We start from the raw sequence: 263,230 nt of genomic DNA on the forward strand, positions 1-263,230 counted from the left end.
GAGGCTCAAAGCAGCTGAGCATTTTGCACAAGGTCAGACAACTAGAAAGTGGTAGCGTTGGGGTCCGACTCTCAATGCTCGGATTCCCAAACCCGTGTCATTTCTCTGACACCAGGGGCATGGCCTGGGAACAGAGACGTGACTAGCCAGTGTGGCTAAAGATTTGGATCCTTGAAGGAAACAAAGTATAGAGTATTTGGGGCTGGATTGTGGAAGGCTGGATGCCCTTTCATGCTGTTCATATGGTAGGTAATGGGAAGTCACTAAAGATCATAGAGTAGGGGCATGGCAGGGCCAGAGCTGCAGCTCCCAAAGATAAATCTCATTGTAGCCCCTAAGATGGATTAGATGGCAGTGAGAGAGGCATGGGAGTCCCATCAGGAGACAGCACCAGGTGATGCTGACTTAGATGACAAGTGATATGGACAGAGTGGCCTTTTGCTGGGGAAGGAAAAAAGAGAGCTCGGGAGATGAGAAACAGCCAAGGGCAGGGCCATTAGCCTTATCAAAAAGCTGATTGCTCTTAGCAAAGTATTTAATACGATTTCCCCGCTATTAGGGACCAAACCTGGCCTAGCAAGATTATTAATTCTAAAGATAATCATTAGGCTGGGCAGATCGTATTTTAATATATGGCAACAGGCGAGCTATTGTCATTTTTCCCTTCTATCTTGATTGCGGGTCACCCAATTAGAGCTGGCTTCAAATGTCCCTTCCTGGAGGTAGTGAGATAAGGCTTAATGTCCTCAAACAAGGGCTATCGGCTGTGACGAAAGGCCCATAAATATTAATAAATCTATAATTAGTCCTGTGAAAAGGGGGATCAATCCAGGAGAAGTTTCCACCCATTAATACTAGAAATCACTTTTGCCAAGTTGCTGGGGAAGCAAGGCTCTTCTGTTCCAAATGCCAGGCTGTTCTTTGTTCCAAAATGATGCATGCTGTTGTGTCCACTAGCCTCTGATTCACTGAGATAGGACCCGGGGGGGGGGTGATGAGAATACCTGGAGGGCTCAGGAGGGGAGAAAAGCTTTCGGGAGGTGGTGAGAGAAGGCTGGGGCCCTTCGTGTCTTTAATTATTTTAATGTTTAACTTAAACTGTCATTGTATTTCAGAATCCCGATGAAGGAAAGACTTATTTTTCATATAAAATTACAATGGGATTGTGTGCTAAGCGAAGGGGAGTTTGTAGAGCTGTAAAGTGCTCAGAGTTATAAATACATGTTATTTGCGTATTTAACCATTTTTATTTGGGGCGCCTGGCTGGCTCAATCAGTAGAGCGTGTACCTCTTGATCTCAGGAGCGTGAGTTTGAGCCCCACATTGGGGGTAGAGATTACATAAAAAATAAATAAGTACAATAAGATCTAAAAAAAGGCACAAACATTTTTATTGAGGTCTCATATACACCCTTTAAAGGTGTAAAATACACACGCCTTTAAGTGTAGAGCTCAGCAACTTCTTCATAGGTATAGACCCATGTAACCAATACCCAGATCAACATAATGTTTCTATCACTCCAGAAATTTCCCTTTGCCCCTCCCAGTCCACATGCCCCCATGGGTAAGCCCTCTTCTTGACCTCAGGTACTATACCATAGACACAATTTGCCCATTCTTGAATCTCCTATAAATGGAATCATACAGCATGAACTTCTGGGCCTGCCTTCTTTCACTCATTGTTATGTTTCAGTATCAGAGGTGAATGATCTGTTCTTAAATAATTGCCTTTTTTTTCCCCTTAACACAGGAGTAACGCTTGCCATTATAGAAATGTTACAAAACACAAATGAACAGAAAAGAAAGCAATAGCCATCACCTTTGTACCTGAATACTTCTAAAAGCATCTCTCTCTATTTTTTTTTTTGTTGTTGTTATAATAATGAGACATGCCTACTGTGGAAATTTGAAAACAGAAGACCCTTGGTTGCCGTTGACAGAAACCCAACTTCAGCTGGCTTGAGCAAGACTCAATTTGTTGGCTCATGTAACTGATAGAACCAGGGATTCAAACAATGTCTCTCTCTGTCTTTCTTCCCATCTTTCCCAGATGTGGCTTCGCTCATGCAAGAAGACTCTCTCCCTGGCCAATAAAATGGCTATTAACAACCGCGGGCGTAAGTCCCATTTCAGCAAACTTAGCTGAGAGCCTTTCTCCAGGGGCTCTATAGCAATCGCAGGGCCAACTCTGACTGGCTTTGCTCAGGCTGCCCACCGTCCTTGGACCAACCACTGTGGCTCGGCTGATGGCGGACGCTGATTGGCCAGCCTGGTCATGGCTGGAGCAGTGTCTTGACTATAACTCCTCCACAAACCTAGAGTTGGGGAGGGGAGGAGTTTCCCAAAGGAACCGGAAGAAGGAAGACAAAAAGAGTGCTGGGGAGACCGCTCTAGGGGACCCTGTGCGCTGTCAGCTCTGCGGGGCGGGAAAAGCTTCAGGGATCGGAGCTGGAACCGCTTTGTCTCCTGGGTGCTGTCCTACCCAGCTATCTAGTCCTCCGTCTCCCCTTTGTGCCTCCACCGCATATTTTTCAAGGTCAAAAAAGATTTGGGGCTTTAAAACGGAGCCATGGTGTGGAGAATACAAACCTTAACAGTCTCGTCAAAACTAGCAGACCGTGAACTCCTGCGTATATCAGGCTAGGCTGGCTGGGGCCCCGGCATCCGGCCCAGAGCCCAGCAAAAAGAAGGTGCCATTAGATGTTATTTGACTAAATGGATGGAAATGATAACAGCATTTCTCAAGCACTCACTGTGGGCCAATTCTCTATAATTCTCTAGACATCTTGCTTTTATCCTGTTAAATAACAAAGATTCAACCAAGTAAATTTGAAGATCTAATCGGCTTTATTCAAAGATTCATGAATTGGACAGCCTCCCATCTAGCAATGGAAAGGAGCTCCAAAGGGCTAGGGAAAGGGAGAAAGGTCTTAAAAGGCAGGACAAGGAAGTCATAAACACACAAACAAAAGGATTATTTCAGGTAGGGTCACCTCCATTTGGGGGACAAAAGGGCTTTATTACGTGGATTACCTCACTGATGCTAACCAGCAAATGCCAGATTGGTTCAGATCACAGTCCTGGGGAAGGTGGAAATTGCATTTAGGTTGGGTATTAAGTCCACTTCAGTGATGTGGGCCAAGCCCCAGTGACTCCGATTTGGGCCTGTGGTTTTCTTTTTAACAATCCCAACTGTCTTCTGTGGTATTGTTTTGATTCTTCTTTAACAGATTGGCACTTTTATTGGTCACTATTCACTATTGAGCGTTTAGGGTGTGCAGACAGGCAAGACACTGGCTCTCTTTTACTGAGCGTACATCTCGAGGACGGGGAAACTGAGGCTTATACAGGGTTGAAAGGAGTGGGGCATGGGCCGGTGGGCGCGGTTGGGTGGAGAAAGCCCTCCAGGTCTCCATCTCAGAGGAGTCCAAAATAGGGATGAGAGAGGGCACCCCCCGCCCCCAGCTCTGAGGGCTACAAGGAGAAGGGACCCAGCGGCTCTTCCCCAGGAGTCCCGACCGGTTTCAGCCAGTCCTCCCCCCCCCACCCCCACGCAGGGCTGCTCCAGCCTAGCCCTCCCTTCCCTCATCCCTCTCCCTCTCTCACCTCCACTGCCTCCCGAGCCTGAGCAGTGATTGACGGGGTAATTGGCGCGCGGAGGCACCAGGCTAATTGAGGTCGGGCTGCAGATTGCGGTGGCCTCACGGAGGCGGTGGGCGCGGGTGGGGTGGGTGCTGCGCGCTCTCCCTCTCTCCCTTTTCTGTGGGGGATTGAGAGTGAGCTCTCCAGGGGCACGTGTCACAGGGAGGGCCCCTGGGCCCTCCTATTTCTCAGGGATGGGAGACCCCATGAGGGGGCCGTGAGGGGCGGGGAGCCCCGCAGCCAGCCCCAGGTTGAATGCCTTCCTTGGTGCCTGAGCTCCTGGGGAGGGAGGGAGGGGCAGGGGAAGCAGCCCAGAATCTGTCCTGCCCCTGCAGCCTTTGCCGGCCTGGCTTCGTCATTTCTCCCCTTTGAGTCCCATTCTCATTGCTCACTCACTCAACTCACTCGCTCTCAACACTCATTTATGGAGTGCCTTACGTATGTCAGCACTGGAGATGAAGTTGAAATCAGACGGACAGGGTCCCATCCTCAGGAAACTAACAGCCAGCAGGGAGATAGGCCAACAGATTCACACTACTAGACAGGTGCCCAGACAGACATGATCTGTGGGAGATCACTCACATGGGTGCTGTCTGGGAAGGGACGTTAGAACTGAGGTCTGAGGGAGGAGAGCATGCTGGGAGTGGTGATGGTGGTTGTGGGGTGTGTGTGCATGTGAAGGGGGCAAGGGAAGGCCTCCTTTCCAAAGGAGGTGGGCAGAAAAGGCTTGCTCGACAGTGGTCCCCTATTGTGCATGGCACCCTGCAGCTGGCTCTGTTGGACTCACATGTTCCTGAGATGAAGCTATGTTGATACAGAACCCACCACTGGACAGGTGATTTCTCGTCAGCTGCCCAGCGGGATTTGGCTAGTTTGGGGAGGGGCAAGAGAGCTGGGGAAGATAGGGCAAAAAAATGTGCAGGAAAGATTTACGAAGCCCTGCAGATCCCCACCCCATCCCCGGACACTTACTAGCCTACAGGAGTCAGGGAAAGGGGGCTTGGGCAGAGAGAGAGAGGAGGTAGCCTGAGTTCTCCTCTCCACCCAAACTCAGTGCAGAACTTGGGGGAGGTCCTTTTCCCTGTCCCATCTGTAAAATGGGTATATGTGTGAGACTAAGACAAGATCAGTGGTTTTCCACTGGGCTTTTGTTCTAACTCTGTTTTCTTAGATTCTGAATCTGTCTATTTGGCACCCATCAGTCACAGAGACAAACTAATGGCCAAAGTTGTTTACTTGATCCCTGCTGTGGGATCCAGAGCCCATGCTCCAAACCACCTCCTACATCCAGTTCTCACACGTCAAGTCGGTATTTCCCCTGCCCTAAATTAGCCCGAGACCAGCTACCAGACAACCAGGGACAGCCCCTGTGCCCAAAGACTAACCAGTCTTAAGCTGTCTACTCTGGCCTGCCTTGCCTTTCCTGTAGAAACCCCAGTAACAGCTATGGTCTTCTGCCTTCCCCTCGCGCCTGCTTCTGCCTCTTGACCAATCCCGGTGCTGCCTCACACGGCCCCATGTGGCACGGCCTGTTCCTTTCCCTCAGGAGCCACAAGTAATAAATTCTTCTTTCAGGGGCATTAAGCTTTCTGTGTTGTTACTCAGTCATCTTTATAAATTAAGACCTGGGCACAAGTCAGTGCCTCCGAGTCAGGTGGTTATGGGACGTCCCCTTAGGGACTGCCAAGAGAGGCGTAGTGAGGAGGGGCCAGCTGCAGAGAGGAGGCTTGCTGGGGGTGCTCCAGGTGCCCTCCCCTGGCCTCCACCAGAGCTGCTTCCTGGGACACATGCAGCTGCCACATCAGGGAAGAGTTTTACTCCATCTCAAAACAACAACAACAACAAAACCCAAACCTGGTCCTAAGGACTCATCCGTCTCAAAGTTTTGTCTTGCTCCCACCCTGGTGCAGTAAGTGACATAAATCCTTCCGTTTCTGATGGATGTCAGCAAAGGGCCTCTTCTGTTATTTGCTTCGATGGATGAGGAGGTCTTGTGGGCCAAGTATTTGCAGGGGGCTCTCAGCCCCCCCTCCCCCTTCTCTACTCTCCTGTTATTGCTGGTGCTAGAAGCCGGCCAAGTGCATTTCTGGGATCAGCTCATCAGTGCCACCCCCCCCCCCCCCCCGCCATAGGGCCTGTCAAGGGGCGGTGCTAGCAGGAGATTGAACAGAGCATTGGCAGCCACAGACAGCTTCCGCTGACCACCGATAAATGTGAGCTCCAGCGATGTCAGGACCTCCAGCAGTGGCCCAGGGGTGGGGGTGGGGGGTGGCTCCTATAGATGGCAGCACCCAGCCACTCAGTGGTGAGAGCTGGTCTGTGAGCCCCCCGAGTGGTAGCCGCTTCTGGATAACTAGGTCCCCTCTGCTCCCCGACCCCAGCATCTTTGTTGTAAATGTCATTCATTCAATTTTTCTCTGCTTGACGTCTGCCTTCGGCGCAGGTCATGATCCCAGGATTCTGGGATCGAGCCCCGCACTGGGCTCCCTGCTCTGCGGGAGGCCTGCTTCTCTCTCTCCCCCTCCCCTTCCCCCTGCTTGTGTTCCCTTCTCTCACTCTGTCTCTCTCTGTCAAAAAAAAAAATCAATTTTTCTCTGCTTGCAATATCTAGTTTCTGTTTCTCCGACTGGACAATAACTGATGTGCTATGTACCTTGGCTAGTTCGAAGGTATGAAGAAGACCTCATGCTCACCAGCGCACAAGTGCCATCTTTGGCTGTATTACTAGAAGTACAGTGCCTAGATCCAGGAGCATGATGTCTGGATTTCCTCTGTGCTGGTTAGAATCAACCTGGAGGATGGAACCAAGCTGGGCAAAGTTCTGGGGTTCTCAGGAACCCTGAGTGGGCAGGTGGACGGTGTGGTAACTGGTTAGAAGGTAAGATTCTAAGTCAACTATTCTGATCCGGATGACTGCACCAGCCTACTCACTGGTCTGCCTGCCTCCAGCTTTGTCCTCCCCAGTTCGTTGTCCACATGATACACCGGGGGGGTCTTTTAAAAACCAATCTAACCAAGCAAGCTCCTTTCCTCCCCAAATTAAAACCCCTCAGTGGCCCTCTGACTACCCCTTCCTCAGACTGTTTAGATCTTTCCTTTGTGTTCCTACGAGCCCCTGAGCTTCCTCCAGCTCAAAACATGGATCTTTGAGTTGACACTGAGAACCCCTGGGGGGTGGGATCATGCCTGATGTGGGTCTGTGTCCCTAGACTCAACAGTTTCCAGCATGTGAATTTGTTGAATGAACGAATGAACTCCCAAGGGCCAGAAAACCAAGAAACGCTTTTTGGAGAGACATGACCACGAAGGTCTTAAGTAGGCACCCAAGTTCCTTCTAAACAAAGAGTAGAGGAGGAAGGATAAAGCCTTCCTTGCTTCCCAATATCCTCCGTCTTGGCATTCCAGGCACTTCTTGATCTGGTCTTACTGACCTCTCCAGCCTCGTCAGTGTTTTCTCAACCCAGATCCAGCCCTTTAAGCCAAACAGGATTTTGGGTTTAGGTTCAGCCAGATCTTGGATAATGTGAACTTGGAAAACAACTTCGCCTCTCTGTGACTCGGTTTCCTCATTTTTAAAAGGGTTTAGATGATCTCTGTCTCCCAGGGCTTTCGTGAAAACTCAAAGTGACAACCCTGGAGAGATTTCAGCAGCAGTGGGGGTCATGAGGTTGGACTTGCTCCTTAGAGCTCCAGGGGTGGGGTGGGCAGGATGACTCAGATGGGGCCAGACAGAGACAGGCTGGTGCAGGCTGGTAATTTACACAGCTGTCAAAATCGGATCGTTAGTGCTTTTGGCCAGTGGCTATTATAAAAATTTTAGAGTGAGATATAAAACACAATCTAATCTCCAGAGTAAATTATAAAACACGAAACCGAAACCAACGAGACAGATGAAACAATCTCATTGAACCAAACCAAAATTTTCCCAGTGACGACGCTGGGCTGGATGAGAAACCACTTCTGCTGGGTCCTCAGAGCATCGGGTTTAGGCGATTGGAAGAGTCACAAACATATGTGTGGTTTCCAGGGAGTTGAGTTACCAGATTCAGTTTCTTTTGTTTGAAAACCAGTTTAGAAATTATGACAAAAGTAACATATGCACACAATTAAATATTCAATCATTGCCAAAGACAGAATGAATAGTCTCCCTGCCCACCCCCCACCTGACTCCCAATCCCCTTCTCACTGAGAATAATTTATCTTACCTGGAAATTTCCATCCCTGTGCAAGTGCAGATTATATACCAATAATTTCTTCCTCTTCAACGCAGTCAATATTTTACACCTGCTTTTTTTCACTTAATGTTATACCTGGGAGATCTTTTCATATCAGTTCTAACAGCTGTATAACAATCCGGTGAGTGAATGACCCTAATATACCATAATGTAGACTCCACTGATAAGTATTTGGGCTGCTTCTTCAGTGTGTCTATAGGAGAAAATTCTAGAAGTGAGATCGAAGGTTAAAGGGTACTGACATTATTGATGTTGGTAAATGTTTCCCAAGCACCCCCTTGTAGGGGACACCATGGGAGCTTCACCATGATCTCGTTGGATCGCTCTCCCTGGTTGGGTGTGTGTCCCCCAACCTCTGTGTGTTTTGATTCCAATAGCTCACACCTCTCACCTTTGGAGGCCAGTCCTTAGGCTCCTGGCAGTGCCTTACTCATACAACCAGTCTTAAATGAGACCTGCCAAGATAACTGATTCCAAAGAGGGTTTCACAGTGAGCTGAGCATTTTGGAGCTACCGTCACACTTGCTCACTTGCCCCTCAGTTGGCAGCCCTGCAAACCCCCACCTCTCTGCCGCCACTTGGGTTGGACCTTCCCTTACTCCACCTGTCTGTGTGTGACCTTCCCAGTAACACCCAGATCTTATATTACCCCCTCCCCACCCATGCTCCACCAAAAGAAGCATCTCCTGACCTCTCCACCCAGAAGTGACACTTCCCTCCCCCTGAGCTCCCTCGGCCCCTAGTGTCCCACGCCAATGGCTTTTACCCACCTTCTCATGATTTCTGCTGCAGTGTCATCTCCCTGCCCACACAAAGAGCACTTTGCAGGCCGGAATCCGCCTCCCAGGTGAGTCCTTGGTACAGACAAATTATGAACTTCTTTGTGAACGAGCAAAGGCCTGGGCCTGGCTCAGGTGATGTTCAGGGAGCCGTCCTGAACTTTCTCCCCTCTGTCTGCCCCCAAGGCTTGCTCCTTCCCCTCCCTAGGATCCCCCGGCCAGGCTCTAGTTCACACTTAGTCTCCTGTGCTGACAGTTGAGACCCTTCCTGCTCACCTCTGCGTCCCCCTTCCCACCCATTTCCTGATGCCCCTGCTGCCCACCCCCCATCCTCCATTCCAGACAGGCACAGCTATTCTCAGTTCCCTAAAAATGCTCATGGTTACCATTTTCTGAGCCACTTGCTCGTCCCTGAGCTAAGCATTTACATCCTCGGGATGCCTGTGTGGGAAGTATCATCATCAGTCCCTGTTTACGGGCAAGAAAACCAAGGCACGGAGAGGCTAAGTTCATACAGCTGGTGAGTGGTGGAGGCAGGTGCCCTTAGTGCTCTGCCCCGGGGGGTCCCCTGGAGACAGATCGCGGAAGCTCCTTGCCCAAGGGTATCGTCTGTCCTACTGGAGGGCACTGAACCATCAGGGGCAGGCAGGACACACAGGGAGCTAAAACCCCAGGGGCAGCCCTCAGTCAATGAAGGAAAGATTCCAGCCTCCTCACCCCTCCTGGGGATAATTCCCACCTGTTCTGTGCACTCCGTGGAAGTCTCAGCGGGACTGAGCTCTGGGTGCCCACAGCAGTTACCCACTCAGGAACACACCCTGTATTGGCTTCCTTCTCCTCTGGGTCTCCCGTCCCCACGCCCCTGCTGTGCTGGAGACACCGCTTGCACCCAAACTCTTGTCTTAGGATCTGCTTTGAGGAAAATCCACAGGAAGTAGCAGCAGAGTGGGATTTGCACTGTTTGTCTGCCTGGGGCTGCTCGCATGGCGGCCTGTTTCACCTCCCCACTCCCTGCCCGTGCCGCCCCTAAAAAGCCCTCCCTAGAATACACTCCACCCCTTCCTTACCTCACCTTCCTTTAAAAGACCCAGCCTAGATCATTTTTATAGGCACATCTGTCTGATGTCCTTTCTCGCAGCTGGAGTGGCCACCGCCCTCAGATTTCAACAGGTGGATTTCTCTCTCGGCGTCTATAACATCCCTGTGCCCTGATTTGCGGGCTTCTGGCTCCCCTACCACCCTGCGAGGGATCATGTCTTACTCGTCTTGGAGAGTCCCAGGTCCACCCAGATCTAAGTAACAGAACAAGGGCTAGTCTGTGTTTAAATTGCCTCCATGCACAGAAGGCTCTTCTTCCCTTGGCCTCTCTCACCCCTTTCCACCCCACCCCCAACCATTTCAGATCATTCCCAGTGGGCACGCCATGGTTTCCATCTCCTTGCCTGCCTGCAGGGGCCACCCCCCTGCCTGCCCCATGGTGCCTTGGCCTCTCCCTTTCTGCTCATGGTCTCTCTCTCTGCAGATTTCCATGACACCTCATCACTCTATTTTCTTATATGCCCCTCCCAACTAGATTGTGAGTTCTTTGAGCACCCCCTCCTGTTGTATCTCATTTATGACTGTACCCACCCTGTGAACCTTGCATAGTACCTATGACATAGTGGGTACTAATAAACATTTGTTGAATGGGTGAATGAATTCATTACTTAATACACATATCTCCAGATCCCTGAATAGAAGGATATAGGAACTGGTATAAATTGCTCAGGACGCTTAGTGTTGTGAGAGAAACACATCTCAAGCTTGCTTAAGTAAAAGAAGGCATTTACTGACTTAATCATTAAGATGCCCAGTGGACTTCAGGCACAGCTAGATCCAGAAATCAAATAAGGTCAGCTGCTAATTCTTGCTCATTCCCTCTTTCCCTCTCTCTCCCCCTCTCCCTCTCCCGTCTCTCTCATTCTGTTACTCTCTCTTCCTGTCTACTCTGCCTCTTTTTGGGTTTTGACCAGATTCTCCCCTGCTACGGGCAGGGGCCTCAATTTCTCTCATCTGTACAATGGAGAGGCAATTCAACCTCGTGATCGCTAAGCCTCTTTATAGCTTTATAATCTTGAAGGGGGTCCAAGATAACTTTTCCATTTTCTAGTTAGGAACACCTGAGACCCAGAGAGGTAAGTGATTTATTCAAGTTTGCCCAACAAGTTAAGGATGGGGCTGGCACCACAGCCTAAGTCTCTGACCTTCATGGAAAAGACGACAGTGTCATTTTGGACACAGAGAGCCTCAGAAAGCAGGGCCTTGATATTGACTCAGAGTCACCGACCTCCTCCCTGACTTCACCCTGGCCCGCGTAATGCTCAGGCTCTTGGGCCACTGAAAGGACTTGTGTCTGTGCTTCTATCCCTGTAACCCCAGACCTGGAGCAGCTCTGAGCCTGGCAAGTCATTTCCCCTCCGAGCCTCTGCTCTTTCCATCTGGAACACGGTAACTCTAGGAGGAGATGTGAGTTAGGCTCTCAGCATGGGGCCTGGCACGAGGCAGCAGGGAGATAACTCAACCTGGGACCATCCTGGTTTTAAAACTGAAAGTCTCGCTGCTCAGGAAGCTGTAGGATCCAGGCAAACTGGATAGTCAGTTACCCTATCAGGCAGCACCCACATCTGCAGCAGGGAGGGAGAAGTATCCTCGGAAGACCCCATAAATCAGGCCCAAACAAGCCGGATCTGACCAGGGAGATAGAGCGGTCTGAAGGAGACCACACTGGGAAGCGTCTTTCTGGGTCTCCAGGCCCTTTACTGTTCAGAGCAATTTGCACAGAAATGGGGCCTGACATGCTGAGGCTGCCTCTCCCACCTATTCCTCCCCCAGTTTCCTGGACATTCAGGGGCTCTCACAAACCTGACTCTAAGAACATGTAGCTAGAGAAGACTCTGACCCCGGCCCAATCTCACTGAGCATGCTCCCATTGGACGGATGGCAAAACCAAGATCCAGAGAGAGAAACAACTGGTTCAAAGTCTCATGGCGGGTAGTCTCCAGCCTGGCTGACTTTGCTGATGCGCTCCTGGATACTTTCAGTGAGGATGCACAGTGTACGTCTGTGCTGGGGGTGGGGGCTGGGCGAGACCGGTGAGTGACATCAGGTGGCATGGAGAATGAGCGCAGGCTCAGAGCCCAGCTCTCCAAGCCACACGCTTGCTGAGTAACCCCTCTGGGCCTCTGGGATCCACCTGTGAAACGTAGGTGATAATTTCGGCTGGTATGCCCCAGGGGCTCTGGTTTAGGAGTAACAGAGAACAGGGGGCAGCATGAGCCCTCCTGTGGTTGGCAGGGCAGAAAGAGCCTCCGAAGACTGCGTTAGTGTTTCTGAAATCTTGAGCGCTCCTGGATTACCCTTTAGGTACCACCTGTACTATTAGTTACTTAATATTTTTCTTTAAAATAATGTGCTTGTAAAAAACTTAGAATTATTTTAAAGAAATTACGTCACATCACTTATCTGATATACTAGTTATGTATTTTTCTGACACTGTTTACATTCAAAACTATGCAAATAAAAAGGACTGATCCCCAAACACACAAAACCTAGCGCATACCCCCTAGCAGCATGCACGTAGTACTTTGTTAAACTCTGATCTCGGCGCATCGCTGACCCCCGCCACCCCCCCCCGACCCCACTCCCAGGTCCCATGGTGAACTGAGGTCCAGAGAGAACCAAAGACAGAGCCGAAGTCACATAGAGTTGCTACAGAGCCAGTGCTGGATTCCAGAGTCCAGACTTTCCCCCCTGTTCTCACTACTCGGGGGCAGGAGGCTGTGCCCGAAGCGGCCAGGGCCTTTCCTGCTTCTAGCTGTTTGTGTAGACCGTGTTCTCACCTGGAAAGCCCCTTCCCTTTGGCTGTCCCCGGACAATTCCTGTTCATTCTTCGAGATGCAAACAAAGAGTCACTTTCTCTGGAGGGTCCCAGGCAGGCCGAGTGAGATGATGAGACTCCCTCATATAATGCCCCACACCAGATTGCCGTGACCTATTTGGGGATCTCTCTCTGCACCGAGTGAGGCCCTGGAAGGCAGAGGCCCTGTCTGATTCATCTCTGCTGGGAATGTACACCCTGGGGCTCGAGCCCGGAGAGGCTCTAGCAGTGCTGGTTAATTAGGAGAAGGCTGAGGACAGGAGGGCCCTGAGACCTGGGTCAGTCTTGTCTGGGCGCCCAGAGGGACAGGACCTCCAGGATGGCAGCTTGTCCCAGGTGATGAAATAGTTCAGCCAGGGCCCCCATCACTCCAGCAGATACATTCCAGCGGCTAAGAAAGAAGTTCAAGGGCTCACCTGGGTCCGTTGCTTAGCAACAGGAGGCTGTAAATGACATCGTTCCGACACTTTAACTAACCCCTCCATGGCAGGCAGAGGATAATGAAAGCAAAGGCAGACAGTGAGACGGAATTAAAAACCAGACTGAGGAATGAGAGGCAGGTGCTGGGGAAAGCGGGAGCCTGGGGCAGGTAGATGTTGGAGAGGTCTCAGAGACACCTGGGGGCTGCTGGGCTCCAGGGAGCCCTGTCCAGGAGTTCTGGGCGGGTTCGAGCTTTAAGAGGGGATTTCCTGGGCTTGGTCCCAACCACGTGTTAGAGCTTCCAGGGCGCTGTGCCTGTAATTCCCACCTCTGCCACTAGGATAGCAGCAACTCCAAGGGTAGAGACTCACCATAGACCAAATCTTGATAGACCCCTTGGAGAATCTCTGTGTCGGCCGGGAACCTAGATGAAGGGGAGGGAGAACTTACTAAGAACCGCTTTACTTTTGTTAACCCATGTGACCCTCACATTAGCTCCATGATTTCGGGAGGCATTTCCATTTGACAGATGAAGAAATTGAAAGCCATCCAGTCCACAGATATTTATTGAGCTCTTCCTGTGGGCCAAGGCGCTGTCCTAGGCTCTGTGCATACTACAGTGAGTGAGGCAGACAGAAGCCCCTGCCCTTGGGGAGCTGACGTTAATAAACAAGAGAAATACATAAAGTGTTTTAGATGATGACAAGTCTCTGGAGGAAAGGAGTGTGTGCATGTGTGTGCATCTGTGTATGCACGCATGTGTGTGTGTTCGTGTGTGTATCTGGAGATGAGGTTGAATAGACCCTCTCCTCTGAATCTGCAGACTCAAATCGGAGGCAGTGTCAGCCCCTTTCTAATCATCCTGCTGCTCTTGCCTCCCCTCCTGCCTACTGCCCATGACCAACCCCTGGGAAGGCAGGTCCCCAGAATACGGCGGACCTCCTGGGGGTGGAACCCCATTGTGGGCCTTGGGGGTCGCCCCTTCTCCAACGAAAATGGAGCAGCTAGCTTTTATCTGCTTTTTGTGTTTAGCTTCCACAATATGCTTCTTTTGAAGAAAGGCTCGTACATTGCAGAGAACTGAGGACAACCTAAATGTCCATCAGTATGGAGAGTAGATAAATCAACCATGGATTATTCATACAGGGGAACCATACACAGCAGTGAAAATGAATAGAGCCGCTGGGATGAAGCTCACAGGCTAATATTGAATGGAAAGAAAAAGAGGTTGCAGAAAGATACCCAGAGGATGATACTGTTTATATAAAGTCTAAAAACGTAAAACAGTAACGTTTGATGGGCGATGGGTGGGAGCAGCCGTCAGGGGAACCAGAGCAGGGGGACTTCGCAGGGTCAGGATGACAGCCTCCCCCAGGAGCCCGGTGGCGGAGCCCAAAGGAAAAGCCAGTGGGGAGCCTGGCCGGGCGTGCTGAAGTCCCAGGCACAAGCTGGAGGGAAGGGGCTTTGACAAGGCCAGTGTAGTCCTTGGCTGGTGTCTGGTGCTCACGAAACCTGGAGACCTCTTTTGGGAATGGTTGATCCAGGACACAGGCGGTGCCAAGGGCGAGCAGACCCGGGACTGCCTTGGGGGCTCTGGGGCCGCACCTTCTTGTCAGGCCATCCAGGGAGCCCCCCCACCGCCCCCAGCCCCATCCCCGGCACTGAGTCTCCAGAGTGTGCAGGGAGGGGGGCTCCTCCCCGTCTCTCCAAGGGAAGATTGCTGCTGTCCTGGCCTCCAATGGCCTCTGAGGTCTTGGGGGTGTCCTCTCCCCTCACCATTCCAACTTCTTTTGGGATTCTCGATCTTTGCACACATCTCTCCTCCCCGCCCCCCCACTCCCCTCCCCGCCCCCCCACTCCCCTCCCCGCCCCCGTCCCACCCGTTTCTATCAACACTTATCAGCTTTTCTGAGTGGATTCCTGGCCCCTTCCCTCCCCTGCAGCCCCACCTCTGGTCTGTTTTGTGCCATTTGCCTCCTTTTCTTTTTTTTTGGCTGAACAGTCACTGCCTTCATCAAGTTTTTAAAATCAGTAAAGTCAGTGGCCTTCAAGAAAACAAAAACCAAAACTCAACAATACTGTTTGAGCGTACACACCAGAGTCAAAGTATAAACACATGCACACAAAAGTTCAACAGCCAATTTTGGATGGTGGTTACCTCTGGGGAGGCAGGGAAGGAGGGTTGGGGTCCAGGAGGAAAACTCAAGGGACCTCAAAGGTCTCCATATAATGTTCTATTGTTTAAGCTACATGTTCCACACATAGGCGTTCGCTACATAATTGACTACGTGATTTGTATGCTCAAGATCGTTTTTGGTCCCCAGTCTAGAGGAAAGGTTGGGGGTGTGTTAGGCCAGGATTTCTGTCACAGGCTCCTAGTGATGTGGTTGTGGGCTATGGACAAGGGCCTCCACTTACTGGATCACTCTTTAGATCTGTAAAATGGGCCCAAAGAACTCTTACCTCGTGGTATATCTCTTTCCTCTCTCCCCTCCCTCCTTTCTTCCTTCCTTTCAATAAATATTCATTGAAAATGCCAACTCTGTGGAAGGTCCTGTACAAGGTACTAGAGATAGGGTCCCTCTTGGAGCTTACAGTCTTGAGAGAGAGATGTGGATCAAAACCAATAAATTAACACACTGTTGCAAACAATGAATAGAGCTATAAAGAAAATAAACAAGCTTCAGTGACAGATAATAACCAAAACAAAATAAGGTATCTCAGAGGAAACCCCGAAGGGGTTAGCCTTGGAGGGGGCAGGAAACAGAGGGGGCAGCATGGGCAAGGGTCCTACAGTGGGAAGGCACAGAGAGAGCTTGGCGGCGAAGCTAGAGAGCATCAGGCTGGGGAGGGAGGCATGCATAATGAAACACGGACTTGGAGAGCACATAACATGGCACTTGGCATGTGCGTTCGGGAAATGCTGCAGCCTTCCCTACACCTGTCCTTGGGGCTATGGCTGGCGTGACAAAATGGACATCTGAGGGCAGGAAGGGAACCTGGAGCTCCACACAGCCTCCAAAAGCACCTGTGGTAGAGTGGATTATCGTTCCAACTCTTTACTACCCTCCCGAGTGCATGCCCAGGTAGATGTCCACACCCGTGGCCACTTTGCAGTGCCCTCCCACTGTGACTCTGATTTGACGTTGCTCAGCTGTCTGACTCGCTTTGGCCAGTGGGATGCCAGCAGTGGGGCAGCAAGCAGAGGCTTGAGAAGTGTTTCTGGGGTCGGGCTTGCCTGCTGTACGCCTGCCATGGCCACAAGAGCATGCCCAGCCTGGCCTGCAGGTCCCAGGAGGAGGAGGGAGCAGAGGAGAGAGCAGAGTCACCCCAGCTGACCTGTAGATTGGCAAGCTAGTTAAATGCTCCTTGTTGTTTACCACTGAGATTTTTCTAGCTGTTTGTTATGCAACACCCAGTTCCTTGCTCCAGTGGTGTCCCCGGATGCTGGGCCTCTCTGGCCTTTACCTAAGCCCAGGAGTGTTGGAAGAGAAATGATTGGGCTGAAGTCCAAGATTCTGGCCTCAGATCTGCTGAGGCCTCCCTCTAGGAACTGGGCAAACCCTTCCCCATAAGGGGCCTTGGTTTCCCCATCCATATAATGAGACATCTCACCCTGATTGCTAAAGCCCTCATAGCCATATAGGCAATAGCCACAGGGACTGAGAGCTCAGCTTATCCACATAGAACCATGTCCTCTCCCTGCTTAACCCTCAGTGGCTCCCTGTGGCCTTTAGGAAGGAGTCACAGCTCCCTAGACTGGCATTCAAGGCCCTGCATGGCTATCCATGCCTACATGGACAGCTCACTTCCTGCCACTCACTCTTTGCTCTAGTCGTGCCTTATTGTTTCCAGTCTCCTTACCACACTGTGCCTGTTCATGCCCCTGGACCTTTGCACTTGTGGTTCCATCTGTTTTCTAAGTCTGCCACTGCATTTCTCTGCTTTGGGAATATTAAGCTCTTCATAAGTATGTTCCAATTTCATCTTCCCAGCAACACCACGGAGTAAGCGTTATCAACTCCATTTTAATTATGAATAAACAGAGGCTCAAAGAAGTAAATCAATTGGTCTAAGTTACACAGCCAGTAAATGGTGAAGCCAGGACACAAATCCAGGCAGTTTGACTCCCAGCCAATAGGGGAATAGACAATAGGTTTGAACGCAGGTCTGTTTCCAAAACCCATGCTCTTAGTCACCTTTCCGAGCCTCCTCTGCTTGCAGAATTCTTATGCAAATGTATGAACTATACTCAGTCAACTCACAAACATTTATTGAGCACCTGCTGGATGCCAGGCACTGTGCCAGGCTCTTCACGAGCCGTCACTGCCTTAATCCTCACACTAGCGCTAGGAGATCAGCATTCTTACGGACCCCAGTTTGCAAATGAGGACAACTGAGGCCCAGAGAAGCGAAGTGAAGGTCATACAACCAGTAAGGGCTGACATTGGGACACACACCCAGGCAGGCAGAGTCCCAGGCCCAAACTCGACCTCTGGGTGACAGTGACTTTCAATTTAAAATGCCAAAAGCTTCACCTCCAGGATGCCGGGAGGCTGAATCCCAGGGCATTCATAGCTCTGGCCTGCCCACTGGCTCCCATGCTCAGGGGCTTCAGAGCTGGCAATGCAGGATGCGATATGGTTTGGACAGAATTCAGGTGCCTGACAACACTGTGGGTGCTGCCCTCCGTTTCAGCCTGAGGCATGGACCCCAGCCCCCACTCCACCTCCTCCCCACCCCTTGGGCCTCAGGCTCTGAATCCAAACAAACACAAGCCAAATGACTTTCACTCTGTCCCTTCCAACTCAATGATTTTGGAGGAGAATAAATACTGAAGCCACTGGCATGAATAGAAATTAATATAGAACCGCGCTAACTGCACAGGGATGTTTTTTAAAAAGAAGAAATTCTCAATTTAAAATCTCAACACAAATAGACTCTTATAAGGTCAAATGAAAGATAAATGCCTCTGGAAAGCAAAGAAGTCATCACTGGGGATGAATTCTCTCTCTCTCTCTCATTTCCTCTGCCTCTGCCTCTCATTCCGTCCCTCATTACATTTCTCTCTACCCCCACCCCCCGCCTTCACCTCTCTTCTGACTGTGGCTTGCTTCTCTTGTCTATATGTTACCATGTGTCAGTTCCTCATTTTCACCTCACTGGAAGAATCTGAACCCCAGGAGAGTAGTATGACCTTGGTCAAGTCATTTTCAGCGTTGTGTTTTGGTTTTCCCATCTTCATAATAGAGTTATAATTACTCCTTGTGGAGGGACACTGCAAACACAGCAAGACAGTCCTTCATAATGGAAAATGATGCTTCCCACCAGTGATGGGCAGCCTCACCTGCCCTCTGGGTTCAGACCTGGAGGGTGGGCAAAGATTAAGAGTAGGCACCATCTGGTCACCAAGTGATGCCAATAAAGCAACCGTGGTGAATGGTCTTCTGACCTTGGCCTCTTTTTTTTTTTTTTTCTTCCTAACCTTGGGCCCTTTTTAGTCTGATTTAGCCAAGAGTTATCCTAAGCGGGTTTTAAAAAAAAGGAGTAGCTGAGAGATATGTAGGGCCTGGTGGGGAGTTGGCTCTTCAAAGGTGAGATAAGAGCCACATTGGATGGGAAAATAACCATATGACAAGTTTAAATTAAAGTCAGAGGGATTGTGATTACCAGAAGGAAGAGTCCTTGACACCTAAGGGGAAAAAGCCCGTGGGAAAACCCTCCTGGAATGGGAGGTACTAGGCTATGATCTCTTTAGGGCAGGGAACACATCCTTCCTTCCTTCCTCCCTTTTTTTTTCTTTCTTTCTCTTTCTTTCTTTCTTTCTTTCTTTCTTTCTTTCTTTCTTTCTTTCTTTCTTTCTTTCTTTCTTTCTTTCTTTCTTTCTTTCTTTCTTTCTTTCTTTCTTCCTTCCTTCCTTCCTTCCTTCCTTCCTTCCTTCCTTCCTTCCTTCCTTCCTTCCTTCCTTCCTTCCTTCCTTCCTTTCTTTCTTTCTTTCTTTCTCTTTCTTTCTTTCTTTTCTTTCTTTCTTTTGGGCTCTACACCCAACATGGGGCTCGAACTCACAACCCCGAGGACAAGAGTCACAAGCCCCACCGACTGAGCCAGACAGGCTCAGATCCCCAAGGGATCACATCCTTTTTGTTCACCATATCTACCCAGGGCCCAACAGAAGGCTTGGCTCCTTAAATATTGGTTGAACAGCTAACTTGATGAATGAGTGTATCTATTCCTGGGGCCCCTAAGAAAGACTAGACACCATTTTCCCCAGAGCACAGAGCCTTATGCACAGCATGGGCTCATCACCCATTGGCTGAATGTGGACTCTGTGGGTTTTCTGGCTGCGGATTTTGCTCCTACTGCTCAGGTATCTCTTGAGGACCAAGCAGATATGAAAGGGGAAAGGGAATATCTCCCGGGTGGACCACAAAGTGAGGAGGCCCCCCCATGTGACACTTGGCCAAGGAGCCTAGGTATCTCTGCCTGGTCACTTTGAGGCATTCTGATGCCTAGAGGCAGAGGGGTGAACTGAAAACATGACCGCAGCCCATGTATCATCTTCTTCCAACAGCCACCAAGCCAGTGGACCGAGAAAGAAGAGGACAGGGGTGGGACAGAGACTGGGGCTAATAGCTTTTTGGTCCAGCAGGAGCACTTAACTGGGAGTCAGGAGGCCTGGCTTCTAAATTCAAATCACAGCCAAGAACTTCAGGAAGATACCAAGAGCCTTCTAACCAAAGGATCTGATCTAGTCGTAGATTGTAGACAGACACGGACACACATAGATCACAGAGCCCACAGATGGGTTCCCAGGGAGGCAGCCTCCGAATGGAGATCAGCATGCTGGGCGCTGGCTGGGGGCGCTGTGAGGGTCAGCACTTGAGGATGCAACTGGGACCGGGCGGAGGGAAGACCCAGCTGCCATACTGCCTCCACAGAGGCGCCAGCCAACTCTCTGGATGGTTCTGAAGCGGGGGTGAGAGTCCAGAGTGGCCCAGAGTTGGGGGGAGCCCTTACACCACCGTATGAATTAGTTACTGGATGCGGGCTGCCCACCTTGAGTGAAGTAGCTCTCTTTAGCTGAGGCAACCCCCGGCGGGGACTGACAGCTCCTGGTTTGCTGCCGAGGGCGCCCCCCCAGCCTCCCCCACCCCCCGCAGGATTAACCCTTCAGTTATGAAGCGGGGGCGTGTACATCAAAGCATCCACCACAGCACGCCGCCTCCATGAGCACGGATCCTTACCACAGTCCTGCATGCAAGACATCATTAGCCAGTTTCACAGATGAGAAAACTGAATTTCGGAGAGTGCATCACTTACCCCCCAGCCACACAGCCAGTTGTGGAACTGATTCAAACCCAGGTCCTTCGGGCTGTTAAGGCCTTATGTTTTCACTACACTTCACTGCCTTAGATTCATTTACCCTGCCCCAAATTCTACCTATTCACTCTGAAGACGTTGACAAATAGCCTCCTCTCCTCCACTTATAAGATGAGGGGGTTAAACTACCTCTGAGATGCTTAAGCAGGGGTCTACGAACCCCATGAAATAATACACTAATTTGGGTAGGTATTAGCAAGATGTGGGGTTTGCATATTTTTCTGGGTTAGAGGGTCCTAAAAAGGTTTTGACTCCCCGAAGAGGTTGAGACATACCAGACCAGATGGCCTTTGGTTCTCTTCAGCACACACATGCTGGGATCCTGCACCCTTGGGAGTTGAAGGACCCTGGACAGAGCCAAAGACCTGAGACCTTTTGCAGCAAAATCCCACCACTTTTATACGGCCCCAAGGAATGGAGGATGGAAGACCACGGAGCGCCCAGAACCAGTGGGATAAGAAGTCAGAGCCTGCGATAGATACAGATGGTTTTCCTCCCCCTGCCCCAACTTATTTTGTGAAAGAGTCCCAAATGTTGCCATTGTCCTCGCAGTGACATTTCCCCCATCCTGGGGGCCTCCCGGGCCTCTCCCCACCAACAGCGACCAAAAGGGTATCGAGCCGGGCAATGGAATACCCCAGTGACAGATTAGCACTGCCAACCACCGACACAAAACCATTTGGTGTGGGGAAATGATAGATGCTAACACTCATTTTAAACACAGGCAACTGAATTCCTGCAGACAGGCGCCGCGGCTGGAATTTAGGGCACAGCTGTGAGGTTCAGATAAGGTGCAGAATCAGCCCAGCATACCGCGATGTTACTTAATAATGAAAATGTGGTGATTGATGCTGCTGTCTCCAGGATATAACCTCCCCATTTGGAGGTTTTCAGCTCCCAAATCATCCATTCCACCAGGTTTTTTTTTTCCCCCATTCTTTTTTTGGAAAGGCTATGTGGGAGAGGGGTGGAGAAAGGATAGGGGTGGGGTGGGGAGGCTGGGGGTGGCACCTGGCAGCAGGAAGCTATGATCCTAAAGAATTTGAAGAAGTTCTGGCGCCTGGGTGGCTCAGTCGCTTAAGCATCTGCCTTCGGCTCGGGTCATGATCCCAGCGTCCTGGCATCCAGTCCCTCATCGGGCTCCCTGCTCAGCGTGGAGTCTGCTTCTCCCTCTTCCTCTGCCACTCCACCCCCCACTTGTGCTCTCTCACTCTCAAATAAATAAACAAAATCTTAAAAAAAAATTTTTTTTTTTTTTTAAAAAGTCCAAAGAGCTGCATTTGAGAGAATTCAACTCTGGCCTGCTCACCTGGGACAGTAAACTTCAACACCAAAGACTGGGTTAGACCCGTCGCCCTCACTATTTTTATGACCAAGGTTTTCTTCTGCTACCCGCCCCCTCCCTGTCTATGTACGACATCACAAAGCGCATCAGAGTTTTTGAAACTAACTTCAACTTCCACCCTGTCCTGAACGACAGGCGAGATGAACCACGTATCCACTGCCCCCTGAACAGTCCCCCTGGGGGACCCTCCAGTTGGGCAGGTCCCAAACTGAACTCCTCCTCCTCCTCCCCAACCCACCTTTATTTATTTGCTCACTTCAGCGAGTGGTCCCATCCAAGACAGACACCTGGGCATCGTTTCCCCGGACCCCTCCCTCTCCCTCAACTCCCATGTCCAGCACCCCCAAACCTGCTATTTTTACCTCCTCTATCACTCTCTCTTGAATACACCTACTTCTCTTTATGCCCATAGCCCTAAAATACAACGTTCCTGGACACGAGTGATTTTCTTAAACCGAAAGACACCACGTTACTCCGCTGCTTAAAAGTCAACAGCAGTGTCCAACTTCTGGTAGGACTAAGTCTAGATTCCTTGTCTGAGCAGCCAAAGCCTCTCCCGATCTGATCCTAGCCTATGCCCGCAGCACACCCCTCCATGTACTGTGCACTCGGCTGGAACCGCAAGGAAGACATGCTTCTGTCTGCATCCTTGCTTTTTGCACCTGCTGTTCCTCTGTCTTGTGTGCCCTCCCTCTGCTTCATCCACCTGGAGAGCATTCTCTTGGACTCAGGTGTTTTCTCCTTTGAGAAGCCCTCCTCACCATCCTCCCCGACTCCTGACAGGGTTGTTTTCTCCTGTGCGTGCACGTGTGTGCGTGCACGTGTGTGTGTGTGTGTGTGTGTGTGTGTGTGTGTGTGTGTGGTATTCCAACTGTAGTCACCCTGTAGTACAATAAGCAGCTGTCATCCCCTCACCAGCCAGAATGGGGTTCAAATCCCTCTCCTACCCCTTGTCAACTGTATGAACTTGAGCAAGTCATATACCTGCTCTGAGCCTCCATTTTTTCTTCCATAATATGGGGATGATAATAAGATCTATCCCATTAGCTGGTTGTGAGGATTACATGATAGATATGAAGCATCCAGCATGGATTCAAGCACACAGTAGGTGCTTAATGAATAGTAATCTCCCAGTAGGGAGATGTCATTAACCCAGAGCCCATGGAAGACTTAGGAGTGCCTGTCTCAGGTTGGGGTCCTAGAAGCAGAGGGATTTGGTGCATGGGATTGACTCAGAAAGTGCTCTTCAAGAAAAGCAGTAGAGGAGGGAAAGGGCAAGAGAGAGAAGATAAAGGCTATCCTTGGCCTGTCCTACAGTGGGCTCTGGGGTATAAATTGCACCACAGGGTTGTCCTGACTTGAGACAAGGGGGCCAGCCTTTTGTACCACATTGTCAGCCATCATTGGTGTGGGCTGCCCCAGCGAGCAAGATGGAGGGCGTAACCCCCCAGAAGGGTTGACCCTGGTCAGCAAGGGCAGTTTTGCAGAGAAGGGAGCAGCTGTCATGGGGGCTTCAACCGTACAGGAGCAGGGGGGAGGGGAGAAGAGGTCTGGATGGGGCGCCAACAGGACCTACCACGGCGTCATAGGAGAATTAATGCTTGCAGGAGGCTGAGAGGTCGTTCTTCATGGAATGAAGGCAGAGTCCAGACTTTATAGCTGCCCGAAGTTTTGCTCATTTGGTAATTTATGCAGTCATTCAAAAGATATTGATTGAGCATCTCCTATGTTCCAGGGGCTTTACTAAGCCCTGAGATGCACCGGAGAGCAAAAGGTGCCCTTAGGGATCTCATAGTTTAGTGCAGGTGACAATGTTCATCAAATAATCACACCAAAAGACATAGGTCCCTGAAGAGAAGGAACTCAGTTTTGTGAGGGTGTATAACCAGGGTCCACGAGTGGGGTTAAAGAAGGCTTTCTGGAGGAGAGACTTTTGAATATAGGTCTGGAAGGATAAGAGCTTACCAGCGAAGGACAGGTTTGTAATTAGGTGGGGGAGGGGAGATGTGTGGCTCTCTTCCCACTTCTGTCTTATAGTTCTGCTACAATGTAAGAGAGAGCCACTGCCTTAGAGCTGTTGTCAGTCATTTACACTTGAGTGTGAATGAGATTTTAAATTCTTTTCTGAGAAAAGAGTTTGTTAAAGGGGAATGAAGAGAAACTCTTGGGGCGACTGAATACTTTGGAGAAAAGTTATTTAAAAAAGCAGAAAAGGGGAGCTGGGCAGAAAAGGAAAGGAAGGGTTTTGAGAAAAATGTGCTGATTCTGCATCTTGTAGCAGCTGCCCACCTTCTCTCGTGGTCTCTCTTCCTCTCTTTCTCTCACAGGCCTTGGAAGCTGGTGGGAAGAAGCTTGGCTTGGAGCTGCCCATGCCCAGGGGCTGCTCTTCTGGAAGCCTTACTGCTCTATTCGAGCTGCCTATGCAACATAATATAGAAGCCTCCTCTCGGCCCCAGATTGCCCCCGTCAGCATCTCAGAGCCAAGGCTCCGAGTGCCAGTCGTTCTGACTCTCTTCTTCTGCCCTTGGGCATGTCCCTGTCGCTTCCTTTCTTGCACACAGGAGGGGGTTGGACTCAACTCTTCTGAGGTCCCCGCAGTCCTCGTTCCTCACTCCCTATTGCCCTCCTAGGGTCACAAACTCAAGCTGGTGACCTGGAGACCCCTCAGGAGGGCGGGGTGTCCCTGAGCACATGGAGCCCAGGTTGGCCCCTTCGTCAGCCCTCAGACTGGCAGAGGTTGCAGGCCAGGAGTTGGGGGCGGGGACGGCACCGGAAAAGGCCTCCAGCCCCTGTGGCCCTTTAAATGCTGCCAAAATGACTCCTCGTCCCCAGATTGCTGCCTGAGGCTGTCAGACACGCGTCAAGGTCAGGGGTGTGCATCTGCCCTAGCCACGGCAATAATGGCTTCTAATGGTTGTAAACAGGGGAAGTTTACCGCAAAGATGCTGCTACTGCTGCTGGAACAATAAAAACTCCCTTTTTTGTTTTTCACCCTCTCCTGGATTTCGATCGTGCCATAACTGCCCTGTTTCCAGACGGCGCCTTCTCCAAAGACGTTCCTGCCTGGCGTCTCGTCCACCCTTAGCCACAGGTCAAGAGGAAGGATATGATCATGTCCGCTTGACAGATGGGGGAAGGCCCAGCCAGGGAAAGAGACTTGCCTGCGGTGTCGGGGCCATGCTGTGGCACAGTCAGGACCAGGACTTCAGGCTCGCGTGGCCTTACAGCCCACACTGCTACAAGAGCCCTCTATACCCAGTCTGCAGCCCGCTCGTGATTTGCCCCAGCCTTTGCTAGGAGCTGCCTGAGAGGGAAAAAGTCACCTTGGAAACCAGAGTTCTAGAGGGAACCGTGAAGGTCTTTGAATCAGACCAACCTGAGTTCAAATCCTGATCTGCCTTTTACTTGCTGTGTGACTCTGGGCCCATTAATTAACCTCTCTGAGCCTCCGTTTCCTCCTTTCTAAAATCAAGCAATAGGAGGATTGTGGGGATTGAAGGCAATTATGTGCATGAAGGGCCTGGCACGGAGGTCTCAATAAAGGTCAGGCCCCTCTGCGGCCCCCCTACTTGAGATGTTTGAGGCTTCCTGATGGAAGTGACTTTGGTTAGCACTGGGGCTGACGGACGCAAAGCAGTGACCCAGGTCCCCAAACCCACCCTTGCTCAGGACAGCGTCCCCACGGTCACCAGGCATCAGCCAGGTCCCAGCAGGCCTGCTCTCTCTTCCTCCGGGCCTGGGCTGGAGGGCAGGAGCGAAGGCAGCGAGGGCCATAAATAAGGCCAACAAGGAAGAAGTAATTCGGCTGCTCCTTTTAGTGCCGCCCGCGTCACAGCCCAGGCTGCGGGAGGAGGTGGGCTGGCTCCTCCCGTGGGCCGTGGGCCGTGGGCCGTTTGTTCTGAGCCTGTTAGATGCCAGGCAGGGAGGTGAAGGGAGATAGGGTTGGGGGGAGGAGAGGAGGGAGCGGGCCCATGCACCCTCCCTCCCAGCTGCTTATTTTCACTTGGCCCATTTCTCTCCAGCACACTGCCCGCCCCAACACCAGACTCCCTGAGGGCCGAGAGTTTTGTGTTTTGCTTACTGCCCTATTCCTAGCGCCTAGAACAGTGCCCGGCACATAGTAGGTGCTCAGAAAAGTGCAGGATGCCTTTACTCAGCCACTGTTTATCTCATACTCCAGCAAAGCACCCTGATGCTAATAAATGCACCTACCACTCCTGGGCCTGGGGTATTAAGTGTTGGTGGAATCTCAATGAACCACACAGTCCTCTCCCCACTAGGCCCCCGAAGTTGGGGCACTCATAGCAAAGGGGCACAACAGAGGAGTTACAATTACTCACTCTGGGCTCAGAATGCCTGGCCTTCACTTGGCCTGCCTTGGGAGAATTTCCTATACGCCTGAGCCTCGGTTTCTTCATCTGTAAAATGGGGATGGTCAAAGATGTACGGCGTCAATGGGGGATGTATTCAAGTGTGCTTTAGCATAGCACCTGCTACCAGGATGGCTCAGTGAACAAGGGATACTGACCTACGGTGACTACTACTTGTGCTCTGATGCTGGAAGAAGCCATGTGCTGGGGGGCTGCTAGGAAGCAGCACGTGAAGTTCAGGGTGGAGTCTCTGAGCAAGCAGCATGGGAGCAGGCCGTCCAGGGGCTCTGTGTTCCCGCGTTCCTGGGGGAGGAAACAGCAAAAGCAGAGGCACGGAGAGGTGCGGGAGGAGCTGTGGGCTCCAGGGGTATGTGTGTGTTGGTAGGGGGAGACGAGGAGGGGGAGGAGGCGGGGGAGGGGACATGACATCAAGGGACTCTTGAATGCTGAGAGAAGGAATTTGGACCCTGTCTCAGGGGCTGGGAGCCACTGAAGGGACTTGAGCAGGGGTAGGGCACCGTGGACTCTGGGATTTTAAGCATCTGTCTGAGGTTGGGGGTGTGGGCAGTTGTCAGGGAGGTCTGCTAGAAGGGGGCTGATATTCCAGGTGGGAGAAGCTGAAGCTTTTCGGAATGCCAGGCGGGCAGCCGGGGTCTGGCGCGGCACTCAGAGCCAGATTCCCTGCTGACGAGCACAGACCACCTGGGCTGTCCCCCGAACCCCACCCTTATTCCGCAAGAGGAGACCAGGGAAAGAAAGGGAAAAGAACACCTGGAGCCTCTGCCCCCACCCCACCCCCCCCGCTCCAGTCAGTCAAGAAGGCCTCTCCAGGCTTGGGTCCACACTCACCTATCCAACCTCAGCTCTGGCACTTGTGAGTGAGTTCTGGAATCAGACACACTGGTGCACCAGACCCAATGTACGCGTCTTCCCAGGCTGGCTCCGTCACACCTGTCCCCTCCCACTCAGTGCCGAGCCTGGCCTCTGCCTTTGCCTCGTCTTCTAACCCAGCTGCCTCAGGCTCCCCGGGGTGAAGACCAGCCTTCAGCATGGCCTCCGTCAAGCTGAGCTGCAGCAGCTGACCCTTGGGTCCAACCTAATTGGAGGGAGGCTCTGGCCCCTTCTGCCATTTTCGAGGTCGGATAAAGCAGCAGGTGCAGGGCTTGGGGTCCGGCTTCCCCAGGGGCTTCTCGGAGGTTCCAAGTAACGGCACCCACGGAGCAAATTGGGGGTCCTGAAGTCAGGAGAGAGGGGGAGCCACGAACTTGTGGACGGTTTCAAAGGATGGAGGCTCCGTGTGGATTGTGCAAGTGCCACCCACGCAGCCCAGCAGGCGGCTGTGCTGGGGGGGAATGCCCAATCCTCAGCTCCCATGAGAACTGCTGAGGTGGGTGGGGCTGTTAGGTGTTCCCCAAGCCACGCTGGGCAGGCTCCCAGCTTCATACCCACATGGGGCCAACAGCCTGCAAAAGGAGAGGTCAGCTTAGGGCTGGTCTACTGGGGGATCAACTAGAGGTGGAAACAAACTGGGAGAGGGTTTCAGAGATGCTCACTGTCAGCCAGCAGCAGTCAAGTCTGGGCTCCAAGGCACTCTGCTGTACAGGGCTTGGGCCCCTGAAGGGAAGCTCAGCTGAGGCTCAGGCCCAGGGGAAAATGAAAGTACACAACAAGGTTTGGCTTGTTTCCAGGAACAGAGTGTGAAAGCCCTCGCTTGGTAGAAATGATGCTCAGCATCCTCAGAGCCTAGGATGTACCATCTTACACTGCAAAGAGCATTGGTACATATGATCACATTGTTAGAACCGCACCCCCCCCGCGTGGCCTCTTACACACACACACACACACACACACACACACACGAATACAAGCAAAACTGGGGAAATCTGAATAAGATCAGTGGGTGGATCATATGTCAATATCCTTGTCATGATATTGTGCTATAATTGTGCAAGATGTTCTCATTGGGGAAAACTGGATACAGGGTGCATGTTATCTCTCTGTATTATTTCTTACAATTGCGTTTGAATGTATAAGTATCTCAAAATAAAAGGTTTAATTAAAAACATAGAAAGAGAGAATGAGAGAGGCTGGATCCTAGAGTCCTAAGCTCAAATCCCAGCTCTGTTGCCCCTTTCTCATGTTGTGGCCTTGGGTACGTCCCTTCACCCATTTGACTCCCGGTTTCTTCATTTCTAAAATGGAGATAAAACACAAGCCATTTAGAGCTGAAAAGTAATAAGAGTATGTTTTACTCCAACTGGTGGCAAGCAGACAAGATAATATTCAGAGGAAAATGTTTAGCCTTTAATGCATTTGTTAGAAAGCAAGATTGAAAAAAATTAATTAAAATGTCAAATTCAGATACTGGAGCTATAACAAAATAAATCCAAGGAAGGAAGGAATTTAGAAAAGTAAAAGCAGCAAAGGATGGATCAGCAAACTTGACGGTGATGATAATCCCTAGGATGCCGAGTGACGGCTGGAATTAAAGAAGCTCATCCACTCATTTACTCAAGATACGGACTTGCCCCCCCCCCCGCCCCGCATAGCGCATACCATATTCCAGGCACTGCACTAAGTATAGTGCGATGAACTCAAGCAAAACCCACAGCCCTGCCCTCCGGGGGTTTTCAGTCTGGCAGGAGAGGCGAAAGCAGTTCACGGTTCAGTGAAATCAGGGAGGAAGCAAAGAAGATGGGGTGTCTGGAGGACGGCAAGGGACAGGGGGAGCAGGGAGTGCTCCCCCAGGAGACCACATCTAAGGTCAACACGAAGGACCAGTGGGGTTGTCCGAAGAGCGCTCCTGGCAGTGCCGACAGCACATGGAGCGTCTGGCCCTGGGGAGGGGTGCCCCAGGCGGGGCAAGCAAGCATTCCCGATGCTGCCACAACCCTCCATTTATAGTGGAAGAATTGAGGCTCAGAGAGAGTCAGTCCTTCACTTGCCCCATGTCCTTCAGCAGGAGGAGAGGAAGTTGCAGTTGAATCGGAAGGCGGAAGCAAGGCTTACCTACTTTCTGGGGGTACAATTCTAGGGCCTCAAGAATGAAGGGGAGAGGGAGTGAGCTGGGGAGGAGGGTAATACAAGGTGACATGTTTCTGGGCTGGCCAGATGTGAGCCATGTGGCGGGGTGCTGGGTCGCACGGGTGGCACTTGCACAAGCCACACGGAGCCTCCATCCTCTGGAACAGTCCACGAGTTTGTGGCTCCCCCTCTCTCCTGACTTCAGGACCCCCAATTTGCTCCGTGGGTGCTGTTACTTGGAACCTCCGAGAAGCCCCTGGGGAAGCCGGACCCCAAGACCTGCACCTGCTGCTTTATCCGAACTCGAAAATGGCAGAAGGGGCCAGAGCCTCCCTCCAATTAGGTTGGACCCTAGGGTCAGCTGCTGCAGCTCAGCTTGACGGAGGCCATGCTGAAGGCTGGTCTTCACCCCGGGGAGCCTGAGGCAGCTGGGTTAGAAGACGAGGCAAAGGCAGAGGCCAGGCTCGGCACTGAGTGGGAGGGGACAGGTGTGACGGAGCCAGCCTGGGAAGACGCGTACATTGGGTCTGGTGCACCAGTGTGTCTGATTCCAGAACTCACTCACAAGTGCCAGAGCTGAGGTTGGATAGGTGAGTGTGGACCCAAGCCTGGAGAGGCCTTCTTGACTGACTGGAGCGGGGGTACTTGATCTGCAGGGCAATGGGGAGCCACGGGAGGATTCTTAATGCCTGGCAAGGTGGCCTGCACCAACAGCAACTCAGGACCAGCTAGATCCCCCTGGCAGGAGTGGGCCCAGTGACCTCTGACCGGCAGAGTCGGGGGCTGCCCTACTGGCCCCACCCAGCGCCCCATCCCCCAGGTCCAGCCATGATGACGGCAGCGCACATCCTTCAGCACGACATTGGAACATCACTGGGGGAGTGGAGGGTGACGGAACGCCATCCAGGACGGTAATGGCTCCAGCGCCAGGAGGAAGATGACATAAATAATATCCCATTAGAGGTGCCGAGCTGCTCTGCTGAGTGCCTTGTTTTGCTGGCAACATTATGGGCTTCATAAACAGACTCATCCATTTCCCGGTCCCTGCTCTGGCTGAGGGGGGCAGAGGGGCCGGATGCCGGGGAGGCGACGGGGAAGCACTGAGGGGCAGGGTCCAGTCCTTGCCCAGCGGCTGAGGCCTACCACGGTCCGTCCCTCCAAACCTCTGCACACACACCTTCCTTGGCATCACCGGGCCTGCCGGTCCCGTCCCAACTCCAGACTTTGCCAGTTATCCCCGTCTCCACCTGGAACCCTGTCCCCAGCTCAGTCTTTAGAAAGGCACAACTCAGGTGCTCCTTCCCCATGCAGCCTTCTTTGATTCCCCATTCATAGGTGACCTCAAGGCTCCCTTAGCTCCCTGTGTGGTAGCCGGGCCCACTGGAAGAAGCCCTGGTGACAGACAGATCTGGTTTCCAAACCTGCCCCTGCCCCTTATAAGCCTGCTGACCCTGGGCAAGTCCTCTGACCTCTCTGGGTCTCAGTGTCTCCTGTGGAGGGTGGTGATAGAATATATACACTTGTGCAGAGAAATATCTTTTAGGCTTGTCTGACATACAGTACATTTCCATAAGTAATTGCTCTTCTGGTCCCCTTTGTTTTGTACATAGAAAGGTGGGTTCTCCTCTCCCCAAAGGGACAGCGTATATTCCTGTCTCTCTCCCTCCTGGAGTCTTGTCTTGGCCTCTGTGCACAGCAGGCCTTCGGGGCAGCTTTGAGAAGGAAGCGAGAGGGTAGTGAGACCGGGAATATGGGTGCCAGGTCTTGCCCCAGCTTGAACACTGATGAGCTATGTGACCTTGAGGGAATTCCTCTTCTCTGGGCCACTCTTCTTCCAAGTGTAACATACAAAGACATTCGTGGTCGCTCTTAGCTCCCATTTCCAGGATCCCAGGCTCTGGCCTTGGGGTCAGAGAGCATCCAGCTAGGATCCTGCTCTGCTGTGTGTCCTTGGGTAAGGACTGAACATCTCTGAGTCTCAGTTTTTGCGCCAGCAAAATGAAGGGAATGAAGCCCACTTCACAGGGCTGGTGTGATATTTCCGTAAAATCATCAATTCGGTGGTACTTACTGAGCACCTATTATGTGTCAGGCACTATGCAAGATGTTGGGTATACAACAATCTCATGCTGGCGCATGAAATGATGATCCCTTCCCCTTTCACAGAGCTCATGTTTTAGCGGAAAAGAGACGAAAGTTAACCGTCACATAAATAACGGTATAATTACCAATGGTGACATGTGTTATGAAGAAACACAGAACAAGAAGTTCAGGAGGACTTCCTTGCAGAGGTGACACATGAGCTGGTTATCTATTGCGGCAAAATAAATGAACCTAGTGGCTAAAACAACAGCAGTGATTTTGTTGTTGCTAGTGGTTTCCGTAGATCAGGAATTCAGCAAGGGCTCTGCTGAGTCCCTCCTGAGGTTTCATTCAGATGGAGCTGGGGCTGGGGCAGCTGGGGGCTGCTGGGGGCTGCTGGGCATCTCTGTCTCTCTGCACGTAATCTCAGGGCTTCTCCATGTGGTGTCTCCTGCCGAGGCTGGCTTGGGCTTCCTCGTAACATGACATCATCTGGCTCCGGAGCCAGTGTCCTTGACCCCAACTCAGAAGTCAGCATCCCAGTGTCACTTCTAAGGCATCCTATTGGTCATAAGCCCACCGTGAATCAAGGGGAGGAGTGTCAAGGTCACACTTCATGAAGAACATGTCGGATGAAAGATGTTGTTGTGACTGTCTTTGGAAAATACGATCTGCCCTAGATCTGAAGCATGAGGAGGAGTTAAGCAGAGAAAGAGGAGGGTTCTAAGCAGAGGGGAGCCTGTGCAAAGCTGGGCTAGAAGAGCGTATTTGGCTGAGAACTGAGGAAGCATTCATGGATGTGATGGTGAATAGAACAAAAATCCATGTCCTTTAGGAGCTTACGTTCTAGTGGGGGAAGGCAGACAATACAGACACAAATGCATAAACAACACAATTTGGGGTTGTAATGAGTGCTGGGAAGGGCATATATTGGGTGCTGTGATAGAGTGAGCTTAGGGGCTGGGGTATTATTTCAGGCTGGGAAGACCTCTCAGAGGAGGTGGCAGGGGAACTGAGATCTGTGGATGAGAAGGAGCAGGCCAGGCATGCGAAGAACTAGGGTTAAGAGTTTTCCCATTAGAGGGAACAGCCTGTGCAAAGGCCAAGAGGCAGGGAAGGACGTGGCAGTGTGATTGGAACTTGGTATGGGCAAGCCGGGGTGCCATGATGATGGACAGGGAGCGGGGGCCATATTGTGTAGGGCAGGGAGTTTGGATTTCTTTCCAAGTGTGATAGGGAGCCACTGGGGGTTCTAAGCAGGGGGAATCATGTGCCCTGATTTTGTAACAAAGCTCCCTCTGGTTGCTGGGTGGAGAATGGAGAACTGGGGCAGGAAAGGAAGCAGGGAGCCCTTGTGAGATGATAGGGTGGCCTGAGCCAGGATGTTCGCAGTGGGTGATGCTGAGAAACGGTTGGGGCTGGGAGGTAGAACCAACAGAACCTAGTTATCGGATGTGCAAATGAGGAAAAGGAGAAGAAAGATGACCTTCAGGTTTCTGGTAGAGTTAAATCTCATTTTACAGCCCAGAGAAGGTAAGTAACTCTCCCATGGTCACACAGCACACCCATGGTACTACCAGAAATAGAGGTCAGACTTCATGCCCAGAATTCCGTGCTACCCTCTGGGTTCACCCTGGGCCTGGGATGTCACTGTCATGGGATTCTTGGTCCTCTCTGTGTGTCTCCTGCCCTACCCCTCTCGTCACCTCCCCTCTCTCCTCCTGGGATGCTGGAGGCTCTCGGCTGATGCAGGCCTAGCAGGTGTGCCTTGCCAAGCTGTCGACATGATGAACAGCCTCCCTTGGCCGAGCAGATAACGGTACACACGCAGGTCAGGGGGGGCCTGTGTAGCCCATCCATCAGGCCCGGGAGCCGGCGGAGGGCCGGCACACCCTCACGCCTGTTATCTGCCATAAATGTGTTTTCCCCCCAAGGTTAACAGGTAGAGTGACAGCCAAGCACCTGACATCAGCAGGGTTGGTGCTCGAAGGAGCCCGCCAGGGCCCCCCTCCCTACCTCCCTCAGCCCCTGAAGGCTCCTTCCAGCCTTCTCCAGAGGGAAGACCTGGCCTCCTGGGTGTGGAGAGACTCAGAACCACAGAGCTGCAGACTCTTCAACCCTTGAGCGTCGAATGTGCAGAAGCCTCACTTCCTTTAGGCAGGACCATGCAGTGGTTAAAAGCATGGACTCTGGACCCTGCCTAGCCCTCTTGGGTTCAAATCCCAGTCCCACCACTTATTAGCTGTGTGATCTAAGGCAAATTACTTATCATCTCTGTGCTTCAATATGAGGATAAGGGCACCTACACCACGGGTGGTGGTTGTGATTAAAGGAGCTACTCTTTATAAAGTGCTCAAAACATTGCCTGCCACAAAGTGCACTGGTCCTGTGAGTAGAGATTAAAGAGTTCTTAAAGACACAGAGTCTTAAATTCTAAGTCGTAGAGACACAGAACCGTCTTAGGGGCATGGATTTTCAGAATCTCACTATTTTAGACTATTATAGTCATACCTGTAGGGGGCGTGCTGAGGGGTAGTGTAGCGGGGCTTGAACTCTCCATAATTTCCATCGCCTCTTCTACCGTTCTTTCATGGGGACAATTGATAGTATCCTGATCTTATGTAAGGTGTTCTGCAAATATAGTGTCAAGTCTCCCTTCCAACCAATTTATTGTACCCACATAGAAATTCTTGAGCATCCACTGCACAGCACTTCACGGTCTCTATATACCCATTCATCCATCCATCCATCCTTCCATCCATCCATCCATGCATCCGTCCTTCCATCATCCTCTCATCCACCCATTCATCCATTCTCTCACCACCCACTTATCCATCCATTTATCCATCCATCCATCCATCCATCCATCCATCCATCCATCCATCCATTTGCCCATCCTTGCTCCCTCCTGTCCATCTATTCATCCCTCCTTTTTCTTCTTTCTTTCCTTCCTTCCTTTTATTTTCCCATCCATTCATCCAGCCATCCAGCCATCTATCCACTCGCCCAACATATCTGAACATCTGCTAGATACAAGGCACTGGGTTGGGTTATCAAAGGGTTTGAAATGGTTTCAGTTTTCACATTCTCTGAGCTTCTAGTCCAGCAGGCCAGATAAGATACAAACACAAGTCAGCCAACACAAGATTGGCCATATTTAGTAAGGAAAAAAAAAAACTATACAGAGTGACAGAAAGAGAACTTTCCTTTCTGCTGGGGCATTAGGGGTGACTTCATAAGGGAGGTGGTATATGCCTGGGTCTTGAAGGACCCTGTCCTGATGACATCACAGTTGGCTTCATGTTTCAAGGGCCTGGGTGGAGGGTAGAACCATTAATAGAGCTGAGGGGAGGAGAACTCGAGGGGTGGGGTGCGGCCCTTAAACACCATTTAGTCCAACTGGATGACTGGTGCTAAAAGCCTCCCTTCGAATACTATGTGAAGTGTTGCTGCAACCCCTGCATGCATACCTCCAGGCTGGGGAGGCTCACTACAAGACAGGGAAGAAGGCTTCCAGAACTCCACTGTACTCCAGGAGCTGAACAGCACTTCCAGACTTGATTTGACTCAGTCTTTTTTTCAAGAAGTATCTTACAGGACAACATCTTGAGGAACATATTCTGTGAAATAATGTTGTGCACTGTGCATACTTTAAGGATACATCCCATCTTTAATTTGTCCCCCCAGATCTTAGCACATGGAGATGGGCGGGCAGGAGTGGGGGAGAAGTTATTTTTGTCTGCTCTCAACTCTTCTGGGCATCTTCAGGAGCTGCATGGCCTCCTGATCCTGCAAAGGCAGCCCCTCCCTCTGTGTTTCCAGCTCCCCCAGGCGGCCCCAGCTCCTGGGCTCTCATAACATCACGCCCTCCCTCTGCCCCTCTGATCTTAGGGTCCTTTTCCCCATAGCATTCTATTCACACGCTGTGACACTTACCCATAAAAGGTATTTTGGAAATGCCAGATTGGGGGATAAATTCTGTACACACACTCACACACAGAGGCACTCAAAGATAAAAATATCAACTATTTCTGCTAGATAGTGAAATATTAATTAGGACTTTTAGAAACAGAATAGCTCATCTCTTGTTGCACTCTAAAATGACCACATTTTTTTTTATATATATAAATCTTGTCCTGGGACAGTGGTCAATGGCATTCACTCTGGTGAGGTCTCCCTACAAACGGTGTGAGTCCTTCCTTCCTTCCTTCCTTCCTTCCTTCCTTCCTTCCTTCCTTCCTTCCTTCCTTCCTTCCTTAACAAGCATTTATGGCAGCTCCCTCCTTTCTGTGCTGCAAGCCTGGGGGCACAGAGATTTCTCTAGCTTGTAAAGAGACCATTTCAATTAATGTGTGAGATCAATGGGTCCTATATATTGGGAGCCCGAAGAGAGGCTGCCTACCTGGGGCCACCAGGGAAGTCTTCCAGGAGGAGGTGATGCTGAATCTGAAGTTGAATAGAGTAGAATGTGGAGTGGAATATGAAAAGATGAATAGAAATTACCAAGAAAGGGGGCCCTTAAAGGTGTGGGTACTCCAAAACCCAGCCTGGCTTTGGCCTTGACTCCTTGAGATAAGAGTCTACCTTAAGCCCAGGAAGAGGGCAGAAGTAAACTGAGATGATCTGGCCCCTAGTGGTTATTCTTCCACTTTTGTTAGGGGGTTGGGGTCCATGGGAGGCACTCTGGGCTGGGAGTCAGACAATCCTGGAAGCAAGCCCGGTCCCCCCATGCACCAGCAGGTGACCTTGAGTAACTCATTCTACCTCTCTGAACCTCAGCTCCCTCATTGGTTAGTTGGGGACAAACAAAGCTTACCTCACTGGACTGATGTGAAGAGCAAGGGAGACGGATGGATGAAGAAGTGCTTTGTAAACTGTTAAGTGCTTTATAAACTGTAGAGTGCCATGCATACTGTAAAGCTATATGTATATGCAACATATTAGGTGCATGTCTTAGCTTAGGACACAGCTCACAACAGAGGCAGAAAGAATCGCAGAACCAAATTATTCTGCCACCTTTTAGCTCTTTTCCCCTCGCTCTTGAAATCGTTTGTGTGTTCCCGAGGCCCCTTATTAATATGCCATCACCCCGAGAGGTGTTAATCCTTATTGGATGATACCTTAGTTAGTGTGGGCACTTTCATTAGCAGTTAACACCTTTAGTTAGCAGCTTACTCCTTAATAGGAATCACTTAGCTTTCAGTGGAGAGAAGAACCTTCAGGAAGGGGGCCAGGAGGGCCTCTTCATGGTCTTGAAGCATGGGGGCCGGGGGGAAGGGGCTCTGAGAGGAGAAAGATTGTCCCGGAGAGACCTCCCTGACAGAGCTGTCGGTTGCCGATCCACCTCTCCCTTGGACCAAACACCCTTCTCCCCGCCCCTCCAAGTTAGCCATCCCTGAATCACCTCTGCCATGTTCCCTAGCTGGAAGCCTTGGGCAAACTCCTTAACCACTGCAAGCCTCAGTCTCCTCCTCTGCTAAATGGACTATTCCACCGTCTTTTTGGGGCACCATGACGAATACCATGTTTTTCAAATGTGCTATGTATTTGTAGATGGTGCACAGACATTTTTCAGGTTAATAGTGGTGCAATTGTATCAGTGAGCTTAAATAAAGTAATGCTGTCGTAACAAATGACCCTCCCCCAAATCTCAATGACTTTCAACAATAAGGTTTTAGGTTTTGCTCACACTGCATATCAGTCACGGGTCTGCTTTGATTCTACTCTGTGTCCTCATTCTGAGAACCAAGCTCAAGGGGCAGCCCCTGCCTAGAATGCAGCGGGAAAAGAACAAAGGCAAAACCACAAGATGGTTGTTGTTGTTGTTTTTTTTAAGATTTTATTTAAAAAAAAAAGATTTTATTTTTAAGTAATCTCTGTACCCCGCGTGGGGCTCAAACTCATGACCCTGAGATCAAGAGTCCCACACTCCACCAACTGAGCCAGCCAGGCGCCCTGTGTGATGACTCTTAAGCTTCCATTCAGAGGTGGCACACCACAGTCCTGCCCACATTTCATTGGCCAAAACAAGCCTCGTGGCCTAACCGGAAGTATAATCCTTTGCAGGGAGGCACCTGGTAAGGAGGACAATGAGTATTTTTAAATAGTAATACAATCTACTACAGTATTTACTTGAAGGTGTAATGGAAAAATACATAGCTGTGCATACAGAAGTATAGAGAGGGAGAAAGACGGAACAAATGGGGTCAAATTGTAACTACCTGGTGAATCTGGGTAAAGGGGTGTATGGATGTTCTTTGCAACTTTGAAATCATATTAAAGTTAATGGTTCCATATATACGACGTATTGTTATATAGGATCTATATTTGTATATGCGTGTGTATATGATAGATCGGATCAGATATATATGTATCAGATCGAACCATGATGTCATGATGCCTTGGTTGCTTAAGACAAGACAAACACAGAAAGAATAAAGACTAATGGAGCTAATGTAAAGAATAGCAAATAATAGTTCCCAGTGTGACATTTGTAAATGCAGGACTTGAAGGATAGATGTTTGAGAAACCCTTGGTTAAAGTGTATGGTGTTCTTCACACTTCATGATGCGGAGGTCCTCTGGCTGCAGCTCCCCTTCTCCTCCATCCATTGCGGGTACCTTTGAACACCTACTGTGTGCCAAACCCCTGCAGGATCAGAGGATGCAGGGGAGGGTGACACGTGACAGCCACGGGCTCTCCTTGGAGCAGCTCACAGCCACACAGAGGTGTCAAATAGAAAGACACGTGTCGGCAACTGGCCCAGGGAGCCTAGCTGCCAGCTGGAGCTGTCATCCGAGGGACTGGCTGCCTGGTGGCTCACGGTGGGCAGTCAGCGTTGGGGGAACCAACCACCTTGCGTCCTGCGGTTCTGGGTGTTCTAACAAGGAACACGTGTCCTTGGGTCTACATGACAGTATTCGTGTGAGTGTGGGGGCGGGGAGCAGATAGGCAGAGTGACAGTGTAAATAAATACTGTACACTTTCCTGTGTTGCTTCTTTGATGCCAAGATCTGTTGTCAGGGGGGGCCAGAGAACCTATTATTTTTTATTGTTATGTTAATCACCATACATTACATCATTAGTTTTTGATGTAGTGTTCCATGATTCATTGTTTGTGCATAACACCCAGTGCTCCACGCAGAATGTGCCCTCTTTAATACCCATCACCAGGCTAACCCATCCCCCACCCCCCTCCCCTCTAGAACCCTCAGTTTGTTTTTCAGAGTCCATCGTCTCTCATGGTTCGTCTCCCCCTCCGACTTACTCCCCTTCATTCTTCCCCTCCTGCTATCTTCTTTTTTTTTTCTTAACATATATTGCATTATTTGTTTCAGAAGTACAGATCTCTGATTCAACAGTCTTGCACAATTCACAGCGCTCGCCATAGCACATACCCTCCCCAATGTCTATCACCCAGCCACCCCATCCCTACCACCCCCCACCACTCCAGCAACCCTCAGTTTGTTTCCTGAGATTAAGAATTCCTCATATCAGTGAGATCATATGATACATGTCTTTCTCTGACTTATTTCACTCAGCATAACACCCTCCAGTTCCATCCACGTTGTTGCAAATGGCAAGATCTCATTCCTTTTGATGGCTGCATAATATTCCATTGTGTATATATACCACTTCTTCTTTATCCATTCATCTGTCGATGGACATCTTGGCTCTTTCCACAGTTTGGCTATTGTGGACATTGCTGCTATAAACATTGGGGTGCACCTATCCCTTTGGATCCCTACATTTGTATCTTTGGGGTAAATACCCAGTAGTACAATTGCTGGATCGTAGGGTAGCTCTATTTTCAACTGTTTGAGGAACCTCCATACTGTTTTCCAGAGTGGCTGCACCAGCTTGCATTCCCACCAACAGTGTAGGAGGGTTCCCCTTTCTCCACATGCCCGCCAACATCTGTCGTTTCCTGACTTGTTAATTTTAGCCATTCTGACTGGTGTGAGGTGGAATCTCACTGAGGTTTTGATTTGGATTTCCCTGATGCTGAGCGATGTTGAGCACTTTTTCATGTGTCTGTTGGCCATTTGGATGTCTTCTTTGGAAAAATGTCTGTTCATGTCTTCTGCCCATTTCTTGATTGGATTATTTGTTCTTTGGGTGTTGAGTTTGATAAGTTCTTTATAGATTTTGGATACTAGCCCTTTATCTGATATGTCATTTGCAAATATTTTCTCCCATTCTGTCGGTTGTCTTTTGGTTTTGTGGACTGTTTCTTTTGCTGTGCAAAAGCTTTTTATCTTGAGGAAATCCCAAGAGTTCATTTTTGCCCTGGCTTCCCTTGCCTTTGGCGATGTTTCTAGGAAGAAGTTGCTGCGGCTGAGGTCGAAGAGGTTGCTGCCTGTGTTCTCCTTTAGGATTTGGATGGACTCCTGTCTCACGTTTAGGTCTTTCAACCATTTGGAGTCTATTTTTGTGTGTGGTGTAAGGAAATGGTCCAGTTTCATTCTTCTGCATGTGGCTGTCCAATTTTCCCAACACCATTTGTTGAAGAGACTGTCTTTTTTCCATTGGACATTCTTTCCTGCTTTGTCAAAGATGAGTTGACCATAGAGTTGGGGGTCCATTTCTGGGCTCTCTATTCTGTTCCATTGATCTATGTGTCTGTTTTTGTGCCAGTACCATACCGTCTTGATGATGACAGCTTAGAACCTATTATTTTTATATTAAAAACAACAGAAGGACTGGCGGGGGCACAAGAGAACTTTTTAAGATAATAAAAAATATTCATTTTCTTGATGGTGGCGATGGTTACATGGGTGGATACATTTGTCAAAACTCATCGAAATGTACATAGAAAATGGGTACATTTTATCATTTGTAAGTTACACCTCAATAAAGTTGATTTACAAAACCAAACAAAATGAAGCACTAAAAGCAGAGCAGTATGAAAAGTATGCGTTTATTTTGGAGACATTCAAAGAAGTTAAGTAACTTGTCCAAGATCACAGAGCTACCAATGGGAGGAGCAGGAAATGGACCCAGGTATGCATGACTCCAGCATTGACGCTGTCAACTACGATTAATACCTGCCCAGTATTTACTCACATAAACAAAAGTATCTTCCATTTTGAAAGGCAGCATTCACAAATAGCACAAAATCTATCCCTGAAATAAAGATTTCAGGATTAGGAAGGAGTTAAGTGGTCCCAGAGTTCTGTCTTCTGACACACACAGATGCCCTTGTCCTTGATCCAAGTTGATCTCCGGCCGCTGGAGGGCCTCCTGGGAATCCTCCATCTACTCCTGGGCCCGCCAAGCCTCTTATCTTCAGCCTCTCTCTTAGTTACTGCCCATGTCATACCCCAGCTAAATGTCCTCATGTCGTCCTTATTTTTATTCTTCTATGGTCTGGGAGGCTGGGAGGAGGACTTTTGATTTGGGTGGGAGGCAGAGATCAAATTAGAGGGTTTACCACTGATCCTTTTTATGGATGAACTGAGAAGGCTCAGAGAGGTACGAAAGCTGCCTAAGGTCCCACAGTTTGCGTGGGTTAGAGTCTGCACCCACTAAGTTCTGTCTGATTCCAGATCCTGGTTCCTTGCCCGGGAAGGCAGGAGGAGGCTTAGTCATGGGGAAGGGGAGACAGAGGGGATGGGAGATGCCCTCCTAACCACACCTCTCCCAACTCCAGAGCCAGCTCTGCTCTGTCAACGGCTGAGAAATCCCCCAGTCCCCGAAGGGACGGGGCTGCTGGGGCCTTTTGCTGAGTGACTGCAGACCACATTTTTCTTAATCTAAATTGAAAACTGCTCAAGTAGAAAAATCATTTCACTGCTTCATCTCAGAAAGGAAAAGAAGAAGGGAGAAGGGAAGGGTGGGGTGGGGGGGGAAGAAAGGCTGGTGGTTGTAGAGGCTGAGTCCCCACCTGCCCTGAGCCTGCCACTGGCTTGACCCCAGCCCTGCCTCGTCTGGCTGCCCACAGCCCTAGGGCTCAATACAGTTAGTCAACAAACACTGAGAGCCCCACTCTGCACAGGCAACTTGGGCTGGGCTCCTGGGACAATAAAACCTTGTCGAAGTTTCCCCATATGGGGGGTAATGCTGCCTCCCTCCTGGAGCTGTGAGGATTGAGCTTCTTTCAGTCTGTCTCTTTGCCCATCTCCCTGTTTCTCAGGTTTTCCCCTCCATGCTCCCTATTTCTTTTAGGACCCAAGTCTGATTCACTGTGTGTCCTAAGGCAAATCCTTTCCAGTCTCTGGCTCTGCCCTCCCTCTCCAACCAGAATGTGTTGCCAAGGCTGCTGGGGTCCCATGCCTCTTCCCTTCCTCCCTCAGCTGGCCTTCCTGCCCTACCATCCATCCCCAGACTCATTTTACAGGTCAGTTCCCTTTAATTAGGGAGGCTCTGAGCCTTTTTCCTGGCAAAATGGAAACTGCAGGTTCATCAAAATCTCATTAACCTCCATCCTCCAGTGGCCCTGCGGGGGTGAGGTCCGCCTCTGGCTGGGGGAAACCACCTCCCAGCAAACCGGGGCCTTGGTCTGTCCGGGGTGGGGGGTGGGGGGTCTGGTGTGCTGGTCCCCAACAATATTCTGGCCACAGCCCCCAGCCCTGTCAGCCCTCGCTGCCTGGGGGTCAAGGGAGAGAGTTGGGTCCTCAGCACTTTAATTTGAAAACTTGCCAGGGGACCTAGGGACATCGGGAGCATAAGGAAACGACTGGCTTCAAATGAATTAATACTTGGCTCGTAGCTGGCAATTTTCTCTGATTTCACGTCACCCGGCTCTTCTTTCTTATTTTTTTACTTGGAAGGTAATGCAGTCCTCTGCTGTCTTCTCTGGTCCTAATGTTTAGTCCGGGACTTGTCTCTCTGCCTGGCTCTGGGCGAAGAGTGCTCACCCATGGCCCTGCTCTTGGGAGTGGCCACTCCAGGGGAGCTTAAGAGAGGGGGTTTACCTGGGGGGGCTCTGGGGGCCCAGCACTGTCACCTATTTACTGTTGGGCCTTGGGCAAGTTCCTTAGACCTTAGACCTTAGGCCTCATTTTCCTCACCTACTCTGAAAATAAAATGAGATAATGTATCTAGTATCTGGCAACCACTTTGAAAAACACTGTGGCAGTTTCTTATGATGTTAAATACGCCCCTTTACCCCAGCAATCCCAGTACTAACATATGTATGCAAGAGAAATGGAAATTTATGTCCACCAAAGACCTGTATGCAAATGTCTATAACCGCTCCACTCATAATCGCCCGGAACTGGAAACAACCCAAAGGTTCATCAACTGGTGAATGGATACATAAATTGTGGTACATCCATACACTGGGATACTACCTGACAAAAAGAAAAAAAGAACAGAACAGAAAAGAAAAAGAAAGAAAAGAAAAGAAGAGAAGAGAAGAGAAAAGAAAAAAGAAAAGAAAAAAGAAAAGATTTACTGGTATCCACACAACATAGATGAATCTCAAAAGCATTCTGCTACATGAAAGAAGCAAAATCTTAATCTCAAAAGGTTAAATACTAAATGAGTCCTTTTAACGACAGTCTGGAAAAGATCAAACTATAGGCACGAAAATCTGACCAGTGGTTTCCAGGAGCCTAGTGTTGGAGAAGGGGACCAGTTGCAAGTATTTGGGGTGATGGAAATGTTCTCTCTCTGGATCCTGGTGGTGGTTGTACTTGTCTGTCAAAAGTCACCAGCTGCACACTTTATTTATTTATTTATTTATTAAAAGATTTTATTTATTTGACAGAGAGAGATAGTGAGAGCAGCAACACAAGCAGGGGGAGTGGGAGAAGGAGAAGCAGGCTTCCCGTGGAGCAGAGAGCCCAACGCGGGGCTCGGTCCCAGGACCCTGGGATCATGACCCGAGCCGAAGGCAGACGCTTAATGACTGAGTCACCCAGGTGCCCCAGCTGCACACTTTAAAAGGAGAGATTTTATTGCATGGAAATTATCCCTTTATAAAGCTTTTAAAAATAATGCTGGTCAATAAAAATGCTAGCTAATTTAAAATTTTATTTTGCTTATTGAGGCATGGCACACAAATAACTAGTACACACTAAAGTGAACCAATCTTACTTGGATATCTTGATGACTTTTGACATTTTGGTACAATCCCATCCAGATCAAGATATGGTGCATCTCCAACCCTTCAGCTCCAGAACTACAACCCTCAAAGTTTTGAAGTCAAAATTTTGACTTCATTACTCCAGGTTATTGTGTGAGGTTTTTGGATTTCTTAGAAATAGAATCAGCCAGAAGGTCATCTTTTGTGTTAGACTCCTAACTAGTTATGGAAGTCATCTCTTGAAAACACAAATCAGATCATGTCATTTCTTGATTCTAAGCTCCTACTGGAGCTTGGAATCCAATTGTCTTTCCAATAGGAATTGGATCGAACCCCAAACCCTCACCCTGCTCACTAGGTTGTGCAAGCTTTGCCCCCACTGGGCACCCTGCTCCCTGCTTGTCCCCCAGCCATACAAACCTCCTTTCAGTCCTGTGAGCACACGTGGCTTTTTCCATCTATGTGGTCTCTGCCCTTGGTGACTCCTCTGTTGAGAATGTCCTTCTGCAGGACTGGCTCCTTCCTGTCCCTCAAGTCTCTGCTTCTATGTCATCTCCCTTGAGAGGCCATGCCCAAATATCCACCCCTCAATTATTTATCTTCTCCATGCCTGGTGACATCTCTATAACCCTCATTCTGCTTCGTAATGGTTTGTTTGGGGGTTGGTCCTTTATCCCTGCTAAGTCTGAGACTTCCTGCCAAGAAAGGGACTAGTTCTAATCTGTGTGCATGTCCTAGGGGCCCAGTCCAGTGCTTGGCACATATGGGGCTTAATACATGTCAACTGAGTTGGTACCTGAACATCAGTTTCCAGCTTAGAAGTTGGGTTCTCACACACCTCCTCATGCACACCTCACAGTAACGTGGCAAGGACAGTTGGCATCAGCAGCAGCCCCTCCAGCTGAAGAACTTGGAGAAGAATCGGGTTGCCCAGATTGCATAGCCAGTCTCGACAGAGCTGAGACCTGTCACCACCCTTTTGTGCCCTTTCACACCCCCTTGGGTCAGCAGAGCCTGCTCCTGGCTCTCATCCGTCTTCTTGTTGTCATTGCTTTAAGGCATAACTTACACACCATAACACCTAAGCGTACAGTTGGATGAACTTTCTGTTATGTATACATTTGCTGGACCCACCGCCAGACTGAGATCTAGGACATTTCCAGCATCTTGGAAGCCCCCCCATAATGGATCCTTTCCCAGACAACACCATCCCCCTCCCAAAGGTATCCTAATTGTTACCTTTTCATTTCTAGGACCATGTTTAGTTTTGGTTTTTGAACTTCACACGAACAGACTCATCAGAATGTCCTCCTGTGTCTGACTTCTCTCACTGCAACAATATTGGGAGATTCATCCATGTTTTTGCCTATAGCAGGAGCCCGTTCTTTTTATTGCCAGATAGTATTCCATTGTATGAGTGTATCACGATTTGTTCATGCATTCTGTTGATGAGCAAATTCCATTCTGCTGTTGTTGTTCGTGTTGCCTCTAGCTTTTGGCACTTGTGAATAAAGCTTCTAGGCACATAGCTCTGGTAGACGTAAGCACTTATTTTGTTGGGTATATACCTGGACGCAGAATGGCTGGGTTGCTGAGTAGGCGTGTGGATGGCTTTCCTAGATACTAGCAAATAGTTTTCTAGAATGGTTGTTCCTTGCACGTTTTAGGAACGCAGAAGCCCCCAGCCTTCCTGAGATTAGATAAATTGCCAAGTGACTCCTCTGCCGAGTGCTGGGACCCTGAGCCACCCTGCTCCATTAGCAGTCACAACAGAAAGAGGGGGTCAAGCTGAGTGGTTGTGCCGACCTTTCTGGTGGCAGGCTGGCTGACTCGCTGAGCCCAACAAAGGTTAGGCTGCCTTGCATTTTCCCCTCCAGTGATCTCAACTCTTAGGGACAATTAACCATCAGTGGAGCTGGGAGCTCAGAATGCTAACCAGACTGGGCATATTCTGGAGAGCAGTTTTCACCATTCACCCAGGCCGGGGCCCCACCTTGCAGATGGGGTGCCTGAGTGGAGGTCCAGGGGAGGGAGGCTTCATTCCTACTGCCCCTGTGCTTTTTGTTAGGATTCTGGGTCCCCAGACACTCTTTGGTGGGGAAATGGGAGCCGCATCTGATGCCATTCTGCTGTTGCATGCTCCCAGGGACAGAATGCTCATCACCACTCCTGGCTGCCGCTTGCTTCTCTAGGCAGCTCTGCCCACCACACAGTATTTCTTTGTTCATCGTAGTGCTATTTGTAACAGCCCTAAATGAAAGTAAGTCCAAAGTTCATTGGAAGGGGACCGACTAAGTAAATTATGTTATATCCAACTAAATACATAATGGAAACTCTGCAGCCATTGTGTTGAGGAATAAGACAGCCTGGCATCACATACTGCTGATAAGATGCCCTGAGAAGGGCACAACATCATCTCTGCATTATTCTTGCCAGAAATTCATACCCTCAGTCTAATCATGATGAGGTATCAGACAAACCCAAATTGATGGACGGTCTACAAATTAACTGACCAGTAATTCTCAAGTGTCAAGGACATGGAAGACAAGGAAAAACTAAGAAATTATCACAGATTGAAGGAGACCAAGGAGACGTGACAAATCAATACAAGGTAGGATCCTGGTCTAGGAAAAGGACATCACATAGTGGAAAAACAGGCAAAATTTGAATTTGACCTGAAGATTATTGTTGACCCTTGAACAACATGGGTTTGAACAGTGTGGTACACTTATATGGGCAGATTTTTTCAATAAATACAGTACAGTATTGTAAATGATTTTCTCAATAATATTTTCTTTGCTTTAGCTTTCTTTATTGCAAGAATACTGTATATAATACATATACAAAATATGTGTTAATCGACTGTTTAAGTTATTAGCAAGGTTTCCGGTCAACAGAAGGCTATTTAGTAGTTAAGTTTTGGGGGAGTCAAAAATTGTGTAAGGATTTTTGACCGTGCAAGGGGCGGGTTTGGTGCCTCTAAGCACCACCGCCCCCCCTTGTTCAAGTGTCAGCTGTACTTAATAATATTGTATAGGTGTTCATTTCTGGCCTTCAATAATTATTCTATGCTTTTGTAACATGTTGACATTAGGGGAAGCTGGCTGAGGAATCCTTGTACTATTTTTACAACTTTTCTATACAGTTAAGGTTATTTCAGAATAAAAACTAGGAGAAAAGATGATAGTGTAGATCCCAGCTTCCTAACCTTTGTGGCCATGGAGCTTTTAGGTGAGACCCATGGACCCTTTCTCTGAATAATGGTTTTAAACCCATAAAATAAAACATCTAAGCTTTCCAAGAAGACCACATTAAAATACAGTTATCAAGGTATTATAAAATTTCGGATATAGTCATATACATACCTCTTGATTAACATATTCAGTAACAAGATCTAGAGGCAGGTATGATAAACACTGTAATTTCAAAGTTGTGATGCACATAAACAGTATTTCAAAATACCTGCAACAATCGCCATTTGATGTGAAAATATCTATCCATGCTCACTACTGGTGGTGAAGTCACAGATATTCACTACCATGGCTTGTTGCTTATATTCAAGTTGAAGAAAATTTGAAATTTCAGTTAGAGGTTAGGGCAAATAAGGAGATAATTTTTCCCTATTCAAATCCACAGACCCCCTGAATTCTATTTGTAGCCTGGCAAAATATCTATTTCATCCCTAATGTAAATGTAGATTTATTGAACTGGAAAGAAGCTCATAATATACTGGTAATGGGGGAAAAAAGAGGTTATAAAGCAATAGATACAGTAGGATCCCATTTTTGTAAATTAAAGATATGTGTGTGCATTATGCATTCATTCAACAAGAATTCCATGATCATCTACCTGGAGCTAGACTCTGGGAATATAACAATGAGAAAGACAGACACGGTTTTCACCTTCCCAGAGTAGGGGAGCTAGAAGCATTAATAACGTGCAACAGTATGTTAAGTGATTATTTGGGTTGTTTTTTTTTTTCTTCTTGCTTATCGTATATTCTCATTTTTCTAAGCAAACACATATTGTGGGTGAAATAAAATGTTTCTGAAAACAAAGAAGAAGAAATTAATCCCAAGCAGAACCCTGTCTGTAGGTAACACATTCCATTGTCCCTAGATCTGCCTTACAGAATGCAACCCCACCTCAGTGCCCCACAATAGCCTCCAAGGAGAGGCAGATGGGGGATCTTCAGGCTTTTCTTTTTCCAGCTGACCTGCCCCAAGTCCCTTGATGAGTCCTCACCCAAAATCATCTCAGGCCTTTTTACCATCACAGAGACTTTCTTTGGACCCACACTGGTTTTTCCACACTCCTCGTATAGTGTGGCATTGAGACCTGAGCTCCAGACTTAGGTTGTAGGAAACCATCACCTCCCTCTTTCTAGACACCATACTTCTATTTATGCAGCCTAAGACAAGAATTATTTTTTTAAATAGCTTTATTGAGCTCTAACTCACACACCATGTGTATTAGTTTTCTATTACCTCTGCAAAAAAATGGCCACAAATTTAGTGGCTTAAAATAACACAGATATATTCTTATCTTACACTTCTGTAGATCAGAAGTCTGACATGGATCTCACTGGGCTAAAGTCAAGATGTCAGCAGGGCTGTGTTCTTTTCTGAAGGCTCCAGGGGAGAATCAGTTTCCTTACCTTTTCCAGCTTCTGGAGCCTGCCGGCATTCCTTGGCTTTTAGCTCCTGTCTTCCATCTTCAAAGTGAGCAACACTGGGACAAGTCATTCTTACAATGTCATCTCCTTTCTTTCTTTCCTCAGACTCCCTTTTCCAATTTTTCAGGTCCCTGGTATTGACGTTGGGCCCAGTAGGGAATCCAGGGTAACCTCCCTATTTTAAAGTCAGCCGATCAACAGCCTTAATTTTACCTGCAATCTTAACTCTTTGCCATGTAGCCTAACATATTCACAGGTTCTGGAATTAGGAACCCACATGTCTGGGGAGCCATACACACCATACAATTATTAATTAATTAATAAAAGATTTTATTTATTTGACACACAGAGAAAGAGAAACAGAGTAGCAGAGGGAGAGGGAGAAGCAGGACCCTGGAATCATGACCTGAGCCAAAGGCGGACGCTCAACTGACTGAGATACCCAGGTGCCCCTACAATTCATTATTTAAAGCATACAACTCAGTGATTTTGAGTTTATTCAGAGTTTATTCACAGAGTTGTAGAACCGTCCTCACAATCAATTTTATTTATTTTTTAAACGATTTTATTTATTTATTTGAGAGAGACCACGAAAGAGAGAGAGAGAGAGAGAAAGAGAGAGGATGAGTGGGGGGAAGGGGAGAACGGGAGGGAGAAGCAGCCTCTCCACTGAGCAGGGAGCCCGATGCAGGGCTGGATCCCAGGACCCCGGGATCATGACCTGAGCTGAAGGCAGACGCTTAACAACTGAACCACCTGGGTGCCCCACCACAGTAAATTTTAGAACATTTTCATCACCCCAAAAATAAACACTGTCCCTTTCCTCCCAACACCACACAAGCCCTCCCCCTTCCCTCACCTAGGCAACTATTAGTCTGCTTTCTGCCTCTCTAGATTTGCTGTTCTGAACACTTCATATAAATGGGATCATATAATATGCAGTCCTTTGTGACTGGCTTCTTTTACTTAGCATAATACTGTAGCATATATCAATATTTTGTTCCTTTTTATTGCCAACTAATATTCCATTATATACATATACCACATTTTATTTATCCATTTATCAGTCGATGGACATATAGGTTGTTTCCACTTTTTGACTATTATGAATAATGCTTATATAAACATTCATGAGCAAGTTTTTGTGTGAACGTGTGTTTTCATTCCTCTTAGGTATGCACATAGGATTGGAATTGCTGGGTGCTATGGTAAGTCTGTTTAACATTTCGAAGAACCACCAGATTGTTTTTCAACACAGCTGCACCATTTTATGTTCCCACCAGCAATGTATGAGGGTTCCAATTTTGCCACATCCTCGTTATCATTTGCTATTAAATTAGAACTGTCTTAGTAAGTATAAAGTGGTATCCCTTGGTTTTTATTTACATTTCCCTAATGGCTAATGACATAGATCATCTTTTCATGTGCTTTTAAACCATTTATGTATCTTCTTTGGAGACATGTGTATTCAGATACTTTTCCCATTTTAAAAACTGAGTTATTTTATTATTGAATCGTAAGAGTTCTTATATATTCTGAATTCAAGTCTTTTATCAAATATATGATTTGCAAATATTTCCTCCCATTCTATGAATTGTCTTTTTAGTCTCTCAATGGTATCATTTACAGTAAAATGTTTTTAGTTTTTTTTTAAAGATTTTATTATTTGTTTGAGAGAGAGCGCACAGAGGGAGAGTGAGAGGAAGAAGCAAATTCCCAACTGAGCAGAGAGCCCACTGTGGGGCTCGATCCCAGGACCATGAGATCATGACCCAAGCCCAAGGCAGACACTTAATGGACTGAGCCACCCAGGTGCCCCGTTTTTAGTTTTGATAAGGTTAAATTTATCTATTTTTTTCTTTTGTTATTTGTGCTTTGGTATTGTATCTAAGAGACTACTGTCTAACCCAAGGTGATGAAGATTTATCTGCTCCTATAATTTCTTCTATGAGTTTTATAGCTTAAGTTCTTATACTGAGGACTACGATCCATTTTGAGTCAACTTTTGTGTATGGTGTGAGGTAGGGGTCCAATTTCATTATTTTGGATGTGCATATCCAGTTGTTGCAGCACCATTTGTGGAAAAGACAATCTTTTCCCGTTGGCACCTTTGCTGAACACCAATTTACCATTAATGTAAAGGTTTATGCCTAGATTCTCAATACTATTCCATCGATCTGTATGTCTATCCAGTACCACACTGTCTTGATTAATGTAAGTTTCTAGTAAGTTTGCTTGTTTGTTTAAAGTAGGTTCCATGCCCAGAACATACAACCCTGAGATCAAGAATCAGACACTTAACTGTTTGAGCCACACTGGTGCCCCTTTAGTAAGTTTTGAAATCAAGAATAGTGATTCTTCTTTTTCAGGATTGTTTTGGCTATTTGAGGCATCTTGATTTTTTTTTTTTTTAATTTTAGAACCAGCTTGTCATTTCCTGGAAAAAAAAATTCTAGGTGAAATTCTGATAAGAATTGCAATAAATCAGTATTTCAGTTTGGGAGAATTGCTATCTTAACAAGATTAAGTCTTCTGATCCATAAACATGGAATGTCTTTCCATTTACTTAGGTTTTTTTAAATTTCTTTCAACAATAATCTGTAGTTTTTAGACTACCAGCTTTGCCTGCTTTTGTTAAAGTTATTCCTAAGGATTTTATTCTTTCTGCTGCTATTATAAATGGAATTATTTTCTTAATGCCATTTTTTGATTATTCATTGATAGTGTATAGAAATGCAATGAATTTATTTATTTGTTTTAGAGAGAGATAGAGAGTGCAAGCAGGGGCGGAGGGAGAGGGAGTGAGAGAATCTCAAGCAGACTCTGCTGAAGTAGGGCTCCATCTCACGACCCTGAGCTCATGACCTGAAATCAAGAGTCAGATGCTTAACTGACTGAGCTACCTAGATGCCCCAAAAATACAATGAATTTTTTAAACTCGATCTTAGATCCTGTGACTTTGCTGAATTTATTAGTTCTAATAGTTTTTTTTTAAATATATGGATTCCTTGGAATTTATTATATACAAGATCCTGTCATTTGCAAATAGAGATAGTTTTACTTCTTTTCCAGACTCGATGCCTTTTATTTCTTTTTCTTGCCTAATTTCCATGGCTAGGACGTCCAATATAATCTTAAATAGAAGTGGTGAGAGAAGACATCCTTTTGTTCCTGATCTCAGGGGGGGAAATACATTTGGCATGTTAGTATGTTAGGTATGGGTTTTTTGTAGATGGCATTTAGCAGAATTTGAGGAAATTTTTTTCTATTCCGAGTTTGTTGAATATTTTTATCATGAAAAGGTGTTGTATTTTATTTAATGTTTTTCTGCATCTACTGAAACGATCTTGTGGTTTTTGTCTTTTATTCTATTGATATGGTGTATTATATTGTTTTCATGTATTAAACCAACCTTGTATTCCTAGAATAATCCCACCTGATCATAGTGTGTAATCCTTTTCATATGTGGCTCAATTTGTTTTTTTAAAGGTTATTTATTTATTTTTTAACTAATCTCTATGCCCAGTGTGGAGCTTGAGCTCACGGCTCTGAGATCAAGAGTTGCACATTCTACCAACTGAGCCAGACAGGGGCCTCTCAATTTGCTTTGCTACTATTTCATAAAAGACATTGGTCTATAGTTTTCTTTCCTCGTGATATCTTTAACAATCACTTTTTAAAAAGCCACATCAGTGTTGACAGCAATTTTGTTGTCAGAAATTCCCTCCTGCACCAGCCGAGATGTTGGGAGAACTGGACTGGTCCCAGTGGTGAGTACAATTTTGAACTTACCTTCTCTGGACCTCAGTCTCCTGTTCTTGTAATTACAAGGTTGTAAACTCTTCAAAGTCATAGAGTCTCATGGCTGGAAAGTACTTCCAGTCCAGGGCTCTTCCCCTGGGACCATGTCTGAAAAGGTCTTCATTGTCTCCACTGATAAATAAGATAGGTCAGTGCCTTAAAAACAAAGCATATACAAACATGTATATGGGTCACCAGGGAATCTCATTAAAATGCAGATGCTGATTCTATAGGTCTAAGGAGGGTCTTACAAGCTCTTGGGAGATGCTCATGTTGCTGATCTATGGACTCTACTTTGAGTAATAAGAAACTAGAATATTGTTTCCCAAACTTCAGTCATATAAGTACCAATTTCATATTTTTTTGCCATATTCTTCTTCCATCTATACTATTAAAATATTTTCTTTTAATTGGCTAGCAATTAAATAGCTTCTCTGGGCAAAATTTAGACTCATTCTAGGCAATAATATACATCAAATCACAGGTTTTATGGCCTAGTTATATTTTTTTTAACACACATTAACATACCTATTCAAATAAAAAAAAAGCCCATCTGTGTATATCCAGAAATTATCCTATGTACCACTGATCCATGCACCCCCAAGAGAGGTGCCACATTAGAACTTTCAAGGGACTGGGCGCCTGGGTGGCTCAGTTGGTTAAGCAATTGCCTTTGGCTCAGGTCATGATCCTGGAGTCCCAGGATCGAGTCCCACATCTGGCTCCCTGGTCAGCCGGGAGTCTGCTTCTCCCTGTGACCCTCTTCCCTCTTGTGCTCTCTCTCATTCTCTCTCTCTCAAATAAATAAATAAAATCTTTAAAAAAAAAACAAAACTTCCAAGGGACTGAGAATGTGGTTCTTGCCCTTTAAACATCATCACACTTTAATTGGACACTTTTGACTTTGCATTTCCTGATTTTGCTCCATTTTTCTCTGCTGCAATTTGGCCAGTGATTCCTGTCTTCCCCTCTATTATCCACTCTGATGAACTCAGCTGCACCTGCCAGCCTTTATTCCTGCAAGCGCGTGGGGTGAGGCGTGCTGAAGACATCGTTAAAATGCATGAGTTTGATCATATTCACTCTTTCCTGTCCTGAGCGTTGGGGGCTGAGTCCCTGGGCCGCACATCTGGGTTGTGTTCCACAGGCCTGGAGTTCGTGGTCCCGGGCGAGGACACCTATGGGAACTGGCCAGACCAACTTACAGGCTTCGCCTGGTGGACATTGCTGGGGGCATGGCTTGACTGGGGCTCTGAGAGCCTGTGAGTTTCCCCTGAGGTGTCTGCAGGGAGTAGGGACCAGGCTGTGCAGGGCATTTGCCTGTATTCTCCAGGAGAGGTGTTTATGAAACTAGAACAAGGCTGGCTTAGGGAATTTTGATTCCCCTTGTTTCTGCTTACTTGTTTCTTTCTGTAGTTGTAGGACAAATCACTTAGCCTCACTGAGCCTCCTTGTCTTCATCTGTAGAATGGGGATAAGTGACATGGGAGGTGCGGTAGTTGACAATCCAGGTCTCCATATCTAGTAGGCTGGTTCTGTTGTTTATGAGGTGTGTGATGTCTGTTTCCTCCTCTGTGGAATGGCGACAATAATACGCCCTCACAGGGACAACGGGAGGATGAAGTGGCGTTAGGCTGGAGCCTGGCACAGAGTGACACACTCAATAGACAGCAGCAATTACTATAGTCACTGTCATCGTCATCATTATTGTATAACATTTTTAGCAAATCTGGAATATTCTGATACTTAACGTTAGTTTCATCTTCCTCCCTCTCTTCTTTCCTGTCTTCCCACCTTCCTTTTTTCTCTGCTTCTCACCTTTCTAGATGTATCCGACTGCAGCTGCAAGGGGCAGCAGGAGCTCAGATTGAAAAAATGGATTGTGCTCAGATACTGGAGGGACTCGAATGTCAGGAGAAGGAGCTTGATCGTCAGTCTAAGGGCAATAGTGAGCCATTGAAGGTTGCGGAGCAGAAACAGGACGTAGTGAAAGTGGGGGAGATGAAGTTGGCAGCACAGATTGGGAAAGAAGCTGGAGCCACAGAGATGAGACAGCCAGAGGGCAGGGAAGGAGGGGCTGCATCTCTGCCCAAAGCCTGTCTGGGAGAGGCAGCCCCACAACCTATTCTCATCTTGCCCACAGAACCCAGGCAGAGTGCCTTACCTCGCTGTGTGACCTCAGACAGGGCCTAACCTCTCTGAACCAGCAGTAAGGATGAGCCTAGGCCTTGCTGACACCTCCAGGCCTCCGCCATCTTCCAGGCTGCTCCCTGTGCAGAGATTAATTTGTTTACTCCCTTGCCTGGAGATGAACTGAGAGAACTAATCGTCCATCAGCCACGGCTCCCCCAACTCTGCCCCACCCCGCCCCGAATGTCCATTTTCTGGCAAAATATGTCCTTGCTGCTGCCAAGGCTGCTTGGAAAATGCTAATTTTATCCTCGAATTAAAATTTGTTCCCTTACCCTCGTTTTCATAAAAATGAAGCGTCCAGAAACATTGCCACAGCGTGGAAGAGAAAGATCTGACATAATTTTTTAAATGCCTTCAATCACACCGCCTTCTGAACACTGCGTCCTCTCACCCTGACCCCCCTCCCCATCTCCCCATCCCCTGAGGCAGCATTTACATTTCTTAATAACCCCTCATTAATATTCATGAGAAGGGGCGGGTAATAATGGCTGAGCACACCGCACTAATTCAATTTCCACCCGCCTTGGCGTGTTTACTTAATCACCAAGGGACCCGGGTTACTCAGTACAATTATTTATTCGGAATTAGATCTGGAGGCATCTGGACTGGAAACAGGGAACCAGGAGCAAAATGGAAATCGAATTCTCTTTGTCTTTCCCACACAGCCACCTCCTCCTGACTGTCTGCCAAGGCTCCGTGCAGCCAGCAGGGTTTGGAGGACCAGCCTCAGCGCTGGTCAGGCTGTTCCTGAAGGCATCGGTTTGTGCTGGGGGGTGGGGAGTGGGGGGAGTGGTGAACGTATCCCAGGAGCTCTGGCCCCGGCAGGAATCTCCCAACAACGGTGACCTAGAGGGTATTGCCAGGCCCAGGGGTGGGGGGACCAGGACATGTCCCAGCCAAGAGTGTGTCCGTGGGTGCCTGGCCAGACATGGGGGCTTTCAGGGGGTGGGGCTGGGTCCCGGGCGTTGGCCCAAGCTGGACATGCAACACAGCCAAGCACTTGATCACAGGACCCCGTAGAGGTGAGAGTCTGTGACATGGGATCTAAATGATGCCTGCTCATCATTCACCCTCAGCTTAACTGTTACCTCTGCTAGGAAACTTTCCCTAGCCCCCTAGACTAGGTCACCTCCTATTACAACCAGGATGTGGGTGTTCACACAATGATTTCCAGTTAGTTTTTCAGGGTCTGTTTCTCCCAGTAGACTGCCGGCTCCTTGGGGGCAGGTGCCCTGGCTCTCCTGGTCATCCCCAGGGTCATGAGCATCTAGAAGGCCCAGCAGAGAGGACATGCCCGACAAATATTTGTTGACTTGTTCACTGACGGACTGACTGATTCTTGGGCCTCTGTTCCTTATTTGCAGAGTGCGGATAAGAATACCCACCCGGTGGAGTTGCTGTGAGGAGTCAGTGACTTCAGTGTGAAGAGATTCAGAGGACTTCTGTGTAAAGAGTGCAAAGCGTTGAGCCCAGTACGGGACACGTGACAAATGCTCAGTCAGCATGCGATGCTGTTATTAATGTTATTGTCATTTCTGACTGTGGTGGAGCACAGAAGGGTTAACTCTGCTCCGTGTTGCAGGGGGTTGATTCCTGTAGGCTGTGTTTTCCAGGCTTCTGAGATGACCGGTTTCCAGCTGGGTTTGGCCCATGGGAGGCATTGCTGGGAGACTGGAGGCTGGGGGGAACGGAGAAGCCGGGGTATTTCTCCCTCTCCGCCTTGGGCGGCAAATCCAGCCGTGGCTTATCTCGTGCATGTCTCTAGCCCCCCCCGTAGCTCCAGCGTGGTGCACTAGGGAGTGTCTCCAGCTTCTCAGCTCTTCCACCATCTTCCATTTCTTAAAGTTTTTATTTTGTAAAAAATCCAGTATTTCCTGGTTAGACACTGAGCCATACACTTCCCTATTCGGCTGTCAGCTCCCGGTGGAAAGGGCTCCATCTTGTACCGCCATGGCCTGGACACAGAGGAGCTCTCAAAAAGTGAATGAATGAGTGAGTGAATGAAAACGTTCTGACTATGTGACTTTTCCAGCCAGACCTCACTCTTGCTTGGTAAGAGAGGGGGTATAAGGAGAAAGAATCTCTCCCTGAGATTAATAAATGTTTGGATTGAAACAACATCAATAATAATACTAATGAATTACTTTGTAAATGGAAAAGGCTTTATTAATAGTTCTGAGCCAGTACACTTCTTTGCAAACTGTAAAGTTCTGTACCCGCTTCGGGCTTTCCTACTGTTTCAGCCCAGCTCAGCATTCCTGGTGAGGGGTGGCTTGCAGGCTGGGGAGGCTGGGAGGAGGGAGCATAATGGATTGGAGGCCACATCTCAGCCAAAGAACAAAAGGTGGGGAGGCACACAGGGGACAGTGGATGATTTAATCATTATAGATTCATTAAGGGAAGTCTCTTCCCTTCTTTGTTGTCCTAGGTGCCCAGCCAAAGCCTTTCATTAGAATTTCTCAGAACTAGGGTCGGGTTGGAAGATGGTCAAGCTCTACCAGTTTGTCTGCCTGACAAGGGGAAGAAGCTGCAGGAGGGGCATTTCTCTAGGAGTCACCTGGGAATAGCAGGGCAGGTGGCATTTAGGATTCAGATCAGAGAATGAGTGAAAGGGCATTTCAGAGACGTTAGGGAGTGACCCAGCCTGTCTTAGATTGGGTTCCCCGAAAGCAGAGCCTGAGACAAGAACGTGGGTACAAGTCATTTATTTGGGAGTCCTAAAGCAGACTTTAAGGAAGTAGGAAGCAGGAACGAGGCAGACAGGGAAGTAACTGGTTATTGCTACGGACAACTGAGGTTCGATTTTGGTGGACCCTCTGCTCACTATGTAGACTCATTCACCCAAAGGATGGGAGGCTGGGGCACTTATCTACCAACCCTCATTCCCCCGGGGGTTGAGCTTTGCCCCAAGGGGCATTAATTCCCTCACACCTCTGTGCTGTGCCTATGGGTGGGCTGAGCAAGAGGCCAGGGCCTCCAAAAAAGCCTTGAGGTGGACAAATTAAGAGGCTGGCCGGGCACTTGAGGGAGGACGCTGCCAGTGTGCGTGGGCACCGTGCACCACAACTACAGCCGAAAGGTGGGATATGGGGAGTGGTACGGGGCACCCACTCCATCTCCCACCTTCCGCTGCCCCTGATGTTCTCCAGCCCGGGTGCCCAAGCTTCATGGCCCTTCCTTTTTCTTCCTCCCGTCCCTCCTTGAGGAGAGAAAAGCTAAAATGAAGAGTCAGCTTGGCCCGTTCCAGACTGAAGATACTGGGGTCCTTTAAGTCAGAGATTCCCTTATTCTAAGATTCTAAGAGTTGTTTGCAGTTTTGTGACAATGGCCCTAAAATGTGGACTCTCCCCTTCCAAGGTTCTAGAACTTTTAAGATTCCACAGAATGGGGAGGGGGGTTTCTGCTTTAGGACTTGAATGGTCTCTGCCATCAGGCCTCGGGACCCCAGATAGGCCGCTGGGGGCAGGGACCATTCTGGAAGAAAGCCCCACATGCCCCGGTCTTCAGGCCTGCTGGGACGCGTGAGGCCTCATTCATAATTGATCCAGTTGCTTGGCAAGCGGGGGGCTGCAGATGCGCAGGGGTGGAGAGGGTGCCCTGGAGAGACCCTTCTGTCCCCTCTGAGGAGGAAGCTGCCTCTGCCAGCCTGCAGGCCCCTTCCACCACAGCGGCTGCTTACCTAACCTTGGGCAATCCCTGCACCAGCCTCCCTCGCCCGCCCCTCCCGCTTCCTTTTCTCCTTCTCCCGAGCGAGGAGCCAACTCTCGCTCAACAATCCTTTACCAACTGCATACTAAGTGCCAAGTGCTGGATGAAGCATTTGAAACATCTATCATGGATTGGGACCTCCATAAACAAGAGTATGGGGTGCAAGATATTTATTAGGGATCCACACATGTGAAAGGGAAGGGAGGAGGCAGGATGAAGGTGAAGACGACCGATCCAAGCTCTGTAAAGCCGTCGCCCGCCCTTCGGGGAGCTCTGGAGAAAGTACTGCCTGGCAGGACCGTTTTGCACCAGCCCAAATGGCCAAGCCTTTAAACGCTTCAGCTTAGTCACGGCAAGCAGGCTGCCCAGGGAAGGGTGTGACCTCAGGCCACAGGCTCTCTGCAGCTGAGGTAGACCTTCCTTGAAGGGGTGTCTGGGCAGCCCCTCGTTTTGCCCACCACAACAGCCCCTGATCCCACCGGACCCCTGCCACAACCCATCTGTGCAGGAATTAACAAACTTATTTTACAGATGAGTTCACAGAGGTTGAGCAGCTTGCCCACAGCAGCTTCCAAAAAGGAAGTGAGAGTTGGAAGCCAGGTCTGTCCATGGCTCAAAGCTTATGGTCCCCTCACCAGAGGATAGTTGTCTGTCCTTTGTGCGTGGGATCCATTTTTACCCATTTCCTGTCGGTGCAAGTAGGAGCTGGATGGGAAGCACCAAGGATCACTTTCCCCGAGCTTCACCCCCACAAAGTGTCCTCAGCCTCCTTTCCCTTCCATCTTTTCCCTTTTCCCTCATCTACCTTTAGCACCCTTCTCTTCCCCTCTCAGTCCCCATAGTCTGGGTGGGTCTCCACCTCCTGCCCCAGGACGAAGCATGTGACCTGGCTTAGCAATCAGTGCATCGCATTCCCTTAGCTGGGCAATTGGTCCATAGCTGTCACATGACCGGAGGGTGCCCAATCAGAGTGAATTCCAGAACTGTTGCAGTAACTGCCAGAAAAGTCTTGCTCTTTCTAGTTGCACTTGAACCTGCAACAGTGTAGAACTGTTGCTGTTGGTCTTATTCATCCCTGTGTAACAAGCCACCCCAAAATTTAGTGCTTAAAGTAACAATGACTTATTATTTCTTATGATTCTATAGATTGACAGTGGTGCTTTTGCTCCATACACATTGGCTAGGATCGCTCATGTGGCTCCATTCAGCTGCGGCTGGACTGGAAGGGCCAAGAAGCAACAGACTGTGTATTGGCGGGGGGTTGGGGGGGGCTTAGGGGAGGGAAGATAGGGGTTAGGGAGGTAGGAGGGGTTAGCCCCAAATGCAGGTAATAAAAAGAAACATTTTTTTGCTGAGCTTAAAAATGATAATAACACTGACTACAAGTCAATCTGCTTTTTATCATCACTGCATGCTGGCGATCCTAAACAATGTTAGTGCTAAATACCCCGCCCCCTCCCACTAAGGCCACCTCCGTCCCTGCCCCACCTCCCCCCTTAGTATAAAGGCCTCTCTCAGAGCCTGGAGTCTTCGCAATGATTGTTAGCTGGGGCACCTCAGTTTTCCTCTGTGTAGCCTTTATTCCCATGTGGCATTGTCACCTTCTCCAACCTCTTCACGCGGTCTTCCTCTTCCGCAAGATAGCCTGGACTTCTTCACAGCATGGCAGCAGGAGTCCAAGAGGGAGCATGCAAGCGTACAGTGCTTATAAAGCCTCCCCTTGCATCACATATGCTAATCTTTCATTGGCCAAAGCAAGTCACATGGTCAAGACCCGGTCCATGCAGGAGGGACCCCACAAGGGCATGATTACTGGGAAGCATGGCTCATTATGGGCCACGCATGCAGCAGTCTACCCCATGGGGCTTACCTACGACCTAGAGAGGAGGGGTCAAGCAGAGCCATGAGCTTCGGGGTGTATCAGGGGCACTCAAACTGTAATTTCCGGAGACTACAATAAAGGGGCTATTTATAAAGGTGTCAGCAGTGTTCAGGGAATTCCACAAAGGATGGTTCCTTTGGGCTCATAGTAGTGGGGAGCCTTCAAGACCCCTCAGCCTGAAGGGCAAGAACAGGATGTGCTTCCTAGAACCCAGAGTGAGGGGCTGTGGCTCTAAGAGAGGGCTGCCTGGTGGGAGCTGGGGCCTTAGGTAAAGAGCGATGGCAGGGAGGAACCTGGGAGGGAGAAATAGTCTACGTTCACCTTCTTCCTCCCTCTGGGAGCTTGCTGATGCAATCCGTGCAGGTCAGCCTCCACACTCCAGAGCAGAGAGGACCAGGGTGGAGGGCAGCTCTGCAGGACCTAAGGAAGATATAGGTCCAGCACTAAGGACCACTCTTGGGAAACTGGAAAATGAAGTAGCCCAGGCCCGAGATGCTAGGTGGAAAGACACGGGATCCTGAATATATCATCTGGGCTCCTGAATCCAGCAGAGCCGGAGCAGCTCTATTTCTGGGGTTTTTACCTACGTAAGCTAATAAACACCTTTTTCCCCATAGGCCAGTCCAGGTTGGTTTCTGTCTTGTGCAACGTCAAGGTCCCTGACTGATATACTCCCATCGAGGAGCTGGCCCTTTAATGGAATGACTACATTTCACTCTTACCGGAGTCCTAAGAGGGCCAGAGGGCAATGGACATTGCAGGCGAGCAAACTGAGGCTCAGAGAGGTTGAAGGACTGGGTCCAGGTCATCTGGCTCATTAGCGGCAGGGATGGGACCTGACCTCAGCCCCGTGTCAATGTTCCAGCCACATTTAGCCACTCTCAGTCTCCTGAATATGCCGTACTCTCTTGCCTCTGGATCCTTACTGGGTTAAATAGTGTCCCTCTCCCTAAAAAAGCCAAGTGCCAACCCCAAGTACCTGCACATGTGTGCTTGTTTGGAAATAGGATTATTGAAAATGGAATCAAGTTAGGATCTTGAGATCATCCTGGATTTAGGGCAGGCTCTAAATTACAATGACAGGCGCCCTTGTAAGAGAAAGGAAAAGGAGATTTGCATCAGAGATACAGAGGGGAGGCCATGTGGAGACAGAGAGCAGTGGTAAAGACTGGGGTGATGCATCTGTAAGCCAAGGAATGCCAAGGCTTGCCTACCACCACCGGAAGCTACAAAAGACACATAAAACAGATTCTTTCTCAGAGCTCCAGAAACTACCAGCCCTACTGATGCCTTGATTTTAGACTTCTGGCCTCCAGAACTGTGAGAGAAGAAATTTCTGGATTACTGAGATTGTGGTAGTTTGTAATGACAGCCCTAGGAAACTAATACAGGACCTTTGCACCTGCCATTTCTTTGGCCTGTAATGTAATCCTCTTCTTTTCCTCAAACCTGCACTCCACTCTGCCCTTTGCGGTTTATAAGTAAACAAAGCTGCACAGAAGAAAGGGGGCCTTTCAAGGAATCGCTCACACTGCCCCCTCGCATGTCTTTCCTTGCCCTAGAGATCTCAGCTCAAATGCCACTTCCTCCAGGAAGACTTCCGTATGTTCCTACCCTTCTCTGTGATTCAACCGTCCCCTAGACTGCCTCCGCCACAGTTGTGCTGGCATTATCTGTTGACATGGCTTGTTTTTCACTCCCCCCATTGCCCTGGACACCTGCTCAAAGGCAGGGACTATGCATGATTCCTTTCTGTGGCGGCAGCTGTGCCTAACACAGGTCCAGGCACAGCAGGAATAGTCACTAATGTTTGCTGCATGGATATATGAGCGCATGTTCAGTTCCCCTCCAGTTCTGCTCCAACTATGGACCCCTGCCCCTCGGGGGAGTAACCCTTTCTGGGAGCACGTGTGAAATAGCTCGCACTCACCAGTGGTGCGAGTGCACTCAACCCACCCTTGAGTTCAGCCATACCTTAGCTCAGCCCTCCTGCCCGTGATGCCAAGGCCCTGTCAGAGGCGTGACAAACAGCTTGGCTGATGGCTTATAATGTCAGAGATGATGGAAACAGGGAGGCGATGGCTGAAAGAATGGGTTGGGGACGCTTGTCATAACTTTATTGGTGGGAGGTGAGTTCCTGTCGGCTGGGTGATGGATGGTGCCAGGGCAGGCACAATGCAGACCCCGCCACTGCATCTCCCCTTTCTCTCTAAGCCAAATGACTTTGGGGATGAAAAATGACTTTCTTGGGAGAATCAGGGAGGGGGGAACTTCAAGGGAAGGGGACTGTGTGGTCGGCACCTTGGAGCGACTTTTGCTTTCCTCCCTGAGAGTTGAGGTTTGCCTAGTCCAGCCGGATAGTGTCCTTTCTCCCTCCCTTCCTTCTGAGGAGATTATTGGTAATAATCCCAGACACATTACCTGCCTTAATCTTAAAAACTGCCTAAAAAGGAATGTGTACTTTTGCAGATGAGGAAGCTGAGGCTTGAAAAGAGGAAGGATAATACTGTAAGTTGCCTGGGAAGGAAGTGGGGACCTGGGATTTGAACCTGGGTCCGATTACTCCAAACCCCGACCTCACTGCATAATGATGAAATAAAGGCCATGTATGTAGCATGTGCTAAGTTCTTTGGAAGCACAGTGAAGAGAGTAATTTATTGGATGGGGAGAAAGTCAGGGAAGAGTGCCTGGAAGAGAAGATGTTTGAGTTGATTCCTGCAGGGTGAATAGACTGTTAACTGGTAGAGAAAGAGGATATTAGGGATTGGGGAGGGAAACGAGAGGAGTAGCAAACACTTTCGTTTGCTTGTTCCAAAGCAGTCACTGCCCTCTTTCTCCCTCCTAACAGAGCCATACCCATTATTAAGCCATTTATGAAATTCCCATGTGCCTCCTGAGTGATTGGTTTGGAAACAAGAATGGGTACAATTCTGGCCAATGAGATATAAGGAATGTTTTCTCAAGGACTTCTGGAAGTCTGGGAAAGGTTCTCTTGTTCTCAGACAGAGAAAGACCCTCTTCTTTTGCAGGATGTGGTCACATCTGTACTTGATGCCCGGAGGTGTGGCAGCCAGCTTGTGAGGGGAGAAAACTAACACACTGATGAGGGCTCACTGGGAAGATGGGAGCGACATCACTGAGCTGCTGAATTAATGGTTCCTGCAGCCACCAAACCTTAGAACTTAATCTTTGAGTTGATACACAGTTAATCAGCTAAATTGGTGGTTTCCATTTTGCAACCTACAGCGCTCTGACTGATTCAAGAGGTAAAGAGGATACCAAGCCACACTGTTGTTTCCAGAGCTCAGGCTTGGAGAAGAGATAAAGCTGAGGGTTAAAGGTGTAGACTTTGCAGTTACACAGAGCTGGCTTCCAGTCCCAGCTTGGCCACTTCTTAGTTGTCTGACCTTAGGCAAGTCACTTAATGTCCGTGGGATTCAGTTCTTGGGGATGAGAATAATACTCACATCATAGGGCTCTGATCATAAAACAAGGTAATGCACAATAAGGGCTGCTTAGCACAGGGCTGGGTGCATAATAAGTACTCATTATGTTACCCTGGTAATGGCTGTTACTATCATTATTGAATTTTTTGGCCTCCATGGAAGCCTTTATACTCACCTCATACACTCACCCTAACGCATATACTCACCCTAACACTTGAGTTGGCTGATCCCCACTTGCCCAAATCCAGTTTCCATTGCACTGTGATTGTGTAGTTTTTGAGGTCTTGGAACTGCATTCCAAGCTGGAGGAGGAGAAGGGAGGGGCTGGAGTCTGGTCACGGGGCTCACCACACCGTGTCATGTTTTGGCGGGAGTTATCATGCATAGGGTTGAGGTTCTGCGGCCATAGGTCAGCCCCAGATAGACCTACATAAGGGACTTTCCCCTTGGCCGAGGCTGCCTGGACCTTTCACATCCTCAAGCAACTAAATTATTCTGCATCTTAAGGTCGTTGATAGCAGTGAGAAGCTGGTGTCACCAAAGGAGAAGTATATACCAGGCAGAAGGATCAGCAAGCATGTCTCCACCCCAACCCAGGCCTTACCAACAGATACCCTTGTCGCCAAAAGACAATAAAGTGAAGCCGTAGGCCCGCCTCACACTGTTTGAGCCTCTTTGGCTTGAATCAAGCCTCTGCTCTCCCCACTTGTTCTGTCTGCCTCTCTGTTTCGTTCCCCACCTTGGACTCAATTCTGAAGTCAGTATTTCCAAGGGTCGAGGATGTCCATGGTTGTATGGGCCTGCTTTCATCCTGCCATACCCGACTCTATCCATATGGTTCCCAAAGAAGCAGGCATGTTTTTCCTTGGCTCCACACCTCTGATCATAGTTAATTGGGTCAGAGGTGGGCACCCGACTGGAGCTAAGCCAGTCTGAAAACTTCCATTGGATTTTTGTTTATTTATTAAGATTTATTTATTTGAGAGAGAGAGCTTGCAGTGGGGAGGGGCAGAGGGAGAGGGAGAGAGAGAATCTCAAGCAGACTCCCTGCTGAACACAGAGCCCAAAGCAGGGGTTCGATCTCACAGCCCTGAGATCACGACCTGAGCCAAAACCAAGAGTCTGACACTTAACCAACTCTACCACCCAGGCTGCCCTCCATGGAATTTTTAGACCTAGAGGCAGAGCCAATATCTTTCTTTCTTTTGTTTTTTTAAAAAGATTTATTTATTTATTTTAGAGAGAGTGTGTGTGTGCATGAGCAGGGGGAGGGGCAGAGGGAGAGGGAGAGGGGAAGCAGACTCCCCGCTGAGTGTGGAGCCCCATGAGGAGCTCGATCTCACAGCCCTGAGATCATGACCTGAGCCAAAATCAAGAACTGGACGCTTAACCAACCAAGCCACCCAGGTGTCCCTAGCCGATCTCTTTCTAAGGTAGGAGACATGGCATTTCAATCTGGAGGCTACAGGTAGTCATGCTTCCCTGCGTGTGGAAGGAGTCAGAATGCAGGGTGAGAGGATAAGGAAAGCAGAAACAAATGATGACCAGATGGTCCCGGCACCCTCTGAGCCCACGGTGCCTGGTTTCCTGAGGTCCAAAGGGGACCACTGCCCAGCCTCAGCCAGGAGTAGCCAATCTTTCTTAAATAGCAGGAGCCAATACATTCTCCTTGTTGCCTTGAACTTCAAGTTGAACTTCTATCTCAATGTCAAGAAACTTGACTGACACCCTCCCACGTCCCTGTGCTGCCCAGGGCCTGCTTGCCCTTCCTGTTTCAGGGTCTCTTTATGACCACCTCCCTCTTTCCATTTCTAACCTACGCCAGGGGTCCAAACCAGCTTCTGAGGCCCTGGCATGGCTTCTGCCCTTCTTGCCCCACTCACTCGCCCTGGGTGACCTCATTCACCTCCATGGCTCAGCCTCCACAACCTCAGTGTACTTATAACTTCTCAACTTCTGAACTCCTTCATTCCATTCTGGGCCCCATCTGAGCTTCAGGCTTTTCAAGCATGGTGGAGCTGTGTTGATCACCTTAACAGTGGGCATCAGAGTTCTTCCTGAAAACAACTATTTGGGTTGAGGGGATACCTTGATAAGCCTCCTCGGGGGCAGGTACAGCTCCTTAGGGCACAGATGTGAGCAAGCACTAAGATGTCAGGTGAGGTGGCCAGAAGGTGATGAGGTGGGAAGCTGCTTGCCAAGAGCCAGGGGGAGGAATTTGTTATTTGGGCTGGTGAAGGGTTAGAGGAAAGAAGTGAAGAGATCAGGGGCCGGGGTGAGGAACCAGAGGGAGGGAGAGCAAGGTGTGAGACTGGATGCTGTGTTAAGGAAAGGTCAAGAGAGAGAGCAACCCCCTACTCCAGTAGTCTGGGGAATCACCCAACACACTGCAAATGGGGGATTTCTTATCTAAAGGAAAGTGGCATATAGTAGTTAACAAAGCACATGCAAGGTTTACACTGCTTTATCTGAAATCTGGCTATACCTGGCTGTGTAACCCTGGGCTAGTTACCTAACCCTGAGCCTTGGCTCCCTCATCTGTAAGAAGGGAATAGAGCAGCTGTTAGGATTAAGTGCTGACATGGGTTGGGCCTTGGAACAATAACATCAACAACAAAAAATTGAAGTTCAGAATGTCTAAGGACTCATCCGAGGTCACTGGGTCAGCCAGTATGGGGGGAGGCAGGCTGCAAACCCAAGAATGCCCGATCTCAGAGGATCTCAGAGTCCCTCCTGAAGGTAGATTCACGGAGACAGGAACAAGGCCAGGGCCTACAGCTCAGGGCTGGGTTTCTGGCAGCTGAATCCTTGCTCCCAGGTGCTGGCTCAGCCCACTGTGGCTGAGAGTTGACTTTGCTTTCCCCCCCTCCCCCCACTTTTTCTCCTCCCTGCTCTCCTGGACAGTATTTCCCTGGGGCTCCCGTTACCAATTTGCAGAGCAAAGCCACGCACAGGCAGTTCAGGGGTGGTGTGAGCTCAGTGGCTCTGGTATTGTTTTTAATTCAATATTTTGTCCCTGTGCACCAGACTCCTTTATTGGATGAGAACACTGTTATTGGATCCTGCCCTGCAGGAGAAAACGCAAGCTTCCCTGAACGATGGCAGCTAGGTTGTTCTAGAGTCTGATGAGGCAAGGCCGGGCGAGAAGACAGCAGAGAGTTCCAGAAAATCTGGTGGTTACAAGCTGTTCTGTGACACGCACAAAAATATTAACATATGTATTCTTGACCTTTTCCCTTGCCCTCCCTTCTAGGAGGACAAAGCCCAGGAGGCAGCCTTCACATCACCCTCTCCCTTTTCATGCACATCCACTGTATGACTGAATCCTGCTGAGTTTCCCTCCTCTGTTCCCCATGCCCAGTGTCACTCAGTCCAAACTCCGAGCATCTCCTGCCCTGAAAACTGGTTTACCCCATCCTCCCTTCCTGCCCTCTAACCCATTGTCTTTATGATAGATGATCTTATTTGGGATCTCCTAAAAGATAAAGATTCAGATGTACAGAGTTTTATTTGGGGAGTGATCCCAGGAAGCACTGGCAGGCAAGTGAAAGCAGGACAGGGAAGGGAGGGCAAAGGGTTACACTGTGGACCCCTGGGCTTGATCCCATTGGGCACTTCCAGGAGCCAGTGAACAACACCTAGCTCAGAGGTATCCCACCTAAGGAGTGAGGGAGCTGGGTATTTATCTTCTAAGTCCATCAGGTGGAGCATTGTTCTGGAGGTTGGGGAAAGACTTTCATTCTCTGGTATCTCTGACCAGTTCCACAAGCAGGCAAAGCAGGTTCCGGTGATCAGAGAAGGTCCTTGGGTTAAAAACACAGGTGCTGGCATTTGGAACTGGAAGTCTGCCCAGTGTATACAGAAATGTAAGGAAGGGCAAGGGCATATGGATGAGAAGCACTGACAGCATATCTTCCATACAGACACATCCCTTGACTTAAAGCCCCCTGATGGCTTCCCTTTGCTCTTTGGGTTAAAGACCCAAATACTTTCCTATGTTCTACAAGGTCTCTGAGGGCTGCCCCCTGCCCACCTTTGCTGCACCCCCACCCCTCCTCTCTCTCTGTCTCTCTCTCTCTGGGCTCCAGCCTCCCTGACCTTTCCTCTGTTCCTTAAATGTGCTTTGTCCCACCACAAGACCTTTGGACATGATGGTCCCACTGCCTGGTCCTTCCACATCACCTAGATAATTCCTATATATCCTTTAGGTCTCCGGGTCACACAATTCCATCTCCCAGACTGGTCATGTTCCCTCTTTTCTCCACTGAGATGACTGGATTCCTTCTCCTCTGAGTCTATATTCGTGTGATTATGCAGTTAATGTCTGTCTTCCTTACCAGACTCTGAATTCCAGAGCCCTGGAGACTGCCTTGTGTCTAGCAAGAACTTAATAGTTTGTTGACTGAATGAATGGGTGAATGAGGATTCTGTAGAGTCCTTTTTTTTTTTATGCCAATTGGAATACTGGGTATAGAGATGAATTCAAAAGAAACTAAGAGCAGGGCGCCTGGGTGGCTCAGTCAGTTGAGTGTCTGCCTTCAGCTCGGGTCATGATCTCAGGGTCCTGGGATTGAGTCTGGTGTCAGGACTTGCCCTTCCTTACATTTCAGTGAGCAGGGAGCCTGTGTCTCCCTCTCCCTTTGCCCCTCCCCCCACCCCACTCGTGCACTCTCTCTCGCTCTCTCAAAAATAAATAAATAAAATCTTAAAAAAAAAAAAGGAACAGAAACTAAGAGCCTAAGCTCTTAACAAGAAGGCCATAGTTAGGGGGAGGAGGCAGGGGAGAAGCAGACAAGATTCCACAGGGAAGGATAAGAAATGAGAGATTGGGCTGGTTTGTGGTGTGTAGACTAGACAGTGGGGCTAGAAATGGGTGAGGAAGATAATTAGGACATTTCCATGTTTGCTATTCAAGAATGGCCCTTTGCGGTTTCGCCAGGAACTTTCCAAGGTTTGTTTGGTTTCTGTGTGTATGGGTTCCTTTTGCATGTCACCTTTTATGAAGACTGGCCCAAGGCAGCTCTCTTCCTGTGGTCCGTACATGTGTATTCTGTGTGTTCCATCAGCATCACGATTTGGTGAAAGGATCACTTTTGAGTCACACTAACTTGGGTTTGAATCCTGGCTCAGCTCTTTCTAGCTGTTTGGCCTTGGGCAGATTGCTTACTTTCTCTGAGTGTTGGTTTTCTCATCTGTAAAGAAAGGGTAATCTTCTGGCCTTGTGTGGTTGTTGGGAGGCTCAGGGACCAGACAGAGGCCCAGTGCCTGATACATGGTTTGGATGTTTGATAAATAATGCTATTATTGCCCAAACATAGCTCATGACTTCATACACCAACATTAACTGAGCACCTACTCTATGCGAGGCATATTCATTCTTAACGAATCCTCAGCAACACTGTGAGGTAAGTGTTTGAGGAAGACAGTTAAGAGTTCACTGAATCTTACCCTTCTCCTTCTTGAGCCTACGGAGAGACCACATTTCCTAATTTTCTTGTACTTTGTAGTGTCCATGTGACTACTTTCTGGACAGTGGATGAGGGCAGATGTGAAACACATCACTTCCGGGCTAGGCTCCTATATATTACATCTCTCATGGGCCTCCACACTCTCTCTTTTCACCCACTGACTGGAGGCTACGTTCCTCAAGGCCCCAGGGATAGAAAGCCAAAGAGTGGAAGGAAACCAGATGACTGAGTTAATGTGTAGGAGGCCATGTGCCAAACATCTACTTCTGACTATTTTATGAGCAAGACATAAACATTCATATTGTTGTTTATTACAGAAATTAGACCACTTTGATTATTCTACTATTTTTTAGCCACATTTGAAAGATGATGGAAAAGAGTTTCTGGAAGTTCTGAAGTGACTTGCCCAGGGTTGTGCAGGCAGATGGTGCAAAGCCAGGATTCCAACTCCAGAACATATCCAAGATGTAACTGATACTGTTTTCCTCTTTGTCGGTTTTCGGTAAATATTTGTTGAATGGATGCAATTAAGAGTCTTGATCCCCTAGGCTTAATGTTAAGAACCTAGGGGATCAAGTAGCTTAAAGAACCTAGGGGATCAAGTAGCTTAAAGATAAATTGCAGAGTGTCCAAAAAAAAGAAGAAAAAAGAAAAATCAAGATGTATGGATCTCCTTCACTATATTGTAAGTTTCTGGAAGTCATATGCTTTATTGTACTCACTTTTTAAAAGATTTTAGTTAATTAATTAATTAAGAGGGAATGGGAGTGGGGAAGGGGCAGAGGGAGAAGGAGAGAGAGAATCTGAAGCAGATTCCATGCTGAGCGCAGAGCCCAACATGGGGCTTGATCTCAAGACCTTGAGATCACGACCCGAGCCAAAATCAAGAGTCACATACTTAATCAACTAAGCTACCCAGGTGCCCCTTTATTGTACTCATTTTGAAATATTTCCCAGCCCCTGTCACAGTGCTTGGTACGTTGTGGGCGCTCAAACATGGCTGCTCAATTGTACTCGCACAAATAGTACAACCTGGGTATTCCCCCAACTTTTTCAGAGGGTGGAGAAATACCTTGAAATCATGGTCCTTCTTGCAGAATACCATGAAATGGTGACAAACTAATTTTAAAATGAGTAAATGTATAATTTTGTGCAAAAATCATATACCATCTTGTACTCTACCATAAAAAGTGGAAGCAGGTACTAAAGTTTGGGGAAATGTACTGGAGAATAATTTCAAATAAAGGCAAGTCTTCCCATTAACCCTTCCCTCAATGAATTAGCCTACAACTACCAGTCCTCCACGACTGAATTTTAGAAGAGGTGGGTCCAGTTTGTGGAAGTGTTCCATGGGAGCATGATTTGGAAACCACTAGATGAGTTGGTTGGAATAGGAGGGGCCCATTTATTAATGGACAAAATTTCTGTTTTCATACTTGCTAGTTAGCTGCTTAATACCAACTAGTGGCCTCCCCAGAGCAAGACAACAGGACTGTGTGTGAGCATTTTTGTATTAGCTTCATTTCTACATCCGCTTTATGCTCTTCTCCTTGGTTTTCTTTTTCTTAGATCTTTTAATTTATGCTACCTTGCCGTGTTTTATGTGTCTTTGTACCACCTTAAATCCTTTCTGGAAGAAGGTGGTAGTATAAATAAAAACATATAACCTAAATATAAAATGTAACAAGCTCTATAAAAACCCATTCCTAAAATACCAACAGTGGTTTTAAGTTTATCATACAGAGAAATAAGATAATTAGAGGTATGTTGTGGCGGGGGGGGAGAGGAGTTGTGTATCCAAAGGGGGCAGATCTATGTGATTATATGAAGCCCAAGGTGTGGCATTACAAATGACTTTAATAAATAGTGTGAAGATTAAAAATTAGTTTTATTTTATTGCTTTTATAGATATTTCTATACTTTATACATTTATTATTTACTTCTGTAATAGTTCTTCAGGACAGAAATTGAGAAAATAGGGCACCTGGGTGGCTCAGATGGTTAAGCGTCTGCCTTCGGCTCAGGTCATGATCCCAGGTTCCTGGGATCGAGTCCCGCATCGGGCTCCCTGCTCCTTGGGAGCCTGCTTCTCCCTCTGCTTCTCTCTCTCTCTCTCTCTCATGAATAAATAAATAAAATCTTTAAAAAAAAAAGAAATTGAGAAAATACAAATAAACAGCAAGAACATTAAAGCCACTGATAGCCCACTACCCAGAGATCATCACCACCTCGCATCTTCTTCAAGTAAGATTCAGAGACGAGGTCCCAGCAGATCTAATAGGGCTTAGAGCCTGATGGACTAATGCTCCCCAGCCAGGTGATGGGGGTGAGGAGGACAGGGGGGAGAAGGAGGGAAAAGAAGAGGAGGGAAAGAAGGGAAGAGCAATGGGAACAGAAAGAAACTTGTGTGTGGGCATCCAAGGGTAGATGTGGAATTGGGAGGACAGGGTAGTGTCTACTTTAGTCTGACTCAGGGATGAAGTCTGACCCTCATTGGGAGAGATGCTGTGGACAGAAGTGAGATGTGGGGGTATAAGCTGAACGGCTTTGGGGCCCAGATAAGGGCCATCCAGTACCGAAGAGAGAGGCCTAGAACCCGTACCTCTGTAGGACGTTGTCTGATTCTGCTGCTTTGAGGACTCAGTCGGGACGTCATGGCACCTCCAGGGCCCTGCAGTTTCTAGAGTTCCAGAGAGCAATGCCCTGGGCAGGGCAGCAGTGGCAGCATGGAGGTTCTCCTTCCGGTGAAGGGGAAGGGGGGGGACAGGTGCCAATGAAGAGGCTGGAGCAGAGGATCCCTTGAGAGGATCGTCCAGGAGGACACATGGGCATATGCATGCCCAGAAGGAACTCAAGTCATTTATGAGAGCTGGGCTGAGGGGCTAATACTGGTGGACATGGAAGCTCTGAGTCAGAGATGTTACTTAATGTCGATGGGACATCATTTATATGCTCAGGATGTCAACCTTGGGGAAATTTAGGCCTTTTAAATATATACATGGATGTATACAGATTTTTTTCTAAACAAAAATTTGAAACTGACGAGATTGATCAATTTTTTCTTAATGTGTGTTTCTCATAACACTATTTCCATAGGACACTAATAGGCGTTACTATGAAAAATGGCTTCTGTGGTCACATGGGCTTGGAAAACATTGTGTGGAACAAGGTGAAACAGGTTTCTCCCTGCAAGACTGCTCAGAGCTTTCAATATATTAAGGTGCCTTGTGATCCTCTATGAGAAGGTGTAAACTCAGGAGCTGCCCTTCTAGCCGATCTGGGGTACATGGCCATTCTCTGCCTTCATTGATAACTGCCAGCAATGGTTTACAGAGTCTAATGGGTACTAATCGAATGCTCAGTTTATCAATAAGTCACGGCGGCTGCCAATGATGGGAATGTCACTCTTTGGTACCTAAGCTGCTTTGACTTTGTGGCAGTGAAGATGTCATCTGGGGTTGCAGGCATCAGAAAGCTTAACCAGAATCAGAGGCTCCACTTCCAGGATGGACCCAGTGAATCTCACCTCCTGGCATTCATGCTCTGTGTGGTCCCTTCCCACGATGAAAGGCCTGGCCTGTGCCACCTATGGAATATTGCAGAAATGATGGACTGCGACCTCTGAGACTAGGTCATAAAAGACATTGTGGTTTCCACCTGGTCTTGGTCTTTCTTGGATGACTTGTTCTTGGGGAAACCAGCCACCATGTTATGAGAACAGTCAGGCAACCAGATAGAGAGATCTATGTGGCAAGGAATTGAGGTCTCTGGCCAAGAACCAGCGTCAACCTTTGTGTAAGCCATCTTGGAAGTGACTGGCATCTTGACCACAATCTCAGGAGAGACCTTTATCCAGAAATAGCCTGCTAAGCTGCTTCCAAATTCCTGATCCACAAAAACTGTGTGAAATAATAAATGCTCATTGTTCTTTTAAGCCATTATGTTTTGGGATAACTTGTTACCCAGCAAATGATAACTAATATACACCCTTACTGCTAAGGCTGGGTATTAAACAGCTGCTTCAGCTCACTGGTTAAGGAGACTGCTTACTTCCCAAGCCAGAAGTGGTCTTGACCAATGTCCTTTCACTGACCCTGAATAGCAATTGCATAAATAGTTCTCTCCATCTCTTATTAGGAAAGCATCTCTGGAAAGTCTGACTCATGAGGATCATTGGTGTGGGGCATTGATGAGGGGAGCCCCTCAGAATTAAGGGTTTATGAAACTCATTACACTTTTTTTTTTTTTTTTTAGAGAGAGTGAGCAAGGTGGAGGGGCAGAGGGAGAGAGAGAGAGAATCCTAGAGAAGGCTCCATGCTGTGCAGAGCCTGCCGAGGGGCTCTATCCCATGACCCCAAGATCATGACCTGAACGGAAATCAAGAGTTGGACACCTAACCAACTGAGTCACCCAGGCGCCCCGAAACTCATTACATTCTTATGAGCCATTGTGAGTACTGGTTTTCATAGCTTTTCCAGTCATACAAATTTGACTGCAGACTCCTTTCTTTGTGCAGTGGACATAGTTGGTCCCTACCCTCATCCTTGCTTCCCTCATCCCTTATTCCTAAGACAAAGGCTCAGAAAAAGATGATCTCTCTTATTCTTCTTGATGTTGTTGTGCCTGGGACTGCTGCTGCCATCCTGTTGGCAGGAGAATAATAAAATGAGCTCCAATGTATCCTTCATCCAGCTTCTACAGTTATCAACCCACCAATAACGCTTTCATCTCTACTTCCATCCACACCCACACCAGCCCCCACCTTGGATTATTTTGAAGCAAATTCTAGTTATCATATTATTTCATATATAGAGTTTAGTATGGATCTTTAACAGATTAGGACTCTTTCAACAACATGATCCAATTCTATCATCACATGTCAACAAAACCTGAAATAATTCCTTTTCTTTGCATATCCATGACATGACTATTGAGTTCTTACTTGGCTCACAGTATATCTAAGAATATAAATTCTTTTTTTTTAAAGATCTTTTAAATTTACTTTTTAACAGAGAGAGAGACAGCGAGAGAGGGAACACAAGCAGGGAGAGTGGGAGAGGGAGAAGCAGGCCTCCTGCCGAGCAGGGAGCCCGATGTGGGACTCGATCCCAGGACCCTGGGATCACTACCCGAGCTGAAGGCAGACGCTTAACGACTGAGCCACCCAGGCACCCTAGGAATATAAATTCTTGTGTCTAATCGAGACCAAGATCTTCTGGGAGAGATTATTACTCTTTAACATTCAACAATTATCTGTGCCTGGATCATAAGTATCAGTACCATTTGAAAGGTTAACTGAGCCCAAATCCCTACTGTGAAATGCATAGTCAGACAGGCTTGGTTTGGGGTATTTCCAGTTACTAACTCTATGACTGTGGGCAAGTAACTAAACATTCTACATTTCAGTTTTTACAACTATTTAAAAATTTTAGAGTGGAAAGGATCCAGGGATCTGGATTTGGGTGATGAGAGGCAGAGAGAATAGGGACTTCTCCTGAGCCCTAGCCATTGCATTCTGCTCCCCAGAAAACGTATCCCCCTTTCCACTGCACTCTTCCCCACTCCTTCAGTGCCTAAATAGAGGAGTCAGGCACTGTTACATGTTTTCAATCAGCCCACAATTGCAGGGTAGGAACTCAATATTGGTGATAAATATCCTTTATGAGTGTTTTTTGAGGATATTTTCTTAAAGGCTGTTCCAATAAATAATTTACTGAGGCAATGAAAGATGAAGGAAGCTACTCTGATTACATCTTGGAGTAGCTAAAGCTTGAAGTTTAAGGAAGCTAGGCAGCCCACAGCTATTTAAAAACTTTCCGGAAGGGATCATTCTTCCAAGTTACATTTTTTAAAAAGATTATAGCTCAGCAGTTGGTCTCTTGGGTGGTGCCCTTCTCCCATCTCTGTGGATGCCACTCTGAAATCATCAACATCACCACGTTTTTGGACGGCTTGGTGCATAGACCATAGCCCCCCCTTCCCCCTTGTTAGTTTTTTTGAGGTGTAATTGACATAACATTATATTAATTTCAGGTATACTATGTAATGGTTTGATATTTGTATATATTGGAAAATGACCACCACAATAAGTACAGTTGACATCCATCATTATACATAGTTACAAAAAACTTCTTTTCTTGTAATGAAAACTTTCAAGACCCACTCTCCTAGTTATTTGCAAATATTTAACTATTAACTATAGTCACCATGCTATTCATTACATCCCCATGACATTCATTTTATAACCAGAAATTTGTAACTTTGATCCCCTTCTCGCATTTCTCTGAACCTCCCGCCCCCACCTCAGGCAGCCACCAATCTGTTCTCTATATCCACAAATTTATTTTGTTTTTTAGATTCCACATATAAGTGAGATCATATGGTATTTATCTTTTTCTGTTTGACTTATTTCACTTAGCGTACACTGTAGCTCTTCTGAACTTCCATTTCACATCTTTAAAATTGGAATAGCACAGCATTAGGATTTGGGGTAGGGGTTTGAAGGTATTAGTATTATTGCCTGGAATGAGTCAATTAATCTGTGGGTTGATTGGCTCATCCACTAAACCAACCACTAGCTAATGAGTGCCAATTAAATGCTAGGTATTGTGTTAGATTCTGAGGTTATTGTGGTGAACAATCCAGCAATCTCTGGCTTTTTGGAGCTGAGAATATGGAGGGGAAAACAGACTTCAAATGAATGAAAAGCAAATAAATATAGAAACACCAATTACAAATGTTCTGAAGATAATGGTTAGGAATGCTGATAGAGAATCTTGTGGGAAGGAGAGGGACTGTCTTAGATTTTGTAAGTCAGAGGAGATCTCTCTGATACAGTGACATTAAGCTGAGACCTGAAGGACGAGCCTCTCAAGCCTTATTTCCTGGAGATACCCAAGAAAGTATTAATGGACCCTCTCATCAAGATAAAATCGAAGTGCCCTAATATGATATTCAAGATCCTCCATGATTAGGATTGCCATAAGATACAGGATGCCCAGTTAAATTTGAATTTCAGATGAGCAACAAAAAGGTTTTGGTATGTTATTAAATATTGCATGGAACATAGTCATACTAAAAAATTTCATTGTTTAACTCAAATTCAAATTTAACTGAATGTCTTATGTTTTTATGCACTAAATTTGGCAACCTTATTCAAGATCTTCCCCAGCCACCTCTCCTGCCTTACTTCCCATTTTTTCCTCTGTATATCCCATGCCTTGCCTATAAGAAGTGTTCCAACCTCTATGTCTTTGCTCATGCTGCTTCCTCTGCCTGGGTCACCAGTTTCCCACCATGTCTTCTTGGCAAACTCTTCTCATCCTTTAAACCCCAGTCCAAATAGCACCTTCTGTGGGAAACCTTCCTTGGCAGAGCACTTTATCCTCATTGCAGGGTGCTCACCAAATCTGGTTCTCATAGGGTTTTGCCTTATGATTCCATGTTTTACGCCTGGTCTCTAAAAACACACAGACAAGATTGAATGCAAAAGAAAGAGTATAGGATGATCTCATTTTTCCTGCTTCTCTGCCCCTTCAATTCCCACTTAACTCCACCTAACATTAACACCAAACAGTGTTGGAGTACTTTTCTGTGCCAGGCACCTGCTAAGTGCTTTGCATGCAGCATCTTATGTAAATTCCCCATAATCTTATGAGGTAAATGCAATTGAATCTCCACTTTGCAGGCAAGGGTCGATGAGGCACATAGAGATGAAGTCAGCTGATGACGTTTCCACATCTGTAAAATGAGGATCATAACGCTATATTCCTCATTAGGCTTTCTCTAACTAGAATGTGGGTTCCAAGAGGGCAGGAACTTGTTTTCATACAAAATTCTATATTGTCAGAGCCTACAATTGTGTCGGTCATTGAGGAAGCGCTCAGTAAATGCTTCTTGAATGAATGAATGAATGAGTCACCTTACAGATGAAGAGACCACAATTTAGAGAGAGAAGATAACTTGCCAGAGAGCATAGGGGTAGATGTGGAACTCTGAGAATTAGAATCAGTGGTGTATTGGTAAATGTGTAACAATCAGCTCTCTGAAACACCAAAACCCCTGGAGCATTTGTTTGATTTCCATGGTATAAATACTCCCACTGTGGCCAATTTCAAGCAACCAAACTGATATCAACTTGAAAATTTCCTGAAAATTTAACCATAGGCTCTTGCTAGCTTGTTTATACAAGCTGGCTCCAGCTCACCAAATACTGGGACATAATTCTAAAGGGTACACAGTTCCAAAGGGTACCTTCCCACCATTACTCATCCTGCCTCCTTGAATTAGGCACAGTCCATACAGCTAATGGGGGGGGGAAGGATACCCAAATAATTCAGTTCAAATCGAATTGCATAGGTGATTCTTTAAAAACATAAACCCAATCACAAAACTTTCCTGCTTAAAATTTTTCAATTTATTTCCAATGCTCTTAGCATAAACCCAGTCTCCTTACCATGGCTCATAAAGCCCATCATGAAACCTCCTCCTGTGCCAGGCATGGTACTAGGCTTTTTGTACCAGGATATAATGGTGAACATGACAGACACAGTTCCTGCTCTCATGGAGCCTGTGTCCAGTAAATAAGGCAATAAACAAGTGATCAACCATTAAGTAGAAAATTGCAGATGGAGAGATGTATGCCATAGAGGAGGTGCTGGGAAAGAGAATTATGAGGAATGAGAAGGGGCTGCTTACTTGGACAGAAGATGAGTTGAGGACAACTACTCTAAGAAAGTGACCTTTGAGATCTGAAGGATGAGAAGGAGTTGGATGAGGTATGGGACTGGTGGCCAGGGAAGAGGAGACGCTTTGGCCTTTGAGAAGTTCTATAAAAATAACTTCTGTATAATTGGAGACATGTGGAGATGGGATGGGGAGGATGGCTCAAAATACTGCTGTGGTCTGAATGTTTGTAAACCACCAAAATCCATAAACTGAAATCCTAACCTTTAAGGTGATGGTATTAGGAAGTGGGGCCTTCAGGAGGTGATTAGGTCATAAGGGCGGAACCCTCATGAATGGGATTAGTGCTTTTCTAAGAGGCTGGAGAAAAATCCCTCACCCCTTCCTACCTTGGAAGACATAGTGAGAAAATCTGTGAACCACAATGCAGCCACACCAGACAATGAATCTGCTGGTGTCTTGGTCTTGGACTTCCCAGCCTCAGAACTGTGAGAAATAAATTTCTGTGGCTTGCAGGACACCCAGTGTATGATTATTTTTCTCATAGCAGCCTGACGGACTAAAACAAGTATGATGAATGTGAAGGTCAGGGGTCTAAATGGCTAAGAAGATTAAGGGAGAGGTTTGTTTTGTTTTGTTTTGTTTTTCACTGAGAGCAAATAATTTTTAATTAACAAATACACCAAAGAATCATGCAATGCTGCCAGCATTGGATGCAATTCTGGGCCACAAGTCTGCACACTCCTTTGCGACTGGTCCTGTGATAGCAGAACCTTTCATTTCAACTTTGTTGTTTACTATGACCCCCGTATTATCTTCAAAATAGAGAAACACACCATCTTTTCTCTGGTATGACTTTCGTTGTCAAATTACCACTGCTGGATGGACCTTCTTTCTGAGTTCTGGTTTGCCTTTCTTCACTGTGGCCATCACCATGTCTCCCACACCAGCAGCAAGAAGTCTGTTCAATCGTCCCTTGATCCCCTTCACAGAGATGATATACAGGTTTTTGGCTCCTGTGTTGTCAGCACAGTTGATCACGGCACCTACCGGAAGACCCAGAGAAATCCGGAATTTCGCACCGATGGACCCACCACGTCCTCGCTTCGACATCTTGAGCGCCGGAAAGGTAAGGGAGAGGTTTAACACCCTTTGAAGATAGAGCCTTATTTAAATCTCAGGAGCTCAGATGCACCCTTTGAATGATTCTCTTCCAATCATGGCCAACTTCCTCCTACAGAAAACCTTTTTATATCTCTGACGTAGAAACAAGATCATCTGTTCCCATCGGGCCTTGCATAGATGAATAAGGGGAAGCCCAGAGAGGGAGATGTGATCCCCAGCAGTTTCTCAGTCAGTAATAGTTGTAGGCCTTGGATAATATACCGAGTCAGCACTATCCAAAAAACCCCAAAAACCCCACAAAAAAGCAAAACCAACAAAACCCACAAAGGGAGGCACAAAGAGAGCCACATATGTAATTTACACTTTCTCCTGGCCACATTTAAACAGTAAAAAGAAACGGGAGAATTAATTTTATATTTTATTTGACCCAATATATTCAAAATGTAATTTCAACATGTAATCAGTAGAACTCTTAGAAATCCAGTGTGTATTTTATTTACATTTATGGCACATTTCAATTCAGACTAGCTGTATTTCAAGCCCTCAGTAGCCACATGTGGTTAGTGGGTATAGACCTGGACAGTGCAGTCCTATGCCTCAATTTCCTTATTTGTGAAATGAGGATAAAATTGGCTAGATCATGGAAGGATTAGGAGAGCGCAAGTAAAACACTAAGCATTCCGCCCTGCACGGAGGGGGCACCCAATAAATCTTAGCTTCTTTGGGTTTTTTTCTCTCCCCGTACCGCCCTCCTTCTTGTCTCCGTCCCTCTTTCCCCGCCCCCTCAGGCTCCGGGCGGAAGCAGCACCGTCGTAAATGCAGCGCGCTTTACGGTGGCGTTGCCTTTTACCTCAGTGTGGCCGGCTTACGTGTCACTCGCACTTTTACCTCATTGGCTCTGCGACCCGCTCACAGCGCTTTCCGGCAGTGTGGCTGGACCTGCAGCGGAGGGGGCCGCGGTTTGGGCGTAAGTGGAGGGAACTCGAGTAGCAGGTGTTGGCTGGGCCTGGAACCATGGATGTGGGCGAACTTCTGAGCTACCAGGTATGAGGGACGAGGAGGGCCGGGGTACCGTCCCCTCACCGGGGTAGGGGTCTCCGGTCGCGGGACCAGAGGCCCTTCATCTCACCTCCTCTCACCTCCGTCCCCGCGTCCCTCACTTCTCATGTTCGAGCTCCTCATTTCACTTCACTCTCCTGAGACTCTCCTGGGCCCTTTCAGCCCATGCCTTCTCAGAACCCAAGCCGCTTCCTTTCAACTCCAGTCTGGGCCTCTTCTTACCCTACCCTGGACTGGGGCCTGGTGCCCTTCAACTCTTCTGAAGGCCTCAGACCATCTTCACAACCATCTCGTCCCCCAGTCGTTGAGTTGGTGGTGGTGGTGGTGGTGGTGGGAGGGCACTGGTCTTTCCTGCATTTGAGCCCCGGCTTCTCCACTAACTGGCCATGTGGCTTTTGGACAAGTCATTTTCCCCTCTTTGAGCTTCAGTTTTTGTATGTATAAGACGGAGACAGTGATAACTACCTAGTAGGGTTGTTTGAGGACTCTATATAAACTATTGGATATGAAAGCTGATTTTAAAGTGTAAAAGCTGTTCCCATGTTAACTGCCATTGTTGGGAGATGTTTGGAATTCTAGCATGGGATGGGACCCTAGGAATCTTCTTGTCTTCCCTGTGCAGGCGACTTGGTGGGAATGGGTGGTGCAGAGGGCAGAAAGGACTTCTCCAAAGTCACTCAACAAGTAAGAGCTGGGATTAGAGCTGAGGTCTCCTGCCTTCCAGTTCAAAGGTTACCCCCTCTTTGACTTCCTAAAGAGGCTCCTTGTGAGAGGCAGTAGAACCCTGCTGTCAAATATGGTAGCTGTCCATGTGGCTGTTAGACAGTTGATATAGGGCTAGTAGGAGTTGAAAAGTACTCTAAGTGTAAAATCATGCTGAATTCTGAAGATTCAATATGAAAAATAGTTTTTATACTGATTTTATGATCATATTGATCAAATCAATTACCTTGATTTTTGATGATACTGATTAATCATATTATGGATAATGGGTGAAATAAAATTTAAAATAAATTTTACCTGTTTCTGTTGACTTTTTAATGTAGCTACTAGCTTTTTAGTGTGGCTATTAAAATTACATATATAAGTGGTCTTATATTTCTATTGGACAGCTCTGCAGTAGAGAATGGTGATTAAGAGTTATGGGTCAGGGGCGCCTGGGTGGCTCAGATGGTTGGGCGTCTGCCTTCGGCTCGGGTCATGATCCTGGAGTCCTGGGATTGAGTCCCGCGTCGGGCTCCCTGCTCCTTGGGGGCCTGTTTCTCCCTCTGCCTCTCTCTCTCTCTCTCTCTCTCTCTCTCTCTGTCTTTCATGAATAAATAAATAAAATCTAAAAAAAAAAAAGAGTTATGGGTCAGGGGCCACATGTTCCTTGGAATCTCTATTTTGCTATTAACTGGCTGCTGTAACCTTGAACAAAATACTTAACCTCTCTATGCCTTGGTTTCCTCATATGTAAATAGGGGCAAAGATGGCACCTACCACATAAATCTTGTGAAATGTAAAGTGCTTGGACCAATGCTTGTCAAAGAGTAGAAGTTCAGTACATGTTAGCTATTATATTCATGCCACTCCCTCTGCCAATATACAAAGAACAGACCTTGGAGACTCTAGACATTGTAGAAAAGAACTTTTAAACAATGGTTGATATATAGCCAAGAGAGTTCTCTTTTTAAGACAGTTACTGAACATGAAAGAAGAAAGGAAATAGGATTGTTGAATGAGTGGTTGTATGTCTGTTTGGGAGTTGTAGAATGGCTAGTCCATTGACTCAATATTAAAGCTAAAAGAGCTTCATTCATTTGCTCGAAAAACATTTATTGAATGCCTACTGTGCAAGGCATCAAATCCTCTGAGTATACAACATTGAACAAAACAGACAAGGTTCTTGCTTTTGTGGAGCTTGTAGTCTGGTGGGAAAGTAACAAGATAAGTGTGTAAACAAACAAGAAACTCAGATTGTGATAGGTGCTTTGAAGGGTAAGCAGAGTTTGCTGTAGGACTGTGCTGTTTGGTGTGGTAGCCACTGGGTACCTGTGACTACTGAACACTTGAAATGTGGCTAGTTGGAATTGAGAGCGATATGTGTAAAATACACATTGGATTTCCAGGATTTAGTATGACAAAAATTAATGTAACATATGTTAATAATCTTTGTATTGATTCCATGTTGAAATGATGATACGTGGGATATATTGGCTTAAAGAAAATATATTATTAAAATTAATGTTCCTTTCTTTAAAACTTTTTAAATGTGGCTACTAGAAAATTTAAAGTTACATATGTGGCTCATTTGTAACTTTCAGTATATGTTTATTAGACAGTGCTGTGAAAGAAAATAACCCCTGGCAGTAGGAGACAGGACCTATTACTTCTGGTAATGTGGTCTGGGAAGGACTCTGAGGAATTGTTAAAGGACTGAAGGTTGAGAGGGAGACAATCATGTAAAAGGGCAGAAGGATCAAGGCAGAGGGAAAAGCAAGTATGTAGGCTATGAGGTAGAAGCTGGCATAGCCTGGTAGAAGATCAGGGAGAGGATTGATGGAGCTGGAACATGGTGAGTAAGCAGGAGAATGGTAGGTGATAAATAGGAGATGTAGGCCTTCCTACAGGCCATGATGAGTTTGAATTTTATTTGGAGAGATGTTATAGATAACCTCATGCAGACCACTTATTTACAGATGAAAAGTGAATCCCATTCTGGTAAAGCACTTCCCTGAGGTTGTGGGCTAAGGTAGTGGCACAGTTAAACCAGAATGCTGATCTCCTTATTTTCAGTCCTGTTCATTTCCCACATGCTCTATTCGTGCAGTTTCCTTTCCGTAAGATTGATGTCCACTCCTCCTGTTCCTAAAAGATGGTACAGTCTGGAACCTAGTCCATAATCAATCAAATGCACCCATCCTTTTGTGGAAATGGGGAAGATCATTTGAATTAATGGATGCAAAAGCTCTTCAAAAATAGTAACATTTTATAGATATGAAAGATGCATTATTTACCTGCACCATCTCTCAAAATCTTTATAACAACCCTATGAAGAAGGTACTGTCTTTAATCCCTGTTGTACAGATGAGGGAACTGAGGTGCAGAAAAGCACCTACCTCATAGCTGAAGCTCCTAATAACCGTGCTGTACTGCCTGCCTGCTCTGTGCCAGATGCTGAACTAAAGTGCTTTTGAATGTGTTCTTACGGTTAATTCTCAACATGCCCTTTGAGGTGGGTGGCATGCCTATTTTATAGAGAAGGAAACTTGAGCTAGAGAGCTCGGTTACCTGCCCAAGGACAAATAGCCAGTAAGGAGCAGAGCCAGAACTGGAACCAAATGAATACCCAAATCTGGTTTTCCATTTTGTTTTCATACTTTACTTAAACTTTCATAATACTTTTAAAAGCTTTAAAAAATGAAGAATGGTACATCTATAGAAGAATGCATAAATTTTAGTGCTGTTGATTATAGTTGTGATTTTCAAAGTAGACTCAACATGACCACTGAATTTCATTTCTCAGGGGCATGTTTGATTTGAACATACCCACCCCCATAGTTTGATTCGAACATCCCCACCCCCATAGTTTGATTCATTAAGTCTCCCGTGGGACCTTAGAATTTGCGTTTCTAACAAGATCCTAGGTGATGCTGAAGCTCTGGTCCAGGAACTACATTTTGAAAGTGCCCCTGGTCTAGAATGTACATTCCTTTTAAAATTTTACCCAGCTGAGATTCTCCTCCCTTCTCATAGCTGCTAGTTTTAGTTTTTTGAGCTTAAGTTATACTTTTTCCCTCCCATTCAAGATATTGAGAGCAAATCACTTAATCTTTCTGGGCCTCAGTTTCCTCATATGCCTAATGAGGGGATTAAGTAAGTCTCTCTGAGGTCTCTTCTAACTTTAAGTTCTGTGATACTAATTATTTAGGCCAAGAGCTCTAGAGATTTCAAGGGATAAAAAAGCTTGATGTAGGAGAATGAATCGGGGCTGAAAATCTGGGAGATTTGAGTTTTAATCCTCCCTTTATCATTACTTATCTGGGTGACTCAGGACAAGTCACTTCCCCTCTCTGTATATCTTTTTACCACCTGTAAAATGAGAGATTGAGCTATAAGAGTTGTGGTTGTTTCCTTTCCTGGAATTCAGAGATTAAGGTAAGCAAGGAAAATATGTAATGTCAAGAAATGTTTATTATAAGTATTTAATATTTTTTGGGTGCTTCTTAATTTCATTTTTGGGGCAGTGTGGTGGGAAGATAGATTCCAATTTCCCGCTGAGATTGGTTCTTCTGGTAATAGAGTCAGGCAGCAAGTGCCTCAGTATATGCCTTATAGCCTTGACATATGTTAACTATTCATTTGAGAAGACAGGAGAATTACAATGTGGACAGGAGGTGGTGGAAAAAGTCTTAAAGAGGAAGCCAGTTATGTTCCCAATATGGAAATGTACTTTTTTGATGCCTTCAGGCTTAGACATCTCATCAAGAAGTGTGCCCAGCAGTTCCTAGGCTGAGAAGTTTCTGCTGCATAGATGTGCATATGAACTTCAGGGCATTCTCATTAATACTAATTCCACAGATGTCTGGAAAAAGTTCTTACTTTCGAAGTTTTGCAATAAAGAATTCACATTTAGTGCGGCTTGGCTCAGTGGGAATGACTTGCTTTGTGACATGAGAAGTATTCTCTTTGAGGCAGATTGGGGTCAGGGACCCTTGGTTTTAGCAATACTGCAGACACCCACTCCTCTTGTGACCTATCAGTAATATCATAGCATTTCCTTGGATTGCAGGGGCTTGTAGGAATTTATAATCTTGCTCCTTTCCCCTTATTTCTTTCCTTTGAAATAAAAAAATTTTAATGACAATAAACTGACAGGAATGGTATTAAAAGGAAGTATTTGAGAAAAGGAAAAGGACCCTAGTCGAACAAGTAGTTTTATATTCCCACAGTTATTATATTATTATATATTGCAGGGCAGTAATCATTGTGTCTATACTGTTTTGTGTTCCACATTTTTAATTTAACACTGCCAGAAATATTTCATGGGTTTCTACATGGTCCTCATGTTCTTTTTAATGTGTTCATACTTTTTGCACAAGTGATAGACCAACCATTTTTCCCTAAAATGTTCCTCCATAATTATTTAGAGGAATTATTTATTATTATTTGGTCTTAGGTTTTGGTTCTTGGAGATACTATTGCAGCGAACCTCTTCATTTGTATGGCATTTTCCCCGTCCCACCTGCCGTTATATATTACCACATGCCATCTCCTGTGCTTAGTATTGCATGTACAAAAATTATTAAAGACATGGTCCTGGACCTTAAAGAATTCATAACTTGAGGAATGAGGCAGACATTTCAACAACGAACTGTGTGAATAAAGTATTATGGGAGCACAGTATAAGGAATGATTGGATATGCCTGAAGAAGGGATGTATTAGTGGGGGTGGATTTGAATGCAGTCATTGAAGAAAAGGGAGATGATGTTGGAATCTCAGCCATGATGAATGAATAGGAATTCTGTGGGTAATGAAGGAGGCCGAGGAAAGTCATTCTTGACTAGGATTAGTGAGAGCAGAAGCATGGGAGTGAAATGTCAGAGCATTGAGTAAATGGAGGGGAGTGGTAGATGATGGGGTCATCTCAGCTGCAGATACATTAAGGAACACGTTGTGCTCATATGGAGTGAATCCTTCATCAGTTTACAGTGCTAACAGCAGTGGTTGTTCCAGTTTCACCACAGTCTTGATACTACTAGTTGTCACAATTTAATTTTGTCTCATTGATCTAGTAGGTATGTAAAGTGTTAGTTCAAGTTTGCTAATGGGCATTTTTCCCCTTGTGTGTGTTATCATTTGTATTTCTTATCATCTGCCTTTCTCCCTAAAGTAGTGTTGTAGTTTGTAATTGAGCCTTTTTTTTTTTTAAAGATTTTATTTATTTATTTGACAGAGAGAAACACAACGAGAGAGGGAACACAAGCAGGGGGAGCAGGAGAGGGAGAAGCAGGCTTCCTGCTGAGCAGGGAGCCTGAAGCAGGGCTCAATCCCAGGACCCTAGGATCACGACCTGAGCCGAAGGCAGACGCTTAATGACTGAGCCACCCAGGCGCCCCTGTAATTGAGCCTTTCTGTTGTGTTTTTTTTTGTTGATGGGGTGTATGTAAGAAACATTTTAGAAGCCTGAACACATGTGCTCATTCTGTAGTGGCCCCGTTTCACCTATAACCCTGAGAATATTAGCCTCATCACAATGTTGTTTTATGGCATTGTGCTATAGGCTCTTTTTGCATGACAGTTTAGACTAGTGCTTTTCAAAGTTACTGTTGTTAATGATGGGACTATAAACAACATAAAGAACTATTTTCATTGATATTCCCATTTCAGGGTGTTTTCTGTTTCATCTTCTGAGTGGTTTCTTTCTTAAGTTCATTTCCTCTCTTTGCAACTTTTTCATCCTCTTTCTTCCTGGCGCATTCTCTTCATACTCACAGAACACATAATTATGTGCCTTCTCATACACCGCACAGTTAACTTAGAGGCAGGGACCAGCTCCTAGCAAAGTGTCTCACCCATAACTGATATCTCATGAATGGTCGTTTGAGGATTGAGTGAGTGAACCAGTATATACCTTCAAATATGTTCTGGTTATTTCCCCTTTTGGAAAGCTTTTGTTCTGATAATCTTGTTTGCTTGCTGCCTTGTATGTCTTTGTTTCCATGTTAGACATCAAGAATGTTTCATGTTAGACATTCAAATATGTTACTTCCGTTTCTGAATTGTCTTCCTCTTCCATATCATCTCTTGCTACCCTTGCTGCAAAACCTACATTTTTTTAATCTTTTATTTTGAATTAATGTTAAATTTACAGAAATTTGCAAAAATAGTAGAGCATTTCTGAGTTTTCATATACTTCTCACCCCGCTTCCCCTAAAGTTAACATCTTCTATAACCATAGTATGATGATCAAAACCAGGAATTCGTAATTCTAGTAACTAAACCACAGACTTAATTCGGATGTCACCAGTTTTTCCACTAACGTCCTTTTCCTGTTTTAGGATCCTATCCAGGGTCCCACATTGCAGTTACTTGTCATTGTCATTTTCATTGTCTTTTATGATCTCGACCTTTTTGAAGAGTACTGGTCAGTTGTTTTGTAGGATGTCCAAAACCTGCATTCTTGGAGGTGCCAATACCCTCTGCCAAAGATTTTCTTGAGCCTCATTCTCTCTCTCTTTTTTAAAGATTTTATTTATTTATTTATTTATTTGACAGACACAGCGAGAGCAGGAACACAAGCAGGGGGAGTGGGAGAGGGAGAAGCAGGCTTCCCTTGGAGTGGGGAGCCTGATGCGGGGCTCGATCCCAGGACCCTGGGATCATGACCTGAGCCGAAGGCAGACGCTTAACGACTGAGCCACCCAGGCGCCCCTCGCTGAGCCTCATTACTCTGGACTCTTCCTTAGAGTGATTCCATAATCTTGTCCTTCATCATAGATGAACTCATCCATTCTTCCATCTTTCAGCACCTCAATATAGACAACTGTTAGCTCTCTGGCCATGATCTAGATTTCATGTATCTAACTACTGAACATTCTGGCCAGATGTTCTGGGGTCACGTAATTCTCTGTATCTCTCCACCTGCTCCACCACCTACCCCCAATTCTGCATTTTAGTCAGGGGTGCCACTGTTTTGCAGACTTTAAAGAAGCCTTGGAGCTATTTCTCAAAGATGAGAGACAAGGTTTTTTTCCTCATGGATCATAAGATCCTGTGAACAAAGAGGTCCAACTCCTTTCTCAGGGGTCAAGATGGTGTCAGGATCTGAAAATGTTTAAGCCACAGTTCTTGCTCTCATGGAGCTTGCAGTCTAAGGGTGGCATCACACAGGTTTGAAAACTGATACTCCAGTACACAGCATCATTGCTGTTACAGAAGAATGAACAAAATTTGGTGGCACAGGCAGGAGCAGCTCTGTCATCAGGAAAGCTTTGCAGCGTTACTTCTTCAGGTTATTCCTTCCTATTTCAGCTGCCATCATCATAGTTTAGACTCTTGGAACTTTGTCAAATACGTAGCTTTCTGGTTGGTCTTTTTATTTTTGTGGATCACGTATTGGCATGGTGAACATGGGTTTATTTCTTCTATAGGCCAACAGAACAGTTTTCACTGGTCATAGACTTCAGTCCTACCTATTTCAGCTTCCTTGGAGGTAGGTTTTTATTGAGATGCCTAACTTTGGAGGTGAACTTGAGGAAGACAGCCATACCTTTCTGCAGTCCCTCACTAGGTGTCGTTTAAATTGGGGGATGGAGGGACTCCTGGCTGGCTCAGTCAGTGGACCATTCTCAACTCTTGATCTCAGGGTCGTGAGTTCAAGCTCCACGTTGGGCATAGAGCTTACTTAAAAAAAAAAAATAAATTGGGGGATTGAATTTATAAAATTTACACCAATAGAGAAATTTTCAGATGTAAAAATAACTACATTGGAGAATGTGGATGGCTCAGAAAAGCCTGTCAGCTCTATTGGAGAGAATAATTCAAGGCACGTGCCCTCTGAGTGTGTCCATTAGGTGTCTTTTAATGTTAGTGTAGTGAATGAACACTAACTTGGGGTCAGACTGCCTGTGTTTAAATCCCACCTCTGCTATTTGCTAGCCGTGTGTCCTTGGGTCAATTAACCTCTATAAGCCTCAGGTCTTCATCTTTATTTTTTTATTTTTTTTTAAATTTAATTTAATTTAATTTTATTTTAATTTTTTTATTGTTATGTTAATCACCATATATTACATCATTAGTTTTTGATGCAGTGTTCCATGATTCATTGTTTGTTCATAACACCCAGTGCTCCATGCAGAACGTGCCCTCCTCAATACCCATCACCAGGCTAACCCATCCCCCCACCCCCCTCCCCTCTAGAACCCTCAGTTTGTTTTTCAGAGTGCATCATCTCTCATGGTTCGTCTCCCCCTCTGACATACTCCCCTTTTCTTCCTCTCCTGTTATCTTCTTCTTTTTCTTTTTTCTTAAAATATGTTGCGTTATTTGTTTCAGAAGTACAGATCTATGATTCAACAGTCTTGCACAATTCACAGCGCTCACCGTAGCACATACCCTCCCCAATGTCTATCACCCAACCACCCCAGGTCTTCATCTTTAAAATGGAGATTTTATAACAGTGTATCTCTGCCCACCATTTAAAAAAAAATCTCCATTTTACCATCTGTTTTTAAATACAGGATTAAATAAGACAGGGTGGGTAGTGCTAAGTAGTATATAGTAGGCGCCCAGTAAATGTTAGCCGTTAATTTTTAAGTATTGATATAATTACAATCAACACACATGCTGTAGCAAAAGAAAAAAATGTTTTTTTTTTTTTAATTCTACAAAGCTGCCTCAGTATTCCCAAGGTCATTGGTCCCTTGGAGATTAAGGTTTAGAATGCTATAAAAGGAAATGAGAACAGTTTGTCACCCACACATGCCACAGTATAGGGCTGTTCTCAATAGATTAAAGCACAACCCCATTCCACCACAGTTAGCAGTCATTGATATCAAGAATTATATCATCAACACAGTAATTCTTTTCCCCAGGTCTCTTTGATATTGCTGAGATATCTCAGTGTTCCCCTTTTCTGGTGCCTGAAATCTCATTTACAAATTACTCTTTTCTTTTTCTTTCTTTCTTTTTTTTCCCCTAAGGTTCCCAGAGGAAGTGGTTAGTTTTGGTTTGAGTCTTGTATGGCTATAGAGACACTGGAGTTAGGAAAAGGTATAGCAGAGATCCTCTTATTATTCCAAAGTCAGCCATTTGATTCTAGTATTTCAGCTGAATAGTTCAAAGCCGTTTTCTTTTCTGTAGTGTTCTAGGACTGACTGATCTGAAAGTGTGTTGGCCTAAATTTTAAAACCCCATCTCCATTGTGGGTTGGTAAATAGAAACTAGATTATCTTTGTCCTGAGTTCAGTGAAACATCTAGTGAGACTACCACAGTATATTTTCATCTGTTAACTCATTATAGATTATCAGTTGCCTGTGAGCAGATTATCTGCTTGGGCTCCTTAGACTTCCCTTCAACTACCCAGCAATGTCCAAAGCCATTGACCGAATTGAGAAGGATTTGACATCAAGCACAGAGTATTATGATGCTTCCCTCTGAATGTGTCTAACTATATTCTAAAGGCAGGTATGCTTGTTTATTGAACAGATTGTTTGGCGTTCTTTTTTTTTTTTTTTAAAGGTTTTATTTATTTATTTATTTATTTAAAGATTTTATTTATTTTTTGACAGAGAGAGACACAGTGAGAGAGGGAACACAAGCAAGGGGAGTGGGAGAGGGAGAAGCAGGCTTCCCGTGGAGCAAGGAGCCCAACTCGGGGCTCGATCCCAGGACCCTGGGATCACGACCCAAGCCGAAGGCAGACGCTTAACGACTGAGCCACCCAGGCGCCCCAGATTTTATTTATTTATTTGACAGAGAGAGAGCAAGCGTACACATAGGCATAGTGGCCAGGAGAAGGAGAAGCAGGCTCTCTGCTGAGCAGGGAGCCCGATGCAGGGCTCGATCCCAGGACCCTGGGATCATGACCTGAACTGAAGGTAGCCGTTAACCGACTGAGCCACCCAGGCGCCCCTGTTTGGTGTTCTTTTTTTTTAAATTTAAATTCAATGAATTAACATATAATGTATTATTGGTTTCAGGGGTACAGGTCTGTGATTGATCAGTCTTATGTAATACCCAGTGCTCGTTACAACATATACCCTCTCCAGTGTCCATCACTCAGTTACTCTATCCCTCCAACCCCTCCCCTCCAGCAACCCTCAGTTTGTTTCCTATGATTAAGAGTCTCTTATGGTTTGTCTCCCTCTCTGGTTTTGTCTTGTTTCATTTTTCCCTCTCTTCCCCTATGATCTTCTGCCTTGTTTCTTAAATTCCATATATCAGTGAGATCATATGATAATTGTCATTCTTTGATTGACTTACTTCGCTTAGCATGCTACCCTCTAGTTCCATCCACATTGTTGCAAATGGCAAGATTTCATTTTTTGATGGCTGTGTAATATTCCATTGTGTGTGTGTGTGTGTGTGTGTGTGTGTGTGTGTGTGTGTGGCGTTCTTTTTTTTTTTTTAAAGATTTATTTATTTGAGAGAGAATGAGAGTTAGAGAGCACGAGAGGGAAGAGGGTCAGAGGGAGAAGCAGACTCCCTGCTGAGCAGGGAGCCCGACGTGGGACTCGATCCCGGGACTCCAGGATCATGACCTGAGCCGAAGGCAGTTGCTTAACCAACTGAGCCACCCAGGCACCCGCATTCTTTTTTTTTTTTTAATATATGTATACACACACACACCTTCTTTATCCATTCATCTGTCAATGGACATCTGGGCTCTTTCCATAGTTCGGCTCTTGTGGACATTGCTGCTATAAACATCAGGGTGCAGGTGCCCCTTTGGATCACTACATTTGTATTTTTGGGGTAAATACCCAGTAGTGCAATGGCTGGCTTGTAGGGTAGCTCTATTTTCAGCTTTTTGAGGAAGCTCCATACTGTTTTCCAGAGTGGCTGCACCAGCTTGCATTCCCACCAACAGTGTAGGAGGGTGCCCCTTTCTCCGCACCCTCGCCAACATCTGTCGTTTCCTGACTAGTTAATTTTAGTGTTTGGCATTATTTATGTGTTTGTTTTGTTAACACATAAAATTGAGGATTACATTTTTTATTTGACCCCCTCCCAAGTTAAGAGCAACTGAGTTTAAAATTACTTTTGGAATTTTTAATAAACGTAAGCATTAACAGTACATCAGTCTCCAGCTGGTGTATCATGTTGGAATTCTGTTTTCTTCACAGCTTTGGATAAAATAAAAGAATTGTGCTTAGAGTTTGTCTTGTTATTTTTTACTGGCCTCTTCAAACATTAATACTTCATGGGAACAGCTAATAGCTTATCATTAATGATAAGGGAAATTTGAGCATTTTAAGGGTACATAATTTTTGACAGAGAAGCTGAAATATGGAGTGGGGGCTCTGGCCAGGAGCAACTGTTGCACAGAGGAAGGTAAAGATGCCAAAGAATCAACAGAATGCTAAAATGCAGCAATAAAGAAATAAGAAAAAGACATTATCATTGATGAATTGGGGGTTGTCGTGGAAAGAAACCCCCATTGAGGTTCCTTATTTATTTATTTATTTATTTATTTATTATTTTCAAAGATTTTATTGATTTATTTATTTGACAGAGGGAGAGGGAGAAGCAGGCTCCCTGCTGAGCAGGGAGCCACGTGTGGCGCTTGATCCCAGGACTCCGGGATCATGACTTGAGCAAAGGCAGATCCTTAACCAACTGAACCACCCAAGTGCCCCTGAGGTTCCTTTCTAAAAAAGGTGATATGGGTTGTATTGAATTGCACTAATTCCTCTTTTATCTGGTGTCTTTGGAAAATGTGGCACTCCTCATGAACAGATTTTCCACATAGCAGAAACTTACAAGTGGAGCAAGAGTACCAGAACAAGAACTTCCTCTTTTTACAAATGGGGAAGGCATGGCACAGGGATGGAAAGTGACTTGCCTCCGGTGATAAAATGGGGTTCAGAACAGAACAGTGCTTTTTTCCATATTCAAAACTTGAATTTTTCATCATTTTGTTTGGAATTGGAGTTCTTTCTAAAACAAACATTCTTGCCTTTCTCAATAGGTCAGACTGTTGTCTTAGGGTCATTATTATGAATGCATGTTAATTGTGCCCAGATTCTCTCATGATCCTTTGAAGTGTGGGAAGTTTTTACTCCTGCATTAAAACATTGGGAATGTTACAGAGAAATTTTGAGTTCTTTGTTTACAGTTTTTTGTTTACAGTTTTTCTTGCTTTTCTTTGGTGTAGCTGTCACTTCTTAGTGGTGTTATTTGTTTAATAGGATAAAATAGGATAAAATCTAACCTCTGAAGCCCCTTTTGCTTTCTTTTCACAGTGTCCTGAAAAGTTGTGGATGATGAATGAAGCATTAGTATTCTTGGTCATCTTTGGATGAACTGTAAAATTTTAGGGCTCTTCTATTAGTTACTGAAGACTAAGATACTAGAAATCAAATTAGCGTAACCTGTCTTCATTTTTCATCGTGCATGTCTTCTAGATCTCTTTGCCCACCGCTACCATCTTCTTGGGGACTGAAGAATATCTGAGCAATTACTAGTGCTCACTAATCGTGAGTCTTTCAAGAAAAACTAGTACTCACAAACAGAAGCTTAACCTGGCCTTCTGTGGAGTGCCCCTTTCCTTCATGGCTGCTTATCTTTCTGGAGGGGAGCCATTTACCTGTCTGATGGCCTTGACACTATATCTTTAAGCTAGTCTTATATCCAAATTCACACACCCACTGGCCCACGAAATCTAAATCGTAGCAGTCACCTGACACCCCATGTGTTTGTTCCTGACCTTTTCATACCTCTGCCCCATTTCTGTCTTGTGTTTTGCTCTTGGCTCTCTCATTTTCTCTCTCTTTTTTCCTCCTCCCGAGTATGTATATCTGTTCTCTGGCTCCCAACTGCTGCCTCATCCAGAAGGACTCTGGCCAACCGGGCTGGGGCTGCCTCATATGGTAAAGCCTGCCTTTGCTGGACCTATAAGACCCAACCTTTGGGTCTTGGCCTCAGCCATTGGAAATCACTGTTGCTAATTCATCTGATCCTCCTGTGAAAGGACAATTTGGGCAACACTGTATCCAAGAGGCTTGCAAATTTTCAAATTCTGCAACTTTGAGAATCTACAAGTTCATCTTGGTCTTGTCTTTGCCATTGTTCCTCATCATTCACCAGGGGTTGGCAAAGAACTAACCAGTGTTTCTATGGCATTGTGAAACATGCTGACAGCCTGTGAGCCAGTCTTGATTTTGGAGGGTTAGTAAATTTCATTTAGATTAGTGATCCATATTGAACCCTCCCTTCTTTAATTATTCAACAGATACTTATTAAATGCCTACTAAATGCAAGTTGTTATACTAGACACTGAGACTAGATATGCACAAGACATTTGCAGTACCTTGTGTTTATGAAACTTATATCCAGGGAGGCAGGGCAGACAATAAACAAGAAAAACAAATACAAATAAGTAAGAACTCCCATGCAAGCAAACAAATACTACATACACAAAACCAAGATAATTTCAAATGGGGATATGAAGGGGAAAAAATGGGCTGATGTAATAGAGTGATGGTAGAGCATCAGAAGGTTCTAAAAGGCCTTTTTGGGGGGGGTAGCATTTGAATTGAGCACTGAATGATGAGAAAGATCCAGCTCTATGAAGAGCTGTGGGAATAGCAGCATAGGCCTAGGAAATATGCGGTACAAAAGCCCTAAGGTGGGAACAAGCTTGTCATGTTTGAGGCAGATGGCTAGAGCATGGTGAGTGAGAAGGAGACAATTAAGGACAGAGGTTGGCTGTGGGGAGGGGAGGTAACCTTAAACTGTTTAGATTTTGTTGTCAGTACTGTGGGAAGCCATTAGGGGTTTGAAGCTGTGGAGTGCCACAGTTTGGTTTATGTTTGAAAAGAGCACTGCATCTGCAGAATGTAGAATAGATTATAGGGGAGCAGTCTGGCCAGCTTAGGTGTTCAAAGTGGGTAGAATTCACCTTTATGCTTCAGGGGGCTGCAGCTGAAGCTCTGCTCTCCCTAGGATAATTGCTTTCCCACCTAGGTTGTTTTCAGAATCTCCCAGTTCTAAACATTTAATCTATGTTTTGGCTTAATCAAGAAGCAACACTCTCCTTGTGCCAGGCTTGGCACAGAAAACATGGGCATGGTGCCTTTTGTTGAGCACCCTGGCCTGAAGAGAATGAAGAAAGCAGCCCCAGTGGACCCGAGGACAGTGCAGCTGACCTTCAGCACCTGGTAACTTGTAAGAAGCTTTGGAATCCATAAACTTTGTGTGCTTCTGCAAAACAGTTGCAGATGGTCTGGACTGATGATTAAATAAATATCACTGCAGTCTCGCCCAGATCTGCTGTGGCCGTCCTCTCTGCGTCTGGTTTTACATTACAGTGAGTAATTACAGGGGCATAGCTCTTTCTAGTTGGCTTAGGGGGAAATTAAAGTTTCTGCTAGTTGTGTCAGTGACTGCAGTGAGCAGTAGTTGTGAATGGCTACTTTTTGTTTTCAAAAAAAAAACCCAACCAAACTTAAGAAGAACTCTCTTTAATGAAAGGGAATGATTGCCTGCCTTTGCTGTCTCTGCTGATTCTCCAGTGGGAGTTCTGCCATCAGACTTGTCAGACTTGGTTGGCAGGGACTTCTCCTGAGTTAGCACAGAGATCTGAATGGGCAGAGATAACACAAATAGGTACTGGTACAAGCATATCTGCAGAGGAACAGATTTCCCTCTGACCAAAGGTGCCATTGGTGGGCACCACCCTAATTCTCAATGCATCTCTTACCACTGATGACAGGACTTTCAGCAAATAAAAAGAATTGCTTAAGCACCACCTGAGCTGGGCAGTTTTTACAAGACTTTTGAGTTTCAAAGGCCCTCAGGCTGCTCAATCTGCCAGTGTAAAGTCACTGAATATTATCTCCCTGGCTTCTTACTGGGTATCCTTATACCTCATTCAGCATAATGAACGTGGGGAGACAAATTGTGATTCTTCTACTTTTTTTTTTTTGCCCAAGATTTCTTCTTTCATTCCCACAGAACTTACAAGGACACAGAAAACTCAGTGGGGGAAGAAGAGGTGGTGTCTGCCTTCTGGCCGACATGACTTATGCCAGTGGTTGCATGCGGGTTCCAGAATGAAGATTGCAAATCACTCTCCATCTTTTTGGAGCCTGTCCCATAATTAGAAGATTAAACATTTTGTTTAAATTAGGAATTTTCCCCCTACCTCCTCTGTGTGCTTAAAATCACCATTAGAGCAAGATGGAGACTTGTTGTTTGATATTGGGCTCCATGTGCTAGTTGTGATTGTCAGCAAGAGGTTCAGGAAGTCTTACTTTAATTAAAAAAGCAATTTTGGCCATGGTTCACCTTGTGTGAGGCAGAGGCACTTCTGATCATGTGAACTTCTCGATGTTTGAGTACAGTGAGTAGAGCTTTTTTCAGGAGCGTGACACCAAGCCTAAAAGGATAATATCAGGAGGCAGTGTGCAGCTGGCCTTGAAGTATTGCCTCTGCATTAATGGCAGATTTGCCATCAATTGACAGATTGTGTTTGTGGGAAAAGAGGGTTACTTACAGGGATAGTATGGTCCTAATTTGAAGTGAATGAAAAGCAACTCATAGAGGAGCTTGTAGAAATTGTCATACGTTTAATGAAGTAAAACAGAATTTGTGTTTTCTACTTACTCCCTGTGCCACCCCACCAAAAGAACAAAACAAAAGGCTGGGAAGTACCAGCTCACTAAGAGCCAGGTATTGTGCTGTTTGATTTATAGGTGTTAGTGCATTTCATCCTAAAAGCAACCCTGGGAAAGTCAGTATTCTTATTCCCATTTTATAGATGAGGAAAGGAAGGTCACAGAGGTTTAGTAACTTGCCCAAAGACACGAGGAAGTAGATGGCAGAATCTTTTCCCTAATTGAGGGCTCTGGTGGATGAAGGGAGCTTAAAAACAGAAATGCTTTAGGAAATAGAATGCAGCAGAATGCTACCATCACCCAGTCTTGTACTTGCCTCGAGTCTACCATGTGTATCATTCTTGTCTAGCAGAACACTCTTGTCAGTTACCAGTCCCCGGGGGAGGACGCTTCTGCCCATTGCATCTCGGTATTGGAGTTGCCAGTGAAAACACCACGTGGTCAAATACTGGATGGAATGATGCTTTTTACTCACACAGAGAAGAGACAAAGCAAGACCAGCTCCTGGGATATATGTCAGTTCCTTGTGGCTAGTGGGGCCCTCGCCCTTCCTCTGAAGCTGGTGCAGGGCAGTGGCCTACATGCAGCCCTCTCTCTTGGCAGCAGAAGGACCCTGACCTAAAAGCTAGTGGTGTGCCTGAGGGGCACTGATGTACATGCTTAAGCAGAGCAAAGGAATACTCACTGAGCATGAAACAGAGACAGACATTGTCACACAAGGTGAGAAGCCTGGCACAAGCTGTATGGGCTCCTTACCTCTTGGTAAGGAAGTGTTCCGGGCCTGAGCCCCATTCCTATGCAGCCAAGTGGGGTTGGAAATACCGCATGCGTGGACTGCCTTTCCTAACAGTTCTGTATTGAAATTACTTGGTTATGTGGCTTTCTTCCCATTAGACTTTGAATTCCTCAAGGACGGTGACGAGATCAGTGCATGCTATGTAGTAAATGCTCAATAAATGTCTGTTGACTGAAGAAAGGAAAGAATAAGGGTAATAAGGAAGAAGGAATAAGGAAATGAATGAAGCAGTGAATCAATGATTAGTGGCTAAATTTGGTTCTCTTCCAGGTTTCTTTTTATGTTGAGACTTAGCGCCTCCACAGTTGCCTTCTCTTTCTTGCCTCTTCTTTCTCAATGGAGAGTAGATTAAGCTATGTTTGTGAGGGGCAGTGACCTGATCATTGTCTTAGATGATCTTCATAAAAGCTTGATTCTAATACTGTAGTAATCTGAGAGTTGATGGGCTTTTCTTTTTTTTTTTTTTAAACTGGAGTGTCTGACTCCAAAGCAACAGATTGATTGATCCATTTATTTGCCCAAGATTTGCTGCAAGTTTACTGTGGGCCATAATTTCTGTTTTCTCTTTACCCAGCCTTGGAAGCAAAATGTAAGAGATAATACAAACAACAAGATTAGTTTTTATTTCATGTTGTTGTATCCGGCATACCCATTTCCATTCGATTTTTTTTTTTCTTATTTAACATGTATTAAGTACTTTTTCTGGGTTAGGTGCTTCCTCGCTAGGAGGGGCTTTTTCCGGGGATGAGATGATGATTTACCCAGGGTCACACTCTAGTAACAGACTTGGATGTCTGATTACTGAAGTCCATTTTCTTCTCACTGCACCAATCTCCCACTCTCCCCTTTTTTAAAGATTTTATTTATTTATTTGACAGAGAGTTAGCGAGAGCAGGAACACAAGCAGGGGGAGTGGGAGAGAGAGAAGCAGGCTTCCCGCTGAGCAGGTAGCCCGACGTGGGGCTTGATCCCAGGACCCTGGGATCATGATCTGAGCCAAAGGCAGAGCTTAACAACTGAGCCACCCAGGCGCACACCAATCTCCCCTTTTAATGGGACTAGTTTAGCATCAATTTCCTATGTGCTTTATGTTTTGTACAGGCCTGGGACACACATTGGTTTCTAAAGCAGAAAGTAGTAGAGCTGCTAAAAGTTCACGTAAGTTTAAGTAGCCTTGGGAAACAGATCTGTAGTAAGCACAGAAACTGAGCGTTTCAATCCCAGCCCCTCTATTTTCTAGCTGTTTGACCTTAGGCAATTCGCTAAGCAAGCCACCGGAGCCTTGGTTTCTTCACTTGAAAAAACAGGGAATGGGTGTTCCCTACCTAGCAGAGCTGTGCGAGGAGTAAAAAGATAACATAATAAGCACACAGTTAATGGTAACTATTACATAGCTTGGATAATCACTTGGTGAGGAAGCGGTGGAGGAATTCTTTATGGTTTCTTTAAACCCTAAGATTCTCTGACCTCAGTGCCTCCTAAGAAGCCCTTTGTGAGATTTATATCTGACTTTGCCTGTGGAGGCCCATCCTGGCTTACTTACGCAGCTTTGTTTAAAAGAGGTGGCCAAATTCCCTTGTGTGCAGGGTTTTTCAGCCAGTGTCTGTGTTTTTTGGTACGTTTGCCAGGATTCTCAAGTTTCTGAGTAATTTGAATTTGAGATGAGTTGGATTGATGGCAGGCTGCTTTAATACAGGTGTTACAAATAAGATTAAGAGGTTGTTGGCGAAGGTACCAGTGGAGCTCTGGGACTGGTTTTCTGGAGTCCTTCTAAATTGACAGCTAATGGGTAGTTTGCTTTGATGGCTCTCTCTGAGCTTGTTTCAACTGACTAGAGATTCATCCACAGAGGTAACTTGCTTATAAAAATTCACTTTCCTTTCCTTTCTCAGAAAGTAAAGCTACCATAACGTGTAGTAATGTCTTTGCGTTGTGCAAAAAAAACCAGTTGCCTTTGCACTGTTTTCAGATACCTTTTTCTAAGGCAGCCAATTCTTTTTTTAAATTTAATTTTATTATGTTATGTTAGTCACCATACAATACATCATTAGTTTTTGATGTGGTGATCCATGATCCATTGTTTTCGTATAACACCCAGTGCGCCATGCAGTACGTGCCCTCCTCAATACCCATCACCGGGCTAACCCATCCTCCCTCCCCCTCCCCTCTAAAACCCTGTTTGTTTCTCAGAGTCCACAGTCTCTCATGGTTCATCTCTCCCTCCAATTCCCTCCCTTCATTTTTCCCTTCCTTCTCCTAATGTCCTCCACGCTATTCCTTATGTTCCACAAGTAAGTGAAACCATATGATAATTGACTTTCTGTGCTTGACTTATTTCACTTAGCATCATCTCCTCCAGTTCCATCCATGTTGATGTAGAAGCTGGGTATTCATCCTTTCTGATGGCTGAGTAATGTTCCATTGTATGTATGGGCCACATCTTCTTTATCCATTCATCTGTTGAAGGGCATCTCGGCTCTTTCCCCAGTTTGGCTATTGCGGACATTGCTGCTGTGAACAGTGGGGTGCATATGGCCCTTCTTTTCACTACATCTGTGTCTTTGGGGTAAATACCCAGTAGTGCAGTTGCTGGGTCATAGGGTAGCTCTATTTTTAATTTTTTGAGGCACTTCCACACTGTTTTCCAAAGTGGCTGCACCAACTTGCATTCCCACCAACAGTGTAAGAGGGTTCCCCTTTCTCCACAACCTCTCCAACATTTGTTGTTTCTTGCAAGGCAGCCAGTTCTTAAGGTTTTTTTGTTTTTTTTTATACCGTAAGCCTGCCAAGCTCCAAAGAAAACTTTAAAAAGGGGAGAGATGATTCACATTATTTTATTCTTTATTTATATTTCTGTATAAGACAGTTATTTGATTATCTTAATCCTTGGTAGAGTCCCTTCCTGCCCACCAAAATATGCATTTTGCCTTAACTGGTCTACTAGATGCTACTGTTAGGAAATTGAGTGTCCTAAAATGTTCTTGAAGTGAACAGTTCTTAGTTTAAAATCACTTTAAAGTCAATTTTATAGCCTTCTTGCAAGAGAATTGTGGTGGGGATAGAGCTTGCAGGGGGAGTTTGTAGGGCAAGAGGCATTCACCCAGGCTCCTAGAGAATTCCTTTTGATCATATTCCATGTGGCCAGGTGGCAGTGTTCTTTCTTTGTTCTAGGTGGAGAAAATATTTCTTTGTGTGTGTGTGTGTGTGTGTGTGTGTGTGTGTGTGTGTGTGTGTGTGGACATATGCTTTTATTTCTCTTGGATAAACAGGCAGGCGTGAAAGGCCTGGGTCATATGGTGGGTGTACGTTTAAACTTTCTAAAAACTGCCCAACTTTCTTCCAAAATGGTTATGCCATTTTGTACTTGTACCATTTGTACTTGATTCCTTTCTCCCTGTAATTGAGATTTCAATTTTTAAAAAATTGAGGTGAAATTCATGTAACATATAATTGTCTTAAAGTGTACAACTTGGTGTTTAGTGTATTCACAATATTGTGCGACCACCACCTTTCTCTCTCTAGTTTCAAAACTTTTTCATCACCCCCATATATCCCATACCCATTAAAAAATCACTTCCAATTGGAGGAAATATTTCTGACTCTAAGAATAACTCATTCCCCATACTTGTCTTTATTGGGAATGGAGGTGTTTTGCTAACTTCAGTGGTTTGTAGAGCTTCTAGAAATAGTAAAACCTTCGAGTTGAGGAAAATAAAGTGCATCTTAGACAAAGGTAGACATGAAAGCATCTCTTTTCATTGTTTTTGATGGGCTCATCAACAGGCATGTAGTGAGGCCGTAACACCAGATACTTTGTTCAAGCTGAAAGAGGTAATTCGGCGCTAGAAAGAAAGTATATTATATAATCATGCTATGTTTTCAGACTTTAAAGTATTACCCATAATATTGAAAAATATTCTATTTAACAGGATACTCAAAGTAAAGTTTGATATGAGTTCTGTCTTCCCTGAAATAAATGTGTCAGCTATTGTGTAACAGACTTATGTGGATAAGTTTTAACTTTTAAAGTAATGGTAGTAGCTAATGTCCCAGGTTCCTGGGATCAAAACCGTGTCAGAACTGTTAAGGAATTAATGAGCAACTGTGAAAGACCTTGATTATGTAAATAAATAAAATTATTTATTTCTTACTTATGATTTCGTTCTCACTAATTCAGTCCCCAGTTATTCACCCCCTCTCCTTCGCATTTTCTCAACACATCTTCACTTTTTTCTTTCCTATCTGTCTTCCTGCAAGTATACATCCTTTCTCCCCAACCACTCTTTCTGTTTGAAAGAGGAATGAAGTTTTAATTCTCGGCAATGACCTCAGAGGCAACTTATAGAAAAGGTAATTAAAGATTACCTTGCCCCACTTTAGTCTTAATGAAATTGTCCATTGCTAGAGGCAGTATTCCACTGGCTGGAATCTTCTCTGTCAGCATAATTACATGTAACAGGTGTGCTATATTATGTGCAAAACCACTCTCTGGGGCTGCTGGTTGCTGAATGACTACTCCACCTCTCCCCAACCTCTGTGACAAGCGCTTATAGAGTATTTAACCTTTGTGTCACCCGAAATAATAAAGTGAACTTATTGTATCTGAGCTTTGGCTTAAAACTATAAATAATTTAAAATAGCATTGCCATATTAATTTGTTACTTAATATTTAAAGATTCAGAGTGGACTGGGTGGGTTCCCCAAATGGTCTGGGGGAGGAAGTTCTTACTGCAGTCTCCATAGAGAGAGATGGCACTAAGCTTTTACCAATGGGCAAGGAGCAATGACAGAAAAGAGCTTTCCTGGTTAAAGCCATAGACAGAAAAGTAGCAGAAGAGACTTTAATGTTAATTGAAAGACAATGGCAACAGAGAGAGATGATGAAAATTATGCTTTTAAGATGATAGTTTCTGGGGTTGTGACTAAGAAAGGGATCCGAAGGTTGTGTGTACTGCTCCTGCAAAAGTGAGAGATTTCAGACCTAGTTCTGTCTATGACTTCAGGCTCAAGTGCTGTCACTTCCTTGAGTCTTGGTTTATTCGTCGGTAAGTTACGAGGTTGTACTGATACTCTTTGTCTGAATCTGAGTTTTACTATTCTTATCCTTTATATTGGTGCCACCATTAGAGAATTAACTAAGTGATACATAAAATATAACCCAGGATGGCATAAAATGATCAAATATGTAGGTGCAAATAAATCCTGCCTGGCTGTGGGCACACTAACGATGCAAGGACCTCTGAGAATATGTATACCTTATACACATTTGCTAATAATAGGTGATGATTCCTGGATTTAGCTGGTTCAATGGTTTAGCTGTCCTCTTCCCCGTCTCTCGCTGATTTAGCAGTGTGGGTTGAGTGCCTGCACTGATGTTGGGCACTGCTGGGTGCTGAGGTGTTAGCAGCAAGGGTCAGATCCCACGGTTCCTGCTCTTGAGGACCCAGTTTGTGAATTAGTAGAGGAGATGGAGATTAATTAATGCATGCATTATGTGCCGATAGATGTATAATATGATGATACACTGCTGAGGAAGCTCAGAGGTCTTACTGGAGTTTTTGGAAGACTCTTAGAGAAGGTGACCTTAGAGCTGGAGCTTAAGGCTGAGTAGGATTTCTCTAGAATGAAGGAGGAAAGGAAAGTGATCTGCTATTCATGGTAGCACAGTATGTATTTACCCCATTCCAGGGCATTGTTTAAATAGCCCAAGGTGACTCCTGGGTCCTTCCCTGAATCTTCTCTAATTCCCGTATTGGTTTTTTCTGTAGCTGGTTTTCCAGACCCTGTACTATCCTTCTCATGCATTATCTAGATTTAATGCCTCCTTTTCAAGTGTGGTGGCTAATTCGGTGCTGCAAGACTGTAGCCAAATTGGATATTACACTTCTAATAGTGTGACCTTAATATGCATTAGCTTTAAAAATACTTAGAGTTGGTCATCCTGTTGATTCATTGAATTGGAGATCTACTGAAGCCATCAGCTCTTTTCTGACTGAATTGTTTTTAAGTCACATTTCCCCTGGTGGGGACTTTATATATTTGCTATTTTGAATTTAAACAAAGGACTCCACAGTGCTTATACTTGTTTGGTTCAACTAATTATGGTTCTACCTATCTGTGCTGCCATTTATCCACATTTCTCTTTCTGCCTGCTTGAGTAACTTTGTGAAGATCGTGTTGAGGTAAAGGTGTTGTAAACCCTTAACCTTAGTGAGCTGCAACAACATCAAGGAACTGCAACCAGTGGGGCGTCATTTGTTCTGCATGATTCCCTGCTAGCTTCTGGTGGTCCCCCTTTTCTCCAAGTGTGTGCATAACTGTACCATTTGGCAAATTTACTTCAGATCTTTAAGAAATAAAATTTTATAAATACAGTTGAAGTCTCTTGTATACCCTCCCCTAATCCCATTTTACTGTGTGCCCCTCCCTAATCCAGTTTATTACCCTTTTTAGAAGCAATCACTATCTTGAATTTGGTGATTATTATTCCCACCATTTTTTTATTATTATGTGTGCAACCAGTGATGATTGAAATTTTCTTTTCTTTTTTCTTATTACAAATATGTTCCAGTGAACATTCTTTAAGTATCTCTTTGTGCATATGTCTGAGAATTTCTGTAATGTATATATACCTGGGAGTAGAATTGCTGGGGCCTCAGAATATATGCATTTACATTGTTATTAGCTATCACCAATTAGTCCTATACTCATTTACACTCCTATCAGCAAGTTTTAACAGCTCCTCTTTCTCCACATCTTCACCAACACATTGCTAGATTTTAATTTTTCCATTTTTGTCCAGTCTGATATCTTATGGTTTTTGTGTGCATTTTTTGGATTTCTAGTAACATTGGGTCCCTTTTTTGTATGCCTATGGGCTGCTCAGTGTTTTTTCTTTTGTGATCATAATTGTTGATAACATTCCTTGTCAAAAGCTGATTTTAAGTAATTATAAAAGTGTATATATAGGACTTGCATTAGCAATCATTAAGAGAAATTTAAGCTTTGGTTCTAGCACCTTTTCAAAGTGCTGTATCTTTATCTTATTTAATCTTACTCTCCCTTATTTTACTAAAGACAATCCTGTGAGATAGAGCAAGGGCAGAGCATTTTTATAAATGCTGCACTGATAAATCAAATGACTTATCTAAGGTCATGTGACTCTTAAGTGATTCATAAGAACCTAGATTTTTTTCAGATTATTGGTTTGCTGCTCTTTGCATTGTACTATGCTACTTCTTTTAGATCAGTGCAATTCTGTTGTTATTGTTGTTTGGATTGATGTCTAATATTCCCTCTAGCACCTAATGGAGTGATGTTCAGGTTCTATTAGCTTAGTAAACACTTCTTGAGTGAATGAATGAATGATGATGGTTCTGTAACTGACAAAACATTCATAATAAGTCTGCTAAAATGGAGGTAGTTTACCTTCCAGTGATTTTACAAGTATCTGCCTCTGTTAGCCTTGATAAATAAAGAAACTGAATCAACATTCAGCTTTCTGATGCAGCTGCAGAATTAATCAGAGAAGATGTCAAAGTAAATCATGGACGCTAAAGTATAGTTTGTACTTTTAAAAAAAGAAATCTACACACCCTTTGGAGGTGAGATGAATATATATTCAGGCTTTAACAAGAAGTAAGAATTTTTTTGGTGGGAAAAATTGATTAATTGATGACCAGTGATTTAAATCATAAATCACATCCACATTACTTGTCAGCCAATCAGATTGTAGATCTTAAGTGAGAGTCTTGGTGATTTTAATTTTTGATACATTGATTTTTTTTCCCCCCTCGTGGGCAGTTAAAACCCATGTTCTCCAATAATTATTGCGTTCTCAGTACCTGTTTTTGTTTTTTTTTTAATTGGGAATTAAGTAAATGAGAGTTCTGTTTTATATTTGCGATAACTTTGCTTTGAGATTTTGCGTTTCTGGTACTTGGTTTTTCTTCCAGAAAAAAAAGGTAGTAAATTGCCATGATTCATTGATTTTTTTTTTTTTAAGCTTTAAGTCTTGTAAAGACATAATATGTAATTGTATATGAATACCTGGGATATTTCTCAGATATTTCTTAAAATATGTGTGATAATCCCTTGTTGATATAGCACTTTATAGTTTACATAGGGCCTCTTTGTAAGGTGTTTTAGTCATCACAACAGTCTTTTGTGTTGAGGTAGGTAGCATTTTCTGTCTCTGATGGCTTTGATCCTGGATTATGAACTTTGGTTGATGGTAGTTGCAGCATTAGAGATTGTGAGCTTTTTCAGTTCTGGTGCCTTAAGCAAATTTGCAAGGGAGCCCTGATGTTAACTTTGGCAGGTTTCATGCCTGCAAATATTGATTGAGCCAGAAGTCCTAGTTGTAAAATGTCACCAGTGAATGTGCAGCCAGCAAAGGCAAGGGAAAACTCATTACTACAGCTCATCTGTAACTTCTGGGTCAGGCCACTCACTACCATCTGGTAAAAATGAATGTTTGAAAACTCCCTTTTATTCTGACAAAATGTAATCAGGCGAGGTTAACAGCAGATGATTTCTGACCATTTCACATTGGTTCTACCAATCCGTCCACAGCCTGGGTTTGTGACATTCCATATGTCTAATTACCTTTAGAGGTATCAGAAAGCTTTAAAATTATGAAACCTGATGGCAGGAAGGAATTTATGTGTATATCTACCTTTCCCCCTGTGTTGTATGCAACCCCCATAGTGAAAGTATTTATTCTGAAAAAGAAAAGGTAATGATAGAGGAAGAAAGAAATAGGATTACTGTCTTGAAATAATCCAAAGATTTTTTTTTTTTAATGTGAGAGTGGGACTAATCATGTTTATACTGCCTTAAAGAGAAAGATTAAGGACCAAGGAAGAAAGTTGTAAGTTGTAAGGTTTCTCCTCAAATTAACAAACTCTCTGAGTGATCCAAAGATGGAAGGGGCACAATTTGGGGGGGGGGGTTAAGTTTCTGGTCACTGGAAGTGTTAGGAAAGCCCCAGCCTATACCCAGTGAAGATGTTTTAAAGGGGATTCAAACCTCAGATAGACGATTGGGTTAGACTCAAGGCTTCCTAAAGTCTGGATGTCTCTAGTGTTTCAGAATTACCGCAGGAGGTTGTGAATCCAGACAGATGTACATAGGCATTTTCTGTAGAATGAATCTCTATCTCTCAAAATTAGTCCTTCTCTCTCTCTCCCTCTCATAAGTGTAGGAGTTAAAAACACAAATGGAATGAAAAGTATTGCCAGATAGATAGTAATATATTTGTCACCGTGTTCTTTCTCAGTCATTGGCTATTAAAAGGTACAGTAGGGGGTAGGGTCTGTCATATTTTGACATTAAAAAAAGATTTTCCTTTTAAAATCTATTAGTGGTCAACACCCTTTCCAGCCTTGAGGTTCTTTGATTTTTGAACCAAATGTGTGCAAGAGAGGTGGGAAGCTACTTGTATTATCTTCTGTGAGCCAAACTCTGCTGGGCGTTTTAGAAACACTGGCCTTACAATGAATCATAGAACACTACATCAAAAACTAATGATGTAATGTATGGTGATTAACATAACATAATAAAATTAAAAAAATTAAAAAAAGAAACATTGGCCTTTGTGTGCTTAAAATATACATATATACATAAATATCTGAAAGTGGTTATTGTTTCTAGCTTATAGATTGAGAAAACTCAAGCTTAGAGGGGGTAAGTTATTTTCCAGGACTGCTAACTAAGTAGAGGGGCTAGCATTTGAATTTAAGAAAATTTGACTACTAAACTCATTCTCCATATAGGGTATCACCACTTGCAAATAGGTTAGCGAGTTAGTATTGCAAAGTAGGAAAAGCACTATATTGGGACTTAGAAGCTTTGTATTATTGCCCATCACAATCAAATTGCTTAAAGCCACTGGGCTCAGATTTCCTTATTTCTATAAAGAGAGGGATAAACTAGATTACCCTTTGAGCTCAAATTTCTGAGTCTTTCCCATTGTTTGATATTTAGGAAATAGTACTTCATGACCCTAGTTGAAAGGCCCTTTTCTGAAGTTCTGAAGCTTCCTGGTGCTAGGTGAAAAATTCCTGGCTTATTATGATGTTATAGAAGATTTTCTTTGACTTTTTCCATTTTTTAATAGAATAGAATGTATTTTTTCTTCCATTAACATGAAAGTACATTTTATGGAAATCACCCCTTCCTAACCCAGGTAACTTGGAATATTGAACTTACTTAGACACCGACTCCCCCCGCCCCCCCCCCCCGGCAATACACATCTCCACTGTTAAAATCCTGGTATAGATGTGCTCTTCACATTAATAATTACACTGGGTGTTTTCATAATTTATCATAATGACGCCATTATTGCTTATTACAGAAGGCCCCTTTCTCCCACCCCCACCCCCAAGTCTAATTGAGGTCGAGACAAGACCATAAACGCGATAATATAGATTGCATGCTCAGAGGAAATGGAGTTGGTTTCATAGTGGAGTTTTAATTTAGGATTCGTTCTGGTGATGTAGCCTCTTCCTATGGTACATTACTTTGAGCCCAATATAACTGCATTTTCCCACAGCTCCTCATTATAGCTACAGCTTCTCACTGCTTTTTAATTAAGGAAAAAAAAATAGGGAGAGAGGGAAAAATGAAACCTGCAGCTTAGGTTGGATATTGTCTGGGTACGCAGGGAGTATCGTAGGCAGATTGCTTATTTGATTTTTTAACTCTTTCCAAGCTTTCATGGAGATGTCTTGATTTCTGTTTCCAGGGGGATGGGTATATATAATCATCCATCACACACACACACACAAGAGGCGTCAAGATCTTTGGAAAGTAAAAGCTTCTCATATATATAATCTTGAAGCTTACTATAAGCTTTGAACAAGTGGAAATCCTTTACGTAACCTAGAAAGGCAACCGGCTGTGTGGTTGCATGGTGGCAAATGCTTAGTGAGCATTTATACCGCTCACCACCTATCGGGAGAGCAAGGCAGGGAATGTAGAAGATTTTTTAAATCGGTAAAGGCTGATGATGTTCTGGTACATCAGAAGTTAAGAGTTAATCATTTTTTCTCTGATCTTGTGGGCAGCAGAAACAAAGAAATGACTTTATGAGGAACAGTTTTCTTTTGTCATACCTTCATCTTGAGGGATTCCAAACACCTTTCCGATACCAAAACAAATTAATCTCCAAAGGTGACTGGTAAGAATGGCTTAATCCTTTTGGGATTGGTTTTGTAAGACACAAGGGAGCTCATGCCTGAGCTGTTGACCTCTGACAGGCTGCGAGTGTTACATTCCCTTCTTGAATCCAGAGCCGTTTGGCTCTTCTATAGTGGAATCGGTTTGACAGCTCTGAGATTCTTCCCCACTTACGTATTTTTGCTTTGTTTTGTGTAACTGATCACTCTCTCAGTAGCGAATATTGGTAAATATAATGTAGAGGTTTATTTCCAGGTCAGGGTATTGTTAGCTTTATAACTTTTTGTGGGGACCTTTCACAAGTAGGACTTCGGCTTTCTATGAGTCCATATTTTATGTAGTGTTGCTGGAAAGATGGTTCCATTTTGGCTTTATCAGGGAACAGAAAGCTCTTGAATGAAAATCTTCTAGACCTGTGGAGACCTGTGGTAGCCAGTATGGTAGCCGTGAGCTGTGTATGGCAGTTGGGCACATGAAATGGGGCTGGGGCTGGGTTGAGACACACTCTGAATGTAAAGTAATATGCCAAACTCCAGAGACTTACTTAGTACGAAAAAAAAGTAAAATATCACATTAGTAATTTTTAAAATACTGATTACATGTTACAGTGATAATATTTTAAATATATGGGATTAAAAACATTAAAATTAATTTCACCTGCTTCTTTTTACTTTTTAAAATGTGGCCCCTAAAAAATTTAAGATTACATCTATGGTTTGCATTTCATTTTAATTAGCAATAATCGCGCCTTGGATAAACCTCATTGGCTACGATACTGCCACTGCGCCAAGCTTTGCATTTCATTTTAATTGGGCAGCTATGTCCTAGACTGTTAAGCCCCTTGATAGCAAAGCAGCATTTGTCTTACATTTATGTCCCCAGTTGTCAGCACAGGCCTTATACATAGTTGGCATTTAATAAATATTTGTTAAAGAAATGAATCCCAACCTTTATTCTTCAAAGTGGTCAAATTTCAGAAATGTGTAGAAACTTCTCTTTTTGGAGTGTTAGTATCTGAAAAAGAGACAACCCTTGTTGGGAAGAACAAAAGTTTTTAAAATTTTGCCTTGGGAGAAAAAAAATGGCAGAAATAAAATATCTCCGGGCCTTTGAACAGCTTACCTATCTGTTGGAGGTGGGAGCTGATAATGCTGGTGAAGGAATCATGGCCGAGCACCCTAATGGGTTCTGCTCTGCTCTCCTGGAGAGTTGTCAAGAGAGGAGCTCAAGCTGAATGTCTGGCGGAGAAGGGAGTTGTAGAAACAGTTAGTGAACCTGGAATTTGCCCTCTTAGGGATGTTCTGCTTAGACTCTTCCTTATGATTAACAGAGCTGTCCTTGTCTCAAGAATCCATCCTGGCCCTTTCTGTCTCCATTTCCCCATTTAGACATGACCCAAATGGAAGCCTGGAACTGCCGCTGGGCCACCTTATTACTTGAAGACCCTTTAAGCTCTGCAGTTCTTTAATACATTATTTGTTTAATGATTGGTTTGCCAAATATTATTTTAATTTGGCCAGGGTCTTACATGACTTATATTTATGGCTATATGTTCTTGACTGAAAGTCCCTTGGACCTATCTCAGTTAGGGTCCTGGAATCATGGTAGATTAGCACACTTCCCAGAGATCAGGTTCAACTTTGAGACCAGGTTGTCTTTGCAAGAGTTTATTAAACGATCTCAGGCCTCCCCTCTCCCTGCTTAGAAAATAGAACTGTTAACCTACTTCTCTTGCCCAGAGATGTGGTGAAGATTAAGAGAAGTGCTTTAAGTTCTGCAGGAGGGAAGTGCTATTTCAGGGGAAATTATTAGAGGTCAAAGTGAAACTCTTCCCCTACCTTTGAGATGTTTGTTTTAAAAAAGTAGAAAGGAAGATGTATTCCAAAGATGACACTGCCAGTATTCTTCCAGGTTTGCATTTCTTAACTGTGGCAGTATTTAGCTTTTTCCTTTTAATTGTGGTCCACTGCCTTTTCTCTCTGCCCTCAGAGATAAACAATCCAGAAATCTCCTTTCTGTGGAGAATTGTGGAGCCCGTGCTTTGGTTTGACTGCTGCAGCAGCCTCACGCTAATCAGAATCGCAGCAGGCCTCGTTTTATGAGCCTGAAAGAATTAGTGCTCCCAGGGGGCTGAAGTTCCTTACCTGCTGGGGAGCTACAGATTTCTGGTTTGAAGCCTGCCCTCCTTTAGGATCAAGCTACCTTTCCTTCCTTTCTCACATGAAAACCACCACGTCCTTTTGCTTGTGGTCCGTGGTACCTGGCATGTTGATTTTCTTCTTTTTCTCTTTTTCTAAGTGCCAGTAATGACAATAGATTTTTATAATTTTTGTGTTTATAAAAGTAGAGTGTTATCATTTGAAATGATAATCTATCTCATGGAGGCTAGGAACAGAGTGAAAAATAGCAGGTGGTAACCTACAAACCAAATATTCTAATGTGAGTTTTCTAAGCAGTGTCATATGCTTAGACTTACTGGCACACCTGGTATGTGGAACCAGCGGGGTATGTGAATATAGAGGGAAATGACTTTGCACACTGGGATAGTGGAGTTCAGTAGCAGTGTAGGTTATAAGTCACAAGGTGAGATGTGTACTGTGTATGGTAGAAATTTGTCTCTTATCACCACCAAACAACTTAGCAGGTTGGCAGCAAATGTGGCATTCTCTTCTGTTGCTCATAATAAACCATGTCTCACCTAGCACACTATTAGTGTGTGTAGTTATTATAACATAAAAAGAAAAGCTCGTTGAGCCTAACACAAATGTCTTCTGTTGAGGAAGACAGAATCATGTGGATTACCTTATAGTCATAATCTTTTATTTTTGTTTAGTACTGTTGTTTAGGGCTTTTTTTTTTTTTAAGACTTTATTTGAGAGACAGCATGCGTGAGCCCGGGGTGGGGGTGGGGGCTGAGGGAGAGAGAGAAGCAGACTCCTCGTTGAGTGGGGAGCCTGATGCGGGGCTCCATCCCAGGACCCTGGGATCATGACCTGAGCTGAAGGCAGACGCTTGACGGGCGGAGCCACTCAGGCGCCCCTCATTTAGCATTCTTTCACTAAAGTTTGCAAACTTTTGGTACAAACTTCCAGTTGTGAATAAGTTCTGGGAATCCAATGTATAGCAGAGTGACTTTAGTTAGCAATACTGTATTGTATACTTGAAAGTTGCTAAGAGAGTAGATCTTAAATGTTCTCACCACCAAAAAAAAAAAAGGTAATTTTGTGAGGTGATGGAGGTGTTAACTAACTTATGTGGTAATCATTTTGCAATATATATATGAATCAACTAATCACATTGTACACAATGTTATATGTCAATTATATCTCAGTGAAACTGGAGAAAAAATGGTAAACATATACACAGAAGCATCGTTTGAAGTTCACAGGGAAAAGGTTATAATTTCCGTTTGCCATTTGTAGATGAAGAAACGAAGGTTTAGAGAGGTTAATGACGTGCCAGAGCTGCACCAGTAGTAACCTGAGCTGCTTGGAGACCTTGGGCTGTTTGATTCCTGGTGTAGTGCTGTTTCTCCTCAGCTCTGAAGCCCATTTCAGTAGTGCTTCATTTTATTCCAATTTAATGGAAGGCCACTGTTAAGAACTCCTCTGTGTACTGCAGCGTCAAAGGCAAAACGAAGACCTAACAGTGTGGTGGCCAGAGCCCTGGACCAGGAAGTGCCAATTGTGTTTTCAGTGCAGCTGCTGGCTTTGGGACTCTGGGTAATACTACCTCTGGGCCTTACTCTACCATACTCTTCCATAAAGTAGGACTTCGGAGTCCAGTAGACCCTTGGGTGTTACATAGGTAATCTTCTCTGCTTGAACTACTTGTGAGTGACTGTAGTCTTTCATAGACATGAATTAAAACCATGTGAAGGGATTGGTGTCGGGAATTGTATTGTAACTAGTAAATTGAGCCTAACCCAGCTCAACGTGGCTGTGTTCCCTGTGATTTCTATATACACAGCAACTTTTGTGAAGTGATAAAACTTTGCATATTAAAAAAGTTCTGTAAAAAAAAAAAAAGCCAACTACCTTGTAGGTGACTTTAGTCATGTATTTATAGAATCACTCCGGGTCCGAAAAAATGACCACTTGGAGCTTTACTTCATTTTGTGGGAGAAATCATATTGTATGGAGCCTTTCATTGGTGAATCCTTGAAAGCTTTTAGAATGTCTGCTACGTGTGCTCTTCTAGGTCTTTTCCAGCTCTGGAATCCTGTGTTTCTTTTTTTTCTTTCTCAGCCCAACAGGGGCACAAAACGTCCCCGGGATGATGAAGAGGAAGAGCTGAAAATGCGTCGGAGGCAGGCTGGTCCCCGAGACCGTGGCCGCTATCGGGAAGAGGAAATGGCAGTGGTAGAAGAAACAGACGATGACAAAAAGAGACTGCTGCAGATTATTGACAGAGAGGGCGAGGAGGAAGAGGAAGAGGTAAGGTGGCAGGCGAGGCTGGCCCTGATACGCGGTGTCTGTAGAGTGTCATTTTAGGTCAAATACTTCATTTTCTCTGAGCTTTTCAGCTTCATCTGTTAAACAGGGCGAAGAATACTTACTGCACAGTATTGACGTGAAGGTGAAGTGCGCTGATGGAGTTGGGAAGCATTTTCAAAGTGTAAAGATCATTATAGATAGAGTTTTTAAAGTCTTCTGGATTATGTGTCCTAATTGAGGCCCGAGCACTGGACTGTGGGGCTGTTGCTGTTGACTGAGGAGGGCCAGGGAGGCTTCCTAGACCGGGCACACTGAAGGCACTTCCATTTTTTAATGTAGTCAGTAGTCTTTGAAAGAGGAGTGGCATTTTATCAAACTCGTGGAAGGAGGCTTTTCAGTTGAGATGGCATTAGCAAAGCAGCAAAGGTGGAGAAGTTCAAGGTGGAGCTAAGAGGTTAGGTATTTACGTGTAATTGAGAAAGTACAGTTTAGGAAAAGAGGTGCTATTTGCTGTTCCTCAAGATGCCTTAAGGCATACTCATTCCTACCTCTGGACCTTTTGACTTCTGTGCCCTTTGTGGAATGCTCTTCCCCTAAGGCTTTGCATGGCGGGTTTCTTTCTTCTCATGTGGGTCTCAGTTCAGAGAAGCCTTTCCTATCTCTCAGGTAGTCTGTAAGTCATTCTCTTATCACTTTGGTCAGTATATTGTCTTCATAGCACTTACCGTGATCTGAAATTCTGGTTTGTTTATTTTACTCATTTGCTTTCCTCCCCCCCCCCACCTCTTCCGAAAACAGGGACTGGCTCTGTTTTGTTCACAGCTGTATCTCTAGCACTCAGTGCAGTGCCTAGCTCTTGGTAGGCCCTTGATAAATATTTATTGAATGAATAAATGAAGCTAAAAAGAGTAGAGGTAAAATACCAGTGATTAAAAATAAAATGACCTTACCTAAGTGTCTTTTTATATCCATAAGTGTTAACTTGCATGTTATTTCACCCTGGCATTTTGTTCAAAATGAATTATGGAAATGGATTCTTAAGAGCCAGCTGTTTTTTGGTTCCCTGAAAGACATGATGCTAAGTTTGGATTTAAAAAATGAAGCTGGAGTGTGAATCTGAGAAGGAAAAAAAAATGGATTCATATTCCAAAAAGGTCTTTACTGTGTTGTGACAATAACTCTCTCATTAGGATTTGTACAAGTGCTAATTTGGGGGTCTGCCCCTAAAAGATGGTGACACTTTGGAAATCTGTGGTGGGAGACGGTCCTGAATTTCCTCTCTGGGGGCAGCAGCCCTGCTAGGCTTAGACAAACCGTGTGTGTAGCACATCTTCTCTCCTTCCTTCCCTCTCGGCTCCCCCTCCCTCCCTTCTCCCTCCCTTCCTCCTCACTAGCTTCGGCTCAGTCTGTTAGCCCTGCAGCAGCAGTTAATTGGCAGGTATAATTCCCATGTAGGGCAAGGCTGGTACTGGAGGATTAGGGTAGTAGCTGTCATGGGTAAGTGGTTTCTAGCCTGGGAGACAGAAATGTAGTGTGGGACCAGGCCTTCTGTTAAGGGACAAGGGAAAAAGAGATCGCTTTGTAAAAATGACACATGGAAGACTACAAGTCCAGGACTTATTTTCTCACTGCCACCAAAGTCCCATTTAATGAAAAACAAGTGATGTTTGCCCCTGTAAAGTCACGTGGACTTGTAAAATATTATTGTCCTTTTTGTGCTATATCACCAGCATTCATCTTTCTGAAATCTCCCTCTGGTTTCTGACGTTGAGCTATTGGAGATACTGCTGTGGTCCATGACTAAGACTGATAATTCAGTTTTCCCCCAGTGTTGGAGGGAAATTAAAAGAGGGAAGGCCAAACTCTGGAGAGGCTAGGATTTGGGGGATCCTGTGAGAGCTGTATTAACACTATTACATTTTTTTTCCTGCAGGGTGGGCAAGATGTTAGCTAAGGGAAAGAAAAGAAGTGGAGATTGAGGTTGCTTGAAAGTGATTTAACCCTTCCTAAAAATTTAGATTACTTAGTGAAATCCTCGTGATACATTGGGTGCATCGTGCTTGTTGCTAGTAGTAACAATAAGGGTTTATGTTAATGTAGTGTCCTATAGTTTGTAAAACAGTTTTATGCACCTCATCTCTTTAGGTCATCTCCATGACCTTGAAAGAGAAAGGTAATATTTTCGCCCTCCCTCTCTCCCTGCCTGCCTGCCTGCCTTCCTTCAACACATCTTCCCTGGGTGCTTGCTGTGTGCCGGGCACTGTGATGGGCACTGGAGAGTCAGCAGTGAACAAGTAGACATGGGCCACCGAAAGGGGTGTTTACTCTGGTTTGGGGTTGGAGAGATTGTCTGGGCTAGATCCTGCCATACCTTCTTTATATGGGTCATGTGAAGGATTTAGAATTTTATTCTGAATGCCAAGTGGATGAATTCAAGAAAGACTTGTGAGGTAGAGTCTGTTGGACTTGGTGAGGGTTTGAGGATTATATTCAGCAAAGTGACATCGCCACGTGGCTAGTAAGTAGTGAAGCTTGACTCTGAGTCTTGACTGAGCCGGGGCACTGAGTTCGGTTTGTGAAGTTTCTCTTTAAGCTACAGATACTGGGCATGGGGTGGGAGTCCAACAGAGGTCCTCAGGAGCCAGGAGTCATTGATAGAATCTAAGAAATCTGTCATGCCACAAACGAATTTATAGATAACTCCTACTTAAAACCTAATATATGTTGGCTAACTGAATATAAAAAAACAAAACAAAACAACATATGAACATTGAAATTTAATAAAATAATAGCTAACACTTTTGAGTACTTACACAATTATGAGATGATTCAGTGCTTTCCAGAAGGATCAGTTTCTGGTTCTCTTAATAGCAGTCTTTGTATTGCTTTTAGGGGTGAGTTGTGGTCAGTGGCCACAAAAGCTGTGAAGCCAGGAGTTGGATGTCAAGAGAGGCAGAGTGCACTGTAGCGCGTGACTCTAACCTTGAAAAGAAACTGAGGAGAAAACATTCTTGAAATTTTAGTGTAGATTTTTTTGGGGAAAATGATTCTGTTTACAAAAATTCATTTTATTTACGTTTGTAGTTATTATCCCAGTGTTTGAAATAAGAAAACTGTATGGTCTACTAGTTTTTTATGTCTCCCCTGAGTGAGGTTACTAAATTCTTGATGCTATATTGGGCCTCTCTGATTTCCTTCCCAGCAGCTAGTAAGAACCTGAAACAGTAATGTGTAAGAAATGCAACGCAGTGACTGTTGCTGATGAACAAGCATTCTTATGGTATGGGCTGTACAGAAATAGGCTGTGAGTTGGATTTGGCCTGTGGACTGGAGTTTGTCCACCCCTGGCGTGGGGATTCCCAAAGATTGAGGTCCACTGTCATCGACTCAGGGTTTGACCTTGAACGAGTTCTTTTAAACCTGAGTGTTATCTTACCTGTAAAACAAGGAGAAGGATGGGTAAATATTAAATTAAACTATCTAATATTGTTGCTTATTCCATGCCATGCAGTATGCTCAAGAAATATTTGTTGAATGAGCTAGTCTTTAAAACCTTAAACCGAGCTTCCTGAACTAGTTGTGAGACAGAGTGATACGACATAGCATGTGATCTAGACCCTTAACCTTCTTTCCAGCGGGGGAGATAAAATGTGTACTGTATATTTAACCCGGAAAGGTGAGTGGCAGAATGGCATGAAAGAGCCATAGAAAAGAAGTAGTGATTAGTGAATAAGAAATCCCTTTGGACTGAAATTGTTGCTGTTTGTTTCCTTTACACCAGGAGGAACCACTAGATGAGAGCTCAGTGAAAAAAATGATCCTTACATTTGAAAAAAGATCATACAAAAACCAAGAGTTACGGATCAAGTTTCCAGACAATCCAGAGAAGTAAGGCTCTGTTTCGGTGAAACCCTCTTTCCTCCTACATGTTATGTTTGTTATTTTTGTTTTGTTTTTCATTTGTTTTGCCTGCTTTGGTTTTTGTGATTTGTGTCAGGAGTCCCAGGACAACCCACATGTTTGGGAAATCACTGGAAAGACTCACAGGGCTCAGAGTCAGTGGTACTCAAGGGCACACAACAGGATCAGCAAAAGGGAAAGACAGATAAGGCTGGACTCTGGAGAAATTCATGTATAGGCTCCTTGTCTTTTTTCTGCCTGGGTTACAGGCAGACATGTTCCTTTCTCCAACAGTGAAGTACATCAACATGTGTGTAGTGTTTCTGTCCAGGGAAGCGCATTTGAGTGAGACTTAAGAGTCCAAGATATTTATTGAAAACAAGTTATGTAGGCCTTCTCTGTCAGTAATGACTATCAAAATTCCACACTCCCAGAGGGAAAGCAGAAGTTAAGTGCTTCAGGTGGGCGGAACACCCTTATCACTTAGGGAACCTTTCAAAAGCCAAGTTCCCAGATACCAGCCTAGGACTAGATACTTGTAAAGATCAGGTCTACTCTGTTAACTCTTTTCTGCATTGTTCTTCTCAAGGCGCAAAGAAAACTGACCATGCCTGTCATTAGTGATAGCTTTACTGGTGAGAAAATTTCAAAGGCTTTGTGGTTAGACACATATGGGTGTGACTCTTAAATGACCTTGAATAAGTCACTTCTCCTTTCTTAGCCTCAGGTGTCTCATCTGTATAAACCTCCTTCACAGGGTTGTTGTGAAGATTGAGTGAGAATGATGGCAGGTGTTTAGCTCAGTGCCTGGCATACAGTTAAGTGCTCACGGGATGACAGTTCATGTGATTGTCACTGCACCAGCGCCTCTGTGTACTGTGAGGTGCTATCATGAGGAATCTGGTGTCTTTCAGTCCATCTTGACAAGTACTAACATGGAAAGATCACCGGTTATGTGACCAAAAAAATCAAGGTGTGGAATATGTACAGTATGTTTAGGTAGGGAAAAAAAATGAATTCTAACTAAAGGAATTGCATATTTATACAGATTTTAATGGTCTAAATCTCTCTTCGCTCCCTGTCTTTCTGCCTCTCAAGACATACACTTTTAATAAATCTTAATAGGCCCAAGGCCCCTGGGCAATTAAGAGTTGAATAGTACAGTCTTTGTACTCCAGTTTATAGGTTACTAGGGAGACTGACTCTAAATGCAGGGTAGAAGGAAATATACTTTAAAAGAGATAGAAGCAGAGTGCTGTTAGAGCATGGGGAAAGAAGCCATGATTACCAAGTTGGGGGCTGTTGAGGGCTTCACAGAAGAGGTGGTATTTGAGCTGGGCCTTGAAGAATGATTTTTATTTTAATAGGCAGAAGAGAACATGGAAAGGCCTTCCAGGTAATGTGATTAGCGTGAACAAAGGCACAGAGGTATCAGAGGGCATAGAGTCCTCATGGCAACCTAGTGAGGCTAGTGTGATTCAGTACGTCCTCTCTGTCCTGTAGATGAGGAGGTACAGAGAGAGGAGAACCTCGTTACTGGACCCAGGCCGCAACCCTCTTTGATCAGAGCTCAGCCTTCCCAACACCAGAGTCCTGTCAGTTTTGTGCTGACCTCTACCATATCGTAGCACTTGTCATACTGCATTGTGTCTGTGTATGTATGTGTTTGATTATACAAGTAATACATGAACAGACGGTCATTATAAAAAACACCAACAGTGCATAAGTAAAGTAAAAAATGAAAGTTCTTCACTTCACAGACCCCCTTTCCATTCCGCTACCCGGAGATAGTCTCTGTGAGTATTCCTTTAGATTGTTTTCTGTACATATATTTACATATGTAATTTTTCCCCTTCCTAAATCATACTGTACATATTCTGAACCTTGATGGTTTTACTTACATAACAGGAGATCTTTCCATGCATGTTTACCTTTTGTTTTGTGACTGGTACGGCGTGTTTTGTGACCGGTGTGGCGTGTTTCATGGTGTGGAGATACCGTGATTTATTTACTATTTTTCTTTGGATGGATATTTGGTTATTTTAAATATTGACTTTTGTGAACAATGCTGCAGTGAATATCTTAGTGTGCATTATTTCTGTGGGATAGATACCTAAGTGTTGAATTCTCCAATTGAAGGGAATGTATTTTAAACTTTGATAGCTCCTGCCAAATTCCATACCCTGGCCTTTTATTCTACCAGCAGGTCTCTTTCCCTAAATTTTTGCCCATGGTGAATGTGATCTTTGTCGTTTGTTCTATTGTTATTTCCTTCCTCAGTGGTTTTCCTGCATTAGACTCTGTGCCTCTCAGGAGGTAGACTGTGTCTTGTTCGTTTCTGTTTGTAGTACCTAGCACAGTTCTGGCCATACTGTAAGTGCTCAGTAAACAGGAGAGATCTTACATGGTTGAGGTTATCCATACTACATTCCCATTGCTTGGAACCTGAGGATACATTATGAGAAAGCTATGCTATAGGTTGATAACACTAGAAATTTAAGAACCACAGTACTTTTTGGAATGCCAATATTGCCTTTCTCCGCTTGTAAGTATACTTCTGTCGGTGTAGAGCAGTGAGTTTCTGCAGGTTATATTCACCATCTACATCTTAGGTACCACAGATGCTCCAGTGTTACAATTCATAAAGTGGTTTTAAGAAAATGTTATTGCATTAAAAAACAACAACAACAACAACGTTTTCCATCCAAATTTATACACTGTTTTAGTTTTTAAGTCACAACATTAGAAAATTGAAATTATGCATAAAGAACATTTTTTTCCATATCTAAAAGCAGGAAACTACATTGTGTTTTAACCTTGAGTTCTTGAATTCTTACGGGTGCAGTGTCTTTTATAATTCTCTAGACCAGCGAGGTGCAATTAAGATGAAAATTGCTAGAGCATATTTGAATGAAACTTTCCGGTTGAGATCAGAAATGTTCAAATTTATTTTCCCATATATGCAATTGTCATTTTGATTGCATACCCAAAAATGCCTCTCTTCATTTGGCTGCATTTCAGATTCAATTGACAATTCTTATGCAGCGTCTACTTGGCACTGTGTGATCATTCTCCCAAACATCACATGAGTAGAGTGTGCTCCTTTTCTCCTTCTCTTCATTTTTGTAGGGCTGGAATTACTTAGTTTATTGGTTCTCAAACTTTTTAGTCTCAAGACCCCTTTGCACTCTTAAATTATTGAGTACCCCAAAGTGCTTATCTTAGGAAATTTTAGAATATACAAGCACACATTTCATTAGCCCTCAGGGCAATGATAGCACCACGTGTTGTGCAGCCCTCTGGAAAATTCCACTATACACTCCTGAGAGAATGAGAGTGAAAAGGCAAATAATGTTTTGGATTTACCATAAAAATAGTTTTGATCATATAGGCTCCTGAAGGATCTCTGGCCAGCTCCTACCCCACCCTGGGGTCCTAGGACCACACTTTGAGAATTGCTGATTCATTTGGGTGGAAGAAACCTCATGCTTCCTATGTATTGATAGCTGGTTTTATGATTGCAGGAGAACTCATTGGTTTCTGTTGCTTTTCTGGTATTTTTGACTTCACTGATCATTTGCTAATATTCACTCTTGTGGTTGAAGGAGAACATCATGCTGGTCTGAAGCAAATGTACATGGGCAGATGAGGAGAATATTCTCTGTCATACCAGATGGAATTGATGACCCTGCCTCAGCCTGGGTTACTGTTTTAATATGTTGCTCTATTGCTTTCCCATTGACCTCTAACTTGATCCTTTCTTCCAGTTGTGCATCAGCTGTTGCTAAGGGTATGCCTAATCCCTAGACAGTCAGTCCTTTATAAATGTTGTAGTGTGTGCTTTAAATGAGTAGGCTTATTCTTGGTCAGCCAAAAGAGAAGAAAATTTTCTTTGTTATAGCAGAGCAGACTTGAGGGTACCTAGATGTATTGAGCACCTGCTATGTGCCACCTGTTGTTAGGCACATTATATTTATTATCTCTTTTAATCCTCACTATAATTCAGCTAGGAAGCTTAAGGAAGTTGAAGTTTAGAGATAGGTTAGTTAATATTTTCCATCTCCCTTGTCCAGACTGGGGCCCTGTTCCAGTAACAGTTTTCTTGGGCAGCACTAGACATCCTTACAATTAATTGCATTGAATAGATTGTTTAGATTTGTGCCTTGCTAGAAGCTCCATGAGGACAGCAGCTGGGATTGTGTTGTTATTTGTTATTTCCTCAGTACTTGGCACAGTGACTGGCACCTAGTATGTGTCCCATGAATGCTTGTTAACACACTGCTCTTGGTGACACAGCCTATAAATGTTGTGGCTGGGGGTGTAACCCAAGTCAGTCTCATTCCCAAGTCCAGGGGTTTCCTACTCTAGTTCATTATTAATGTAACATTGGACCCCAGTGGTATTTTTGTGTTGTTTCCCTGCTCACAGTTGACTTTTTGCTTGTTTTGTTGGTTTTGTTTTGATAATTTTATGACTTTCTAAACTTAAAAACATTGGGTTAAAACTGCGTAGTTGGAAGAAGAATTTCCAGGTTGGAAGGGACTGAAAGGTGCAGTCCATTCTCCCTCTCCTTCTTGATTTTTTTTTTTCCATGTCACCCTTTATTAATTACCCCCAGTGACAAGGATCTAACTTTACAAAGAAACCTGTTTCATCTTTGGCAGCTCTGACTCATAAGATTTCAACTCGGAATGAAAAAGAATTTTAACACATTCTTTTATGAGAGGATGTCTAGACTCCTTATAATCTCAGTTGCTTCCCCAAATTAGTTTCTATAGCCCTCCTAAATAAAGTATGGTTCCTGTAACAGATGTCATATACCTTAAGGGTCATCTGATCTGCATGATAACTTATATTTTCTTCTAAGCAGGCTGAAACCACAGCAGCTTTTGTGGCAGCTGCTTTCCTCTGCTCCTTCCTTTAACAGGTATCTGCTAAATTTCTTTGGTGGATTAGGGAGTGTGCCCAGTGCTGGGTGTCCGGAGATGAAGGAGTAGTAGTCTCTGTCCTGGCAGAACTATCTCATGGTCTGATTTGTATTGCAGTTACAATTGACTAACACCATCAAGTCCTTTCTACGCACGTGCTCTTACTCAACCGTATCTTTCTCACCCGTACATTTGTACCTGACTTTATGGTTCAGTGCAGTGCTCGGTGTGGATCCTAGGTAATTGTCTTCCTGTTAGATTTGGCCCATCATTATTGCTTGTCAGGAACTTTTTGAAATGATTTTGTCAGCTCCTGTGTTCACTGTCTCTACATAAGCTTTGTGTTATATGACGTTTGTTAAGTTTGCTGTTTATATATCTTCACCCAAGTTGTTCATCAAAAACAGGCCTAAGGGGCACCTGGCTGACTCAGTCAGAAGAGCATGCGACTCTTGATCTCGGGATCATGAGTTTGAGCCCCACATTGGGTATAGAGATTCCTTGGAGTCCCGGGATCAAGTCCTGCATCGGGCTCCCTGCTCAGCGGGGAGTCTGTTTCTCCCTCTGACCCTCCCCCTTTCATGTGCTTTCTCTCTCTCTCTCTCAAATAAATAAATAAAATCTTAAAAAAAAAAAATAAAATCTTTAAAAAACAAAAAACAGGCCTAAGGATGGAGCCCTGTGGGATACTACCAGAGGCTTCTCTTCAGGCTGACATTCATTCATTGATTATACCCCAGGTCCCCACACCTTTTCCTTGTGCTCAACGTGACTTTGCTTAGTACTATTTAGTGCCCTTGTCAGTTCTTCCCAATGAACTGTAAAAGTCTTTTATCAAGTTACTCCCTAGTACTACTCATGTAAGGCAAATAAGCCTTAGGGATTTGCTGAGCCTTTTAGGTTCAAAGATTATACAGATTTATTGCCCCAATATCTGAATTCTATGCCAGCCCTTCCAAGTCATGATTCTGATTTGACTTCCATGCTTTAGGTGATAAGGAACTTACTGATCTAAAGGGTAATCTATTTGTAAGCATAGTGAAGGAGCCTTAAAAAAACTGTGGAATCTTGAGAAAAATAATTTTGAAATTAGAATAATAAGCAGGTGAGAATAGACAAGGAAGCATTGGAAAAGAAGAACAACAGAATGTTTTGTGGTAACGGGTAAAATATGCCATGATAATGTGGAAGTGTGGTCCTGGCTCAGGAATTTGCAGACAAATCTGTGAAATGGAGTGGAAAACCCATAAAAAGATTAGAGTACACATTAAAATTTAGTGTATGATAGAGGTGGTATTTCTTCAGATCTGTGGAAAAAGGATAGGTTATGGTATTGGGACAATTGGCCAAACATTTGCAGAAAATAAAGTTACATCTTTGCCCCATATCATATGCTAAAATATACCTCGGATTTACTTACTCCTAAACATTTAAATATGTATAAACATAGAGATAGTATATCATAAAATATATTTGGTCTTAGTGTAGGAAAAACCTTACTCAGGGTGCATGTAAGATAGAGTTCATAAAGGCAAAGATTTAACTCCTTAGGCTTTTAAAAACTTTTATGTTAAAAAGCACAATGTACAAATTAGAGGGCAAATATTTTTCGTTGCTTTATTTTTTTGTAACATATGGCAGAGATTAATTTTCTTAATGTATAGGGTGCTTATAAATCAGTAAATAAGATGAGCACCCTGATATAAAAATGGTCAAAGGAGAAACAACTAGTAAACATTAACAGAATTTTAACTTAATATCAGAAGTGCAAAATAAAAAATAAGTTATATTTCTCATCTCAAATTAGAGGAGATTTTAAATAGATAATACTGGTTTTGAGGAGGCTGTGGGAGAAATAGGCACTTCATAGACTGCTGGTACCTTTCTGGCAGGCTAGAGCAAAATCTGTTAAGTTATGTGTACTTTCTGACTGGGCACCTTCCTGGAAATTTATCCTAACAATAATTATGAATACATACATTGTAATGTCATTTGTTATAAGGGAAAAGTTTGGAAACCATCTAAATGACAAAGGGGGATTGGTAAAATAAATGATAGATCCACACAAGGAAATATGATGTAGCTTTTTAAAATGTATTATTTAGAATAAACATTTCAGATAGGCTTAATCTCCTACACCCGCTCTGGGATTGATTGGTGGTTTCTTCTTGGAACACTGTATTGAGAAGGATTCTGAAGTGATGTCTGGGCTCAGCAGGGAAGCGCACTGGGTTCAGTGAGGGATTTTGCCATGGAAGGAGAAGGAGTGACAAGTGTTCGATACTGGCTTTTCCTGTTGTAGAAGAATGCTTAATGATAAGGGAAATTGTTCAGCCTATGTTAACAACAATGGCAAAAATTGAATATAGAACTGTATACTATGTAGGCTACTTTTGCGGGGGCGGGGGGGGGTAGGCTATGAGTTGAGAAAAACTCCTTAACCTACCAGAATATTATCAGTGGTTATTTCTGGTCACCGAGATAATGGATGGATGATTTCTGTTTATTTTTTGAAAGCTTGTCTTTTCCCAGTTTTCTATAGAAAGTAGTATTTTATAATTAGAAAAAATATATATAAATGTTATGATTAAAAATAGTAATGGGGAAAAACAGTGGTAAGGATATTGTCTGAAATACAGGCATGTTTTTAAAGAACTATAGTCTCCAGAGTTTTTTCCTTGTAGAATCCAGATTTCTGGAGAGGTGGTTTTTGCCCAGCCCCTCAGCATCTGAATGAGGCATATGTAACTTCAAGAGTCACTGCTTATGTTCCTTTTCTTTTTTTAAATTAAAGCATACTGATATAAAATTAAATTGAGGCCATTTGATTAAGCAGGCATCTGTGGATATATAGAGACAAAAGATATAATTTCTATCTTTAAGAAGCGTACATTCTAGAAGGGAAGATCGACATAATAGTAACAGCAGTGGCAGGAGAAGAAATGAGAGCAAACGTGTAGTGCTTTTTATAGGCCAGGCATTTTTCTTAAGTGCTTTATTTATTCATTTACTCTTTACAGTAGACCTGTGAGATAGGAACTTTATGATCTTATTTACAGATGAGAAATTGAGGCATGGAGAAGTGAAGTAAGTGACTAAATCAGGTTCAAACCCAGGCAGTCTGACTCCAGAGTCTGTTAAACCACTGCTGGGGTGCCTGGGTGGCTCAGCTGGTTGTGTCTGACTCTTGGTCTCAGCTCAGGTCTTTTTTTTTTTTAAGATTTTATTTATTTAAGAGAGGGAGAGGGAGAGAGAGAGCGCACGTGTGAGCAGGGGGAGGGACGGGGTAAGGGAGAGGGAAAGAATCTCAGGGAAACTCCACACTGAATGCAGAGCGTGACACAGGGCCTGATCTCACAACCCTGAGATCATAACCTGAGCCAAAACCAAGAGTCAGATGCTCAACTGGCTGAGCCACCCAGGTGCCCCTCAGCCCAGGTCTTGATCTCAGGGTCATGAGTTCGAGTTCAAGCATGGAGCCTACTTCAAAAAAGGCAACAACAACAACAACATGTGCAGTCTCTCCTTGGGTTACTTGGACATGATAATACAGATATCCTTTCAGATCTGTCCTCAGTTACTCTTCGGTCAGGTTTTGTTCAGTTGCTTTACATGGATTGGCTCACTTCCTCCTCAGAGCAAACCTTCCTGTCTTGTTCATCAAAGGCTTACTGGGCATTTCTGATATGTCAAACACCGGGGGAGGGCTGGGAGAGGTGAATGCAGAGCAGTTTTGTTCTTAGTGCGTGGGCATAGGTTTGTTGAAAGGTTTGGGTGTGGAAATGTGAGTGCAGTATCATGCTCTGTAAGGTGTGGTGGTGATTACAGGATGCTGGAGACCAGCGCTGCTTTACTTTGGGATCTGCCCCCTAATCAGCTTACTGAAGGGAGAGGGTTTGGAGGAAAGCAGGGTATTTTTGGATGGCAGGAAAATCTCAGTATCTTCCTTTGGGTGAGGGGAAAAATTGGCCCTCGATCTGAAGTGGCAGGTAAGAGAAACCCTTTTTGGGTTAGTAGGATAACTGTGTCAGGGCAACACAGTGGTCATGGTAGCTAATCCACAGGACTGGTGGGCAGATCATTTAATGCTAAAAATGTTTCAGGAGCCTCTAAAAGGCAACTTGTGACTGCAAGAGTAAGGGGAACTCTGTAATGAGATCTGAATCCAAGATTGATTTTTGTAATGAGGAAATCGATTTCTCAAGGAAATTGTGTGACAGTATGATGTTTGGATGAGTGTACTTCCTGGTTGGTCTGTTGCAGACACTTTGACAGATTGTTTCTCTGTCTGGATTATGTTGCTGTTTGCTCCTCAGTGCTGATAAGTACCCCTTTCCTTTCACTGATGCTGTCTTGTTTTCCCCTCCTAGGTTTATGGAATCCGAGCTGGACCTAAATGACATCATTCAGGAGATGCACGTGGTGGCCACCATGCCAGACCTGTACCACCTCCTGGTGGAGCTGAATGCTGTGCAGTCTCTCCTTGGGTTACTTGGACACGATAATACAGATATCCTTTCAGATCTGTCCTCAGTAGGAAGGCTGACAGGGTGAGGGAATACTGTTTACTCTCTTCTCCTGTCTTGTCTCTGCTGATGTCTGCTGTCACGTCTGGTGTTCTATTTTCATTCTAATTATCTCCCGTCTGGAAACACACGCTGCTCTTTACTCATTTGAAAATCTGTTTTTATCTATGACTAAATCTTGGGCAATCCTTAATTGTCCTATTTTCTCTTATTAGTGCTGGAATTCATTGTGATGTATCTGTTCATACCTTAATAGCATTAATTTCTCAGGATCTTGATTTTCCAGGTCCATTATAGCGGCAAGGCCAGATAGGATTTGAATCTGTTGATCTAGACATCATTCTGCTAACAGACGGCCCAGTGGAGTTGAGGAAAGAGGAGGCAGTGAACCATGGTAGAAAGCACACTGGAATGTCCAGGAAGACAGGGATTTTAATTTTATTTTGTCCAGTACTACGTTCCCTATTCCTTAAAAAAGGCGTGGGCACAGAAACACGTAATATTTGTTGAATGAGCATTAGAACTAAACAGATGATCTAGCTTTGGCTCCCAGCTTCATTTCTTGTATGAAATTTGATGCCCCTCCAGCCCTCAGTATTGTCCTCTGCAGGAGTGGAGTTAATAACTTTTGCCTTTCATTGTTATGGAGGATTAAAGGAGACCATGTGAGGACTAAGCAGTTTCTGATACACAGTAGGCACTTAGTGGATGTTACTTTTACCTGAATCTGAACCGTGACTTCCAAAACCATTTAATACGTTGTCTTTGCTCTCAGATGTGCAGCAGCTTTCTGCAAACGGCTTTTGATGTGCCGTTGGTCGGGAATATGTTCATTAAAGCAAATTCTCTTCCAATACTTTTTCTGTTTGAATCCAGATTTCCGAAGGTAGGAGACAAATTTAGTTAGTCTGCCTGAGTGATATTCATGGGGAATCTGCTGCTGCTTCATGTTATTTTCATCTTCCTGGTAATCTCTCTCCTGAGAGCATGTCTGACTAGGTTCTTTCCTGCTTGATAATTCTCATAGAAATAAATCAGTGAATAATTTTAATGCAGGTTTCTTTAACGGTGCTCTTAAGCCATTTCTGAGACTTACAAGGTTAGATAGTACTAAGAATCACTCTTGTCAGTCCCCAGGTTGCTGAGTGTGTTCCTCAGGGTTTACTTCTGGGTTCTGGGTTGTACGAGAACCCTGGTTGATTACCTTGTTTCTGGATCAGCTTAGTATAGGGTCTCATGAATTCATGCAGTAGACATGCCTTGAGTGCTTATTATGTACCAGGCACTGTACTAGACCCTGAGGAACCATGGACTAGACTGGATGTCAAGCAGCATCAGTCAATAAGCATATATTTGGGTGTCTACCATATGATCAGCCCTATTCAAGGTACTAACCAGTCCTCACAGAGTTAGTAAGGTAGAAGGAGTTCTAGTTGTGACTTTACATTTTAATTCACCTACAGAATGGTAGATTTTCAGGATCTAAACAGACCTGAGAGATGACTTAGCCCGGTGCCTTATTTATTTATTTAGTGACAAATCAGAGGTCCAGATGTTGGACAGCTAACTGTTGAAGTTGAGGCTGGCCCTCTGGGCCCCCCCAGTTTCCAGCCCAGTGTTGTTTCAAGTGCATCTTGAGCCCTCCCCCTATAGGATTTATTACATCCCTGACAGAGTTGCATAGTGTCATCTGCTACCTTGTGTATTCACACAGGAATCACCAAGTTGTTTCTGGAAACACAGCTCTCGTTCTTTTTTCTGTTCCTGCTAACTCAAAGTAATAGTAGCAGCTTTCGGAAGATCCTGACATTTTGCTGATTCACCAGCCTGGTTCCTGCTGGGGAGAAGAATGACACAAGAAGTGCTGTTCGACATCGGCATACTTGGGAAAGGCAAGGGCACAGATGTTCCAAGTTGTTAAGTTCTGGTCTTTAAAAAGGAGAAGAACAAGTCCCCCTATAATAACTTTGACAGACTGCCATTTCCCTCCTGTTTTCTGAGAGCTAAACTGCGTTTTTGTTTTTGTTTTTTTTCCCCTCTAGTGTGCCAACCTTCACCCTCCTGCCCTAATGATATTTTTTAAAGTCTGATTTTTAATTATGCCGTACATCAAATTTAAAGTGCATTTGAAATTTTTTTAATTACCTAATTTTAATTAGCTGCAGCAGTTAGGGTGAATGTCATCGTCCTCAAAGTACAGTTTTTCTTGAAAGTGGTTTCAGGAAAGGGTAGGCCCTCTTGACTTGTGTCTGACACATCCTCTACTATTTCGGGACGTTGATCTCCCAGTAGCAATGCATTCTGCTTCCTGTCTTATCTGTGATCTATAATGGAGATTTTTCTTCAGAAGACGCTTGTTAACAATTTACTGTTGTACAGCTGTAACTGCCCGAAACACCTTACCATGAATAAACAATTTCATGGCAGTCATGACTTAAATTTTTCATCTTCTTTAGCTCTTCATTTATCAACCAAGACCATACGTGGCTGGTTGTGCTCCCAGCAAGCCCAGGTCATCTTTGCTTTGTCCTTCTCTGAGAAAAATAAACTATAGGGATTTTAATTGGATCAGAGGCTGGTTTGTTGTAACCTTAAGAAGCAGAGTTGCGAGAAAACAGCTTGTGCCTCATCCTTTCAACCGTGAGAAGCAGCTTCAGAGTTTATTCTGGCGCTCTGCATCACTGCTGCTCGTGAGGACCTGTCAGCGCTTCTGTGCCTCGTCTCCCCCCTTGAGAGGCTGGAGCCCACCGTCGGTTGCTGCAGAGTGGAATTCTGGTCTGTGAAGAGCATCTCTGGGGGTGAGGGACAGAGAGGGAGGGGCACACCCCTCACACAGTACTGAAGAGTCACTCTGAATGTGCTAGAAGGGAACACAAGGTAGGATCCAACAGCTGCTGCCTTTTAGAAATACTGCTTTTTAGAACCATTTTTCCTTTGAAGTAGGTCATTTAAATATGTTTAGAGCCCTTTTTTGTGAACCTTTTGGAGTGTTTCTACAGAAACATAAAATCAAAGGTACATTTAAAGATATTTTCTTAAGGTACTGCTAAACAAACAGTTTTGTTTGTTATTGTTTGTTTGTTACGCTTAAGCCGTATTTCCTCATTTTGCCTAAAGGAACAAGGAGGAATAAAACAAGGGGAAGATAAAACCCCAGATGGTGGCTCATCACCCCTTTTACCACCAACAAAAAAAATAAATCACAGCACCAAATCCATAAGCATCCTATTTTTGTATGTCATTAGCTGTATTCTCAATTTGAGTGACAAGTCAGTGGAATCCTTTCTAAAGTCTTTGTGGTAGATCATGGCATTTACGGGCTTCCTCCTTTTTGTGATAAGCCCTGTTGGGTCCTATTGGGAAAACAAGAAATAATAACTCCAGTTGAGCAAAAACACTTACTTACTTACAAGTTACTATGTGTGGTAAGTGCCCTTGGAGTATTAGGCTCATGAAATGCCATTGGAGTTTTGAGGTGTGAGTCATTTCTGGCTTGGGGGTGAATAGGGAATTGGGCATTGGAGATGGGTAAGCTTTTGACAGATGTGGAGATCAGAGTGTATTTCGAGTTTATTTTCATGGTCTGTACCTTGCCAATGCAAATTGCCATTCCTTACATGCTAGAAGCTGATGTGCTCATGTAATCACTACAAACTAACCAGGATATCAGGCTCATGACTTTACTTAAAAAACAAAAAACATCAAGACACTGCTTCCCAGGTCAGTGCTCTATTCTTTAAAAAAAAAAAAAATATATATATATATATATATATATATATACTCTCTCTCTATATATATACTCAATATATATATATATACTCTCTCTCTCTCTCTCTCTATATATATATATATATTGAGTAAACCCAGTTTGTTCAAAGTCTGCTTTGTCTCCACCTGTTTGTGACTCAGAAAAACTAGGTCTCATTGTAATAATGTCAACCTAAGGCATTATTACAGTGGGTTGCATACTAATATGTGGGAAGGGAGAAATTTGTTAGTTACAGAGGAGATCATTGGTGCTGATAGGACAGCTTTTTTTGGGGGGGGGTCTGGGATAATTTTAGGAAGTAGTTGTTAGCACTATTCCTTTCTAAACAACTGCCTAATTTTCTTAGACTCTAGAAAGCCAGGAGGACCTGCAAAGTTGTCCTGTTGGATTTTGTGAAGGATTACTGTGGGAATTGGAAAATAAAGAGCAGACAGACTTTTTTTTAGACCAGCAGGGATCAATTGAATTTGAGCAGTTGGGTCTGAGAAAGCTAAAGTGGAACAAACTGACTGCAACACACCATATTGTCCCAGAGGGTGTGTACAATAGTCAGGGGTGCCATGTGTTAGAGCCCCAGTGTTAATGAGCAGGAATAGGGCTGGGAAGGGTTTGGGCCTCTTAAGGGCTTTCTTCTAATTGGACTGGGACAGAGTTGGCTATTGCTCTAGTGCTTTCCTGCAAACACTGTCTAACAAGACTAGTGTATCTTGAACCGTTGCTTTGCTGGGAGATGTTCTCATCTCGATATTTCCAGAATCAAAACTACATTGAAGAGAAGATACTTTTTTTTCTCATCAGTAGTCTGACATGTCTGATGATCTGTGCAGATAAGTCACCCATTTTTCTGGAGCCTTTTAAGTATGCTCTGAAGAAAGGTCAGGTAAAAAGTGCCAAAGTGGCAATCTAGGAAAAGGACCTCTTAATATAACTTTTGATCTTGTTTATGAGTTTTAGGTGAATTCCATGCCCCTGGAAGATTAGGGTGGTTATAGCCCGCTTTGGACATCTCCCCTGTGGCAATATAGTGCCCCTTAGCCATTAGTAGGTACTTACTGAATCTTGAACGAGTGCATTTTCTCCTTCATATTAGTTTGATCTAGGTTTGGGAGAAAATTAAGAGTCCAGGTTTATTCTAGGTAGCTCTGTGCCAACTGTTTTAAAAGGAGAAAAAGACCATTGTGTCTGTGTTTTGAAATTCGTCTGCATTAAATGAGCCGTATCTAATCACTGTCCTAATCTAGAAGTAAAAGAAAAAAGTTTTTGGTTTTTTTTTTTAAACCCAGATTTGTTCCAATAAATCAGTTATATTCCCTGAATCTAGACTGGTTCATTTTTCTTAAGGAATCCTTTTTGAAATGACTTTTTTTTTTTTTAAAGCTTTTATTTATTTATTTGACAGAGAGACAGCGTGAGAGGGAACGCAAGCAGGGGGAGTGGGAGAGGGAGAAGCAGGCTTCCCGCCTAGCAGAGAGCCCGATGCAGGGCTTGATCCCAGGACCCTGGATCATGACTGAGCCACCCAGGTGCCCCTGAAATGACTTTTTTTAAAAAGCTATCTGCTTACTACATCTTGTTCTTATCTTTTTCTTGTTTTATTTTTTTAATAACTTTGTTCTTTATGGACACATCTCATTGGAGATTAATGAGATTAACGTTCAGTTTCTGTACCAAAACTCTACATGGATCATACCCAAAAGCAAATATCTAAAGACAGAAAGTGGAAGTAAATACTCTTTTTCTAAGAGCCTTTGTATTATGGACCATTTTGTGCCCAGCTGGTCTTTTTTGCTTCACCTCTTATTATACTAGCTTATTGCCCCTGTAGTGGACAGGTACAGAGGGAGTGTGCAAGGTGGCCTTTCTACTCGACATGACAAAATAGGCTATCAAAAACTGTGTTTTAGTAATTCACAGAGAGACAGGCTCTCTGTTTTCCTATTATACTTGGACGGGAGAACCTTTTACCTTGTGAAATGAAATTGTAACTACAGTGGAAAAACCTATCACCCATGCCCAGAGTCTGCTTGTGAAGAAATGCTGGATGGGTGGCAGACCATGCTGAATTTTCTCATCAAGATTGAGAGTCTGCCAGTCTATCTTTAGTTTTGGTTCTCATTCCCTTTTCTGGTCTTCAAATGACCTCTATCTTCTGGGTCATATTACATTACCCAGGAGTTGGTGATTACAATTATGGACTCGTTACTGCCTTGCTGAAATGTTAATTTGGTGAAAGATAGGAATTTATGTAAAATCACGTAGCGGTAGAATTGATGAAATATTTACCAGACCTAGTAACTGGTAACTGTTTCATATTTGACTTCTCACCTGAGGCAGGAGGGTAGGCAAGGAGATAACCACTGGAACATTTTTAGAAATGACTTTTCTTGGTAAAATTTAGACACTCATCCTGTCCTATATAAAACCACCACCATTGTCAAATTCTTTTCCATTTTAAAAGAAGTTCCCAGGTTTAAGGTGACACATCTGTGAGCATGGTATAAGACTAATCAAAGAAAAATATGTTACCTGGCCCATAGACCTGAGAGGACTTGATCAATCTGAATGTCTGTAGCATCGCCAAAATATAAAATTAGATCTTCCAACTCATTGTGACCCAGAAAGGAAGACCACGCTGTTGTTAGCTTACATTTTAGATTTTAGAGGCTTCAGGAAAAAGTGAAGGCAACAGTGAAGGCCTTGGCCATTCTGTGGGAAGACTTGACTAACAATCTTTTTAGAAGACACTTTCATACTGTCTTTTACTTTGATTTGCCTGGCCTTCGACATAGGTGACCTTATTTATTCCTTTTAGCTACTCAGCGAGATGGGCTGGGGAGAGACCATTGCCACCACTGTACAGGCGAGGAAACTGAGCTATAAGGAAATAAAGGGGCTTGGACAGGATTACACAGCTAGTGATAGTTTTGGGATAGTTCAGTTCACTGAACTACTGAAGATAGGAAGCAAAGATGAATACAACATGACTCCTGTCCAGCATGACTCCTATCCTCATGTTTGCTCTGACTCTTCATCTGGTGTTCTTTCATATATACCCCACTTGTCTCTTGAGGCTGTTGTTTAATGAATAGCCATCACGTATGAGTTAATAAGTACTTAGTTCTGCATGGCATTGTTCAAGGAAGGTAATGATAATACTAACTATATGCCTAATTCATATTCTTGTCCTATAGACATCTGACTCTACAGTGGATGGATGGATACATAGATGAATGTCATATATATTAAATAAGCATGTGAATCGATTATAGGATTTTTACAATGTATACTTAAGAACTTTTCAAGAGAATATATTTGAGAGTTTCTTAGATGAGGAGGAGGGGGAGTTTTTAGCATCTTGTTTCTTCTTGAAACTTTTAATAATTTTTGGTGGAAATATGTGACAGATCTTTGTAATTGCAGTAGGGTCATTAGCTAGGATTTACCTGAACCTAGCCCTGTTTAAAGCTGATACGTATTCCCCTGTCCATTAGTATGAAGTGTAGTGGCAAAAGTATTGTTTTTGGAATCAGATGGACCTAACATTCTCCCCTACTATTGCAATGACCTTAGCTAAGTTACTTAACCACTTTGAGCTTTTAGCTTTCTGATCTGTAAAATGGGGATCACATGTATCTTATAATGCCCTTGTGAGAATTTGGTAGCACAGCACTTGGCATACTGATGACTTTTAGACATGGTGGTTATTACAGTGGCAACTGCTGCAGTCTTTACTACTAATTCCTACTAGTCAGGGGTAGCTCTGAGGTTTCTAGGGGTTAGTTTGGTAGCCAGTTTTTGTTTTTTAAAACTAATTCAAACAACTTCTGTGTTTTGCTTTACTGTGTGTCAAATAGGATACGTGGTCTTTTGTGTCAGCTGCTTTCTGGTTACTGGGTTAATGAAGAGTAGACTAGACACATAAAGGAGTTTTGTCCAAAGACCTTTAAGCTCTTTTACATATTAAGTTTTGTAGCACTCCGGTGTTTTGGGTAAATATCACTTTAAAGAGTGAAAGAAGACACAGATAGCTTTTTTTTTTTTAAAGATTGTATTTATTTATTTGAGAGAGAGAGAATGAGAGAGAGCATGAGAGGGAAGAGGGTCAGAGGGAGAAGCGGGCTCCCTGCTCGGCTTCTCGATGTGGGACTTGATCCCGGGACTCCAGGATCATGACCTGAGCCGAAGGCAGTCGCTTAACCAACTGAGCCACCGAGGCGCCCTGAAGACGCAGATAGCTTAATTACTTGTGCGTGTTGGTCAGCTAGTCGGTTATAAATGAATAAAACAAACCTGCCAATAGTTTTTCTTTCAGCAAAAGATGTTCATAAAATACCTGGAACATCAGCTGGCAGTTGCTAGCAAATCCTGTCATTCCTGTTACTATGTCCTGTATCTTTCCTTTATTTTTTTCTTTCCAGTTCTAGTGAAACTGCCCTGATTCTGACCTTGTCTCACTCTGGACTGCTGTGTGTATCTCTTCCTCTAGACCTGGCTTCCCGCCCAGCCCTCACCCTCCAGCTATACCTGCTCCTCCTGCCTCCCATCTGCCCACTCCCGCCCCTGGCACTCAACGCTTGAGTGCAGCCTGTATACAGCTATTAGGTTATTCTTTCAAAATATTATTTTCTTCATAGAGTTCTAGTTGTAATTTTCTCTCTCTCCTCCTCTTTCTTCTGTCCTCCTCTCCCTTCCCAAATCCTCTGTGTTCTCCTCTTCACGTGCCTTTGTACATTCCAGTCTCTTTGCCCTTACTCCCGTGGCTTGGCTTTCTTGCCCCTCTGCCCTCATCCTTTTTAGTTGCCAGTTTTCGTATCAGTCTTCTCTAGCAAATCATTCCTGATTTCCGAGTTCAGTTTGATTGCTCCTTTTTCAGGACGTTTGTATTCCTCATTTGTTACATGTTGGCAATTGCCTGTGGTGTATAATTTTTAAATGTCTCTGATTATTGAACGCTCTCATTTTGCAGATGAGGAAACTGAGGCCCAGAATGAATAATGGATTTGCTTTTGTCACCATCACAGTGCCTTCTTCATCGTAGACATTCAGAAATGCAGGTCGGCAGTGCATGGTGTCCATGTGTGTCCGTGTGTGTGTGTGTGTGTGTGTGTGTGTGTGTGAGAGAGAGAGAGAGAGAGAGAGAGAGAGAGAGAGGGAGGGAGGGAGAGAAAGAGAGAGGGAGTTTCCAAGGTGAGGAAGAGAAGCAGTTTAGTTCTGCCTTCCAGTTTCCAAACATAACTCCTTTTTTCTCTCTTTCATGTTTTCTTTCTTTCATATATATTTTCCTCTTTCTATTTTTGTCTAGTGTTTAATTCTCATTGTTCTTCCTTTTATGTCCATAGTAGCTCAGTATGTGAGAGGAGGGAGCTGGGTGGGGGGGAGGTCTAGCTCAGTCCAGTGTAAAGCCTTCCCTCTACATCTGAAACTGATTTTGTCCTGCCCCGCTCTCTGCCGACCCCTAGCTGAACACCAGCCATCTCATCTCAGAAATCATTACTACCTTTGAAGGTGAACTTTACAGGGTAGTTCAGATTATACTGAGTTCCAAGAATTTAAATTGTGAGATAGGGTTAAGGGTGTTGGCCTGTTTCTCACTGGAAAAGCAGCCTCCTGAGCAATTTATTTGAAATTTTGAAATTTATGAAAATGCAGTGAACCTATGGAATAAGTGACCAGGAAGGCAGCGTAAGGAAAAAGACTGAGTCAGTTAAAAACATTTACTGAACACCCACTGTGAGTAGAACCTTGTTGAAGAGATGTTAATAAAGCCACAATGTATTAAAGGTGAACAGTAATAAAATGACAAGGAAACAGAAGGGAAGCAAAGATTTTAATAAAATGTCAGTAAGGTTTCAGTATATACGTGATACCCTTAACACTTTTCACATGTGTCCATAGCTGTGGTTGATTTGCTTCAGGAATTAACAGATATAGACACCCTCCACGAGAGTGAAGAGGGAGCGGAAGTACTCATCGATGCTCTGGTAAGTTGCACATCCCGCTGGGGTTTTGCGGGTGTGTGTAAGGTGTTAACATCATCGCCATTGTCTCTGTGAGTGGCACCAGGTGGGTGTGAGCTCCGTGGCAAGGCTACACTGAATAAGGAGAGTAAGAAAGTAGAAATGCAACTTGTGGGGTACTTGATACTCTGGAACTGTGTTAAGGAAGGGGTTATAGAGGCCTAGCATTTATTAAATATCTGCTGTAGGCAGGCCCTTTCTCATTTTTTTTACTTTATGTGATCTTCACCATAGCCTCTCAGATGGGTAGTACTGCTGCTATTCTCATTTCCAGCTGTGACACTGAGGCTTAGGAGAGGCAAAACAGCTTGCCTGTGGTCACACAGCTGGGATTTGAACCTGTGTTCTCTTGGACTCCATGTTTCTGTTCTTCTACCCCCATGTGGTGCTGCTGACCCTTGCACAAATGTTTCTCCTCTCCTCTCGGAAGCACCAGTGAGGACAGGTACCATTATCATTTTACAGATAGGGGATTGGAGAATGTTAAAAGCAAGAACAGACCTTCCAGCTCATCCGGCCAGAGTTGCAGCCCCTGCCTGTAGAGCCAGGGCTGGTGGATTTCTCTGCCTTTTTTGTGGAGCCTGGGTAAGGCTTCAGAGTCTTCCAGGCAGCAGCCAGTCATAAGGAGTTTATATGTGAGTTAAACCAGTCTGTGTTCTCATCACCTCCCTTTACACATGAGGAAACCCAGATACAGAGGGGCAGCTCTCCACCAGGTCACTCAGCCCGGCCCTGTGCTGCTGAGATGAGAGCCTACGTGTTCGGATCCCCAGCATACCAGCTTCCCTTTCAACAGTGAGTCCTCCAGGACTAGAAAGGCGCTCCAGCTGGCAAGTGGAGGAGGGAGTCCAGTCCAGCCTCTTACCCTGACACCTGCTGTGGGGCTCTGTCCACCGATCAAGCTGTCTCCCTCCTCTGGGCTCTGTTAATTTTCCTTCCTCTCTGTTGTCTTCTGTGGTCTGGTCTTTTCTTTCTGCTAAGAATGTTAGTAAATACTGGTTTTGATGCAGTTTACAGTTTATCAAAAATGGCTGCAGTCCCTTGTATTAGAAGCACCGGGGTGTTTGTTAGGCTATATTATGGCCCCATCCCAAACCCGCTGAATCAGAATGGTTGGGCCTGGGGCCCCAAAAGATTCTGACACCCCACTGCTACTCCACCCACCCTCTCCTCACTCTTTCTCTCAAGGTCCTTGACACTGGCAGTTTCCCATGTGCCATGCTTGTTGCTGGTGTTTGGTGTGAATAGAGAGGCTGTTGAACCCACTGGATATGAAGGCCTGTCTCCTACAGAGTCTGAGGCTGGAGTCCAGCAGGGCTGTTTGTGACTGAGTTTGATGAAAATTTCTATTGCCATTTTTCTTTCAAGCTCCTTCCTAGAGCAAACTGCCACTTTTGTAGAATTCAGGACCTTTATTTTTCCTTTGAACCAGTGTGCAGAAAGAAAAGGATGATGTTGGGTTGTCCTTTTGTTTTGAGGAGCATCTGAAGGAAGGCTGTGGCACTTGCCCCTGCTCTGTGTCCCCATGGTGTCATTTGTGCAGTCTTACCTTCCAGAGGTTAATTACAGTGGCCCTAAGTGAGCCTTCCTGCCTGGTCCCTGGGCTGATTTTAATTACCATCCGTTGCCTGTGTGAGTAGAGGAGATGAGAGACGAGCAGCTAGCCCGGCTGCTGCCTGTAAAACGTCCCCGGAAACAGCAGTTCCCACAAAAGCCCCCTTTGTGTTTTCTGTGTTGCTAAGCCCACCAACAAAAGCTGGACCATGCAGATTTTATTGTTTGGAAAGAAACAGTTCATCTTCAGTCTGGGGAGCCGTTAGGTAGCTGCTATACAGGGTTTTCTGTTTGTTTAGGGTTTTTTTTTTTATTATCATTTTAAGATTTTGACTCTTACAGCTTTATACTGGTGGGGCTGGTGTGAATCACATTTGAACATCCCTAGACTTCTATATATCGTTTGCTTGTCTGCAGCCAGTCAGCAGCTATCAGTAAATAACAGAGAACAGAACTGGTGGGTGGTCTTTCATTTATTATTATTATTTTTTTTTACCCTTGTGCTGTATTCAGGAAGAAGTTTGATGAGTATTCTCATATTACAAGGGTTGAGTTGTCTTTGTAGTTTTAATTTGGGGCCAATACCAGAGGCCTGGAATTGCATGAGCAGAGGCTAGAGGGCACGGAGCAGAATTTATTGTGGTGTGCAGTTTGCAGTTATTGCCTTGGTCTTTTTCCCAATTGGAAGTCCTGAGCAATAGACCAGCACATTTGTGGGGAGAGAGTACTGTCCTGGTATTCTTGGGGATCTTTGGGGCTTAAAATTTGGTTCACATCCATTGCTGTTACTTACGCAAAAGGTGAATATTTGTGCTTTGTAACAAATTGATTTGGTAGCCTGGAAAATAGAGTCTTTTAGTAAATGCAAGAGTGTATTGCTTTAATGGCACTTCTCTGGCATAAAGAAGTCTTAGGACTTCTTGAGAGTTGTGATTAGATGACAGCCATTTCCTACTTTCTAGTCCCCAAATTTGCCTTGTGCTTGGCAGCCCCATGCCTTTGCTCACATCTGCCTTCAGCTTGGCAGGCTTGCTTCTCCTGGGCTACCTGGAATACTCCCACTCATCCTTTAAAACCTAACTTAAAGCTTATCTCTTCTGAGTTTGTTTTTTTTTTTTTTTTTTAAGGCTCATTCCCCTCCCCTCCCACACACTCCCCAGGCAGAATTTGTGTTCTTTAGCACTTTATATATCCTGGCACTTGTCACATTGGCTTATAGACATCTCTTTATAAGTTTGTCTTTCCTGAGATGTGATTCCCATCAAGAGAGTGGCCATAGTGGTACCTCTTTCATTTACCAACTGTGTGTCCTTGGGAAAGTTACCTAATCTCTGTGTACTCAGTTTCTTCTTCTGTAGAATGGGGATAACAGTAGTGCCTATTGCACAACACTGAAGTGAGGAATAAATGAGATATTTAATAAATCTTTAGGATTGTGTCCAATACAGAGTAAACACCCAATGAATGTTGGCCATTATCTTCATAAAGGTATTATGCCTGGAACATATTAAGTACTAAGTAAATGTCAAGTTAAAATGACATTTATTATCTGCCATCAGCGAGAGGTTGAGTTCAACAAACATTTTTTTTTTCATTTTGACAGATGTTCAAAAAACATTTTGAATGAATACTCAAAAAAAATTTTTGAAGGGAATGGACCTAAATAAGGCATGGGAGGATAGACGTTTAGCTTAAAAAAAAAAAAAGGGTGAAATGAGTAATGATGATAATGCAAGGCAGAATATTAAGAACAGTTCTGAGAGATGTAAGCTTCTGTGGAAGTGGGGAGGAGGAGCAATCACTTGTGAGGGGTAAGAATCAGGAAGGACTGCGGAGCTGCAGGTACTTCCTGTGGCCTCAAAGGGAAGCTGTAACAGGACGATGTATGCAGGTGTCCCAGCGGAGGAGGTGGGAATGTGGCCGGGCCATGACAGCGGCCATAGTGGTAATAGGATCCACCATTTGGTATGAAGTTTCACAAAGGTGGCTTTGATGTGGAGACTCGGGGGACTGCCCTCCATACCCATTCTTGCACTCAATTAACCCTACTTAAACGTTCAACTTCGAAGTTCTCTCGTGGTTTGGTTTGCGCTGTTTGGCAATACATTTGTGCTGCTCAGGTGAGGCTGGGGTTGGCAGGTTTTCTGTTGCTCTAAAGGTATTATGTAAATTTCTAGATCCTGTCACTTTTATCCCTTTCTCATTTCTTTTAATGTCTTCACCTTCATTTGTATTTGTTCCCAAGCAAAATTCATTTGTTCGTTCATTCACTGAGTGTTTATTGAGTGCTTTGTGTGTTCTAGACTCTAGGAATGGCTTATATAGCAGTGAGCAAGACTGACAGAGTCTGCTTTTGTGGAGCTCAAATTCTAGTGTGGGGGAAAAGCAGCAAACAAACCAGAAAGCAGATAGTGGTTCTCTTGTTACATAAAGAGTTAAAGTAGAGTGACGTGATGTACAGTGACTGGGAAGTCACGTTAGATTAGATAGAGAAGGCCTGAGTTTGGCGTGCAGGAAGAAACCAGCCATTCAGAAGGATAAGTGCAGAGGACCTGAGGCAGGAATGAGCTTGGCAGATTCGAGGAACAGAAGAACTGCTGGAGCACAGCGGTGGGGAGGGGAGAGAGCGCAGTCAGGGCCAGATTGCTCAGGGCTTTGTAGGCCGGGGTAGGAAGCTGGGGTGGAATTGCCGGTGTGAAGGGGAGTAACCGGAGTATCTTGGGCAAGGGAGTGTAACATAGTCTGACCGAACGTTTTAGGAAGACCATTCTTGGCAGCTGTGTGGATAATGAATTGGAGGAGCAAGAGGAGAAGCTAAAATATTACTAGATAGGTGGCAATAGGCATAAGTTTTGCATTTTGACCATATTACCATTTGTATCCTTAAAACTTACTGCTTGATCAAGATTCAGTGGATGTGGGAGGTTTTTTCTTAGTTTTTTAAATACGAAATTTTCAGAGCTCATAGCAGGTAGAAAATTTTACTCCACACTCTTAAGAAAGGTTATTGGCAGACTGTACAAGATAGAAAAAGAATCCTTCAAACCTTCTCATCTGTCCTTTTTTTTTTTTTTTTTTTAAATTTCCTCCTTTTCTCTTATATCCATCTTCCCTGGTCAAGTGGAAAATGATATCTGAACATGCCCTTGAACTTCATCTTAGTAGGACCTGCTGGAATATTGTTTAGGAAACCTGCTAACAAGGAGAAGTATCTGGTAACTTACCAGAAAACGTCAGGCTTAAGACAGTCATGATTTCTAATGCCAGGGTTGCTCTGGCTGACAGTTTGGTCCCTGACCAGGATTTGGTTTTGGTTTCAGGTTTAGTCACAGGTCCAAAAAAATGGCATGAAGGTGGTAGACCCAAGGGGCTAGAGGGAGTAAGACAGAATGCTAATTTGTGCTTCTTACTAGGTGATATCCAGAGCTTTGCATAGTATAAATCTTTTTCCAAGGGTTTTCTGAGCTAAATGTATTTTGACTGCTTTGGCCCTCCTACAGCCAGATAAAATGGCATTTAACCTAGCTAAACATAAAGTTTTATACTTTGCAAGCTTGAAAAGGCTGTCTGTTAGAAGTTAGATTTCTGTGGCAAGAAAAAAGATTTTCCTCCAGCCAGATACCCATTCAGTTCTGGGATTTGAATGCGTTGGATACTGCCACTGTACCCCCACCATTTTCCAGACAGCAGAGATGGGAAACATAACTAAGAATCAAGGAAAGGGGGAAAAATAATGCAGATAAAGCAGCATATAAGCAACTGAAATGGGTGAAGCAGTTTGCAGAACCGACAAGCAGTGTGATACCCAGTGGATTTGCAGTGTCTGCTGCTTTAGGATTCAGGGAGATTATAAGTCAATCAGGGTGATTTAGGGAAAAACAAACTGTGACATGGTTCATATTTTCCCCCCAGATGTTTTTCTGTTTCCTCTCATATACTCAAATTGTCCAATTAATTAAGGAAAACATTGCAGTGGATTTCTTTGGTGAAGCTTTTGCTGGCTGCGAGATTTGAGAGTGAGAGTGTATCTCTCCTTGGGATAAGAGGGGAAAACAGCTTATTCTCGTATTTACAGGCACCCTCAATTCCGGCATCAGTATCCCCTCAAATCTGCAGCTAGTGTCCTACATTGTTCTTCACACCATAAAGGGCAGAGCCTAGAAAATTCTACCTCATTTATGATACAGGTTTGCAAATTAGTCAATAATTTCAGCTTTTTCCCCTTGCCAGATACTTCCTTTAAGTGTCACTGAGAAAAAGTAAAGAGGCCTTATTTTAAGATCTGTCTCTCTTGCCATTGTTCCATCCTCCGACTCAGTTTGAATTGTATCGTTGGGTGTCTTACACACAAGTGTTCAGGTAGTGTCAGTCAAATGAGATGTTTCCTTCTCTCTCTTTTCCCCTCCCCAAAGTGACAGGGTATGATTGGAAAAAATAGATGCTTAGAGTCAGTCACTTCTGCCACAACCTTTGTGACTTTGGCCAGGCTAGTTAACCTCTCTGGACCTTTGTTTGCTCACTGTAAAAGCTATGAGGATTGCATGAGAGTAAACAGAACAGTTTATATAAAAGACCTGATTGCAGTACACAAAGTAAGTGTTTTGTTGGTTTATTTGAATTTAGCGCAGTGACTGTCATGTACCATAGCATTGCACTACCCTTGGAAGCATATGCCAGGATGAACAAGGGTTTGGTGACTGCCTTCAAAGGACTGGAGTTTTTCTTGGTCTGTGGGAGATATGAATAGTGAATGATCAGATGTCAGAAGGGGTCGAAAGCTAGACTCAAACTCTCTACTTAGTTTTTGATCTAGACCCAAGGTAAGGCATGCCACATAATTTTATTTAATCTTGATAACTTACTTCCATTTCCTAAGTGAGGCAGTCAGAGAGGATATACCACAGACACACAGCAGGTTTTATCTTCCTCTACAGGTTACTGAAGGGCTACTGATGAGAAAGTTATTACCAGATGGATAATCACTTCTTGATTATGCAGTGTTTCCTTAGTTACCTTCCTGGGTTTGCATCAGGGTTACCCAAAGGGCAGTCTCCCTAAGAGGACAGATTGTATGCAGAGAGAAGCATGAAGTAGTATAAGTGTTATTTCACCAAAGAAGGAAGCTTGGTTTTTGCCTTTCCTGCCACTGCCCAGTAGCCATTTGGTCTTGGCTAAGCTGTTAATCTCTGAATATCAGCTCTGTGACATGGCTACTGAGAGTTTCCTATAAGGTTGTATGAATCAAATTAGAGAAATTTAATTGCTATTCTGTGCGTTAAATGTAATACAAATGTCAGGCATTTTATTATGTTAATACTCTTCTCAAGAAGGAATTAGAAATTCATCAGAAGTAATAGTTTCATAAAAGCTTAGCATAGAACGTTAGGAATGTTTTGAGTATAAGCCTAAATTTTGAGGTCAGTGTCAAGTATGGCAAATAAACTTCCCAACTAAACATCTCTTGGTGCTGTGGTCTAGAAACACTCTTTTGACTTGAGCAAACTATTGACCTGATTTAAGATGGTGCTTTTGCAAGGTGTTTGTTTCAATTACATAGGGAAGTAGAAAGAGCACTGAACCTGATTTCAGCAGACCTAGGTTTAAGTGCTAGCGCTGGTGCTCACTAACTTTGTAACCTTGAATTTTACTTTGTCTCCTTAAGCTTAGATTTACTCATCTTAAGTTAGGGATAATGAAACCTGCCCTTTCTTTGCCTTGGGGTCACTTCAAGACTCAAAAGAGGTAATGGGATGGGAGAGCACACTGTAAACCATGGGTGGTCAATTAGTTCTTTTGTTCATGGAGGTGAGAAGAAAGAATGGGAATGGGATCATTTTGGGACTGTTTGGTGACATGTATCCCTCTCTCCTTTTGCTTCCCTGTTGCTGAAGGTGGATGGGCAGGTGGTGGCCCTGCTTGTGCAGAATCTGGAGCGCCTGGATGAGTCCGTGAAGGAAGAGGCAGATGGTGTCCACAACACTCTAGGTGAGGGGCAGGGCGACCAGTGATCAGAGACCTTCGTGTTTGTTTTGGGCTTGGTGGTCATTTCTTTCTTCCTTCATAATAGAGTCAACAGCAGCGGTGTTTTCTTTCCTTCTATTCCCAGACTGCCTCTCCAGAAATGAAGACCCTTGTGTAAATTTCATATAACTGCAGCTTTGGTTTGGCTTGCAAGTAATAAGAGCAGAAATCCACTAAGTAGGGTAACTTCCTGGACAAAAACTGGCTCCTTTTAGCAGAACTTTGCCTTCAAATGTTAGGGTCATGTCTGTGCAGAGTGAATTTTTTTTTTTTTTTTTTTTTAGCTTTAGAAAGTGTATAGTTTACAATTTTTAATCCCCCTATATTGGTTTTTCTTCCTACTTTCCTTCAGTGGGACTACAAACTTTGGAACAGTGGAGTACCTTTATGAGATAGTTTATTTGAAAAAGAGTTAAGTGTTTCTTTATCTTCTTATGTGTAGTTTGCCATGTAAACTTAGTTGAAATATTGCTGTTAACTTGGATGCACTTTCATCATATGTTAATTTCAGTGGGTGTCTTTGCAGTATTTCCCTTCCTCCTCCTTGAATCTCCCAGGTCTTTCTCCTGGCAAATTTGTCAAACCATTAGCCTATTTAAAATTGTGCTTTTGGGTAGTCCTCCTTTATCACTGGTCATTGTCTTGTAAAAAAACCAAAGGTGACATATCTTAAGCAGAGCTTGAGAAACGAATGAGGCCCAGCTGAAGCAGAGATTTTGATGAGATTAGATTTTTCTCTCAGCTCTTTTTGTCTCCCAGAGATTTCTCTTATAGTTTTATACTCTCTTCTGTGAGCATTTTCATAAAGAAGAGGGAAGGCATAGCACTGAGGGAGTAAGAGAAGAGAGAACACAACAATCTGTAACTTGGGGGTTGGCTTTAGTCTAGAGCTAGAATTTGGCATTACCATCTGTTAGCCTAATGCTGGATTTTGCTGAATAGAAAGCTTATCAGAAGTCTTAACTGACTGTTAATAAAAAGGGCTTGGTATAATGAAAAAAGCACCAGTCTGGCCATCTGTAGAGATCTGTCCAGTTTCAGCACGGTCACCTACCAGCAGGTCAGGAGGTTCATCCCTCTCTCATTTATTGAGCACCTGCTGTTTTGTGAGGCACTGTGCTAGGCACTGGGTAGATTAAAGATGAATTGGGCATGGTCTTAACTCCCTAAGAAGCAGACTGATGGGAAAGTCTTGAACAGAAAGGAAAGGTAATACAGGGAGACAAATGGTATAATAGGAGTCAGTGGAGAGCAGTGTGGAAGTGAGGAAGGGTCTCCAGAGATAGCTGATTGGGGCTGAATATGAAGACAGGTGCGTTTTGACAGAGAAATGTGAGAAGGACCCTTGGGTGGGAGAGAGTCACGGTTGTAAAGCTGTGAGTGGGCGTGGGCTTGGCGAAAGTGTAGAGATGTCCTGTCGCAGTGGGAGGTAGCAGTAGCAGGAGACGGTACCAGAGGCATGAGTTTGCCCAGATGGTGGAAGACCTTGTAAACCGAGGCCAGATGATTGGATTTGGCTCTAGTGAGCGACGGGAAGCCATCTAAAGTGTAAGCAGAGGAATAAGATAAGGGCATTGGAGATTAAAATGAATGAGTTGATTTTCCTAGGAAGTGTGAGAAAGTAACTTAGGGTATTGTGGTGATCCTCACCTCTCAGGGGTTTCGTTGCTACTCTGCTAACATGGCTTTGTATTCCACTCCCTGAGGGGGCTGCCCACTGAGTCTTTAACTTGCCACTGGCTGACACCGGCAGAGGAGTGAGGATGAGCATAAGAGGCATGGTGATTTCTTTATCCCTTTCTCCTTCAAAACTCAGATCTGATGTGTTCTGGGCATTGGGCTTAGAGAACGTGGACCTATCTCTATCTCCTTTATAATAGTCACATATCCTGGGATATGGAGCCGAAGGGGCCCTGAAGGAAATGAAAGCATTGGGTGTGTTAGAATGGAACTATATAGGGGATTTTTAAAAAAATGTCCCCCTTTTTAGTATCATGGTTATGTAATAACTTTTTTTCCTTTGGCCTCCTCTAAGTTTTAATTTTTCTATTTAGCAGCAATTTGGCCCTTGTAGGAGATAGCAGGACCAATTATATTTGCTTCCGAGTACCTGACAGTTACCTCTGCCAGCATGGCCTTTCCCCTCTCTGCACATTATTTTGTTCAATTAAGAAGATCATGCTTTCTTCCCTTGCAATATCCAGAGAAAGAGAATTGAAAGTGAATGAATCAGGAAGGGAAGAGACTCTGAATTCACCATCCCTGATTTTTTTTTCCTAGGCTTCCTGCCTAGTCCCCTGTCTCTTCAGTTACAGGTCTCTGGGACTCCCATGCAGTGAGGACTAAGAAGGCCTTCCTGGGCAGATATCCACCTTTCTCTGTGTTCTGCTCTAGTGTTGTTCCCTATTAGCACAGAACATCTATCACATTCCTTTTGTGAATTTCATCATTTTCAGTTATGAGTTTTACTTGCAACATTACTTGAATTAAAAACAAACCATAGCATCTGCCTGGTTAATCTAATAATGACAACACAGCATCTGGCTAAGAGGAATACAGGAAGTGGGAAGAGGAATATGGTGTCTGTCATGGGAAGGGAAGCAAGCTTGTTGCAGATGGAAACAAAATTGCCCTCCCAAATGACTGCTGTCTGTCTCCCTTTAGCTATTGTGGAAAACATGGCAGAGTTCCGGCCTGAGATGTGTACCGAGGCTGCCCAGCAGGGTCTTCTGCAGTGGCTGTTGAAGAGGCTGAAGGTCAGTTTGGCTTTGTGGGACTGCAGCTCACACTGCTCTTTGCTCTGGGCCTGGCTGAAGCTGGCTCACAGGCACAGATGTTTGTCCCTTTTGCTATGGGATCTAGTTTGGGAATCTTTACTGAAAGACCTCTTGCATCTTTCTTTGCTTTTCCCTTGTTTGTTTTAAAAGAAGAGGCTTTGAAAGTAGCCTCTAATACCTCTGAAAATATTAAAAACATTTTGTAAATACAAATAAACTCATGTGGTACAGAAGGTATAAAACTGAAAGTAAAAGCTCCCCTCAGCAGATTCTTTCTAGTTCTGCTTGCCAGAGGCAGCCACTGTTAACAATATTTTACCTATCCTTCCAGAAGTTTTCTGTGTATCTAGGAGTGTGTGTGTTTTTCACAAACAGAATTATACAATATTTTATTTTGCAAGTTGGTTTTTTCACTGAACTAATAGCTGCCTAGTATTCTGTTTTATGTATATACCAAAATTAACCATTCCCTTTTTTATAACACTTATTCACTGCTGTGTAATAAGTTTCCACTGTTATAAGCAGTCCTGCAGTATATTCTCATATACACACTTTTTTTTTTTTTTTTAGGATTTTATTTATTTATTTGACAGAGAGAGAGAGGGAACACAAGCAGGGGGAGTGGGAGAAGGAGAAGCAGGCTTCCCGCTGAGCAGGGAGCCCGATGCGGAGCTCGATCCCAGGACCCTGGGATCATGACCTGAGCCAAAGGCAGACGCTTAACGACTGAGCCACCCAGGCGCCCCTCTTGCACACTTCTGTTAGTTTATGTCTAGGATAAATTCCTAGAAGTAGAACTGATAGAGATCGAAGGATACACACATTAACAATTTTTGGTGGGTATTGCAAAGTTGTTCTGCATAAAGGCTGCCCCACTGATTTGAGAGTATCTGTTTCCCCTAGCAACACTGGGTACTATCAGACTTAAAGTTTTGTTAATCTGCTAAATGAAAACCGGTATTTTATTTTATTTTCGAATTTTAAAATCGGAAAGAATATTGGTTTCTACTTGTTTGTTAGCTATTTGTATTCATTTCTTTTAACTTACTATTTATATCCTTTGTTCATATTTATATTTCTGTTGGATTGTTTATTCTCTTTTCTTGTTAGTATAGCCCTTTTGACTATCTTTTTAACAATTAGTGCTGTTCTATAGAGTAAATGAGGAACAAGAGAGGCAAGAGCTTCTCTTAAGAGTAGTGTTAACCAAAGGTGTGATGGGAGGCAGTTTGGGACTGCTTATATGCTATTGAAATGGTCAGCAAGCAAGGATTCTCAGCTTTTCTGTGAGAAGGAGGCATTTGTTCATAGCAAGGATGATTCTCTAAGTATTCATGGCCTTGCTATGCTTCAGAGCGTCACAGAGATCCAGAAAGTCTGAGGTACGTCAGGTCAGATTTATCCCCCCACTGTCTTGGCAGGGCTCAGGAAGAATGTTCTGCCTAAGATAGCATATGCCCCATGATTACCCTTCTTTCTGATGATTTAAGTTTTCCCCAATCCTACTTATTTAACCATTTGTTCCCATGAAACCTATAACACAGACTTATATAGCATGACTTGAACATACTCATATTCAGCTAGTCCAGATACTACCATCGATGAGTATGGGCACATTTGCCTGGCAGAGTATAAACTCAATGCATAGTTTGGTAGATTGCAACTCCCTTCACACACACACACACACACACACACACACACACACACACACACACACCCCTACCTTTTGGGGGGGAAATAAATCAGGTCTGGTTAATTCATGCATTGTCATCTTTGCAACTTCCTTTTGATCTCCTCTCCTGAGTCTTGATGTCCTTTGGTTTTAGGACTAGACTTGTTTCCCCATGTAATTCTCAATATCTTCTTTCCTCAACATTCAACAGATTTTTATTCTCCAAAGCTTTAAAACATTTTGGTAGTGAGGAGCGGAGGGGAAGAAAGTAGGACACAGAGTTGAGGGGATGGGATAGATGACAGGGACCTGAGCTGTTCGTGGGGTGGCCATAGGTGAGAGTTCCAACCTTAAAATATACAAAACAATCCAATAGCTCTTGTCTCTGAAGTCAAGACCAATTTCTTTCAGTTCCTTGAGACTTGATACTGCTTCAGGGATCCTTCATTAAACCAGAATGTCAGGCCTCCTCTGCCTTTCTAAACGTGTTGAAACTTGCCAGTCTTTTCTTGAACTGGTAACAGGAAGGGAAATTGAGACCTTTGGGGGTTTGGCTTGGATTACATTACCCTAATGAGAGTAATAAAGAATCCCACTTGATAGTCTAGCAAGCTAGTGACTCTTGCCTTTTAGGCACAGCTTTATGTAATCCTCGGGGCATAAATAGCTATGTTGCTGTCTCTAAAACAGTTTTTCAAGGTTTCAGGGTATCTAAACATTAAAATGCTATTTGGTTATTTTACTAGTAAGCAAGTGCCCATAGAAAAATCCTGTGCTGCCCAGATCATTAATGAGAATCTTGCTTAAGGGTAAGGCCAGCAAGAGGCATGTTTTTAAAAACAATGCCTTGCTCTTTTTTCTCATCATCTGGGAAAGTGCTTGTTATAATTTTCACCATCATAAACATACTGAATCTGAGTGCTGGACCTAGATCCTGACTTTCACCAGTGGAACTCTAAAAAATACAGATTTCCATGGGGCACCTGGGTGACTCAGTCGGTTAAGCGTCTGCCTTCAGCTCAGGTCATGATCCCGGAGTCCCAGGATTGAGCCCTTTATCTGCAGGCTCCCCACTGAGCAGGGAGTCTGCTTCTCCCTCTGGCCCTCCCCCATTTCATGCACACTCTCTCACACACACTCTCTCTCTCTCAAATAAATAAATAAAATCTAAAAAACAAAACAAAAGCAGTTTTCCAGACCCTTTGTCTCAGTTTCTGTCTTTGGTATATTTTAGAGAAGTTCCACCTGTGATTCTAATGGACAACCCTCACTAATATTCTCTGCTCTTTGGAGATGTGAACATTACTGTTAGCCATTTTTATTCTGCACTACTCCTGCACTAGATTTAACACTCCATTTTCAGTGTGCCATTCCCTGTTCAAGAACCTCCTTCTACACGATGCTGATGACCTCTCCATCAGATCCCACCTTTTCTGCTTACTTTTAAAGTCCCCTTATACCTGGCCCAGTCTGACTTTTTCATTTCTCACTTTTTAAATGTTGGTCTTATTACTTTTCAGACATTTTTACCTACCCCCTGCCCTGCAAAGGTCAGAATGATTTTGACCTCTGTATCTGTTGTTCATGCTCCTCCTTCCACCAGGAATGACTCCTGTCTTTCTTACATACTTCTCAGTTATACGCAGCCTTCATTAATCAGTTTAAATCCCTACTCTTTCATGTAACCACCATCATTTTTAGAACTGAAAGGAAATTTATAACTTCTATTGCAAATTAAAAAAATCGAGACCTATAGAGATTAAGTGCCTTGCCCAAATTCATACGGCTAGTTAGAGATAGAGCTGGGATTAAATCCAAGACTCCAGACTTTCTTCACACACCCTTTCCATGGCACTACTTTGCCCCCCAGCCCATTGCCACCTTCTTTCTTGTCTGAATATCAGACATTTTACTTTTTCCATACTGGTTCTCTTGTGGGAGGCAGCAGATCTGGGTTCTGACATTTACCTATAACTGTGTGACATTTATCCTCATGAAGCATTTTTTCTTCACCACCCGGCAGACCTTCTTGGTGTATGTGCTTATTGTCTTTCTTTAAGTATCCATCAACTCTTTAAAAGCAAGGACTGGGTCTCCATTATTTTTGCATCTCCCAGTTGTTCTCAAGATGTGTTCCCATGGCAACATGTTAAAAATGCAAATTCTTGAGCCTACCCCTTGACCCGCTGACTCCACCCATCTTGGGTGGGTCTGGCAGTTAATTTTAAGAAGCCCTCCAGGTGACTTGGCGGCTGGTTAACATCTGAGAACCACCATAAGTTTATGTTGCCTGTTAAGCCTTGCTGTTTGATCATCCCATATTTATTCAGTAGTCTTTGAGTATTTCTTCAGTGAGTGGCACCTTGATGAGTCCTCTTTTGGTGCTGGTAGCCTAGCAGTATATAGAAATACTCACGGATTTTTCATCCACTTAATGAAATGTCACTAATTTGTGCTAATGAGGATGAAACCTATTGCAGACAATTGCATTAAATGGGTTAGCAGGTGAGCAGGTAACAGGAGTGTGAGCGAGACCATCACAGTTCATTTTTATGGGGAATACCAGCTTATTAGGATGTTGTGTACTATTGAAAATAACACCAAAGCCCAAAGTTTTATTTTTCCTTTTCTAAAAGAAACAAAATTAAGATTCCCTTTGTTTCCGTTAAATCAGTGTTTCAGAAACAGTTGCAACATTCAGCATATGAGCTAATGAATTGAGAATAGGCTACATGATACTATGTGTACAACTGGTTGATGGGAAGTTCTTAGCCTCCTATGACCAGGAGCTGGGATTTTACAGGGCACAATCTGCTTCAGCAATTGTACAGAGCTGTGGATGTGTCTGAACCTGCCCCATGTGTTCCAGGTACCAGAGGTGAGCTGCAGAAATAACCTGCAGCTTCTGGCTGCGGGTGGGAGCATAATTGTTTTGTACTTTCCAAAAAAGCAGCAGTTCCCAAAGAGGTGAAGTTTAATTTTATTCGAGGCTAGTACATGCTGAGTACAAACCTATGCTTGACTCTATAATTACTCTGACAGCTGAAAGATTTAGGATCACCAGGCTCCTGGATAGGAGACAGCCCCCAGAAGCTTCAGGTCCCATTGGTTAACTTTACAAACTCCAAGAGACCATATCTCCTAAATGAGTTCTCCTTTCTCCTGATTTTAACTAAATATCCTTGTAATTTGGCAGTTTGATATTTTGTAAGCTTGGAGGCCATCGTCTCTGGCTGATATTTAAATAGAAATAAAACTTGCTTGGTGACTTTTTGTCTTTGGCTAGACGTGAAAGATTATAGACTCCTTCCTTCCCACCTGGCCCACAGTTTCCTTTATTTCTATTCCACAAGATTAAAATACTTGGTTGTCATTATCATCACCATTAAGTTTTCCCCATCTGATATGAGTGCCATGTGTTGGCTGTTGACTATGTGGGAAGCGTTATTCTGGATACCTCACATATATTATTTCTGATCCTTACAACCTTCCAAGTGGGTGCTGCTATCCTCAGTTTACAGATGTGGGAAGAATTCCACAGAAAAGTGATTGCCCCAACCCCACGGGAAGTATGGGGCAGAGCCTGTGGCAGTTGGGCCCGGGTATCTCCAAAGCCTCCCCTTCTTGCCAAGATACTTTACAGTGTACCCCTTTCAGGGGCTCTGAAGCATTTTAGGGCTCAGTGTTGGGGAGTTACGGGGTCTAATCATTTTGACTTTCTGATTAGATTCCTCCTTCATGCCAGTTTTTCAAAGAACCTATATTTTAATAGAAAAAGTGATGAAATTATAATTTTGATTTTTAAAAGTTTACTTTGGGCAAACTGGACACTCCTTGAAGTGTTATAGCAAAAGCTGGAGATTTCCTGGGGCAATCAGGAATTTTCAGTAGAGGGGAACTAGCTGTTGGGTGCCTGTGATGTATCTACTGTTTAATTTAATCCAGCTACCCCATGAGGAAATTATTACTTATTTTTACTTAACATAAGAGAAATTGGGCGAGAGAGGCAGAGTAATTTGGCCAAGATCACGTAGCTGAAAACCATAAGAGCTGAGATTCTAGCCTGGATGTTTCTGATTCTAGTCATAAGAAAAACTTTATGTGTTAGGTACTTCTGTATTACCGTATTTAATTCTCATAATAACTCTCCTGATATGTTATTCATTTATTTTATTATTATTAGGATGTTTTTTATTATTTGCTTTTTACAGATAAGGAAATTTAAGACCAAGGAATGTTCCTTGGGTCATAGATGCCCACTCTCAGTTCATGGTGCCCTGGATGTCTTAGGAATTTCATTTTTACAGTGCCCCTATGCCAGGAAGGACCTAACAATCATGTTTATTAAGTAGTTAGGGTCCAAGCAATTTAATATGTATTTATGCCCTAACAATTTAGTAGCCATTTGAAAAAGTAATACACATGAATTAAAAGAAAAAAAATATTTTTATTTTATACTTAAAGACCACAGTTACTTACTAATAGATGTGTGTGCCTTTTGAGTGCTGCACAACTTCTAAAACCTTGGAATCCAGTTGAACACCACCACCCTCATTCCTGCTCCATACTGATTTTCACACAGTTCTTTTATTGCAGCAACCACCAAAAACCAGCTTCACAAAGACAGGATGTCATCAAAAGAGTATACCTGGAGCTAGTAGTTAATGCAGTGTTCAACAGATGTCAAATGTCACTGTGCTTTCTTTGGAAATTTTAAAGTATCCTGCAGTGCCCCTGTGAACTGAGTTTGACACCCCAGGTACCTCGGCACATAGTTTGGGAACTGTAGACTTTGTGTCACATAGGTAGTACATGCTCATGAGTCAAACCTAGGTGCATCAATCCTAGATTCATATATATATTTTTTAAACATGACCGTATTACTTATTAAAATTATTTTTAATTCAGCGTAGTATTTTTAAGTGCCGTAACAATGGACAAGGTTCACGTCTAATTCACCTGTGTGCTTTCATGTTTAGTTCTTTCTCTTGCATATAGCAGATGCCCAATAAATACTCGTTGAAAAAAGAAAGAGAAAATCTCCCCCTTATCTTGGAGATAGGATTTATAAAATCAAATAAAGGACAAGAGGCATTGAAACCACAGAAAGGCTATGATGTCTTTTGGCTTCTTTTAGTTAAGTGCATCTTGTTTCAAACAAGAACCCTGGTCCTTGAAAAGCTGCATATAAGTGAAGTGGTGGTGGCTTAAATCATTTAAAAATACCAGTACTTGTAATTTAAATAATTTGAGTAAGTAATTTTATTAGCAGATCCTTGATTCTGATAGAGATGCTTACCCCTTGGCTTATCACTTGTGTTTTGACTTTTATAAAACTGCTTTCCTTAAAGTGAAACATACTACAGATTGCATTTAAACCCTGGCTGTTATATGCTGAATTTCTTGAAACAAGGCCTCAAGCTTGCCCAGGGAGCATACCTTGCAGAGTCAGTACACGTAAGACTTGGCATTAACAGATCTTTTAACCTAAGATGGTCAGCTTCCTGAAACCCTGTGGGGTGCACTTAGGCTTGATGAGAAAAACGTGCATAGAAAACTGAAAAGTTGCTGGGTGTTGCTTCATTAGGGGCCACTCTTCCTTCTTAAGTACAAAATCAGTGTCCAAACAGAACTGTGAATAGCACTAAGGTGATGGAGGTGTTAGCTCTAAGACGAACACTTCCCTGTCCTTTCCAGGTACAGAAATGATTTGTCATTTCAAAAACCTGGATAGGTAGCAAGGCTGCTGTTGATTAACAATTGTTGTCCATGTGCCTGCATTTTAAGGACCAAGGGACGGTAAATAAAAACACATCGATGAGGTTTGCTCCTCTGTGCACCTTTATCCAAAGGGGCCTTATTAATGGTGAGATAGTTGTCTTGCTACCGAAGCAAAAATGTGGACAGCCATAAAAGATAGTCTCTGCAGTAGATATGTCCCCTCTGAAACACCAAGTAGCAGAGCATGCAGCAGGAAAAGAATTGTGGGTAGTAATTTGGGTGTTAAAATATTAACACATTTCTGCATTTTTAATGTGGTTTCCTTTTTAAATAGTAGGCAGATTATGGCACACGAACAGATAGGTTTATGATTTCAAATTAAATTTTAAGCATTAAAAAAATCCAAAAGGAACTACTTTATTATAAATACATTCAACTAATCTAAACAAGAACTTGCTTTCTTTTCACCTCCTCTCATCATCTGTCAGCTAATTTACAGCCTAATTTTATGATTGTAATATGTGAACAAAGCTTCATAATGGATTTTAGTCTTAAAATTTCAAAACTTTCAAAACTTTCAATCATTCTTCTAGTTCGCATTTGAGTATGTACTATAATGCTAGACAACAGTCCCTGGACTTAAAATGGGGAACCTGGGAAGGCTTCACTGAGGAGGTGACTTTCATACCTGGGCATTAGCAATGTGAGAGCCATTGTGTACATCTGCCATTTATGGTTTTACTATGTAGTATTTGAGTCTGATCTCTTGAGAGTAGAGGCAGACTTTTTTTTTTTTTTTTTTTTTTTACCATTAACCTGCCTTTTTGCTTTCTAACTTCTGCTTCTTTCTAACTCAGATCCTAGTTCTTGTGAAAAATTCATCCCGGGGAAGGAAGCATGGCCCCTTAACGTTTTTTCTCATTTCTCCTATTTCCCCACAGGCAAAGATGCCTTTTGATGCCAACAAACTGTATTGTAGTGAAGTGCTGGCCATATTGCTCCAGGACAATGATGGTGAGGCTCCCTCTCAGTATTGATATTCTGTTAGGATAGGAGCCAGGCTTGTTTCAAATCATGACAGCAAGCTCTCTTGCCTTTGGCATCCCCTTGCTCTCCCTCTCGCTCTCTGTGCAGCTTTTGTACTCTGTCAAGCTGTATTGATTTTGTTTGCTGATGTATCAGTGTTAGACGGCTGTAAAATCTGACAGTTAGCTTCATTTTTTTCTTCCTCTATTTTTTTCCCCTTTTAGAAAACAGGGAATTGCTTGGGGAGCTGGATGGAATCGATGTGCTTCTTCAGCAGTTATCCGTGAGTAATTCTTATGCTTCCTGTCTGCCATGAAGATACATGGCCTGCTTTAAATGGGAGGTGGAGCTAGAAAATGTGGGAAGAAATAGGCCATGTAATGCAAGCCATATGGAGTATGTTGGCAGGTTTGAGGTTACAGTGGAGCTACATAGTTTGCCTCCTTTTCTTAGTCATTTGCTCTTTATGACCAGGTATCACTGTGTATCTGCTATGGATTTTCTCCGTCTTCTGATATTTGTCAATTCAGAAGAGGTATGCTTCCTGCTTAAGTGTATATTCTTGGGCCGAGAATACCAAATTATTTCCAGTTGACCCAGTCCCAAGATTAATCACTTCCTTTCCTTTCAGTCTGCCAGTAAAATGGATTCTCTTCATTTAGAATCCAGATAAGCTCAAGGAATACAAGTTCCAATGCTGTGGGATAGAGGTCACGGAAGAGGATAGGGAAGGATGTGGTTCTAGAGGCTGGAATAAGAAATTAGAAAATGGGGCACCTGGGTGGCTCAGTTGTTAAGCGTCTGCCTTTGGCTCAGGTCATGATCCCAGGGTCCTGGGATTGAGCCCCACATCAGGCTCCCTGCTCCGCGGGAAGCCTGCTTTGCCCTCTCCCACTCCCCCTGCTTGTGTTCCCTCTCTCGCTGTCTCTCTCTCTCTGTCAAATAAATACATAAAATCTTTAAAAAAAAGAGAGAAATTAGAAAGTGCCATTTTCTCATTGTAAGAAACGTAAGTCTAGTTGAAATGTTCTGCTGGCATTCTGAAAATACTGTTAAGATTTCTTCTAACAAATCTCTTCTGTGCTATTCTAAAACCAAGACTGAATATAGATCATTTGGATAAAATCTTGAGTGTTGGGAGTGTCTGAGATGTCAGTTTGCATACATCTGCCATCTTGGTGCCAGCAGCCTGAGTGGCTTGGCCTCCACCCCAAAAAATAGAGCTTTGAAATGTGAATCTGTTCCCAGTGTTCTGGGAAGGTGCTTCGTCCTGTTCCTGCAAGATTATTGATCATTTTTTAGTGGAGTCTCTGGGTATGCATATACTGATAAAAGGCTTTCCTCTTAACATGCCGTGTATCTCTGGCAGAGACGAAACTTCTGCTTTTAGCTATTTCCATGACTTTAGAGCCACAACTGCTGTGTAAGGCAGTTCAGTAGCCCCAACGGTTAGGAAACTTCCTTAGGTTGTGGCCCTTCCAGATTGTGGTTTCTGTTAGAAGGGGTGAACTGGGTCATGGTTGGGCTGGGCAAGTAGAGGGCTTTAGAGGGAACTGGCAAAGTTGGTTTTTGACCTGGAGACGGTGGTTTCAGCTGTATATGCCTTTTATGGAATTTTCTATGTCTGTGCTCCATTTCACAGTAAAAGGGTTTTGTTGGTTTGGGTTTTCGGGTTTTTTTGTTTTGTTTTGTTTTTAAATCTGCCTCGTTGGAACTATCAATCACTTATGGACCCAGTGGTCAGTTGAGTGTTTTGGTTTTTTGTTTGAACTGATAGCTGTCTAATACCTGTGACTCAGAAAGTCCAGTTTCTCTAACATGGAAGCTGCAGAGAATTTTGTTTGGTGAGCTTCTGCTTCCTCAGTTGCTGGGCTTATCAGGACAGGCAGACTTCGGAAATTGTTGAGTGCTGACTGATGAAAAGATGTTCTCTTATGGCTCCATGCTTTCTGGTGTCTTTGCTCAACAGGTGTTTAAAAGACACAATCCTAGCACCGCTGAAGAGCAGGAGATGATGGAGAATCTGTTTGATTCACTCTGTTCCTGCCTGATGCTCAGTTCCAATCGTGAGCGCTTCCTGAAGGGTGAGGGTCTACAGCTGATGAATCTCATGCTCAGGTACGTTTCTTATCTCCTAGTGCTCCCGTTTTTTTTGTCCAGCTCCTCACCGTTAGCCCAAATTCCAGAACACATATCTATGGCCATTGAGTTTCTTAGATATGAAAAACAGTAGGTCCTTCAGGGGGTGGGTGGGTGTGTGTGTGTGTGTGTGTGTGTGTGTGTGTGTGTGTGTGTGTGTGTGTGTGTGGCGAGAGGGTCTTCTCTCAAGTTAAGAGTGGATGAATAGAAAGTACATTTTGGTCTGTTTGTAACCTGTTGTATCAGTTGGTGATATGACTGCTCTCGAAGGGAAATGTCTTTTTGCTCCTCTTACTGTGTTGGTTTTGGGAAATCTAGTCATGATCTTGTAAACATACCCTATGTTAATTTCTAACTTTATATCACATAGACCTATCTATTCCATATGTTTGTCTGTATTTTTCTTGTTGATAGCAGAGTATCATTTTTTATTTATACATATTTTTCATTATATATTTTCTGTGAATTGCACATGTGCTATGTGGCTTGCATAGGAGATATGAAAATGTGCAAGACAGTTCTCGAACTTTTCTTTATGGTAATTTCCTTATAGATCTTCCTATTATTTATGCTCTAATTCCTTAAGGTATTTAAAATGGATATCATGTTGGGGCGCCTGGGTGGCTCAGTCGTTAAGCGTCTGCCTTCGGCTCAGGACATGATCCCACGGTCCTGGGATCGAGCCCCACATTGGGCTCCCTGCTCAGCGGGAAGCCTGCTTCTCCCTCTCCCACTCCCCCTGCTTGTGTTCCCTCTCTCAGTGTGTCTCTCTCTGTCAAATAAATAAAAATAAAATCTTTAAAATGGATATCGTGTTTAGTATATTTCATGGAATCCTAATGTTGGAAGTAAATGGGAGGTAGCTTGTGTCAATAACCCTTGAGAAATCTGGGAGAAATGGGAGCAGGGGTATGGTGACCAGAGTGTGGTGGGGTTAAGTGGCCATTTTTTAAACTGAGAGCCACTAGACTATGTTTGTGTGGCTGGAAGACACTAATCATTATTACTCTTCATGAAATCGAGCTAGAGTCTGCACTCTTGAAACTTCTATTCATGTACATGCAAACTATGTTAAACTAGATCTTTGAAAAAATTTTTTATAAATTCAATAAATGTATCTATTAAATATAATTTAGAATATAGACATGCAAAACTGCTGTTAAAACACTGATAAGGTACTATGTTAAGTGCTGCGCTTATAAAAGAAATGAGTAAGACAGGATTCCTGCCTCTAAGAAGCTAAAAAAACAGCTCTTGTCATGTAAACACAAGCCAACTTTGAGTGCAGATTTCTTTCACTCTTTTTTTCTGTAATTATTTCCTTGTTTTTGCCAGCTTTTTAGTCCTGTCACAAATGTAATTTTCTGTACTGTTTCTTTTTAAACTTAACGTGGCATTTCTCATGCCGTGACATCTTTGTGGGAGTTTTCAGTAACTGTATAATGGACTCTAAGGAAAGATAGCTTACTTAGTATTCTGTTGGTGATATTGAGACTATTTCCATTGTTTTGATATTGTAGCAAATTCTTCAATGACCATGTTTTTGTTTAAAACTATTTTTGTATTTAAGATTTTCAAGGTTATGTTTCTAAAATATCTTCTCTTTAGGCATGTGTAGGGCTGGGGGCACAGTAGACCTCTTCGTTTGTCCAGTGCATACGAGACCTTGGATTGATTGAAAATCTTCCTTTGTGGAATTGCTTTAAAAAATCTATTTTAAAGTGCAGAGAGGGGCATTGGAATTATTCGGAGGCCTTTAGTGTTCAGCTGATTTTTGCTAGCTTTACTCTCTTGAGTCTTTTGTTTGTTTATCTCCTTTACCCTTCTAATTGCCTGTTCTTTTGTTGAAATGACCCGCCTTCTCCCAAGTAAATGGCATATAAAGAAGATGCATTTGGCTTCCTGGGCCTTCTAACCTTAAAACTGTACTCTACAGGGACTTTTTCCTAAGCTTCTTAAAGGTCTGAACTGCCAATGTCTTTGGATGGTTGAGTGCAAATATGAAGTGATGTATTCCTGTAGCATATGGCTTGGTAATGTGCAGCAGTGGGGAGCTGAATAAATAATCAGAAATATGGATTATTCAAACAGGAATGCTGAGATTCTGGGAGCCTAATTAAAAAGGTGCTCCAAAAGCTTTAGAAACTGTACCTCCTTAGGATCTCCTCTAACTTTTCATTTTTGAATGCTGAAGTTACTGTTAGATTAATTCTTTTCATTAACTAGCTATTTTAGCAGATTCAGCATTCCCTTTTTTCTCTTTCCCATGCTTCTTTGTTCTGTGTTATTTTTCTTCTTCAGACTCCCAAATGGAAAGTTTAATTAGGAGGGATTTTTTTTTTTTTCCTACTAGATTCATCCTGATCTAGCAAGAGTTGCCAAGTTGCTCTCTGTCTAGAGAGAAGCCCATTCAAGACTTGGAGGCTGTAGCACTAGAAGTTCAGGAAAATTCTGTGGTTCCATTGCTCCTAAGTACCACTCTTTACTGGGATTTAGGCATTGAGCAATCATGAAATGCCCTCCTGGAAAGGTGGCAGTGTGATATAGCATGGAAGAGTGGGTTTTGGGAGTTGAGGTAAATGTGGGTTTGGAACAAAGCTCTTTCACTTACTAGTGGCTATGTGGTGAGTTACTCCAACCTTTCTGACCTCTGATCCTCAGTTTTTCATCTGAAAAATGGGAGTAACGATGCCAAATTTGCAGGGATTTTGTGGAAATTAAACTATATGTAATGTGTCTGGGACAGTTCTGCAGCTATTAAAACACTGATAAATGTTAAATTACTATGTTAAGTGCTAGGCTTAATACAGAGATGAACAAGACAGGATTCTTGCTTTTGAGAAACTCAATCACTAGTGAGGGAGGCCAATGTTAAGTAACTGCAATATAATTTAATGTGTCACATGAACTATTCCTCTTAAGGGTTTGCATATCTGTGAATTTTTTTTTTTTTTACATTTCTGATTATTGATAAGCAAAGGTCATTAGCAAGATAGTCATTTACACACACACATTATCACACATGCACATATACTACCCAATTTAATATTTATCAACTTTATTGAAGCATAATTTATTTATAATAAAACATGCCCATTTTAAGTGTATAGTTGTAAATTTGATGGATGTATCCATCTGTGTTTTCAACACAATGGAGATATAAAATGGCAATGTCCAATAGAAATGTAATGCAAGCAAGGTATATAGTTTTATATTTTGCAGTAGCATGGTAAAAAGGTTAAAAAAAACAAAATTAATTTTAATAATACATTTTATTTAACCCAGTATAATAAAAATCATCTCAACAGGTAATCAACAAAAAATATTATTGCGCCATTTTACTTTTTTCCTACTAAGTCTTTGAAATCCAGTGCATATTTACATCTCAATTCAGTGCTAAATTTTCATAAAGCACTTGCTTTGTATCTAGGTTTCATAAGATTTATAGTTGGAAAGTAGATTCCCATACCTAAGTTTCTCCAAACATACTTAGATGCTTCCTAATAACTGAATCAAATATCAGTTTTTAAATTTAAATTTATTTAGTCTGTGTTTTGTTTAGCCTGTGTCACTCAACAGATTGTTTTTGAGATTCATTCATTTTGCATGTATCAGTAATTTGGTTCTTGTTCGTTTTTAGCAGTATTCCATTATATTTCTGCATTCCATTGTATCCGTTTTTTAATTTATTCACCTCTTGATGAACATTTGGGTTGTTTCCAGTGTCTTGCTATTATTAATAAAGCTGCTTAAAAATCTTTAGATAAACATATATTTTCATCTCTCTAGGGTAAATACCTAGGAATGGAGCGACTTGGTCATATTGGAAGTGTAAGTTCACTATTAGAAACTACCAAGCTGTTTTCCAAAGTTGTTGTATCATTTTCTGTTCCTCACCTTCCCCACACCCCAGCAAGGCATGAGAATTCCAGCATATCCTCCTTAACAGTTGATGATTAGGCTAAATTTCTTTAAGAATCTTCTCCCCCTGTGTCACTTCCTCAGCCCTCTCCTTACGCCCACCCACCTACCCACTCCCAAATGTTGAGGATTAGGTTCTAGCATCCTCTGCTTTCCACTATGGGAGCATTTACCATCCTGTGTGGTAGACATCTGTTTGTCTCTGACTGTATTATAAGACTCTTGAGAACAGAAACCAGGTCTTCTTCCTCTTTTATCCCTAGTACCTAGCAATAGATACACATTAGGTTCCCAGTAAATATTTTCTAAATGAATGAGAAAGGGATCTGAGAAACATTTTTGCTGTTTTAAATCATTGGGTTATAGAATTTCTAGCAAATCCCATTCATAGACCCAAAGAATGAGTGATTTATTAAAAGCCATATAGTTGAGAGCTCAATCTTCTGCCTAGATACATTTAGTTCTAGTTTTCCCTGTCAGATTTTTTTTTTTTAAAGATTTATTTATTTATTTTAGAGAGAGAGCATATGTGCAGGGGGAAGGGCAGAGGGAGAGAGAGAGAATCCTCAGGCAGATTCCACATGGAGCGCAGAGCCGGATGCAGGGCTCAGTCCCCGGACCCTGAGATCATGACCTGAGCCGAAATCAGGAGCTGCTCAACCGACTGAGTCACCCAAGCACCCTTCCCTGTCGGATCAGTTTTTGACCTGATCTTCAAGGCTCTGGGGAATCCAGGCATCAGCTGCAGTGCTGGGCTTGCTGTCCTGTTTGGCCTGTGCTCGTGCTGTGCAGCAGAGCAGAAGCCAACACAAGTGTCCACACTTCAGTTTATCCTCCTTTGGGACATTTGAACCTCTCAATACTCTCTCTCCATAATCCTCCAAGGTATTTCAGGGTTATGGTTTAGGCATTCATTTCTTATAACCTTTCTACTCAAGATCCAGAGAATTCCTTCATGCAGATTTGCAGTCCCTCAGCATTTGTTTATAGGGACTTTGAGGAGGTCTACTACCTCTTTGCCTTTACCGGACAGGCCTTTCTCCTCTGCTTTATCCTCCCACCCAGGTGTTAGTTTAGTTGTCAGGCGACTTTTTTTCACTCCTGTGTTAAGAGTGTTTGGATTCTACAGTAGTCGACAGAATCAGTAAGAAAAAAAAAAATCTTTTCATTTTTTGTTTTTCCTCTGTCAAAGGACAGATGAAGACATTTTGGAAAAGAAGAAAAGATTGTTGAGGTGATATTTAAGAAATGGAACTCTTGCTGTGGAAAAAGCAGCAGATAGCCATCCTAGCATCTAGGAACTCCCCCCCCCCAAAGGAATATCTCATTTAGTCATAGTGTTTTGATAAGGAAAGAAAAATGATGGGGTGAGGGTAGAAGACGCAGAACCTCTTGGACAGTATATACTGTGTATATATGATATATCCTCCCCTGATGGAGAAAATACTTCTCCTTGTGTGTCCTCATTCTTTTGCTTTGAGTGTCAAGAATTATGGTACTGAGAGGATGTTTGCGTGGTCTTTGGCTAGCAGCAGAAGAGTTAAGATACGACTATGAGCCAAGTGGTATTTTTGTAGTCAGGGATATTTGAGAGAAAAAGAAAATTTAGGAAAGTCACAATTTATTGTGAAGTTTAACAGAATGATCAGATTCAGAGAGTCTAATTCTCAGAAATAAAACTAACTTATACTTATTGGGGGGGAGTGGTCATTATAGAATTTAGCCAGACATGAAGGTAGAGCTCTACAAATGCCCTCTTGCCCCCTGGATGGAGACTGGTTGGCCTTTTCTACACTCTTGGTTACAGATTTCTCTTTGGTAAGATGGTTGCTGCAAATAGAAGATTTCAATATATCAGGTTTAATTATAGACTGTACTCCAAATCGTTTGCTTCCTGCCACCACAGAGCACTTTTTTTTTAACAGTATGTCCTTGTTTCAAATGGTTCAGTGTTCTTTAAGAAACAACAAAGCCAGTGGGAGACAAGAATTACATTGTCCGTTTCCTTGAAAATGTTGACATGAAGCTTATTACTTCTGTTGTAAAACCCTGTTTCAGTTAGAAAGAGAAGAGACCATTGAGATCCCAAGGGATGTGTACAAATGCAGCTTGGGGTTGTGTAGCAGAAAGACAGTGAACCTATCTTGGTTATTAACTGTATAGACAAAAAAAAAAAAGAGAGAGAAGGGTACATAGACACATCCCTTTAGGAACTACCGATTTTTTTCCCCCTGAGGTTTCTCAGTAAGATTTTCCTTAATTTAAAGAAAAGTGTCTCTGACAAAGAAAACAAAAAAATGGGGATGGTATACCATCTACAAAGTAAGTTTTTGCAGGCCCAGTTCTGGACTTAGGCTTGAACCAAAGTGTAAGGGTAGGCAGGCCAGCCTGGGGAACTTTTAAACCTTGAAATTTTACTCCCTTTGTTTTTACCTTGTTCTATATTGGTTTTGTTCCTAATGAACATGGGAAGGTCCAAACTCAACCGCATTATTACTCTTGTGGTCCTTTTCAGGTTTTTGTTGTTTTTTAAGAGCTAGAGCTTTTTCTTCTTACTTTCAGTCTCTGGGATTTAACTGCAAAAGCAAAATAATAATGCAAACATTTTAGAAATCAGTTGAGCTTCCTGATAGGGTTTTATACAGTTTGTGCTTCAAACTGCACACACACATCTTGCTTGTTGTTTGTCCAACAAGCAAGCGTTCCCTTTCCCCATTCACTGAATATTATCATTCTTTCTAAGATGGATAATAGTAGTTTGCACCTGTTCTCTGGGAACCAGAAAAACGCTTCAAAGGACAAAGTAATCCTTCCAACAGCCCTCCAGGCTGACGTTACTTTTTCATAAATGGAAAGTGCTGGGACTGAGAAGGCAGATTAAACTGAAGCAAGATTACTTGGCAGGAAATGGTGGAGGACCTGTCGGAGCCCTTCCATCAGACTTCATAGCTATTCATCATTCCAGGGCTGCTAAATTGTACATATTTAAAGTACACAAGTTGATGAGTTTTGCAGTGTGTGTCGACCTATCATACCATGACTGCGAACATGACAACAAACAAATTTATCGTGCCCAAATGTTTCCTTGGGCCCCGTGGTAATCCATAACTCCTCTCCCTCCACCTCAAGTCTCTAGGTAACCATCGATTTGCTTTCTGTCCATTATAGATTAGTTTGCATTTTCTAGAACTTTATGTAAATGGAGTCATACAGTATGTACTCTTTTTTTTTTTTTTTTTGCTCTGGCATATTTAACTACTATAATAATTATTTTAACTATAATTATTTTGAGATTCATTCCATGTGTATCAATAGTTTGTTCCTTTTTCTTTGCTGTGTAGCATTCCATTTTATGAATATATCTCTGTTTATTCACTTGTTGATGGGCATTTGGGTTTCTAGTGTTACTGCTCTAATAAACAAAGTTATGAATATTCAGGTACATATCTTCGGGTGGACATCTTTTTCATTTCTCTTGGATAAATGCCTGTGAGTTGAATGTTTGGGTCATATGATAAGAATATGGTTAACTTTTTAAGACACTCAATCTGTTTTTACAAAACTGTTATACCATACCATTTTTATATTCTCACCAGCAGTGTATGAAACTTCCATTTGCCCCATATCCTCACTAATTCTTGGTGTGGTCAGTGTTTTTTGTTTTAGTCATTCTAGTGGGTATCTTGTGCTTTTAATTTTCATTTCCCTTGTGGCTAATGATAATGGGCTTTTTCCATGTGCTTATTTGCCACTCATACATCTTCTTTGGTGGCGTCTGTTCAACCTCTTGCCCATTTTGGCAGGAGGAGGGGGAGTTGTTTGTCTTATTGTTGAATTATAACAGTTCTTTATATATCATAGATACAATCTGTTGTCAGATAAATGTTTTACGTATAGTTTCTCTGAGCCCATAACTGGCCTTTTCCTTTTCATAGTGTTTTGAAAGTTTTAAATTTTGCTGAGATAAAATTTTTAAACTTATTGCAATGATTTTACTCCATTTGAGTAAACTTAGGTAGTCAGTGTCTTTCAAGGAATTCATTTTATCTTAGTGGTGTAACCAATTGGCCAAAAGTTGTTCATGAGTACTCCCTTATTTTTTAATATCTGTAGAATCTGTAGTGATGTGCTCTACCTTATTCCCAATGTTGGCCTTTGATGTCTTCTTTTTTTCTTAATCAGGCTGGCTTGTTGATCTTGTCAGAGAATCAGGTTTTTCTTACTGATTTATCTCTACTACTTTTTGTTTTCTATGTCAGTGATTTCTTCTCTGATCATTTTTTTTTCCTTCTGATTACTTGGGGGTTCAATTTGCTATTCTTCTGATTTCTCAAGGTGGGAATTGAAGATCATTTAATTGAGATCTTATTTTTTTTTTAAGATTTGTTTATTTTAGAGAGAGAGCACACAAGCAGAGGGTGGAACAGAGGGAGAGGGAGAGAATCTCAAGCAGACTCCCTGCTGAGTACAGAGTCTGATGTGGGGCTTGATCTCACCACCCTGAGATAATGACCTGAACCCACATCAAGGGTTGACCACTTAACCAACTGAGCCACTCAGGAGCCCCAAGATCTTATTTTTTAACATGTTTGATGCTATAAATTTCTCTCTAATTGCTACCTTAAGCCTGTCACACACATTTTGATATGTTGTATTTTCAATTCAGAATACTTTTATTCAGTTCAAAATACTTTCTGATTTATCTTTTCATTTCATCCTTGACCCATGAGTTATTTAGAAGTGTGTTATTTACTTTCCAAATATTTAGCAATTTCCCAAATACCCTTCTATTTTTTATTTCTTTAATACCTTTAATACCACTGTGGTCAGAGAACTTTAATACCATTGTGGTCAGAGAACATACTTTATGTTATTTGGATCCTTTTAAATTTATTAAGACTTGTTTTTGGCCCAGAACATAGTCTATGTTGCTGAATATTCCTTGTGCATCTGAAAAGAATGTTCTGTAAATATCAGCTAGGTTAAGTTAATGGTGATGTTTAAGTCTTCTATATCCTTACAGATTTTCTGTCTACTTATTCTATCAGTTATAAAAGGGGTGTGAAACCTCTGACTGTAATTGTGAATATGTCTGTTTCTCCTTTGAGTTCTGTCAGTTTTTGCTTTATGTATTTTGAAATTCTTTTAGGTGCTTAAATATTTAGGAGTATATGCTGTCTTGCTTAATTGACTCTTTTATCATTATGAAATGACTCTCTTTATCCCTGATAATGTTCCTTGATCTGAAATCTACTTTGTTTGATATTAATATAGCCACCATAACTTTCTCTTGATTAGTGTAAGCATACTACATGTTTTACCATCTATCATGGAATAAGTTTTGTCCCCTCCTCTATTCATATTTGAAGCCCTAATTCCAGGGTGGTTGTATTTAGAAATAGGGTCTTTAAGATGATAATTAAGGTTAAATGGGGTCATAACGGTAGGTCCCTAATCCAATAGAATTGGTGGTTTTATGAGAAGAGGAAGAGACATCATCAGGAGTATGGTACACAGAGAAAAGGCTGTGTGAGGACATGGTGAGAAGACAGCCATCTGCAAGCCTATGCATCTTTGTATTTAAAATGTGGGGGTTTTTTTGTGGGTAGTATACATTGGAGTCTTCATAGCAATTTCTGCCTTTTAATTTAGGTGTTTGTGCCATTTACATTTTTGCTTTGTCTGCACCATTTACAGTTTTGCTTTGTCTGCCTTCTTTTATTTTTTAATTTTATTTTTTTAAGATTTTGTTTTTTAAGTAATCTCTACACCCAACATGGGGCTCGAACTCACAACCCCAAGATCAAGAGTTGCTTGCTGTACCAACTGAGCCAGCCAGGTGCCCCACGTCTGCCTTCCTTTAGATTAACATTTTTTATTATTCCGTGTTATTTTCTTAGGTGGCTTCTTAACTCTTTCTCTTTGCCTTTTTTAGTGGTTGTTTTCAAATTTGTAATATACATCTTTAACTTACTACAGTCTGTCTTCAGGTAGTTGTATACGATTTCATCTACAGTGTAAGAACTTTGCAACAATATACTTCCATTTCTCCCTCCTGGTTTTTGTGCTATTGTTGTCATATATTTTACTTATGTATATGTTATAAAGACCAACACATATTGTTTATCTTTTTGTTTAAATAGTTATCTTTTAAAGAGATTTTTTTTTAAGTTAGAAAAAAATCTTTTATTTTTATCAACCCATTTGCCATTGTCAGTGCTCTTCATTCTTCTGTGTAGATTCAGATTTTCATCTGGTATCAGTTTCTTTCTTCCCAAGTGATTTCCTTTGACATCTCTTATAGTGTTGGTCTATTCGTGATGACTTCCGTCAACTTGGGTATGTCTGAAAAAATATTTGCCTTCACCTTTGAGTGATATTTTCACCAGGTATAGCATTCTTTGTTATAATAGGTTTTTTTTTTTTTCTTTCTTTCAGTCTCTTAACAGTGTTGCTTCACTGTCTTCTGGATTGCTTGGTTAGCCATGAGAAGTCTGCTGTCATTCTTATGTTAGCTCTGTATGTAATGTGTCCCCTTTTGTCTGGAAGTTTTTAGGATGCTCTCTCTTGCTGATTTTGAACAGTCTGGTTATGAGGTACCTTGATGTAGTTTCCTTCATGGCTCTTGTGTTTGGGCTTCATTGAGCTTCTTGGATCTGTGGGCTTGTAGTTTTCATCAAATGTGGAAATTTTTGAGATCATTATATATTTTTTCCCCATCAAGAACTCCAATTACATGTATATTAGGCTATTTGAAGTTGTCCAACCACGGTTCACTGGTAATCTGTTAATTTTTCTCAGGCTTTTTTTTTTCTTTCTGTTTTATTTTAGTTTCTATCATTATGTATTTAAGCTCACTCTTTTCTTCTGCACTTAATCTCATCCAGTGTGTTATTCACCAGACATTGTATTTTTCTTCTCTAGATATCTTCCCTGTTTCTAGTTAGCATACTGAAGCTTTTTTTTAACCTTCTTGCATATATCACATATAGTTATAATAAAACTAGTTTAATGTCTCTTAATTTGTCATCTATGTTATTTTTATTATTTTTCTCCTCTTTATGGTTAATGTTTTCCTGCCTCTTTAAATGCCTGTTAATTTTTTTTTCTGAAATTTAAATATTGTGAATTTTACCTTTTGGATGCTGGATGTGTGTCTATGTGTGTGTGTCTATGTCTCCTTATAAATATTCTTGAACTTTGTTCTAGGATATAGTTAAATTACTGGGAGTAGTTTGCTTCTTTGGAGGCCTACTTTTACGCTCTGTTAGGTGGGACCAGACTAGCCTTTAGTCTCTGGCTAGTTTTGCCTCAGGACTGAAGTGGTACCCTCCTGAGTACTCCACCTGATGCACTGTGAATTCACAAAGTCTTTCCACTCCAGCTGGTGGGAACACAAACTATTTCTGGTCCTCGGTGAGTTCTAGGCACTGCTTCCCCTTCTTTCAGGTGGCTCATTTCCCGCAGCCTTGGTTAGTTTGCTCACATGCACTGAAGACTCAGAGAGACCCTGTGCACATCTCAGTGCAGCGCTTGGTCTGGCAATCTGCCCTGTGAGCTCCAGCTGCATCGGTCTCCCCTCCTCTGCTCTGCATCTCCACCCTCTCTGCTCTGAGGCCTGGAGACTCTCCAAGCAGCTAGCTGGGCTCATTGCATGTGTTTCCCTTTCTCGGGGATCACTGTCTTGTGCTACCTGATGTCAAGTGTCTGGAAGCCATTGTTGGATATGTTTTGTCCTTTTGTTTGTTTGTTTTGGGTCGGGGGGGTGATATAAATTTAGTCCCTGTTACCTCATCTTGGCCCAAAGTGGAAGTCCAAGAGCATATTATCTATTTTTAAAAACACTTTCTAGTATACATTTTCTTACTATTCAATGCTAGTGGACAGTAATATAAATAACTTTTATGTATTGATCTTACATTAAGCAACTTTGCTATGTCACGTATCAGTCTGGTTTTGTTGCAATAGCAACTCTGCAACCTCAAGGACTTTCAGTGACAGATGTTTATTTTTCACTCCTGATACATCCATCACTGGCCATCTGAAGTTCTGCTCCACATCTTTATTTTGGGATTCATACTAAAGGAAGTGTTCAGTGGGATGTGACTTTCTCATAGCAGAGAGAAAAGGCTGATTAATGCAATAAATCTTTAAACTTCTTCTCTAAAGACACCTGTATTACTTATGCTCTCATTTTATTGGCCATAAAATGTCACATGGCCAAGCCTGATGTCCTTGGTGCAGGGAGGGAAGTATAAACAGTGATGTGTTTGAGATAGCTCGTACAGGCTCATGAAAGCTCACTGTGCGCCTCTCTTTCCCACACCATGTTTAGTGGGATCACATTGGTAACTTGAAATCTGGTAGAGTGGGAGTATTTACGCCATGTAAACTGGAAAATAAAACAATCAGCACTTTTTTCCTGGAGAACTACTTGTTGAACTTTTAGTAGCAAACCCCTGGGTATATGCCCTTTTTAGGGAGTAGCAGTTAATAGGTAGGAACAAGATTATTTTCTGTCACATTTCATTTCAATAATTTGTTAGTTTGTGTGTGTGTTTACATTTTACTAGCTATGCCTTTTAATGCAAGATTGAATAGGAAGGAGTAGTGATCAAGGGCAAACTTTTCTTATTCCTGGGTTAAAGGGAATGTATTTTATTAAGTATAATGTTTGTTTTCAGAAAGGGAATGTATTTTATTGAGTATAATGTTTGTTTTGAGTTTTTTGGAGATAGCATTTGTCAGATTAAGGAAATTTCTTCTCTTATTGATGTCACAGATTTTACATAATTGATCAGTCAATTTTATCAAAAACTTTTTCTGCATTTACCGAGATGGTTTTTTAAAGTTAATATGGTGAAAATTGCATTAAAGGATTTTCTAATGTTGAACTAACCTTTCATTCCTGGGAGAAGCCCATCTTTTTTATGTTTTATAGGATTCTGTATTTTATTTAGGAATTTGATACCAATACCTGAGTGGGTTTGGCCAGTAAGTTTACTCTCAGAAAGCTTTTGTTTGTTTGTTTTAACTTTATAAATGAGTTGAATGATGCTTTATTAAATGAGTTGAATAATGTAGGAGTTTAATATTAGAATTATTTTCTTCTTGAATATTTGGTAGAACTTGATAGTGATTGCTTCTAGACTTTAAATTTTCTTTGAGAGAAGATTTTTAACTACTGATTGAGTTTTCTGAATGGCTTTAGACCCATTCAGGTTTTCTTTTTTCTTTTTTTTTTGAGTCAGTTGGGAAATTTATATTTTCCTAGGAATTTGTCCATCTTACCTGCTTTCCAAGTTTCTGGCTTAAAATTATTCCTTATGCTCTGTTGGCTTAATATCTGCTGTATCTGTAGTTCTCTCCCTTTCTTTTCATACCCATTACTGTTTTTTGTGTGTGTGCCTTTTCTCTTTTTCTTGATCCCTTTTGCCAAAGATTTGTCCATTTTATTGGTCTTTTTGAAGAACCAGATTTGAGCTTTGTTGATCCTCTTATTAGAGATTGGCAACGAAGGCCTGTGGAACAGATCTGGCTGAGGCCTGTTTTTCTATGACCAACAAGCTAAGAATGGTTTTTGTATCTTAGAAGTGTCACATATATTTTAAAACACACACAAAGAAAAAGATGCTACAGAAACAATATACGGCCCGTGAAACCTACGGTATTTTCTGTCTGGCCCTTTGCATAAAGTTTGCCAACGTGTGCTCTTTAGAGCCCTGGTTTTTGGTCACTTGATTGTTCATCTTACTTTATCGTCAGGTCAGCCTATGGCATAAGTGGTTTCTCTGCATACCGGGCCCACCATAGTGCTATACACCAAAATCTTAACCTCTGTCTTCTACATATTTGTTTTGTTCTCTGGCAATTAGTCGAGCAGTGGTTGGTACCAGTAGTTTATGAAAGATGGATGGGAATAGAAATGGAAAATTAAAAAACTATGTCTAGCAACATAGAAGACCACCATTATTCTGTTTTAGCAGTGGAGTATCTCTTAGCATCTCCCAGAGCACCAGTGTTATTTGGCACAATAGTTTGAGATCAACTATGAATTTAGTTATTTTGATCTCACTGTCTCATTCATAGAAATCATGGATCCTGGAAGGTGATCTTCTGTTCTGGGAGCTAAGAGGAAATGAACTTTATCGTGTACATTGTAAAGCAAACAAAAATTATTTCATATGGCATTATCCAAGTTTCTTGCCAGAATTAATTTGTGGTTCACAGTATCATTTAAAGACTGCCTGACTGTCACCTTTTTTTTTTTTCTATTTGTCAGTCCCTTTTAATCTCATTCCTAGACTCCAGACCCATATGTTTAAGCTGGACATCACTGCTGTGTCTCATAGGCACCCCAGGTTCAATCTGAATTCAGTCCTTTTCACTCCTACTCTACTATTACTTTGCTTTTTTTTTTTTTTAACCATCTCTCTGCCTCTGATATATTTTCCCTCTGTCTTCTGCTCCCCCCCACCATCAAGTACTTTTCGATCCACTATGGCAGGTGTAATCTTTCTAATACACAGAATCAGCAGGCTTCATGTTTTGCTGCTGCCCCTCTTGCTCTTTGTATTCTAGCAGTACTGTGCACCGCTTCCCTGAATGTGCCCAGCTTACTCTGTCTTTGCATGCGCTCTTCTTTCTGTCTGCTTGAAACACCCTCCTCCTTTTCACCTGTCTGGGAAAGACATCCAGTAAAGCTTGGTTCAGGCATCATCTCTTTTGTGAGGCCTCTCTGACTCAGATACTCAGATACTCAGCCCTCCTTCCTGCGTTCATGTTCTACTTTGTAGAAGAAAACCTTCACCGTGGTGCTAGGCTTTTCTCAGTATACCCATTGTCTGCATATCTGTCTCGCCTGTGAACTGAGTTCCTGACACACAGGAGCCGTGCCTGCCTCTATGTCATCACCTTCCGTCAGGCACCTGTTAGGTACCTCATGTATTTGATGAAAGAACAAATGAACAAAAAAAGTTATACTCAGAATGCGTGTTTATTGCAAAAGTGTTTTTATATAATAAAGAACAAGCTAATTAAAACCACAGTGGAAAACTTCCCTCTCCCCATCTCTTCCTCCGCATCAAAAGGTTCATTTTGGCAGAATAAGGAGCAGTAGATGACTCTGTGTCATTTCCCACAACCACCCACTTTTATAGAGGCTAGCATTCATTTTGGTCCTGGCGTGATCGACAACCTGATGAACCCAGACAAGACTAAGATAAACTACTTGTCCTCCAGTAGAATAAATATTTCAAATAAAGTCAACCCAAGAAAGTCAGGCCAAACAGCTATTGATTGCTAAAAGCCTGAACTTAAGCCCAATGAATATTCCAAAGTTCACCTCCATGCAGCTTGCCTAAATGGTGATCAATATGCAATTACTGCCCCCTTTAAATGTGTCTTACACTGCCTACGTGAAGAAGAGTTTTACTTTTTAAAGTAAACCTGTACTTTTTAAATCTTTTGTTTGTTGAATTTGCTTAGGCAGGAAAAAGAGAGAGAGAGAGACTTGGCTAAGTCAGAGTCTTTTACCTTTAGTATTTCCAACAGTTCTGTGTTATTTGTGAAATGGTTTGAATGTATGCTGCATGGTAACTGAAGGTGCCCTGGTACATGATCGTCCTTCATCTCAGGAGGCCTTTCCCTAGTGACTAAACAATGAGGATATAGCTTGGTTTCCTAATTTCTACTCACATCATTATGTGCCCTAGTCATAACCTTTGCAAATTCAGGTTTGTGAAGTAGGATGCTCAAGTCCAGCTGCAGTGAAAACAAATAGATTATTTGCCTAGTTTCCTGTTAGAATTCCAGCTTGGTGTCTTTTTTTTTTTTACCAGTATGGTGTGCAAACTCTTTGTCATCTTTCACTTACACCATTGTCATGGTCTCCTAACTGTCCTCCCTGCTCCCCAGCTCTGTCTTCGCTCTAGTGCCTTCATCACATGGCTGTCAGAGTAAGGTTTCTAGAATGTATCCATCTAGTGCCCTCCTTTTCTTCAACATCTCATGGCTTCTCAACATCTGTGGCATGGAGCCCAGGGGCCCTGGGCAGCACATCTAGGGCCTGTTGTGACCTCTGCCTGCCTCTCCTTAGTCATCTGCTAACCCCAGTCATTCACAGCTACCTCTGCTTTGCCTAGGTGGCATGCTCTTAACAGCCTCCTATACCTTTGCACATGCTGTGTACCCACACTGTCACCAGTGGCTTCACTCTCTCCTCTCTGCCTGGCAAATGCTCATTCTTCCGACTGTGTTCAGATGTTATCTACCGTCCATGTGACGCCTTCACTGACTTCTCCCAGATAAAATTAATTATCTCTACCTCTCACCTACTTGGACTTAATTTCCGCTGCTCTGGGCTTTTGAAATTATTTATATTTAACTGTCCTTAAATTGCTTAAAGACAGGGAGCTTAGAATTACCAGCAGCTTGTATAGTGCCTGCTGCATGAAGGCACATGCTCAGTAGAAACCTTTTTTTTTCTTTTAAACTCAGTAGTTGTGTTGAATGTCATTTGTGAGTATTTGTGGGTTTTGATTAATTCTATGGCAAAGGGAGTAAAGGTAAGAATATTTATAATACATCCTTGGTCTTTTGAGGTTGGCATCAAGTAAGATGTCCAGCTTTGCTCAGTCCAGGTTTGCTAGGACTGAGAGGTTTCCCAGGATGTGGTACTTTCAGTGCCAAAAATGGAACAGTCTCAGGTAAACCAGGATGGCTAGCACCAGCAGGCCCTGTCAACAAGTTTTTTATGTACTCCCCTTTTTTCCACTCACTGGGACTCAATTTTGGCTGGCTGGTCTGACATAGATAAGCATGCCTTGTCATCCTTAGCACTTTAATAATGCCATGTCTTAATAGTGTTTCCTCTACAAAAGACTCTCCAAAGGGATGCTATTTCTGATTCCTTTTCTTTGGCTTTCAGGTGAGAAATTGGGTGAAGGGCTTTGGGTTATGTTATTACCACCTTTGTGGTAAGGCTTGCCTCCCCTTGCCTGATAGTCACCTTACTCCATCTTCCATTCTCCCCTTTTATATCTTTAGTATCCTTATCACTGCTGGCTTCTTGATGCTCTAAAAATATGACTGAATTGTCCATATTCTTAAAAATAATAATTAAAAAAAATCTTACCCCAGTTTTCCTCTTAAGCTGATGGACTTTCTTCTCCAGGCTTTACTAGGAGTAACTCACACTCACCCCTCTTACTCTCTGACCTGCTTTGAAATATTTACATATATATCTTTCTTTTCCTGTACTCCCCCACATATACATAATCTCTCTCTCCCTCTAAAGTAACTAACGCATAATGGTCTCAGAACAAGTATGTTGAATTATATCTTCTTAACTCCTAGAACCAGTTCTTTACTTGGAGGTCTTACTGTGTCATACAAGGCCTTTGGTATAGCCCATGTTTTCCCCTCAGATCTAAGCTAGGAATACTGTTCCTTTATGCTTCAAAAATGCCAGGCTTCTGTCTCTTCTTTGACCATGCCAGCCCATTTCCACCTTAGGGCCTTTGCATGTGCTCTTCCTTCTGCCTTTAATGTTGTTTTGCCCCTAAACTGTACAAGACCGATTCATCTCAACACTCAGATCTCAATACAGATGTTACCCTTAAAGAGTCCTTCCTTAATAACCTAACCTAAAATATCCTCTCCTTTCATTCTTTTACATTGCATTATTTCCATGACAACACTATCAAGTATCTTGATTTTCCATTTGTCTCCTGTAGTTAAGAATGTAAGCTCCATGAGGACTGGGACATGATCTGTCATATTCACATGAGATATATCCAGTAAATATTTGTAGATTGAATAATACGTGGGGGAAAAAGTTATTTGCCGACTTCTACTTTTGCCTGATGATTTCGTATTAATTTAGTCTCCCTAAATAGATTTACATGTTTTTGAAAGCAGAAGCCATGTTTTAATTTTTGTTTTTCTCTTGTGTCTACTACAGTACTGAGTAATTCCTCAGTAAATACTGAATATTGGCTTGGTTGGTTGATTTACCAGGTACACTAAGATATGAAATGATTGACTTGTTCCTATCTCATAGAGTGTTAAAGAAAACACTATAAGGTTATAGAAAATTATACTCCTTAGAGAACTGTTTGCAAGAACAGTAGCCAGTGACAAGGGAAAAATCACTTTTATTTTTTCTTGAAAACAGTTTAACTTTCCTAAGTCTAAAAAGTAATACATGTTCATTATGGAAAAATGAAAGATACTGAAAAATAGAGAAAGGAATAATAAGATGCAGAAAGCATTTGACAAAACCCAGCACCTTTCATGATAAAAATAATACCTAAACTAGGAATAGAAGGGAACTTCTCCAACCTTTCATATTAGAGCATCCACAAAAAATCCACAGCTAATATCATACTTAATGGTGAAAGACTGCGTGCTTTCCCCCTAAGATCAGCAACAAGACAAGGATGTCCGCCTTTACCACTTATATTCAGCATTGTACTGGAGGTTTTAGCCAGGGTAGTTAGGCAAGGAAATGAAATAAAAGGCATCCAGATTGGAAAGGAAGAAGTAAAACTGTTTCTGTTTGCAAATGATGTTATCTTGTCTGTAGGCAATCCTAAAGAATCCACCAAAAAATTATTAGAACTAATAACTGAGTTCAGCAAGGTTGCAGGATAATATAAAGATTAATGTACAAAAATCAGTTGTATTTCTGTACACTTGAAATGAACAGTCCAAAAATGACACTACAAAGACAGTTCCATTTACAATAGCATCAAGAATACAATACCTAGGAATAAATTTAACAAAAGAAGTGCAAAATTTATACTCTGAAAACTACAAAACATTGTTGAAAGAAATTAAAGGAGAGCTGATAAATGGAAAAATATTTCATATTCATGGATCAGAGGCTTAATATTGTGAAGATGGCAGTACTCCCCCAAAATGATCTACAGATCCAGCACAATCCCTATTGAAAAGCCAGCTGACTTCACTGTAGAAATTGACAAGCTGATCCTAAAATTCATATGGAATTGCAGGGGACCTAGAATAGCTAGACAGTCTTGGAAAAAAGAAGAACAATGTAGGATTCCCAGTTTTAAAACTTACTACAAAGCAGTGGTTGGTAATCAAGACAATGTGGTACTGGCATAAATTAATAGAATATATTTGAGAAGATAAAACTGTGTGTCTATGGTCAGCTGATTTGCAGCAGGAATACCAAGACCATGGAATGGAGAAAGAATAGTCTTCAAAAAATGGTACTGGGACCATTGGATATCCCCATGCAAATTAATGAAGTTGTACCATTATTTCACACTACATACAAAGATTAACTCAAAATGAATCAAAACCTAAATATCAGAACTTAAAGTATTAAACTCTTAAAAGCAAACGTAGGTGTACATCTTCATGACATTGGATTTGGCAATGGTTTCTTGGCTCTGACACCAAAAACACAGGTAACAAAAGACAAAACAGATGAGTTGGACTTCATCAAAATTAAAAACTGGTGTGCTTCGAAGGATACCATCAGGAAAGTGAGAAGGTGGCCCCTAGAATAGAAGAAAATATTTACAAATCATATATCAGGGACTTGTATCCAGAATAAAGAGTTCTTGCAACTAAGTAATAAAAAGAATTAAGCTAATTAAAAAATGGGAAAAGGATCTGAATAGCCTTCACCTATGAGATAGGAACAAGTCGATCATTTCATATCTTAGTATACCTGGTAAATCAACCAACCAAGCCAATATTCAGTATTTACTGAGGAATTACTCAGTACTGTAGTAGACACAAGAGAAATAGGTATTTCTCTGAAGAAGATATACAAGTTTGTAATAAGCACATGAAAAGATGCTTGACAGCATTAGTTATCTGGGAAATGCAAATTAAAATCACAGTGAGATACCATTTCACACCCACTAGGATGGCTAGAACCAACAAATCAGCTGACAAGTGTTGGTAAAGAGGTGGAGAAGTCAGAACACTTATACACTGCTGGTGGGCATGTCAAATGGTGCAGCCAGTTTGGAAAAAAGTCTGATGGTTCCTCAGAAGGTTAAACATAGAATTACCATATGCCCCAGCAATTCCACTTCTAGGTGTACATACATCCAAGAGAAATGAAAACATATGTCCACTCAAAAAGTTGTACAAGAATGTTTTTAGCAGCATTATTCATAATAGCCAAAAGGAAGAAACACCCCAAATGTTCATCAGTTGATGAACAGATAGACAAATTGTGGCATATCCGTACAATGAACTATATAATTCAGCCACAGAAAAGAAGGAAGGTACTGACACATGCTACAGCATGGATGAATCTTGAAAACATGATGCTGAGGGGAGGAAGCCAGCACAAAAGACCACATATTGTATGATACCCCTTACTTGACATGTCTGGAATAGGCAAAGCCGTAGTGACAGAAAGTAGATCAGTGGTTGCTAGGGTGGGGTCGGATGGGAGGGGAGGGGGCGTGGCAGCTCAAGAGTAGGGGATTTCTTCTCAGGATAATAAAGATGTTCTATAATTGACTGTGGTGATAGTTGCACATATCTGTGAATATACTAAAATTCATTGAATTGTACATTTTAAATGGGTGAATCGTATGGTATGTGAATTATATTTTGATAAAGCTGTTAAAAGAAAGAAAAAGGAATAATAAGGCAATTCATAATCCCACCACCCTGAAATAACCTCTGCTAGCATTTTGAGCTATTTCTTCCCAGTCTTTTTTAATACATATTTATCACATAATTGAGGGAATGTTTCATATAGAATTTTGAATATTACCCTTTGTGCTTATCATTCTGGCCATAGGAATTCGTTCATTCTATTATAGACTTTCCTAATTATTAACAAGTATATAATATTCTGTGCAGATCTATCATTATGTAATAATATTCTCATTGGTGGACTTTTAAGTTGTTTTGTTCTTTCCTTCTTTGTCCCCCCATTTTAATGAGTACACCCCCCCTTTTTTCGGAGACCAGAACATCCCCATGAAGTGCCTTATATGAAACTTCTTTTGTTCCCAGAGAAAAGAAGATCTCCCGGAGCAGTGCCCTGAAAGTGCTGGACCATGCCATGATTGGACCCGAGGGCACAGACAATTGCCATAAGTTTGTTGATATTCTTGGCTTACGAACCATCTTTCCCCTCTTTATGAAATCTCCCAGGAAGATCAAGAAAGTAGGAACCACTGAGAAGGAACATGAAGGTAGGGTTCACTGGAGAAGTCAGCCTACTTTAGGTGCATTAAGAAGAATGGGGGGAATGAGAGCTACTTTGAAAAACTGTGATGTGTGGTTGAGGAGCGGACTCTGAGACCGGAAGAGTGCCACCTTTTTCTTTTCTTCCCATTTTCTATGCATGAAAATGCAGCCCGGAGACCCCAGATCACTGATGGTCTTTGTTGCATTGGTTCTCTGCTTCCTTAAATCCTAGTGGTTTCATTTCCTTCTGGCCTATTAATAAGTCTGTGCGTGAGGGTTTTGTTTTCTTCACTATAATTTGTAGTGAGGTGTCTCTCTGATGGAAGACCCTTTTGAAAAGAGAAATGAGGTGGCAACACATGTCACCTCCAGAGTGGTGCTTTCATGTATTTCTGTATTAAAGTATGATTCAGCCAACATCAGGAATTGCCGAAATAAACTATTTACAGCCAAGGTTCCCCTTTTTATGTTTCTCCTCCCTGATGGTGCACACTCCCAGCAAAATGCTGCCATGAATTTTGATGTTGTAACCAGAGTAGTTATTGCTCGGCCGATCTCCTCCTGCTATTGTCTGGTGGCCTGCTGCATCCCTCCCCCCCATAAGTAGCTGCAGTGCAGTCTGGAAGGCCGGGAATTTATGAGCATTGACAGTTCTGCTGGAGACTAACAGACACTTGCACTGGGGAATTTACATGGTTGGATGGTTATTTTAAAGTGTGGGGAGGGGGCAGAGGAGCTGGTGTGTGTGAGAGAGGAGGAAAAACCTGAGCTGATTGGCCCATTTGGTTGTCTTGTCAGAAGTTAATGTTTGTTCCATGGTTTGGGTGATTTTTTTTTTTTTTTGTCAGTGATTGGTAGAATTGGTGTGGATATCTACAGGACTTTTTGGATTCCTCACCCTCCTGGGTAGAAGTTCGAGGGTTCCTGTCTATCCCTTCTCAAGTGTATTTGGCTTAGCCTTTTCCAACTCAGTGGCTAAAGGGAAAGTGACGTGACTGTCTTCAGTGGTCACTTCCAGCAGTGTCTTCTCTGATCACATCAGCTCTCCAGAGACAACAGTAAGTCACGCTGGGGGTGGAACTGGCAGGGCAAAAAACTGGACTTGAGATCTGAGAACAAGGAGAGAGTTTGGTTCACCCCCGATCAGTTATTGGCCACACACCAGCTGTGAACACGTTAACCCCACTGCCAGTCTGTTTTCTCTCCTCAATGGGAATTTAGCAAAAATGAGGCCCCGGGAAAGTGAATGGGTTGTTTTGGAGATCTAAGAGACAAAGTTTTGCAGACAGTCATCAGTGATTGGACAGCTGCCACATTTCTGGCACTACTGGGTTATGGGCTCTCTTATTTAGGCCTCACAACCTCCGAAGTAATCTGGTTTTTAGGTAAGGGAATCAGCTGAGAAAGGAACCAACCTGTGGTTCTACGGCTCACTGGCTGTGTGACGACAGACCTTTTACTTAACTTCTTTGGACTGCATTTTCCTTTCCGGTCTGTAAAATGAGGAAACTAGACTAGTGAACTAGAAGCTCTGATACCTATACCTTAAGATTCTGAGGCACAGGCCCTAGTTGTCAAGGCTTTGTCCTATCATCCAGGAAACTCACCGGAAACTGTGCCGTGGCTGACTCGGGATTCTGTTGAGAGTCCTGATGCACCTTGAGCGTGCTTGAAGAACGGTACAGTAGGAAAACAGCCCTTAGCAGGCTCTTGCTCTGTGTGCATGGTACTGAGTAGAGGAAAAGTGACAGATTCAGTGAGCAGCTGTTTCCTTCTGAAAAATGTGCCCAGTGGCGTGGTAGTAACAGTACATTTGCTTTAGAGTACCCGCATTAGAAATTTGATAACATTGTATTAGTGAGGGCAGTGGCTTGGTAAGACAGCTCCTGGAAGGCATGTTTGGCCTGTAGTGGCTGGTGAGGAGGAGCTCCGCATTCTGAATACACCAACTCCCAGGCAGAAGAAATGAACCCCAAGGAGAAAATGCAGCCCTGGGCCCCCTCCTGCCCCTGCTGGCTAGCTGGTGCTGCTCCTGGCACACTGGCCCTCAGGCCTTGATGGGAGCGTGAGAATGGAGGCAGAGCAGAGTAGGGCAGGGGCACATGGTGCAAGGTTTCTTTGTCCTGTCCTGTCCTCTGGGTTATTCTCCCTGTGCTGGCCCTTCTGATGCAAGTGGACCAGGTTTGTGTAATGAGTTAGAGCACAGCAGCCTCAGGACCACCAGGAGTATCTGCAGACATGCCCAGCTCATTCTTGCCCCCAGGCTTCTGCCATGCTCTCCCCTCCATCTGCAGCAGTTTTCTCTGACCTGTCTGTCTGGATGCCTTTCAGTCATCCTTCAGGTCCTTAGTTTTTTGTTTTTTGTGTCTTTTTAAGACTTATCCATTTTAGAGAGAGAGACAGAGCATGAGAGGGAAAGAGAATCCCAAGCAGACTCTGGGCTGAGCACAGAGCCCAGCACGTGGCTCGATCTCACAACCATGTGATGACAATCTGAGCCGAAACCAAGAGTCAGATGTTCAACCGACTCCACCACCCAGGCACCCCTTCAGTTCCTTAGTTTTGATGTCACTTTCTCAGGGAAGTATATGATGAGCCCCTAGACTAGAATAGAGCCTCCTATTACATGGAGTCTTGGTCCTAGGACTTTGCACTGATAGCCCTAAGATTATGGAACCAATGGCCTTGTCACCTCTGGGTCCCAGGGCTTAGCCTGGTGATCCACATGTGGTAGACGCACAGTAAACATTAATTGACTGCATGAATGAACAACCACTTCTCTAAAGGACTGATGGTTAAGCACAAACATGGATTTGGGACTCTCCCTAGAACCCTGCATGGCTGAAGTCAGTGCAGTTGACTTTGGTAGATTGTTTGAAAGCAAAAACAAATGGATTGCTAGCCATAAGTTTTACTTTATTTCGTTGGCTTTGAAATTATGGCAGAAGCCCTCCCTCCTTTAGAGCCATGCCCTTAAGAACCACATCTGAAATTGAATAAAGGAAACCTCATTTAAAATGGAGTGAGGCCAGAAGGGGGAGCTGCCATCCCCTAACACTTGCTGTCAACTGCAGACCCCAACAGGAAGAGACATATCTTGCACTCCCCACAGGAAGAAGCTTATCCTTTACTACCCCAGAGGAGGAAGAAAGATTTTCCCCTTGCCCAGCAACAGCCTAGCCAATGAAGAGCCACTATACTCCAAACTCCTGGTTTATATGGGTGTACTTTTGTTTATAACATCCCCTCAGGATGCACCCCCCCCAATAAAAGAGCAGTCTTCTCCTTTGTTCTCTGGACTTGCTTACAGTTTTGCCATAGCTTGAATGGCCTGAATTGTAATTCTCTGCTAATCCTGAGTAAAACCATTTTTGCTGGTAAAATAACTAACAGTTTTATTTTTAAGATACCGTACAGTATGTACATTATGTATAGAACTTCCTTATATAAGTGAGACCACCCTGTGACAAACTTCTTTTGGTAATCCAACAACTCCTAATTAAGCACTATGGGCTGAGAATTAGCTTGCCAGTCCAGAACCTCTAGAGGGCTGCTCTGTGCTCCCTCCTATTACATGGAGTCTTGGCCCTAGGACTTTGCACTGACAGCCCTAAGATTATTTCTTGTCAAACCCCAGGGACTCGTCACATAAGAGAGTGAACTATCTTTAAGTTCATTCTGGTCCAGTCTCAGCACTTGTCACCTCTCAGCACCTTCCCCCAAACTCTTAGGGTGGCGGTATAGCCTGATGTGGTACAGATAGATGTACTACTTATCAACCATGCGATCTTCCTAAACTCTCTGAGCCTTAGTTGCCCTGTCTGTGAAATGCTAGATCTACCACATGAGGTGGTTGTGAGGGTCAGGCGAAATGACCTATGTAAACTTAGTGTGGACCTCAGAATAGAGTAGGTACATTGAGAAGTACAAGTTCTCACCTCTACCAATCCTGTCTCCACTTCTGCCCATCGTGGCCTTTGTCCCATGCACCCGTTCTCCTTAGGGGTCACCAGGAAACCAGGGGGCCGAGGAGGGGGTTGGTATGTGACTGGGAGAGTTGAGTGGATTTTACTGGCCTGCGGTGTAATTACTCCATGATAGCTGCGTGAGACGGGGCAGACTGCTTGTTGATGGGCATGTCAGGCGTCATGATATGCTAAATAGTGGGGTGGCGTAAAAACAGCTGTGTTCCCCAAGCTGACAGAAGGGGTTGGGAGAGGAGAATCTCTAGATTAAGGTGACTCCAGAGGGGAGGTAAGAAGCCAAAACCACCGTTATGGCCTAGAATTGCTGGTAATTTAGTTCCGCTTTTGTTGAGTTGGGCTGAGAAGGACAAGAATTACTGTAATTGAAATCCTTTCAGGTTTGCATAATAAAACCTTCAGAAATAGATCAGGGGAGGCACATAACTTCGGGGTTGGGTTGGAAAGAAAAAATTTGCCCTTGGGTATAATAGCATGATTGGCTGCCTCCTTGATTTTATAAGGATTAGTACAGTGTGCGTCGCCTCCTTGGTTTAACTGCTTGAGAATGGGAGGGAAGAAGAAAAGAGCTGGGATCCAGAAATGGCATTTGACCTTTACTTCTCGTCTCTTTTAAAATTCTTATTAAAATAGGTCTAATTTTCCTTGTATTGCTTCATTAGGTAGGTGAGTTACTGAGTTTGTAGCAGTTCTAGTTAATTGTGCTGTTTTAACATGGTTCCCCTGGAGGCTGTTTCGAGCTTTAAGGGAGTGAACTACGAAGCAGTGTGTAGGTGTGTGGTGGGCATGCTAGGCATAAGCCCACATTCTACCACATCAGCAGTGACAGCAGTTGATAACAGGTCAGTGCTTTAAAGAATGCTTTTCTGTCATCTGCAAAGAATTGTAAGTGATTCCAGTGGACTCCATGCATCAGGAAGTGTGTAGTTGCCTGGTGCTTCTCGGACTCCCAGCAACCAGGAAGCACAGACCAGAGCTCCTGCCACCCACCTGCGTTGGAAGAGGGAAGTGGCAAAACCTTTGGTACCATCAGCAGAGAACTGAGTTTGGTCAGCATCAGTGAAAAAGAAACATTTTTGATGCCTCCACAGTGGCTTGTGGCAATGACATGGCATCGTTTGGGGCTGCCTTTTATCAGGGATCCTGCTATGTTCAAAATTTAACGAAGACAGGAACGAAATTCTGGGGGATGTGTTCTTCCCCGGTATTCCATCTCCAGATCCTTTTCCTTGGCTTGTCCCTGTCCCTCAAGCGTTCGGTTTTGCATGATTTGGCAGTGTCATCCCTCAGTTGTGTTTGTGTTTTACTGTTTATACTGTCCTTGATTTCATCTACTTCTTGCAGCTTTAACCCACATCTCTTTGCTGTTGATCCCCAAATCTTCCCAGGCTCTAGGCAGTTCAGCTAATTAACCAGCAGACAACTCCATCAGACAGGCCAACTCAGCTCATTCCTTCATTGCCCAAGGCTTATCTGCTTTTCCTGTCTGGGTAATGGTCACAGCACCACCCTCCACTCCACCACCCAAGGCAGAGATCCATGCACCATGCTTCACTCTCATAGTCCCCACATGTAATTGATCATAAGTCCTGCAAATTCTGCCTGAGTCAGTCCTCTCCAGTACCACTGACTCTGCCCTTTATCACCTCTCCTGTCACTACAGCTTTAATAAGTCTCTCTGCCCTAGCCTCCCAGCTCTGCTGTCCCCTCAAAATCTGTCCTGCATGCCCTCACCCAAATGAGAGAGACACTCCCAGCCCACAGCTGTAAAATTACAGTCTATGGAAGGGGAGGACTAAACATAGGGAATAAAGCAGTTTCACATGTATTTACCAGAAAACCATATTAGCAAATACAAAAACATACCAAACAAGAATTACTTCATTATTAAGGGGAATAAGAGAACAGGAATGCTTAGCGAGGAAGGCACTGCTGGTGGAAGGCAGAGGAGGGGAATAGACTAGAAACAGACAGTGCTGGGATTTCAGCCTACTGGCTTGTTACCTGTATTCAGCACCTGTAGGAGTGTCTTTACACATCTGATCATGTTTGAGTCTTACAGCCACCCCACAAGGGTAGTGGTATTTCTCATTCTGAAAATGAGGAAGTTGTCATGACTTCAAGTCATATAATGGGTAAGTGTCTAAACTAAGACTTACACCCTCAGCTTCTGACCACAAATCCCACACTCATTGCATGAAACAATGCCATCAGTATGTGCTCTTCTGGATCCAAGCCAGCTTGTTCTTCTCTGGGTTGCTGGTGAAATCAAAAGTTCTTGACCAGAAGACCTTGGTTCTAATCTTGGTGCTTTGACCCAGGGGCAGGTCATCATGATGGTGGAGGCTCTAATTACTTACTGTTTCGAATTGCACAAGGTAATAGGAGCAAATGGCAAAATGACTCAGATTGTGTCTAGGCAATGCTAGTGCCCTTCACAGGGCTCACTCATGGTAGGTGCTCAGTAAATATTGGTGGGATGTATAAATGAATTTATTTAACACCAACATAGCATTAACCATGACAGGATTAAGGCAAATGTCAGTAGTTAAGAGCATTGCACAATTCAAGGGATTCTTACCATGTTAACCAATGTATGGTTCTCCCACAAGGCCACTCAGCTTCTGTCCCACAGTAGTGTTTAAAACATATTTGTTTATTCATCTGTAAGAATAGGATTAATACCTCCCTCCTTGGGTTAATGTGAGAATTATTACTGTGAGATGACTGGCTTAATGCAGAACTAACATCATGTAGGTGTTTGATAAATGTTAGCTTATTATAGATTATTATTTTAATACTGACCCTAGACATCATACTATACTAATACTTGTTATACTAGAGGTTGTAAAAGCCTAGAGGAAGGAATATTCTAGAGATTCTGGGAATGCTTAAGAAAAGAGATGGCATTTGAGTGTTCCTTGAAAGATACATAGCGTTCCTTCTTATACCAGTGAAGGAAATGCCAGAGGGACAGTGGGCGCTAAAGCATATATAGCTAGTTATTGTGATATGGATGATAAAGAATATGGGCTTTTGATTAAGATGAGACTTATGTTGGTGTCTTGGTCTTGTCGTTTACAAGCTGTGTGACTTTGGGAAAGTTGCTTAACCTCTCTGAGTCTGTATTTCCTCAGTTGTAAAATTGGGATGATATTGGAATCTAGCTCATAAGGGTGCTATGTGAGGATTAAGTGAAATAAGACAGATCAAGTGTTTATTATAAGCACAGTGTCTGCTTCCTTAATATTAGTGGCTGGGATGAAGATGGGTTTCCCATTTATGTTCTTCTCTTTTCTACTCTGTTGGTGATTTTTAAAGTTACCTACCTAAAGAAATGCTTTCCCTCCCTGAATCTGCCATTCATAGCTGTCTGTGGACTATAAACACGTCGGTCCCACGTGGAAGGTAACAGAAAAACCTTCCCCAGAGAGGACATACCAGGGAGCCCCATGTCCCCACGTCTCCATATCATCTGTAAACAGAAATGTCGAAGAGTTTTGTCCCCCTTTTTATATTTCCCAAGCTTGAAAATTACAAAGGGTTGGTTATAGTGGTCAGAACAGTGAGCAAGTGAGGAGCGAACAGTATTTAATTTTAAGAATAGCATTAAGTCATGTACTAACAGGCACTTGATGTTAAACAAGGATGGAAATGTCTTGCTGTTGTTTTTGTTGCTATTTGAAAACCTCATAATTGAACAGTTTCTGGATCAATTCCTTTTCTCTCCCTCCAGCTGCTTGTCTCATTCCTGACCTCAGATGACAAAATATAGGGATGCTGAAATAAGCAATGTGTTTGGGCTCCTTTCATCAGGCTTGAGGGGATGATTTTGAGTGTTGCACATCTGGCTTGCTAACTGGTTCCAGTCATATTAAGGATTTACCCACAGGCCTTTCCCAACTAGAGCACAACAGAGTTGTTTGCCAGTGAGGAAGACCGTGAAACAGGATTTATTTGCCGTCCCGGAAGAAACTGCTCTTTTCTTTTGTGCAGGGGAAGAGGGAAAATAAGCTCATGGCCAGCTCATATTTATTGGGCATCTACTAAGACTCAGGGCTTTACAGGTGTACATACTTTATGAATTAGGCAGTTTAATCTTCTTTTTAGAGATGAGTCTTAGAGAATTTGTTAATTATCAAATACCTTTTAGCAGGTAAGTGACAAAAGCAGAATTTGAGCCTAGGTCTGCTTCCAAAGCTCCTTCCCACACCAGGTTGGCTCCAGGGGTCTTCTGGTCAGCATCCAGAGGCAACACAGAGCAGGAGAAGGAGGATTATCTTTGGAGGCCGACAGACCTGGATTCAAATCCCAGCTCTACCCCAAACTAGCAGGTAGCCTTGGGCAAGTTATTCTCTCTGGATTTTGAATTCCTCTTCAATCAACAGGCCTGATAAAACCTTTCTCAAAGAGTTGTGTGAAGAATAACAATCAAAAGCATCCTACATAGCCTAGCATGTGACAGTTTAATAAATGATAATATAGCTACTGCATATCAGTCTCCTTTCAAAAATAGTCCTCTCAACCTCTTCCAGTTTTTACGTTTACATGTAGGATGCCAATTCATTAACTTTTGTGGGTGTGAAGCCCAGTTGTGGACCAGGACTTCATGTATGGACAGGCCGGGTCCTAGCATGGCTTCCAAAGAGATAGGACAGCCACTGTTTATCTTGATGGGCCCTCAGTTATAATCCTGATCATGCTAGCCCCGTCAAAATATATCATATCTTGAATGAGGTACCAGACCCTTCTATTTGAATTTGACTCACATGTAGAGGGTCTGTTTCTATGGACTCACATGTAGAGGGTCTGTTTCTATGGATAAGAGCCCTGAAGGTAGGTTAATGAGGCTTCATTCATTCTTTTATTAACAAACCACTGGCCCCTGTTTTGTGCCAGGCTTAGTGCCGTAGATGGAAGGTGAACAAGCTCACAGCTAAATGAGGGAGACGTAGAAACCTGTATTTATATTGCAAGGTAAAAGGCAGAAGCAAGCGTGAAACACTGTGGGAGCAGGGACCAGGGGTTTCCCATCTGTCCTAGGTGGTGAGGAGAGCAAGTGGAGATTAGAAATCACTCCACCTCAGATACATGGCTCTTGAGCCAGTGGTCAGTGTGAGGTAGCCAGGTGAAAGAATGTCAAGTGAATAAAGCAGCATGTATAAATAAAAGTTGGAAAGGATAGACTGTAGTGAACCTTAAACCTAGCTGCCTATAAGAATCATCTGGAATCTTGTTTCAAATGTATTCTGGGACATGTTCTCACACTTTCCGGTTTCACCAGTCTGCATAATGTCGGCAGATCTATATTTTTATTAGGCTTCCCAGGAGTACCCTCTGAGACCAGTCTGGCACCAGCCATTGGTGTGAAGAGCATAGAGCCGGAGTTGAGGTAGTTGAGCAGAAGCCAGACCTTGAAGGATCCTGCAGAGCTGTTGTGAGGACTGACTTAGTTAATATGTGTATGATGCTTAGGACGGTACCTGGCACATAGTAAGCATTTATTGATGTTGGTGATTATTGCTGTTCTTATATTATTTCATTATGTTATACCAAGAAACGGACTCCCCCAAATTTTTACAGATCATGGTATAGTAATAATTTTAGTTGTTTTGACTATCTCAGCTAATTTGGCACAAATCTGAGTGGAAAGGATGAAGGAGAAACAATCACTCCTGTTTTTCTTTTGGGTTTTTCATTTTGCCAGGTAGAAACTTAGTTCTCTGGTGACAGCATTAGCTGAATTCTTATTTTGAATATAGAATTTTCCACTGGTACATTTATTATTTTGTCAATATAACTCTGTTAGTTTTCGTTTATAATCTTGATTAAATTTTATAGAACTAGTTTAGTATGCAGTGCATCTCCTTTATAGAAGTAAGACAAATATTAGGAATGTAGAAGTAACAGTAGAGAAGTCGCCAAACCTTTTTAGGCTATTTCTCCAGCATTTTAGGTGGTACCAAAATGAGGAAGTAACTTAGGGGCCAGGCAGCACCTGTGGGCTCTGGTTTATTAAAATTCAATACATAATCTTAATTCAGATGTGCTTCCTAATCTTCTCATTTGGGAGCGTTTCTTGTTCTGAGTATTCTGGAAAGTTTTTATATTCATTATCTCATTTTACCTAATCCCCACAATAATCCCATGAAACTTGTGTTATTACCCACATCTTACACTGAGGCACAGAGAAGTAGTTGTCTTGAAAAATCACACAACTACTACATGGCCTTTACTAGGATTTTTCTGTGGCTTCCAAAAATTGAGTCATAAGCAGTGTTCTTCTTCTTTTGATCATAAATCAGTGCTGCTCACGTGCAGCAGGCCTAATTTAAACTGCTCACTGTCTTTACCTATCCAGTTTCTTTAAGTCCTCAGTAGTCCTGCCCCCCACTATTGCATAAATAAGCTGTCTCTTAGTCCTGAACATTTTGCCCTGCCACACTTTGTTCACCTCTTCTTGGCTTCCAACTTTGAGTGTATCTACCTACTGATAGCCTCTTCTCTCCTCGTGGCCTCCCAGACCTGAAGCTCAGCACCGCTTCAGCCTTCGGTTTCTGTTCCTAAACAGTCCTGTCTGCTTCTGTTGCAATTGCCTGCCTTTCTTTTTTTTTTTTTTTTAAGATTTTATTTATTTAATAGAGAGAGACAGAGAGAGAGGGAACACAAGTGGGGGGAGTGGGAGAGGGATAAGCAGGCTTCCCACCAAGCAGGGAGCCCGATGCGGGGCTCGATCCCAGGACCCTGGGATCATGACCTGAGCCGAAGGCAGTCGCTTAACCAACTGAGCCACCCAGGCGCCCCACAATTGCCTGCCTTTCAACACTTCAGTCAGCACTGGTCTGTTTTCTCCCTCTGTGGGGCCCCTTTTGAGAATGAGACATAAATCCATAGTTTTTGACCCCCCACTGATCAGTATCACTCAAAGAGCTTTGACAAAATATGCATGCCTGGGCCCCACTTCCAGAATTTCTGAGGACTGGGACTCTGAGCATCTATCTTTGTAAACAGCTTCAGAGCCTGTTGCTTGCCTAGTTCTAAGAACCACTGGCTAGAATGTTCAGAGTACAAGCATAGATAAGCATCCTTTTTGCTTCCTCTCTGTGCCGAGAAGATTCTGGACATGGTGGGTCTTGGGGGAGGCTTGCTAGAAATGGCTTTGTTGCTTTTTCTGAGTATGAATAAAATAACCTAATGTAGAAAATTCAAGCATTGTGGAAAGGATGGAGGGAAAGTAAAAATCACCCCCAGTCTCGAGAAAATATTTGCAAATGACATATCAGATAAAGGGCTAGTATCCAAAATCTATAAAGAACTTATCAAACTCAACACCCAAAGAACAAATAATCCAATCAAGAAATGGGCAGACGACATGAACAGACATTTTTCCAAAGAAGACATCCAAATGGCCAACAGACACATGAAAAAGTGTTTCACATCGCTTGGCATCAGGGAAATCCAAATCAAAACCTCAATGAGATACCACCTCACACCAGTCAGAATGGTTCAAATTAACAAGTCAGGAAACGACAGATGTTGGCGGGGATGCGGAGAAAGGGGAACCCTCCTACACTGTTGGAGGGAATGCAAGCTGGTGCAACCCCTCTGGAAAACAGTATGGAGGTTCCTCAAACAGTTGAAAATAGAGCTACCCTACGATCCAGCAATTGCACTACTGGGTATTTACCCCAAAGAGACAAATGTAGGGATCCGAAGGGGTACGTGCACCCCAATGTTTATAGCAGCAATGTCCACAATAGCCAAACTGTGGAAGAGCCAAGATGTCCATCGACAGATGAATGGATAAAGAAGAAGTGGTATATATACACAATGGAATATTATGCAGCCATCAAAAGGAATGAGATCTTGCCATTTGCAACGACATGGATGGAACTGGAGGGTGTTATGCTGAGTGAAATAAGTCAATCAGAGAAAGACACGTATCATATGACCTCACTGATATGAGGAATTCTTAATCTCAGGAAACAAACCGAGGGTTGCTGGAGTGGTGGGGGGTGGGAGGGATGGGGTGGCTGGGTGATAGACATTGGGGAGAGTATGTGCTATGGTGAGTGCTGTGAATTGTGCAAGAGTGTTGAATCACAGATCTGTACTTCTGAAACAAATAATGCAATATATGTTAAGAAAAAAAAAGAAGATAGCAGAAGGGGAAGAATGAAGGGGAGTAAGTCGGAGGGGGAGACGAACCGTGAGAGACGATGGACTCTGAAAAACAAACTGAGGGTTCTAGAGGGGAGGGGGTTGGGGGGATGGGTTAGCCTGGTGATGGGTATTAAAGAGGGCACGTTCTGCGTGGAACATCGGGTATTATGCACAAACAGTGAATCATGGAACACTACATCCAAAACTAATGATGTAATGTATGGTGATTAACATAACAATAAAAAAATTAAAAAAAATCACCCCCAGTCTCACCACCCAGAGTTAATTACTGGAAGCATCATGGACACCATCCATTCAGACATCTATGTTAGGAGTAGGGGTTGTGTATATGTGCATATAATTTTGTATAAATGGAATCATGGTGCTGTTTTGTAACCTGCTGTTTTTACTCCTTGTGTCTTGGGCATATTTGTCCGGGTGAGTCTTTTAAAACAGTTAGGAAGCTAGACTATTATTTGTAGAAGGCAGGCTAGATTTTAGGTTACATGATCAGCTTGTGGAAGTGATAGTTTGGAAAGGTAGCTGTGCTTGGATGGTGATATTGGCTTTTTCAAATATTGTGAATGTGCAGGGACTTCAGGATGGTAAGGAAATGAGGCGTTGACTGAAGGCTAACGCGTCTAAGGTCCCTTGGTTACAGGGAAGGGGAGCTGAAGAGGCCTTTCAAATGGTATTTTTTTTAATTGTGTGACTATTTGAATGTGTTAGACGTGTTGGCATCTAGCAGTAGATATAATGTGGAAGGGGATAAACTGAAAATAAACTTGGGTACATTTCACTGGTCATAAAGAATACAGTTACCTGTGTGAGATGTTTGTTAGCGTCCACCTTCCTGGACTCTTGTGATTTTGGATGTGATTTTTATACGCAGCAGCCTGCAGGTTGCTGGGGAAATGCTCTGTGTATTTAATCATGTTGCAGTCTTACTTGTTTGTTTTTTGTTGTTGTTGTTTTTTATGGTAAGAAAATGTCTTTGGCTTGCTTTTATAGTCAGATTGATTTTGCTTGTGGTGGGTGTCCAGATGCTGATGAGCTGTAATTAGCATAAGAAGGAGGTTGGAAAGATGTTGAACATTCTTTTCCGGTAGCCAAACAGCGATCCCCAAACAGAAGTTATTCTCAGGTATCAGGTCCAAGAGAAGCAGCTCTTTTCTCTTTTAGGTGTGGGTCTATTAAAGTATAGGAGTGTTGGCTGAGGAGATCAGCACTGAGAATGGGGCTGGAGAATCTTGCTATGATCCATCATGGGGCATGGGGGTGATTTTCTGCAGCTGAGTGCCTCTGTGAGCATAGTAACTTTAAATCCCTTAAGTAGCCTATTAGAAAGGCTCCCTGGGCTGGGTTCAGGGGATTTGTGTTTATGTTTCTACCATAACTCAGGCTCAGGCTCTGTGACTTGGGTTAAGTAGTTTGCCCCCTCCCAACCTGTTTCCCCACCTTGAAAAAGGAAACCATAACATTTCAGTGTGTCAGAACTGGATAAGATGATGTATGGGGGGAGTGCTTTGTATACCATAAAATTATGCAGTGTCTAGTGTGGTGGTGTGTGTTACATGGTTTTTCCCTGGTCTCTTCTACATTCTTTATATATGTTTGTCTTTTAACACTTTTCTTCCTTGTCCCTGGCTCCAAAATAGAAAGAAAATGATGGTTAATTTGTTCCCTATTTGCTGCAGGATTACCATAAAATAAATTAAGTGTATCATTTTGATAATCACTAAAAAATATGCCTACAACTTTCTTCAATGTATTGATTACTAATAAATCATGTCACTGTTAAGTACGCCTGCTGGCTGGCAAACTTGCTGAGTAACAGTGTTTGCTAGCCTCGGTAACAGGCTGGCTTTCCTGATGATGTGTCAGCCAGTGTGAGGTTACTACTGCTGACGAAGGCGGCACTGGTGTCATGTCTATGGAGTATTTGCTGTGTTCCTGTGTAGACGTGATGTCAGTATCCCTACCATCAGCCCCGTGTGGGGGTGTCATTAGCTTGTTTCATTACTGAGCAAACAGCCTCAAAAAGTTAAGTACTTTTTCAAATCATGCACACGGTTTAAATTAACATCTGCCAGAACCCAAAGCGCATGTTCTTGATCCTATGCTTCAGTTTCCCAAGGAGACATCTGAAAACCAAAAAGTTAAATGACTTTTAATCACCAAAGCGACAATCCAGTAACTTTAGTTATTTCTAGAAATAAAATAGGGTAATTTATAATACTGGCAGGGCAGGAAAGTTCTATTACCAAGTTTTTTGGCATTTGGTAATGTGGGTTGTGAATTCTTTTTCTTTTTTAGGGGCGGGTGTATTTTGTAGTGTGGGACGTGAAATTTTTTTTTACTTCAATCTAAATTTTTGAAATAATGAACCTTGTTATAATAAAGTTTTTTCTGTACATTTTATATTAAGTTGGATGTGTTTTTCTAAGCCAGAAGCTTGGCATGGTTCTTAATAGCAGAATAGCACAGCCTTATAGAAAGAACAAATGCAGACTTGAATTCAGATCCCTCACCAGTTGTGTTTTGAGACTCAGTTTCCAGTGTGATGCAGGGGGGTTCCCCATCGCAACAAGCAGTTCTTGGACACCAGCATGGTCTGCAAGAATTCAGCTCAGTTCTGACACTACCCAGAGATAGCTTCAGATTCCACAGATTGGGGGCTCAGTCCTACAAGACTACCCCCCCCTTCAGATGCCATTCGCAAGCCCAGGTTGTTACCTGTTCTTCTGACCAGGTGGCTATAAAATCAGAGGTTCTCAAAACCCCCTCCTCAGGTTCGATTAATTTGTTAGAGCAGTTCACAAAACTCAGAGCGACATTTTGCGTACTAGGTTACCAGTTAATTATGAAAGGATGAGTCAGGAACAGCAGATGGAAGAGCTGCACAGGGCAAGTTATGGGGAAGGGGCGTGGAGCTTTCATGCCCTCTCCAGCTGCCACTCTCCCAGCACCTCCATGTGTAGACCAGTCTAGAAGCTCTCCAAACCTGTCTTTGGGTGTTTAAGGAGGCTTCCCTATATAGGCATGGTAGATTGAACCTGCAACCTTTCTCCCCTCCCAGGAGGTCTGGGGGTGGGACTGAAAGTTAACAACCCTCTAATCACATGATTGGTTTTCCTGGCAATCAGCCCTTCATCCTTAGGGCATTCCGGAAGTCATCTAATTAACAAAACAAAAGACACCTTTATGGCTCTCTTAGGAAATTCCAAGGGTTTTAGGAATTTTATGCCAGAAAGGGGGGCAAAGACCAAATATATGTATCTTATTATAAATCACAATATCACAGTAACCTTAGACACATTAATTACCTTCATTGATCCTGACGAAGGTTGAAAGTGAGTAGGAATGTCCCAAGTGGACAAGAAAGGGAAGAGCTTTGAGGTAGGGGGATAGCATATACAAAGGTACCAGAGCATGTGGTGTGGGGCTCTGGAAGAGGCAGGCGTTCAGTGTCGTGGTCTTAGGGTTAGAATCTGATAAGCACAATGAACCAGACTGCTGACTGTATTTGTCAAGACTAGTTGAGGTGACCAGGAGGGCAGAGGACCTGGGCCACGACAGCCTTCTCCTAACCCAGCCGGGGCAGACACTCCTAGCCACAGTGTCATAGTTCTTATATGTGCCTAAAACCTTCAAAAACTGAGAAACGAGCCATAGCCTGCATATTGTTGTCTTCCTTGGCTATCATTGATAAATCTACTAAATTTGTTTTATTTTTCTAGACCTTTTGTAGATTCTTCTCTGTTAATCCCAATTTTGGTATCCTTAAGGCAGGCCGCTCTTTCTCTTTGGAGTTAATTTGATGGCATTAGTTATAATCATAAATACCTTCTGAAGTTAACCCCATTATAATTCCTGTATGTCCACACTAACTCCCATTCTCTTTTAGTTCCTTTCTCAGATGACTACAACATTTTTCTCTTCTTACGGGCTCATAATTGGAATTCTTGCCTCTCTGCAGTCTGTCTTTGCTTCTTCCAAAGCACAGGTGAACTGCCTCGGGCACCTCTAAAACACATACCTGATCACATGACTCTGCTGCTGCTTTCTTGAGGGCTTCTTCATGCTGGTCTAGGATGAAGTCGAGATTTTTTAGCATGACCTAGAAAACCTGCCTGTTTGGCCTTCTCTTGCTGTTCCCCATTCTCATCCCTGCCCTGTCTCCAGCCTGAACTATTGTAGTTCCTTCATCTCTTGACCACCATGTGACACTTGATGCTTTCCCTTGACTGAGACACTCCTTTACTCCCTTTTCTGTGAGACTGATTACTTACTCTTTGGAATTTCCCCCAAACCTGCTTCCTCCTTGAAGCATTCCCTGGTTTTCCACATTTGTATTCAGACTGGTCCCTTTCTAACGCTCCCAATAGCATCCTCATGTGTGGTCGTCTTTGGCTGGCTTGTTTCCACTCACTTGTGAGCTCTGCCCGGGCATAGAGTATGTCTTAAGCTGAAGGGGGCGGGAGGGTAGAATCCCTTTGATCTTTTATATCCCTTTGAATAAAAACTCACTTGGAAGAAAAAATACTTTTATTATGAAAGATTTCAAGGACACTTGGCTGGTTCAGTCAGTAGAGCACGCAACCCTCGATCTCAGGGTTGAGTTCAAACCCCATGTTGGCCATTGAGCTTACTTTAAAAAAAAAAAGAAGAAGAAGAAGAAGAAAAATTATATTATGAAAGATTTCAGAAACACAAGGTAGAGAAAATTATACCTTGAACTTTATGTACCCATCACCCAACTTCTGTGATTAACATTTGCCAACGTTGTTTCATTCCCCTCTTTTTTTATTCCCCTCTTTTTTCCCCTGGAATATTTTAAGGTAACCACTAGACATATAATTTTACCGTATGTGTGGAATTTGTAATTTACAAAATTAATAACGTATATGAATGAGAGCCTTGGATTTAGGCATTTTTTTTAGCTAGAATATATATGCTAACATTGGGATTTGTTGATAGTGTAGTGTCATACTATTAGATGTCAGAAGTAGCTTAGATTGGGGGATTCTCAGCCAGGACACTACTGACACTTTGGATTAGATAACTCTTTGTGGTGGGAGGCAATCCTGTGCATTGTAGGGTGTTCAGCAGCGTGCCTGGCCTCCACCCTGTAGATGCCGGTAGCACTCCTCATTTGTCACAAGCACACACATAAAAATTGCAGACTGCCTCTGACAGTGGAATCTTCCTCTCACCCCACCCCTTCATTGAGAACTTTTGACATAGAAAAAGAGAAAAATTTTGTAGATTTTGAGAGCTGAGAGCCCTGTTCAAAAGACAGTTGGGGAAACTGAGGTCCCAGAGAGGAAGAGTGCTATTCTGATTATTATTGTGCTTATGAATATCATGCTGGAGAAGAAAATGTTTCCCTGTCCCTGTGCCAGTGTGTGTCCCACTCTACCACACAGAGTTCCAGGAGCTACCAGGGTGACGTCAGAGGCCTGCTGGTGGTGTCTCACCGAGCAGGGAAGATCACGTGGCTAGGCTGAGGGGAGTTCTGGAATACCACAACCAGCAAGGACACACTGCTGCTGATTTGCTGCTATGCCCAGTATCCACCGAGGCCGCTCATCATTCCCCTTTACCAAATATTTATGATGAAGCAGGCTAGGGAATTCTTCTCCTTGGGAATGCATCTTGGGTTCCACAGCGGTAAACAAGTAGGATTTGTTTCACCGAAATTACTTGGAAGTCAGTTTTTGCCACAAACCATCTGTTTTATATAAAGCAAAGGGACATTGGCAGTTTAGTTTGTAGCTTTGTTCAAAACGGACTGTCTTTAATTCTCACAACTCAGTTTGCTAAAAAGTACCCTGGAAATTTGGGTGCTAGTAAATTTAGTTCACCACTAGAAAGGCAGATTTGGGGTGACAGAAAGCTGGCTTTGGGGGGAATGCCTGAGTGGCTCAGTCGGTTAAGCATCTGCCGTCGGCTCAGGTCATGATCCTGGGATCCTAGGATCGCCCTGCTTCGGGTTCCTTGCTCAGCGGGGAGCCTGCTTCTCCCTCTGCCGGCCCCTCCCCCCGCTTGTGTGGGCGCTCACACTCTCTCTCTCTCTGACAAATAAATGAAATCTTTATAAAAAAAATAAAAGTTGGCCTTTGGGGGTCAGATCAGTCTCTAGCTCTCACTAGCTCTGAGAACTTGGGTAAGGCACGTAACTCCAGTGGGCCTTATTTTTTCTCATCTGTAAAATGAGGAGAATATTCCACTCCAAGTTTGTCACGAATATTAAGTGAGGAAGAGTATGTAAAGCATCTAGCACAGGCACCTGGCACATAACACTAATAAATGTTTTTTTCCTCTTGAGAAAGACCTCGGGAAAGGCACGTAGACCTCAGGCCCTTCATACTTTATTTGAACAACTGTAGAATGGCTGCACTGTGTGTGTGTGTGTGTGTGTGTGTGTGTGTGTGCGTGTGTGTGAGACATAGTGAGGGTGGCAGACTACTTCATCTGTTTGCCAGTTGTTGGTGATAGCCTCTTAGTAAACCGGAGCATGGAGTCGTTCCTTAGGATTAACCAGCTTCCCTTATCTCCTCCCTATTAAGAGCGTCATCCCTGTTAAAATATGATCAGGAAGCATCTTAACAGAGATCACCACATGTTTTTGCAGTGGTTTTGTGTGTGCAAGATTGGAGAACAGTTTCGTTCGTTAGCCTCAGACCGGAAATGAAAGTACTGTGTTAGTGCAGCACCGCGATGCGCCTGTCCTCTCGCTCTGCCGTGTTACTGGCTGATGGAAGAAGGTTAAGAAGTCAGACTTCAAGAAAATGAACGTAAGGCCGCCTTGGGCCTGCAAGCAGGGTTTTCTGGTTTCTGTGGAAATCAGCCGAAGCCCCGGAGTCTGGAGGAAGAGTGTGCGGAGCTCAGCAGTTGGGAAAGCCGCAGCGGCTAGAAGGAGGGCCCGGCCGCCTAACTGTGGGAAGAATGGGAGGAGGAGCCCGCGGCTGTTTGAAGAGCGCTAAGGCAGGCCTGGTGAAGCAGATGAAAGGAGTGAAGAGCTAGGTTTAGATCATTCCCTGAAGGCCCTGGAAACAGGCTCTTCTTTTTCTTTTTCCTTTTCTAAACTGAATTTGTAATCTAAAGCAGGCATCCAGGGATGGCTTTCAGAGGGTGAGAACACCGCCCTTGCTTGGGGCTGTGATGATCAGCTCTGCTGAGCCTTGGCAAGTGGATACTTGGAAAGTGGGAATTGGAATGGTGGAGAGATCATGGCGAGGGGAGAATGTGGGGGAATTCTGGTGCCCAGGCTTAGCCCCAGGCATGTCCAAACCCAGGTAGTCAAAAAGCTGCCTGGGTTGTGCTGTGCCTTCCCTGACTTTCAGGACCATCTGAGAATACAGTAAGCTAACCATTGAAAAGGACTCTTTTAAAAAAAATTCAGGGGGATTGTCTCATTTTAGGGCCTAAAGGTTTTTTTGTTTTTGCTTGGGTGTGGGTAAGGGAGATGATGGTAACTGTATCATGTCCTTTTCAAACCCCAAGAGAGCTTCTAGGCCACAGAATCAGTTTAAATTCATTTAGGTGGAATACCCCTAAAAGTGATAGGCTATGGAAAAGTACGCTGTAACCAGCCACACCTGACTAGAGGTACCAGTCTAGGGAGTCAGAAACCCTGTATCTGGGCCATCTCAGGCCGTTCATACCAGTTCTTAAAAATACTGCCGGGTGTGGGTGCTGCTAACCTAAGTATTGGTGGGAATGCAGAGAGAAAACAGAGGTCCTAAAACAACAGGCATTTATTTCTGTCATTACAAGGATAAGGGCTAATAACTTAAAAAACAAAACCATGTTAGTGCTTCCAGCCTGGTTCTCCAGAGTATAATGGAAAAGCGTTTAGACCTTTCGAGACAATGAGTCAGAAAAAAAGGGACTGTACCTTTTTACTAGCAGTTACTCCTGGTTCTAGGACTTTCCCCACTGGAATGTGTGGCTAGTTCCAAAAACAAATGAGACTGTACACTCAGCTTTCTTGGAGTAAATACCTGACTTCTAGGCACACAGTGTCTCTTTGGACTTCCTAGAAAAGAACTTACCAGCTTAGTGTGATTATCAGTTAGGAAATGCAGTTAATGGCTAGTAACAGACTGGAAATAACAGTGGCTTAAATAAAATAGATCACATAGAGGTTTATTTTTCTTTCACATAAATCAAGTCCAGAGGTCAGGACTGCACTGGCAGCTTTAAGATGTCATCAGGAACCCAGGTTCCTTCTGTCATTCTGTTCTGCCATCCTTCTCACAGGACCAGGGATATTTGTTTGCTTATTAATGTGCCCCAAGTACATATAAATGTGCCTGGCTTCTATTTTCAAGATTGCCTCATGGTCTTGATCATTCCTGGAGTTCCAATTACTGCATCTATATTCCAAACAGCAGGAAAACAAAAGGGAGGGGGCAGGGCAGAAGGTGACATATCCCGTTCTGGAAGTTCCAAATTCCTGTTTGCCTTAAGTCTTGACCCAAAGTGAGTCAGTTGGGTCAAGCTAGGTCATACCTAGCTATAAGGGAAGCTGTAGTTTGTTTCTCTGCCTTTGTTTTTTAAGCTGGGTAAATTACCAAATATATATGGATTCTATTAGTAAGGAATCAGAGAAAATGGGTAGGTAACTGGCGGTCTTAACTAGTCAGGATGCTGCCAGTTGGCATAGAACATCTCTCTTGGGTAGAGATTGTCCAGGCCTTCTCAAAAAAGTTCCTGAAGTCACTGGTGGCCAGTTCATTCTTCATGATGCCCACCAGAACCAGCATCCTTTCCCAGTCCCCACTGCTGCCACTAGAGTGATGAGGTGGTTGTACTGACAAACCACATTGTAGGAGGCATCAAAAACTACAGGTCGGAGTCATTTTCCAACTGGAGATGGTTGGGTATGCACATAGCAGGCACTAAAGCTTCATGGACCTCTCCTTCAACCCATCTGAGATACGGGCCTTCCCTGATGCACAAACACTTGACCTAGGGAGCTTCTTGATTTGAGCTCAAACCCTGGGAAGGAATGTTAGCTACCACATCATTCTGTTCTTTTCACTCTGAGCCCTTGGAGAATAGTTGTGTAGCAGAAAGAAGTATTTTTTGAGCATATGTATCCCTTTCTTGCTGCAAGGCATATTTTCCCACAGATTCAAGGCTGTAAATTAGTTAAGCTAGCACTTAAACACTTTTTTAAATCCATAGTGGTGCTCAAACTCTGAAAGGAGGGGGAACATCCTGTGGGAAAGAGAAAATAAATCAACCAAAGGCAACACCTATCATATTGCTTTGCAGTCAGTAGGTGATTAGGCAATGTTTGTGGAATCTCATCGCAACTGAAAAATGAGAATACTGAATTAATTTTGGCTATATTTCAGGTTAAATAGGTTTCAGTGGGCCTATTTCAATGGAAAATGCATTCAAAATTTCAAACAACAGACATATTAAAAACTGCTTTTTGGAAAAGTAACCTTTAGGAATCTCATCATTTACATTCCAAGTGCTCATCTCTTTTTTTCTTGCCTTTTTCCTCCCGATATTTTCTTAGAAAAATTTTCAAACATACAGAAAAGTCGAAAGAATTGTACAGTAAATGCTCACATACCCACCACCTAGATTCCATAGTTAACATTTTACTGTATTTTTGTCACTTCTATCCATCTCTCTCATCTGTCCATTTTATTTTTTGATGCAGGAAGTAAGTTACAGACATCAGTACGCTTCACCTTAAACCCTTCAGCAGGAGTATTAGCCTAGGAGTAGGCTACTAGCCTAGAGTTCAATTAAAAAAAAAAAAAAGCACAGAGTGAAATGCACACATCTCGACTACACTGTTTGGCAGATTTGGACAAATACATATTCTGTCGAGGTCCAGAACGTTACCACTACCCAGAAAGTTCCCTCATGCCCTTCCCTAGTCAAGTCCGTCCTCCCACAAAGGCATCCACTGTTCTGAGGTTTTCACCATGTCTTAGGTGAGCCTCATCTAGAGCTTCATTGTCCGCAGACTTAGGCAGCGAATACTCTTTGGGGATAAAGCTTTCACTGAGCATACTGTTTTTGAGATTCACCCATGTTGTCGAGTGCAACAATACTTTGTTCTTTTTTGATCCTGAGTAGTGTTCTGTTGTGTGGGCACATTTTTCCTATTGACAAACTATTTCAGGTTTTTGACCATTGTGAGTGGAGCTGCCCTGAACATTGTTTTTGTAGAACATTTTGTGTACAAGTCTTTTTGTGGTCATGTGTTTTCATTGTCTCTTGAGTAATATCTAGGAGTGGAATTGCTGGGTCACTTGGTAGTTGTTTGCATCTTGTTTGGTAAGTAGAATCTTGTAATTCAATTAAGGGAGGACTTTACTTATATATCATCCAGGCCACTTCTCTCCTTTACAGACAAGGATACTAAGGCCCAGAGAGTAGATGGACAAGAGACCTATTCAGAGCCAAGTAGAAGACTTTTTTCAAAGTTTGGACTAGAAATCCCTGTCTCTTAACTCTTTTCTGGTGTTCTTTATGTCATACGTTACTTTTTCCCTCCAGAAGGGGGCAAGGAAACCGGGCTTCTTTCTGAAAGCTCGTTAACTATTTCCGTTTTTGCTTAGGGAGAAGTAACTGTTAAATATACCCAAATGTAATATATTGTGGGTATTTGTTTCATATGTTTCTGTAATGATCTGGATCTGGTCCTGCTTCTCCTCCAGTATATATTTTAGTAAATCTTCCAGAATGATCTTTCTGGAACACAAATCTGATCATACTACTTATTCTCCATCATGTGTTCTATAGGTCTTATGGGATAAAGTCCTGCCTCTAGTTGAGTGTGCAGGGTTCTTGCTTGCTTCTCTTGCTTCATCTTACACTCCATCACCCATCCCCTGCAGCCTGTCCTCTGTTGTGCTCCTTCATACCTCCATGCCTTTCAACCTCTTGTGTTTTGTCTAGAATAGTGTTCCTCCTTTGTCTCTCTGATAAATACCTCCTTGTTCTTCAGAGGAGACTCTGAAAATTCCCTGATGGATCCAGACCCTCTCAGGGATTCAGTTTTTCCTTTTTTATGCAAATGTATCTCTGACAGCTAACTCTTAAAACCATGGTGTTCTCTTCGGATATCACATTCAGTATTAGTTGAATTTTCCTGGCACAAGACTAGATGCTGAAGGTATAGAGATGAATAAGATGTGGGCTCCACTTTGGAGGAGCTTGCCATCTATTGAGGAGATTCATACAGCAGAGTGGTGGTTTCAGTACGGTATCCTTAGTACTCATGTGGCCAGCAGTGTAGGAGAGCTCTCCTCCCTACAGCCTTCCAGGCATCAACTATTTTGAAATTTTCATCAGATGAAACTACCTCATGACTTTATCTGCAACACTAGTGAGGTTGAATGGTTTTTTAAATTTGCTTATTGGGTATTTTTAACTCATGAGGAAGATAATCAAGTTTTATTGTAGTGGAACTAATTAGGTCACTTCCTAGCTTTGAAACCCTGGGAGGCAAATGTTTTTTCCTGGCTGAGTCTCTAGTTTCTTATCTATAAAATGGGGAGAATAGGGGCGCCTGGGTGGCTCAGTTGGTTAAACGACTGCCTTCGGTCAGGTCGTGATCCCAGGGTCCTGGGATCGAGCCCTGCATCGGGCTCCCTGCTCAACGGAGAGCCTGCTTCTCCCTCTCCCACTCCCCCTGCTTGTGTTCCTGTTCTCTCGCTGTGTCTCTCTCTGTCAGATAAATAAAATCTTTAAAAAAATAAAATAAAATAAAATGGGGAGAATAATAAACGTATTTTCTAGGATTGTTGTGAGAATTAAATGAAGTAATATATACAGAGTACACATAGGCACACAGTAGGTTTACAATAAATAGTGCCTCTTTAAGTCCCTAGTCTCTAGCCCAGTGCCTGCCACATATTGAGGATTCAGTAAATGTTTATGAAGAATAGGAATACATGCATTTTGTATATGTGTCTAAAGGGCTATATATAGATGCTAACACAGATCCATCTGTCTCGAGAAGAGTGTTTGATTTGACTTGCATCAATATTCAACTGGAGTGGCTGAGCACACATGCGAGTCTCTTCTTGGTTTACCACATCCCCTACTAAGCAGATGTCCATTATAATGGAATGTAGAAGAGGAAAAAAATAATAAAGGCAGGGGAGTGTAATGTTGTGGCTTGATTTGACAGGGCCTCCTGCTACTTCAGCTGCTAGTGCTGGGCATGAAGCAGATTAATCTGTATTCTAGCACACTGCTGCTGAAGTCAGGATCGGTTTAATTAGGGTATTTTAAACATCCTGTTTGCATCTAGAGTCTTACCAGGAAGCAGGATGTTTGTCCGTCTGGGGGAGTTCAGGGGCAGGTGGGCAGCAAGGATGGGCAATAAAACAGAGATGGTTTTAATTTTAGAAACGAGAGAAGAGCACTTCTGTATGATCGCCTTAAGACAGGAGAGCTAATGGCCTTAGACGTTCCATGGAAACAAAGGCAGCCCTGCCGCATGGCCTTGAATTTTAAAGTGGCCCCGCAAGATCTTGCCAAGACATGGGCCTTGTGGTTGAAGTACAGGGACCATTTCCATCCTAAGAATAGAGCTGTGGCTGACCCATATCTTTCTTAACTGTTTGGGCTGCTGGAAGGCAGGTGCAGGCTCTGAAGCTGGATGTGCCTCAGAGGGACCCTGAATTCATTGTCCAACCAGCCAGGCTGGGCCAGTATTTAGATGCCAGGCTATTAGGTCACTGGTCAGGGTCCAGTTCCCATAGTCCAGCGTTTGTGTTTATCTGTGATCGGCACTCCTCCCCCACCTTTCCAACCTCATTGCTTTTCATCCTCCCTTCCCTCTGCCACACAGATCCTTTCCCAGTTCTTTGTCCAGACCCCGTGCATTCCAGCTTCATGCCTTTGATGCATGCTTGTCCATCGGCTTGGAATGCCCTTGTTCCCACTGCCCCTCCTCCCTTCAAGGCTCTTTTCTTGCGTTCTTCTCTTCTCCCAGGCTCAGCTCACATGGCATCTTGCCCACCAGGCTCCCCAGACACCCTGGCTAGCAGAGTATTTGCCTCCTCAGTTTTTGCCTCTTTCTCATCACTACCACTTCCTGTCAAGTAATTTTAGACATGATAGACTACAAGCACCTGGAGGGCAGAGTCAGTGTCTGGATGTCTTTGTCCCTAAACACTGTATCTTATACATTGTACGGTTCTATTTTATGACTAAATGAATGAATCTGTGTCCGTTCCTGTGTCTAAGACACCTAGAGGCTGCCTCCTGTGGCCCACCTCAGCTTGTTAGTGCCTCTTCTTCCCTTTTTGGAGGGCTCCTGGAACCAAAACTTCAAGAGATGCAAGCAGGACACCTCTGACATCTGGGAGGCCTTTCTCTTGGCACAGAGGATAAGGAAGTCATTTAGGGATTGTCACTGTGCTCCCTGTCACCTTCTTCCCCCTGTTCCGCACCTCCAACCCCAGTCCCTACCTTGGGAGACCTGTAGGAGCTAAATGTGTCCATAGAACCCCAAATCCTGGCCTCTTGTCTCTCTACCAACTTTCCCACAGAGAACTTGGAGCTATGAGCTCATAGCCGTTCACTTGCCAGTATAACGCACCCAGCTCTGTGTCACTCCCAGGAGTCTGAGAAAAATGTGAAATGAGAAAAATAGCCAGCCCTACCCATTCCTTCCTCTTTCCTACCCTATCCCCAACTGAGTTAGGGACCCTTCACATGTGTGCTTTGCATATTCCACGTGTGCCACATAATTGTGTACTCGGTTGTAGCTGTTTCTTTCTTAGCCTTGCTCATAGGATGATGAGCTCCTTTAGGGTGGACTGTCTTCTTTCATCTCTGTAGTCCCAGCACTTGCTACATTGCCTGGCACATAGTAGGTACCTAGAAGTTTGAGCTGGTGTATGCGCCACTTCATGCCCTGTAATTAATTGTCCTGTGGTCACAAAACTCATAAAAGAGAAGGTATTTTTCATTTCCTCTACAGATCATGTGCTGTGTTTTCAGTTCTACAGCAAGATCAAAAGGCAAATGATTACCATGGCCGAGTACATTTATTTTTATTAAAAGGTAGGACCATCACTGCTTTGATGTGCTGTGTCCTTCAGCTTACTACTAAATAGCCACTGCCCACTGCAGGGCTGTCTGCAGGCCTCCCAGAACTTGTATTATTTGGCTTTATAGGCAGTCACATATAAGCACTTTATTTCACTTTATTGTGGGACTTAAGAGTCTGAGTGAAGTTGGCCTTGCTCCATCTTAGGGTTAGAACAAATCTCGAGTTACAGAAGATAAGCCTACCAGCTGAGAAAGTCAGGCCACTTAAGTTCCTGTCCATCTCTGCACAAGCTAGTGAGGGTGGCGCAGGCAGACTGAAACACGTTCAGAGGCAGGCACGCGACCAGGAGGCACTATGGAAGGAGCTAGGTGGTGATCTACGACTGGTGCATGGGCGGAGACTCCTGCGATGTTCCTCTTCAGTACAGCAAATCTCAAATGAATGTCTGTTGGGTACCTGTTGTGCACCTGTCTCATTTGATACAGTGGATTTAATAGCTGGAAGGGACAGCCCCATTTTACAAACAGGAAAACTGAGACTTAGTGATTAAACAATATGCCCATGTTTTAGTGAGCACCAGAGGCAAGATTCAAATCCAAGTCTGTCTGATCCTAAAGCTCCACATAAGGTTAATTAATTGTTGGCCTTTCTGGAGCAGGTCCTGGGAGTTAGACTTCTTACTGTACCCATGTGTCTTTCTCAGCAATGGGCCACTAGTAGGCCTGGTTGTTAACAGGCCTACGTATGGATAAATAGCTCTCCTCACAGAGGTGTTGTTAACCTCCTGGGATTTGGACCATCCATTTTTAAGAATGGGGATGGGAAACGTTAGTCCATCTCATTCTTTACAAAAACAGCGCACACTGTACGAGGCTAGTTGGAGTGACTGTCACAGTCTGGTTTGTACCATTCTGGAAAGACCTCAGATCTGGGTATACTAGATCATGGGTTCTTAGCCAAAGAGCCATCCCCAAGAGATGGGAACACTCTGAAATTCCATGGAAATGTTACATTTGTATATAATGCATTTTGCAAGGGATAGCATGCATAAGGGTTCATCAGATTCTCAAAAGTTTCTGTCGTGATTTTTAAAAAAGATAAATTGCAGATCCAGATTCCAGTAGCCTACAAAGGTACTTTTGACCTGAAGCAAATCACATCACTTATCAGGGCTATTGTTTCTATACTCAAAATTCCAGAGGGGTTGAAGCAAAGATTTCTAATTGTTCTTCCAGCTCTGAAAATTACAAAACACTTAAGTGACCCCAGAGAATCAAGCTTTCAGTCCCCTTGCAGATACCCAGGGATCTAACCCATTGCCAGTCACCCTTGAGAGGCCCTTAAAGAGCTGTGAGCTGGGGAGGAGGGGACAAGGGACCAGAGCCACCCGTCTAGGCAGTTTCACTAATTAGTGTCTGAGGCTGGCAGTTGTCCGTTGAGCAGGTGCCCAGCAGGCAGGGCCTCACACTGGCCCAGTTTCAGTACTGGCTCTGTAATACTCCACCAAGACCTCCCTACCTAGTGACTTGAAGTTGCAGATTTGCTTGGCCTTACCCTCTCGGGAGCCTTGTGAATTCCTTTAGCGCGCGCGTGCGTGCGTGTGTGTGTGTTGCTCTCCCTGCCTTAGAGGTTGTTTTCTGCAGTGGGAGTCATCCACCCCATTGCGTTGACAGCCCCATAGCCATCCTTCGACTGTGTGTGTGTGTGTGTGTGTGTGTGTGTGTGTGTGTGTGTGTGTGTTGCTCTCCCTGCCTTAGAGGTTGTTTTCTGCAGTGGGAGTCATCCACCCCATTGCGTTGACAGCTCCATAGCCATCCTTCGACTCCATTTTATCCTGTCCAAGTGACAGAACAGCTGAGCAGTGCTGGCCAGCAGATAAACCTGTTATCTTCCCTGCTCTCTGTGCCAGCAGCTCTCCCCATCTTCCTGGTGCATGAAAAATTGACACCACCTTGGGCTGAAATCTGTTCCTAGGGAGGCTACATTTATTAGTGGCTAATGAAACTGTGTGTGTGTGTGTGTGTGTGTGTGTGTGTGTGTTTAAGTATAAAACTTGGGGTAGCTGAAGTATTTTCCTATCTGTCAGGCACCAGTGACCTACAGCCAGCCACAGCACCCAGAGGGAGAGAGACGGAAGATACCTAAGCTACCTAAGCAGCTTCAGGTCTCCTGAAATTAACAACCTGTTCTTTGCTTAAAATCCCAAATAGGTAAATGCCATTTGTTCTTAGTATATACCTCTACAATAGATCAAGGTATCTCCTGCTCCAGGCTGGGATGAGCTGTAAAAATGCATGCTGATATGATCTAGTGCCAAAAAAGATGATAATTCTGTATATTACATTTTCCTCTTCGAAAATTACAGCTCCTGATATCCTCACTGTTCTACCGGCACCCCACCCTCCCATCTTGTTCAGATATATAAAGAACATTCTCTTGCAACTCTTTCCCCTCCATCTTAATCAGCCAGATTAAAAGGGAAATTTGAGAAGTTCTGGTTCAGTATTTGCAGAACTGCCTAAAACCCCAAGTCTCTTCTTTATTTGGACTCTGGTACAAATCACCTCTGGAAGGAGTAATTCAGTAGAAGAGAGAAGAGGGGTTGTTATTCACGTCTTACTCCATATGGCCTTTTGCTTCATTTTCTCTCATTAAAATTGTTGAATTTTTTTTAAATCCACATTTACATAATGCCAATCTTTTGGACACAATGAGCCCCACATGAAGCACATTGTCAGGCTTTGCATGGTTTAGTTTCTGGTCTCTCTTATCTTTCTTAGTGAAAAGCTTTGATGGTTACCTTTTATATCTGGAAAGCATATAACAACATAGTAAGAAAGCTTACTGTTTAGAGTCAGGCATCTTGGGTTCAAACCTAAGCTCCCACCACTGACTGAAGGACATGACTTTAAGTAAGTTGATTAACCTCTCTGAGCCTTGGATTCTCCATTTATAAGAGAGGAATGAGAATGGTACCTTTCTCAGAGTTTAGTAGTGAGGATTCAATGAGAAAATTGTGTACAGACCTCAAGTCATAGATACACAATTGGTGACAGTTACTATTGTACCCTACTTACTTTCAACTAGGTATTTGAAGCTGCTTATAGCAAAACAATATGGTGATACTAAACCTTAGCTTTGAATAACAATTTGTCAGAACACAAATATCAAACCGGGGAAGATATTTGCAGCATATATGACAAAACGATAATATTCTTAATTTACAGAGAACTCATAGAAGTCAAATTGGCAATAAGGCCAAGACAGTTCACCCAGAAAGTAATACAAGTGGTGAGTAAACATCAGAAAAGCTGCTTAACCTTATTCATAACAAGAATAAAAACATGCTAATCAGAAGAAGATCCCACGTTTCACCCACTAGGTTGTCATAATTTTTAAGTTGGATGGTATCCAATCAGAGTTGAGGATATGGGAGAACAGATACTCTTTATATATAAGAGTGTAAATATATATATATATATACACACACACACACACATATACACACATACATGTATATACTCATATATCTATTATATATATCTATATAAAATTTTGCTTCCATTGTGTGTGTGTGTGTGTGTGTGTGAGACACTGAGAGTGGACACAGAACTGGTATAACCTTTGTGACAAATAATTTGTCCACATCTTTCAATATATTCTATGTGAATACCTTTTGACTCACCCAATTCCACTGCTAGGAATTTGCCATAAGAATACACATGCAAAAGTATATTCATGCCAGAAAAAAAGTACACGTGCCAGAATATCTGTACATGGATGTTTATTGCAGCATTGTTTCTAACAGCAGAAACAAAACAACCAACCAAAAACTGGAAACCACTCATTATTGAGCAGGGCACTAGTTAAATTATGATAAATGAGGTCAGTGGAATTCTAGATAGCCATTAGAAAAAAAAATGAAGTATGTACTGATATGGAAATATATATATGTATTTTTTCCCCTCTCCTCTAAGAATGTACACAAGATACCTTGTAGGTTTTTTTCCCTTAGGAGAGAAGAAAAAGATGATGAGAAGAGTATGGGAAAAGACAAATATTAGGTGTTCAATAAATATTTGCTGAATGTGTTTTATACCTTTATGTATAGTCTGGTTTTTACCATGTGTATCCATTACTTCTATTTTATTTTATTTTTTTAAGATTTTATTTATTAGAGAGAGAAAGAAAAACACAAGCAGGGGGAAGGGGCAGAGGGAGAAGCATACTCCCCACCAAACAGGGAACCCCACATGGGGCTCAATCCAGGACCCTGGGATCATGGCCTGAGCCAAAGGGAGATGCTTAATCGACTGAGTCACCCTGCTGCCCCTATTACTTTTATTTTAAAATCCATTGGTGGATCATGGAGGGAATCACCAATAAGGCAGTAAAAGAAATTGCTTCCTATAGTTGAGCATAAAGTCATCTTTGAGCTTCCCAATAGCCAAAGCAAAGAGGGAACCCCGATAAGCATAAAAAATTCATGGGGAAAGAGAAACATTTTCCTGATCTTCATCTCTAAAAGGACTGTAGCGCCAAGGGTTGGCCTAAACTCAGATTTCGTCTTGTCTCTCCCCAGCTTAAAATTCATGGGTGGATTCTTGCCACTTTTTTTCATGATCCACCCTTTGCAACTTAACTGGCCTTCCCTCCTCCATGTGGATATGACACTTCATCCAAACTGGCCTTTGCATGTATTGTTCCATTGGCCTGCAGTGCTCTCTCCTCTTCTCTACCTAGTTGTCAGCCATAGGTGTTGTACTGGGGCTTTTTGAAGATGTTCAGTTGTTTGTCACCTCCAGTGGGAATCCTTTTAGGTCAGATAATCCCTTCTCTGTGCTCCCCAAGTCCCCTGTGCCTACCTCAGTGATGGGACTTGTCACACTACACTGTTATAATTGTTTTGTTTCTGCACTAAATAAGGAGCTCTTCAAGATTAGGGATAATGTGTTGTTTATTTGGGGACCTGAGCGCCATATGCTTGCCAGGCACAAAAATAAGCAAGTGGTCAGTGAATGAGTGAGTGAGTTGTCTGAGGTTTGAGTTCTGCCTCTTTCACTAGTTAGCTGTGCCGACCCGTCACTGCGCTCTTCGCTCCATCTATACGATGAGAGATTTGGCCCAGATAATCTATGAGAATCTGGCTGATCTCTTTTTCTTCCTCTGTGGTTGTCAGATTGTCATATATGCACATGGAGAGTGTTGCCAGTTGTTATGCTGAGTAATTTCAAAGTTTCAGAACTAACACTGCATTGATTATGGCCTGTCCCACATGTGCTCACCAGCTGAAGAGATCAGAGCCTAAGATTGGAGAACTGGTTATGTCCTCTACTCTGCCTTTCTCTCCTCTCCTTGGCATGCTTAGAGGTTAGAGGACTTTCCCTGACATGTGTCTCCAAAGACGGCCTTGTCTTATCCTACTTTCTCACCCTGAGCTGAGCTGTTTGGTTCACTGTCCTTACCCTGGGTTCCATGACAGTTTTTGCCTTTCTGTGAAGACAGGTCCTGTGCTATCCACTCTCCACTTCCTGTTCTCTAAACCCTTCATTTTGTTCAAGATGGAGATTATATTACCTCAACCTCACCTTCACATGAAAGTTGAGAGAGATTGGGGTGCACCTGGGGCATTGTTTTGGGACCAGGGAGGGATATACCAATGAAAAAAGCAGACAAGGATTCCTGCCTTTGAGGAGCTGATATTCTAATTGAAGGGAAACAGTGAACAGAATCAATCAATCAATCAATCAATCAATTAATTAAATAATACAGTGTTTTAGAAGATAATCATGCTGAGGAGGAAAATAAAGCAGCTAAGACTTGGAACTAGGTAGTGTCAGGGTGTTGTGTTTTTAAATGGGGTGGTCAAGGAAGAGCCTCATCGAGAAGATGACAGCTGAGTAAAACTGGGCGTGAAGATGGAGGCATGCAGATAATCTGGTGAAGAGCATTTCAGGTGGAAGACACAGCAAGTACAGAGGCCCCAGAACAGGAGCTTGCCTGACATTAGAAACAACATTTAGTCCAAGTGAGCTGGGGAGCCATCAGACAGCTTTAAATAGAGAAATGATGGGATCTGACTTTGGGTTTTAACCTAAAGGATTGTTCTGACTGCCCTATGGAGATTAGGCCAGAGGGAGCAAGGGTGGAAGCAGAGAATATTGAATTGAATATTCCAAGCAAGAGATGACGGTGGTGTGGAGCTGAGTAGCCACTGTGGGGGCAGAAGGAAGAAGAGGTGGGATTCTGGGTATAATTTGAAGGTAAAGCTGACAAGGTTTCCTGTGAGACATCGCCACTGTTTTCGGCCTGAGGAACTGGAGAACCTGGTTGCCATTACCTAGACGAAAAGACTGTGGGGAACATGTTTGAGGAGGCAGATCAGGAGCTGGATTTGGGATGTGTTCAGTTTAAAGGACCTGTTGACAACCATGTGGAGAGAGCAGGTAGAAAGGTGAACACGTGAGTCTGCTTTCAGAGAACAGGAGTGGCCGGTAGACCCAATTTTGGGAGCCGTCAGCACGTAGGTGGTTTTACAGCTGTGGGACTAGCACGGGCCTCCCAGGGCGGTGAATGCAGACAGAAGACAGGATGCCCGACTACCTCCGGCAGTATGAGACTGGGGATGTGAAGAGGCAGGGAATGCGTCTGACATAAATGAGGGGAAAACATTCATATCCGTGCTATGGTGAATGCTTACCGGCGGCTTTAATTAATAGGTGACTTTTTGAGAACTCAAGGGAAGTTTGACATGTGAAGATGTTCTTCAGTCACTTTTCAAATAGAGTATTTGTTGCCCACGCTCTGGGCATTATCTCAAAATAAACTTCACTCTGTCATTTCTCCACGACTAGACTTATGCTGCCTCCTTTTCAAGGTCAATATTCTGGATTTTTAAAAATTCTTTTTAAAGAAAAGAATCTCTTCACAGCTAAAGCCTATAACATACCCTTCAATTACCCTCTTCTTCTCAAGGTAGAAAAATAGTAGCTCATAATAGAAGCCTGTGGGTAATGGGAGCTCAAAAAGCATTGTTACCGTTTTGAAGTACTTACTGGCCAGCTGCTTCCAAACCTGAAGAAGGGGTTTTAGCTGCACCAGGATGGAAGTGCTAACCCTGCCACCTGATCGTGTCTCTTACTTAATCCACGATCTTTACCTGGGGAAATTATGAGGTAATTTGAGAATATGATAGAACACGTCTTATTGTTCATTGTATACTCCTCTCCTAGCAGACATTCATACTCTGTTCAGAGGTTATTTCTGTAAATGGGGGGTTAGTTTAAGGGTCTGTTGTAGACAAAATCAATTAATTCCAGGCGGACTAGAATTCTAACTTAGTTTTGATTCACTTGCTCAAGTTGTCCTTGAGGATATCTTCCCTTTTGAATACGTTTCTCGTGCAGCATGTGAAGATCAGTTCAGATTTCCAGTGACACAATTTAAGTTCTTGTCTTATTAATCAATAGCAGCAGTCAGGGAAGGCCTACTTATTCGTCCTCCAATAGAACCAGATCAGGCTTGAAGAGAGGTAATAATTACCACTCTGATCACAGCATGTTCCCTTTTCTCCTTCCCAACCCAGAGCATGTCTGTTCGATCCTGGCTTCCCTCCTGCGGAATCTGAGAGGGCAGCAGCGAACCCGGCTTCTGAATAAATTCACTGAAAATGACAGTGAGAAGGTGGGTGCGCCTGCTGCATGGTAAGGCCGGGCCCAGGGCTTGTGGGGGGGGTGGGTGGCTAGAAGGGCTCTACCTCATGCCATCTGGGGGCTGCTGAGCTGAGCGTTCCTGCCCTAAAATATCTTCTCCAGCATGGCTTTGGATCTCAGGCTTTTCTGTGGCTCTGCCTCTCCTCTCCAGATACATCCTTCTGGGAGTAGTAGCACCTTGGGTGGCAGCAGCTAGTACCTCGGAGATTTTTAGACCCAGTGACAGTGGGTTGTAATAGGATTTGGATTGGGGGTTGCACAGCATGGCAAAGTCATCAAGAACCACAGGCTTTGGATTCAGATGTTTGGATTTGAACCTGGTTTTGCCAATTTCAACATGTGTGCCACTCTGAGCCTTGTTTTCCCTGTCTTTGAAATGGACACGTTAATTCCCATCTTGAAGAGTCAAGGAGAGGAAGACTAAATGAGGCCTTCCTAGGTGGCAGTGATGGAAGGTTCTGGTATGAACATAGGGAAGGGAGAGCCTGTCCTCGATGGCCTGTGGGATAAGGGAATGATCACGTAAATGAGATTAGATGCATCATTTACATTGTGACTTAGCGTGCCAAACCATAAAAGTTTTAACAGTAGCAAGAGCCAGCATATATTTAATGATTTGGAGGGCTTATTAGCAGGTCCCTTTCGTTGTTGTGCGAATTCTCCCAGCAGCGTGAGGTTTACCCCCTGTGTGGCTTTCGTCCACATTTGCAGGGCAGGAAACAAGCTTGGAGGCATTATGTTACTTGCCCACGATCATGGTCTACCATGGTCACGCCGCTAGTTAAGAATTAGATCATGCTAGATGAATAAAATTAAAGACCAAAACCCCTTTTATAACTTAACATAATTTCTTTCCTTATTGTGTCCAAGGAAAGGCTGAAAGTTTGTCCTCCTCCGGAGAGATGTTTATGACCGTCTCTCTGAGCTTGTGTCTGACCGTTTTTCCAGCCTCACTAGCTGCGTAGCATGGGGAAGAGCCCATCATGAGGTTAGGCACAGAACACCTTAGCAGTCACGTCACCTGGTGACATTTAACATCTGTGCTTCAGTTTCTTCGTCTTTAAAATCAGGGTCACTATCTTTCCTGCCTACATCTCAGGTTTTTTTAAGGTATAAAGAAAATACCTCATAAACTGAAATATATAAGATCTTGGGGTCGTCATTGTTATCCAGAGAGGATTTGGGCACAGTCCTCCTGGACTCTGATGCCGTGTTGAAGCACCATCTGCTGTTAACCACTACAAGCTCTTGAGTAAATATCAGGGTTGCCAAGAGCCGTGGTGGTGCCAACCTAGTAAAGAGATGGTTTAGAAATCTAGGCTGGTTTCATGGTATTTGTTCAGTCTTTTGGAAGTCTTAGGGAAAAATGAAACTTCAAACCCACTGAGTATTCCCTGGACCATGTTTGAAGCATGACTTTTGCTAAGTTGAAAACTGATTTTTAAGTTATTGCTGAGCAGAAGTCAGGGCCTTTTTTCAAGTTGCTGAAAGAGTTTTTTTCGTGTACTCTCTTCTGACTCGAAAGCAACTAAAGAGATTTTACTCAGACCTTTTTAAAAAAAGATCAGCTCTGGGGTAGAATCTGAACATGAAAGGTTTCAGTTGGAAGAAAGAAATTTCTGTAAAGTTCTAAGTGAATACCAAGTATGTAACTTCAAGCTCCTTCTCTTTGCAAGAAGGGACTTGAATTTTGATTTATTTACTTGTTTTTAACAACTCGAATTCATGGGAGCCCTCAAAGGGCTGGGAATGCAGCGTCCTTTGGGGAATGGACCTGTGTTCAGACTGTCCCCATTCCAGGTGTTGGCTTGTTCTGCCCCGGCTCTTTAATCCATTCCTGCCGTGTTCCTATGCAGAGTTCATCCTGATGTCAGAAGTGGGAGAGTGGGTCTCCTATTGTAAGGAGTGACAGTGAGATGAATGGGAACCCCACTGTTCTCTTGCCTTGGTATTCTTTTTCCTTCTCACTCCTGTCTCAAATATCTCTCTTTCAGGTTGACAGACTGATGGAGTTGCATTTTAAGTATCTGGACGCAATGCAGGTGGCGGACAAGAAGATTGAAGGGGAAAAACATGTACGTATCCCTGCCTGTCTTTTACCGACTATTGACTTGCATTCCATTTGGATCCCTTTGTACCTTCTCTGTCCACACAGGACAGGCAAGGGCACAGGTACCATCTGCCCTCACGTGCCACCTCACCTGTTGTTAGAGCAGAGCAGATGACCGTCTGCCAGTGGTTATACCTGCTCTTCTAACAGGAGTGCACATCCTTTAAAAGGGAGGGCATGTTGGATTGCTCCCTGTCCCCCAGGCGGGGGGTCTGGGTGATAGCACGAGTACCCTTGACATGAGCTGCTCTTAAAAACTCTGGCCAAAGTGCAGTGCAGTGACTTGGTACCACATTGGCAGAGCTGGCAGAGCGCATCTTGTTTCACACTCCTGCTGGCTTCTGTAGTCAGAAGGGAAGGAAGGACGCGTGGGAAGGGTGATCACAGGGGATAAGAACTGGAAGGAAATTTCGAGGTCACTCATTGACAGACGAAAAACTGGAGACCTGGAGAAAAGAGGCTCAGATGTATCACAGCAAAGCCTGCAAACCAGGCTCCAGAGGACCCACCCTCATTTCTTCTGCTCGTGGCTGCTCAGGGAAATGAAACCTGTCTGGTTTTTTTCTTGAAGAGCTGTGCTCGCTCTGCTAGTATCCTGCCTTCTGTACTTTCCACCTGCTTCCCTTTTGTTCTCTGCCATCTCTGGCCTCTCCTTTTCTCATCTGTCACCTTCATCGGGGCAGGCATTCATGTTGCTTAATGTCCAATCTGTATTCTCCCTGCAAGACATTCCTCAGTCTTTGGTCACATCGCCAAAGGACCCTTTCCTTGCTTTTTACAGTCTGTAATAGACTTCATTTTCTTTGTGATCTTGTTTTGCTATATCACTCCATTCTCTTTTTGTTCTTCTTGCCTTAAGGATGCACTGGAGGCTTTTGATCCTCACTGGTGGGAGAGCCAGTTCAGCCCCTGCTCACATCTGTGTTGGAGCAACGGAGCTGTGGGGCAGAGCCAAGTGCACAGGGGACTACTACGCTAGCACTTGCCCTCAAGCTAGGCCTCAGGCGAGGGTGAGAGCCCAGAGGGAGGAGACAGTGACCCTGTTGTCTGTGTCCTGTTTCTCTTCACCCCTTCGTATCCACCCCTCTCCTTTCACAAGATATACCTTCATTTATGAATGCCAGTGGACAGGTAGCTGTGGTTATCATGCTCGGGATTTCCTTCAAACCTCGTAAGTCCTCAGATGTTTGTTGATTGATTGAATTGACTGACTGGGACATTCTTCATTTATACAGTGATACTCCTACAAGATAAAAGGCAGAGGCTCTGAATTTTGAGGCTGGACTCCAGATGGCTAGCATGTTACACTCACAGCTCTTTTGTTCTGCCCTCCCACCCCCTTTATTTTGTTCTTTGAGGTTTCCTTTTCCATCTTTTCTTCCCTTTACAGTAACTTGTGCATGATGGACACTTAGTGACTGTTTAAGTGCCAGAGTAATGTCTTCTTTCTCTTCATCTGAGTGATAATTAGAAAGAATTGAAATTTCCCTAGACTTTTGTAGGGAAACAGCCACGAGACAATGAGAATTCCAGCTCTGACGGAAGACCTGTGTTACCTGCTGGAGGAGATTTTCAGGGGTAGAAAGAGCACCTGGGAGTCGAGGGACCTAGAATTTTAGGCAGGCACCACCTCTCCATCACTGTGTGGCCATGGCTTGTCACCATGCTTCATATACATAGCCGGATTCTTAGCAGTAACATGGTATCAGCAAAGGTGATCTCTCAGGTCCTCTTCAACTGAGTGTTGTCCCTCAGGTTCAAGTGCACATCCTTTGGTCACTCTGCTGGCTTTTAGCAGTGGGGTGGAGTTCGAGCACCGTGAGAGGGTGACCAGTGACCGCGCGGTCCTTCGTACAGAGGAGCAGCCTCCGAGAAAAGGTTGGGTGAGTGGCGAGTCACAGAACCCTGGATTTGGATTCCAGCTTTGCCACGTCCTAGCTCTGAGACCTTGGACAAATGAGTTGACCTCTCTAAACTTTGGTCATCCCATCTGTAAAATGGAAATAACACTTCCCTTTTGGAGTTATTACAAAGTCTATAAAGCACCTCAATACATTTCTAAGAGCCGCTGCTGCTTGGTGCTCCTAGCTTCCTTTGTCATTCTTGTGCAGCTTTTAAGCTAGCCAGGCAGTCCTTCTCCTGAGGGCATCCTCCTTGCCATCTATCCCGGAGGGAGTCCCCTCACAGACCAGTGTTGGCCCCGTCATATACTTCATTTGAGGGGAAGCTGGAGTAGACGTTTTTCTGACGAAGACCAAGTAAGCTGTTGGGCGTGAGGGAGCAGCGTGCATGTAGCCGTTAGGAAACTTGGCCCGCTTCCCACAAGATCATGATCAGCACTGGAGAGGGTGTGAAATTGATTAGCACCGACGGAGAGTAATCACCGCAGCGACTCTCCCCCAGCCTCCCACAGAGCTCCTGTGTGCTATGGGCACCGGGCTCCTGCCATTTCCTGACAAACATCTGTCTCCTTGATGCCAAGGCCATTTTGCTGGGCACTGGCGAACATCCCAAGGCCATTAGTGCTCAGCAGCCTCAGTGTTGCTCGGAGAGACAGGGCAGGGTGGGGGGCGAGGGACGCATTTGTGAGCTGTGCTCTCTGCCAGCACTCGGGCTCCGTCCTGGCAGGTGCAGCCGCCTGGCAGGTGTAAAGTGACTTGGAACACAACGACCTCTTTTTCACCTCTCCTTCATGCACTCTTCTCTCTTAAGTCATAAACAGTTTGCTGCCTCACCCCACCCCATCTCCATTAAACTTGGATGTCCTACACCCATTGGGAACTCAGCAAATATTTGTTGACTCGAATTGAATGCTTATTTCTCAGGCATTTGATGACTTTGACTGTCAGATCAATAATGAATAAATATCTTGCGCATTTCCACACTTCACCAAGTCTGCAACAAAAAAGACCTTAGGGGGCACCTGGGTGGCTCAGTCGTTAAGCATCTGTCTTCAGCTCAGGTCATGATCCCGGGGTCCTGGGATTGAGCCCTGCATCGGGCTCCCTGCTCAGCGGGAAGCCTGCTTCTCCCTCTCCCACTCCCTCTACTTGTGTTCTCTCTCTCACTGTGTCTCTTTTTGTCAAATAAAATCTTAAAAAAAAAAAAAGACCTTAGATAACAGGGTCAGGTATTGACAGTTTTAGTGTCTCAGAGCTCCCATCTTCCCTGGACACTTGAGACTTCCACGGGTACGGTGCAAATGGCCACCGTTTGCAATTGACCAGGATTCACTGGAGAGAATCCAGTCATTTGGCAAATATTTCTCAGGCACCTGCTCTGTGCAAGGCACCGGGCCAGCCATTGGCAGGGGGTGAGATTTAGAAGTGCCCATGGGAAAAAGGGGCCCCAGGAGTGGTGCTGCTGGCAAGGGCTAGAGGTGCCCAGGGAGCAGGGAGCAGTTGGCTGCGCCTGGGGGCACCCTCAGCTGTTTCGTGCATGAGGCCAGGTTTGAGCTGCACATTAAGAAATAGACACACATCAGGAATTTCCAACTGAAGAAGAGCAGGAGCAAAGCAGGGGCAGGGGGAGCCAAGTTTGGGGAGCGAGTGGGAAGTTAAATCCCAGGAGCAGAGGGAGAGAAGGGAGAGCGTGGGTTCTAGAGCCCTGCTTCCTTCTGCTTCTGACTGCAGACAAGTAACTTAACTTTTCAGGCTTATTTTCTTCCTCAGTGGTGTTTTTTTTCTAAGGTGTGTGTCCCAACCTGTGTACTTTGGGGAATTACAGAAGGTGGGATTTAGTGACCTAACACCCGAAATCTGTTTCACAGGGCTTGGCACATAGCTGGTGGCCAGAGAAACTTTCATTGTCTCTTTAAGGACTGTCTTCGCCCCATCACGCCTGCATACACACAGTCTGCACCCCATCACCCCTGCCTACACACACACACACACACACACACACACACAGCTGGTGGCCAGAGAAACTTACACACACACACACACACACACACTCACTTTCTAACTCCCCTGGGACTGCAATATTTTGTGTGATCTGTGTGCCCCCTGTTTCATTAGCTTCCTCTCCCGCACCTGTGCTCGCCTTGCAGGTGCTTCTCTCCACCTTCAGGTCCCAGCCTAAATGTCACCTCCTCAGAGAGTTTTCAGTGATCACCATATGGAAAGTAGCATCACCGCATCTCCAGGGCCCCTTCATAACCTCTCATTGTTTACTTGTTTACTCTCTGTCTCTGGGGCTATCATCTCTCTTGTTTATCATATTCTAAGGACTTACATGGTTACTGACATGCATTAAATGAAGGACCATTGCTCATGAGATGAAATTAACATTTGTCTCTGGGTATTAAGGAAAATTGAAGGTCCTGGGTTTTTTTCTACATTGTTCCTTAACTCTCATTTTTAACCCTCTTCTTTTGTTTGCTCTATGATTAGCCCCATCATCAAAAATATCTCAGGTTATCTATGTAGATTCTGTGGCCTACCTGTGGCAGTGTTCAGCAAGGTGAAACACTACTATTTAGAAGAGTCTACAGGACAAGCTGATAATTCTACACACATTCCGTTGGAATCACATTACTGCAGTAATCTGTAACTGGCAAAGACTTCCATGTCTGGGGCAGTGGCCCACTGCTTTCATGTTGTCTTCAGTGACTCCTCAATTCCAGGGCCACAGTGTATCTGGACATGCCCTTGGGGCTCCTGGTTAACAAGATTTGACCTGAACTTTTAAAGGGCATGTAATTCTTAGTCTTCTAGTGAGCAGCAGTTCTCCATGATCTGTAAATATCCAGGATGCTTGTCTCGGCAGATTTTACCTGACTCCCCAAACAACACCAAGCCCAGAAAATACCAAGGTCCCTGTTTTACTGGGAAGATGTCCTGACTTCTCATTGGTTCCTTCTGGCTTCTCTTGGTTAAATGTACAGAGATGCCTGGCTTCTGACTGTCAGAACTGAGACATAATTATATAGGTACTGGCAGGGATTTTTAAAGAGGGAGGAGAGCCTTAGAAAGAGGTTTCCCTTTTTTAGTTCCTGGGAAAATTATATTCAGCAGGTTTATTCAATAAAGTGTTCTCACCACATACTTTGCACTGTAATGACTTACAAATTGCATGCTAATTTTGCCACAGTTAAATCATTCTAGGCTTTATCCTGGAAAGAGAAAGATGGACTCCTTGTAATGAAACAGTATCCACAGGACTTGATGTCTGAAACAGACTTGGACTATTTCCTTAGCATTTGAAACTCATTTAAAGATCTGTACAGAAGGGGATGGAGCACAGGAATGGATGCGTGGGGTATGTGATCCTAAAGCACTGGGTAAGGATGTAGACAGGAGAAGTAGGAGACTGCCATTGATTCTTCTGCTAACTGTGCTGGAGGCTTCTGGGGCATGCTTGAAAAAGAGGGAATCTTGCTGAGAGTTCCTCTCAGCTGTTCTTTAAGCTAGTCGTTCCCAGGCTTTCTCTGTCCAAGAATTTGCCAGAACACAGCTGATAGCCAGTAGAAGCCAGTGATGGTGGGGGAGAGTGTGCCCTGGTGCTTTTTCCTCTCCTTTAGACACCACCGATGTAGCCATATGCACGTTCACCCTCCGTGGCCCCCCTGCCTGCCCACTTCCCAATCAGTCATCCTTTCTGCCAGTGGAGAAGTCAGAGGAGCTCAGTTCTGGTCCTGTGCCTCTGCCACTTACCTTGCAGTGTGGCCCTGCGTGCTCTGTTTGGCTTTTGTCATCTTCCCTGCCCTCCTGTTCCAGTGGGGTTTATAGGCTCTCCATTGCCGTTCTCACAGGCTTGCGCAGGCCTGGTTAGATCAGGGCTGTGTACTGGGGACTCCCAAGTGTCTGCTGACTCCCTCCCATGGGACACCACCCAGCGGCTTTTGTGGCTCAGTGAGTTCAAAGCTTGGTCTGTGGCCCTGACCATGTATCATCCGCTCCCCTCCTTCACTGCACCAGGGCCAGTCACCAGTTTCACCAGGTCAGAAACCTGGGCTGCATCTTTTTCCTCCTTTCTCTCCTGCTCCCGCCGTGTGTCCATCTGGTAAGTTTTACCTCTGATCTCTGTGCAGCCTCTTCATGTTCCCCTGTCCTCACTACCGCTGTGGACACCCAGGCAGCCAGCATCTTTTCTTCTTGTAGGAGTGCAGCGCCCTCCTCACTAACTAGTTTCCCTGTCCCTAGGTTTGTCCTCTCCAATTCATTTCCCACACAGTAACCAGAGATTTTTCTAAACTGAAAATGCAGCTATGCCACTCCCCTACCCAAACCCAGTGCACACTGGCTCTGTGCTGCAGGACGGGCTCTAAATTCCTTCCGGGTCTTGCCAGGCCTCTCCCGCTGGGGGCCCTGTTGCCCCCCTCCCCCGGGCTGCATCCCTCACCACTCCTCCCCCTGTGACGTGCAAACCTGTGCCTTCTGTGTACCACCTGTGCCTTCCTAAACTTTCTCTCCTTTGCCCAGAATACCTTTCTATGCCATCTTTCCCATAGCCCTCTCCTGCAGCTGGCTAATTCCTTTGTAGCCTCAAGAGCTTTGGCAGAAAAGTCCGTCAGTAGATGCATGTTGAGTGTGTACCATGTGCCAAGCGTGCTGCTTAGTGTTGCCATGCCAGTGCCTGCAGAAAACCTCCTGGGCCCCCGTGGCTCCCCCGTGCTCCCTGTGCGCGGCAGCCTGCACGCCATAGACCCAAATCTTGCCTCTGCCTTCAGTTTCCTCATAAGGAAAAGGAGGAGAGTGGTAATACCTATCTTGAAGGGTTGCAGGGAAGATGAAATAGATCGGTGTATAGAAATCACTTAGAACAGTTTCCGGCACAAGGAAGTATGCCACGAGTGGTAGCTATTATTATAAGTGTTTTTGGCCTGTATACTTGTCTCTGTCTCCCTCTAAAGCTGAGTCTCCACAGCAGGGCCTGGTGTTCCTTCTTCAGCAGTCCCAACAGGACTGTTATTTTCTGGCCTTGTGTTCTTGTATCTGCTGTCGTGGAAGCTCTAGTTCTCTCAAGGCTGGCTTATATGTTGTCAAGATTCAAATGAGCAGTCATGGGTATTTTTTGTTTTGTTTTGTTTTTCCAGCAAATTTAGAAGTAGAAGACACACCCATCATGGAGGCATCATGGTAGCTAGAAGGAACATGAATCCTGAGGTCATACGGCCAAAGGTTGAATCTCAGCCTCACATGAACTCTGGCAGGGGATGACTTGCCCCGTGCATGTTTTAGTTTTCATGGTAACTTTACCAGAGGGTCATTTTGAAGGTTAATGAGATTGTTTGTAGTAACCAGTCACATGCTTATGTGCTAGGGTGGGCTTAACACATAGTCAGTTCGGGGCACCTGGGTGGCTCAGCTGGTTAAGCGACTGCCTTCGGCTCAGGTCATAATCCCAGGGTCCTGGGATCAAGCCCCGCATTGGGCTCCCTGCTCGGCGGGAAGCCTGCTTCTCCCTCTCCCACTCCCCCTGCTTGTGTTCCCTCTCTCGCTGTCTCTCTCTCTCTCTCTGTCAATTAAATAAATAAAATCTTTAAAAAAAAAAAAACACATAGTCAATTCTCCTGTGTGGGCAAAGGTCTGGCCTGAGATTCTTGACTTATCAGAGCTGCTGTCAGTTAGTTATACATTCTCCCTCCTTCCCCCCCCCCAAGAAAAATCCCCCCCTTTTTTTTTAAAGATTTTATTTATTTATTTGACAGAGAGAGACACAGCGAGAGAGGGACACAAGCAGGGGAAGTGGGAGAGGGAGAAGCAGGCTTCCCGTGGAGCAGGGAGCCCAATGCGGGGCTCGATCCCAGGACCCTAGGATCATGACCCAAGCCGAAGGCAGACGCTTAACAACTGAGCCACCCAGGCGCCTCCCCCAAATCCCTTTTATTATTTCTTCAGCCTCAGTTTCCCCAGCCAAAAAGGACTGGCCATCTCTAGGATCCTTCTCTAACAATCTGCCCTATTTTAGAAGTTCTTAGAAGGTTTTATTTGCTGGTGTTTGTGTGCACCCCCCCCAACACATCTCCACTTACCTATCTCGCTCCTGACTTAAACTCTTCCCTTGCTTTTGAAGAAAAAGAGATGGGCCTTTTGTAAATGGTGTGGCAGTTCTTGCCCATGACTACAGACAGTAACTGTGACCCATCGGACGGGGCTCTGAGTCATGTCCCCTCTTATTAAGGCAAGAGGGATTCTTATTGGTTTCATAGCAGCTTCTTTTATGACTGTCTCCTTCCATCAGCGAGGGACAGCTCTCTGCCTGTCAGGGGCAGATTAGAAATGGCATCCACATGCTCATTTGGAGGCTTGCAACTTGCCTGCTGAGAGAGAGAGAGGCGCGCATGGAAAGGTGGTGATTCGGTAGTGCTCCTGACGACAGATTAACATTTAAAGTGAGGCTATGGCTGGGGGAGGGGAAAACAACACACAACCCTGCAGAAATGGCACCTTGACACCACATGTACCACCTCCTTGTGTATCTTTGGAGATGAATCTGTTTATTTTAGCAGCCCCCAAACAGGCTTATGCTGCTGTGAATTGCAGTCTGTTCTACTTAATGTGCCATTCACTGAATTACCATCTAAGTTTTTATTCTAGCCCTCTCTCATGGAATGAACAACACAAAACCTTTCTAAGTGTCTTCTGTGTTTCTGACTTTCCCAAATTGCATGTGGAATTTGCTGGCCTAGCTATAGATTCACACACCCCCGCCCCCTTTTTTATTTTTTAAGATTTATTTATTTAGGGGCACCTGGGTGGCTCAGTCGTTAGGCATCTGCCTTCGGCTCAGGTCATGATCCCAGGGTCCTGGGATCGAGCCCCGCATCAGGCTCCCTGCTCCTCGGGAAGCCTGCTTCTCCCTCTCCTGCTCCCCCTGCTTGTGTTCCCCTCTCACTATATCTCTGTCTGTCAAATAAATAAATAAAATATTTTTTTAAAAAAGATTTATTTATTTATTTGAGAGAGCGCACGCACTTGTGAGCAAGAGAGCACAAGCAGCGGGGAGCAACAGAGGGAGAGGGAGAGCCAAGCTCCCAGCTGAGCAGGGAGCCTGATGCGGGACTCGATCCTAGGACCCTGAGATCACAACCTGTGCCAAAGGCAGACACTTAACCACCCCTTGCCCCTTTTTCCTTTTTTTTAAGTTTCTTCAATTTACAAGGAAAAGGCCCAGGAAACCACAAGATGACCTCACATTTAATACAGCTGGTTTGCATTAGACCGTAGATAATGGCATCAAGAAAAAGATGCTATTTGTTCATATGCTAATACTGGAAAAGGTCTATAAAACAGACTTTTTCCTTCTTTGGACTATGAAAGGAATCGCAGGCTTGGAGCCAAACTTTGTCTGAAGGGTGGATGCAGTCAAAGTTCCCAGCTCCTCGTGAGGAAAAATGAGAAATCCGTGGAAGTGCTTAGCCCAGCGCCGGGCGCACAGTGAGGACTCGGGAAAGGTTGCTGTTGTCATTATCCGTGTGTTGCATCCCATCTCTTGCCAGAGTGAAAGGACAAATAGAACAAGGTCTTGGATGAGGAGATCACATTCCACCAGAGTCTTTGACCGAAACTCGGTGACAGTCATTTGACATCTGTCTCAATTTTTCCATCTGTGAAATCTGAAAATGATATTTGAAATGTGCATACCCAACACAGGGCATATCAGCAAGTGAGGTTAATGAAGATACTCTGCTTTCAAAAGTAGAAAGTGCTTCTGTGGCTGTTGAGTTGTCATTGCTTCACAAAGAAGACAGTCACCTTCACTCTCCTCAGAGGTGAAAGTTGAATGAATTAATTTGTGAAAGACTTCCTTTAAATCTTAACTCTCCTGTCTCATTTCAGATACAGTTTAATGTACATACAAATTTTTACTCTGAAATTTTTTAAAGTAAGATGTGTTTACAATACTTTAGGAAGTTACTGGATTTTTGGAATTTCTCTTTAATCTCTGTTAATCGTATTGCCATTTGAAGAGCACTCGATTTTCATGTCCAGATTGTTTCAAGATGGCCTAAAGTAGCAGCAGATCCAGGGCTCGTCTCTTTGTCACAAGGAAGTCTAATTTATTGCCAGAGGACGAGCCCATTGTCAGTGCTGACCATTGTGTCGTGTCAGGGTGACGCTTCCTGGCTCCTAGCTGAGGCCTTTGTCATGGTGGCTCTTCTGACTGTCTGGGCGCACAACTAAGTCAACTGCTTCAGTGTGTCCATATAGACACCCAGATACAGGCAGAAATCCATCCCATCTGGTGATGGAGGTGCCTCAGTCCTAGATTTGTCCTGGGTTATCAAAGCTAAAAGGAACCTTCTAGAGCACGAGATCAAGGAAGACAGGTGGGGGCCCCTGCCAATCCCCACCCTGCAGTCAGCACAGACAGAGCTTACTAGTCTCAGAGCTCCTCTAGAACAAGCTCCATTCGGCCCCACAACCCTTTTCCACGTAGAGCACTTGACAGCCACTGTGGTGAGTTAGAGCGGGCGCTCTAAGTGAAACCTTGTTTCCCTTCCCTGACCCAGCGCGGGCTTCTCGTTTCCAAGCAAAGAAGCTGAGGCCACGAAAAGTTAGATGACCTGCCAAAGGACACTAGTAAGTTAGTGTTAGTTTGTTTAGTACCCTGTCCTTTCTTGGCAGAGGAACCTGTTTGTAGAATTAATACATCATCATTCAGAAAACTCCCAATGTCTAATTAAATGCTTCTTGTGATGTCAGAGGGTCTCTTAAGAGGGAAAGAAGGCAAGGGAGGTTGAGTATCTTTAGAATGAGGTATTTGTGGCCTGTTGTACCCATGTACTAAGTTTAGTACCCACATACTAAGGGTGTGGAGCTGCAGGTTTAATCTCTGCATGGGCCAGCCAGCTTCACTCTTTTTTGTCTAGTCACTTTGAAGCATATCTTATTGGTCGCAGTTGGGCAGAAGTCATTCCCTCCCTACTGCTAGTGAAGCAAGTCCACTTGTGTGCACAGTGTTCTAAATCAGACTCCTTTGGTACTTCCAGAGCCATCTATGAGGGAAATAATAGGGTGGGGAGAAGCTCATGATGATCCTAGAATGTTTATGTTACTTTTATATTACTTCAAAGACTGAATCCTAGCCAGACGATCATGAGTTGAGTTGTACCGGCCGCTATCTTGGAGTCTCAGATACCCCGAGAAGTCTTTCTGGGGTTAGTTCTACTTCCTTATCTCCAGATCATTTTTTTTTTAATCTCATGTCTTAGAATCCCAGAAATGGAGCCACAAATTCATTAATCCATTTATAATAAAGGTGATATATGATCCTACTTCCTCTTAAGACAGACCAAAACTTAAGATGTTCCTACAAGAACTGTCCCCAAACTTCCTTATTTTCCATCAGAATGATACTTATAACCATCTTGCTTTTATTTCCCTTTAAACACAGAGTGCACGTTTGTGCTCAACTTTTCTGAATCCAGTCAGCAGTAAATATTCCCTGCCCACAGAGTTGTAACAGGCTAGATAAGGTGCTATCCTGACAGCAGTCACCTTCTCTGCTTGCTGGTTTCTATGATGCTTCTAAAACTGTCAGGACAGAGACTTCGTCTTAGAAGCCAATCTCTGTTTCATCTTTGCATGTTCAGTGCAGCGATGGTGATGCCTTTCTTGGAGATGAGTTAGTCGTATCTCAGATCTACATTTGAAATTTTCACTTTCAAATCATCTGGCCATATATCTAAAAGTAGAATGTTGAATTGAACGTTGTCAGAGTCTTGAAGTTCTAAGGAAAGAGGAAAAAATGGAGTTTGGCATTGCTCTCTTGGGTCCATCCTTTCTGGATGACAATATTTAGAGAAACGGGAAAGTACGGTATGTGCCTGTCTGGTTAAAAGATGATCAGATTGTGGGGGAGAGTATGAAAAAGGAGAAATCACCAGGGCTCTTCTGACCTATTTGAAGAAACTTAATTTTGCTACGCTCCATTCTTGAGCCTCTACCACTCTTACTTGGCATCTTCCTTTGTTCTCAAAGACAGCTCCGAAATCTGCCCCCACACAAACATGGAGGTTTGAAAAGAACACGGCCTTGGGTTTGAATCCCAGTTCTGCCACCCGCTGGCCTTGGGGAGGCTGCTCTGTTGAGTCCCGTTTCCTCATCTAACATGGGGGTAATAATCCCTGCCCTCCAATATTTGTGAGAAGCAAAGGAATTTAAAAGCGCTCAGACTCGGTCTGATACATCACAAGCCCTCAGTAAACACTGGCTGTTCCTCCCAGGGGGATAGATGGTGACAGCAGTGGGTTTTATTCACACTGCCTCACACAAGGCCTCATATGTAGCAATCAGTCAAAAAGAACATGATCTTCTGATAGCCAGGATCTTTATAAGCAAAAAACACACTCCCTTCCTCCTTTCTAACCTTGCTTTTAGTGATATTGGTGTTCCACTGTTGATCTCTCTCACCCTAGCCATGTTGACTTTTCTATGCCTTGATCCATGCTGTTACTCCTTCTACTTAGAATGTTCTTTCCAGCCTGTCCAACTCCTTCAGAGTCCACCTCAAATGTACATTTCCTTTGAAGTCTTTTGACACACACCCCCCAGACAGACGTAATGTGTCCTTCTGGGTGCCCACGGCATGCAGTACAATATGAGAGGCCCTTGATCATAGACATTACTACATTTTTAAAAAATTAACAACTTGGCAACATTATTAGGCTATAATCTTGATTATGTGGACTCTTTTGTTTATCTTTGCCGCCCCCAGCACATCATACAATATCTGGCCCACAGTCTGGTGTTCAGGAAATCTTTATCAGGTGTACGAATGGAATGTGTTCCACTCTCAGTTTCCATGTTTGCAAACCTCTAAGGTTTCGTCACCTCCTCTGTCCTCCATCTGATCTGCTCCTCGCAGAGGCTGGTACTCTGGCCTCCCAGCCATCCGCTCTGCATGCCTCTCAGTGCTGGGATCCCGCGTGTCCGCCACACAGCAGTTGCATATTCTCATTCAGGACATCTCCCTGCTCACGCAGCCTGTGGTCCATCGTGTCTCACTTCTCTGGCCAGCGTTCAGGCCCCCACCAGCTGGCCATCCAAGGTCCTGTCCCGCACCACGTCTGATGCTCCCCCTTCTCCCCATCCTCAACAGTCTTAGCACACACAACTCATTAAACAGCGCTGAACTTCTACCTTCATTTTTCAATCCTATTTGACAAATGCTTTCCAAGAGCCCACTGTGCTCAAAGTACTATGCAAGGTGCTTTCTAGGGTACAAAGAAGAGTGAAGCACACCTCTTGCTTTCAAGGAGCCTACACAGGAAAGAGACACACATCGGAATAACTGCTGTAAGGCAGGTCATGGGAGGTGCTGTAAAAGAGGTATAAATCCAAGTCTTGAGGGTTTTCAGGACTGGAAAATCCTAGTATCTAGCTGGAAAAGTTTGCAAGTTGGAAAACTTTAAAAAGTTTTCAAAGCTCTCAGGAAAAGTTTTGAAAGGAATATTGCATTTTAGATTTTTAACTATATTATGATAGAGATTGGGGGCTGGGGAAGGTACCAACATGGCAAGCAAAGGTGAGGAGCCAGAGCGGAGGGCAGGCCCGTCTGTTCTGTGTGCAAGTCGGGCGGGGGGCAGGCTGCTGGTGAGCAGAGAGAAATGTGCAGCACGGGGCCTCAGACCCCTGGAAGTCCTCATCCTTAACGCCTTCATTCTGCTGTCTCTCAGGAGCCTGGAAGGGTTACCCAGGAGTCATTGCTTCCTCAGATGCCCTCCCATCTTAACCAACCATGAGCAGCACACCACCTGTCGTTATCTTTAATATCCGCTGACTCTCTGGTCATTTCCATGTGTCCTGTGGCCTCCCCAGACAGTCGGCCCCTCCATGACTAAGACCAGGGCATCCCCTTACCTCCATTTTCTTTCTTTTTCTGCCTTAAATCAATGCTTAGAATGGCACCCTTGCCTTGGGCACTTAGCTGGGCTGGGATCTGAGCACTTGGTATTATGTTAATCATTTCCACCTCAGAGGTGAATCAGACAGGATTCCTGTCCCCAGGGAGTCCATATTCTAGTAACTGGTAATCATGTAATTATGAGCAACTTTCTTAACCTCTGTGTGTCTTGGATTTTGATTTGTACAATGGGATTAATAATCTTCTCCCTGCTCTCTTTAAATGTGGTACTCAGGACCATATATATAAAGACACTTTAAACTCTACAGCATTATAGAAATGTAAAGTATTAGCAGCAAATGCTTTTTGCATGAGTGGAAGTCAGGAGTAATTTTGCTTCCTGTGCCCCCAGCTGCTGAACACTTAGGAGTTCTGGAGCAGGAAGTTACAATTATGAGTAAATGAGAAACTAAAGAGACCCTTCTATTTTTAAACTCCTCAGACATCAGTCCAGTGCTCCATGACTACCTCGTGAACATTAACACTATTACCAGGTTACCAAGGAATTTGCTACTAAATGAAGCTAGGAATTAGCGGTGGTGATTTGCCAGAAAGTGCAGCCCTCCTTTGCCTCAGAGAGAGGCCTTTAGGAGCGAGATGAAAAGTAGCCTTGTGTTGCTACAGGCTGGCCCCTTGGGCAAATAAAGAAGTGCATTATCTGAGTCTAAATAGTCTCTGAAGGATTCTTGTTGGGGATTGATGACCAAGTGGTAAGTCCTTCAGGTTTGGGAGAGTGGAAAGCAGGGTCCCAGGGGCTTCTATCAGTGACAAGAGCCCGAGTTGTCAGAGGGAACCATGGCCATAAAACTACTGACAGAATTAAGAAATGGTGTTGTCGTCAAAAGCATGTGTCAAGCACCTGTCTTCTCAAGCCGGTCTGCCAATCATGTGGAATGAGTTCCTCACCCAGATCTTACTCCTGAGAGCCGACAGCCCAAAACAGAGATGTCTTTTCCCTTTCATTCAGTGCGTGGATGTTTACTGAGTGGGGACATGAAGACAGAATTCAGTCCCTGCCTTACCAGAGTTCATAGTCCACCCTTATGAAATGAAGGGAGTTGTAGATGGGAGTTAGCAATGGGGGGAGGGCGGTGATGGTGGAAATCAGTGTGAGCGTGGTGTGCGAGAGGAGGTCATGCAGGGGAGAGGCGTGTTGAGGCACACTCAGGAATTTCGGAAAGGAGCAGTGTTAGCCTTCAATAATCAGCAAGGGTGTGGTAGAGGTAGCCTAAAAGTAGTGCTAGCTTCAGAGATACTCCAGGGTCCTAAGGAAGGAAGGCAGCGAAGGCCCGGAGATGGGGAGAGGAGCTCTGGCGGCAGAGGCAATAATAATTCACTAGTTGGGGAACTCGGGGGTGGTGGTGAAAATGTCCTAAGGCAATTGCGCTGGTTGCATAGCTCTGAATATACTAAAAGCCATTACATTGTGCACTTTAAATGGGCAAATTGTATGGTATGTGAATTGTTATCTCAATAAAACTGTTTAAAAAAAAGAATCCACTAGAGAGGAATAGATTTGAGGACAGCAAGTCTGATAGGTCTGGGGTTGCAACAGATGAGGAAAGAGACTCCTGTCGCTCGTTGGGGTGTTGGCCTAGGGGAGTGCCCGCTGGTGACGTGAAATGGAAGGGGTGGTGGCATTTGCTACTGACACAATGTGAGCCCAAAGGGGCACGTGTATGTACAGTGGGTTTCTGTGCCATCACCATCAGCCTCACCAGGGCATCAAGACAGAGTTGTGGAGACAGGACCGCTCTTCCCGAGTTTGACCTGACTGGGGAGGGAAAGAGAAATCTGTAGGTCTTTTAGAGAGGTGATGTACTGGGGCTAGAAGCAAAGACTAGAGAATGAGTGGAAGCAGATAAATAGCTGAGATTTGTGTCCATCAGCTTATTTTTTTAGACTGAATATGTGGATGAAATCATTTTGGCCTTGACTCATTGCATAGGTAAAAAAAAATGGACTTTAATTTGACTCCCTGGCCCTCTAGTCCATTAAAACATGAGAAAGATACTTTAGAAGATAATGGGAGGAGCAGGAGACACCCCGGTGGAATGGTCTTCTGGTAGTGGTGGTGGTGGTGGTGTTGTAGTTGCTGTTCTTTTGTGTATTGTGGCCTCACTGGCCAGTTCGTTTGTCCCAAATGCTCATTCGCTTGCAGGACATGGTCCGGCGTGGGGAGATCATAGACAATGACACGGAGGACGAGTTCTACCTCCGGCGCTTGGACGCGGGGCTCTTTGTCCTTCAGCACATCTGCTACATCATGGCGGAGATTTGCAATGCCAACGTGCCCCAGGTAGGAGGGGCTGCCCCTGATGGGCCCATCCATGCCTGCCTCCTTCCTGGCCCCCTGCCGGGGCAGAGACTCCAAGAAAGAAGCGGATCCACCCTCCTTAACTCCCTGCACTCCATGTGGGCCCACTCCATCAGGGATGGGCGCGAGGTGCGCACTTTGCACAGGATGGATGCTGGTGTCTGCCAAGACAAACGGTGCTTTTCCTTTCTCTCCCTTCCCTTCCCCTTCCTCAGATTCGCCAGAGGGTTCACCAGATCCTGAACATGCGAGGGAGCTCCATCAAAATCGTCAGGCACATCATCAAGGGTGAGTTGTGTGCTGCTTGTGTCTGAGGCTCTGGGAGAACTAAGTGATGCTTACTCTCTGAGTCTCTGTCAATATCCCTGGCATTTGATGCACAGCATTCTCTGCACTGCAGGCTTAAGTGTGTTGTCACATGCAGTATGTATCCAGGTCATCTTTGTCCAGATACTGAGGACTGGCCTAGGTATTCATTCTATGCCTCTGACCCTTCAGTTCCAGCATTTAAAAAAAACATAACAAACAAGAGGCAGCAGGGCTTAGAAATATTTGTTAAAAATTAAAAAGAAAGAAAAAGACAAAACAAGAAACAAAACGCCCAGTTCCAAACTACATGTAGTGGAAGGAAATTGCTTTCTTAGGGGGAAAAAATCCAAGGAAGTAACAGGAAATACCCGGAATTATGCAAGACAGCAGGAAGTGAATCTGAGGCAGTATGGTGTAGCAGAAAGAGCATACCTGCCATCCAGCCTTGGCTCTGCTTTCCCCCAGCCGTGCGAGTGTGATCTAAAAGAACTTTTGCAAAGGTTCAGGAGACACTACAAAACAGCGTCCAGTTCGTGTCCAGCAGTGGATAGTGCCCGGCACACAGATAGTGCTCAGTCAGGTGAGCGTCCCTCCTGCCCTCAGCTATCCCAGGGAGTCCCTCCAATGCCATGACATCTTTGGGACCTTCCTCAGCTGGAGGCTCCCGAGGCCTGCATTGGTGTGCAGGCTCACAATCACAAGGGTACCTGAGCTGGACTCTGTGCCCGTGGGCCCCTTAGCACAGACTCACACACATGGCAGTAGAGGCCCATACTGGACACGGCTCCTGCCAGAGATCAGAGAGAGCCAGGGTAGACTGGTAGCTGTAGGCAGATTTTCATTTTCCCGCTGTGGCTCATGTTCTGCCCATTTCTAAGGTGAAGGAGTAGGCTAAATTTACTCAAAGGGTTTGCCTGTAAGTGGCTTATAACTCCCATGACAGGTGGGAGATGAAATGTGTAGATAAATGGTGCATACAATAAAGTGAAGAGAAGTTAAGAGCCATGGTCTCTGGGATCCGGCTGTTGGGACTGAATCCTGGCTTTGTTACTTACTGTGTTACCTGGGGCGAGATACCCAATTGCTCTGTGACCTCATAGGATGGGTGGGAAGATTAAATAAGATGATAGATTGAAATGTCTGACCCTTAATAAGTTGTCTGTAAATGTTAGCTATTATGAATATTTTGAAATATGATAATTGTCATCATCATTATCATAAGTGAGGCATGGCTACAATCTTACGGGACGTCTCGTGAAAGTGGCATCGAGCTGGGTCTTAGAGACTGGGACCAGGACATCCCAGAACAAAGGAACAGTGTGCATGAAAGCATGGGAGCAGGAAACCCCATGTTTAGCACAGCCACCCCAGGCAGGTGGCAGTGGGACCTCCACTGTGTCTGTTTTGCAGACAGTTTGAGGTACTGGAATCTCGTTTTCTCCCTCAGGGAAAGAGGAAAGGGAAACCGTTCACGAAGCGAGCCCAGCATGGCAGCATCCTGGGTGCTCCTTCCCTGCTCCGTGTCTCGCTCGCGTGAATTACTACACAGCATGTCAAGCTGCCTCCTCCCTGAGGTGAAGCTGTGGTGATTTGCAACTCCAGTTTGTAAATGGTGTTTACGTCGAACACCCACTTGTTCAATTAGAACTTTTCATCACTCGGCTCTCCTCTCTTGCATTTAGGCTTCTCCCTGCACTTCCATCCCTGCAATCAAAATAGTGATCTTCTGAGAAAGAAAGGGTGTTTTTAACAGATACTGACATGTAGTAGGTGGCCGTTTTCCTCTGTGAAATCCTCACACATATACCTTAGGTTACTCAGAGTTTTCTGTTGTTGTGAGCCAGCCTGTCTCCCTCGGGTCCTGGTCTAGCCCCGCAGGGCGTCGTGGGCTGTCGGGCACAGACCGGATGCGGAGTGGAGATTTGTTGATGGAGCGGCCTGCACAGATGCCTCGTTCGTTCCCACCACTCTTGGTCCTCTGCTCTGTTGCTTTCTTTCCCCGAGCTCTGCCAGAGCCTCAGGCCAGCCCTTCGGTTCTCCCTCCATCAACCTGCCCAGCCAGTGGAGTAGTAAGCCCGCCAGTTCCGCCTCTAGACTCCATCTTGAATCCACGCAGTTCTCTCCGTCTGTTACTTCCCATTGGAGCGCCTCGTTTATTCCCTTCATAGCTCTTATCACAATCTATAATTGTTTTTATTTATTCTTTGTTTACTCGTTTTGTGTGTCTCACATACTAAAATATAAGCTCCGTGACGGGGGGACGTTGTCTGGCTTGTTCGCCGTGTTTCCTCAGTACCCAGAGCAATGCTGGGCATGTAATGAGAACCCAGGGAATATTTTACATATTGTTGAATTCAGCCCCACCCTTGTGCAAATTGAATTTGGCAGATGTTTGCCGAGACTTTCCTCGGGAAAAGCACCGTGCTAGATACTGTACTCAGGGGCCACACGGCACCTGCCCTCGTGGAGTTTATAATCTTCTGGGGACATGGATGTGTAAGTGACCAGCCATAATTCAAACTAAATGACATACACGCTCCAGCAGCTACTGAGCTGGCATTTGCTGAGTCCCAGGCTCTGTGTTCAGGACTAGAGATGCAAAGAAGAAAAAGCAAGAGCCATATTTTTGAGACGTTCACAGTCGAGATACTCGAAACTAATTACAACGTGCTAAGTGCTGGTTGAAGTTGTGAACAGTGTGCTAACGGAGTGGTAAGAGCAGTTCTGGAGAGCCAGGCCATTCCATGGACTCCCAGAGGAGGGAGAGGCTCCTCCCAGGACTGGGAAGAATGTTCCAGGGGGAAAGACACATCCCAGGCAGAGAGAGATGGCCCAGGGGTAGGACAGTATATCAAAGGGTTATCGACCCTGCGTACACTGGCAGGTGCCCACCCTGGCTCACTCCCACCTCGGGGAAGCCCTTCTGCCTGTGGTGTTGTGCGGGGGAGCCAAGCCCCTGGGGCCTGCCTGTCTGCAGCCAGTGAGCCCCTCGGGGCTGTGTTGGTGTTAAAAACGGGTCAGGCTGGCTGGCAGGGTGGATGGCTAGACTCTGCTCAGGCCCAACCCCTTAAAAGCCCTCACTCCCTCCCCCTTCTTCCTCCACCCTTCCTTCCATCAAAAAGCATGAGAAAACAAAGCCTCATAAAGAAAACCAGCTCATCAGTCTGTCTTCTTTGATTTTAATTTTGTTTTCCAGTTTGGGTTGCTTCCTTTTTTTTTTAACATGCTAATTAGATGCCAGCTTTTTCTTTGATTTTATGGCCTATATATTTCCTAAGTTTTGCTGGCAGGATGACAGCTGATGTATCCCTTGAGGTCCCAGGAAAACGCTGATGAGGCAAGCCCAGCAGGGGACTTTTCCCGTTGTATCTCAGTCCCCTTTCTCAACCATTTTCCTCCCTCCTCTTCTGTTGGGGGTGCCAAGAGAGCTGGGAATAATTGATGGCTCATTAAAGTCCCTCTTTCTGCAGACTGCTTACTCGGCACTCCCAAAGTCCAGCCTTCCCTGGAGCTGGCAGCTGTTCCAGGCCTGAGCACTGTGGCACCCATGTAGGAGAGGGTGGTCTCTTCACCAGAAAAGGGTGGGCCACACCATGTGCCCCACAAGGGTGGTAACAGTCTTCCTGCCTGTTGTCTTGTGCCTGGCCCATGACTGGTGCCAACAAGCTCAGTTAGTGCTTACTGTGGGGGGGGGCGGGGGTGAGCTAGTGCTTCAGGCTTCTTTGTGCTCTTCCAGAAATCCAGGACCATGGTAGGTAGTGGGGTCACTCCTGAGCACGTCCTCTGGGCCAGGCTTCTGATGTATATTCTCTGGTTCTCACAACAGCCCTAGAAAACAGGATTACAATCTCCATTTTGCAGATAAGGAAACCAAGACTTACGGGGGTTAAGGGACATTGCCTGAGTCACTAATAATGTTGGAAACAGGATCAAAACTCAAAACTATACAGTCGTTCTTCCATCTGGCAGGAAGGAAACCTCTAACTTTGTTGGTTGGCTGATACAGTCCTCCCATCTTTTAAGAAAGAAAATTGAGGGCATCCACTTTTATAGAGCACCCACCTGGCATCACAGGGCACTAGGTGGACTCCTAAGATGAATGAGACACTTAGGAGGCCCTGTCCCCGAGGGGCATACAGTCCCATCACAGGTGAAATGACTGATCACTACACAAAGCAGCATGAAGTCAGTGCTAAGACACAGAGCGGGAATCACGAAGGCAGAGTTCATTCTGCTGCAGATTAAAAGGAACGAAGATCCAGGGAGGCTACACAGAAGAGGTACCTCTTTTTTGGTGGTAAAATATGTCAGGATTTACCATTTTAACCATTGTGACCGTCACCACCACTTATCCACACATTTGATTTTCTTCTTGCAAAACTGAAACTCTGTACCCATTAAACACTCACCCCCCCATCCCTGCTCCCCCCATTTCCCCGGCCCCTGGCAGCCACCCTTGTCCTTTCTGTGAAGCTGATAAGTGACTAAGGAGGTGGCTTCTGGAAGCATGTGAGAGACCTCTAAGGGCAGACACAGATGTCCACCCTTGAGGGGCCACCTTCTTGGATGTGGTGTAGGAACTGTGACCTGGAAATACTGTTTAGTGTAAACACTTGTGCCAAGGGTTACCGTGGAAGCTGCTGGCAAGTCTCTTCAATGTCTTAGTCACTGGCGAAAGTTGTCGGAAGACTGTGTGGCTGCCGGGCTGTTGTGCAGGGGAAAGCTCAGAGGATTACTGACTCAAAACTCTTTGATTGGTGGCAAAAAGGCTGACCCAAAGACTTCAAAATGCTTTCAGAAATTGGCTCCTCGCCCTTTGATTTGCTTTTGGGCTTTATGGCTTGAAATCTCCTCTAGAAGCTCATAAACATGTATTTTCCATATTGATTTGGGGCTGTTGGTAACCTGAGCATTGCCTCTGTGATTTTGAAGCTGCAGAAGCTGACAGGATTTCTCTTTTGATGACGTGTTGATGTGTGCGTGACTTGCCCCAGGTCATGGCTACTGTGACCACTAGAGTGTTTGGAGGCAGGAGAGAATCCTGGAGAGGCGTGCATTTCACCTTGGGCAGCTTGTTACCCTCTCTAAGCCACAGTCCTTCATCTGTGAGGTGGAGATAAGCAGCCTCACCAGGTTCTGTGAGTCCGGGGAGGCACTGTGCACACGCACAGTGCTGACATGCGGCCGGTGCGTAGCACGTGCTTGCTACAGGTCGGACACGTGGCCAGACACATGGCCGGCGTGTAGCATGTGCTTGCCACAGGTCAGCTGCTCTGCTGCTGGGATCCGTGCGTGAGCTCCTCCAGCAAGAAACAGATCGGAGATGCTCAGACCCGCATGATTCTGGCTCTCTGTGTAACTTTGGCTAAGTTAGTAGATAATGTGTTTGAGCCTTGGTTTCCTCTCAGTAAAACACAGACCTGGTGTGTGTGAATATTGCTCAAGTCAAACTACAGTCAGGCGCCTGGGACAGAGTACGTGCTCAGCAAATGGAGGCTCCTTCCCTGGCTTCCTTAGCCTAATCCTTTGACCTGGAGGTGACAGCAGCCTGGACTCAGGTGGACCAGCACCTGGACCAGACTCCTTGGGGCCTGGTGGGGGAGGGGAGGGTGCTTTCCCACCAGCTCAGGTGTCCTCCGGACAATGGGAACATGACCCCTGTTAGCATGATCAGTATCCTTCTTTTTTTTTTTTCTTTTACTCTTTTTTTTTTTTTTTTTTAGATTTTATTTTTTTGTCAGAGAGAGAGAGCACAGGCAGGGGGAGCGGCAGGCAGAGCAGGCAGAGGGAGAAGCAGGCTCTCCGCCAAGCAAGGAGCTTGATGCGGAACCCGATTCCAGGACCCTGGGATCATGACCTGAGCCGAAGACAGATGCATAACCGACTGAGCCACCCAGGCGTTCCTTTTATTTATGTTTCATGTGCTTGCTTTTTTTTGCTTTTTAAAAAATTTTATTAATTAATTAACACCATACAGTACATCATTAGTTTTTTTGATGTAGTGTCCCATGATTCACTGTTTGCATACAACACCCAGTATCCTTCTCCTTGAAATGGGTGTCATTTTAGTGGAATATACTTGTGTCCTGTAGCTACAGGTAAGTGTCCTCCTTCTAGGGAAGTGTGACACTAGACCTTCCAGGTTCATCATTATCATTAAGGAATCTGTTAGACATGGATTTTCCTTTCCCAGTTTCTAGTCTGTGGTTATGCCTGTGTCTTCCAGAGTTTTCAGTGTGAAAATAGGGGCATTCTTCTCCTCCCCCACCCCCTTCCTCCTGCATTTTTTAAAGGGTGAGCATTTGAGGCTTCAGTTTCAGGGGTCTGGACCAGGCTTGTGAGCTCAGCCCAAGTCTCTGTCCTGAAGACAGTTCTCCCCACCCACCAGCCCCAGGGCCCCTCCCTCTCCCTCTTAACATAAACAGAACAGCTTGTATTCCATGTCTGAATAGTAAACCTGCTGTCTAAAGTTTGCTTAATATTTATGCATTCAGCACTGCTGTCTGTTTTTGAGCTCCATCAAAGCCTTTATTATAAGAGCATTTGAAAATGCTGGGGCAGGAGAGAAGGGAGTTGATGTGCACACCATCTTTTTTGCTCTCTCCAGGCTGACTCACCCTCTTCTCTCCCGCTCTCCCCCAGCCCGCTCTCCCTCTTCCCCACTCCTAGCTCCCCCTTCATCTAGCATCTCTCTTTTTCCTGCATTCTCTCTTCCTTTCTTAGACACACACACACACACACACACACAGCAAAGAGAACTCTTCACACACACACACACACACACACACACACACAGCAAAGAGAACTCTTCCCAAGACCTCTGGGAGGAATCTGTTCAATATTTATAAACTGCTGCAGCAGCTATAATAACCAGAGGTAGCTGGCACCACCAAGATTTGCTCCAAATAGGATTCTACTATGGAAACAAAGAATGAGTAGGGGTAAGGGGAGAAAGTGAGGGCGTGGGGCACAGCTATGCTGGCTCCCAATGGCCGGGGAAGAGCACTGGGGCCTCATCTGACCTAGTTCTGGGCCCAGCTCCATGGCTGGCTTGCTGCGGGACCCTGGCCAGTCACCCGCCCTTCAGAGTTGCACTATTTCTGAGAACCCTGCCAGTTCTGACATTCTGACCCACTCCACATCTGTGGCCACTGGGGCCCCTTTACCACAGGACATGGCATCCAGAGCCTTAGCCTTTGAGAGGACTTTGTAGCCAGAAGCCCTGTGGGGCTGGGCTGCTTTGGAGCACTCACAGAGCAGTTTCTCCCCAGAGGGTGGGGAACAGGCAAGGTGGCATATTGCTTAGTAAAAAGATGCCACTTTGGGGACTGGCTCTCCCGCCCACTGGCTCTTTAGGTGCCTTTTTCCCAACTCTCACATGTTTTGGTTTGAATTTCAGCCTCTCTACCGTCCCAAACTCGGGCACATTGCTCCAGTTCTCTAATAAGCTTCAGTGTCCTCATCTGCAGACAGGGATGGCATTCTCTCCCTTGCACGATTGCTGCCAAGATCAGACGAGTCATCATACCTCCACACCGGGCACCCACTGTGGAGGAGACAGCCCCTCTTCCACATTGTTCCTGTTCTGTTCACAGCCTGTTTCCAGACACCAGCAAATCTGATGGTTTCCTCCTTCCCCACAGAAAGTAACAGGAGACGGGCCATGGGATGGGTACTTCGTGTGCTTGTATTTTTTTCTAAGACCTTGGCCTTTTCTAATCCCCTTGATACGGACTTTGGTTTCCTCTACCTGTGGGTCTCTAGAAAGAGATTAGGTCCCTACAGGGAAGCTGGCTTGAGTTGGAAAATCACTGCCCCAAAGGATCAGACTGTTCCTCCACTTCCTTCCCTCCTGGGTCTGAGAATATATAGGAGAGCAAAGTGTTAGTTCAATCCATTAAGACTCTTGCTTCCAGACCATGCCTCTGGGGGTATTAAATGCTATAATGGTCTTTTCTCTATCTCCTGGGGCAGCAACTACTAGATCATTCACACGTGAGTAAGAGATAGCACTTAGGTACAGCCCTGTAGCTGTCTCTGCAGCCCACATCCTGTTCACCCATCACTCCAGCCCTTTCTTTAAGGGGCCTTTAATAGAAGGCATCACAGCCATTTGCTGGTGGAGGTGATGAATGCATCTAACGGAAGATGACGATTTCCAGGGGGAGACACACAGCTGGCACATGTCTGAATCCCAAATCCCGTTTTCCGGCACATGCCCAAAGTAATAAAGAGGAAGGAGGGAAAATGAAGAAGTGGCAGGAGCAGAGTTATTCCCCAGCACGGTGAGGGTGGGAGGGAGCAAGGGAGGGGTTGCACATTTTCTTCTCTCTCCCCAGTCTTTGTCTGATTTGGATCAGCAGATGTTTTATTATGTAAAAGCCTCTTGCCCAGAGTTGTCTGTTCTACCTGAAGCTGCCCAGTGTGGGGAGCAGGGAGCGGGGCAGGGACACAAGCAGTCACCCTAATCCACTGCTCTGAGAGCTTGTGCACCACGCCGCACTGACAGTTGACCCTCAGCCAGACTCTGCTCAGGGTTTAGCCAAAAGTAAGGCACATGCCTCTGCCTTCCTGAACCTCCCCGTCTAGAGGGAGAGGAGAACAAGTTCAGGGTGGTCTGGAAGTCGGGCCTGTGATGGGGACCCTGGCCTGAGGACAGGAGCCAGAGGAAGAGAGGACCAGGTAGGCTTCACCAAGAAGAGGGCCCTTAAGAGGGGCCTGCAGGTATATGTGGGCTCTCCACACGTGGCACTGCTGGCCTGAGCAAAGGAGCCTCAGGGAGGGAGCTATGTGTCTTGAACATCTGTTATTTGCCAAGTACTTTCCATACATTTTCAGAGGAGACCCTCCCAAGGTCACTTAAGATTGTGAGTCGGAGACAGGGTTCAAACCCAGCCCACGATGTCACACCATCTCCCCTCTGTGAGTTTGTGGGCAGTGAGAACACTGTCCTCCCTTCCCCTTCCAGCACATTCTCTGTCCTTCCTCCTGGGACTCACTACAGGAAGCCCACCCCCACCCCCATGCCCTGCACTCCAGTCCCAAGTCCCACAGCATTTCTGCACCATATGCCCCCACTTCCTAAAACCAGGGTGACTATATAATTTGAGGGGATACTTTTGAAAATGAAATGGAGAGCTGTAAGCATCGTGCTGGGGTAACTGGGTAAAGTCGATCACGTGGTGAACTACCGTGATGCTCTGATGGTGCTCTCTGGAGATCTGTCTTCACTGTCATCCTCTGTGCCCTCCTCCTTCTTAGAGCATTCCCCTTGCCTTTGTGCTCTCACTGAAACCCACCTCTCCCAGGGGGTGGGCCCTCTCCAGTGGTGGCTCTTTTCTCCCACATCCTGCTGCCACTGAAGACAGGGGAGGAGCATCTCGACACCATTGTTCCTCCCACCTCTCCATTTACCTAAAAACTTCCAGCCAGTGAATCTCACATCCAGGGACTGTACCTTAACCCCTCCTTGGTGGTGCAGCACCTGTTCCCCTCACGGGGAATTCAAGGCTTATTGTCACCTTCTCCACTACTCTGTCATGCTTCTTGGTGATGTCCATATCCACATGTCTCTCTAGCACCCCGCTTCCAGCTTATCTTCAGAATGCATGTAAAATCTGAAGACTTGTCACCCCCGCTGTGACCTTGGTCCCAGCCACCATCAAATCACATCTCCCGCTTTCTGCCCTTGTCCCCTTCAGGGTATCTCCCACACCGCCACCGGAGTGAGCCGTCACTCCTTTGCGTAGAGCCCTCCCACAGCTCTGGGTGCAGGGGAAAGGCCAGAGTCCTTGCAGCGGCCCACAGGCCCCGTGGTCTGTGGTCGCTCCTTCCTGTCCCCAGTGCCGAGCTCCGGCCACACGGACCTCCACACTCACCGTCCACATTCAGAGCCTCTTCACTGGCCAGCCCTCTGCCACTCGCTCCCAGGCCTGCCCAGTGGAGTTTGCCTCAGGTCTTCATCATGTCCCTGTGAGGCCTTCTGACAGTCCCCCTCTCGGTGCTATTCACTTGCTTGTTCCCCCACTAGAAAGTAGGCTTCACAAGAGTGGAGATTTTTCATCTCTTTTGATCATTACTTTACCCCTATTGCTTCAAATAGTGGTTCTCAAACTTCCGTGCCTCGTCACTCCCTGGAAGGCTCGTTCACACAGACTGCTGGGTCTGTGCGTGGGTCTGAGTTGGGCCCCCAAATCTGCATTTCTAACAAGTTCCTGCGTGCTGCTGCTGCTGGTCAGAGTCACACTCTGACGGACACTGGCCAGAGCAAGCGTGCCCATGGCAGGCACCCGCTTCTCGTGGGCCGAGTGACCGCGTGCGTGAGTGAGGGGTGTGGCCGGGGAGGACTCTGAGTGAGGACAGGTGAGCTGGGCCCTGTGCACTGAGCACCACCGGCCACAGCGGCCCTGGGGCGTGCTGTTGGAGGCATTAGCACAGTGTGCGCCTCGGCAGGAGCGGGGATTTAGGGAAGGCCATGCCTCACGCTGCCTTTGTCTCCCCCAGAGTATGCGGAGAACATCGGGGATGGCCGGAGCCCGGAGTTCCGGGAGAACGAGCAAAAGCGCATCCTGGGCTTGCTGGAGAACTTCTAGAAACCCCCTTGGCCTCAGACAGCATGGACTCTCTCTGGGCCTCCATCCAGAAAGTTTTTACATGGCGCCATGTGACTTTTGGGCAAATTAAAGCTAGTTTTGGTATTCCTGGCTGGCATTCTTTGTAACAGAGCAGTACCCTCTGCTCTTCACCCGGCACTTTCCCAGCAGCTGTCCTGGGACGCCTCTGAGGAAGGTCAGTGGTGGGCCTCACTCGCTGTGAGGGAACGGAGGCTCAGAGAGCATCGCGGTGGCCCCCGCGGCTGCTCCGGAGTCCTGCGGGGAGGCTGCCCGGCTGGAGCGGGGAAGGGGAGCACGTGGACTGGTGACCTCTCTGGGCCTCCCAGCCCTGACCTGAAGAGTGACACAAGGCATGTGGCTCGGGCAGAAGCAGCCCCGGGGAGGCTTCCGGGGCACAGTGAGGCCAGCCACCCAGAGCACACAGACCTTGGAGCAGCATTCCGAACCCTGGCCGCCCGCCAGAACCACTGGTCGGGAGGGGAGCTCAAACAAACACATTATGGTCGTGCCCCCCTCCCCCCGAATGATGAAATCGGGATTTCGGGTACAGCCCGCATGCCAGGATGAGTTCTAGCTCCACGCAGTTCCGTGCATCAGGGGGAGCACCACTGGGAGGGCGGAAACAGGCCTTGGGCCCAAATTCCAGCCGCCTACCTTCCTTGCTCTGCAGAGGAGGGGTGGGGCTTGGGGGCGAGCTAAGTCATCTAAGCGTGCAGCACCTGGTGGGAACCTGAGAAATGGGGTCTTCTTTGTTCTTCCCTCACACAGCTGGGGCTTCGCATTGGAACCCCACCCATTTTACACAGGGTGTGAGAAAATGGCTCAGCGGCCCATTAGCAGGTTTTTAGTGTCTCCTCATGAATGAGAAGGTGGAGGAACAACCGATCCAGAAAAGCAGGATTTCATTAAATGGCGTATTTAGCCCAGAGTCAGCACCCAGGCTACAAAGGGGATACCACACACCCTGCCTGTGCCCGTGGCCAATACTGCCAGGCCGCCCAGCTCTTCTCACTGAACCCCAAGTACAGGGCTGCGGGCGGTCCCCACCATCTGGCCGGAGCTGGCGTGCCAGGGGAGACCCGGGCAGCTGCCGGGGAGGATGCCGAATAAGATGGCGCCCGCATCGTGCCCGGCGTTGGGCAAGTGGGAGGGCATCAGGTAAGACCACCCCCGCCCGCCCGGCAGGAAGGCGGACAGCGTGCCCGTCCTTGTCGTGAGGTGGCCGTTCCAGCAGGGCGGTGGCGGGCGGGTGCACCAGGACCTAGCCCAGGATCAGAATGGCCTTACAGTCTCATTTTGGATTTAGGCATTTGGTTTTTCTATTTCACTTTTTTGTAACTACAATAGTGACCGTGTATCGAACACCTGCTATGTGCTCCTTGCTGTACATCCATTCTTTTAACATGCATGACAGTCCTGCGGGCATCGTTATCCCCATTTACGGAAGCGGACACTGGGGTCCCGGAGAGGGTAAGGACCTTGTGCGAGGTCCTGGGGCCGAGAAGCAGCAGCACGTACGTTCAAAGCTGGGCCTGCCTGCCTGCGCCGGCTGCACTCTCCCCTCCACCCAGCTGCTCCGTCTGGGAGACCACCACGGATCACTGACTGACATGATGCTTCGATCGGTTCCACTGTCGATATGTGGTGTAATGAATTCACAAAGAATAAAGCATGTCCAGATGTAACCTGCAGAATCAGAGACTCTTTGAATTAAGGATGATACTTCAGAGAGCATTAGTCCTTCAGCGTTATCCTCTTTTTTTAAATTGTATTTGTTTTTAGCCAGGTAAGGCTTGTCCACAGTACGGAAGTTCAAAATTCAACAAAAAGGTAGGCAGCACCCTCCCATCTCCCGCCCCCTAGATCTCCCTTCCCTTGTCGCCTGTTCGTCCATCCAGAGTTCTGTCCAGCGGTTGTCCAGCTGCCTTCTCCCAAAGCTCCAGGTTTCCCAGAAGCGCATCAGAAGCCAGCATAAAAGGGAGGGTGGGTGGGGCTCGGGCCCGCTCACCCCGCTTCAACCACAGTCGTTCCACTCCGCCTTGCTTCACACGTGGGGGTGCCTCCTCAGGTTTGACAACTCCCTCTGCCAAAAGCAAGTTTCAACTCCTGTCTTCATTTTACAAATGAGGACGTCGTCCCCTTTTCCATCAGTTTTGTGACAGGAGGGTTTGGGGAGGAACATGAAGTATAATCCCTTAAGATTCGGAAGGGGTTATAGCTCAGAAGTGCTGCAGGGACCAAAAAGACGGGATGAGGAGAAATCTTGACCCTCTGCTCTCTGATTTTAACAATCCACCACACAAGGCTAAGAAAAGCTTTTGAGAACAAGGTAAAGACACTCATTACTAAACTTGCTAACCCGTTGGCTCATGGGGTGTGGTCGTCCTACTTTTTGTGGTTGCTCATGACTGAGACCCTGTCTGCCTTGCCAAGCAGCCCCTCCCCTCCAGAAGGACTTCTTGGGCATCCAGTAAAGGCCACCCTTGCCGTATGGTTCTGAACTTGACTTCTGCACCTGCCCACTGTTGGGGCTCCCAAACTCTTTCCTTCAAGCAAAGCCCCCATGGCCATCCTTGTGCCCATAGCTGAGTGGTACCAGCACCCCCCATCCCATGAGGGCAGTATGTCTTTTCCTGTCCAAACATGGCAATAAAGTAGCCTTTAAACAGTATTAGCCAGAATTACTTTGTGAGGGAAGGGAGGATGTCACATACCTCTTCCTTCACAGCTTGCTGCTCTGTGGTGGTCAGCACGCCCGAATTCAGTGGCCTCAAGATGGGCCATGTCTAATTTAAAGAGATTGGCATGCAGACTACATTTCCTCCTTCATCTGGGTGGAAGCGCTTTGTTAAGGAAGCTGGAAGACACCCTTCTTTGGTCACCCCCCACAGGAGCACCCGTGCCCAGGTGTCGTCCTCTGCCATTACGAAGAGCATCAGTTTAGTGTCTGACAAGAGAGGTGAGACTCACTTTCTTAAAGGCAAAAACTTCTTGATTAGATTTTCTTACCCGACAATAGAGATAAAAAGTGGTTGGTGTCTCAGCGCTGGGCCTCCATTCTCGTGCTGCGGAAAAGACATGTGCTCCTCCAGCCAGCTTTTTCTTGATTAGGTGACACATGCCCTTGGTATAAACTTCAGAAGGTCGTAAGGGCATTCCGTGTGTGGATCTCCCTTCCAGCTGCATCTCCTGGCCCCCCAGCGCCCCTCCCCAGAAGCAAACTGCTGAATAGTTGGAGTGTCCTTTCAGGGATGTGTTTTCAAGTGAATAAAAATATAACAAAATTGGGAGCATATCATGTTCTCCGTCTGCACCTTGCTTTTCGTTCTATACTCGCCAGACGCACACAGCGGCCCCGCTCCTTCCATAGCTGAGCTTATCTCTGGCAGGGCCACCCATAATTTAGCTAATCACATTCAGGGACATTTAGGTGTCTCCGATCTTTGGCTATCACAATGCTACAGTGAACATCCTTGGTCATTTCACACACGTGTGAGTTTAAACTCCCAAGCGGAATTGCTAAGTCAGAGAATGCGCATCTTTCACGTGATACATACCAGCACGTGGCCCGCCCTCCATCGACAGCCTGCACACGCGCCTCCCCGCACCCTCTCCAGCACGGCGTCCACCTTGGCGTCTCTGCCTCTCTGTTGGCCACAGTGCTTGTCGTCTTCATCTGCATTTCTCTTATGAGTGAAGTCATCAAGTGTTTTAGAAGAATGAATTGATTGCTTCTGTGCCGTTATTAGCTAATACTCATCAAGCTCATTCTGAGCTCAGTGCTTCTCTCCAATTAGCTCGTCTCACCCCCATTCCTAAGGGGTAGGTACTTTATCATCAGCCCCCTTTCACAGTTGAGACCAGATGATGGGGCCTGGGGCTTACAAAGTGACAGAGATGGGCCTGAACAGAAGCAAACTGGTTCCGAATTCCACAGTCCTGACCTCAGAGCCACCCTGTCTCCCAACCAAGTGGCAGGGAAGGGGCTCGAGTGAGGCTGGAGAGCGGCAACAGGCCACTGGGGAGGCCCCCCACCCGACCCCGTCCATACAGAACACATCGGAAGCAGAAAGCCTTTGGCACAGGTTTGCAGGAAGCCCCGGAGAAGCAGCCCGTCGGCGGCCTCACGACTGAAGCCCACAGTGGCTGTGCAGGCCCCGCTCCCTGAGCCCCTCACCCCCACATCTGAGCAGCTGGCTGCAATACTCACCTGTATGGGGACCCTGGCTGCTCTACCATGTGGAAAGGGAAGTCCAAGAAACATCTGGAAGGTTAGGCTTTCTCTCTGCAGCTATGGGGAGGAGGAGCTACCTTCCATCAGCTTATAGTGAGGATCCTTGCCCCCCGCCTGTCCGCTGAGCCCAGACTCCTACTCTGCACCCCCCCAACCCATGTTACATGTCACTGTAACCTCCCAGGGCACGTCTTCCAGCTGCACCCCTGCTCTGGGCGGGGCCCTGTGCTGGGCACAGGGGGCGTGCACCCCAGGCTGAAAGGCAGTGTTAACTCTGCACAGTTGCCCAACAGGGTGTCACAAGGAAGCGATAACGAGCTTTAACAGAGGCGAAGGACAGAGAAGGCCCCCAAACCTGACAGGAGGCATCAGGAAAGAGGCCAGTGGACCGTATCTGTATCTTGAGTGACGTTCACAGGGGTGTTAAGATGGCCACGAGTCTCAAAAAGTAAGAGGTAGAAAGGCCTTTGAGGCAGAGGGAATTGCACAGGCAAAGGGCTCGGGGCCGGATAAAACGGACCTTTGGGGATGCCAGGACTGCCCTGATCCATACCTGGGCAGGGCAAGGGTTGAATGAGCTCCTGGCTATGGCAAAACCCGATGGAATCACAGGCGTGTTGATTCCTCTGCTTTCTGGAAGCTTGGGGTCATGTCTAGTCACAGAGCTTGTTCTAGGACATGTTGCCTCCCCTTCTTGCAGGCTCCCACAGTCCTCGAATGATGGGGAAAGAGATTCTGACCCCTGAAGCAGGATCCAGCCTCGCACGTTTGTCTGGGGAGTAACCAGGCCCCAGATACGCTGGTAATAGCTGAGCAACAAGCAAGGCCTCCACCCCTGAGGCAGCAGGAAGGCTGTGGGAGGCCTCTAGGAAGGAGGTGGGAGAAGCCACCGGAGGTGGGTCTGCAGAAGCCAGGACCCAGGTCTGGCCACAGCCAAGGAAGGTTTTAGTTAGCCCGGCCCCAGCTCCTGGGTGGGGCGTCAGTGAGCAGGACCATCCGGGAAATGCCCGGGAGCAGAAGGGCAGGACACTGGGGCCTCAAGTCCAGCCTCCGTCAGACAAGAGCATGGCCCTTACCCTCTTGGAGTCTCAGCTCTTCTTCATTCCAGGACTGCATGAGAGGGTCTCTGAGGGGTCAGCTTGTGGAAATCCACACCTGCGACCAGCTCAGGGTACCCACCCCATCATTTACTGAACACCCACCATAAGCTGTGTGGACAAGACAGACATTGTCGCTGGCCTCAAGGAGCTCCCATCCTCGTGGGACAGACCGAAAGACAATAAACAGGTAAACAAACAGAATGAGTACTGGGGTGTTCTAAAAGGAGCAAACAGGGTACAAAGTGATAGAGACTAGGCAACGGGGGGCCGAGCTGAGGTTAGGTGGGCCGGGAAGTCCTCTTTGGTGAGGTGATTTTGAGCTAAGCTCTGAATGACATCAAGGAGCCTGGGGGCCTGAGCTGGGGAAAGAGGGGTCTAAGCAGAGCCCGGAGGCAAAGGCTTTGAGGCAGAGGGAGAGCACCATCATTCTCCAGAAAATAGCCAGGAGCCGTGGTGGCTGGACCCATGTGGGAGGCAGGGGCTGCTGGGGGAGCAAACCAGAGAGGTGGGCAGGGGCCAGATCTTGCAGGGCCCTGAAGCCCACGGAGCAGTTTGGGCCAGGAAAGAATGCCATCTGATTTTTGAAAAGGTTCCTTCGCTTGGCGGAGGGCTCGTTGTGGAGAACAGAGTGGAAGCAGGAGCCCCAAGAAGAGGCTAGTGCACGCCCCCAGGGAGGAGATGCTGGTGCTGTGGGCCAGGAGGAGGTGGTCTGTGGGGACAGGCTGAGGCAGAGCAATGGGTCACCATGCAGGGAGGGGCCCTGCTCAGGGAGTTGTTCCCCAGCCCTGAGGGCTGGGAGCCACTTGATGGCCCAACCAGAGGCAGGTGGGGCCGGCAGACAGAGCTGCTCAGTATATAAATATCTTTAATGAATAAATAGAAGTGCTTTTAGGGCTGACGGAGTCGTATCATTTCCACCTGCCGTAAAATTTCCTTAGAAGCTGGCGCTGCAGGGGGAGAGGAATGACTGCAATGAATCTGCCCACCCACCCCCGGGCCCTGCCTCCACTCTGGGCCTACTCAGCCCCAGTCCCTGGAGAATCCGGACCCAGGCCCTCCTCCCCAGGCCTTCCTGGGGACCCCGCGGAAGTCTGGTCCTTTCCTGCCCCAGCCCCCCCCCCCCCAACCAGGACAGGCAAGAAGTAGCAGTGGGCAGGGACCTCACTCCCCTTGGGAATCAGACACAACAATTCCTCCCCCCACCCCTGCCCCCTGCCTTCAGCCCCTCCCCAGGACGGCAGGGACTTTACCCCCTCCCCACTAGTGCAGATTAGATGGGTTTCAGAGAAGGTAGGAACCAACGCTGCTGAATTCCAGGAACAGAGCTGGGGGAAAGCATGCCCGGGGTCAGACCGTTTGACAAACGAGCAAACAGGCCCAAGAAAGTAGGGGACTGTCCTAAGATCACTCATGATCAGCAGAGCCAGTCCTCCCAAACCACCATAGTGGGGGCTACATTATTTAGCACCAACTATATGTCTGGCTCTGTACTAAGCACTTGGTAAGCGCCGTTTTATTGCCTCCTCCCTACATTGCTGCGATGGGGAGATTAGCACCATACCATTTTGTAGATGAGAACACTAAGGCCCAGAGAGAAGTAGGATCCAGGTCACCGCCTCTGTTAGCGACAGCCAGATGAGAGTCTGTCTCCACCCGACCACAGCAGCCTTTTTCTCCTTTATGCAAGTGTTCTGGAGCTCAAATTGTTTTTCCTGAGACCTTCCAAAGACTGGAGTAGAAAATGTACTGATTGCCTACTACGTGCCAGGTAGTCTCTGAACTGAAGGCCACTGTCCCCAGCACCTGGCTGCGTCCCTGGAGCATCTTCCAACGTTGCCATGCTCACCTCCATTTTATAAATAAAAGGAAGCACAGAGAGGTCAAAAAATGTGCCCAAGGTCACACAGCTGTGTCACGGAGGCCAGCTATTCACTTGGGGGCCCTCAGGCCCCTCCCCGGGCCCCATGGCCACCCTCCCCCAGCCAGTGGTGTCCGGCCAGGAAGCCTGGCCAAATGGACAAGCATAGCTGGCAACCTGCCTGAGCCCATGGTTATCAGTTAAGCTCATTAAGTGGCCATGACAGGACATGGCCTGGGCCAGCTGCCTTCCCTCCTCACCTCACGCCAGCCCTCTTGGGATCAAGGCCTGAGGACAGGTTTCTGCTTTTATCAGCTACAAGCGAATGTCTCTGTGTAATTGAGAAAGATGAAAAGATATGCAAGCAAGCTTCACCCAGCTGGCCCCGCGGACCGGTGGGCACTGGGCATGGGTGCTGGAGACAGGCTTCCCGGGTTCGAATCCATCCCTTCTCCTCCCCAGCTGTGTGACCGGGGCGAGTGACTTCCCCACTCTGAGCCTTAGTCTCCTCGCTATAAAATGGGGATAGGGCTCTACAATACTACTCACCATCCGGATGTGAGGCAAGCTGATATGTAGAAAGTCCTTGACCAATGGTTAAGTGCTGATCAATGGTCACACCATCATTACCGACATCCCTATGTTACTGTATTTTCTTGTTCACTCTCCCCACTAGACTGTAAGCTGATTCATCTTAATTTATACCTTCCAGAATGAATGAGCGAACCTATGAGGGCATCAGTCCTTCCAGCAGCAAATACCCGCATCAAGGTCCTTTAGGAGCAAAGAGTGAGCAGTGCACCTGTATACAACAGCTGTTCTCTAAGGGGCTAGGGTGTTGAACCGGAGTGCCGTGGGTGGGCCTCCCCTGACCAACTGTCCAGACACTGCTTATAGCCTCCCTGGTGCTCCCTCACCCCCGGCCTTTGTCCATGTGTTCCTGCTCTGTGGCCTACCCCCCCACACTCTCCTGCTGATGATTCTACTGTTGCTCAAGACTCGCCTGGGGCCAGACACAGCCCTCCCTGGGGGCAGGAGCATGGGTCCCGTTCTCAAGGGGCTCTAGTCTCCTGGAAGAAACAGAGGCAGATACACCCCTCATCAACCAGAACACGACAAGCAGAGGTTCTGAGAACCCCATGCACTCTGCCCTCAGCCCCGAGGCCCCCAGTTCCTCTTTCACCCCCTCTCTGCTCTCCCCAGACCCCCAATGAGCCTTCCCTGAGTCTGCTTCTCCTGACCTGCCCCGTGAGCTGCCTGAGGGTGGGGGCTGCCTTCCTTCATTTCTGCACTGAGTGCCCAGCACGGGGCTGCCACCCAGCAGGAGCCCCTGCAACATTTCCTCGGCAGATCTTTTCTGCGCACCTACCATGTGCCAGGCCCCATGCACAGCTGTGGGGATAGAGAACAATCAAGGCTCCTTGTCCTGCAAACCAGCTCAAGGTGGCACTGGGAGTTACACACAAAATAAAAGAGAGTGATAGGAAGGAAGAGTAGCTCCTCTGGTCTGGATGGTCAGGGAAGGGCTTTCTGAGGAGGTAATGGCTGGAGCTGAGACAGGATTGACGAGCAGAGCAGCTGCCAAGGGAAGTTGGGAATAGGAGTCTACGCAGAGGGAATAGCAAGTGCAAAGGCCCTGGGCCGGGGCGTGATTTGCATATTTAAGGAACAGCCAGGTGCCTTGTGAATGAGGAGAGCTAGGTGAATTTGCAGAGATGGGCAGGGAGCAGGCTGTACAGGGCCTTGGTAGCCACAGTGAGGAATTTGGATTTTCTTCCACACAATGGGAAGCCATTGGAGGGTTTTAAGCAGTGGAGGGAAAAATGATCACAGGGAATGTGTGTGGAATATAATGACTGAGTCACAGAGAGAGAAAGGGAGGGGATGGGTGAAGGAAGAGAGGATAAAGGAATGAATGGCGGAGCAAAGGGCAGAGGACCCAGCTGGCTGCCTGCATGAAGGAGACGCCACCACGGATGCAGCAGGATCTGGGCCCCTCCATCCTTAACCTCTACATCCCTTCTGGCCCACTGTCTGGCGTGGCCCCACCTAGCCCAGGCTCGTGGTGGTCAGAGCGACAGACACGAAGGCAGCTTGAGTTGGTGGGAAGCGGTGGTTCTGGGAACATCTGACCTGAGTCTTGGGAGTCCCTGACACTTTGCTTCCGGGAGGAGGCAGCCATGGCCCAGGGATGAAAGGGCAAGTGGAGCTTCACCAGGTCAGGAGACAGGAGGGGCTCTCAGGAGAGGCTCGGAGAAGGGCAGAGGCAGGGAGGCAGGAAAGAGCCCAGCTCTGAGCTGGGGGCCTTACAGACCCAAATCCAATTATCACCACAGCTCTGTGAAGGGCAAGCTGCTGTCCCCATTTTATAGATGAAAAAACCAAAGCTTAGAAAAGGCAAGACGCTGGATGGTCATACAACTATTCTGGGCAAGAGCTGAATCTTAACCTCAAAGCTCAAGGGCGGTCAATAAAATGTATCCCAACACTGGGAGTCTGCATGGCAGGCAGGAGGGAGGATACTATCAAAGACACACACACACACACACACACACACTCTGCAGGCATTGCTGAGCAGCTCATTCTTCCTGGGGTATCATGGAGTGCATTGTGGAGGAGGTGGCATTTGAACTCAACCATGAAGGGTGGTAAGAATTGGGCAGGGGAGGAGGTTGCAAAGGGAGGAAGCACACTGCGGAAGCGCTAGGTGAGTAGGCAGGGAGGAAGGAGAGGAGGTAGTAGAAAAGGGGACTGGGAGGTGGGCAGGAGTCAGATTGGGAATGCTTGAATGTCAAGGCCAAGCGATAGTACTCTATTTGGAAGGCCCAGAGGAGCCCTGGAAGGACTCTGAACCATTGAGAGGCAGGTCACATGGACGAGTCTGAAAGTCCCTCCCGTTTCATGCGTGACGGATGGAAGTGGGTAGGTCAGGAGGCTGGAAGATCAGGAGAGGGCTGGTGCTGTGGTCTAGGCAAGCCTTGGTGGTGACCTTGAGGACAGGGAGGAGAGGGCATATTTGAAAGCTATTATGGAGTTACAGCGGGCCGGACTTGGTTGGGGAGGAGGGGTGGGAGCACTGATTGCATCCCCAAGAGGGTCAGTTAGCTTGGTCACCTCCCCTGGCCAGAGACTAAAGCCATTCATTCATCCACCTCTCTGACCACCGGTCAACCCACCCACCGCTTCTTCCTTCCATCCAGCACGCGTTAGTCTCCTCCTTGGGCCAGTCCCTCTCTGTGTTGGGGGTAGGGTATGGGAACACCTGTGTTGGTCCCTGGCCCTCTGGAGCATGGCACAGTCTAATGGGAAGACTACCCTGACAAGAGGCGATCCAACCCAGTGTGCCGAGCACAGGTGATCAGGCAGACAAAATGGGGCGGAAGGATTGGGGAGAGCAGAGGGGATTGAGGTTGAGGGGGCTCAGCACGGCCCAGCTCCACCTCTGGAAGGTGGGTTTGCAACGTCATCATCCCAAAGAAAGGACAGTACATTATTAGCGTTATTAATTATCATTAATCTAATTAAATGGCAATTACAATTAACACAGCGATAAAAATGCCACCCTGGATTTAAATGCATCCATGAACGACTTTCCGTGAGCTCAGCCCACCCCCCACTGCAGCACCGCTCGTTCAGTGGGTGCACGGCCGACCCTCCTGTTTCAGAGATACCGCGGAAGGATCACGAAGTCCCACTCCCCTCGTTCTACCATTGAGCACACTGAGGCCCAGGAAGGGGACATGACGGGCCCCAGGGTCACCCCTAAGTCGGTGGCAAAGGGAAATTCAAGCCAAGGAGCTGAATACCGGCTCCCAACTCGCCCCATCCCTAACAGCCTTTTTTTTCCCTAGGAAAAACAGCTGTCAGAGGCAGCCATCCTGTTACTGATTAAACAAGGCAAATTCTATCGGAACAGAATCAGAGACACCCCTGGACACCTAATTACACAGTCTGGAACGAGAAACATGGGCAGGGAAATAGGAATATGAACAAACAGTGTAGCAGGCAGCTCAGTGCCCTCCCCATCGCCAGAAGCTGTCATTTCCCCGAGGCCTCCAGACAGGAGGACAGGGCGCATCTCCTGGTCCTTGAACAAGGTCCCCGCTCCCAGGAAGGGGCTCCTCAGCTGCAGGGAGCCCGGCAGAGCCCCCCACATCCCACTGCCGCCAGCCAGGGCCCCACAACAAAGGAGCGTGTGGACTGGAGCCCCTCTCAGAGCCTCCTCCGGACCCCGTGGAGAACGAACAGGTGTCATTCCAGGCCTCCAGCATTCGGGGCAGCGAGATGGGGCAGAGCTGGGCTGGAGCCACACTGGCCTGGCCCTGGAGCCAGGGCTCCATCTCCCGGCTGGAGGGCTGTCCCGGCAGGCTCTGTCCTGGTGGCAGTGCTGGGTGCGGGGGCTGGGCTTGGCTGGCCCCCCACCAGGAGAACAGGACTGTGAGCTGGTGAGGGCAGGGTCCCAGTCCCATCCCGCTTCCATGTCCCCACATCAACAGGCACCAGAGCACACTGAGTTCAGTGTTCGTCTTGCCGTATTTATTGAGCATCCCCCCTGTGTTCGTGCTGCGCTTAGGGAGACAGGAATGAACCAAACAGAGGTCCCTGCTCTGAAGGAACCCATGAGTCAGGGAACATAGACACTGAGCAAGACAGACCAATTAGAAGAGAATTAAATGATGTAACTTCGGATAGAAATAAGTGAGATGAAGAAAACAAGGTGATGGGATAAAGAGTGAATTGAATCGGGGAGTGGGGGGCTCCTTGAGATACGATGGTTCTGGAAGGCCTTTCTCAGGAGATGTTTGAGCTGAGACCTGAATAGTGTGTAGGGGCAGCCAAGGGCAGAGCTGGGGGAACATTCTAGGTGAGTGCAAGTCGAATGAACCAATGGGTGGATATGTGGGCGAGTGAGTGGGAGCAGAAGGGGGTGCGCTGTAGAAGACAGGCCTGGAGCCCGCAGGTGTCCCCTCGCTCTCCACTCTAGGGGTCCACGACCAGATGGCTCACAGGCTCCTCTGAAGGCCCCCTGCATGGCAGGCACTGTGTGCTCAGTATGGGGCGTCCGTCCTTCCCTCCTCCACCTGCCAGCCCCACCCCGCCGCAGCTCCCCCACGTGCCACCCCCAGGAGGGACCTCCTATAAGGTGACTCTGCTCATTATTGTTAGCATTGTTGGTTTGCCATTAATAACCATTACCCCTCACCTTCCTCCCTGCTTCTGTCTTTCCACTGCTGAGGTTTGCGCCCTCAGCGTAGGTCAAGAAGCCTAAAGACAAGTCATAGGGCTTTCGGAGCCCCCAGTGGTCCATCTGTGAGTGGAGAACGTGAGACCCACCCATGACTCGGGGCTCTGCCTCTTCAAGGCCATGGGATCTGACTGCAGCCATCATGCCGCGTGACCTAGAACAAGGACTGGCCTCCCTGGGCCTCCCTTTCCGCCTCCAGTGTGGACAATACCTCTCACCCCTGCCCCATTTTGCTTCCCGTGCACCGGCTGTTGACTTCACACAGCCCTGCACAGGAGACTTAGGGTTATTACCTCTCCCACCCGCTTCACAGACGCCAAAACTGGACTTCGGAGGGGTCATGTGGCTTGGCTGAGGGCACACAACAAGTAAGAGGTGCAGTGGGATTAAAACTCAGGCCCTGGCTGGGATTAGACAGCAGTGATGTTTCAACATGAATGTCCTGATTCCAGTGGCTGTACTGTGGTTATATAAGAATAGGTCTTTGTTCTAGAAAATGCACGCTAAAATATTTAGAGATGGTGGTATACCACATACTGTACTTGCAACTTTCCCGTAAGTTGAAGATGAATTCAAATTTTTAAAAATTTAAAACGTGCAAAATATGGAAACAAAACCCCACCAAACAAGGCCTGTGATCATTCTGTGCTGGGCTCAGTGTTCAGGGCCAGCTGGGCCGGGCTGGGGATGGGGACTCCTTTTCGACTCACCACCTGCCTGCTAGGAGGGCGATGTTATTTTAGCCCTGACTTTGCAAACAGGGAAACAGAAGTTCAGAGTTGTCAAGGCATTTTCTGAGGTCACACATCCAGGAAGTGGCCGTAAGCCTGCCCACGAGGAACTTCCCATCTGGTGGGGTGGAAAGACCAGAGGGAAGGGAGCCTGCGGGAGCCTGAAGGGTGCGGGGTGGCCTCTGGGGGCAGGGGTGCTGGATGCCAGGGCACTGGGCCAAGTGGTACCCCCCGACACACCCCTGCCCTTTAGAGCCCTCGGGCCCCCCTGGGAGTGGGGGGGAACCGGGGCTCCCACCCCTGGTCAAGGGCTGATTGATCTGCCACGGTCCCCGGAGCCAGTCCCCATGTCCGCACCTGAGCTGCTGCGTGTTTTCTTGTCTCTGATTGTAAACAGATTTGACTAAAGAGGTAAATTAGAAGTTAATTAAAGAGAACATGATTGATGAGGCTGTTTGCCATGATTGGGAGGCGTGGAAAGGATGGGGCTCCCTGCACGGAGGTGAGGGAGGAGGGGTGCAAAAGGAGGCATTCACAGGCCCACGGATGTGGGGGGGCACCAGCAAGGTGAGGGGCCTGCTCAAGCCCGCCCTTTCTCCTGGGCATGTGAGTCCATCCAGGGGAGCACCCCACACACCCTGTGACTGGGGGCCAGGCGCTTGCCGGACTCCAGGGATGAAGCAGCCAACCTGTCCTGTGTGGGACCAGAACTTTCATCCTGGACATGCAGGCCGGGCCGGGCAGGTGCTGATGCTTATCACACGCTTAGACCGCTCCAGGCCCTGTGCGTCTTCTCTAAACATTGTAAGGTCGAGGCTCCTCCTCCGTGTTCCGGAGATTCAGAGAGCTGAAGCAACTTGCCCAAGGTTACACAGCTAATAAGAACAGAGCTGAGACTGACTTCCAGAGCCTGTGCCTTTCTGAGATCTAGACTGGGTGCCCGGTCATGAGTCCGACTGCCCAGGCAGTACGGGGGTACTCCCTATGGCACACCTGCTTACACACCTCCAGCAGTAGTGAGCTCACTTTCTCCCAAGGCAGCCTGTCCAGCGGCAGGACAACCCTGGCTAGGGGAACGTTGGTCCTTGCATGGACCTAGTCTAACCCTCTCCAGCCCCACCTGCAGGGCTCTGCCTCCTTCACATCCCAGAACAGAGACCCCCAAGGGGAGGGGAAGCCTTCGAGGTCTCACGCAACCCCCTCATTCTCCTGGGGAAACTGAGACCCAGAGGAGGACCGAAATGCCGGAGTGACACAGGGAGCTGGTGTCACAGTGGGGCCCGACTCCCCCATATCTGAAATGCAGCGATCAATCCCCACCGGGGCCCACAGCCTCTCCTCCCTGAACTGTTACAGCTCTTCATTTATCCACCATGACTTCCCTCCCCTATTCATTCAGTGGGATTTACCGGGGCCCAACCCTGTGCCAGTCTCAGAGAATGTGAGTGTGAGGAAGATCCGACCTGCCCTTGGAGGTGCTCATGGCCCCGTCAGGGTGTCAGGGCTGCAGAGGGGAGGATGAGGGGCTAGGAGAGCCTTGAGGTGGGAAGAGTTGGCCCCTCCGGGAACTGGCACAGGAGCCAAGTTCTAGAGGAAGTGCGAGCATGTTCCAGGCAGAGGAACTGTGGTGAGAGGGAGTTAGTACATTCCAGAAACTGCCAGAAGTCCAAATGGCTGGAAGCAAGAGTGAGGGGGAGCTAGTGGGAAGTGAGGTCACCTAAGGAAGCTGTTTGGATTTTGTTCTAAGCAGTAGAAACCATCCAGAGCTCTAAGTGGGGGAGGATGATGGGATTTGCATTTGTAAAAGCGCTCCCTCCAACTTCTGGTGGGATGTGGGGTGGGCACTGGGGACATGGAAGTTCCTGCAGCTGGCGAGATGCCCACTGACCCGCCAGCTCGGAGAGCGTGCATGACGAGAGGTGTTCCGTGGAAGCGAGGCTTAGGGATCGATTGCATCTCTGGGTGCAGGCTAGCTGGGGGGTCTGGGAAGGGGGGCATGCCTGAGACAGGGAAGTCTAGGGCAGGGCAGGGCTTGAGGGGAAGAGCAGAACCTTGGATGGAGGCGTGTTGGGTGTGAGGGGCCATTCAAGAGGAGGTGTGCTGTAGACAGAGTGATGCCTGGGTCAGGGCTGATGGGAGCCAGAGCCAGACGGGTCAGTCCTCCCAGAGGCTGAAAACGTGTGGTCCAGAGGCCTAGCCCATCCTCATGCCCTCTTCCCTGAAAGGGGCAGAAGAGTCTGGGGCAGGGACAGGGGAGACCAGAGCTGGACAGAGACAAATAGGACAAACCATCTCCTCCCTTGTTCTAGGCTGTATGCTCCTGTAAATGCTACCAGTGGCCACATGGCAAGGTCAAGGGCCTCATCCCTGTTGTTGCCAGTGGGGCTGGAAGCCTCCCGAGGACCTTGAGGCCCAGCCTGACTCTCAGCTTCCCTCACTCCTCAGACTTCTCCAGCCCCAAATAGGAGCCCACCTGGGGAACATCCACTGAATCAGACCAGTGAGTGACCCAAGAAGTTGGGCCATGGCAAGGGTTTGGGGCAGGTGGTATTTGGGGAAGGGCATGGACAGGAGCATGGGGAGAAAAGTGCAGTGGGTGTGAGTGGAAGTGAGCGAGAACAAGCAAACATGCATCTCTGGCCAAGTTCCTTGACCTCTCCAGTCTCCGATTCTCCATCATAAAACAGGGAGAATCATGGGCCCCCAGCCCAGGGCTGTTTCAATGAGCTTGTATGCCCAGAGCTGGCCCAGTGCCTGCTTATTAAATTGGTTCCCCGAATTCTATGTCCTCTGCTCTTGCAACAGCCCCAGGGTGAGGGGAGAGGAAGCTCACATCTCTGACGGGAAACGGAGGCTCAGAGGGGTGAGGAGACTTGCCTGGGGTCCCATGGGTTAGGATTTGGATCCTATGGGCAAGTGCTCATCATTGCACCAGCAAGGAGTAGATGCTGGATGGATGACCACTGTAGGATGGACAGAAAAATGAAAATGTGCACGCAGCCCTGGGAGCTCTCTTCCCTCCGAAGCTGCCTTGCTGTTCTGAATCTGCTTTCTCATGAGGGGTAAGAGGGTTTCAGCCCCAGGATCATGGGCTTTGCTCCTGGAAGGCTGCTTTTCCCTTCCCTGGGGGTGGGGAGGGTCTGGAAGCCCCCAGATGCTGTGCTGCCTTCTGGATCATAGCTGGAGATGTTCCCAGATTAGAGAGGAATTTATCCCCTCCTTGAGCTGCTGTGGCATGATATACTGGCCTGGGCAAATGCCATGAAGGACTGGAGCAGTTTCCAGCCATTGAAATAGAATTAGCCAGCACATCCATCCAGATTCTGCCAATAGATCATTAATACAAGAGACCCAGGACACCCACTGGTGCTTCTACTCCAGCAGGGACCCCTGGGAAGACCCCTCTGCTCTGACGCAGGCCCAGGAGTCTGGGTCAAGTTGGTCATGCCTTGTGTCCACCTCCATCCTTGCCTAAAATTTCACCTTTGGTGTAATGCTGTAGTTCTGGTTTAAAAAAAAAAAATGTGCCTCAGTGAGGAGAACATTAGTGGGTCTCTGAAGATCAGTGTTGGAAACCTTGTGCATTTTGGTCAAGTCACTACCCTTCATTTCCTTCTAGAGCACTGAGCTGGAAAGGCTCTGCCGAAATGATCAAGCTGTACCCTCCCACAGTAGAGATGGGAAAGCGGCGGTGCAGAGGGTGGTGCGGGGGGTGAGCTGAAACTCTGAGCAAGAGAGCCTGCCTCCCCGGGTCCATCTGATGGCGGCACCACATCCCAACATCAGGAGCTGGCCGAGCTAATCTCCACCCAGCTGAGATCTGGGCCCCAAACAACACCGTGGGAGCTAAAGAGACTTCCTTCTTGGGGTGAAATGCTCAGGCCTCTCGGCTGCCACCAGCTGTCATCTTCAGCACAGGCTCTGCATCCCTGGCCCGGGCTCTTCATCAGCAAAAAGATGTCAGTGGTGCAACCTCATAGGGGCGCTGTGGGAGGAAAGGATAATGGGAGCAGCATGCTCAGCTCAGCGACCAGCAACCCAGGTTGCCAGTAAGTGTTGCTTACCGTTTGGAGTCAGGAAGATCTAAACTGGACCCTGGATCTGCCACTTGCCAGCTGTAAGATCTTGGACACCCCTCTGGGCCTCAGTTTCCTCATCTGTAAAATGGGGATGAAAATGCTTACCTTTCCCTGTTGTGGGGGTTTAATTTTAAAAAACATGGCAAACACTTGGCGTGTGACCTGACACATCCTAGATGTGTCAGTTAGGGCCTGGTCCCTAACTCAAGGGCCTCCCGAGCTGTGGGGGAGGCAGGCACAAACACATTTCCAAAATCACACTTGTCTGTTCACTCAGTAATCATTTATTGAGCACACGCTGTGCCCCAGGGTCTAGGCTGGAGCACAAGACAGGCACAGCCCTTGTTCTCCTGGGGTTCATACTGCAGGGAGGGAGACAAAAAGTCAAGAAATCAACAGGTACAGTGGCAGATAATGGTAAGCGCTGAGACAGAGAAAGGTGAGTGGCTTTGGCGGGATGGGGACGGTATTTTAGGTAAGATGGTCAGGGCGACATTTGATCGGAGACCAGAAGATCTGAAAAAAACCGTGTTCCAGGGAACACGAGGGGCAAATGCAAAGGCCCTGAGACAGGAGCGTCTCTGGGGCATTTGAAGAGCCACCAGGAGGCCAGTGTGGCCAGAGCAGGGGTGGGGGCGGGGGGCAACAGGGGAGCCGAGGGCAGACTGGTGAGGGGTGTCCAGCCCAGGTCACGGTGGGTCTTGTGCAGTGTGGTGAGCGCCCTGGTCAAAGTGCTATGAAGAGTCACCTGGATGGCGCCAGCCCTGGGCCCCAGGGTCTCACTCCAGTGCCGAGGACCCCCTGCATGGGATCCGTGGACATACTTGTCCCAGGCCTGCCCTTGGAGTGGTCCAGCTCGGTGCTGTCTGCTGGGGAAGCCCTGCCTCATGGGGCTGTTGAGTACCGGAAGTGTGGCCAGCCCAAAGTGTGAGAGGCGCCGTGTATAAAATACACCCCAGATTCTGATGACGTGGTACATACAAGGAATGTAAAATATCTCATGAACACCCTTTTTTATTGATTATGTGTTGAAATAACAATATTTAGAGGTATGTATATATTATTAAACTGATTTCACCTGTTTCTGTTTACCTTTTTTTTGTGTGTGTCTACTAGAAAACTTAAAATTACACCTGCAGCCTGCATTTGCTTTCTATTGGACGGCGTCGGTCTAGCTAATTAGTCACAGCCATGGAATATTTAGACTGGCGTGAAGCGTGCCATTAAAGTCATTTCAGCATTTTTAAAAAACACTCCTACAAGCAGAGCCTTGAATTGGCAGAGCCTCTGCTGTCCCGTTGTGTTTAACAAGCACCCGGTTTGCAGGGTGAAGGGCCCAGGAACCCCGTCTCTCTGATGCAATTAATTGCCTTTGATGGAGATTATCACTAGGCTCCTCGCTGGGATAACACAGATGCACACCACATGCACATCCTACCGGCCTTGGTAGAGCACAACTTCTGGGCTTGGGTTACAATTGAAGGGCCAAGGCCTATAAGGGTTCTCTGGACCTCGGAGAGGTGCCCCCTTTGGGAAGCCACAGGGTGGGAGGTCTTTGGACCCTCTCTACCCTCCTCAGGCAATGACATGTGGAGGAAAGACCCCTCCTGGAGTCAGGGGACCTGGGTCCTTGGCCTGGCTCTGCCGTTTCCTCCCTGTGAGATCACAGGCATATCATTGTCCCTCTCTGGGCCTCAGTTCCCCTGTCTCTACAATGGGAGAAATAGGGGTTGATCCTTGATGACCCTTCTCCGTTAAAAAATGGTGACATTTTAAATTCTAGGTTTTAGATGATGCCTTCACTCTGTGTGGTGCACCCAGGCTGGAACCCAGAAGCAAAACCTCCAAGCGGCCCCATGGGTCTTCACAAGGTTACGCAGCTTGGCAGGGGCAGGGACTGGCTGGACGACCTCCCCCTATCCCTGGCCTCTGGCCCAGGCCTGGCCCTTGCTCGGCCCTTCCTACTTGGAACTTGTGTTCTGAGAGAGGCAGAGTGCAGATGAAGGCTCCGAATCCACGCAGACAGCAACATGGGGCTGCATCAAGGGTGGGGCACGTGGACCGAGGCAGAGAACCTAGAGGCTCCTAGGACAGGGACATGGCCCAGCTGTGGAGGCCACTCCTGGATCCTGCCTCACTTGTGGGGGAATGGATAAAACCATCAGCAGAAAAGAGGAGCCCCCCAGACCTGGGTGGGAGTCACCATTCGGCCCCCCGTGCCACCCTCCAGATGAGTGCAGGGGCAGGTGTCTTCCTCAGCCCAAGAGGCTGGCTGGGCCCAATTCAAGGAACAGGAGAGGAAGAGCCTATGTCCTTTCACCCTTGTTGCAGTCCTCACTGTGGCCCACTGGACCCCTGCATGAGATACACCTTGGTGCCCGGTGAGACACCTGTTCCAGCCAGACTGAAAGAGAAGCCCACCCCACCCCACTCCCCGCCCCACCAGGGCCTGGGCCTCTGCAGGCACAACTAGACTCCTCAAAGGTGTTGGTCCACCAACATCTCCTAACTCTGTGTGGAGGCCAGTGGTGCTCAACCCCAGCTGGGCACTGGTATCAATCACCTGGGGAATGTTTTAAAAGCCTGATAGCCAGGCCTCAGCCTCACCCAGATCAATTGTGTCAGTGTTTCTGGGGGTGACCTCAGCATTAATATTTTTAAAGCTTCCCCAAATCATCCCAGTGTGCATTCAAGGGCTACCCCAGCCCCAAATCAGTTCTAAGAGATGAACGTTTAGGGAAAGGGGGGAATTGTGAGGCTCAGAGAGGGGAAGTAACTTGCCCAAGGTCACACAGCGAGGTGATGGAAAAGCCAGTCCTGGAACCCAGGCCTCTTTCCTGAGCCTGGGCCAGTTTCTCTCCTGAGGCTCCATCTCATTTTACAAACCAGAGCCCGGGCAGGTAGTGCTCACGGTATTTCACTTTAATAATATTGGAACCTGGTACAGCCAGGGCCACCACAGTGAGGGGTGAGAGCTTGCAAGGGCCATTAGCAGAGCCGTAAGTCTTTTGCTTTATCCAAATCTTGGGCAATAATTTAGGAAATTTAATTAAAGGGGGAGAAATGGGGACACCTGAAGCTCCTTGCCTCCTGTTATAATGAGTGAAATACACCAGGCTGTAAAAGGAAATGCTGTCTGAGACGCAGCTCCAATGTTTTATTGCCAAGTTTTATTCGCTGATGTAAACGTAATCGCTGGAAACCGAAGCTCTATTAACGCACATATTTTCACACATCCGGGGCCCCGCCTGCACCCCCTCCCTTCCTCCGGGTTTGTTCGCCCACCTCCTAGGGTCAGCCCCCGTGCTTTCCGGGCATGTCCACGCCAAGTCTGGATTTCTCTGCCGGTTTCACACCCTCCCATGGCAGATAAGAGTTTAATAGAATTCCAGCGCTCCTCTGGGCTCAGTAATGCATTCTGGAAATTAGGCGACTACATACTGAAGCCATTGTTCCCCCTTATAAATGGGCTCCCTCGAAGCCAGTGACCGTGGGGTCTCTGATAAGCTCTCATGAAGCCGCGCTCCACATGTTATTGGTGTGTTAAAAGGCGCAACTCTGGGCTCACATTGCTCATTGTTAGGGGCTGATACATTTAAGTAGTTTCTCCATGAATCAGGCAGCTTAGGTATTTCCTCCCCCTTGGCATTGATAGATGAGCGAAAGGAAGCCATTTAGATGGCACTATATAGGGCCCTGGCCCACACGGTGAATGATTTCCAATGCCTGGTTTAATTTATTTTTAAATGAAATTTGTTATTGATTCTGGATTAAAAGGACAAATCTTACGGCTGTTACCACTGACAGAGCCATGGTGCTCAAGTGACACCTCTCAAGGAGGGGAGGGAGAGGGTGGCCTCCCGGAGTCAAGGGGAGGGTGGTGGCTCTCCAGGGAGCTTGGGTCAGAGGCAGGGGAGAGTGCAAGATGCTCTGCTTGGGGTGAACTTGAAAAAGATCATCTTGGGGCGCCTGGGTGGCTCGGTCAGTGAGGCGTCTGCCTTCGGCTCAGGTCATGATCTCCAGAGTTCTGGGATCAAGTCCTGCATCGGGCTCCCTGCTCAGCAGGGGAGTCTGCTTCTCCCTCTCCTTCTCCCATCTCCCCCCACCCCCCGCTCTTGGGTGTGCACGCGCTCTCTCTCTCAAATAAAATATAAAGATATATGTTATATATCTTTAATATTATATATTAAAATAAAAGGATTGTCTTTCCCATCTGCAATACCTGACATGATGTTCACCTTTGGAGTCTCATTTGGGTAATGGGAATAGCAGTAATATTTGCCTCATGGCATCCATGTGGCCACTGGATGCTTGTTTAATTGCCTCCAGGGATGGGACGTTTACTCTCTCCTGGAGCATTCCCAGAGTGACAAGAGTCACCCATCCTAGCGATTTTCCGGGATAGTCTTCCGTTCCCTCCTGCCTCCACCAGGCAATTAGCTTCCACAGTGCCTGCACTTGAATCCGTGAGCAGAAAAGTCAGAATTACGCAGGGGAGGGATACGGACTGAGGATTCTTCTTTCACCTCCAGCTTCTGCCCTGCCTCCCTGTGCCACCTTGTGTGTGTTATTTCATCTCTCTGAGCTTCTGTTTCCTTATCTGTAAAAGAAGGTAGGTAATAATGTTGGCATGAATTATATGAGATCATGGACATGAATGTGATTTATAAACTGCAATCCAGGTGCTGAGGGAAATACAAATGGGACAGTGTGGTATAGTGGGAGAGCCCTGAGCTAGAAGGCAGGGGAGCTGGATCTAGTTCTGTCCTGGTTAACTGTGTAACTCTGAGGGAGTCACTTACCCTCTCTGGGCTTAGTTTCCTAAGGTGCAAAGAGGGTGGTTGAGTTAGATGTGCTTAGGTATTATGCCGAAGAGCATGGGCTCTAGAATCAAACATATCATATGGTTCTAGAACCGCCTTGCTGTGTGACATTGTGACATTGGACAAGATACCTAATCTCTCTGAGCATCTGGTTTTTTGTCTGTAAATAATAAGAGCAATAGTGATAATAATAATAGCCAACACGTGTCATGTATTTACTATGTGCCAGGCACTGTTCTAAGGGCTTTCCATGTAGTGCTTTTCATTTAGCCCTCACAATAATCTTGTGATGAAGGTATTATAATCTTTATTTTATAGATGAGCAAGTTCAGGCACAGAAAGGCTAAGTAACTTGTCTAAGTCACACAGCTAAGTGGCAGGATTCAAAACTAGTATCCATACTTACAACCACACTATTCTACTCCATTTCGCCTGGTCGTTCTGAAGATTAAGTGGGACAATTAAAGTTCTCAGCACAGTGCTGGGTACAAGCGATGGGCCAACAGAGTCCTGGGGGCTGGGAAAAGTCATTTCTTCCTGTGGGGGACTCAGACTGGACGTTGGTCAATGGGGGACTCAGCTAGACAGAGGGGAAGGCATGCAAGAGGAGGGGGAAGCACTGGGAAGGATAAGGACATAATGAAGTTCAGGCATGTTCAGGGAGGGAATGTGGCAGAAACGGTACTTGAACCAAGGGCATGTGCACGGGGTGAGGCTGGGATCTTGAATGCAAGCTAGAGAAGTTGGGATTTCTGTAATAAACAAGGCCATTGGAAAGTTTTGGGCAGAGTCTTCACAGCATAAGCCTTTTCAAAGTCAGACAATCCCTGGATGTCTGTCCTTGAAGGAAATTTAGAGGTCACTGTGTTTAAACCTGTTC

At 45.1% G+C, this 263,230-nt stretch overlaps 1 protein-coding gene and 2 pseudogenes across 1 annotated transcript; 1 reads left to right on the forward strand and 2 right to left on the reverse strand.

Moving 5' to 3' along the window:
* Positions 1-77,726: 77,726 nt before the first annotated feature.
* LOC114220823 (large ribosomal subunit protein uL14 pseudogene) lies at positions 77,727-78,198 on the reverse strand (annotated as a pseudogene).
* A 919-nt stretch (positions 78,199-79,117) lies between these two features.
* CTNNBL1 (catenin beta like 1) lies at positions 79,118-240,364 on the forward strand. The gene is made up of 16 exons (XM_028118615.2): positions 79,118-79,250; positions 111,817-112,005; positions 115,787-115,893; positions 125,204-125,343; positions 135,012-135,109; positions 142,591-142,684; positions 145,385-145,476; positions 153,832-153,904; positions 154,141-154,199; positions 155,886-156,034; positions 176,996-177,177; positions 210,954-211,051; positions 213,075-213,155; positions 229,203-229,340; positions 229,574-229,646; positions 240,171-240,364. Exons 1-16 carry the CDS (start codon positions 79,221-79,223, stop codon positions 240,257-240,259), a joined length of 1,692 nt encoding a protein of 563 aa, XP_027974416.1. The 5' UTR covers positions 79,118-79,220; the 3' UTR covers positions 240,260-240,364.
* Positions 108,239-108,362, reverse strand: LOC114220871 (U4 spliceosomal RNA; annotated as a pseudogene).
* Positions 240,365-263,230: the final 22,866 nt, after the last annotated feature.

Source organism: Eumetopias jubatus, unplaced genomic scaffold, assembly GCF_037043125.1.
Source record: "Eumetopias jubatus isolate StellerSeaLion01/CBP00866 unplaced genomic scaffold, mEumJub1_p1.0 scaffold_9, whole genome shotgun sequence".
In the NCBI taxonomy this organism is placed as follows: domain Eukaryota; kingdom Metazoa; phylum Chordata; class Mammalia; order Carnivora; family Otariidae; genus Eumetopias; species Eumetopias jubatus.

Excerpts from the sequence above, each read along its gene's own strand:
- CTNNBL1 (XM_028118615.2), top strand. The coding sequence starts at position 79,221 with ATGGATGTGGGCGAACTTCTGAGCTACCAG. Across the intron at positions 145,477-153,831 it reads GGCTGTTGAAGAGGCTGAAG|GCAAAGATGCCTTTTGATGC; the intron begins GTCAGTTTGGCT and ends ATTTCCCCACAG. Across the intron at positions 213,156-229,202 it reads AGATTGAAGGGGAAAAACAT|GACATGGTCCGGCGTGGGGA; the intron begins GTACGTATCCCT and ends ATTCGCTTGCAG.